Genomic DNA, 236,369 nt, shown 5'->3' with positions numbered 1-236,369 from the left:
AGTTTCTAAAGATGTTTATGAAAGAAAACAGCTGTGCTATATTTTTTACCTGTTCTTTTTCATGACAATTTCTTTTAGGAGAAATGTTTCTAGTATTGTAATGTTGGATACAGCATAGAATTAGATGCTAAAACTAAGATTGAATGTCTTTGGTTTTACTATATAATACATTTTTCTCACATAAGCCAGTTTTTTGTCATAATTTTCAAGGATAAGCAAAATATTTCTGAAAATGAAGTTGAAACTTAATACTCTTAAAAAATTCATTGCTGGGAGTCCTTCCTCCAATCAATCACCTGTGTGATTACTACTTATAATGCTGTACCTGCTTTGGAAAAGGAAATACTTAGCAAATGGAGTCTGTTAAATACTTTGCTCTGTTATTTATTACTCCAGAAAAAAACAACCAAACATAAACCTACTGTTTACTTTGCTTTAAACTCTGTGAAATGTTTTTATAAACAATTTTTAAAATTATGTTGCAATGGACATGAGGAGATCATCAGTTCTTTAAATAAGTTTTTTCACTTTAGGCTCACATATGTCATCCTGAAAACCAATTGTGAAGTGTTCAGTCTGAGATAACTAACCTATGTACATTCTCCATCCAAAATGTTTGCTTTCCCCAAAAAGTGTTTGGTTTTGTTTTCTTTAGCAAAAATCAAGATAGCACCTTTGTAGAACTGGAAAATTATTCTGAGACAGTTGCTACATATGTCCCACAAAGGAGAGCACAGACTTAGTGATGTGGCTCACTCATACCTAACTCTTCCTCAAACATAATGCCTGCATTTTCAGAGGTAAAATATTGGGGGTGAGAGAATCCAAGGAGAAGCAAGGAGGAATGATTTTAAAACAATCAAATCAGTAAGTCTGTAAGCAGCAAAAAGATATTGTTTATGTCTCTATTGACCTATTCTTCATTCATTCACGGGGAGTTTACAATTGCAGCAAGGTTTTAATTGGTCTATCTAAACCACTCCAGTGTTCCAGAGTAGCTGATTTTGGGAAGCTCAGACTGCTTAGCCATAGGGCTACATTTATTTTTTATTCATCTACTGCACTTGAAGCTTTGCTTGAAGTGTTCAGAGCACCTGCAAGAGGTAAATCTATACTGCCTTTTTTGTAGTTCATGTAAACACATGCAAGATAACACTGTTGTTAGCAGGCATTTTGGTTAACAGTAGTATTCTACTGTTGAAGGTATTTCTTCCTCCTCTTCTGGCAGATTTTGTAGCATATTTTGGTTCTATTCTGCATCATCTTTGTTGCCAGAGATACTGAAGGCTTAAATGAGGGTGCTTGTGTGAATGCTGAATTTGCAATGAGTACATTGCTTCTGAAAGCTGCAAAGTGTACTGTTCTAATTGTCCTTTCTAACCTGTTATGCCTTTGTGCTTCTGTCCTTCTGTCTGTGGTTCATTCAGAATTTTCAGTTTCCAGTACCTGTCTGTTTATCTGGACACTGACCTGTAAGTTCTTTTAGACTATAAAATATATCACCTCCTTCTGAAGGGCAGTATTTGGTCATTATTAGCTATGCAGGTTTCACCTCTCTGACTGAGGACAAGAAGTGATGCAATAGAAGATTTAACTGTGCAGGAAAAACTTAGAGGCGATAAAACTTAAAGGTAATATTTTTGCATGATAAACATAATTGGTATAAACCAGGACTTTGTTGTGACAGCACATTGTATAGCTTATTATTTCCTGTACTTGAGAGCGTAGGTTGTGCAGTCTCACAGTGAAAACACAGTACCCTGTGACAAAATAATCTGGAATCTGGCTACAGAGCATTGATAAACAATGGTCAGTAGACATGCAAGTGGTTCATGTTATCAGGTTGCATTTTGAATCACTGAAAAAAATCATGACAAATGAAGAAATTTAATGTGGGGGGTTTAAAAAAAAACAAAAAACAAAAAACAAAACACATTAATTTCTGCCTTTCTATGCCTAAATATCTGAATTTATGTCAAAAGAATGGTGCTTGAAATTTGTTTCCTTTGACACTTATCAGGAAAGACATCACTTTCTTTAGCTATAATTTCCTGTATCACATCTTAGTTAATCTGGGAAAGCTTGAAAAGAGATTCCTGGAATAAGTGTGTTCAGTTCATAGTCAGTATCCAGGGAAAAGAAGCCTGATTTACATTTAGACTATGTGTAATGAACTTTAACTCAGCAAAGTTTAAGATACAAACTTGGAGGCAACTGGAGAGTGGCTGTTGCCTCAAAGTAACACTCTGCACCTTCACAGATAAACTTGTGAAAATATAATACATGTGGCACTTAGTCATCCAAAGTAAGTTTATCTCTCCTTGGCAATGGCCCAAGTCACTTTTTTTGCACCTTTTTACACTATGATAGCATTTTTTTAAGGAACTGATAGCTAGAAAATACCATTATGACGTCATTTGCAGTTGCATTTTTACAGTTGGAAACCTTGATAGATATTGCTCCACTTCAAAGAGAATTCAAAACAAGATGAACTGGGGACAAATTTGCTTAAAAGGAGAAATTACATAAAATAGTATAAGAGTATATCCTTATGTGAATAGCAAGAAGACAGCAGATCTGCAGGCAAATACTATGTGCTCTCTCTCAAAAACAGTGAAAGCATGGGATGTACAAAGAAACCAGCACACAGCAGGTTCACAAGAGCATATAATGATCACATTATATGTAATTAAGTAGTGGGACTCATGGCCATAAAGCATTCTGAAAGCAAACAGCCTGGGTAAGTTCATGAGGGGTTAGATAAGTTAAAAGGTCATAGTTCCATTTCTCTTGTTAAGCAAAATGATACACTTACAGTTGCCAGCTAGAGTAAAGGAAGATTTTCCACAGCTTATTTTAGAAAAATGAGAGATATTGTAAGGAACAATTCACATATGCCTTTTTTATTAATGTTCTCTCCCTGTAAATCCCCTACAGACCACTGTCAGGGTGAAGATGAGATAAATGGACTTTTGATCTGATCCCATATGGAAATTCCTCTGTCTGGACATCACATAATATAACCATCTTAATTTTCCCCACAAACCCTTTTGTTTCAGACTGCAGATATTGATTTTACAGTGTTGGAAATTAATACAATACAAATGAAGCATTCAGCATGCATAATCAGTCAAGAGCTAAAGCTGTCATTAGCATAGCTTTGCTTTCATGGGAATTTTGTGAAAAAGAGAGTTTATGACCTTTGGAAGATGGGTCAGGCAACTCAAAAAGAATAAAACAGTGTTGTTAGGTCATGTAGATAGAAAATTAGAATGGCAAAAGGTCAACTAGAACTCAGTCTGGTCACTGCTCTGAAAGATAGTAAAAAATGTTTTTTATAAAGACATCAACAGCAAAAGAAGGGCCAAGAAAAATATCCATCCTTTATTGGATGTGTGGGGGAACATTGTCACCAAAGATGAGGAAGAGGTTGAGGTACTTAATACCTTCTTTGTCTCAGCCTTTAACAGTAAGACCAGTTTTACTCAGGGAAACCAGCCCCTTGAGATGGTAGACAGGGATGGGGAGCAGAATAGATGCCCTCTAATCCAGTAGGAAGTAGTGATGTGCTAAGCCATTTAAACACTCATAAATCTGTGGAACTGGATGGGATTCATCCAAGGCTACTGAGGGAGATGGCAGAAGTGCTCGCCAAGCCACTCTGTTATTTACCAACAGTCCTGGGTAACTTCGGAGATCCCAGATGAAGTTGGACAATGTGATGTACATCTCCAAGAAACACCAGAAAGCAGGTCCAGAGAGCTACAGTCCTGTCAGTCTGACCTTGGTGTCTGGGAAGGTCATGGAACAGGTCGTCTTGAGTGTGATCACACAGAACATACAAGACAACTGAGGGATCAGGGCCAGCCAGTGCAGGTTTAGGAAAGACACATTCTGCCTGACAGACCTGATCTTTTTATGACCTCCTGACCTACCTAGTGGATGAGGGAAAGGCTATGGATGTCTATATCTGAACTTCATCAGAGCTTTTGACACCGTGTCCCATGACATTCTCCTGGACAAGCTGCAGCTCAAGACTTGGGCAGGTGCAGTCTCCACTGGGTTAAGAACTGGCTGGACGGCTGAGCCCAGAGAGTGGCAGTGAATGATTCTACATCCAGAACCAGCAGCAGGTCCCTAGTGGTGTCCCCCAGGGATCAGTGTTGGGGCTAGTCCTGTTTAATATCTTTGTTGATGAAATGGACAAGAGGACTGAGTGCACCCTCAGTAAATATCACACTAAGTTGCATGAGAGTATTTATCTGCTGGAGGGCAGGAAAGCTCTGCAGAGGGATCTGCACAGGATAGATAGATGGGCTGACGCAAATGATGGGTATGAGGTTCCACAGGTCAAAAGAAAAGTCCTGCACTTTGATCACAAAACTCTCAGGCAACACTCTGGGCTGGAAAGGAGTCCGACAGAAAAAGACCTGGATGATCTGGTGAGCAGCGGGCAGAATATGAGCCAGCAGTGTGCCCAGTTGACCAAGAAGACCAAGGGCATCCTGGCTTGGATCAGGAGTAGTGTGGCCAGCAGGACCGGGGAAGTGATTGTTCCTCTGTGTTCAGCACTGGTGAGCCCACACCTCTAGGACTGTGTCCAGTTCTGGGCCCTTCAATTCAGGTAAGACATTGAGGTGCTGGAGCAAGTCCAGAGAAGGGCAACAGAGCTGGCCTAGTAAATCATATGAGGAAAAGCTGAGGGAGCTGAGTTTTTCAGCCTGAAGAAAAAGCAGACTCAAAGGGAGACCTTATCGCATTCTACAATTGCCTGAAAGGAAGTTGTAGCCAGGTTAGTATTGATCTCTTCTCCCAGACTGCTAGTGACAGGAAAGAGGACATAACCTCAAGTTTTGTCAGAGAGTCAAATTGGACATGAAGAATTTCTTCGTGAAAAGGGTTGATAAACTTCGGAATAGGTTGCCCAAGAAGGTGATCAAGTCACCATCCCTAGAGGTGGTCAAGAAACAACTGGACATAATACTTAGTACTGTGGTTTATCTGACAAGGTGGTGATTGGCCAAAGATTGGCTTCAATGATCTTGGAGATCTTTTCAAACCTAAATGATTCTGTGATTCTCTGCTTTTCCAGTATTATGAGGCACACCCAACTGACTTAAGGGTAAACATGCACCTGTTTATTCCAAAACAGCCAGGAAAAATGAATAACTGCATAAATTACAGACACATTGCAACAGCTGAGAGGAGTTCTAGGTCTGGGAGCTAACCTGTTACCTACAGGGGATGTGCTCACCTGCTGTCCCCCACCATGTAGCCCACAAAGACCCACACAGGGACCACAGGAGAGGGACAAGAGAGTTTACTGCTCAAGGGTGAGGGTTTATAAGGGTTTGGGGGGGATCACAAAACTACCAAAAGTAAACAAAGGGACATTTGGCTCTGTGCCAATAGGAATCAAGGGTTAACAACCAATAGAAAGGAACAAATAACAACCAATAAGAAGACTTCTTGAAACTTCCATCCAGACCCCCATATACATTCCTCAGGGATGAGATAACAGTTATCTCAGGGGATTTTGGGAAAGAGAAGGGTAACTTTGCAAAAAAGATCAAGGGAATTCATTTTGTGCATTTAAACAACATTAAAAACCTCAGTTTTTAAGGTATTTGGGTTAGCTTCTTCACAAGTCCACTTCTGACAGGACTTTTTCCATTCCAGATACTGTAAGTCGATTGCTACGACACATGGGTACAGTTAAGGACGAATGATTGATAGAATTAATGTGCACATACAAGAATGAGAAAATATCAGTGTGTAAAAATAGGGATGTGAAGTGAAAACAGAAGGGTGACATGAGTGCAAACGTAGTCTGTAATTTCACATACCTGCTGTTCAACCGCACACTAGAACTTGACTCAAAATATCATTTTGTAGTTGGCTGCAAAGTGCCAGCTAAAGCAACAGGACTGCTCCCACTATGAAAAATATTGCTTGTATGTGTAAATATGCTGGAATTAAACATCAAACTTTAATTAATAAAACACATATACACAGACAATAGATAACAAAATCTTTGTTCACTGTCAGAGTACCTAACTACACAGAAAATTTCACAGAACAACATTATCAGGACATATATTCCATGTCAGAGTTTAAGATTGCTTTTGCAAGCTGCCCTTCAAACCAGCATACAAATGGATATTCTGGGTTAGCCATTCTGCATATCTAGGCTGACTGGTTTAACAAAGGATATGCTGTATTTTAATCAGAATTAGAGGGTTAAGTGCAGAAATTTCTGAGCAAAATTGTGCAGATATGTTTCATGGATCAAACTCGAAGACTGTCAGATGATGTTTTCTACTGCCTCTAATATCTCTGCCTGTAGACTGGGCCATTTTAGAAGTTTCTTCAAATGCTTTTGTATCTTTGATGTGAACTAGTCAAGTCTATTAATAGTCTAACCATGAAAACATTTACTGAAGGTAATTTAGCAAGTAATGAGAAATGCTCATGACAGATGAAACATAAATGTAACAGTCATTTTTTAAAATCTACCTTGTATTACCTTAGCATGAAGACACAGAGGCTGAGCCCTTGTCAAACACAGTCTCCTGCACTGACTTCTTTGCTGTTTATATCCCTGGATTATTCACTTAACAATTCAATCTATCAAGTTATTTAATCCTTTCAGAAAAACAGAGTTTGTCCCAAGGTAAAAGACAGATAGAAGTCAGCTGGACAAATGAAAAGCATACAAGAAAAGCAAAAGGTCTGCAAACATCATTTGAGTGCTATCTTTTTGAAATCTGTTTGAAATCTCAGCTGTTCTAAATTTGAGTAGTTATAAAACAGAAGTTACATTTAAAGAGTGGTAAACTTAATCCTGATTGAGTTTTTCACATGGCTGCATGGGTGTCATTCACAAGTGTAAATAGCAATTGGTTGGTAGTTTGCAGAACTGCAGATCAACCTGCAGATAAAGCAATGAAAGTTACCAGTGGAATGACTTCTAAGCCTTTTTTAAAGGTTAAAGGACCTCGGACAGAGGAAGAACAGAGTGTTTTAAGCCTAGGTTTTCAGGGCAAGAATAACTGATCAGCAGACTTCTTAATATAGCAGAAGAAGTTCATGTTCTGTCTCCAGAAAACATAGGGAAATTTTTCCAACCAAGTGTTTGTGGTTGATTCACTCCATGTCTTCAGATGAAATGTGGATATCCTTCAAGTGTATCATGGTTTGGTAAAATTTGCAGGTCTTTTCTTCCTCCAGCATCTAACAGATACCTATCAATCACCTCCGGAGATTTTCATTGAAATTTCTTTCCACTGCTGGCCTTTCTGAGCCTCTTAACTTAACACTAGATATATATTGCCATTAAATTCTTGAGTCAATGTATTAAATGTCTAATATTTTCTCTTTTTAGTTCTTATTATTCAAAGCATTTTTCAGGACACTGAAAGGTACAGACTGACCCCCATAATTATATCAGTACAGCTCAGAGAAAATAAAATCCTTTCTGACTCAGAAATCTGAGACGAACAGCAGCTTTTGAAACAACTGAACTGTTGTTTTAGGGAAAAGTAGTCACAGGAGAGCCACAGGAGAGGTGCTCCAGCAACTTGTGTAGTCAGTGAAGGCAATGCCATAGCAAACATTCAGCTGTCCCTCTCTCTGCTTCCTTATGGATAACAAGAAAAGGAGAAAAATCTCTTCCTTCTCCCAGCCCCCTTCTGCTGTATTGCCTTAGGTGTGCCCTGGCTGGAATCATAAGTTCAGTCCTTAACCCAGCACTGCCATGTCCACCATGAAACCATGTCCCCAAGTGCCACATCCACACATCTTTAAAATACCTTCAGGGATGATGACTCCACCACTGCCCTGGGCAGCTTGTCCCAGAGCTTGACAACCCTTTTGGGGAGAAAATGTTTTCTAATATCCAATCTAAAACTCTCCTGGCACAACTTGAGGCCATTTCTTCTTGTCCTATTGCTTGTTACCTGGGAGAAGAGACTAATACCCTCCTGGCTACAATCTTCTTTCAGATAGTTATAGAGTGATAAGGTTCAACTCCTGAGCTTCCTCTTCTCCAGGCTAAGGCCCCCAGCTCCTTCAGCTGCTCCTCATGTGATTTACTCTCTAGACCCTTCCCTAGCTCTATTGCCCTTTTCTGGGCATGCTCCAGCTCCTCAATGTCTTTGTAGTTGTGAGGGACCCAAAACTGAACATATCACTTGATGTGTGGCCTCACCAGTGCCAAGCACAGGCGAAGAGTCACTACTCTGGTCCTGCTGGTGACATTATTGCTGACCCAAGCCTTCTTGGCCACCTGGGCACACACTGGCTCATGGTCAGACAGCTGTTGGCCAGCACTCCCAAGTCCTTTTCCAACAAGCAATTTTCCAGCCACTCTTGCCCCAGGCCTGTAGCACTGCATGGAGTTGTTATGGCCCAAGAGCAGGACCTGGCGCTGAGCCTTACCTATGAAACACACTTTTTTATATGTTGGTCCTCAGGGATTTCTTGTCTTCTTCTAACACATTTTATGATGGAGGACAGAAAAGAGACATTATTTAATGCAATAGCACTTCTGTATGGATTTCTATTTTAAGATTTCCTCAAGCAAAGTGGTATCTCAAATTTCTGCTCAATTGTCATGATGTCTTCCTTCTTTTTTTTTAATTATAACATGCATACAGGATACCAGTTTGTTTCTTTTTATTTTTTTTATATATTTCTATATAACTTAGCAGACTTTAGGGAAGAATGCTATCATATTAGAGAAGATAATTAATTATATGTTTCTATAGAGAAAAATAATTTTAATCAGAAAATTTTAGCTGAGAATTGGTGAGCAGTCTACAAGTTGTTGTTTGGATGTGTTGCTCTCTACTCCCAGGCTAAGTAACATCTGCATTGGGATCTTGGGGGAAGAAACATGGAAACTATAATTAACTGCTTATAATTCTAAGACTTTTCGAGTTTTTTATATCATGAAGTCACTTTCTTGTATAAGATGATTTCTTTCACTGGATTCTCTCTTGTGCTGCTGCATTATGTACCCCAAAGGTGATACACCTTGTATGGTGGGAGGGTGTTATCTGCTTGCAGTTTACAATAAGTTTTGTTTGGGAAACTGCAAGAAACCAACAGTTTGCTTTACTATGGCTCTTACCATTTTAGGCAGGCAAAGTGCACTGGAAAAACAGGGAGACAAAGCCTTCTCTGGGATAAACTGAGCACTTTCTGGAGTGATGTATAAGTGAAAGCTGAGAGGGGATGGGGTATTTATAATGTACCCACAAGAAATCTCCTACCCAGAAAATACTAAAAATGAAAGTGGGAAGGACTCTTTCCTAGAGGCTGAGGGGAATTGTCTGAAGATCATACAGTGCAAGATGCCATCAATTGCTGCTGGAATGAAGCACAAGACCAATTATGAAATTACAAGGCACAGAGAGACAAGGAAGTTAACTCCCCTACTTTCATTTGGTATCACCTCCTTCAGAACTGATATTATGCTATTAAAAGTTTTCTTGTGTTTAGGAATTGAGTTTTTATGAAAATTTGCTTGAGTGATAACAATAGTGAGAATGCTCATAGTAAGACAAATTCAGTGTCACTTGAAAGCTCAGCCAAGGCTCTCATCATACACCTTTTTGAGGATATCAAGACTCACCTTCTAGTTTACTGTGGCTGAACAAAAAAGTATCTGTTAGGCTGCACTAAAAATGTTGTTCTGTATTAAGTTGTAAGATGATTCTCTGGGTCCTTACTAACTAATAAATTACTTTTTCTGCTAGTCAGAAGCTGAAAGAAAGAACACAATTATGCATTTATCCTATGAAGAACCCATTTGCATCATAACTATTTGGCCTGTCTGCCAACTGTGTAAAGATCAGACTACGTGAAAGACAATTAAAGCTTGTTTTAAGTAGTGGCAAATTTTCCAGACATTTTTATCCAACATAGTCTCTAGTCATGGAAGTTTTTGTAGCTGTGAGTGTGCACTGCCCATGTACACTCATTTCCTCTGACAAAGCTAAACAGACCAACTCCTGTTTCTAAGAAACTTCTATAGCCATGTTGGCAGCAGGGGTGAGGCCACATAGCACAGTTTGGGTAGTTTTTTCTGCGAATGTTAACATCAGCCTCCTTCAAGTAATTTATGAATAACTGCTGAAGAGACAGGCATTAGCCAGACCTTTTCTCTTCCCACTTTCTGAATGGCAACAGATTTCTCCAGCCTACTGTGTTCTCAGGAAGACAATTTTGTCAGTAAGAAGTACCTGTCTCTCCTGTACAGTTTTTCTCTCACGTATTTTGGAGGCCTGGGATATTAGGCTTCAGGAAGACCTTTCCTTTTCATCTCCCAAGCACCTGAGTTTTCTCTGCTCTTGTTCTTTGGCAGTCAGCGACCTCAGACTCCCTTATTTGAAAAACAAAAACAAAAACAAAAACAAACCAACATCCTACTCTGCTCTCATACCCTAAATTCTTCTGATTTTTGGAGTATAGGTGCAACAGGTGATCCCATTCCTGTACTTTGCTCACTATGCCAGGTTTAGCAATTTTGAGGGGGTAAATGCAAATAGTCAGCCGAGGAGAGACACACAGCCTTTGTACAGCTGTACCTTGGCTCAGCCTCACTCCTGGGAGACACCATTTCCCTGAGGTTAATGTTCTTTTATACCAGAGTACGGGCTAAGCAGGACTGGGTTTAATTTACAGTCTCAAACTCTTCTCTGTGGTTACAATATGTTGAAAAATCTCATCCTGTCCTCACACTGCACAAAGCAGAAAAAAACAATTTGTTTTACCTTGTTGGGTGCTCAGGTAATTGAGGCACAAGCAGAATTCTGATACTCTGTTCTCCTTTAATTCTGGAGTAACTTTTTATGAATACTAGGAGATTAAAATTTTATTAAGAGAGTTAGTAACTAGCTTTATAACAAGGCTGCTTGAACTGCCTGAGTAGATCTGCAGTGTGTGTTTCAAGATGAAAGCCATCAAAGGGCTTCAGTTTCCTTCCGCAGGCTTTGGAGCATGTTTCCTTCAACATGGCCTTGTGAGCTGCCTGACTATTGCTGAGGGCAAATAAAATGTGGGCTGCCTGGCAGCACCCAGGCATCTCCCTTATGCATCCACCAGTTTTGCTGCACAGATCCCATTACTCCACGCTGTGCCCTTGAAAGTAGGATCTGTATTTTAGTTTGCTAGTCCCTGCTCCCGGTGCATGGGTTTCACAAACAAAAAAGTGGCCAAGCAGTTTAAGAGCAATTTTTAAAGCTTCTTCCCCTTTAAAGCTTAAACCTGCATTCCTCCTTAGTGTGACTACTCCCAACCCCTGAGTGAGTAGCAGGAGCTTTTTTCCTTCTACACTTATCAAAGTGGGGAAGACAAGGACAAGTGTGACACAAACCCACTGTTTATGTGATCCACGATCCCTAAGTTTAGAGCTGCTGAAAGCAATCACAATCTTCTCTTTGTGTGTGGTTGTGTTAACAGCTCTGTGTTTTGATGGACACATGACAGCAGCTCTCATCAGGAAGAACAGCTATAGAAACTGCTAGTGCTGCTGCTGATCTCAGCTCACAAGCTTTTGGTAAAAATATAGTTCATCACATTATCTTCCTGTGTGAACTTCTACATCTTGCAAAAAGAGACATCTGACTATGTCATACAAATGGTTCTTCCTGACCTTAAGTCTCTGAATGTAGAGATGGAAACTCTGCTCTTTTTATGAGTTGACATTATCTTTTCTCTTCAGAGAAGCCCGTGGTGTATTTGAAGAGACTTTGAGGTTAAGTCATAATTATATATGGGTTTGCAATTAAACACTATCTGTGTATACTTTCCATAAGTTACTAAACTTATAATTTCTGATAAACAATAATGGAACTTAATTATTAATGTTCATAAGACTTCATGAGCCTAATACAGAATTCTGTCTTTGTTCAAAATCAGTAGCAGGTGAAAGTTTTTCATCAGTGTCTGTTCTTTTACCTCCATAGTGTTGGTGAGGGCATAGTTTTAAGATAGCACACCAGACAATCCATATCAAAAAAAGCTGGTCACAGGGAATCTATGAGGATGTTCACCTGTTTGTATTAATTGAGGTCATGAAATAAAACAATCAGCTAACCATCTGAATTACCATCTCTGTAAGTCAAATCTGAGAGCATATGGCTGTATATATTTCCTCAAGGCAAAGCTGGGACACAGAACAGAACCATTTTGAATTGCAGGCACTGAAGTTGCATTTTTTTTCTGCCCTCTGATGTGCAGGAAGAGGTAATGGGATTTGACAAGTTTCTATATTAGAAGAAGAGGACAGAGGTAACACAAAAAAAATAAATTCAAGTTGGGAAGATTGAGTCACCTGAAATATGTCAATAAAGTTGAAGGAGAGAGAGTGAAGAAGGTCTAAAATAAGGTGACAAGACTCTCCTTTTCCATTATTTCCGATTTCAGAAAGCAGTAGCATATATTAAAGAGAGATCTTGATGGAGAAAATCTAATGAAACGCCAAAGAAGTAACTTCATTTCACTGTCACCAGCACTTTCATTACTACCTTGTGGGTCACTGTTGAACCTGGACCTAAGCTGTGGGTCTCAGGTTGTGGGATGAGAGCTGATGTTGCCAGGTCATTTATTTACCATGCAGCTTACCAGGTGTAGCCATGGACGGTACTTCCACAGGGTCCTGTTATTGACCCTGAAGGGGTTATCAGGCCACCCAAGGTACTGTGAGGGCTCAGACTCAAACTATGGACTGCCTGTACACTGGAAACAGGATTTTTTGTCAGTGAATGTATATATGTTTTGATTTTCCTTGCTGTATAGAGGAATATGTAGTCTGGCAGTTGCAATTTTTGCTTTTTCAGGAACACAGTTTTAAGTCTTGGTTTTACGTGAAGAAAAGCTGGGTTCTTGCTATGCTGCCAGCCTTTGGCTCCAATTGCCAGCAGCAGAACACTATCACCTCTCTAAAATAGGAGAGTCAGATGAAAGTGAGCCTCATAGTCTGACACTCCTGTCCCAGAAATTTATGTTGTGGATCTGGCATCCAAATAACCAAGCATGCCATTCATGCTGACATGCACTTCAGAGCAGAGTGTAATCTTTCAATTACAGTCTTTGCTTCTGTGCAGACACTGCACATGAAATACCACCTGCTACTGGTCTATCCTTCTCCTGAAGACCCTGCTTCCTGGGACAGTTGGAACAACACTTTTGGGGTATCTTGTTCCCCTCACTGTCTGCATAAGTATTTTTCAGATGCCACCACCTGCCTAGGAGCAATGTACACACATAACCTCCATATCACCCCTGCCTTACCCTCGGCATAAGGAAAAGCGCTCTTTCTGGCCATGCTTTACAGCTGTAAAAAAACAGGCTCCTTCTGAAAACAGTCCCTAAATGCTCTCACGGAGGACTCTGTCTCCCTCCAGTGAGTGTTGAGTACCTACAGGGAAGAGCTTTCTAAACTAAAATTAGACGGTTTAAGTGATCCCCTCAGGGTAGAAAACCAGACTGAACCTGAAATATCTCAGTTGACTTTTTGTGTCTTCTGGGATGTAGATTGTCATATCATCCTGCACTGTTGTGCCAAAGTACATCTCTGAGGCAGGATGGCAAGGTTTAGCACTTCCCTTTGGTTGTACTAAGGGCATTCTCTGCTGATTAAAGACTCAAGATAGCTCTTGACAAATGCAAACACCCCTGACAGATCTTTTCATCTGCAGTTTTTCCTTCCCTCAAGGAAGATCCTTTCTGTACATTTCTCCCCATAAAGCTGCTTATGTCATTCACGCAAGACTTCATCTTTTTTAATATAAGTTTATTTAGCTGACTTAGGTTTTCATTTTCCTCAGCATTCAAGTAGTTTTCAGGTGTGCTTTCCAATTTTCTGTTTTTAAGGTGGCTCTCAGAATGTGTGAACATGAGGGTGTGTCCTGGTTTTGCCACACTGTTCTTGAGTTCTACAAAAATACGAAATGGTCTTCCTGCACGCACAGTCCCTTATCACCACATGAGAACAGATTAGTCTTTTTTTCAGCAGTCTTAAGATGAGAATTACTGTTGAATTGCCTGTAGGTGCTGAACAAGACTATTGCTTTTCAAAACAAGCACCACTCTTCAGGTGGCTGCAATCATTGATCCATGATCATGACTTTGCATTTGATTTGAATGTAGTAGAAAATGACTGACCCAAGTCAAAACTAGAATACACTCCAAGACTCCCATATAACTAACATTAGTTCTTTCTTGCCCAAAGATTATCTAATCTGCAGCTGCCAACTGTAGGGGGGTTTGTGTTGTTTCAAATACTAAATAAAATATTGGAAAGAACAGAGTCATCAATTGATCAATAATAATGCTGTTAAGAAAATGCTCATTTGAGGGTTTTTGACACCAATTTTTCACATATACTGGTTGACCAATTCCTAAGTCATAGTAACGTGTTTTATTGATAACAGTGTTACTGCATTGTTAAGTCAAACTCCACTGTGCAGAACTGCAGTTACTTTTATCAGTCAAACTAATTATCTTTTAAAAATCAAAGAAACACTTTTTTGATTAAAATAATTTTCCATAAAACAGTTACTTGGCACTAGTTGTGTTGGATCCTGCAGTTTCTTCTTAATTAATCATACATCAGTTCTTTTACCATGTTGAGTCAGACTGATTATAAATTCATTATTTAATTTGTCTGTGTAACATGATGTCATAAAAATATTTAGGACTACACATAAAGGCAGCAACTTTATCATGACTGTTCTTGAAGAGTAGGAAAAAAGGTGGTTACTGGCAATAATATACACCTTCCTGAGAAATGAAAATTAGTTGCCATCCACAACCATTCAGGATCTTGCTGAAAAATGGTCCTCAGTAGTTTCAATTAGATAAACCATCCACCAGTTTTGCCTGAATTTTATTATTTCCTTCAAATTGCAGTCTGGATTTGTTGTTAAGCAAACCAACTGAGAGGCTTCGTACCTGTGATTATTGCTATCCCTTAGAGGTCAAACTGCATCATTCATCAATAAATCACTGAAAACATGAAGGATTGGAACGTTAGCAAGCTTCTGGTAACAAGACAAGCAGATGGCTCTTTGTGTTACCTAACACTCAAAAGGTGCTAGTCACTATACTGCCTGGTTTTCATCAACTGGAGGATGCTGAAAGATGCACAGGTGCATCACTCACTTTCTGCAAGTACATTTTGCTGAAGAAAATAAAGGCACTATCTTCAAAAAGTTAGTTGCTACAGAGCCCTCAGTTACCTTACCAAAAAGTGACAATTTTAACACATAGTACATATGCTTCCCATGCTTCTTTATAACAGAGAAAAAAGGTTATGCAGAGTGATACCTTATGAAGTGGGGTTTATCTTCTCTTCTTATCTTTGTTCTCATGATCCAAAGCCAAGGTCTTACTGTTCATCTTCATTTTTTACTGTGAACTAAATTTACTACTTTAAATATAAAAGAATGAGGAGAAAAAATAAAACCTGACTAAATGCTGTTTTTATGACTCTAGTCCACAAAATTCAGTGAGTTTCCTCATGTTACAGACATATCATTGAAGAAATTTGCCATTTTTTTCATATGTATGCAACCAATAGGGAACAGTGTTTTTTCCATTTAATTTGCCAGGGAAAAGGAAGGCCAAACTTACTTGTAGTGGGAATTATGAATATTACAGACTTCCTGCTCATAAAGATGATCTTATTGTCTTAGCATTAAGAGTTCATCAGATTGGGTGTAGCTGGAAAGAAATGTTAAATAAAGGCCTTCTGAGCTCAACATCCTGCTTTGCAGAGGCTGCTGAGCTTTTGGGACTGGAAGTCAGCTCGAAGAAGCCAGAAATTCTCTACCAATCTGCACCTCAGGAACTCTTCCATCATCCCCACATCACCATAGCCATATCAGAGCTTAAGTCAGTCCAGCAATTCACTGATCTGGGACACATCATTTCCTCAGATGGTAAGACTGACAAAGAGATAGAAAACAGGCTAGCAAAGGCATCCAGAGCCTTCCGAAAACTCCATAAAAGAGTTTGGTGCAATAAACACCTGAAGAAAAGTACAAAGATTAGTTTCTACAGAGCCATTGTTCTGTCTACTCTTTTATATGGGTCTGAATCCTGGGTCGTCTACCGCCACCACCTGAGGCATCTCGAACGCTTCCATCAGCGCTGCCTCCGTTCAATCCTAAACATCCAATCAACTGGTTACGTGACCAATGTGTCTGTTCTTGAACAGGTAGGGGTCACCAGTATCGAGGCCGTGCTGATGAGAACGCAGCTGCGCTGGGCAGGGCACGTCTCCAGGATGGAGGATCACCGCCTCCCGAAGATTGTGCTCTATGGTGAACTCGCCCCGAAGAAGAGATAAAAGGACTCCCTGAAACAACACCTCAGCCTTGGCCATATTGACTGCCGTCAATGGTCCACTCTGACCTCCAATCGGGATTCATGGAGACACACCATTCACACCACTGCTGCTTCATTTGAGAATGCACACAGAGTCAGTCTCAAGGAGAAAAGACAATGCAGAAAGAACTGTTCTGCACCAATATCGCCTGAGACATTCTGCTGTGCCTTTTGCGACCGGACTTGCCTATCCCACATTGGCCTCTTTAACCACCAGAATACTTGCAGCAAGTATGGGTAGTGCCCTTCCCAAACCTTCATTTTCAAAGCCTAGCCATGATAATAATGATTAATGAGAACAAGCTGGAAGGTGTAGAAACCTCGGAGATGGGACTTAGCAAGAAGGCAGGACATGGTATTTAAGACAGAGACAGATCAAGGAAAGTGTAATGGATGTGTCAGAATTCTTAAGGAGAAACCTATTAGTGACACTGAAGGTAGATACAAGCAGAGCAGACAGGATGAAGGTAGACTTAGCTGGGATGGGTGAAGGTGAGGAGACAGGTTGTGAGCAGTTCATCAAAGAAATACAGTATTTCATGTAAGAGAACAGAAGGGTGATCAGAAGACAGATGCTTGTGATCTATTTGAGACACACAATCTGAGTCACCTCTGCCTTCTAGGAAATCTGCAAAAATGGGGAAAAAAATCCCATGCTGAATGCTAAACAAATATGTCATAGTAGGAAATGTGAGAATCATTGTTTGGACAATTCAGAAGGCAGGGATGTTGTTGTTGTTGTGATGAATGGCTACAATATAGTGGGAATTAGTGAAAACTTGCTTTTATTGCTAGCACACTAATCTGAGGGAAGGAAAGTTTTGTAGGGAAATATCAACAGTTAATCTTGATCTGAAAACCCAACCAGCAGTACTGTCTGAAAAGAATGGATTATGTAAAAGGACATTGGGAGGAAGCAAGTGTTGTCATATCCCTCTTTTGGCCAGCAGAACTCCATGTAGTTTCCATCAGTGCTGGAACACCCAAAAATTTCAGGAACAGACCAGACACTCCCATTCAATCCCTGCAAACCATACACAGGAGTATCATGTAAGGATATTGAATTTCATCAGTGAAGGGAGACCACTGTCCTGTTGCCAAGAATGAAACATTTCAGAGTAGAAACTGAAGACCCTTCAGAAATGCCTGAACAGCTCAGTTTTTCATCCTAGTCTAGTTTTAAAATAGTGAGATCACTCTGTAAGGACAATGTGTGTAACAGGAAATGTGTATGATTGTGAAAAAAATGCCTATCTGTACAAAGGGTAGCTTTTTTTGTTAATTTTTCCTTTTACTAGATAAGCAACAAAAATTGTTTAAGTCAGCACTGTCTTCCAGTAGTGCTGCCTGTACTACAATTAATTCTTTGGGGAAAATTGCTAATAATATCATAACTACTTGAATGTCTGGTCTTTCCCACTTGTGGGCAAAATCCGCACGTAGAGTCTTATGTTTTATTTCCTTTTTTTTTTTACTTAATCATATTCTTTTCCTCCAATTTTGGAAGCTGATTTTTTTAGGGGCAAATGAGGTAGACAATTCATCACTTCTAGGAAATTGAAAGAATTGTCTCTTTGTTGTTAAAAATATTTCTTTAAAATAAAAATTGATATTTTCTAAATGATAGGTGCTTGCTTCTTTTAATTTCTTCTGGAAGTTTGATGGATACTATTTTATCTAGCACAGCCAAAAGAGTGACATTTAAAGGAATTCTGAGCTTATACTCTAGACAAGTGAATAATTGCTCATTTCTGGCCTGCCAAATATTTGTCAATTTGAACTGGACCAAGGGTCAGTGAGTAGAAAAAACAAAGTAATTTTAATGATGTTTAAAATTCTTCCTTCTTTCACTGGAGACAATTCCATTAATAAAAGTATTCTTCTCTTCACAGTTGAAATAAGGTGTTACATTTCTATTTGACAGATTCTTAGTCTCAGAGATAAACTGCTGCTTCCATCCACTTTGCAAAATCACGAAATACCTTGCCTGAATTTTTAAATGCATGCTTAATAAATTTTCGAAGGTTGCAAATGTTTGCAAAGTGCATGTATTGATTTCAAAATCATTACATTTGGGGTCTACACCTGTACTTCTCAATTCTAGTCCAGTGTTGTGAACTGTATTTCCAGGACTGAAGTTCCTTTCTTGCTTTAGGGAAATGTAGTGGAGGTTTTGTAATTGTTTATGACCCAAGTCAAGGACCTTCATTGCAGTAAAAGGAACAGTGATCTTAAAAGATCACCTCTAAGTCAGAAAGTGAAGCTCTCAGAGTGACAACATGCCATAAGAATCATGGCATTACATTCATATGGGGCAGCAAACCTGAACAAATTTTGACTCTATATTTTAATTTTAAAAATACATAATCTCAGTATCACTCAACATTTTTAAAAGCTATATAGTCCAAAACATGTGTAATGAAGTGAGTGGAAGGAAAAGGAAATATAAATTTAACTTTGATATTTCATATTTGTACCTCTGTAATATAGTCATTTATTTGACTAGTAATTAAATGCATTACAAAAATAACAGTGGTGGTGTTATATGTTGCAGTGACTTTGGCTGAGAAAGTCAATGTCTATATTGCAGTCTAGAGTTTGTTTTATAAGGAAATTATAAATATATGAAAAACCTGAGGATTCTTAATACTAGATATTAGAATGAAGGAGGGAGCAGGCAGCTCCAGGCTTCAATAAAGCCTATTGGTATCTAGCACCTAATATTTACCACTACTGTTCTCGACACAAAAGGAAAACAGACATATTACTTCTATTCATTTTGATTTTGTTTTTCTCAAAAGTGTCCAACAGAGAACAGATTTTAAATTTTGTTTATCAATTGTATGTTTTCTGTTTGTCAAAATTATATGATGGCCATTTAGGTAGAGATGAGGAGAAGTAACTGACCTTCTAACAACTGTTGTAATGCATCTCTGTGAACTATAAGCTTAGCCCAAAAAATAATCTTAATTACAACAATCTTTAGGCCAGTGGAAGATCATTTGATTTTCTATTATTTAGAGGCTTATTTTCATTGCACTTGCCTTTTGAATGTTAGTTGCTGAATACCAAATAAAACATGTTTTCCATGTTTTGGTATGAATAATCACAAGCAAAGCAGAAGAGCTTTGTGGGAAGCAGAACCTGTCAGCAGAAGCAAGACCTTGATTCTTCATCACAGTTGCAAATGAAAACAGCATTGAGTGGGTCAGCTGACACCTGAAATGGCAGTTTTCTGCCAAGGTCTCAAATTCGTTTTACTCTCAGTAGCCCCAAAACACTGCCACTAGGAGGTGTCTGTTAGGCTCAATTAAGCTAATGTTCATTAAGAAACATGAATTTCTCTTCAGGGGTTAGTTTTGCTTGAGCTTTCTGATGAAAGTGAGAGTTGGTAACCAATAACAAAAATGTTGGCTGCTGGGAACTTACTCCTTAAGTTGTACTTTCTGGAGGAAATTTTCACATATAGAGACCATAATATACAAACTCTCATCTCTTTCTCTGAACAACAGTGGAACCTCTGTGGGGATGTGTGGGGCAGGGTAGGGAGGACTGGAGGGCATCTGCCCCAGCTGACAGAACCACTGCTTGGTCCTAACAGAAGATAAAATAAAATTATTAAAATGAAATGTTAATAGAAAAATAAATTAATAAAACAATACCAAAAACCCCAAACAAACAAGCAAAACACAATAAAAATCACACAACCCGCCCTAAGCATATACTGAAAAAAAAAAAAAAACAAACAAAAAAACCCAATCAACCCCCAAACCCCACAAATATTCTTTTACCCACTGCAGTTGATTTTTTCGGTCCATGTCATGGACGTGTTCTTCAGCTGTCCTCCTGCCTCCACATCCGTGCTCAGTACGACTCCCCTCTTCAGCCTCGTTCCACCTCTCATTTCCCTCACCCTTTCCATATTTTCTCTTTTCCCTATTTTTCAATCTGGCCCCCAGCAGCTCCAGAAGGAGCTGCTGTGGACACCCCACTGCATTTCCCAGGATTTCCTCAAGTATCGAATATCTCTTTAAAAATCAAGAAGTGTCCTTATTTTTAGACTTATTCTCATTTTTATTTTATTTTAGAGATCACGGACAAAGGCAAGGGTGAGGGCGCGCTTGCTCTCTCCCGCCTCGACTCCGTGGGCCTTGACATTACGATACTGTTTATCCCCCTGTTTCTAATGTTTCCCCATTTCTCGGTTCCTGAGGCATCTGGGACAGTGGTGAGGGATGCCCGCGGAAGCGGGAGGGTGCCGGGATGTGAAGCCACCCGTGTGAGGAGCGAGGCGCTCCCGCGCGGAGTCGCCAGGGCGCGGCAGCGCCACGTCACATCCCCTCCCCCGTCCCTCCTCTATTTCCCCGTCCATCCCTCCCCTATTTCCCCCCGTCTCTCTTCTATTCCTCCCCCTGTCTGTCCTTGATTCCGCCCCGTCTCTCCTCGATTACCGTCCCCCGGCCCTTCTCTATCCCCATGCGCTCCTCCCGCCCGCACCTTCTGGGCCGCCGTCCCCTCTCTTGGCCGCCCCGAGCGCGGCATCAATCCATGTACTGACCGGCGGTGAGAGTTGTCTCCCATCGAACGGAGGGAACGGGGTACGCAGGTGTCTCATCGAGTCTCACCCTCTCTCCCTGTCTGTCCGTCCTACTGTCTGTCTCTCTGTTCTGGGAGGAGGGTATCGCTGCGCTCCGCCGGTCAGTTCCTTTGTTCTTTCTTTTAATAATAATGCTAATGGTGATTATTAATAATCATATTTATCATGCTAATAATAAGAGGTGTAATGTAACATACTAACTGGGGACTGGAGATTTTTTTAAATTATGTTTATCTCTCCAGAGGAACAGAGACACGGGCATCGATCCGTTCAGAGCAGCTTGAAAAACAGGCAGAAACACTTATGTCGGGGTGAAAACCCAGTATTAACACGGACGGAGAAAGTGCGCGAGGAGAAAAATGCTGTTTGTAGTTGTTTTCCTGAACGCTGGAGGTTTTACTCTGGTGAAGTTTACTGTCGGTGCCAGGGAGGGCAAGGAGACCGAGTGGCGGCGAGGAATCTGGAGGTCGCGATCATGCCGACCGGGAGTCTGCTCTGGATGGCGCTGCCTCCTGCCAAAACACAACACATATTTTCCTGCTCTCGGAGGTCTATCACTGCGTCCTGATCTCCTTCCCGTCCCAGTTTTGAGCAACCTGTCTATGAGAAAAAAGTGCAGGATTTTTTCTGGAAGTAGGAGGGAAGAAGCAGCGTGCTGATGGTTCCTGGGGGTGAAGCTGTCCATTCAGGACGAGGGGGCTTCCTCACCTATCAGGGACTCCGGCTGGCAGCACTTCCTTTGCGTTTGGTGACCCAAGCTCTCCCTTCCGAGCAGCGCCTATCCTAACATACAGCCGCAGAGCCGTATGCACCGCAGGTTACGAGGCTATCTGCAGGACCACAGGGACACCTAATCCCTGCCGTGGGTGTAACACCCGAATGCGGGCTGCAGGCTTGCACTATTGATCCCCACCACCAGGTGGGTGGCTGGCTGCAGGCCCATGATCACTGTAGCTTGAACCACTCTAGGTAATTTACAACCCTCGGTCTTTAGCGAGTCTAGGAGTTCATTTGGAAAAAAGTAGAAAAGGAGAGGGGAGAAGGAAAAAGAAAAATAAAAGAAGAGGGAGGAGAGAGGGAGGGGAGGAGAGGAAAGGAGAAAATTAGTCCTGATATTCCTACACTTCTTAGTGAAAGTTATCCCCTTTAAGCATGCCTGGAAAGCATACACACACACACACACACACACACACACACACACATACACCCAAAAAAAAAAAAAAAGAAGGTAGCTGAGACAGTTCATGTACTTTGTAACTTTTCATTTTCCTCTGATAATGATCCTAGCTGATGCTTCTCCCATCCTCACATACCTGACTGGGATGAACTGGTTGGTATGTTTTAGCAGGGAAACCCCCACCTCGTTTTTAAGGCCGAGCAGGTTCACAGCTCTTCTTCCTCAACCACACAGAACCACAGGGTTATCACCGTGTCCCTCCCGCCATGGACACCCCACGTGACTCCGTGCACACTCTGAATTCTCTGATCTCAAAATCACAGAATCTCAGAATCATGGAATCATACGATGGTTTGAATTGGAAAGTACTGGGAGTCGGATCTTATCCGATTTTAAAAAACTTCAAGTCCAATCTTCCCAGCCAAAGCATGTTCAGAAGCTCTCGTTTTATTACTTAGGCACATTTTTATAACAACACAGCACTGAGAGTTTAAAAAAAAAAAAAAAAAGGCGATTTCCAGAGAACATAGCAAACTTTCTATCCTCATTTTGGAGAACATCCTCAGTTCTTCGCCTGGAAAAGTGTCCCCTTCCCTAACGGAAGTTTTGGTTGAATAGCAGCCACAGAACTGGAGTCTATCTTGAGTTGTTCAAATAACTAAAACAAAATCATACTTACGATGTGCTTGGAGCGATTTTGTCTGGTGAAGAGGAGGATGGAGTGTGTGCTGTTTAAAGTCGAATTCTTTTCAGGCACTGCCACGGACCGATCGACGGAGCTTCCCGATTCCACCTCTGTCTGGACAGACAGATTTTAGAGTGGCCTACTCTTTTGCTCAGAAATGCTGATGTACTATTCGCGGTGAGAGAGTTGGAGAGGGAAAACCACTAGAGAGAAGACGGAAATAGAATTAAGTGTTTCACTTGGTCAGAATAATTAAGCAGAATTTTGAGTGTTTCATCCCTTCTTATATGGTTTCAGGCTCTTGGCAGGAATTTTTTATCTGATAATATTATTCCGTACAGCTGAAAGGCTGGAACACTAATAAATTTGGGAGCAAACAATTTTAACTTCATGAGATTAGCCGGCCCCTCTTCAATTCCTTTGAAAAGGTTGAATATACCTTGTCTTTACCTGTCATTTATTTATATGTAAGTTTAAGCAGAGATGAACTTGAGAGCTGCATTTTAAAACAAGCAGTCACACACCGTTGTAACTTGAATAACGAAGCAAAGTTCTTCCCCTTTAAAAACCAATCGCACCGATTGCAATAGCTTTAGAACCAATTTGATGATGATTCCATGTCTGATAATCCACTTTTTATCCTGCCTGAATTCTTAGAGCTCAATAGCAGCTGATGCCTAAAATGACTGGTGCTGACCTGCTCAGAAAAAGAGCTTAGCATTTTTCTGAAGTCGAAAGCAATTTTCATGAATATCTACTACTAAAAAAAAAAAAAAAAAAAAAAAAAAGGTTGACGTTGTCAGTGTGTGTCTAGAGAGAAATATGCAGACCCCAGAAAACTGACGAGCCATGTGAGAAAGTGAATACATATTATCAGCAGCAGGACTTATAAACAGGGCAAGGGGGGGAAATTGCAAATTCGAGAGCTTCTTGGTTCGTTTTTTCTGCTTCAGGTAGTGGAACATCACAGCAAGGATATGCAGACGTTTTTCTATTGCCAGGTCTAATACGCTCTAGTTTTTGTTTTGAAAATAAGCACATTTAAAAAAGAATTTTTCCACAGTCATTGGAATTAACAGCATTATTAGAAGGATTTTATTCTGGTAATTTAAATAATAACATTTCATAACCTGGCCTAGATTAGCTATTTTTATTTATTATCTTCATCATTTTACAAAATACAAAAAATCGATAGAAAATAAAGACAATTCTTGAGCATAATAGAGGACGTTTAAGATGCTTTTTTTTGTTTATGATAAACAATCAAATATTTATTTTCCTTTTAATGCAATCCAGTTTAAAATATACTGTAATTCTTATTAGTTTAATTCGGTTTCATTAACTAAACCTCTCATTATATTATTTAAATTTTGTTAAATAGTGTATAAATGTCCTGAAACATGTTGACAAATATTAGTGTTGACCCATTTTCACTCTGTTTAAACACTAAACTTGCATAACCCCACAGAAACCACAGCCTGGTTGATGCACTCTTCTCCAAGCAGCTATATGGCAAATCATATTTTGCCGTCATTTGCACTACAGAGGGAAGGCTTAGAATGATGTCATCGTTGGCATGCAAATCGTGCGCAAGTCGTGACGGATGTCGCAGTCACAACCGTGGGCATGTACCTGCCGAGTATCGGTGCCAACAATTTCCGATAAACCTTTGGGAGTAAATTTCCAAATAAAAGTCCGGCCAAGGAATAAGTGGGGCAATCTGTATATCTGTATCAGTGTAAGTTTCGAGAGAATTCGAGGTGAGACTCCTTGCCCCTTGTCCCTCGGATACCAGTGTGGTGCGCTGGTAACCCTCGGGTAGCGCCGGAGCTTCAGCAGCCATGCAGAGCCACCTTCTGCCCAGGCCCACTGCCCCTCTGGGGGGCTGCCCGCCGGCATACCCCACGTTCCCCGAGAAGACTCTTCCCCTTACACTCTGTAGTCTCCAATCCCACTCCCGCCTCCGTTTGCAGAGGCCTCTTATATTAACAGTCAGCATCAGTAGGAAAAGTAATGTTAACAACGATCAGAGGCGGCGGGGCCGAGGGGGCGATGCCTGGAGCGGGAAGGGCCGTGCCCTCCCCGGCTGCTAGCGCACCCGAGACCCGACAGCCTCACTCGTCGAAGGACGCGAGCAGCCCCAGACTCGAGCAGCCCTGGGCCCCACAGGCTGAGCCCCGACTCCTCGCCCTGCCTGGCCGGGACCCTGGAGGAGGGCCCCCTTGAAAGACGTGTTCACGACCGCTACGGCTGTCTGCCTTGGCGCGGGAGCGGGGGAGGTAAGTGGGTGGGAAATACCGGGGTGAAGGGGGGGAGGGAGCCACGTCGCAGTCCGATGTGGGGCAGCACCCCTGGCCGCCCCCCTCCCTCCATCAGCAACCTCCACCCTCGCCACTCTGCCGCCTTTTCCCTTCTTCCCGCCCATCCGAGCGGGGATGGAGAAGCCTCTCCCGGGCCTCCTGCGGATGACGATGCCCCGGCGAGCGGCTACGGAACGTGGAAAGGAAGGGAACGCGGTGAGTAACGGAATGAGGGTATCCGGAGAGGGACCTAGGGGAAGCTTGGGAGAGCTCTGTGCACTCCGGCCGCGCCGTCTCACCACGAGGCGGGAGAAGCATGACCGTGGTTGGGGGCGAGACCGGGAATCCCCTTGTGCTCCCTTCCCCTCTCCGGCCTTCATTTCTAGGCCTCGTGAAATAAAGAGGTAGCTTATAAGTTGGGGTTTGGGCCGAGTGGAAGTAAGGGGGCTGGCTGGGAAGGCGTCCCTGCCGAGAGGGGGATCCCTTCGACACCCTCTTTTGTCTTTAACACCCCCATGCCCCTACTTTCTTACCATCAGTGGCAAATCTTATTCACGTGGGGGGAAGCTATTGGATTTCAAACCTGATCAGCTGATATGTATTCTCCCATGAGCTTGTTAAACACACAGACGCTCGGGGGTCCGTGGGGTATCCGCACGGCGCCGCCTGCAGCTTGAGCATCCCCCCGCATCGGCATGGGATTTTAGAAAGTAGGGACAGGTGTAGCGAATGCCCCTCGCGATGAAATAAAAATTAACGGGTTAGGGAAAATCAGTGGGATGGGGACAAGGTGATGAGGCACATTTCAGTGACTGGAGTGTCACGGTCTGTACTGGAAAAGGCATGGGGCACAGCCTGTGCGAAGGGACAAAGTACAGGTCTGTCTTCTCTCTCTCAGCATCCTTTTGCGGATGTGAAAGAAGGGGGATCTGAGGTCCCGTAAGGGTAGGGCTAGATGGGATGACGGCCCTTCATCCTGTTCTAAAACCGCGCTCCCCCGCCAGCCCTCCTCAGGTCCCGCAGTGTGATGGCTAAACGTGACGGCGGATGGTATTCCCGTGCAGCCTTAGCTCCGTTTCTTGAGTCCCTTCTTGCCACCGAAAAGATGGAGAAGAAAACTGGAGCTGGAGGGGTCTGACAGGGTAAAGGACTCTGCGTGCCTGCCCCGCTCGAATACCCGAAGAAGGGTGGGTTACCCTACAAGCCCTCCCCAATACCTAGAGGGGTGAACGCGCTGGGAAAGCTCTGGAACATTTTGTCAACGAGTCTACGAGTATCAATAGGGTGATGTTTCAGTGAGGGTGCTGCGGTCCCGGCTCAGGGGGTGGCTGCGCCGGCAGCGTAGGAACTGGCATCAGCAGCGTCGTCCGTTTGTCCGTCAGTCCGTCCGTCTGCAGGGCGCGGCGCAGCGGGGAGATGGGATGCTGCCAGCCGGGGAGTGGGACGGGAACGGCAACATGCTGTCCAAGGCAATAATGAGTGTCAAAATAATCCTCGACCTTCTGTCCTAGAACAGAAGGACAACATGACAACATCCTTCCCAGAACAACAGAGGGACAAAGGCCGCCGCCGCTTCTCCTCCCCGAGAATCTTTGCAGCCCGTCGAGGTTCTATAGTTGCTTTTAATCCTTGTTTTTCCACCGCCCATACCGAAATGGGCTGTCAGATAATCTACTCTGTCCTTGGGCTGAGACACTTTTGCTAAGAAGGATCCTTCCAAATTGTTATCCTGTTGAGGGAAGGACACTCGGGTTTTACTGCCTGGGATATGCCGCCGAGTTTTGTGTGTTTGCCTCCCTGTGCATCGCCGACACGCGTCGGTACGTGCAGCATGGCAGCAAAAACACTCGAGAGGCAGGCATGTCACGCATGTTTTTGCAACGACGCTGCTTTTAAATTTAAATATTTGATGGCCGTGCGCCCCCAGCCTTTTCTCATTGAAAAAAAGCCCCCATCACGTTCTTGGAGAACGCCGTTAGAGGAGAAAAATTAATCTCCTTAAGGTGCAGAAGAAACGTCCTCTTCAGAGACAGCCGGGTTATGCTCCTATCCGCTCGCAGCCTGTTGCGATACGAGACAACGAAAAATTCCTAGAAGGAGGTCTCGAAAACCTATTATCGAAGCACACTGACTTGGAGGAAGTTCGGCTAATGAACTAACAAAATTATAAACACAAAAAATCAGGTGCCGTTAATCCAGTCAAACGTAACCTTCAAATTCTCGGGAGTCCGTCTTCCTCCTACCACGCCTAGCACGATGAGAACTCTTCACGGCCATTCCCGCACGTAAAAACTGCATTTCCAAAACCTTTGGTTTTCATTACTTTTATTAAAAAGAGAAAGGGAGAATCGCGGGAAGGTAAAAGCGTCCTGTGATCAGCTAGCAAGTGCTTCCAAGAGAAAGGTTTTCCACGCAGCACTCGTGCAAATTCAATAACGAGGAGGCATTATGCAGGCAGGAATATTCAAATATTACTGTTCCCTGGGATATCGCAGACTCCCCTCTCCTCCCCTTGCGTTCCGAAAGCCCGGCTTCTCTTCAAAGAAGCACCCACAGCCGAAGACCGTATTTTGATGCCGGCTATTTAACATGCAAAGCTCGTGGGCAGTAAGGCGAGAGGCAAATGCACACACACACACACACACACACACACACTCACACACCCCTAGCTGGGAACGAGGGCGAGAAGTTCAGATGGAACGGAGGGCTGAGGGTGCTGCATGTCACCCAAAGGATGCTCCACTTGCACATATCATCATTATGCCCGCTAGGTCTCTCTTTCTCTCTGTATGTGTCTTCTTTTTAATTATTATTATTTTATATTTTTTGTTGGATTTTTTTGGGGATAGTTAGTTAGTTAGTTAGTTAGTTAGTTAGTTAGTTAGTTAGTTAGTTAGTTAGTTAGTTTTGGTGGAGCAGAGCCCAGATGTGGCGGCGAGGTGTGGTATTTGGAAAACACTGGGAGGAGCCGTGAGACAGCGGGGACCGCGCTCGGTGCGGGGTCCCTCCCCTCTTCCTGCAGGCACCGGCAGGTGACGCTGTTCCACCGCTGCCGGGACAGGGGCCTCGCACGATGCGGGCGGATGCCGGCGCCCTCCGGGGCATCCGGACCAGGCACCTGGTGACATCGGGTGGGGAAAGGTCCCACGGAGGAACTAGGTGTTTCTTTCGCCTCCTTCCCGCCGTTTTTCCCTCAGGAGAGGAATCCGTTCTGCCGGGGGGTTGCAAACAGGGTGGCGTGGGGAGGGCACAACATAAACATAAACTCCACACCTGCAGACTGAACTTAAAAGCAAAACACAGCAAACCAATGAAATAAACAAAGTCTCACCGAAGAGAATAAAAAAGAAAAAAAAAGCAGCATGTTCAATTCTTTCCACGAGACCATATTTATTGAAAACAGTGAAATAACCAAGCATTTCAAACCTTGTCTTCACGATGAGTTATTTTTCGCCTGGTATAAAATGGCTACGAAAATATAAGACCAGAAATGGCATCGCGAAAACGGGGGTGGTCATGCCCCTTCAACCGGCGCTTAAAGCCAAAACCATGCCGTGTGCGGTGACTCGGCTGCTCTAGCCGGCCATCCTGGGCTGGACCTGAAGTTGGCGTCCTGAATGCTCTCAAGAACATCCCTAGCAAAGAGTTTGCTGTACTTCAGCCTCTGGAAACCTCAACATTTAGTGATTATTTGAAGTATGGATGAAAGTATCACAGTTTTCGCCCTCTCTTCTCCTGCCATTCCTCCTGGTTTCTGACTCTGTACCTCCAACGAGGAGAGGTGTTCTTTACTAGAAAAAAAGGGATATTGGTTCTTTATTATTATTATTTTTTCCAAAGGAGGTCTACTATGAGGGCATATCCTCACTGGAAGCTTTTAGGTAAGGAATTAAATTTTTTTTTAAAGTTTTGTGTAGAGACAAAGTCTAAATTAATTTTTTCCCCTACTGAAGAAAATAGGCTAAATTTCTTTTAACTTCACCTAATGTTATCTGCTGGTCGTTCTACCCACAGTACCTGCACCTCCACTTTTCTTAAAAATAATTTTCACCTGTATAACTACATGCAACTCGGATTATTTGCATATATGGTAAGAGGATAGAGATGAACAGACAAGGGAAAAAAATTTAAGTGTAAAATCCTGAATTTTGAGTTTGGAGAAGGATAAATATTAGAAGCATTGGCTGGAAAAATGGAGGGGAAATGAGAATAAGATGTGGAAATGCATCTATTTCATGCATTTGTTTATGTTCCACCCGGCGCCCTGTCTCATCTGCGTGGGTGAAGCGGCCAGCTCAAATCTGAGTACTATTGGTGCTATTACGTATTCATTTGTTTATCTATCCTTGGACGAAAATCCAAGAAATCGCCTACTTCGGCGGCATTTTGATCACCTTGGATGATCCGTGCAGGTGAAACATACATACCCGTATTTTTAGCAGTAAAAGACCGGTATTAGGTAACGCGTGTGCGGGATGGGGGGACGGGGGTGATATATACTGCTCATAACCCTTCATGTTCAAGTGGCAAGTATTTGGGGTGGGAAGGACACGCAGCTCTCCCCACGCTGCTCGTGGCACAGGCAGAGGCGCAAGCAGAGCTGAGAAGGGGTTGAGCTGCCACCTCTCCACCTCCGGGACTCATTCAAAAACCGGGGTTGTGATTTGCGGGACGGCCGCGAAGTAACGCGAGGAGGGGAGGGGAGTCGGGGGGAGGGATGCTGCGAGGTGGACCGCCGGTATCCCGGCCCGGGGGGTGCTTCGGGGAGCGAGGCGATGGTCATCCCAGTCCCATCGGTGCTGCGTCGAGTCTCGGGGTAAGACACCGGGGAAAGCAGGGAGAGGAGTGAGGGAATAATGCGGGATGTGCTGCGGTGACGGAAAGACGGACCGACTCAGTCTCACCTCCTCCTGTCTTCTGCACACGCTAGTGTGGTCCACAAGGGAGTGACAGCTGCATGTGCGCTAATTAAAAGGGGCGGCAGGGTAGGGGGGGCCAGGTTGCGTCCGCAAACCGGGAGTCCCCGGCGTCCGCTACTGATAAAAGTATGTAGAAATAATGCTTTCCTAATGAATTGTTGCTATATATGGTAAGGTAAGAGCTAACCTAATGATTTCCGTTTTGAGGTGGTATTACTTTATAAAAGGTAGCCATCTCACAACATTTTACTGGGTGACATGTCAGCGTAGGGCTCGCAAAACTGAAGGAAGAGGTAGCGCTGGAAAAACCATAAGAAAAGACAAAGAACTAAAGTATATTTGTGGTGAAACAGGCAGTGAGCAACACAAACTCTCCACTCTTTATTAAAAAAAAAAAAAACACAAAATGTACATGGCAGTCTTTGGAGAAGGCTAACTTCTGCCTGATACATCCTGCGGGTAAGTAATTCATAGTGTAATAACTATTTATGCATGCACATGTGGAGTTTTGTTTTGTTTTATTTTGTTTTCTTTAGGGGAATAACGTTTCTCGTTTGAAAATATAACGTTACTGGACTATAAAACCAAGTCTTCTAGTTTTAATCTATGTAAACTACTCTTATTTCTAGGCTTTATTTCTATCATTATCGATTAAGGAAAATCAAGATATGCTAACAGTGTTTGTCATATAATTCAAGGCCTGTGGATTTGTGGATAAAGCAAGAGTAAAGCTATGAGCACATTTTAAAATAACATCTAAAAATCGTTTTTTCGATAAACGTATTATGCAGTGAATTTAAAGCTACATACGTTAAAACAAGACGTAATACATTTAATAATGCAGCACCTAAAACAGAAAACACAAAATGTCTTTCTTGGAGAAAGCTCTCCGTACCTGGCTCTGCACATTTAAGGCAAGATTTTGAAATGAATTATTCCTGAAACCAATGCAGATATAAGTTCACTTATAAGTCATAAGACAGCAATGAGATATCAAAAAAACCCATTTAAACCGTTCCCACTCCACGAATTTTCTGTATCCCTCTATACCTTAAAACGAGGCAGGAGCGAGGGTCTTGGTGGTTTTTAAAATTTGTTTTTTACTAATATAAAGTTAATTAGGCAGTCACACTTCCAGCTGCGATCAAGCAGTGTGATAGCTGAGCAGTCCAATATGATCCTCCTTCCTTCTAAGGCCAAATAATCATCTTGCCCATCTTAATTTGTAATATTTGAAAACTGTATAGAATCTGTAACCGTATCCCAACAGAAGCATGGAGGAAACTAGATATAAAGACATACACTGCAGTCTCACCAAAATCTTAGGGAAGGGAGGGTGGAGTGGGAAGGTATTTAAAGAGGTAGAAATACGAGAGCAAAAGAAAAGCGATAGGCTGCAACATTCAGTAAATTAAAAACTATGCAAATACATTTTACATATGCATCAGTATTAAAAGCACAGACGCTGGAGCCAACAGGAGGAGGAGAGGAGAATGGCGCAGCGGTGGAGCCCTGCTTTCGCACCGTGGCCGCCCGCGCCCAGACTGGCTGTTCTCGGCTCCGCAGCCCGGCTCCGATAGTTCATTTCATGGATGCTTGCTTTGTTGTTGATAATGATGATGATGTTTAGAAGAAGACGGGAGGCCCAGTTTTTTGGTCTGCTAATTAGGATCTTCTCAAATAGAGACGAATGCTCCCAGAATCCGCAGTCTCTTCTTCGAGCGCGGGGATTTGCATAATCTTTTATTTCCCTACTTTTTTATGGCCTAATTTCCTTGGTATATGTAAATGCAGACGGACGTGCAGTGTGCCTTCTGGTGACGTCAATGGACGTGACCTCACCGCTAAACCCTGAATGTGAGGCGGAGATGGAGGAACGCGGGGCGGGAGCGCAGCCGCTGAGATGATCCGCGGACGCGCAGACTCCCGGCAAGGCTCTGCCCTAAGAAATAAGCTCTGGCAGAAGCAGCAGCAGTGCTGTCTGCCCCAACGCTCGTCCTCTAAAAAAGCCCACCTTCCCGCAGCACCACCTATTCAGTCCGTCCTGCCTTTTTTTCTCTTTTTTTTAGTTAGGTGTTATCTGTTGCTTCTTTTCATCAGGAGATGAGCGGGAAATAGAGATTTCCAGACAATTTAAAAGATAATAAGAAAATTTTTTTCCTCCCTCCACAAAACATTGCAATGACACAGAGCGTTGAGCCAGTGGAGACGCAGCATCCATCCGGGCGCTGCTTCGCAACATGCCGTGGGTACGGGGCTCGGAGAGACGGAGGGAGGGGAGACAGGCAGGCGGCCGGAGGAGTGGGGTGGCCGCAGCCTCCATCTCGAGTCTCAGCCCCTGCCGACCTAATCTACAAGATCAAGCCGTTCTCCCGGTTTTGCAGTTATCCCTCTTCATTCTATTGGGAGGAAACACGGTGTGAGTGGGGACTCGATGAGCGGAACTGTGGTAGCAGCTGGCGGGTGAGAGCGGTTTGTGCTCTTTTCGTTCCACCGCTCCTTTTGGCGACTCTGTGGTGTATCGTGATATTTGAGAGAACTTTCAGATCCCGGGGAACTTCAGCCAGCCAGGCTGCAGGATGAGATAAAACCGGCGGCTTAGAAGCGAGGGATGTTCTCTGTTAGGACCCGAGTTTCTCTTTTTTTCTGCTGACGTTATTAATTCGTCAGCCTGCTATGACTTGTTCCAGAGCATCTCTGTGGACTTTGGCACAGCCGTTCCTAAGCCTGCACGCTGGCACACTTACTCATCGTTTCTCCATTCAAGCATCTCAACTTCAATGTCCTCGCCAGGAAGCGGAAACGCGATTCTGTTTCTGACCGGGGGAGCAGTACCGACTTCTATTTTTTTTCTTCCCTCAGCCTGAGGCTTGTGCTGAATTCCTTCGGTTCGCTCAAAGCTGGCGATTCTGTCCTCACAGAGCTCTCTTTGTCCGTCGAGGCTCCGAGGACTGTGCCGGCAGGGATGCCCGGCTGTCCGGGATTACGGCGGGGATTTCCCCGCGGAAACACTCCGCGGAAATCCGTGGCCGGGGACAGCGGAACGCCTCCCCACTCCCTGGAGCCGCGCGCTCCGGACGGGACACCCGTCTGACATCATATACACATACACACAGAGATACATATAAACAAACACATAGATGTGTCTGTAGAGTGTACATATACATATATTTATCAATTTTTGAGCTTCTCCCCTCCTCCTGCCCGCCCCAACCCCCCACAGCCCCCTCCCCTCACACATACCTACAGTCCTAGACAACTGCCCACGAGGGGCGTCGTGTATAGCCGACCCAGAGCGGGGACCACCAGGGCACCGCCCCTTCCCGTCACACATCATACGGCGTAAGGTAGGGACTGGGGCAGAGGCGAGACATTCTGCCGTCCCCTCACCCTGCAACATCTCCACTCCTTCCTCCATCCCTTCCTCTCCACACATTTTCCATTCCGACGCACACTCAAATTTCTCCTCATCCGCCCCCTGCGCCCTAAAACCTAGCAGGAGCTTTTACTGGCATTTTCACGCTGTTTCCAAAACCTGAGAGATGGATGAGAGGAGACAGAAGGAACCGGCAGCACTTTAGGACACCCTTCTTCCAGCGACAAGAGGTCACGCTACAAGTTCTAATGACAGCAAGGATGGGAAAAGAGTTTTTGTTAACATCATTATTTTTTTCTAACACCCCCCCCCCCCCCCCCCCCCCGCTGTTGACAGGCTGCTTGGTTTGGATAAAAGTTGCACAAAATGTCAGTGCCTTCCAAAAACAAGAGTCGGATGAAACTGTTGTTCAGAAGCTAACTGGAGGAAAACACCTTAGAAATCTCTACCTTTTGCTTCACCTTTATTTTTTCCTTAAGTTTCCAAAGAAATGCGAGCTTCCCTTCTTCTCTAGAAAAAGGTAGCCACTGCACTTCTTTACACTAAACATTTCTAATTTGTTCCATCTGTCAAAATGGGACTATGAGAGGTTTTGGTGCAAATTCATTATCTCTGGCAACACATAACCTATAATAGGAACTGAAAAAGACCGTGGCAATGGATGAACAATAGAGCTTCAGTTCATCAGCAACAAAAGCGTTGGGGAAATTGGTTGAATTTCAGAGCACGTCCTTCTCAGCAGAGAGGGCTGGACTAGACCTTGGCCAACCCCCCCAAAAAACTTGCAGAGCCTCATATACAACAGTTCACTTTCTACTCTGGGGCATAGAAGCATTGCAGGAAAAGGAAAAAAAATAATGGCAAAGTCAACTTTCTGCGTTTCTCTCTCGTTTTCCTGGATGGAACATTTCTAACTATTTTAGAGTCGTTGGAGCAACAATAACACCATGGAGCTAAAGTGGCACTTTTAAATAGGAATGGCGAGGGGAAAGAAGTGAATTTATGGAAACTTGAAAGAGCTTTCTCTGCTCCGAGTGGGTTTGGCCGTGGGTATCTTTGTCACCGTTGGCTCAGTTCACCCCGTAGATCTGGGGTCACATCTGTCCCTGATAAAGGCGAAGAAATGTAAGTACCGCAGCGTTTGTGTGTGTGTGTGTCGGCGTCCTGAATTGCCGGCAAAATTTAGAATGCTGAGACTCGGGCAGATGGAGGTTTCCCGGATTCCTGCGAGCTCGAGATGAGGCCTCTTCTGCCCGGGTAGCCGGAGAGGGTCGCGCCCGGTGGAGCTCTGGCCACTTTCTCTCGTTCTCGGCGAGGGACATTTGATTCACAAGCCAGGGTTTATGACTGGACACAGCGGCTTACGCTGGTGAGCAGATTTTGTGCGTCTGATGCTAAACCTTTTGGTCGTGGGGTTGTATTTAGTTGCGGGAAGTGTTAATTATCCGGCAGATTGCCAGCAGTCGCTGAGCTGCGGCTTCTCAGGGAGCTTTTTTCTGCAATGTCTGAGTGCCCTCTGAAGGCGTGCAGTTATGCAAGCACAGGACTGAAATATAGCAGTAAACTCCTGTGGCCTTTACGTAGTGGAGCATTTAAAAACAAAATAAAATAAACAAACAAAAACAAAATAGAAACAAACAAACAAACAAAAACCCAGCCCCCCAAAAAACCAACCAACCAAACAAACAAAAAAAGATGGCAAGGGGAATGGGGAGAAAAAAAAAAGGGAAAAGGAAAGAGAGAAGTCGGAGGCATATTTTGCAGCTAGTAAAAATGCAATGGATTGCTCACAACAGTTAGTCCATCCGCTATCTCACAGGTAGTGGGTCACACAGAACAAGGAGCCGTCACCTCCCGGGTTCTCCAAAATGCATGCCAGCCAAAACGGCTCTGCTCAACTTAGAAGCTTACCTGGCAGAGGGATGTCGGGGAGAGGGCAGCTTCGCAGGAGTTCTGTGAGGGCTGATGAAGTGCGGCCCGGCCGCTCACCCTGGTCATCCGTGCTCCCCTGCACCCCTCTAAGACCTTCCACCAAAAAAGTGGCATCTTCAACAACCCCGATACACATCCATCCGTGGAACGGATGAAACTGCTTCATTGTAACATCCAAGAACACTGTTGTTCCCTGGGAAATAACAGCAGATTTTTTTTCCAGCTGAGGTTGTTGTAAAGGACATAATTCAACGAAAGCTAGCAACTTCCGTTGTAGTTATTTACTCCCGCGACCCTTGATAAGCTTACAGGGCTGTAAATAGAGACCATGCCTTCTCAATAATTCCGGTTTCAGGACACTATCAGTCTGGAAGAGCTAGGGAATTCAGCTGGCTTAATATATTTTGCGTGTTTTGAACTGAAGGCTAGGTGGAGCCTCCATCCTTTATTAAGTAACTGGCAGTTTACAGTATGCAAATCATAGACCTGACTGTATAATTTGGGTCACTTCTACTCAGCAGCCCCAAAGAATATTTTAGCCTTTTATTCTAAAGCGTAACTATCCAGAAATAATAGTACAATTTAAAAAATGTATTATATTGTTCATATTATTTCCTGTAAATATGGATTACCGTATTTCCTGCAGATACAGGAGTACATCACTCATACCTGTTTTGTGTCATGTTAGATCATCTGCAGGAAATGAGGCTAGTTATTTCTCCATTTAATCTAAAGTCAAACGTTTTAGTGATTATCTAATAATCTAATAATAATCTAATAATCTCAAAAGTTAGTATACTCAGCACCTTCTGTACATATAGGTTTACCCTTTCACATATATTTCTGGAACAAGAATCAAACACTGAAAGTGTTTAAATTATGATCCTTTGCTTTTTCGGGGGCTATTTTTCAGATTTAGACAATGCAGACAGACCACAGGTAATGACAATCATGACGAGAAACGGTAATTTATTTGTTTGTTTGCTAGTTTGTTTAATAAAAGTCAGACAATGATACCTACACATATGAATACACGTTCTTTTACAGCACACAGTGTTTCCATGTGTAATCACTGACTGTGTGCAGGTTAGATATGTGGAATTTTTCAGACACTGAAAGTGCCTTTTTTCACTTAGTATTTGGATTTATAATAAGATATCTCTATGCATACTATACATTCAACATAATGGGAGTATAGTCTGCAGTTGCCTGTAAAATGCACTAGTGATCACAAAAGAAAAGATGAGGCACCTCTATTGGAAGGCAAGACAGACAAGTGACTTACCTGGCTTGGAGGAAAGGGATGCTGTTTTGCAGCGAAAGATGGCTTGGGCTGTACTGGCATGCTGTGATGGCTTAACTCAACATGAATTCTGCCATAATTTAGTGTAACAATGGAATTTATGTAACACTACATTTCTCTTACTCATCTCACAGCAGCTTAAGGAGGATTCCTGCATGTCTTCCCCACAGAAGGTAGGGAAGCTGGAGTAGGGTGGGGGTCTGATTGCAATAATTAGAGAATCATAAGTATTCCTCTTTGAAGTCAAGAGAGACTGTTTATTCTTAAGACATCTATGTAAGATATTTATTCTTTAAGTCATAGCCATCTGGAGACCGATAAAAAGATTAGCAAACAAGTATGGCAATCACATACTAATCTACAGGCCATTAGTGGGAATTTATTAGGTAACTAGGAGGAAGAAGTCAGTGTTTGTATTTCAGGTCTTTCAATAGGCAGATATTTCTATAGTGACTTTGGAATAAATACATTTTATACAATTATGTGAACCAGAAGAGAGCAAGCTGTGTTAATAGCTGCTTTTCACAATTCAGGTGATGCTTTGAGGAGAATTTTCAGAATTGTGCATTGCTTAAACTTTCAACATGATGGCAACACTGAAGTCTTGAAAAATGTGCTTTACAACTGATGCATACATTTTTGTGATACTAAGAGTAAGCAAAAACTTAGCAGACAACTGAAGATTTTGAGGTCTTACTAGATGTCTATAATTGGTAATATGGCTAATGAACAGCTAGATCATAGCCATCCTGTTGGCCCTTTGAATGTGCTGAGTCTCCAATGATTAATCAGCAAAATGTGTGTACTGCAGTTACTTCTCAAGTCAGCGTGCAAGTGAGGTGGTTGTCAGAGCAGGGCTTGGTATTTTAAAGGTATACCTTACATCTTTGAAGAATACCAATTTGTAATAGTATACCTAACATTTAATTGTAAATTTGGTGACATGTGACATCTGGCGACATGCATGCACTAACAAGTACGTATACATCTGCATTAATATGGATTACATATATATATATACACACACATCTATATTTACATATACACCTGTGTAAGCATAGAAGCACACACACATACACGAGAACTTGAATTTTCATGCCTCAGATGGAAAGAATTTAATGCATAAGCTCACAAGCCTGTCCTGTGCAACATATGCATGATCTCCAATACTAACACACCCTAGTTACTGCCATTAAAAAAAAAAACCTTCTGCCTATCTGCCAATTTTGAAAAGCTCATTAGAATTTTACATAATATCAAAGTGATCATGTGCCCCTGGATGTATGTGATGTCTGATTCAGTTGTCCCTGTTGCACCCGAACAACCTGAGAGGTAAAAAAGAAGCTCAGTAACTCATAATGCATCATTACAAGTATTCTAACTACTTTGTGTGAGCCTCTGAATTTTCCACTAAGAACACTGGCACAGTTAGCTCTTCTGTCTCTCAGGTAAAAAGCACTGGTGTCACAAAAGCAGTCAATACAAGGATATATAGTACCTATTCAAAAAAGAAAGGCTCAGTTTCAAAGGCTTAAAATCTGAAAGCACAAATAAATTAGTAATCTTCCTGCTGGATTTGAAATTTAGCAGATTGACAGATTAGCAATATCTATATGCTACTTCTTCATGGCAGTATTAATTTGGGGCAGTGTCTGACAGAAGATGTTGTTTCCTCATTTTAATGCTTCTCTAATTACAATAAAAAAGGGCTGCTTAGTTGTTATTTTACAGTGTAACTATATACATCTGTAGGTATATTTTAGCACAAACATGTACACACACATGTTCCTAGACTGACACAAGCGCATATGGCTCCCCTGTGTACACACAAGCACAGATATGCTTTATGTATTCTCTGTAGCGAACACAGAGCAACAACAACTTCAGTTTGACTCCAAGCATTTTAAAAATTTAACCTAAAAATCAGCAATGTGTATAAGTGCAGGATAATTTACAAACAAATGTACTTAAAGGCGTGTGGCATATTGACCATGACTGTACAGGACCACAGTGCATGATATGCTGTGTTTTATTTTGCACCTTTGAAGAAGAGTAATAGCATGAATTTTAATTTGATATTCCTTTAGGAGTTCAGATAAGTCCATAGTCTGTCTGTGCTGAATTTTCTGGTGTGTATCTTATACCAACCACAGCACACAGGAGCTGTTGAAGTGCATTTATTAATTTCAGCAGTAAATATGGTAGTGAGAAGGTTCATTGTGTCACGTATACTCGAGGGATCTTCAATATTTGCATTTCAGAATTAGAAAAATTCTATGCAAATTATATTGTTAAATAATTCAAAGAGTAATGTTCTTTTTAGGGGATGCGGTTGGGAAACTGACAGACTTAAATCCTAAAACTGCACATAATGCATTCTAACAGTTTAGAAAGATTTGCCTTCACCGGTTCCCTGAGTAACACCAGCATGCATTTCTTCATCCTAAATATGAGGTTAATAAAAATAAAGGATAAATCAGCGTTTTTATTAGGGCATTTCACCAGATGATGTACGGCCTTAGACAAATATTGCTGCAATGTTCACCTGTGTTGCATTCTAACACAGACACAGAGACACACAGAAGCTGGGAGCGAGTGGGGGAGGGAAGAAGGGTGGAGAGATGAAATAGATGCTACAGAATACACTGAGCCTGCTGCTCTCAGCTTCTCCCACTGACTGGCAGAGGAAAACGCCTTGGATCACCATCCCGCTGTAAATACCGGTGAATCACAATAGGTGCGAAGCACGACAGAGATGTGAAGCCAAAAAAAAACCCCAAACAGAACAAAACAAAAACCCAAATGCCCCCTCCCTCCCCAAAACACAATTACCAAAAAAATCCCAAACAGAAATCAAAAGCCACAATCAAACAATAAAAGAAATCCAAACCCAAACACATCCCCCCCCCCGCAAAACAAACAAAAACCCCAAACCCACAAACCCCCCCATCCCCACCCTCCCCAGACACACTACGACAGAACAAATTGTCAATGTAATTACACATCGACTCACTGCGTAGCACAGCCCCGCTCCCGGCCTCCGAGCGCCAGGCCGCGGTCCCCACCGCGGCATCCCTGCGCACCAGCGGGGGCTGCCCAAGAGAAGCGCAGGCAGAGGCGCTCCCCGGGGCCGGACAGACTGCTTCCCGCCCCGAGGGAGAGGGTCCTCCCTCCCGGCCTCTGCATGTTAGAGCGGTCTACTCTGCCCAGGAGGAGGAAGGGAACGGCGGCGGGCGGATCCCTCGCGCCAGAGCAGCGGAGGTGGCGATGCTGGAGGCAAGACCAGACTCGGTCCCCGCGCCGGCCACTGGTCGCTCATGCATACCAATAGCCATGTGTACTTGAGGTTTCTCATGACATCATCATTACCTTGGTCTCCCGCGGTCCAGGACCTTTGACCTTGCCGAGCTGGCCCGCATTTTGGCACTGACGGCCCTCCAATGAAGGCCCTTTTCTCCTTTTTTCAGACCAGGGGCAGCAGCAGCCGGCAAGACCGCGTCTTCTGCTCAGCTCTAGGAGCCCCGAGAAAGCAAGGATCTTCCCCCTCTAAAACACAGATTGCACGCAAGATATTTGCAATCAAGCTGCCACCATTTCGCAAAGAGCTCTATGCCATGCATATTCTAAAGGGATCAGGAGCAGCATCCTCGAATCATCACTTTCTACTGAAATGGATTTTTTCTTTTTCTTTTTTTTTTTCCCTTCCTCTTCCTCCTTACACTGTGCTGGAAATTTCCGATGGCTTTACCTTTTTATAGAGGCTAAAGAGTCTTTCGTGAGAAAGAAGCAGTTTACAATGCAAATAGAGACCTGTAAAAAGATGGATGATCCTCTCTCTTAAGGCAGTTTGACGCATCTTAATAGCTGGTTTTACTTTCTGGTAGTAACTGACGAATTGTTTGCTATCCCTGCTGGAAATCACTGGCTGAAAGAAAAAGTTTGGAATAAACTTTGAAGGCAACAGATCTCTCTTGGATGTTATTAACTGCACATACATACAGAGACACTTGCATAAAAGGATGAACATTTTAATGTAGTACTAATGCTCTTGGAGGAAACAACATGCCTGTTTGCCAGAAAGAATCTGAATTCCAGCAAGGACTACAAAAATTAAAAAAAATTAAAAAAGCTTTGAGGGAAGCGAGTTGTTATCTTTGGTTATCTAGCTGTATGAGTGTTTTGGTCTTCATAAAGCTAGATAACCGAAAGTAAAAACTCCTTCAAGATCATCGTACAGCGTGTGAAAATGAAAGACTGCTGCGAGAGACAGTAACATTCAAGAAGGGTCAGTTACACTTATCTAATCCAACATTTTTACAGCTGAAGGTGGGAGTGGAGGACATTAAATGGCATACTTATTCCAATATATGAAGTTGTCAGATGGCACATAACGGATAGCCACCTGCTGCAAAGAGGACATGGTGCTGATGGTGAACAATGCACGTGCAAGTATTGCAGTTGAATAAATAAATGAAGAGAAACCCAGACCACTCAACCTTAAACTAGGCTAAGAGGATATGTATGTTGGATTTTTTTTCTATTAGAAAGCTAATGTTGAGTTTCATTTTGCAAAGTGATTCATGGCAATGAAATGGCCTTAAAAATTAAGGTCATACTTGGTGATGATGACAATGGTGTTTCTGATGATACAGAGTGGACTACTGAACTCAGGAAAAAAACACCGAACTAACAAAAAAGAACTAATCAAACCAAAATTGTCTATGTGCATCTGAGACAAAGCATCAGAGTTAATATCAAATCGGATGAAAACAGGCTTTCAGAAAAAGTTTACACCGAACTGTAGGCAAGCTTAACAATTTATATCTACTGAGAACCCGATGGAGCTGCACAAAGATTGGGGGGGGGAGAGAGGGGGGAAGTAAGGGCCGATTTTTATTCCTCTCTTCAAAACGCGAGCACAGATGCTTCTGTGTTGCGAGAGGGTTTCCTTGAGAAAGTTACTGAAGCAGAAAGACATGGTGGAGACGAGATCGCCTCCCCTCTGTCAAAGTGTTAAAAAATGTTCTGTGCCTTGCTCTGCACCTAGCATTGGAAATGAAAGTGACATTTACTCCAAAACCCACGTGTGCGCCTCCTCTCTTTTTGTTTAAGGATGATCAGATCTATCCAGGAAACAGCTCTGGCATCCCATACAGAAATAATTAGGACGTATATAGCCCTGACAAAAAAACGGGAGAGGGAAGGGAGAGGGGGGTAGTGCGGGGGTGGAGAAGCGAAGGGTCTGTCTCGCCTAATTGATTCCGTTAAACGGCGTGCAGGAGATGTGAACGGCTGGGCGCTCCCATTCCCACGCTCGGGGCAAGTGGCAGCGCCGTGCCCCGGCAGTCGGTGACAGCCCGGCGGGGGCCGGGGCCGGGGCGGGGAGAGCCCACGGCCGGCACTTGTGAGAGCACTTCCCACCCGCGGCCATCCGAGAGGTGCTGGGCGAGGGGACGAGGCTGCAGGAGACTCCTGCTTCCCCCTCCACCCCTTTCCCCGTGCCTTCCGCGAAAAAGGACGGAACCTACGCCGGGGCGGAACTTGCGCCATTCTCCCGCGGAAGGCGCGGGTGGGATGGGGGTTTTGGTCCAGGTGGAGGAAGGGGAGGACAGCCGTGTCGGTCTTAGAAACAATCCTGCGTTTTTAACTATTACTTCGTGTGGTATTCATCTTTGTAATTATTGGGGCTTAGGCGTCTCTTGCAGTGAAATCAAGGAGGATTAATTGTTCAGGGTAACGTATTTCCTCTGCACTTGACCTAAACGTCTTCCCAGAGGCACGCTAGCACATGATACTGTGTTAGAAATGGAACGTTCTTCACGGCAGATTAAAACAAGATCAGAGATAAGGGAAAGGGGCTCAGCGGTCTCCATCCGTCTTAGGCTAACCCTCCGTGCGCCGCTTTTTATTGTTATTTAATTTTCTTTTGTATTTTTACTTTGCTGTTGAACTGCTTATATCAAATATTGTTTTGGGACATATAGTGGGAATATTTATCCTCACGCCACACACTGTGAGAAGGATGGAATAGGGAGCCAGACAGCGTGTCCTGGAAGCAACAGACGTGCTATCTATCTAAAACAAAGAATTTTGCCTCAAAAGTTACCCCAGTCTCCCTGTAGCTGTTAAAATAACCTCAGATTCGATCTCAGAATCCCGCCCAGTAGCTGCCAGCAGTTCCGGCCGGGACCCGAGCCAGGCTGTTATTGAGGTTAAACCTCCGGTTTGGGTGCTTTACCCGTGCCAAAGTTTTACTGCTGCAGCGTACAGAGAAGGGAGCCGTGTTTATTTACATCGGAACCGTGTTTGTGCCACCAGCCTTTCACCGCCAAGTGCCCGCACGCCTCTCATTTACTGCTTGTCTAGGGGTGCTATTTACCTAAAGTTCTTGTCTACTACAATTAACATTTACATGACAAAGTGCCCGATTTTCTTTCTCAAAGAGCTTCAATTAAGGCGATAAGCTGTTTTCTGGGGAAACTCATTGTTTACTTAGGTATGAATGGGGTCAACTCACTTAAGCTGTTGCTTGCGTCTTGGTCTCCAGTGTAAATTTGTGAAGGAAAACACCATAGAAAATAGCAGCACTATAATCTCGTGTTGGCCATTGTCATCTTAAATTGTTTTGTACCTTAATTATGTTAAGTGACTACCTATCAATTAACACGGCTGGCAATTATTACTATTATTATTATTTCTCCACTTCTTTAGGAGTAAAGCACCCCATTTCTCTGCTTCTTTTCTCCTGCACAGCTAACTTCTGACTTGGGGAAAAAGAGCATTTAGAAATGTGGTAGCAGGCCCTCAAGTTTATCCTTTAAGATGCTTATGCACCAAATAACTAGGAAAAGTATCTTCTCCTAGGATTACCTATCTCGTAGGTGGAATTCCATTGAAACTTGTAGATGAAAAATTCAACAAACAAACAAACAGAAGCTTTACGCAGCATAAAAAACCCCAACAAACCAAACGAAACCAAGAACAAAACGTTTAAATATCAGTGGAGCACTTCTCTCAAATATAGTTTTAGCACGAGAAGAGACCAGATTGAGTTTATTTAGCATACCAGTGCATTGTAAAACAGTTGGAGAGTACTTGCAGGTTGCGTGAGTATGCGTGTTAACTAACAGGGACCCGGGCTTATTCTTTGTGAAAATGGAGCAGCAGATTGCTGTGCAAGGCCAATGTTAAAAAGGCAGCTGAATTTGACACCATCTGGAAGAAAAGACCCCTTCACGACTTTCTCACACCGTCAGACAAAACTAGTGTCACTTGTTCTGAGCCCTTGTCTGTGGAACCGTACAATACTGAGTCATTATACTTTTGCTGAGAGAAAATTTGAGAACACAATATGGGTAACCAGTGAATGACCAAGTTTCTTTGTGCCCGCTTAAGTCGATTGAAATCTACGTCTAGAGCTATGAATGGCAGCATTGTTTTCCTCACCGGGGCTGTACTAAATGTCAGCACAGTGTAAAGAAAAACTTGAAGTCTGCAAATAACTTACCAGATCTCAATTATAATATTTTCCCACACTAGAACTAATATCATTGCTAGGGTCTACAATGCACAAAATACAACAAAAAAAGGTGAAAGGAAAAAAAATGAGTTGATTTACAACTTATTTTTAGCTAGATAAGCATTTTAATTTTCTTAAAATAAGTTCAGCACATAGAGTTGATTAATAATTTCCTGTGAAGTTCAAGCAATCCGACTGCTTCTTATGAAATTTGAAAAGTAAACCATGCAAACTATCTTGTATTCAGCAACTATTTTAAACCTTCAGCTTGGGACTGATAAAATATTAGTAAATGCGCTCCATAGCACACAGGTTGCTTCTTCTGAGTCTATCAGATAATTTCTTCCTGAATGTTGAACAGAAATAAGACAGGCAAAGCAGTGGAAAATGTACTTCTCCAGGTGCTGTAGGTGATCCATCAGGGCATCTCAGTGTTGACACAGGTACCATAAGAAAGCTTCCAATTCTCTCAATTTTTAACTACTGACTTTTTGCCCTTACTTTATAACTCTGTTATGAGTGCAGTTCAGACCTCTGCTTAGCATTAATGCACAGTGCAGACTAAGAAACAGTTCAAAGGCATGGCAAGGAGTTAGCTGTGTATGCTTTGTTAGAATGTAAACCTAAGTGACTTGATTCTTCCCGTATTTCATAAAGCACTGTACAGTTCTCAGCACAAAAACTTGAAACAATGAGTAACTTCCCTTGTGCAGAATAATGCACTCCTTCATCCACTCCACCTGCTGCCTTTCCCAGCAGGTCAATCACCTGCAGCTTTGGACACTGGGAATGTTGGTGCATGGTGCAGGTATAAAACTGCTGGTGTGGCTGAGTAAATTGTCTTTTCTGACTTTTTCATTCAACCACTTGTGAGTGACAGGCAGCTGGGGCCATCTGGGCCCAGAACAGAAGCAGGGTGGCACAGGCAGGTGCTGTAGAGATTTAAAGAGTAGCCAGGCCTTCACCAGTTCTCTGCCTGCCATACAAAATCTAGCAGCTGTTGGAGGGGGGATCACCTTCACCTCTGCAAAATGCTTGCTTGTATGAATGTGCAGATTCATGTGCGCTCCTCCTCTTCCCTGAAGTTGTCATTAATATGGAAAGCATATGGTCGATTCAGTATTTTTGTTTCAATTAAAATAAATGTGAAATATTTCATTTTGTGGAGAAACCAAGAACATGCTATTAGGCCAGATCCCACCCTTGTCATGTGAAAAGTTGCTTACTGATTTCCATTGGTTACCCCAGAAGAAGGGGTGTGTGCATAGCTGTCCCACAGAGACATAATGGAATAAGTCCATTTAAATTCCATAGATCACTCACCCTGGACTAAGCACATTAAAAACCCTTAGATCCTCCATTATTTTAATTTAGAAGTAAGAAAATGTCAGATTTTGACAAGTAAATTTGTAGTCTAAATGGCAAGTGCATGAGGTAAAAATTATGACATTTCTTATGGCCCTTCCTGGGAGTGGGAAAGGAGAAAGGAACCCTTTGACTTTGCTGTTGACTGTCAACAATAACCTGTTTTGTTCTCTCTGAAGTTCTTACTTGTGTATAAACATACATGTATACATGCATGCATATACTTTCATAATGTGTGGTGTAAAGCTAGTGTAACTCTGCCAGGATCAGTCTGATATGGATGAAATTGTAGCATTGATTCTACAGGGATGAGGATCAAGTCTCACACCAAGCTGTCCAACCTGATTTTACAGTATTTGTATTTAATGCAGCGGAGAAGGAATGTGGTTTTCAGTCCATGTCTTTAAACCTAACGCTCAGAAAGCTATTTTCTCCCTAATTCCATACAACTAATGCTAATCCATGCTTGTGGTACATGGGGCTGGGTGGTCGGGAAATTCTCCGGGCAAAGGAGGACGCTGTAGTGGACCCACGGGCTCCCCACGACGCTGGCCGCCCTGCCAGGCCGCACGTCCTTACACACCTCCTCAATCTTATCCCCTGTTGGTTCGAAGCCCAGGCCACCGGCCCGGATCCCCGAAGGCCACCCCCGCCGCCTCTGGCTGCGGCCCCGAGGAGGGGATGCCGGGATCCAGCCCGTTGGTCTCCGCCTCCTATTCCCGGAGATCGCTCTGATTGGTGTTTCCCGGGAGACCGGCGGCGGCGCGCTCGAGATGCGGCGGGATGCGGCGGTCCGGGGCGCTGAGCCTCTCCTCTCCCCGTTGGTGCCCAACCGTGCCATCCCTGCTCCATTCCCCGGCCCCTCCCTGAGGCTGCGTTGCGGTTAATTAGCGCTGCCCGCCGCACCAGGAGCCGTCTCTCACGGCAGCCAGAGCCTTCTTCCACCGTTGCCGAGTAACTGAGTTATTATCGAGACTGACCCACCGAACCTAAAGCCAGCTAATAACATCATGCATGGACATTTAAACTTCTTGTAAGTTGCAGAAAGAGTTATGGAGAAATCATGCTGCGTGGGGCTAATGATAACATCTTGGCTTCAGAGCTCTGCCAGGAGGAACTCCACCTGCCCTCGGTGGTGACTGCCCTGCACCTGCTCCACAGTGCTCCACGTTGCAGCAGACACTGTGCATGAGCCATTAAAAGACTCTTTGGAGGGATCTGCTGTCACCTCACACCAAAGGTGCTTTTTTACCTTTTCTCCCCCCTCCATGCCGGATCCATGTTTGTGTTTACCAATTTCATGGTGAGATGAGACAGCACCCCATCTGTCCCTCAGGAGCAGTCATCTCCATGTTGGTGCTGTAAGTCTAGGCCGATTTTCGGATTCTGTTATGACTCTGAGTGCCTTGCTTACATGAGTGGATACTTCCAGACCCTGTAACTAAAGAAGCAACAAATCAGAAAGGACTCGGGTGATCCAGGCATTTGGGGTGCTGTTCATTTTAAAATCTATAACGACGTGCCTTTGAAATTTCAGTGCCTGGCCTATACAGTAAGAATACATTTTTAAAGTGTTTTATACTAGAATGGTATACACTCAAGACAACCCTCATATTTAAAGTAGGAACTATCACAAGATACATAGAGTTCAGGGCAAAACTAATCTTTCTCCTCCAGATGTAGATGCTTTGTTGCCATCTTTTTCAGTTCCTTCAGCTCTTACTGTAATCTGAAATATAAAATCATAGAATTATAGAATTACCTGCATTGCAAGAGACCACAGGGATCATTGAAGTCCAGCTACTGGCGCTGCACAAGGACAGGCCCAAGAATCACACCATGAGCAAGGATGAATGAGTATTTATTCCTCCTAAACACTGATGGTTTAAATATCTATGCTGACATGCAGTGTGTAATAAGCACCCACATCTTCAGACTATTATGACTTTGATGGTGCTGTGAGCCTTGAAGCTTTTGAGTAAGGCTGCAACAGGGAGCAACAATGGCAGACCCATATGATAAAGCAAGTAAGGAAACTGCCAATGCATGAGAGATTGTGATAAGGAATCATCCTCTGCTTAGCCTTTTGACCTCCAGTTTGTATATCAGCATGAGGAAAGTAGGAGTTAGAGCAAAATGAACTTCATAAGTAGAGGACTATGGGAGACAGTCTGTAATTTGACTTCTTTAGAGCCTTAGAAGAGTTTAATGGAAAAAATTAATGTCCCGTGCTTTGTGTGAAAGCTTGGTAGGTCTATCTTTGATTTGAATAGCACCAACATTTCACCCTTCATAAAAGTATCTGTATGGTCTGAGTGTGATCATTTTCCCTCAAGAACAAGCTCTGTGTCAATGACAAGGGGAGTGTAATGCTTTTTTTTTTCTAAATATGATTTTTTAAAACATGTCTTTTTAATTACATTTATTTGACTATTAATATCGGCTCTTTGAAAAGAACATAAGCATAAAAAATACTCCAGTATCATTGTCATGTAGACTATTATCTTTAGAAAACAAAAGTCTGGAGTGTAATAAAATTATAGCTATCATGAGAATAATGGTGTTAATTTAATGTAATTGGAATCTAATATACTATAAACTTGTATGAGAAAGCTAGAGTCAATATTACACACATGCAGTTTCTTCTCACCTGTCTAACTCAGCAGCAGTTGTGGTACATGAGAACAGGTAAAATCAACTGTATATTATATAAGGTATGAATTACTGTCTTTAGCTGTCCTCTGTTACAGAAAGCAATTGCTTCTGTAGCATCTCAAAATTTAGGGTAGATGCATAAGAATGTACAGGCTGATGGTGGTATGGGCTAAACCAGAGACAATTCTTCACTTATTTTTCCATATTAGAAAATTGTTTCAAAATAGATCATTAAAATCTTCTTTACAGCTGTAATTGGTGTAAGAATACATTATATAGCTTCCAGTTCAGATGAGTACTGGGTATTTTATGAGATACTAATATTTTTCCAGTGGATATAAATAGATTTTCGGGAAATATATGAATATTAATTTTATAACTTCCTCTAAATTCCTCTAATTCTCATATGGCTGGGTTCATACGACAGGTGTGTAGACTCTTTTTATTTTAGAAGGTTGCATATGGAAACAATTGGCTTATGCAAACTTATATGTATCTGTGCATGCAACTTTGAAACCAGAAACTGTGTTTTGTGTCAACATGTGCATTATCATGAAGTGGCTTTACTGTGTTCTACAGTATCCATAAACTCTCTGCCATTTGCTTCAGAAAGACTTCATGTGCTGAGGAAGGATCCAGAGTTAGCACAGTTCCATAATATTGATCAATAACACAGTTACCAGAAGAAAGTCACTTCTGTTACCAGTCTGTGTATATCAACAAGACAGAAAACTTCCATTTCTTCCCTGCAATGTTCTTTACCACTGATGACCAATGGGATAGACTAAAGTGCTGACACAAAATCAAGTAACTATTTCATAATGTTGTAATTAAAGTGGCATTTCTCCCAATAATTGAAGGAGAGAGACTCCAGGATGATACTGAAAATGATATTTAAATTTAAAGATTCTTCCATTCTAGTAGGAACAATACTTTGTTTTTTTATAGAATGGTTTAATTCATATTCTGTGTTCAAATTTCATCTTTTTCTTAAAATAAAACTGAAAGAGAAAGCAATGATTTGCTTTCATCATTTAAAAAGTATTCATCAAATATTTCTATGTAATATAATATCTTGCAAAACACTATATTATTAAGATAGTCTGATGCCCAGAGTCATTACACACATTCCTGGATGTCCTGATATCTCTCCAGTCCACTGGATTTTGAAGTGCGATTATGTAAATTTTTTCCTGATAAATAAATTACAGTAATCATAGTTGAAATACCACGCAAATTCTTAAGACCATTGCATCTAAATAATATATTATGCATTACTTAATAATTTATCAAGACTAATTCAAAATAACTGTAGGGCAAAGCATACATTCATTTTTAAAATCACCTTTTTTACACCAGGTCCAAAAATATTCCAGATATCAAAGAGAAAAAAATGAAGTTTCTGCATTAAATGTAAGGAGTTTGTTTGGATTAATAATATTGCAACAGTAGTTTCATTCTTCCTATGAAATTGCTATCAATTATAATATTTGTTGGCCAATATAGAGAATTTTTATTAGCAAGAAGACTAAAAGGGAGCAGTTAATGTGGGTGAAAGGGGAGTGTATGTAACAATAAGAGGAGAACAACAGTTTTAACTTGCACTGAGAAACAGTGAGGAGATGGCAACAGTTTAAGTGGCTATAGATTTAACCAGGATTGTTAGAGATACATCGATAATTGCAAAATTAAAATAATGGACTACGTGCATTTTAAACCCAGTGTTCAATGCTAAGTATGTAAAGTCTCAATGAGCTGCCTGGTGGTTATTAACAGCACTAACCTGTTTTCAGGGACACCATTTAGCTATGCTCGCAAAGGAACTTTATTTTCAATCTCACAAATTCTAATTGCAGACTGGGTTTTACTCACCAAGTAGAAATCATCCCAGGCATTATAAGATTTCAGTGTACACACAATAGTCCTTATTTTCCCTTTTCAGAACAGACCTTTATCTGGCTGCTAATGAAATATAGGAGATTGATTGCAGAAAACCTGCAAGGGCATATTTACTGTACCAGATGTAGTAAGCCCCATTTGGTGCATTAGCATTTAGCCATTTTATGTAAATTTAGTGAGAAAATGACTCATAGATCTGACTTAATATGCATCAGCGATAATTCATATCATCCTTATAAGAAGAAATTAAAAATTCATTAGGAAACTAGACTAGTAATGCTACATGGTTAAAACATTATTAAAGCATATTTCCATGCTTTGCTTACACTAGTGTTCTCATCATGGTGCCACCATTTCATGACAAAGAGTACAGAGGAGAAAACATTCAACTTAAAATGTCTGCTGGCACACATCGCTGGATTTGTATGTCACTAAACAAAGAACGAGCATAGTCTTGAATACCAACTATTTAATTAGCACTTTTGCCAGCCATGCATAAAAAACAGCTCATTTACATGCGTCATGCTTCCTGATTATTGCCATAAAAGCCACTGATTTTTTTAAATGTAGGTCACATTCTAGGACTCCAACACAGGAAAATCAAAACATCCATTATTATTTCAACCCCCTCAAAATTCATAAATTGAATTAAAACATGCAAAGCTTTTATTTCTCTTGGAGGTATATTTTAATTCTTTAATTTAACTTAAGTGTGCCATAAAAGACTGGATACAAGTAATAATTAAGAACTTCAAAGGGCAGCAGAAACCCTCTAACGGTCTGCAGTTTAATTAAAGGCTATTATTACAAACCTCTTGAACATAGTTACATTTAATGACAAGTGGTGACTTGTAAAAGCTGCATTTGAAAGGTCATAATCCTATTCTAAACACTCTTGATAGACAATGCTGAAACGTACATTCTCCCAGCGAAAGACAATTTTGAGCAAAACGGGATACATTTCTGAAATGAAATATTTCTCTCACTTTGAAAGTATACAGTTTTGAAACATTTTGTTTGGAAATATTCATAGTTTTTGTTCATGCCTCTCAACATCTGCAAAATGAAGAGTATCACTGATGAGATATGCCAGTGAACAAAAATGAAAGTCAGCCATTTGATCACATTTTGCTAATAACATACAATATGCAGACACATTCCTTGGCTGTACACACAATAAGCATAACATATAAACACACAACAAACAATAAACATATTTAACACAAAAGTTTAATTTTTCAATGTAATTTAAAATGTTTCATCTATGAAAAAGTATTTCCGTGTATTATATCTCACAAGCAGCATATATTCAAGTATTTGTAGGAATGTAAGCCAAAATACCTACCAGTTCAAAATATATTGTGCTAGCTCTTAGTCATTGCCCCCAGTCCTGCAAGGTTTCTGTTTTTCAGATAGTCTTTGCTCTCTTATGGTGTGTTTTAAATTTGGCATCTCCTATAAATAAGAGCTACTAAAAAAACCAGAGATTTCAGCCTTATTGTACATAAAATTGGCATTTCTCATGAATGGATATGGTCATCAGTATTTTGAGTTTTAAACTGGATTTTGATCTCTTCTTTCTGTTTTCATGCCTGTTGTTTTGCTCCCTCAAGTGAAGTCCAATCCTCCTCTTAACTAGCCACTAGTTACACAGTGTTAAAGATCACAGGATATTTGAACTCTCAGGTATAAAATGATGAGTTCATCTAAAAGAGAGCTAAGGAAAATGCAATTTTAATATTCTAATAATTAAAAAAATTAATAATTTCCCCTCCACACCCCAAAATGCTAAAATAATTGCACTCACTTTAGTGATTTTAAGGAAGTTTATTACCCAGATCTATGAATACTGGATTTTAATCTGAACTTACTTATTTACTAATAATTTGGAGACAGCAAATGAAACAACTCATATTACTGTATTTGGAGAGGTTATAAATACTTGTAGAAAAAATGAAATAATAAGCATAATCAAGACAGGTTAGCAATATTGCGTGGAAAGCAAAATAGAAGACTTAACATGAAAAATTAATGAATGCATGGGTGAAAAAAATCTGAAACACAAATAAATATTGAACAAAAACAGATACATAATAATAGGAAGAGATTTAAGAGTGAAGTGAACAACAAGTCATGAAGTTAAAGTGTGGTTTTAAAAGAAAAAGGAAAAAAAAAAAGACAGTGTGAAGATGTAGCAGCAATGCCTGTTATGCAATATATTTAAAAGCATTGTATTAGGAACCTGTTATTTCAGTTTAAGAGTATTAGACTACGTAGAATAGAGCATGCCACTAAAAAACCCCTGTAATCGATCAAACTGAGAGGATCCAGAGGAAAAAAAGGGAAAACTATTGCAGTGACAGAATGGAGTGATTACTTCAGAAGTAAAACTTGAGAGAAGTGACTGCGCAAATTGTTGATCAAAGCAAATGTGTGAGTGCTTGGATAAGGAGTAATTCCAGATACCAAATTCCATTGTCTCAGTTGGCCATTTTTTCGTGTGCATCCAGAGTTTTCTCTAATGTTATTCAAAACCTGGCCAATAAAACACTAAACAAAATGCAATATTAGGGCAAGGTTGACATGATGGCCTATGTACAAAGGTAAAGGTAAATTAAAAAGTGAGCAGTGGAGATGGTTGTCTGAATATCTGGAAAAATTCCTAGACATAGTGAGTTAGATCCAAAGGAAATAACATTGGCTCTATTGCCTGAGTCATTTAAACCTGGAGTGGAGAATATGTCAGAGAACTCATTGCAGGTTACAATCCTGCTTACTTAACAAGATTGGCTAGATCAGCTGTTAGATCTTTTTTCATCTCTACATTTTTGTGATTATATAGTTATTTGATTCCAGGTGAATCTTTTCTCTAGAGCTAAATCTTCAAATAAAATGATTTCTAAAGATAAATCAGGTAGTTCATTTGCATGCTTATTTTGAGAACCATGTGTGATAGAAACCTATTGTGGTAGTGTCTGCTGCCCAGACACCATCAGAGGAATAATAGGAATGCTAACATCACCTAGAAATACAAAAATTAAAAATCCCAGAAATTAAAATGGTTGGTTTAAGACAAAGCTTAAGCTGAAGATCCCAAAGGTATAATTATATTAGGTATAAGCACATTCCTTCCATTTATTTGACATAGATAGATATCTACTGCTTTTGACTTTTTTTCACAGTTTCCTGTAAGAGTGTCTAAATTACTCCTTTCTATGAGCAGATGAAGTACAAATATAGCATATTGCATATGATTACTTTATGGCATATAGCAAAATATCACATGTTTATGAATGCAAGGATCAAAAAAATGTCTCTTTTAATGTCTGTGTTTTAAAGATTATTTTATTGTCCTTTAAAGACCCTTGCATCTTTCTGCAGAAGTCAATGAGCAATGTTGGTCCTGGTGCAAAATCATGATCTCTTTATTGATATCTGTACAATGTAAGACTGATTGAGTTTCCCAAGAAATTTGGCAGGTGATAGTAGAAGTAAGATTGTCAAAAAAATAACCATGTATCTATTATGTACATCCAGCTCTCTGGTTGGTTCACTCTTTACCAAACAGAGGGAATAGATCTGTAGGATAGATTTATAGACTTACAGAGAAAAAACTGTGATTAAGAAAATTAGAAGCTCCTCAGCCATGTAGAATGTGAAGCACTGCAAAACTAAGAAAAAGCTTTATATAGCAATTGAGCATATCTGCACAGTGATTTACAGTAAGAAACATGTTTTATTATAATTTTGCTATGAAAACTCATTCTACTGCATATTTGTGAAATTCATTTTTGCATAGATTGGGGTTAAAATTTCAGATAAAATTGTACAGAATATATCATGAGTTTGGATAGAAATGGATTATTGCAACAAAGCTTGTAGAGTGCTGGAACTGCTGCTCCAAAATCCTAAATTCTGAAACTTAATAAATGTCTTTTTCCTTTTTTTTTTTTAATAAATTTAACAAAATGACATGATTTGTGTTTTTGCCACATGGTTTCTCTTCAAGCTAGGTATAAAATGTGTGTATAAATTAGTAATAAGCCTTTCTGAACAGTAATTTTGGGGCAGATTACAGATGGATTAGATATAGTTTAATCAATATTTCACAAAACCCATAATTTCCTCTTTTTCACTAAGGCAGAAAACCTATTGAAGTAAATAATATCAAATCTCCCTTAAGTAGTTAAGATGTAGGAAGAAGTCTGACCTCATTTTAAATTCATCTGTGTATGTTGATTATGATTTAAAATATTCCATAACATGTAAATTTCAAGTAGTGACTGAATAAAATAAAAAATTATGGAGTACTATGAGGTATTCTAAAATATAAAAATATGATCTTTTGATCTTTACTTATAAATCAGGATGAAAAAAATTCCCATCTTTATTTGCAAAGACATTGCAAGTAATACTGCATTCTTTCAAAACACTTAGCAACTTTTATAAATTCTTCTTAAACTTTTATAACTTCTCAAGTAATTTGCACATAAGATATTAACATCCAATCATCATTCTCATTTCCCTTGTGGGTCCACCCATAGGGGTCTTCAGAACTGCCCCATGGAGACCTTCCAGGGGCTGTTAGGCTTCTTCTTATGCTTTGTATTCTGTTATCTGAAGGTGGTTTCTCACAAACACTGCGGCCTTGGCAGAGTCTGAGAAAGCACCCAATCTTGTCGGAAAGACATTTAATAACTGAATTTAGGATTTAGAAGAACTTCTGTGGTTCTACAATCTACCAAAAATGCATTAAATCCTGAGGAATCATCATGGCCTAATATTTTGGTATAAGAGAACCAGGTGTCCAGGATAAGAGTGTTGTCAGGATAAGGGTGACAACCCTTTAACTTATCAGTAGGTTAAATATCAAAGCAAGCAAGTGCTGAATCTCCCTGCCACAGAGGTTAAGCACTGCATTCAGCAGGCCTTCACACAAAGCTTGTAGAGGTATAACCCTTATGACAAATTTATCCAAGAGATTCATCTTCAAAAACAAAAATCAGAAAAAAGTTTTCTTCAGGAAAGAAATAATCTGGTGGTTCTTGAGAATTCCTTATTTGTAAGTCTGACTGTTTAATGCCAGTCCCATTTTGATGTGGTTTAGTTTAATTTTAATGGGCTTAGCTGAGGATTTTACACCTTCATAAGCAAATTCTGAAATTAAGTAATTATAAATGCTTTATACATGATTAGAAGGGTTCCTTCCTTCTCTCTCTCTCTCAATCTCTCTCTCTCTCTCTTTTTCTCTCTCTCTCTTTTTCTATCTCTCCAAAATTTTAAGTTAAAGTCCGTAGTGGAAGGAAAAGAACCCAACCCATGTGATGTGCAAAGGTTAGGTAGATCAACTGAAGTTTTTGAAACTTTCATGCTTTGGCTAAGTGAATCCCTGCCTTCCATCCCTCACTTCCTCTCTTAGGACCCATCAAAGATACAACCCTGCAAAAAGCTAAGTGCCTTCTGCGATATGCTCATTTTAATTTTAATGGAAGCCGAGGCTGTTCAGCACCTTGTAGTAGACACTCAGCTGCTCAAAGACATCAATTTCCTTCTCAAATGCAGGGGAAGGAACAATAAAGTAAAATCTTAAGATGGAGTCAATGTGCCTTTAAGCAAATTTCTTTTCTGACCCAAATCTTGCATCAGTGAAATGTTGTGTAGGACATCAGAAACTTCTGACAGAACAAGCTGCAGATGAAACCTACCTGTTCCTTCATAAGCTTTAATACATATCTCTACAAAACCAGTGTAGATCAGGAAGACAGATGACTGGGAACTTTTTAGTTGACTGCTGTCAGTGGAGCTGGGATAGGCTTCTGCTTTCCATCAGAGAATCTCGGTCTTTGGATGGAGGCACCTAGAAGAGATTTATATGAATATGAACAAAACCTACAGAGTGGCCTATCAGTCAGCTCTGTTACTGGATAGTAAATACTCTGAGAGAACTTAGCTGGTATCCTTCCTATGGAGGCAGAAATTGGGGTTGTTTTACAACTGAGTCAAGTTCATAATTCCTGTTCAATTTCTGGTACTGAACCCTTTATCCTAAACTCTACAGGGAGAGAGAAACAATCTTATACTGGACTAAATCCTTGCCTGAATGTGATAGGTTTAGTTAGGCCAAACTTTAGTTTCTCGTAGTAGGCCCTATGTTTCTGTATTGGTAGATATAGAAAGAGACACAGGCTGTCAACTGACTTTAACGAACCAAAGAGAATATTTCATACCATATAATGCCAAACCAGATATTGAAAGAGACGGCAGAGGAGTTGCTCTCCCTCCTTTATTATGGTGGCAGTCCTTGAGGACAGACATTGCTGCCTTGAGCAGGAAGGTTCAGAGATCACTCATTGCTGCTTTTGTGAGGAGGTAGATATTTTTTCTGTTATCTTTATCCTTGTGTGTGTGTGTATATTGCTTCTTTTTTGTTTCATTTTTATTTCTTCTTTTCTGTGTAAATATAATCTGCCTTATTGTAAATTGCAGTTTTGTAATTTTTTTTTTCCATTTTCTTCCCCATCTGGGAAACAGGGGAGTTGCTGTTGAGTAGGAGAATACTTGGCATTTTGCCAGGGTCAAAACTACCACACTGAATAAGAAGAAAATGCTCTTAAACTTTAATTTACTAAATGTAATATGAAAAGAGCCAAAGAATTCTACTTTGCATCTGTGATTATTGCCATACATGAGTTCTGTATGTCAATAAACTGGTCCTGGACGTATTTTAAATATCAAGATTTGTATCTGATTTTTTTTGTGTAAATATTATTTGTTGTAGCTTACTAGTGAGCCATGCAGCGGCTTTTCTTTGTCCCAAGTATGCAGTGTGCTGTGTGGTTATCTAAGCTCTTGCAACGCTGATGATAAAACTGAATGTTGAGCTGTGGAGTGTCAGCATAGATACAGTGCATATTTGCTATATGTGGTCCTAACCTGCCTCTTACTGAGGGATTCTTGTTTTCACTGGAAACAAGTACTGTCTCTGCTGAATGAGGCCAGAAGAGAAGAACATAAGAATATAACTGCTTGAGAACAAAGCAGATAGGAATAAAAGTACTATTGAAGACTTTCACATTTGCTAAAGTGTTTCAATCAGGGGGAAAAAACCCAAACCCCCAAAATATTTGGTCTTATTGTTGTTGAATTATATCCTCTTCAATCTAATATTGTGTCATGGTGTTGAAGGTGAGGTTCCTTCTCTCCTGTCTAACCAAGTATACTAGACATGTCATTGGAGTTGGATGTACCTGTGCACTGAGCAACAGTCTCGGTATACAAAGGAAGATAACTCAAAACTCCAACAGGATTGCAACATAACATGGTGTAAGATTTACATATGGAAATACATGATATTGCAAGTAGTTTTTAAAATATTAAAATAAGGATTAATGGGAAGTTGACTTTTTTATTAAATTTTATAATTTAAATAATTTTATAGTTGCATTGGTGTTCTAGAAAAATAAGCACCCTTATTTCTCACAGAAACAAGAAACAGGAATGGATTTAAATGGAAGAAAGAAATCAGAGGAGTTGAAAATTACAAAAAATAAAATTATAATTAAGCATGATAATTAACATAGCTAGCTTAACCTAAGTATAATATCATAACTGCTAAATCCAAGAAAACATCATCTTTGTTAAAATAATCTGTGAAATATGACTTTAAGTTTTACTTTCTTTGTGTAGGTGTATTCTTGCCTAAGTTAAACAAAAAGCTAAGAGCTATTTTTCCATTGTTGTTAAGTTCCCCAACTTATGTACCCACTTCAAACATCACTTTCATCACTTTAGACAATAGAAATAAAATCAAGACCAGTGACTAGTTTAGATAAAATGTGGCTGAGTAATAGAAAGCAAGATTCCTTCTACTATGACAATGAGCAAAAGAAACTCAGAAAGTTGGCAGATTCTCAGCCTATACAAATGAACAACTAAGATCAAGTCTCTGTTTATTTTAAAAAATTATTTTAGACACAGCAGTCACTATCAAATTTGGCAATATTTTCTTGTAATCTATATGAGCAGAAATTGAGCTCAGCCCTGGATTTCTAAATCACTATCTGTTATTCTATACATACAGTAGTGCACATCTCAATTTCTATATTAATTATTTAAGTTTACATTCCTCCATTTATAACATTTGGTTCTCCTTGCACCGGACTTTGATACAAAGAGAAAAGTCCCCATAGTTTTTAGTTGCTAGTCTGAAATAGCTGTGGTTATTAAATGTGGTGATTTTACCTCATTAAAACATAAACAAACAAATAACAAAAACAAAACAAAAAATCTCCATACCAAAACGAAAAACTAAATACCAAAGCCACAAAATAAATCCTGCTTACTTCTTTGAGAAATTAACTTAATAAAGTGAAAAATATCAAAATAAATGTGTCCACTTAAGACTACAGTGTACTCATCTGAAATAAGGAGGGGAATTATTTTTCCAATTGGATCAAAACTCTTTGTGGTTGGTTTTTTTTAGTGTCAAGCATAAAAGTAATTTAAAATTATAAATACTTCAGTTTAGGAGTAAACTAAACATTTAAAAAATTATTACTTCTGGATATATTTTGTATCAAAGTTTAATTTCCAAATGAATCTTTGAAAGTGGTGGTTCAGGTATTCTGATGGTTCTGCCATTGTATTTAATTCAATATGTGGAGAATAAAAGTTCATAGTTACATTACAGTGATTTAATAAGTATCTATTTAAAAATTAATCTTAAAAATGAAACTACAATGTACAAAAATCAGCCTATAAATCTAATTTAGTAATTTTAAACCAAAATCAAAATAGTAGTTCAAACAAGGCAGTATTTTGGAATAGTTAATGGAAAAATAGTACAACATGCCATATGAATATAAATCCCAGTAAATGTGATATTGTCAGTGTGCCAGAGGAGTAACAGTTGTTTGAAATGACAAATATATAGGAACACTCAGGAGTGTAAATTATACATCTAAAGTAATAAAAAGGGAATATTTCTTGATAATTGCATTCTTTCTTGACTAAGCATCAAACGTATTGAAAGGAATGTGACAAAAATCTCAGCATGGATAATTGATATGAGTTTGTTTTTTTCTGTCTGTTTCTCAATCCACCTATAATCTGATTGCTTTTCCCTATGTAGCTGTAAAGTAGTCAAAAATCAAAGACAATGCATATGTTTCAGTGTTCCACTTTAAGGAGTTCATGCAAAACTTCCACTTGTGCATCAGTGTCATTTATTTCTTGATTCTTTCAAAGACTTTTTCACTCTTTTTTAGTCAGATTGTGATATTGATCTCCAATTAGAATTTCCCACTCATCCTAGTAGCAGGTTCTGCTAAAAATCAGCTGCCTGGTTGGAACGACTGTGGGATTTCCCTGAAATAAAGAACCCAAAGTCTCATCAAAATAGGATAGTGCACTGATAGTGCAATAGTGCTATGAAAGTTGGAAAATGAAAGAAAAATTGGTACCAAATTATAGATAAAAATAGAAGCCAAGTTAAAGGTAATGTTGAGTCTTCTTCAGCCCATAAGCTGACAACTGATATTTTTCTATTTCTTCAGTCTGAGGAAGGCCCCAAAGACAGAGCACTGCATCTAATCTAGTTCTGTTCTTCAATATGTGTTTTAAAAACTAGAGGAATGTTGTTGGGGCAAAAGTTATAGGGTAAATCAAAAGAAAACTTCCATTTTTTTTTTCCATAACTAAACAAACTCTGAGAAGGGAACTCCTAGAGTTACTCTAAATTCAGTATTCTGTTCAGGAACACCTCTGGCAAATAATTAGTACTGCTACTGATTTAACTAAGCCCAATCATAGACATAAACATTCCTCTGAAAATAACTGTCTAAATATTTCCCTAGTCATGGTGTTTTATGTGGAGGACCTGATTCAGCCATTCTGACTTTCATGGTATGATATTTCTTGTGCATGGAGTTTAATTGAAGTTGAAAGGCTAAATTCTAATCTCATCTGAACAAGGGGTACATCTTGAGTTAAACTATTAAGGTCAGAGGAGTTACTTTAGATTTACAACAGTGTAAGCAAAAGCTTATATGGTTATATTCACATAAGATTTACTTATGCTTGTAAATGTTATGTGTTCAGGCACTTAGGTTTTCTCCTAAAGATAAAAATTCAGCCATTATGTGATGCATTATATATGTACTTAATTTACATGTTCCTATAAGTTAGTGGGTTTTAATTCATATATAAATGCAAACATTAAAATAATCTGCTTTTGAATCTGAGGTGATACATGGATATACAAAAGTTTACTTTTTCTCCAGCTCAGGAAGTGCAGTTCACTCCTTCTCACAGAGATGTTGTACAGGCTCACTCTAGTAGTATATTTGCAAGTATGCTTTGTTGAAAATGGTTCTGCCTTTGACAGGTGTGTCCTTAGGCATGCAGAGGCTGTGACATTCATGGGCATAATATATAAAAACCTAAACCACAGAGGATGCATCTTTCTGATTCCCTCAAAATATAGTGAGGGAATCACATCAACTTTGTAAGGGTACATGCAGCCTCCAGAAGAAAACAAAATAATTGTGTTTAGAGCTACAGGAATGGGCAAAATAAAATACTGGGCACATTTACATCATGACCCATTCACAATATTGCACAAGCCTTAATTAATTCATCAATAAGACAGGTGATTTGGCATGATGCCTTTTCCACTTAATATAGCTATGTCTTTGAGTAAAAAAATATATATAGATTTAGATATATACGCAGTCTATGACATCGAGCAAAATTATGTCAGAGAACAAAACACAGCAAACACAGCCATGAATGTTTCCATTAAAAAGTATGCAGAGTATAATACAGAGGGCAAGATAAGGACACAGTGGCTTAGGCACAATCTGTTCCCTCCTACAGCTGTTTTGTGTTTGGTTTTGCTTTTTTCAGTTAGATTAACTGGGAATCTTTTTTTTTTTTTAATGCATATGGCCACCTTAATATGTTTCATAAACAAGGACCCAAGCCTTGTTTGTGAGCTATGAAAATATGTCGTACTATTTATGTATCAATTATACAGCTTAATTTTTCATGTAATTAGCTCCAGTTCCAATTGGAGATGGTTTTGTATTTTTTCTGATATGAAAATTTTACTATAGTTACAGATTGTCTCTGGAATGGTTCACACTCCTTGTAATTCAGAATTTCAGTGGACTATTTCTGGCTTCATGATTATATTCCCTTACACATAAAAGCTGCTAGATGTGCCTATCCATTAATGTCTTAAAGTAGCCTACTGACATAGAAACTCTAAAGCAGTGCTTAGTATCCCATTTCTCTGCTACTGGGATTTTCACTACTCCTTTAAGCATACTTTTTCAAATACCTGTGAAGAGCTGTAAAAGTGAAAAAATCATAGGAGTTATTTAATAACTGCTGCCATAGAAAGTAAGGCAGACCGCATTAAATCAATGAAATAATGATCAAAACCTAAAAGGAATATTTTAAACCAGATGAGAGGAAATACTATTTCTTAAATTAAGCTACATAATTGATGTACAGCAGTCACTTTCAAAGTACTAGGTATGGTATGACAACTTGAGTAGCCAGAGTTGTGTTATATGAGAAGTCAACTGTGTACAGATAAACAACTAACACTAATAAATAATAAAACTATTCCTCTGGACTAGTGACTTCACCATGGACCATTTCTCTTTATAAGTGTTTTCTGTTAAAAATAATGCTGACCAGCCAGAGAGTCAGGGTGATCTGACTGAGGGTCATAGAATCATAGAATCATAGAATGGATTTGGTTGGAAAAGACCTCCAAGATCATTGAGTCCAACCCTTGGTCCAACTCTAGTCCGTTTACTAGATCATGGCACTCAGTGCCACGTCCAATCTGCATTTAAAAATCTCTAGGGATGGTGAATCCACCACCTCTCTGGGCAGCCCATTCCAATGCCTGATTACTCTCTCTGTAAAGAATGTTTTCAGATATCCAACTCCAATTCTTTTTTCCATTGGATACATAATTCCCACAGAACCTGATGGAAATTGCATCTGGTACAACAATGGTTAAAATTTGTTAGGATTGTGATTAAAGGTTTTATATGTAAAAAAACTCCAAAACAACCCAAACCCAGACAAAACTAATTCTGAGAGAAATTTTATTAATATATGGTTCATAAACCAATATGGTCTTTCAGTTTGTAACAGAGTGGGTTCTACAGTTTCTGGAAAAGTGAGGCTGAGCACCACAGAGAGTTCAGGAAAAAAGTATCTTTATTAACAGGAGTGACCAAATAGCAGGAACCCAAAGAGAAGGGAGAGAGAAGGAGGGAGACTAAAGCACTAAGCCCAAATGTGTAAGCACCCCAGTCACCAAAGAGTTATGTAAGGTTGTCTGACCAACTCAGAACACTCCTCCGAAGGCAGAGGCTACATTGTCTAAGCATTGGCATACAGCAGGCATCTCTCCTGTCTTTTGAGGGAAAGAACCACCAAGGCCAAGAGCAGAAGCCCTCTCGTGTCTTTTTTTGAGCCTGCTGGAGACGTCTGCCTAGGGAGGTGGGGCCACCACCCTCTCCAGGAAGAGGTCACAGACCCTACTGCTCACTCTTGCTCACTCTTTTTCTCTCCCCTCCTCCTTGCCCCCCCATTAGCTCTCCTCCCAAGGCTGTCCAACCAATAGGAGGGACTCAAGTAACTTTGGTTTATGCAAAGTCTGTCTTCAAGGATGAAGCTTTCACTGTATCAGCTTTTGTTCCCTAGAACTTGGCAGGAAAAAGGATAAATCTTTTCACAGGTGGCAATGGCAAAACCACAGACCAAAATGTCAACAGTTTTAATTCCCAACACACAGCTGTAGAAATTGAAGATACCTTAAACTTAAGAATTTTATAGGACATCAATAATTTTATAATTTTAGAGCTACAGAGTTTTAAACCTCAGCAAATATGATTGAAACAAGGCTTTCTTAAGCTACTTCAAGGTGGTTCTTTCTTTAATATGGCTATTTGATAGTTCAAATATTCCACTGGAATTTTAAACTGAAACTTTCTTTTTATCTGTGGGAGTACTGTAAAAGCATAAAGCCTCTTCCTCTGTAAAATATGATTTCAGCTGTGCATCTGTAGTCCTTTTCTGCAAAATTTAATCCACTCTCTTTTGAAAGAGAAGAAGACTGATGAAAGTCTTTTGCATGTATTTTCTTTTGCTATTCTTGTTTCTTTTCCATCTGATTATCATATGGCTTTATTCTTTTGGTCTTCCAATACATATTTTGTTCTCTTCTCAAGACTCAATGAAGTTCTTCTGCCTCTTTCTTCCACACACCTTTTGACTCTCCTACCCTTCTCATTCAAGTATTGGCAGATGACCTTTTTATTATGTTAGTGAAGTATCTCTGTTCTGGATCACTCTTGCTGTGAGGTTATAAGGTTATCTGTCACACCAGCCAAATATTCCAAATTGGTTTAGTGCCTTTAATAAACAACCTGAAATAAATACAGGAAAATCCTGCTCTTTGTTTACATGAATGGTAAAACCTGTATATTACTGGAATCTTTATTTAAGGACTTTTTCCCAAGGTGACAAGGATCACAAGACCAGAATTACAGTGCATTTTATGTATGCTTAGACATCATAGAAGCAGTAAAAGGTACGAAAACTTGCCAGTCCTGTACAGTATAAAACTATTCAAGACCACTCAGATCTGTGCATATGCATTCTGAAACTATAGAATATGGAGAATTTAAAGATGGACTAAATAATTTCAGCTTCTTTCAGTTCAGTTTCAATTAAAAGATACATATATCCATTAATCAGGTCTGTTTATGCACAATTCTGCACACTGATTGGACGCTGTTGCCATTTCATCACTGGTTTTAGGATGTCATTTCTTACTCTTTCTTAATTAGGCTTAAATTCTGAAGTCATGTCTCAGAATAAACTGATCTCATATTAAGACCCAAGAAACATTATATTTCAGACCTCTGACCCAGCAGACAGTCAAAGTGTGGATAACCAGAAATCACAATCATTAGATTGTTGACATAAAAGTCTGTAAAAAAGACTCTGAGCCAAGTTCTGTAGGAGAGAAGATAAAGGGCAGGCACTTTAATGAGCAACTCCGCTCATCTAGGAATACATGCGCGCATGTGCAAGCTTTAATTTTTATAGCTTTTATATTAAAATCTATCCAATCACTACTTTCCACATGTCCAGTTCCACTTCCATCTCTTCCCAGTTCCCACCCCTTGCTGAATTGGGGCTGGGGTTGTCAGGACCCTCTGTCTTCATCCACCTCCTCTTCAGCGCACAAAAGTTCTTTGGATGCTCTCCAGGTCTTCGGCTCACTCTGCTCTATGTTTATGTTCTCTCTGATATTCTCTAATTGGTACCTTGAGAAAGAGACTAAATAGCTGGCAGATCTTAGCTGCCTGTTCTGGAGCAGGGGTAGAGATAGGAGGACTTTATACAATAAACTGCTAAATATTAATCCACTAAAATCCACAGCGTTACATATAGTGTGTTCCTAAAATCTACAAAATATGAAAATTGAAAAAATCAAAAATCTCTCAGGCATCGAGATGAAACAAATCCTTTCTTATGACTCCCAAGGTCCAGCTCAGGCTTAGTATTGCACCAGAGTTTTGATGGGATGCTATAATATTTAATTTATGCTTTTTTTCCCTGTTGGAGAAAACAAATAACAAAAAACAAAAACCACAAACAAAATCCAAAAGCCAAAGTGAAGTTAAATGTCTTTAAAAGAGAAGGAAAAATCTGTTCATCATGTATTACTTGCATTCACTATGCTTTCTTGACCAAAATATTTAGTTCCATTCTGTTTAGAATGTTAAGAAACACTGTTTTGTCAGTGTCAAAAGGATCAAGAAGAGTTTCAGAGACATGATTATCCACAGAGGCCAAGTCAGCCTCAGTATAAGCCAAAAACCTTTTACGTTGCCACATAATTTTTCTGAAAAGCAAGATATTCTTCTGAAACATTATCACTCACATGGTGAGGGATAGAGAGACACAACAGATGTTGCACTAGAATATGTAATTTACCTTCTTTCAACTGCTCTGGCTCAGTTTCTGGGCTTTTATTTTGCTATATGAATAGGGATTAGTAATTTCTTCTTAAAAATGAAAAATATATTTTATAGTCATATATTTTGAAATAAAAATGTAAGATTCCAGCAATAAAGGAATGCAGAAACATCCTAACAGCAAGTTTCACTAATAATTTTGCTCTACAGAAGCCATTATTTTAGATCTGTACTGGGATCATGAATAGTACCTTCAGTGAAGAGAACAGTAATAAGATTAACACTATGTTAGAAAAAAACATTTAGTCTGGGCCTCGGTTTTAAGTGACCGTATATCTCACTTCAGCAGCGCTACACAGAATATAAACATATCATCAATAAGGGGAAAAAAAATGCATACTAAATCAAATACAGCAAATCAGAAGGATGATGAAATGTTATCTGCAAACTTGTAATTGTGAGAAGATATTTAAAATGGAATGCAATAACTACAGAAAAGGGCTGAACTTGTCCCATTAAATATAGAATATTTAGTACAGTTTTCATATGCAGTACAAAAAGCAGTATGTCACAGGGAAGGCAGCTTCACCTGCCTACAGGGAAGATCCCTGAAAATTTCTTTGTGGTATTTTTGGAAGTACATGTGTAAGCACCATTAGAGAAGGGCAGTGCAGGTTGAATAAAGTGTGCCCTTGTGAAGGTTTCCAGCCAGAACAACAACCAGGCCCTTTGCATTGTTTGTGATTTTTAGGCCTTGGTATTGATCATAACCCTTCCCTGCTTACACTCTTGTCACTTCAGGAGCAGGCATGGGGACAATTGAGTTTTACTTCACCTTTCTTACAATATTCTCAGGTAGAGTGTTATGAAAATAAAAACGTGACACTGAGGAACACAGTGATAACAATTCTGTGTAACCACTTCTTGCTCCTACAATACCATAGATTTGACTTTTTGGATGGAAGGAGGTACACAACCTTTCTTTCATAGATTAGAACACTGACAGTGATGAAGTGAAGCTTAACATGGTTGCTTTTTACACTTTTTGCTCTTCTGTTTGAAGACTGTGGTTACAAACCTGCAGATCCAAGGATGGCATTAATCCAAGTACTGGACTTCATGCCAAGACTTCTCTGTTCCTCTGTGTTGTATCATGAGACTGATGGTTTTAATTTGTTTTAATTAGCGCTGTAATACTTAAAAATATTTTTAGAGTATTCTGTGAGAAAGTCATTTTCAAAATAACACAGAAAGTATTCAGGGCAAAAAAAAAGCCTTCAATAATGAAACAGACAAGGTTTTATTTGGGCTTTATCTTCATGGTCATTATATGTAAGAACCGTATTTTGCACAGAGAAAGTTAATGCAGGGGATTACTCTCAGACATTTGACTGTACTTTTATGCAAATGCTTTCTATTCTGGTTCAATACTTAGATTGCATAGAATGCAGTATTATCTTGCTCTCTTGTTATGTGTTATCACCTACAGCTTCTTAATTTGTGAGACTAGGAGTTTTCAGAACAGATACGTAGTTTGTTCTGGACTAGAACATCTGCATCTATATTTGTGAAAGTACCATCAGCATTTTTGGTACTTTCACCTCTGTCAAGGTACCGAAGACTTCCTTACATGGATTTTCACTGGTCATACATTATTGGAACAAAGGGGTTTTTTTCCTAAAATAATATTTGTGGTTTCTCAATGCTGCTCTTTTGCTCTGACTCTATTGAGTTACACAGAAATCAAAGGTGGAGACCTAATAAGATATCTGATGCTTTTCTATACTACTGAATGATTGTTCCTTAAAGTGTTTTTTCTACTGTGTCCCCTGGGAAATCTTTCAACAATCTAATAGAATTCACCATTAGAAACATTTCACTATGTTCAGCTTACATTTTCCTTTTCCACATTTCATTCAGATACTTTTATTTAATGACAGTAATCTGACAATCAGACTGTATTGTCTTTCCAGCTACATTCCCAGACATTTGGAACTTAATTCTAAAGTCATTATTAATTTACAGTGTCCTATCAATGATGAAAATTTAGTCTCCAAACTAAATTCTGCGAGGTGTTGGGCACAGCCTGCGAAGTGCTGCAAGGCCCTCAAATGCATCACCTTGTGATTATTCAAGGCTCTTGCCTTTTTATACAGACCTCTCCATAACATTGTCCTACCTTATTTGACCTAGACATTTGACCTAGACATTTGACTTGCTTCTGCACTCTCTTTTCTACTAAGGATGTTACCCTTGATGCCCTAGCTGCCTGCTCCCCTCCTTGTCTGTACCATTTTGACTACTCCTATCCATTCACATCCTCAGCAAACTGAATCAAAAGACATCCATCTTCTTAGCAAGATCTCTGGCTAAACTCCAGATTTTGGCATTAAAAGTAAAACAATGCGTGTGATATTTTTGAATGTTTGTAAGTATATTTATTTTGCAACTTATAAATATTGAAATAATTAACCCTAAGGTAAACTTGCTTTTGCTAAATAACTGAAGTTATCTAACTTTCGCCATGAGGTTTGCATCTCTGCTCTCATTTCATCCTGTTGTCAGTTATCTTGAGATTGTAGTAACAGTAAACGTTGCTGGGAAAAAAAGATGTTTTCTTTGGAAGTACAATGCCTAAGAAAGCTTAAAAAGAGTTAAAAAAAAGCCTAAGAAAGTTAAAAATGTTTAAAAAGTTAAAATTTTAATTTTTAATGATTAAAAAATTAAATGCTTCAAGAAATGTTAATGCTTAAAAAAATTAAAAAGTTAAAAGAAATTATGCAGTCTTAGTAGTAAAAGAATAATAGTAGTAATTTGATCCTCAAATTTCAATAGAGAAAAAAATTGCAATTTGCAATGGGCTTTGTACTTCAACATCAAATGTAGTTTGGACTTAAGTAAATTAAGAAAAAGAAACTAATTAGAGGAAGATTTAATTTTTGGGTGAAACTGAAACTTTATTTTGAGTGGAGGAAGCAGCAGGAATTCCCCTGTATCTGCAAGTACTTCTCAGTTGAAAACATAGGCGCAAAGAAGGGTTCAGGATGCTGAAGCCTAGTGATGACTAACATGTGTGACATGAATGACAGAAGTATTTGCAATCAGTCTGGGTGAGGTTTTGAACTGTATTTGCAAATTAGCAGTTATTTGCTCAAGTGTGATGGGTGTCTTTCTATAAACTCTGTCAAACCTATTTGCTAGTTAAGTGTAGATCTATAGTTCTCTGTTGAAAGTATCTTGAGTGCCCAGGCTGATGTGCATATTGAATCTGAATGTACTCACATGTGCTGCAAAGAGTTATTTGTGGTCAGCAAGGCAGAAAACATATTGATAGTGCATCTGGTGATCCTGGGTTGAATGAATGTCAGGGGAAATGCAGTCAAAAGCCATTTTAATTTATCAGAAAGAAATCCCCATCTTTCCCCCCTATTCTTTCTGATCTTGCATGGAAACAAATCTGGGGAGAGAATCTTCTCCTAGTTTTAGCTCTAGTTCTGTTGATATCTTTTATTATCTTCTGCTGCTCCTTTGGGAACTCTCTTGGTTTTATTTTTCATTGGACCTGACATAAGTATCTTTCAATTTTAAAAGAAGACATTTATTTGTTTTACTGATGCTTACATTTTCTTCCTGTATTTGCCTCAAGCTGGACCTCTGTTATCTATGGACAGAGGCCCAAGTAGCCCTATAGCTCCCCAAACATGTGAGCAACATCTTAAAATTATCATTACTTAAGAGTTTGGCACAGAAGTCCTCTGTTATTAGAAGGGGGAAAAAACTTGTGTTGCAGTTATTTGTAATCCAGAATTCTTCTGTGTCCTTAGACTATATAACAAATGGGAACAAAAAGTACAATTGTATAATATAATTGGTTAATGAAAACAAAGTATTTTCTAAAATATTTAATTATTTTAAAAATATTGTGATTTGTCATTTTGACCATATCTACCCACTCATAAATTAGCCTCCAATGAAAACCTGATTACTTGAGTTTGGTAAAATCATGGAACTTAATGCCTTTGTTGTTTGTCTTTTCTCTGAGCTGCAGAAAACTGATATCAAACTTTTTTCTATGAAGTTACTTTTAGTTGCAATGATATCCTCGTGTACAGAATAGAGTCATTCACAGCTACCCTAATACCTGTCTACAAACTCTTATTGAGGTGAAATTGTATTCCTTAATTTATTTCAAGCTTGATATTATTTCCTGAAAAACAAGAAGCACAGCCACAAAGAAAGGAAATCCTGTGTGTATGTGTGTTGTCCTATATCCGTCTATCATGTTGCCAGATGACAATCACATATTCTTATTTTGTTCATATGCATTTCTAGTTGTGTTTCTTCACCTACTGATTCTAGTGCATGGCTACATCCAATCATCACCTTTTTGTGGGAACGAGTCTATTCAGAATTCAGGCGCTTTACACAGGAGTTCACTGGTCTTCACTGAAGGAGTTGCTCTGCTCCAGACTGTTGCATTGCACCTCAGAAGGGGACAGTCTTCCACTTATCAGATTGGGGGTTTGTTTGAATATAGTGAGCAGATCAGAATAGGTTTTGATTTGTCAGGCAAGGAATCCTGTAAAAAATTGCAAAATCCATGTCTCCATCTGCAGTGGACTCTATGCTGGGAAAACTTGTGTGACTTAAAATGTATTCTCATGAAATCAAAAAGTTAATTTCAAGCTTATAATTCATGAAGCATTGCATAAATAGGAAATCTCTGAGTACTGTGTGTATCCTTACCTGATGGGGACCGTCATGCAATTCATTGTTATGTTTAGGGGTTTTTAACCAACAGAGTGCTAGAACCTGGATTTTGCTCTGAACAAACGTGCTTCTGGCAAAGTAGTGCAATGGATTACTCACTTGAGTGTTTAATACAATAGTCACTTGTGCAGAAGTATACAAGCTGCTGATGCATAAAAACAACCTGTAGTATCACCTGTTTCTTATCTCAGTCACTGACATGGCCCAGCTTTACTTAGTTTATGAAATACAAGCACTCTTGACTGCAGATAAGTACACATCCTTGTACCACTAAACAGACCTTTTCTAGCCTAGGGCCTAAAACTTTCAAAACTTTATTCTAATTTTCTTGCTACAATCTGTGCTTTTACATGATGTTCTGAATATATTCTAAACTTTTCTCATAGAGTCTTCTACTTTAATGTTATTTGCAACTGGGCAGTATTTACCCTTGATGTCTTACTGTACCAAACACATAACTGATGAAATTTAGAGTGTATTCTATTCTACATAGAAAAGATATATTACTTCTTAAGGCTGTAGTTTGCCATTATTCTGTGGGAACACAAAAACAGCAGAGCTTGGTTGTTTTGGTTGGTTGGTTGGTTGGTTGGTTGGTTGGTTGATTTTGGCACTGCGAAATTTCATTGAAATCTTCCTGCAGATTTCCTGTTCATTGTCATCTGTATTTCCAGAAATTATAAGCACTCATTCTTGCTGCTGAAATAAATGGAAACACACAGGACTTTTAGACACAAGATTTTCAATATTAATGCATTAAGGCTTGCTTTTTCCTTACAGCAATTATCTGTGCTTCATATTATTTTATTGTCAATATTACTGTAGAGATAATAGTCAAAAGATATGATTGGTAATCTCACCAGGAGCTGAGGCTTTATTTTCAGGGTGGATTTTCTTGTGTTTTCAGAACAAGCAGACAAATGAAGCTGCAGAAAGTGTCATGGGTGCTTAAGGGGATTATTTGTGAGACTATTTGCAGTGCCATCTTGAGAAGGTATTTTGGAAAGCTGGAATGAAAAGGAGGGATGTTTTGACACAGAATCTAGGAGGAAAAACAAAAATGTTTAAAATGAGAGTCAGTGTTAACAACTCAATGAAATTACTGGGAGGAATTGTTTTGCCAATAAAAGTCATGTGTGGTTTTGGGGCCAGAAAAGCATCTCCTCACACAGATGCTTGCCCACAGCACACTTTAGTAGTGGGAGCGAAATAGCTGCTGCATCACTGACCCTGTGAGCATCACTTGGGAAAGATGAGCTCAGAGGAGCACCTAGCATCACATCCCTGGAGAGTCATTAATAAGCTTGCAGAGGGGGCCTGGTGGTGCCTCTTCATAGAAGGAGAGCAAATGAATGGTCACCAACCCAGGGAGTACAAGAGGGACTGTTTTGAGCAGCAGTGATAGAAGAAGATGTGTGATGAGTGACAGCTGTGTCTCCTGGGTAACTGGGCTCACCAGGAGCCAGGCTGCTGCAAGGAGGTAGAGATATGAACAGGAGAAGGGGAACTCAGCAAGGGCCTGCGGCTCCTGTCAGAGAAAGAATGAGCTCTGAAAGAGGTTCAGCATCTGCAGCAGCAGGGTGCTGACATGCAGGATGCTGAAGGAGTCTTGTTACTCTCTCCTGAACCTGCTGGTACTGGAGTGAACCTTGTTAAGCAGCCTGGACAGGGCTCTTTTAATGTCTCCCCTGAACTAGGAAAATTCTTTCCTTTGGAGTGGAAAACATTGTTTATTTCTTTGAATTTAAATTAGTCCTAAAAATTACAAACTTGATTTTCTAAGGGTTGCTGTTTCCAGCTGATTTATAATTTCTGTGTGGCTAAGACCTGTAATGCCACTTGCAGCTAAAAGTATTAATAAAAGGAAGTCTTTTTGGGTGACATTAATCCAGTTCTAAAAATTGTTTTCATATTTAGTCATGGACCTTTATAGACACTTTATAAAAGCCTGACAGTCTGCAGGAAAATATTGATTTTGACCACACTCTGTTTTCAGAAGTTTAAAGTTGTAATTAGAATATAACTTTTCAAGAAATTGATTTTCGTACTCTAAGGAGAAATCATTAAAAACCTAGTTTTCTTCACCTGCTAGATAGCAGAAGAATCACATATGCACACAATAAAAATTTAACAAACCGTTAAATGATGCCAGTGAGTGAAATAAGTCTGTGTGTAACATTCTCTTCTTTATATGAGAGAGAAATTGTAGTATTTTGGAACCTAGCATATACCCAGTTAATATATATGTGTGTGTGTGCATGTATGTATAGATATAGATATAAACATATATGCATGTAGACATTACACATACTTATATAAACACATAAAAAGGCCGCTTTCATATTTCTTAATTCTGTATATCTGTTGATCTACTGAGTGGGCCCAATTCTTTCTCTCTGCTCTCCCTACCCTCCTCAGTCTCCTCTGGTTTTGTCAGAGAGAATGAATCCAAATCAGCTCTGCTGTCCTGGTTATATGGTTGAAGTTAAAATAAATACTAGGAGTAAGACCCTGGGAATTAAACAAACAAACACACAAAAAATAGCTATAAAAGACTGAGACAAAGCTATTCCTTCTTGTGCATCAACAATATGTCAGCTTTCATTTTGCAAATATTCATGCATGCAAGAATCCTCTTCAGGGTATTTAGATGACTCACATACATAATATAAAACACAGATCCTGCAGCACTGAAGTCTTGTTTGTTGAGTTTGTTTTAGAATTTCTTGTATTCATATAAAAAATGTACTTCTCTATAGACAGCTCTTGCCCAGGTGTAAACCTATCACAGCTCAGCCTGAAGAAGGAGTTACTCCAATGAGATAATAACTTATTTTCAGGAGTAGGGTACTGAAGCATGTTTGTGAGGACTGTAGTCAAAATGTGCTCATAGACTGGTAGAGAGTATCTAAGAAGGATAAACATAACAAAGTAAGAGAATACCTCATTAGTAATTTAAATTGCTGCTTCCCATTTTGAGTGACTGACGATGAAGAAAGAAGTCTTACTATTTTGATATTATTTGCAATGACATTACTAGCAAATCAAGTGAAATGGGGTAAACATCTGCTTTGTTTGTTTGTTTAATGGGTTGTTACAGAAGCAGAGTTGAAATGCTTTGTGCTTTAGTTGCTTTCAAAGGTTCTTGTTCTGTACCTCAAAGAGTGGCAGGTTTCTGTGTTCCCTTCTGAATCAAGGGGGATTCTGCACAGATTCACTTCCCTACCTCTGTGCTAATGTTTGCTGGCTCATGCCCCAATAGTCGTGCTTAGCTCTACGTTCATTAGTCATGCTATTGAACCCAAATTGGGGAGGTGACCTTAAGAAGCAGTTTACATCAGGGGTGTACAATGCATTATTCTTACAACAGGTCTGCAAACACAGGCAACAAACCTGTCTTGCATCACAACTTGAAAGACAGAGCCAAAACTATACAAAGACAAATTAATAAGGTGAAGGATATGCAGCTCCTAAAGGTGTAATGCAGCCTCTGGATGTGATTCATTTTTTAAGGTTAAAAAAAATATGTTTTTAATATGATTGGCAAAGCAATTCTGAGAACTGTTTTCTACAAAACTGTTTCACTTTGTCATTACATACTTTTAAAAAACAAGATGAATTTATTTCAAGGAATGACAATATCTGGAGGATATAGATAGTGAATGTTTTTGCCTATATTATATTTACTTTTCTTCCAAATTTGAAAAAAGATATTTTGCATAGGTTCATTGAAAGTTTTAAGGTTGTGAATGACACAGCCTTGAAGTTATAAACGGCAAATGTCTTTCCATCTCTCTTTTCTTTAGACAGTCTGAACTTTATTACAACTTCAGAGTGGCAACTTGTGCTAACAACAGTCAAAATAATATCTCTGAACCCTAAATTTCCCTAGTTTAGAGGTTAAGAGCAAGATATTATGAGAACTAGGGTTGAAACTAGAGGTTTTGCAGTGCTGTTCATGTACTTAGAGCACTTAATATTTTTATTTAATTTGCCCTTTTACTCTAATACAAATAAATTTTTAATGAAAAGGATGCTAAAAAGCAAGATATCTGAAACATTATTGTGTACTTATTTCTGTCCAATGCTACCTGTAAAATTAGTAATTCATCTTCTCCTGGTAGAGGTGCACACATCTGCATCAGTGTATTACGCACAGAATCAAAAAAGAAGGTTTTCTTATTTACAGTTTGATCTAAAGTTTAAAAAATGAGTAAGTTTCATAACCAACATTTTTCCAATACACTTAATAATTCTATGTTTCAGAGTAGCGTATGCCTAGTGACTTATCTTTCCAAGCAGAATTGCTGAGATGTCTGTTTGGAATTGTTCCTATAATGAGACCAGCAGGTGTGCTGGTCTAGAAGTAAACTGGCAGGAGAAATTAACCCAACCCAGGAGAGATTGCAAGTCAGAGTTACAATTTACTGAAAAGATTACAATAAATGCAATGATAGAGAGAAAACTGGTTTAAACCCACAAAACCTGGATGTATAACCCAGCATCCTGGGACAAGAACAAAAAGTTTTTAGCCCCTGTGCTGAGAAACACATGCAAAATGCCAACTGTCCAGGACAGGGTGAAAAGGGTTCTTCCTCCCCCCAAGCAGCTAAGGGGAAAAGAAGAGGGAGAGGAAAGAAAAACCCTCAAAACCAGGTTTATGCTGAAATTAACTACATGTATTTATACAGAAAAGACAAAAGTAAGAGGAAACTACAATATAACACACACCTACACAAGTTACATATATATAACAAGGAATAACTCCCCACTCCCCAATTAATACAAAGTCCATTACTCTAAATTCATAAGCACTCCAAAAGACACTCAGCAAGAAAAAGTATAACAACAAAATATTTCTACTTCCCTGAATGCAAACAAAATGCAAGCACAGGCAACAGGAGCAGGGCCTAGCATAGTAGAGGAGCTGCCAGATGTCCTCCTCTTAGTGCAGCCATGATGGAACTGACCGAGCCACTCCCACACACTGGATTTTACACCCTTTGAGATGATGTAGTATGGTATAGAATGGAATACAATATTATTGGCTGGAAGAAGTCAGCTGTTAGCTAGCTCAGCCCAGCTCAAATCAGCTGACAATCCTAGGCCTAGCTGAACTTTAAAACCTGTTTAGGCCCATCTGGCTAAACCCATAACATCCCCCTTGGGTGCGAAGGAAAACAAAAGGAAGCTGGTTGGTGAGGATGATGGTCACAGCCTTGTCAAGAGTGTCAGTCACAGTACTGCCGAGGTTCTGGTCCTCATCTGGATCCCACAAATGGTACTAGAATTGCCAAAACCCAAGGATTGTATATGCTCAGGCTCACATGGGAATGCACAGTACCTTCTCTGGGACAGAGATTTTCACAATGGATTATTTAACTCTGTAAGTAATGGAATATTTTTGGAGTCTTTGATGGTCTAAGTCATTGCAGCTGCCTATTATGCCAGTCCCTAATGGCCCATTAGCAGACCTGACCCCTCAGGCTGGGTGTGAAGGTGCTATTACCTCCCCAGAGGGGAGTTATAACAGCTGAGCCATCGATGTGAATACAGAAACATTCCCTTGTCTCACAGGGTTCTCTAACACCCAGCTTGTAGCCTGAGAGGTCAGGTGTGTCTTGAGCAGCTGATACAAATGATCCATTATTAACAGTCGATCAGAAATGATACAGAGAGTGTAGAATGCACAGTTTTGTTTACACTGACACAGTGATAAACTGGTCCCGGCCCCCGTAGATAGGACATCATGCAGTATCCTCTACCAGTCAGAGGTAATACTGCTGAAAGGCAAGAAATCTGAAGTAATGTAGGCCCAACTCCACGCGTTGCCAGTGTCAACTGTGGGAAAAATTCCATATGTCTGGGCTTAAAGAAAAGACCCAGGAGAATGGGTAAACTAGGGGACATCAGTCTCTTCTTAGGGATATTTAGTTGGTGGAGTCAAAAACTTCTCTAGTTAATGGGCAGGTTTTATTAAAGTGATATCCCAGACTTCTGCCACAATGAAACGTCTTGAAGGTCAACCAACTAGTTATTTACCTAACAATACACAGCATAATGAAAAATACAAGTGTTGTCATTTTTGGTTAGCTTATAGAGAGAGTCTTTACAACCTCAAAGACTCCACTAGAGGAAAATCAGATAATTTAAAGTGAGAGTGTGGGCAGTTAATTAATATTATGTGTTATATTAGTGCCTAAGCCTTCTGCTAGAAAAAAACAGCTCCAATTCTGCTTTTCTTTAACCTAGTGTTCACCAGAAAAGGTTTGGTTACAATGTTTTTTTATCAGAGTGAGTCTGGCATAAAATAAAGGCAGAATACGCTCCACTAGGATGTACACACATAATTAAGGTAAATATGATTTGCCAAGTGGTATACATGAAAACTAATTTCATTGCTGTGGAATGATCTTTTGAATATTTTTTTAAATGGTAATAAGTAAATATCAGCAAAACATATGGTAAGGTTTGAGGTATATCTGTTTAATTCTGCTTCATTAATGTTACATAAACTACATATGCTCTCTTCAGATAGGAGTCTGACCTTGGAATTATTTAATTATTATGTGGTATCTTTCCCTAATTGTTCCTCCCTTTAGAGGATTTAAGAAATTGGTTATGTTTACAATAGTAAAGGATAAAGAATAGTTGATAATATATTTGTAGAACAAAAAAAAATACTGCCTCTGCTAATAATTTCAGCAAGGCAAATTCAGTATGATTTTGGTTATCTAATAGGAACATTGTGCTTCTGACACTGTTTTTGGGAGGTGGAATACCTTGCCAACAATTCTGTGTTTATGCAGCTTGAAAACCCTGCATCACGGTGCTCAGATTACTATCAGATAACAAATTAAAACATCAGTAAACACATTGCAAACAATATCCTTCCTATTGAGAAATCCCATTTACTGAAAAGGTGTGACCTGATTTCAGTGGGAGCTCTGTAAACAGCGTGTTGAAAATCGAGGTTTTTAATAAAAATACAGAGGACAGAAAGGACAAACCACATTTTAATAAGAACTTTGAACAAAAACATTTTTTGCAAATTTATCAATTATTCAGTTACTCATGTTAATGCAAGTTAATAAAGTTCTTATGTACTAGGATACACTTGCAAGAGGTATCTAAACATCTCTTAAATATTGCTTCATTTCCTAATCACTGTCTCAATTGCATACTTGCTACCAAGCCAAAAGGTGCCACAATGCATGTATATCAGTTCTCATTAAAAGGAAATATGTATATAATTATGTCTGTATTTAAATACATACATGTGCACATCTCCGCCTAATTTCTAGTGGTATCTAATCCTAGAAGTAGATGAAATGTTTACACTGTTGAAGGACTTTATTAAAATATAAGTTATTCTGGAACACTACTGCCAAGTTCTTAATTGATTTAAGGTATATTTTATTAAGGTGCAACAAAATGCTTAATCTCACTAGAGTTTTAAATTGTATCTTCACTCTGTGAAACTGCTAAGATCTCAGACTGATTTTGAAGTTGTTGCTCACCTTGGTCTTTTCTTAGATGTATGTAACTCAGGTGCTGGTCTCTGCTGGTACAACTTAAAGACAATGGAAAATGTAGCATGTATAGAACATACTAAAAATTAGTACTTCATAGAAGTTAAGACTCCTGGAAAGAAATAAATACCTTATTTTAAGATAGACTTTAATTTAGGAATACCTTAGTTTAAGACCCTGTTTTAATGTGAACACAGGAATGCAAATGGGATTGTGGTGCTCCCCAACTGTTCATTAGGAAAGCTTTGCTGAGAGTTCATTTAAATTCTGATCTGATTTCATCTTAGCTGTTGAGGATACCATGAGACTCAACAGCATTGAAGTTGCAATACCCTTGCAAAAGAATTTGGGTAGGACAAATTTTGTGTATATCTGGGCTGACTTGGAACAACGAGGTGGCTGTAGCTGCTGTGGTGTCTGTTCATATTCTGAAGAATAGAGGGGGTTTATATAGTACCAGCAGGTATTTTTTTTTACTTTGTAGAAATAATATGAATTATTCTACAAGCAGCTGGCGGATGTCTCAAAATCTCCAGCCTTTGTTCTTGTTGTTGACTTTAACCTGCCAGATATCTGCTGGGAGCTTCATACTGCAGAGAAGAGGCAGTCAAGGAGGTTCCTGGAGTGTATAGAGGACAATTTCCTTCATCAACTGGTAAATGAGCCTACCAGGGGTAAGGCCCCGCTAGACCTACTGTTTACAAACAGAGAGGGGCTGGTAGATGATGTAGTGGTTGGAGGCCGCCTGGGGCATAGTAATCATGAAATAATAGAATTTTCAGTCCTCAGGGATGTAAGGAGAGCCACCATTAAAACCTCTACTTTGGACTTCCGGAGAGCAGATTTTGGCCTATTCAAAAAACTGATTCAGAGCATACCCTGGGAAAAAAACCCTTAAAGGCAAGGGGATCCAGGAGGGATGGACATGTTTTAAGAAGGAAATTTTGAGTGCACAGCAACAGGCTATACAGTGTGCCGAAAGGCCAGCCGGAGGGGAAGACGGCCGGCTTGGTTAAATAGGGAGATTCTGAAAGAAATCAGGGATAAAAAGAAAGTTTACAGACTATGGAAAAAAGGGCTGGCTACTTACGAAGAATTTACAGATAGAGCTAGGTCATGCAGGAAAAAAATTAGGGAAAGAAAAGTGGAATTTGAAGTAAATTTGGCTATTTTAGTTAGGGATAACATAAAGTCCTTTTATAAATACATTAATAACAAAAGGAGGGGCAAGGAAAACCTCCATTCTCTGTTGGACTTGGAGGGAAATACAGTTAAGGAAGATGAGGAGAAGGCTGAGGTACTTAACACCTACTTTGCCTCAGTTTTCACCAGTAAGACAGGTGGCCCTCAAGACAATTGGCCTCTGGAGCTGGTAGTCAGGGAGAGGGAGCTGAATAGCCCTCCTGTGTTCCAGGAGGATATAGTTACTGACTTACTGAGCCAGCTGGATCCTAACAAGTCTATGGGACCAGATGGGATTCATCCCAGGATGATGAGGGAGCTGGCAGAAGAGCTGGCCAAACTGCTCTCCATCATGTTCCAACAGTCCTGGCTCTCTGGGGAGGTCCCAGATGATTGGAGGTTGGCCAATGTCATCCCAATCCACAAAAAGGGCTGCAAGCAGGACCCTGGCAACTACAGGCCTGTCAGCCTGACCTCCGTGCCTGGCAGGGTTATGGAGCAGTTCCTCCTGAGTGCAATCACACAGCACCTTCAGGGTGGACAAGGGACTAGACCCAGCCAGCATGGGTTTAGGAGGGGCAGGACGTGTCTGACCAACCTGATCTCTTTTTACAATCGGGTGACCCACCTGGTGGATGAGGGGAAGGCTGTGGATGTGGTCTATCTGGACTTCAGCAAGGCCTTTGACACTGTCTCCCATAATATACTCCTGGAAAAGCTGGTAGCCCATGGCCTGGACAAGTGTACCCTCTCCTGGATTAAGAGCTGGCTGGAGGGTCAGGCCCAGAGAGTGCTGGTGAATGGAGCTGCATCCAGCTGGCGGCCAGTCACCAGTGGTGTTCCCCAGGGGTCTGTATTGAGTCCACTCCTCTTTTACATCTTTATTGATGATTTAGATGAGGGGATTGAGTCCATCATCAGCAAATTTGCTGATGACACCAAGCTGGGAGAGAGTGTCAACCTGCTGGAAGGCAGGAGGGCTCTGCAGAGGGATCTGGATAGATCTGAGAGATGGGCTGATTCCAATGGGATGAAGTTCAATAAGGCCAAGTGCCGGGTCCTGCACTTTGGCCACAACAACCCCCTGCAGCGCTACAGGCTGGGCACAGAGTGGCTGGAGAGCAGCCAGGCAGAAAGGGACCTTGGAGTACTAATTGACAGGAAGCTCAACATGAGCCAACAGTGTGCTCAGGTGGCCAAGAAGGCCAATGGGATCCTGGCCTGTATCAAAAATAGCATGGCCAGCAGGACCAGGGCAGTGATCCTTCCCCTGTACTCTGCGTTGGTGAGGCCACACCTTGAGTACTGTGTTCAGTTCTGGGCCCCTCAGTTCAGAAAGGATATTGAGGTGCTGGAGCGAGTCCAGAGAAGAGCAACAAGGCTGGTGAAGGGACTGGAGAACAAGTCCTATGGGGAGAGGCTAAGGGAGCTGGGGTTGTTTAGCCTGGAGAAGAGGAGGCTCAGAGGTGACCTCATCACTGTCTAGAACTACCTGAAGGGAAGTTCCAGCCAGGTGGGGGCTGGTCTCTTCTCCCAGGCACTCAGCTATAGGACAAGGGGGCATGGTCTTATGCTCTGCCTGGGGAAATTTAAGTTGGATATCAGAAAAAAATTCTTTCCAGAGAGAGTAATCAGGCATTGGAATGGGCTGCCCAGAGAGGTTGTGGATTCACCATCCCTAGAGATTTTTAAACGCAGATTGGACGTGGTGCTGAGTGCCATGATCTAGTAAATGGTCTAGAGTTGGACCAAGGGTTGGACTCAATGATCTTGGAGGTCTTTTCCAACTCAATCGATTCTATGATTCTATGATTCTAAAACGTCACTTTTTTCCCCTGCTCTGGCTTAATGAATCTTGAGTATTTGCAAGTTGAAGGATTGAAGGGGAATGCCCTCACTTAAGAACTACCCATTTCTGGTTTTAGGGGATAGTTCTGACTTTCTCTTTGAAGGTAGGACCTGGTGGCAGCCAATAATGACAGGCAGGTGGATTTCAGTGAAATTTAGGCTGGCTGGATCCAGGCCAACTTTATCTATGTAACTTCTTCATTCTGACATTCCTTCTAGCTCAGCTAAATAAGCCAGAATCTGGTAGTGGCTTTGTGATAGGCACATATGTGGAGAGCTGAACATGTGCCAAACAAGACTACATTTTTAAAATTTGTCAAGTAAATGTTCTGAGCAAAGCTCTGTCTATACTTTGCTATCACCACCATCACTTGCTGATTTTGGGGTTTTTTTTGTTTGTTTTTTGTTCCTTTTTTCCCCTTTCTTTATTTCTATGAAAAAAAATTGATGAACTGGGCTCTCCTGTGCTGAAAGGTCTAGGATTTAGTAGCCAGCATGAAAGCTAATGGTAAAATATGTATCAACAGCACATCCACACACCTCTTTACCTGCTTTTTAATATCATAAATGTTGTTTAGTTTTATATAGGTGATCAGTCCAAGAAGTAATAAATGGTGTTGCTGATCTTCCATGATCCATGTGTTACTTGAACAGGCACTTCTTATGTTATCATTTTACAGAAAAATAGTGTTATGCACTGGAGTATATATGGCAAAGATAAAAAGACAAGCCTCTCTCCTTGCATGAAAACATTGGAAAGTTGTCAGTTTTGTGGAGTTCTGTCTAAAAGTTTCACTAGAAAAGAATTGTGTAGTTGAACTTTTAAAAGTTTGGTAGTGTAAGAATCAAAGCTTTCTTTGAAGCCATTCCAATACTGCCACATACTGTTTTTCTTACTTATTAAATCAGCGGAGCTTGAAGGTAAGATCTTCAAAGATGTTGCATAGGTTACTTTCATTTAAGCCAACAGACTAACCAATAACTGAGGTCAGACACTTTCCTGAATGTGGTCCAGGCTTGGAGAGAGTCATCTCATGTATTTTGCCTCTAAGCAATGTATCAGTGGAATTCAGCATAGGTGGATTGGTAGACTCCGCATTTGGAACTGGGGTAGGCTTGGTAGCCCGGCAGTTCTACAAGGATTGTAATCCTATGGGAATTTTATTTGCAAAGTGGATATTTGTTTGCTACGCATGAAGGAACTATCATATTGAGAAACAAGGGCTATAAACTGAGTGGAATTCTTCTGAGGACAATGGAAAAGAAATGAGTAAAGTCCTTTAGTTTCCTGAATTACACCAAAGTGTACTTTTTATCTGTAAATCAACTTCTTAAATCTTATGTTTTTCTTTCCTTGGCACCCTCTGCCTTTAGTTGCTATATATAACTCTTTTTGCAACAGTGTGAGTGATATATATATATATAATATATATATATATATCTATATATATATATATATAGATATAGATATATAGATAGATATAGATATAGATATAGATATAGATGATATAGATATAGATATAGATACAGATAGATATATATGTATGGAAAGAAAAGTACCTATATACGTATGCATGGAGAGAAAACTAGGAGCAACCAAATATGGTACTCTTTAAAGGCATGAGCAAGCAAGAATACCCTTGGAGAGCTCTGTCTGAAGACTGCAAGGCTGGTTCTAATTTTCAGACATGTCATTTTCAATTTTAGCTCACTCTCTGGAATAAATTTTTTTTAGCAAATAGTTAAAACTTTTTCATTGCATATATTTTCTATTCAAGATATCGTGCAAAGCTAGAGCTGTAAGAAAGTAATTGACAGATGTTTACTAATTCCAAATCCTCCTAGTATCCTGAGCATCATGGCACCACAGCTTTTTGTTGATAGCTCAGTCACTATCAATTTGAATTTCTCAAAAATTAGTGTAAAAGTGTCAAAGGCCCAATTTGAATCCAGGCCAATATGAGGCTACAGTTTATGCATCACCATAGGGGAAAAGCAGCATTTTGCACATGAAAATAGCGAATTTAACTTTTAGAAAAATCTTAACATGAAAACAATGTAATTTGGGGTTTTTTACATTTTTTTTCCTAATGTATTTTGCATAAGACTTTTAAAAAAATTTCTGAAACAGAAAAAAAGCATGTATTTGTTTACAAGAGAAACATATGCATGGATCTGGATGTATGTTTGTACATATATAAAGAAAAATCAGATTTTGACAGTTAAAACTGAAACATTGCGTCTGCACTTTATCACAAAGAACGCAAGGTAGGATGAAAACAACTGCAAGACTGAGCTACCCAAAACTAACAGCAATAAACTCAGAGCAGGTCAGTGAGAACCAGCAGGGAATCTATCTGATGAAGAAGCTGAAACCAACCCTAAGTAGATGTATCACTCTGCTTGCAGGTCTTCCAGGAAACTCTTCATAACTGCATGCCTGTGAAGGACTCATGAGTTTGTGGTGGGAATAGGCGTGAAAAAGTACAGTGTGAATGGGTTACCTTTGGGTCTGTTTTCCTCATGTCTAATTTATTTTCAGAATTGTCAGTCAAGATGACCCATAACCATGTTTTCTTTAAAAATCTTCCACAGTTAGCTGATTTCTGTCAGCTTCATACATGTCTAATGGAGGGAAAGCACCCTGCCTACATTGCTCCCAGGAATGTGGTCTTCTTAAACGTGAAGATTTTCCATTCTGGACAGTACATTTGTGTGAAACAGCACCATTGCAAAAGGCTGAATAGTCAAACATTTCACTGTGGAGTATGGGTTGAACTTTGAAACTCTGTCTGGAAGTGGGATGTTCACCAGTGCAAAGGTCATGCAATGGACTGAGATTCAGAGACTCTGGGAACATTGCAAAGGCAGCACATTGCTTTACTTTTTTTTTTTTAGTAAGGTTTTTCCATGAGGAAAATGGAGGGAAGTTGAGGATAAAGTCCATTGATGCCTTGAGAGACCTAGAAAGCAGGACTCCAAGCTAAGTTAGTGTGGGATAAGATAAAAAGGTAGATTCTTTAATGTCTAGACTTAGAGCTTTCAGGAATACATGATAATATGCCTCAGACTCTGATTTCCATGCTTTTTATAGTATTGTCCATCCAATCCCCAGTTAACACATCTCTTCAGTCCAGCCCTGTCCTGCCCCTGTCACACCCTATCAGGATTTGAGTCTAGGGACTTTCTTTTCATCATCTTTGTCTCCCTCAGTACATGTTGGAGGTTTTTCAGAGTTCTGGTTTCAAGGTCATTGGCTTATGTTTGTCTTGTAGCACAGGCTTTAAGATATCTTTCAGTCTTCTACTTTGAAAAGAAGTCTAAATAACTAATGGAATATGGGATAAGGGTTAGAATATGTAAACATTGAACTTAATTTGTTAGAAATATTAACACACTAAATTTGCATTTTACTACAGTTACAAGTACTTCTAAAATCTATAAAAATGGAAAATATCAAAAATCAAAAACCCCTGAGGCATCAAAATATATCCTTCACTGCATGAGGATAAGCAAATATCATAGTATTTAAATTATTGTAAGGTGAATTCTTCTCTGGTTATTTACCTACTCAACAATCTGTTGATTTCATTTAGTTGGAAACCCACTCCTGTTCTGTCTGTAACACTTGAGTTTAATCTCATTTGTTCTACATAGGAAAAATGCCTAGGTTGAGGTCTAAAAGGCTTCTCAGACTAAAGTTCTGTAAAAACAGTATTTTATGGTATAGGATGACAAACATCCCTAGATTCCTCAGGAAGGCACTGGGGTGAAGCAGGTCATATTCATGGTCACCTCTTGGTTCTAAGTGAGGGCTCACGGTGGGCAGCCAACAGGAAGAAGCTCCTGTCCTTTGCAAAGGAGGACAGTGTGTCAGCTGGCTGTTCAGTGTGGTGATTTCTGCACCAATCACACACATAGTGAGGCAGAAACTGGCATAACAACATGCATGACAAATCAAAGCCTTTTAGATATTCTAAATATCATTTATAACCTTTGTTAAACTATTGCACGAAAAACAAAGTTTTGGTTTGTGAAAGACAGCACACAGAGCATTGGAATGGATGTGTGTGCAGAGCTCACCGAGGGTTTGGTAGCTTGAGTGATGATTTAACAACTCTGAGCCCTCATGTGCATGTTTCTAGTCTCTATCTTCCAGGTTTATAGACTATGCCCCACAAAAACTAAATGCCATAAGAAAGAAAACAACCACTACTTCCATGTATGAAAGACTGCTTCATTAATCAATGCAAGAAATAACAGGAACAAAGTGAATGGAACAATTAAAAGTACCACATAACTCATTATTTTATGTAAAAGTATACACTGAACATAACTGTCTAAATCGAGTAATGGAGGTCACTACCAGAAAGGCATAGACAACTTCTTACAAGTAATATTTCCTCTCCTGAAATATGGAGCTATTTTATTTTTGTGTGTGTGGCTCAGCTTCACGAACGAAGATTTGGGAAGGGCTTTCCCCACGTGGCTGTGCCCTTCCAGCCTGCGCAGTGGATTTTAGGTGAGGCTCAGCGTGTGCAGAACTGGCCCCACCGTTTCAGTCCTGAAGTTCATCTGCCACGGCCGAGCGAGCTTGGACAGTGACAGTGAAGTCCTCAGGACTAGAACCTACAGCACCTGGCATTTCCCAGGAGGTCTCCCATCCAAGTACTAATCCGGGGCTTTATGGTGCTTCATATTGATGAGGTGTAGGTAATTTTCCTGCTGGAACTGCTCTGAAACAAGGTGATGAGGACAGCATCATGTTCTTTAAGACTGGTATGAGTTACCCTCCTTTTAGATTACCAGAGAGATGCTTGCTGCCATATTATTATATTTTGCTCCCTAGCACTTCAAAAGACAGCATAGATCACATCTACCACGTGTCTTTTGGAAAATGTCTACATTTAATTCCAGAAGTTTACTTGCCATAAATAAAGTTATAAATCATTGTTTAAAAGGCAAATTGGAACAAACATTGAAAAGCTATGTAAGAAATATTTTACACACTTCTATCTTTATGCAGGGAGATGTGATTTTCTACGTGGTCTATGAATCATTAGTGTTTTTCAAGCAGGATGAAAATTGCAAGTAACCTCTTCCATGTAAATGTGCATGTAGTGAATATTTAACATACAACAAGCTCATTTTTTGTCACCTAATAGCTTCATAAAGTACTTTGATGATGCTTAGCACTACAATCTTAATAGCTGGTACTGATAAAAACCCATAATCAAATATTTTAATAAAATTTTAAATAATCTCAGCTATTAATGAAGGCCAGTACAATGTCTTGACTTGTTGCTAATTTAAAGGAAGACATGACAATTTTTACTAGGTGCTGTTCTCCAGGCGGCTCTCCCAGTAACTCTGATGTAGGATGTCAACACTTTCTGTGACATGCTTAGTGGCTTCACAATCAAGGTCTTAGCAAGCATTTCCACTTAAAAGTGGAACCCAAATCTCTAGTCTTTGCTGAACATCTCTTGAAACTCTGAATAATGAGAACAGGGGACAAATGCCAGCTCAGTCTCCAGACTGATCCTACGAGAGGTAGAGTATGCTAACACAAATATATACCCTAAAAGTGTATAGGGGTACAGCCTTAGTGTTTTCCTACTATGTGTTATTCAATGAATTTCTGATCGTATAGACCATCTAGAAGTAATGCCCTTATGTTTATTTTCCTCCATGTGTGTAATGCAGAAAGTGTCCTTGGCGGACCACTTCTGGTGACTGTGTGGAGGTCTCCAAGCCTAGACCCTTTGTGAGCAGGGAGCAGGTGGGGGTAAACCTTGGTCACTCCTTCTGTGGCTGTCAAACAGGTACTCAAGCAGAGAAAATTCCTACGCTTATGCCAATGCATAGGCACACTTTCTGGAAAACATGTTTAAGACATTAATTTGATCTTCAGGGTTGCTCTGGCAGATTATAAATTTTAGCCATTTTGAAACTGGAATGCTTGGGGACTATACTGTTTTGTGCAGATGAGAGGCAGATATGTGCACACACATGTGCAGACATGTGCATACCTGTGAGCCTGGGTATTCTGGTGAGACGTTTTGCCCTCCTTTCATACACAATAACACAGATGTAAGTTCTATTTACAGTGTGTCACAGTCATGTTCATACTGTATGTATATACAGCTACAAATGAATGTAAACCATGTGATGTGGCATCCCTGTGGAAATACAAAGTGAAAGCTTCCCACATTGTTTCATTATGTTCTGGCTAATTTCCCCAATTAAATCTAAGATCTTGCACAATATCGAAACACAGGATTTTCAGTGAGCTCACTTTTCATTACATTTTTACACAAGGACAAGATTTTCTGTTTATGTCCACTAAAAATACCACACAGAATAGTTCAGAAAAATAATATAAATAAAAAAAACCATTTATTTTCATGAGTAGATGTAGTGCTGTGTTTATGCATTTAGGAGAGACAATGCAATGTAATTCTTAAAATTTAAGGAGAGTAAACAAGTTCTACTAAGAACATATACAATTAAAATTAGAGCATTTTGATTTTTGTGTGGCCTGCAACATTCTTTCTGTTCAGGCATATCAAAATAAAGTAATTTCTATTGAGATTGAAGCATTCATAAAATAATAAATTCTTCAATTTTTTAGTACTTTAGTTTGTGAATATTTGAAACATGTGGCAAGGTAAATAACAAATATTTTATTTTACAAATAAAATGTCAAGTAACACTCTCATTTACAGTGTAAATGGCGCTTTTAAATTTTTTATTTATTTATTTTTGCAAAAACCTAGACTTCTCAGTCTTACTGTTGGATTCTAATATGTGGTGAATATCTATCAATATTTTGAAGTTTCACAGTGCATTACACCTTCAGCTATAAGTAGTTTTACTGATCTTAAATGAAACCACATCATGAATTTGAGGGTCTAACAGGCGTGTTAGCCACTCAAAATACCAAGCATAAAAAGGCTCATAGTTAGTAATTATTACAAGCAATTACTTAAGTCTTTAGACCACATTTCAGTTACTTTCTCCAGAAACAGCATATCCAAACCTCCATGAAGTACTTCAGATCCAGAACATAATTGCAGTTTGTCAGTTAACAGAAAATTATTTAATGTCCTTTTCCCTGGGAGAGGGTTACAATAAAAATGAGAAGAAAAGCTTGCTAAATTACTGAATCAGTTGGCTAATCAGATCATTGAAGCAATTAGACAGATCAAACTCATTTTCAGAAAGCACCGTGGTATATGAGATATTTACTCTCCATTGTTAGCTGTAGAGAATGTTGCAGTAACATGCAAAATATCTACAGAAAGACTTTGGTTTATTTCACATAAACAATTTGCTTTAAGGTAAGGCAGTATTATACACATATGTATATACCAGATACGCATTAAAAACCTGAAGATTTTAAGAATAATATGCTTAGTATTTCATTTTTAAAATATTTTATTAAAATCCCTACCAGCTTACACTGTTCTCAAGAGAACACAAGGAAATATTAAAAATACTATAGGAATAAAAAGGATATTTGTCACTCGCATTTAAATTGATATATGTTCCTGTCCTACAAACGTCACATTGGATAATCCTGAAAAATGACCCTGAATTATGCATAATTATGCATATTCATGGTGATGTTCTGAATAGTACTAGAAGTGGTTTGCAAGGGGTGGAGGCTTTACAGGGAGGTGGGTGATTAAAGACTGAATGGTTTAGAGGACTGAAATTGTTACCAGCGTCCTTGAAACAGATTTGGCAACAGTTCTGTTTTGCTTAGTTTACAAAACCCAAACAATGTACCTTGTACCACTCTTGTAAAGCCTCCAGTTTGCCAGTGGTTTTGTGCCAAAAAAGTTAACCAAGGATAAGTTGCTGACGGACACCTTTGTTAATTAGAATCATCTTTTTTCATTACTGATAGTTGTAAAGAAAACTGGGAATGCAAAATCAGAAGAGTGCCTTTTCAAAATTGCCTTTTTTTAGGGGATAGAAGGATTGCGCTTCCTTCACCTGTTCAGCTGACCCAGGTGAACCTATCACAGATTCAAGTGCATCCTCATTTCTGCTCTCAAGATGAGGCCTAGACAGTATTCAAGCAAACTGTTAAAAGACAGTAGAGGCAGAAAGGTTGTCCTGCCCCAGGCTTAATAGCTTTTTATTCTAGAAGTGGAGAGCAGAATTAATCAAAGGCTCTAGAAGTAATTATTGGCAGGGTTTGGACAGCATGGATGCTGTGCTTGTTTAAAGGTAAACTGGCCAGTGAAATGGACTTGATTCAAGAGAGATTCCAAGTCAGAGTTACAATTTACTAAAATACCACAATAAATACAATGATATAGAGAAAGCATTGGCTTTAACCCACAAAATCCAGCACCCTGTGGCATGAACAGAATGGTGTTCATCAGCCCCTGTGCTGAGCACCACGTGGTCCCTCTGAGTCCGAAGTAACAGGAAAGGAAAACCTGTTGGTGAGTATGATGGTAGCAGTCTGGTTGAGAGTCGCAGTCACAGTCCTGTCAAGGTTCTGGTCCTCCTTTGGATCCTATGAGTGATGCTCCGAAATCCCCAAACCCAAGGATTACGTATGCTCAGGTTCAGGGAAAAATCACAAGCAGCTTTTTGTTGAATTTATATCACCAGAAAACTTGGAGCTGGAGGTTATTTAAATGGCTATACTCATAATGCATGCAGATACAGGTAGATATATGTGTGCATAAAAATATTTCTATTTCAATGTCAGTGATTTCATGTTGTCCTCACTAAGCATATGTGAAAGGAAACCAAACACTGAAAACAGTTCTCATGTGTTTCTTGCATGGACACATGTACATATTTACATGAAAGTGGCCAGGAAGTTTGACAGGAATGATGAAGGATGTGCTCTTTACAGACCCAGTGTGAAGCTTCACTTTGTTTACGCTGCAGTTACCTGTCTGTCAAGCACAGAATGCTGGTAGAGTCTGTTTTAAATGTTAATATTCTAAAGAAGACAAGGGAATCTTAATTGAATGATCTGTTTGTCAAGCTGCAAGGCCTGCATAGAACCTATACAAGAAAGATCCATAATAAACCCCTATCCCTAAAGCCCAGGTGAATGTTTGATGAAGGTAGAATCTTGCTATACAACAACAATGCAGAAGGATGTATACAGTATTTTGTATAGAGATGTATCTGATTCTTAAACAGGGATTTTTCAAAAACTAAAACGCTTTAAGTTTTCTGCCTTGTACAGCCAAATTTCATTCAAGGATAAATGAAAGTTTGCAAAGTCCAGTTCCTTTCAAATTATGCTCTGCTACCAAATAAAAATGAATTTATATTTGGAAATTTGAAACCCATACAGTTTTATGAATGCTAGCACATAGCACCAAGTCCCCAACAGGCTAAAATATTATTTGTATGTTACATTTACCAAAATTTTGACTTCAGTATGTTTTCATATTCTGACTCACTCTTGAATAGGTGGCAAGAAGAAAAAGTGTTTATGATGCACTTGAATTGCAAGATAAGACCTATTTCACATGAACCTCCACCATCTGGGATCTCAGTTAATATAAGCCCTATTTCATTTTTCCAATGTTTAATACCATTATCATACATCATTAATTTAATTTTATTACCCAAAAAATTAAGAAGTAGCTTTCTATTATGAGGCTTAGCATTACCTTTTCAACACATAATGGTCTAGTGTTTTGTCAGATTTTTTGTGATTTAAGACCTATTAAAATAAAACTTACTTTGTGGAATGTTTCTGCAGATTCAGAGAAACTACAAGCAAAAAAATCCTACTTTAGTAAGAATCATCCTTATAATATTTCGTACTGTGCCTACTAATCAGAAGCCTACTGCTGTGATTTTGTGCTATTTTTTTGTGAGGCTGTTCATTCAGTAGCAAAAAAATGTATAATTTTGTTGTGGTGGTTGTTGTTAAACTGAGCAGCAGCCCTCCAGTTATTTTCAAGGAAGGGTGCAAGAGTTAAGTGATGTTTCTAGAAGTACAGTATTATAAGTCAATATTAGTGCAGTTTGCAACTACAAAAGAATATTTTTCTTTACAGAAATAAATAAACTTTAGAATAACAGAATCTAAGTTAGTTATAAATTACAGAACAGTTAAATATATTCTTAGAAGTGTAGTTATTCTAATCATGAATATATGATAATTATGCAAAGTACAGCTACACTCTTTCATAAGTGATTATTTGTTCCTTTAAGAGTTTCTGGTTACATATACAATTATAAGATAAATAAAACACAGCACCTGAAAGTAGTTAGCTTATGCTGACTACTATAGGTATGGCATGAGGTCCTAAAACACATCAGTATCATATAGTATGAAACAAAGTTAAATATCCTGTGCAGTACTTGTGTATAGGGTATATATCTTTTATCTTTTTGATTTTGATATGTGATTATTAGTGCCAGATCTATAGAGACACTATTAAAACAACCACATTTTTGAAAAATTCTGTTGCTGACTAGTCAGCAGTATAGCAGTCTTCAAATTCCAGGGATAATTAGCTGAAATAATGATTTAAATAGCTTTGAGGAAAATTAGATTGCATATACAAATTTCTTTGAGGAGATTATTGAAACATTTTCAAAGTAAATTTTGTGATAATGCCTCCCTTCTAGCTCTATTTTATCGAAAGGCAAAAAGATCTGTTTCAAAGTGTTTAATAAGAAAGCGCATATTTGCATATAAACACATACATATATACCTGTCTCGGTTTGAGGGGAAAAACCAAAATGTTTTACCCACAAGCAGGGGAGGGGCCTCCTCCACAATAATCACACCACTCTTTATCAAATTTAAGAAAAGGAATTTTAATACAAGAAGGATAACTGCTATATATATATATATATATATATATGTAAACAGACTAGTGCAACCCACTTCCCCAACACCATAAGAGAAAAAAAAAAAAACCAACAACAAAACCCAGCAGGTTTTCCTCCGGGAGAAAAGGTTATACTTAAGTGTCCTTGTCACAGCCCGGCTGGCTGCAGAGTGAGTTTCAGTCCCTCTCCAGCGAAACAGACGAGCAGTGGGCTTTTCAGATGGACTCAGTCTCTTCCCCCTGTGTTCCCCGTCCAAGAAGCAGAAAGGTACGAGCAACCAGCAGCAAATCCAAGGCAGGCAGCAGCACGGCAGGAAAAGGTGGTCCGAAGTAGGCAGCGGCAAGACAGCCAGGGAAAAACCCCAGCAGTAACCAGCAGGGCAGCCTGCCTCCTTGGAGTCCCCACTCCCCCCTTCCGCCGAGCCAAGACTGAGGAGAATATCCAAAAAAAAAAAAAAAAAAAAAAAAACCAAAAGAGACAAACCTGCCCCCACCCCAGCGATCACAGTTAACTGCTTCTTTTGTTAACCGCTGGCCTGGGCAGTTAAGTGGCAGGGGAGAGAATTTACATAATAATCCCAAACTACAACAATACCTCTATACACATATGTTTGCAGTAGCAATATGTACATGTAGAACAACAAGTAGAATATATATACATGTATTGCATATTATATATTAGTATATAATTATATTAAAATTTAAATTTAAATATATAAATACATGTGTATATGTATATATGCATGCTTATTTCTGTATACACACATTATATTATATATAAATACACATATAAATACATGCAGTATCTGTAAACTTTTTATTTAAGTAATTTTTTAATGTTTTTCAGATATTACCACACTTACGATATAAAAAAAGAATATATCAAGTATGATAAGATATAAAAACACCAAGTATAATATGAAACAACAGAGTCATTCTTACACAGCTTAAGGAAAAACACATCCAGCAACAATTTAAAAGTTTTCATTTCTCCTTTACTAGGGAAGAAAATAAAGCAGAATAAAAAGCTAGTAAGATATTGCTGTTTACAATTAATCATTTAATAAAGTTTTGAATATACCATTTTTTTACTCAATTCTGTAGTTTTTCTGTGAATAGTCTTCACCAGCACTACTTATTTAGTCAATGACATATGAGGCAAGTGAAAATTGCAGAATTAGATTTTGAAAGGTGTATTAAAAATACTAACAAAATCACTGGAGCAACTCTGCAAGATACTGAGGGTTTTTTTAAACTAATCTGACATGAACTCATGAGAAGGATAAACTTAAGAGTGTGTTCTCAAAGAGATATACACAGGTTTATCTGCTTTGCTGAATGGAAGAACAGATGAACAGACCTTTCTGGGTTTTGGTGGCTTTTTAAGCAACATTTTTCCATGTTGAGAATGGCTCTTTAGAATATGGAAAATCATTCCACAAATGTATAGGATTTAGGTTTTGTTCTCAGCCCTACCAGACACTTCTTTGTGAGGAAGGTCTGCCTCATGATGCCAAACTCAATCTAACTAGATTCATGCCCAGTCAATAGAAACAGTAAAAATTATTTCTTGTCTTGCGCAACCATAGAAGCATTAATTTTGTTAACACTTGGGACTATATTAAAGGTCCTTATGTAAGGAAAAGCACAGAGCTGGTGAGCACCAGATGGTATCTGGGAGGATGTCCTGAGGGGGTCCTGAACAGATTGATGTTATCCAGAGGCGTTCACCAAACAGTCCAACTGGCTGCACAGGGTAGGTGAAGCACTAGATGAAGGAGGAGAAAGAGGTTCTGGGAAGGTTTGACTTAGAATCACACAATGGTTTGATTTGGGAAGGGACCTTAAAGCCCATCTAGTTCCAGCTCACCTGCCATGGGCATGGACAGCTTCCATGAGACGAGTTTGTTCTGAGCCCAGTCCAGCCAGGCCTTGAACTCTTCCAGGGATGGACTTCCACAGCTTCTCTGGGCAATCTCTTACAGTGCCTCACCACCCTCATAGTGAAAAATTTCTTTCTAATATACAACCTAAAACTACTCTCTTTCAGTTGCATTTATAGACCTCCAGTGAGATTTGCTCAAGCAGTATAAAATAAGATGAAGCGGCAAACTCAAAAAACTCAGCTATGTGTTTTACAGAGAACGATCATATTAGTTGATGTCAGTTATGGTTTTAGCCAGGCCTAAATTTAGGCTTTAGTTTTCAGAGTAGGCCTTAGTTTATCAGCTGACTTGAGCTGGATCAGGCCTGCTGAGAGCTGACTCCTACTGGCCAGTGGTATTCCATACCATATTCTGACATCATCTCAAATAGAAATACAGTAGGGTAGGAGGAGCTCTCGCAGTTCCTCATGGCTGCTCCTATGGGAAAGACATATTTTGTTTTTTTCCTGGCCCTACCATTGTTTGTTGCTGTGTCATCTTAGGAGAGTAAAATGTTTACTCTTAGTCTTCTCCCTTCCTGGGTTTGTCCCTTGGGGGATTGAGTTCTTTTGGATGATTTGTAGCTAGAATAGTAAGATTTGTGTTCGGAAGAGTTCAGTTTTCTGTTGTGAGGAGGGGTGAAGGAATTAGTTGTTATTTCTAACTTGTGTAGATGTGTGTTATATTGTAGTTTTCTTCTAATTTTAACTTTTCTGTATAAATATATAAACCTGTTTTAAGTTTTAGAATTTTTTTCCATCCTTTTTTTTCAGCAGGGACAGGGAGGCTTTGACTCTGCATTGAACAGTTAGCATTTTGCCAGCTCTACCAAATACAATGTTCAAAGTAGAGATGTTTTGCAGTTTCTTGAAGAAATCCAGTGTTTCTGACTGTGGGGGATATTTTGGAAATACCTGCTTTTTAGTGCCTTCCTCAGGAAAAACACTCCCTCTGTATAAGCTAAGAATAAAAGTAATTCCTGTCAAGAATGGCTTGGAAATTTATGGTCAGGGACATGAAATATTGGAGGCCACAATCTCTTCCCATCTCCCTTCAAATCTGGCACCAATAGAGAGGAATCTAAACAGCAGTGTCATTTGCCTTTAGAGCTTCTGTTTTCTGGAAAGAACTTCCACTTTTTGTTCAACTTTCTTACAAAAATATTAGTGTTAAGTAATGAGATGTGACCAGAGACATGTCTATCCCCACTGCTTTCAGCCTTCTGTTCTTTTAAAGTTGCCATTCATTTTAGAGATGTAACTTACTATTTCCCCTTAATTTATTTTTTCCTCTTAGCTCACAATTGCTGGTTTGGGTTTCTTTGTGTCAGTCTTTACCTTCAGAGGTATTTCTCATTCCCTACCTTTTGTGTCTTCATTTTGTTTCCTTTCTGCTTTTCCTCCCATTGCATTTTCTCTCATGTCCCTACTGCACCAACCTTTACCATTTTGACTCTCATTTTGTGTAGCCACCTTCCAGTTTCACCTACTCACACAGCCATGCTCGGTTGCTCTGCCTCCGCAGACACCAATGCTCTTGTCAGATATCTGGAATTCATTTTGCAGTCACTCTGCTCACTTGTGCACAGCCAGGTCTTACTTTTGCTGTACACAGTAAGTCACTTGTTTGGGTGGTGCAAATCTCTAGGATTTTGAAGCCTGATTGGGAGGCACTTTTTTATGCAGAGAAGTGCCACAGATGCAAATGGTTGCTCTTTTAAGTACAAGAGAGTGAAACAAAACTATTTACCAGAAAAGCTCCCCTTTGGGGAGGCTGTGGTATTGAATTACAGTTTGCCTTAAAAAAGCACCATCTTCATGTGTTACACACTACAAGCATGAGAGGATGCAGAGAAGGCACTAGTCTTGTGTGCTACACTAAGAATTTAAGCACCCTCAAATTGCCCAGTCCAGCTGTGTCACAAAACCTGTTTAAACGTGGATTTAAAATTATCACCCATATGTTAATTTTGAAACATACCTGAAACATTTATTGTAAGTGTCATTGTGCAGCGTGTGTACTGTAATAATATTTTTTCTGGCTTTCAGGTCTCCAGCCTCTTTTATTTCAACACTTGTGTTTTATAACACTACAGACATCTGGAATCTCTCTTGCAGCATGACATGGCCCAAGTTCTGAGCTGGTGTACATCATGTGGAATTATTAAATCCAACGAGTTGTGTTATGTGAAAAATCTCCTGCAAGGATCCCCAGGCTTGAAGAGAAAAGTCCCTGTACTCTTGAGTGCACAAACCAGCTCTGAAACAAAGGCTGTAGCACACCTCAGATGCTGGGTTGTGTTCTTCACAGAGCTTTTCCCACATACTCACAGAGCAATGGGAATTAGTTTGAAGGGGTTATTTTGTTCCTACCAGTATAGATTCGGAGAATGACAGACACACAGAGCATGCCCAGGGACTTGTTCCTAAGCTGAACCTTACTTGTTCTGCATGTAGGGAAAGGTGAGATTTAACCTCAGCTCCCTCTGCAGGATCCCCTACATTGTCCTGCAAAGTGTTCTTAATCTTAGTGAAATATTTTGCCTTATAAGGTTTTTCTAGGTAATCTGTCTTACTAGTGCATGAAAAGTTCCTCTATATGGTTTTATGGAGGCTGGTGTATTTTCAGGCATGACCACATACATTTGTATGAAATGAAATTTGCTGAGTGTGTCTCTGGACTAACAAAAATAAACACTCCATCTGTAAGCACTGCAGTGACCTATAAGACTAAATTTAATTCCTAAATCCCTCTGTATTTTAAAATTAATTTAGCTACCTACACTCTCTACCAATTAATTCTTATTTTATTTATTTGTTTATTTCCTTAATATCTTCCAAATGAAATAGTAAGGGTCTCATGTAAATCCAGGAGTTTATTCTTAAATGTCATGTGAAAGTCCCTAAAGTGAAAATTATTACTTAGTAAGCTCAGGGAAGTGCTCAAACATACAAGCTTTGGCCAAGATAGACCCTCAAACTGCCATGAGAAGTCTTCCATGGAAAAGTTAGTCGGGTAAATAATTGTTTGCAGGACTAAGCTCAGACAAAATAAATGTGAATGTAAGAGAAACAATGAGTTTTCAGAGATGTTAATTCATTACAAAGTCAGTGTATTTGGAAAAGGCGTTTTAGTCTCCAACATTCACAAGATTTATACCATAAGTCTCTACTGTAAATGTCAATATAAATAAATAAAAAAATTTAGGTAATATATTTCTAGAGTGAACATATTTTACGAAAATCTTAATGATTCAAAAGGAAGAGAGATAGCACCTAGTGCCTAGTGAAACACAACAGTGCAAACAGTGAAGCACACAAAACTTTGTTGATTTCTGTGGGACTACTTATATGATGAAAGTCATCTATATTCCTAAGTATTCTCATTGTATTTTAACGTCATCTCTTTTTAAGAAAAACACTAGTGCCCCTTAAAAAGAATAAAGATCCTGCTACATCAGTGCGGGAAAAGCCACTGAAGTAGCTCACCAAGTTACGAATTTTATGAGGTATTGCAAATGTGCATTTCTGTTACAGGGGTATCCTCTTCTTTTTGGTCTTGACTGCTTGACTGAACAGTAAGCAGTGTGCACTGATTCATGTCAGAGAGACTTTCAGGTAGTCAGTATTACTTACTTTGCTCAACTTTTGCTCATAAGAATATTAATCTTTAAGTGATCTGTTTCAGTAGCAAATTGCTCAATCCATGCATCCTGCTCCAGTTGAGAACTTGATGTCGCTCAACCCCTTGCTTGGCTTATGCCGTTCCTGCTAAAGAGGGGCAAGATGATTGCAGATGGGAGTTGAGAACTACTCTTGAGCATATGTAGTAAGTCACAACCAACCTTTACTATTATTTTCCAGATATTCTGTTAGTAGATAAAGCCAAGTGAAATTTTTAATTTTTCATTAGATGATGAAACAATTTGCAAATTGTACTTTTGTGCCAAAACTGAACTTGTAATTATTATTGTGTAAAAGTATAAGGCTACAATGTTGCGTTGGGAAAGAAATTCACATAAAAGGAAGAAGAACCTGGAGAATGCCATAAAGGTTCTCCATTTTCCTCTCTAAGGAAGCAAATTAGCCCATGCAGAAGGAAGGGGATCAGGGCTAAGGATCCAGCAGATCCTTCAAGTCAGTGACAGGTAAAAAATACTCTGGATGCAGGGACCTGTGAATGAACAGCAGCACAAATAACTTAGAAGTCGTGCTGGCAAAGCCGCTCTGGATGTCATGGTGAGCAGCACACAGAGCCCTTTGAAAATCAGCATAGAAGCTGAGGATGGAAGCTAATATTGAATTGGCAGTTCCTTGCAGAATTCACCGAACAGCCTCAAAGAAAATGTGCTATGGAGGCTTGTACCATTTCCCAGAACAAACCCTCCTGGTTTCTGTGCTGCTCATAGCCTTTCAGGGGCAATTCTTCTAATTGTGTTCACTGCCATCATAGTTTTGGTGTTTATATAAGGGGAAAAGCACCAGGCTGATCTGTTACTTCATGCATTTAGGAACACAATGGCTCATTATACTTTGATATCATGATGACTAAGTGCTTGTTCTTATAGCAGTGTAACACTTTTCCACAATTTGCTTATTCTGCAATATTTGTGAATTCTTTTCCTTGAAGTATGGACTTAACTGTTATGTTCTCATCATCCTTGTTTAATAAATTCTCTTTTATGTAACAATAGTACCATTGTAGTCTTAGCCAAACAGCAGCCAACTTGTGCTGCTTATAATCAGGAAAGAAAAATCAAAATTTAATGTATTTATCTCCCCACAAATGAAACATTTCTGTCAAATTACAAATATGATTTGATCATAGAACCATGAAATAGTTTGGATTGAAAGAGTCCTTAAAGATCATCTTGTTCCAATACCCGACCATGGGCCTCTCACTAGACCAGGTTGCCCAAAGTCCCACCCACAGATAAGGCATCCACAGCTTCTCTGAACAATCTAATGCAATGGCATATCAACCTCACTGGAAAGAATTTCTTTCTAGTATCCAATCTAAACCTACTATCTTTAGTTTGAAACCATTTCCCCTTGTCCTATGATTACATGCTCTTGATAACAGTTCCTCTTCAGATTTTTTTAGCCTTCTTTATTATTTATAGCATTGTTAGCCAAAACCAGACTTGTTTTTCAATTAATCTTAAATGAGAAACTTACAAATGTGCTGTGAGATTACTCAGTGGGCTTAATGTGTGGGCCAGATTCTTGGGAAAGTGGAAATGTCTTTTTTCTATGCCATGAAAATTTCTTCCTTATAATAGTAAATCAACAAACTAACAGCTCAAACACAAAAGCCTTGCTGTTTGTAAATTAACCCAATCTCAAACATAATTTGGCATGTTGTCAGCATAACTACATGAGATGGGAAGGAGGAGCCCTAGGAGTACTCTACCTTCCTCATTTTTTTCTGACATTCCTCCTGGAAAAGAGAGAAAGATGGGAATGGCCTAAACAATATACTCCATGGAAGAGGCCACTTTGTTTGCCTATGGCAAAGGGATGTCGTATCTGATCTACACTGACATGCTTTTACACAGAGAGACTTGCAGGCCTGTGTCCTGTGTGTGTCTTAATAACATCAAGCTACTGATGAGTAATCCACAAGGCTGATCTTAAGGAAAAATTTTTTGTTTTCTATTAGAAAATACTGCATGCCAGATGCCAGTTATTCCTTTCTCACAGTGTTTTAACAAATCATGTGCTGTTTGCACCAATTAACAAGTCTTGTCCAAAATGAAACACTCAAATTAAGAAGCAAAACCCTTGCATTGCAGCAGAGCATCTTGTTCCTCCTTCATCTGCAGATGCTGGTGGGCAACATTTAATCAAAGGTGACTGGTTTTGTTTTTGCTTTGTTTTCTGCTGTGAAAATGCCAAAAAGGGTATCATTAGGATGCTGAACATGTCATTAGCAACATGGATAGCAAGAGAACACTCCCCAGTGCTTATTAGTAGGGTCTCTTCTTATGGTGAAATTGTCATTTCAGTGTGGGGAGCTGGAGTAGGGGAATTGACAGGCAGTGCTGAAGATCCATCTGTGCACACATGTCCGCACTGCAACAGAGTCACCCAGAGTGGTAGGACTGGTTGAGGTTCAAAGTTGCTGCTGACAGTCAGCTGCCATGGCTTCATTATCCTCATGCCTTTCCTCTTCTGACGCATTCCAGGATACTTTATCGGAGCCACTAAAAGTCGCCAGTCAACTGATACCATTGCACTCCCTTGGGTGCTTGTTTGGGACTGTTGATGGAACCTCAAGTTTATTCATTAGCTGAGACATTGAAATTGCGACTTGCCTAACTCTGCTCCTAGAAGCACAAGTTTGTTTGTTTAGTCCAATCATTTAGCTATGTCTTCTTAAAATTTTGCACAGTGTTCCTTAATGGAGGTTATATTATCTACATTTTAATGCCATATCACGTGTGTCCAGTAAAAGATTACCTGAAGAACCCTGCCATTGACAATACCTGATTAGATACAGGCATCTGCACAGAACAAAAATATACAGAAAATATTTAGCCAAGGGAAAAAATGTAGATATTTATTTGTTTTGAATTCCAGTTATTAAGAAATAGAGCCTGCAGTGAAAAAGGAGGAAAATGTAAGCTTAGGTCAGGGAAAGAGTCAGTGATTAGCTCCATAGTTTCAGGCTCTTTGAGCTTCACTGGTCCTAAAGAAAAACCCACTAATGAGTCTATTGAAGCTTGCTAAACTCTGGAAGACAACTCAAGTTGTGCTGCTTATTTAAGTCTGGTGGCAAAGCGTGTTTATATAGAATACAGCAAATGTGCTTCTTTATTAGCTGTTTTGCTGCACCAGCCCTACATAGGTTGCTGAAGATTGTTTATTCAAAAAATTTTCTTCACCTGTATGTGCAGTTATTTAATTGAAAATTTTGATTTTGGGGAAATAAGTGCATGAGGTACAAAATATAAAATGAGGTGTTTATTTTCTTTGAACATGCTGGACATATATGTATTTTGATATTTGTCTTGATGATCAAGAATTTGAAATATGTACAGCCAGACCTTAACACCACAGTAAAATTTGCCATTGCATTAATTATATATCAGAGGTTTTGTGTGCTAGATATTCAATGCAAAATACAGAGTTTACCATACAAAACCATTAGCTTCTGATTTTTAGTTCTATCTGCTTGAGCTGCTTTGTCACAGTGTTGATACAGAAGAGGCTACAGGAGAGCAAACTGACCACCGCCATGCCTCATTTTATGGGGAGGGACCACCTCTAGAGGCAGCAAGCTCCTGAGGCAGTCAACAGGAGTGCCAATTAGTGTCAATTGTTGCCACAGTTCTCTGATATGGACACCTGTCCATGGGGAGCAAGCTTGAGACCGCCAAACTAATTTGACAAAAACCAATGAATAGGCATCAGCTGACAACAGTCTTTAGTTACATTCCAACTATCTAAGCCCACCTGATAAGGGCATGAATTAGACCTTGTTGGCAATGGTGAAGCTGTTTGAAAACATATATTGTACTATAGGTAACAACAGATGTCCAGGTGATGATATGAGGCAGCCCTAAAGGACAATGGTTGTCTCCAGGTGAGGCACCTATGCTCCAGTGAGTCACACCTACCTCCCGTTGGCTTTGTATTTTATCAGCCAGATCTCACCCGTGTTTTATTAATTTAATCTGGATCTCCTGTGGAAAACTACAATCCCAATCTCTCTGTTATCATTGGGTCAATTAGCAGGTTTTAAAATGACCAGATCAGACACCAGGTAAACTGTTTAGCAACAGGTCAGGAGAATCTGGAGGAGTGACCAGAAAGATCTGGTTTTGTCTGACAGGCTTTTTATCTCCTTCACAACCACCACAGGACAAACCTGGTAGCCAGAGGCCTGTAAGTGTTATTGCTCAGATAAAGATCCAGGTTTAACTTGTCAGAAAATGTACAGTTGAAAGGTAAAACATGTTTCTTAGAGGTATAGTATCTGGTCATAGACAGCTCCTTTGCAATGTTTATAAGTAAAATTTGGGTAATTTAATCCCACTTAGTTTGCATGATTCTTCCTCTGTGTGTCCAAGACAGAGAAACAGTTATTGTTTCTCTGAACATGCATCCAAAGGCTCCTAAGTCCATTACCACGTAGTTACAAGTGCATAAGCACTTAATTTTCCATTACATTACTTCAGTTCACCTGAAAAGGTTTAACTCAACCTTCTCTCCTCTTTCAGTTCTTTTTAAACCAATGCATCTTGGTGTACAAATGAAACCAATGATGTCCTGCAGCTTGCAAGAAAGTCAGTATTTGAATTTAGGCATTCACTAAGTTCTTATCATTCCAGAATGAGTTAGTCAGCTTCTTCAACTCAGCCTTGCCAGAAATTTGAATTTAATCTGATGTGTGGGTTTTGGGTAGTTCCCAATCTTGTGATATGTTTTCTGGGAACTTAAGAGAAATCAGTGCTGAATGACTACAAAGTAACAGCACAAAACCAGCAAAGAGCATCACTATAGTACAGTAAGGTTATTTGCATCATAAATCTTCCACCACTTTGTATGTATGTTTGTGCAAACACAAATTTACTAAAGACATTGCAACCTTTCTTAACTAGGGTAGGTGTGGACATTCCAGTGTCAACATCTGTACTTCTGAATGAATAACAAGGCCATGCTAGTAAAAACCAGAACCATAAAAGTAGGTTTCTGGGTCTGATTTGCCTGGTTTGGATGTGTTTTGAAACCAGCAATCCGTATTTGCATCAATGGGAGTTGCAAGAATCAATTTTTACAAAATCAGGTTAGTTAGGGACAACCTCTTCTGAAACCCCTAAATAGCTTTATGGGAGATGTAAAATCTTTTAATAATTCAGCTGAGGGGATAGAAAATAGAAACAAACAAACAAAACTTTCAAGTTGGAACATTCTTTAACATTGCAGCCTCACATACTTATAAAGACTTCCAGTAAATTTTGCCTCTTGTGCCGAGTCCATGATGACTGCAACAAAACTACTATAAAACTGACTTGGAGAATTTAAATGTTTTATTTTTATGGGCCTAAAATTAGGCTCTCCACTTCTTGATTGACATGACTATGTACAGTCTTGCTTAGGGGATTCACAATTTATAGTGGTTGTTAAACTGATTTCTAATCTGTGTTCCTCTTCTGGCTCTTCTCTCCTCACCACCCCCCCCACCACCACCCCCCCCCAACCCCCCCTTCAATTTTTTATGTCATTTTGTCCAGAAAAACTTGTGTTCTGTCAGAACTACATCACATGTGGTTGAAGTACAACAAAGCCATATTGCTTGGATAAAATATATAAAGCAAAGGTTCTTCTTGTGATTTTAAAGGCTGGTTCATGCATCATTTACTTTAACAGATTAACTTACCTCCTCACTGATGCAACTCATTTGCACTCTTCTGCTTCTTAAATAAGGAGTAAACACCATAATGTATCACAAATTCTTCACATGAGGTCACTTATGAATAAAGAAGGTGTTTAGCTGTGGCAATATTGTAAAAATAATGTTTGCCTTTTTGTGAATGAATCACAGGGAAAATTTCTGTATCCAATAGTTAAGTATACATGTGGTATTCTTATGCACTGGTATAAACAAAATCAGAAGTCAAGTATTCTAATTTCCTCTCACTTTTTTGACTACAAAGTTTACATCTGGCTTTAAATGTAGCACTGATTATTTTAATTTTTGTTATAGCTTGCTACTTACACCAAATCATACTCATGAATTGTTGAAGGAAAGCTAATTAATTAACAGTAGTAAAAATCAACCCTTTGAAACTCAAACTGCAATCAGTCCAGATTGTAACATTTTTTGCAGCTGTAATAAATGCATTTTGTGTTGTTCAAAACTAGATATTCTAAATACATTATAAAATAATAAATAAATAGAAATAATTTTAAGACATAAAAGATTTCATGGAATAATTTAATTTTACCTTTCAAAAACACAGAGCCAAACCAAATAGTTTACAAAGGAGAAATTTTGATAATATTTTGTTCTTACAGAGTAAAAAAGAAAAAAAAAAGAAAGAAAATAGGACTTGAATGAAGAGGGAGAGGAGCAACAAAGATGATGGCAGCAACTTAATATTCTAAAGACGCTTTAATGTAACTTTTAATCTAGAATGAAAATTCTTTGATAGATTTACTCAGTAATTAGCAAAATATATATTCAATACAACAGACTTTTTTTTTTTTAACTGGGGAATCTAAGAAACCAAGAGCAGCTGTTTGAAGTGTACAGTCAAGTAGTGAGCAACTGACTTGCTTTATCATAGAAATACAAGCTAAAATAAGAAAGGTATCATTGTGCTAATAGCTAAGTAAATGCAAAAAAAAAAGAGTAATATTTATCCTGTAGGACTAGCAACTGTATTGTACTATTGAATTGAATGGCCTATGATGCTCTTAGCAATAAACAAAACCAGCTCCTCCTGGCAAGAACAGGCAGGTTGCAGTACCTCAACACAGCTTTAACTGAATTTGCTGTTAATACTTGCATAACTTGCCATTTGTAAATGGGTTTTAATTCTTTTCAGTATTCTCGTAGCAGACAACTGTCTCAAACATTTTGGGGTTGTTATTTTTGGATCGTTGCTGATGGTTAGCAGAAGAGACACTTTCAGGTTCTGTTTGAGGAATCTCAGGGCTCTCCTTTAGACAGTTCAGCCTAACAGAATTAAGCTTGACATGTTTCAACTCTACTACTTTGTAAAATAAACATAAACCAATGATTTAGATTTCTAATAAAACTCTTGAACTGTGTGAGACTCAAACTTTCCCAGTTCCTTTACACAACTGTAAATAGACCATAAAAGAAGAATATAACAGGATAAATCAACATGAATTTGAAATCCACTGCAGCATAATAAATGGTGAGGTCTCCCTGAAAAAAAAGGGCAGCCCTGTGGCTTCTTGCAGTTTGAAGCTAATTGTTTTCATCAGGATGGGAACATCTGGAAGTCCACTACAGTGTCCCACCAGCAAGGCTTCAGTAACTGAGCCGGCTTGCGGAGAATGATCCCACTTTGTAACAACACAGCAGGCTCAGACACCACCTATTCTGTTCTCCAAACTGTCATGCATAACAACTTCATTGTGCTAAATGGAACTTGAAAGCAACCAAAGGCTATGAGAAGGAGAGGCTATGAGAAAAGCATGCTGTCAGAGCTGGCAAAAGCTGACCTGGAAAGCAAGCTCAGAGACAGGAGAATAAAAGACCAGGGCACATGAACACAGCATATTGTTTCATTTTAAAGTATGATTCCCATACCAGCAAAAGTACCAAATGGGATGTAAATTTATTTAAATAGATTCTACAGCTTAGAAGTTTGCCAGCCGCTCTTATCCAACTTTCCCAGCTCTCTGATTCATTACTTACAGTGGGAATATAATGATATATAGTAATCATTGTTAACAGTTTCTTTGCAGAGACACAATAATGATTAATAGCTAGAAACAAATTTTCACATGGGCTCTGAAGCACTGTAGCGTTAAGCATCCAAACACTTCCAAATCCCCTTTTCTGTTCCACTGAAAAGTACTCTCCTTGTAGCTTGCAGATATGAACAAAGCCTATCGTAATTCCAATGAGCTTTTCCTCATTTAAAGAAACTTTCTCTTTTTCATAATTTATTCATGTGCATTTTTCTTTCGTTTTTCACTGAGCCTGAGACTTTTCATTTGCTGGGTGGAGAGAGGAAATAATTTTGGTAGTAACTGATTTTGCTTTGCTTTTCCCTCCAAAATACTTTTTGAGACATTTCTCTGTTAGTTGAGCTAATGCACATTATAAAGAAACACAAAACTGAGAAAGGAGCCTTAACTTTCTCTTCATTGAAAGATTACTAACCACATGCACTAAGGGATGAGCTCACAGAAACAACTCTGATCAGGTAAGTCAGATACTCGAGAACAACAACAACAAGCTGCCTCCATTTATTGTATCAATTCCCATTCCCATTAGAAACTTATAGTTGAAATTGGTATGAATTCACGTTTCCTTGCAGAATTATTTAAAAGATAAGACCACTTTAAATAGAATCATTTTATCAGCTTTATTTAGAAATATATAGAAATAGTTTATTTTTAATTAAATGTTTATTCACTGATGTGAATTTATAATTTTCCCACAAGTATCCTTTCCACAGTGGCATAGAAAAAGTATTTCTAGGGTTGTTCCATTGTTCCTTTCATCACTTCTAGTGTGATACAATTTTATTTGGAGTGAATAACACTTGATTTATATTGGAATAAATGTAGGGCAGATCAGCAGGATAAAATTTCAATTTCTTAAAAAGAAAAAGACTTTTAAAGATAAAGAAAAAATTGTATCATTATTAGAAAGCTGAAATTTGCAAAGAAAGTCAATTTTGTTGCCCCTCTAGAGGAAATTACAATCTTATATCTCTACATATGTATCACATAAATTGTTAATGTTAGACTTTGCACATTGTTGGTACTCAGCTCATGAACTGATGATTTGATCTGTCCAGTCCAGAAAAGTATTCCTTTCTTTCCATTTGCATATTGGATATAAGGTACACAAGAACTGACTTTGAAAAAAGCATAGTGCCTAGGAATAAATAGTGTTTGCTAAAAGCATTTCATATCACACGTGAGATGAAGAAGTGAATGTATTCATAAACAATTTTCTTTTACATGCACTTTAAGAGAAGACTTTGGTCAAGTTGTTTATGAATTTGGTGAGTTTATTGTCCAGAAGGAGTTAAAATGTTCCTCTTAACTTTGCTGGCCATATATTATATTGAAAAAAATGAAAAATATCTCAATATTTTCAATTTGTTTTTATTCACAGAATATTTTTATTTGGTTTGCTTCAAGGATGAAAATTTCTAGTGAGATAAATAGTGTGGCAGATTGGGTTAATGATTTTCATGAAAATATTCTTAAGATTGCTTAGGAAGTAACATTGCATATAAAAATCTCTCAAGAGATTAAATTTCTACTCAATTTCTGTATGTTGCAGCCCTTTGCAAGCATGTCATATTTGGTCCTTCTCTATCTTTCACAGATTTTTTGCCCTGGTGTAACCAAGAAGAATTAGGTATGATTTAATATGCATGACCCAAAACTTGATTCAGGCCCACAGACTTTTTGTCAAATGTTAGTAATGCTCAGTGAAGCAAAGGTTACATTACAAACCTGGGACTCTTTTGCTCTGTCAGTGTGTGAGATTCTCTCCTAACTGAAAGGTATACTACTTTGAAGAAAAACTTGCATTGTTTTCTGCAAGCAATTTCACTTTTGACATTTGATTGAAATTACTTGACATTTAATTGAAAGAGTTAAAAATCATGTGAATTCTGATAGATATTAGTGAATTGTACTGAATAACACTTGTGTTGCAGATACTTAAGAGGGGCTATCGTTGGAAATATTCCTGGAAAACTGGAAATCTAAAGCTGTATATAGGTGAGTGCAATCCATTCACTAGTTTATGGATCTTGGGTTCCTCAGATGAAGCCACAAATTGACCCAGTGTCCCTGCCATCAGTGTTTTGTGTTTGAAATTCTTAAGTTGCTGTAAAACATGTAAAATCTTGTGTAGTCTGTACACTCCCCATTGACTGTGCATCTGAGAAGTCATGTGCTGTTTATTTCAACAAATATGTAGAATTCGTACACACTCTCATCTCCCTCACACAATGGTATGCAAATAACTGGCATAGGGTGCTAAAATCTCACATGACATATCCTTTTCAGGGTGTTTCAGCACCAGCACATTCAATATGTTCCTGTATACTGAAGTGTGTTTCAGAGGAGAGCAGAATCCTAGCACAGCTTTCATATTATTTGTTCTACTTTTTGGTGCTGTCTATGTAGTAGTTTCACAGGGAGAAGCTCTAGGTATTTGCAGTGTTAAGTGGGAAAACTCTCACCAGCAGTCTCCAGTGATTTGTGGTCATAGGTTGTATTACACAGTTTGCTGAAAATATTTGATGGATACGATCCAAGGGAACAGTCCAATATTCTCGATCTTTGCAGAAGTTTAGTTCTGAATCTAAGGCCTGTAAATCCAGTGAACATTACACTCCATCTTCTCCTACACTGTAGGCTTCTAAGCTACAGTCTTCAGCTGTCTTCCCTCACTTTGTAGAATGTTCATTCCCCTTCACCAACAATTCTGAGATATTTTCATATGCTCCAAATCCTTCCATTGTTTCCCTAGCACAGCCCTATTCATGCCCAAACAGCACACACCTGAACCAGTAGAGCACTTGCAGGTTTGCAGGTTAAATCTAGTAAGGGACTAAAGTACTTGCTTTTAGTGGGGAAAAAAGGTCTAATTTTAACATCTTCACTCACATTGCATGGTAACTTAAGGAAAACTTCCTCGTAACCAGTCTCAATTATACTAAATGTATTTCTTCTCCCTTTCTACTCTCATTCTTTCATTGAATTTTTCTGATGTGGCACAATTTTATTACAGGTGTGTTATCTAGGCTCATCACAAGGCTGACAGCCCACAGAGGAAAGAAGCTCTGGGAGCTCTTCTCCCCCAGAAACTGTTATCTCACATGATTCTTCTCTTTTCTCTATGTTTTTTTCCTAGAAACCAGAAAAAAAAAACAAAACCCAACCTCATTCTTGTTTCCTGGCAGTCACCTTGACTCTTTCATTGCCTTTTTCCACACTCCTTGAAAACTTTACTGTGCTGAGCTCCAGGACCAGAGGTCCATATCTCAGTCTGTCTTTGGCTTTGGAGAAGAAAGCTTATTGTCTCTTTTTTTTGAGTTTGGTGACAGCATATGGGTTTACTGGTTTTCAGAAACCTTTAATCACTTCTTATAAGATCATCTTATTAAGTGACAGCATCACACTCTACATGCATTGAAAATCTCATGTGCCTAATAAAGTAGTATAATTCTCCTTGGAAGGGCACACATTTATAAGGAAGAAGGAACTCTGAACAGTTCAGTTCTTCCTATCTTAAATTTTCTTATTCCAGGTATACACAGTTGCACATTTTCAACTTAGTCTGTTTTATTACCCAGTTCCAGATCACTACTTCTTTTCCTTGTGGGCTGTCAACCTTGTGATGAACATAGATTACATATCTGGATTAAAATTTTGCCAAAACTTGTAAATAAAAATACAGTTAATTGTCTTGGGAAACAGCACTGTGAATGCATTGTCATTACATTACATGCTTAACTTCAGCTGCAACACCCTTTGTTGAAAAAAGAAGTCTAAAAGCTTCAAGAAACCCCCCTATTTCAGTTCTAGTCTACTCAGGTATCCAGAGTACAGCTTTTTACTTCTAAATCTCAGCTCTGAAAATCATGAAAGACAAAAAAGTCTTGCAGAAGATTGTCCTAGGATAAGCTCCCATCTTCCATTTTTCCACATTTTATTTTTGCCTAGATTTCTGCATATTCTTTAGGACATCAGTAAGGGCAGTAAATCATTATCATTAATATCATAGACACAGAGATCCTATTACATCATGTTTCTTGAATTATTCTTTTTGTCTCTTGCCAGCATCTTTCTCTTTAAGCAGGGAAGAAGAGATTGTGAAATGTAAGGAAAAAATAGGTGAAAAATTGCTGAGGATGATAAAACTTCTTCAGAGTCTAGGTTGGACAGGTGCACTCTTTGACTCACAAGGCTTCAGAGATCCCACTATGAAATATCACAGGGAAACTCACCTGGAAAAGTGATAAAAGAAATTTAGGTTATGTCAAATATGAAACATAAATATATTGCTGAAGAAAAAAAGGGTGTAAGTGCTGCTTATCAGTACAAGACGTTTTCCAGTATCTCTCTGTCATAAAAAATCCACCAGCCACATGGATGAGGATAGATTTGCCTCAAGGAGGAATTTAGTTTAGAGAATGATGATTCATGAAGACCTATTTTCCCATATTTGTGTATTTTGCTTGCATACTCGGAAAGGACACCATGATTATAGATCTACAATGCATGAAAGAAAAAGTCCTTTATATTAACTGGTATCAATAACAATAAAGTTATAGCACACTGTCATGGAAAATAGCGCAAAAACAGGAAAAAATCTGGCTTGAGGGAAGGTGATTGTTTTCATCTTCTTTTGTGAAAATTGCAAAGTTTCTTTTTAAGGTGGACTAAAATGAAAAGTAGGGAGAGACTCTGGTTATATTGAAAAATTCAGATAAACTTCGACTTCTCTTTCTGAGCCAACCTACGTCAAACAGTGAGAGAAATGAAGCAATTACTGTGTAACATCCACCATGTGATTGACTTCTACCGTTTGTCTCAATGAGCCAGGTATGAATGTAAAATGATGATAGGCAGATAAAACAAATCAGTAGAAAACAGAGCAAAAAGTTTTCAAGGATCACAAACACAACTTGCTCAAATCTGTTAAGTGTTGGTTCACAGATGCAGTTCAAGACAATGTAGCAATCTAAATTGGGGTGGGATTGGACAAAGGGTTATGAAGGTGATGCATTTCCTGTAGACTTTCCGTGGTTATTTTGTGTGCACTTTTTGCTTTTAGATTTAAAAATAAATCTTTAAGTCACATCTGAGCCATCTTAGCTTTTTGGTGTGAAAAGCTTGTCCTCTGATGCAATGGTGCATCCAATGCTTTGATGCAGTTGCTTATTGTTTGGCAGCTCTGGGAAAACACTACTCTGAAACACTGGGAAAAATACAAAAATGGAGTATCACTGTCAAGCTATCAAAAAGAAATCAAACTTTCAATATGTAAGTAATAATGCAAGCTAAGAAGGTGGTCTAATATATCATGCCCAAGATGGTATGTTATAAACCCACTAGTTTTTCTGAACAAAGAAACTTTGAAAAGGTAAACTTTCATCAGAAGTCCTGGCAAACTTACACCATTGAAGGCAATAAAACTATACCTGATGCTACTCTTAAATCTCATAATATTGCCTACATTTTGACATTTCCTCTATTGGTTTGTGTTTCCCCATGGAAATACAGCAAAGACAGAAATAGAAAAATGAAATCTTTTTCATGCTTTTGACAAGACACCTTTTGCAAATAATATTTAACTTCAGTAACTCTTTGAGTTATGTAGAACAGAGTATTTTTAACTTTTCCTTCTCCATCATTCAAGGAGGTGTTAAAAGAAAAAGAGAGTAATTGAAATATCACCTACATGGTAGACAACACTGTTTGTTGTTCTGCTGAAGGTCACCTATATATGCCAGGACCTACAAGTACTTCTTAAAACAGAATTGCTTCAAGTTGAAAATCTTAGTAGCAAAATTTAAAGTTTTATTTCATTTTTGCTGGTATATTATTTTTTTTAAATGATAATTTGATATGAACTGAAGCTTTTTTTCTTAATATGATAGCATTTCTCTATTATGCATAATACAATGAAACTACAATTTTCCTTCCTATTCAAAACAGCTTTTAATAAAGTTCATGTGAATGGGCTAGCTTTTGTGATTCTTATAAATTGTTTATGTGGTTTGGGTTTTTTCCTTTTTTTTCTATTAGTAAAGTTCATATGAATTGAAAAAGTATTTACTTTAGAAGTGTCATGAGTGATCATGCACATGAAAAAGCAATTTATTTTCTAAGGTTTCTGGTCAGATAACATTTTCAGATGACTAAGATTAAGTCCATTTTTTTAACTGAAAAAAGATTATTATTCTGTCAAAAATAATGGTAGTGTTTAATAGAGGATTTATCTTCAGTTAGTAAAAAGCCTCTCAGGAGGGTAACATTCTTAATTACATGAGTGGTTGCTTCTTTTCCTCTGTTTGTCTACTTTATTTTTCTAAATGTTTACTGTTCTTTAGATCTTCATAAAGGGAAGTGGAGGGGGAGCGGGGGGGGGGGGGGGGGGAGGAGGGAGGGAAGGTGACTAAACCGTATCTGTGTTGAGAACTACCTTCAATACTCTTTATTGTTAAGAATGTAACCAAATGCTTAACTAAAATATTTGATACTTTGTGTTTCAGTGAAAAGCTCCATTTTAAATCACACATAAAGCAAGGTCAAACGAAAGGCATTACCTTGAATTATGAACTGAGGAAGTCACCTGGGTGCATGCTTTTTGAGATATCTAACTCCCCACATAGGAATTAAACTAAATGTGGAGTTACTTTCAGTACTTTCAGGTTTATTATCTTTCACTGAAAGGCGGACCTTCTGAAATCCAATGCAAGGTAGAAGTGACAAGTAGGGATAAGAAGTGACAATTGGCCAGTTCACTCCTAAGCCCTTATATCTCTCTTTACCCTCTATTACTTTGCACAGCGATTTTGTAGTCAATGAGCAGAATTTCACGAAGACCTAAATATTGTTTCATAGGCTTATGTGTGTACAAAAGGGCTTTATGGCAGTCAGTCTGAATTATATCAGTCAAGGTGGAATTAGATTGTCTTTATTTGTTGTATTACAGCATAAAATCTCAAAGTAAACAATGGTAATGGTGTAGCAACCTTTGTGTTCACTCCCAAGGTAAAAGTGTGGTTTTGTCGTGTGTTTGCTTTTCTTCCTTTCTGTTACAGAATGTCATAAACATTGTTAAATCAAGGGGTTTTCCTTCCACATTTTTCCAAGAAAAATAATGTCACTTGTTATTATAATTGTGCTCCCTGATTTTGACAAAATTCCTATGTATATATGTAGGTAATACTGTATGCATCCTATGTGCTGCAACTATGTTAGACAGTTATATCTGTTATATACAGATATTATTCCATTTCCTCTTCAAGCTGTTTTAAACCATTTGGCAATGATCCTAATCCCACCAGAATCAATGAAAACATTTGCACTTGATTTCATTGGTTCAAACCTGATCGGTAGCAAACCTGTCTAGGGCACCATAAGCACCATGTTTTCCTTCACAACAAGTACATTTAGTTTTTAGTTTTCATTTTGTCTTCTTGTAAGCTTCAAGTCTTTGCTGTTCTCCTTGCATAAACTTCACAGATTATGCAGCAGATTGAATGGTCAGACTCCGATGACCTACACACTGTGTCAAGCTTCAGATCAGATCTATCATCAGCAGAAGAAAGGGAAATATTCATAAAAGCATTTATGTTTATGCAATACCCAGGCAGAATGCTGTCTAGGGTCTGGAGATACTAATTTTCTAGAAGGCTGAGTTGTTTCTGAAAACTTGAGAAGTTTCTGGTTGTGTACCCAAGTTTGTCTGGTGCTCTAACATTTCTGAAAATCTCCTGAACATCTCTGAAAGCAACACAGATGTGATCAGCCAGCACTAAATACTGGAGAAATGGGGCAGGAGGCTGCTGGAGCAGCAAATAGCAGCTCCCCTCTTTTTGCTTTGCTTGTGCCAGGATGTCCACTGCTCTGGTTTGGTCCTCAAGGACTGTCAGTACTGAGATTGAGGAGACAAAAATCAGTCCCTCTTACCTTCTCTGAAGAGCAACCTCAGCTCTCTGATGAGCTGTCCCATGGCTCTCCTTTGAACTGGTACTGCCAGTGAGTGATGAGATTCAGTTTTGCCTCAAAGACTGAGAAACTTAAACCTAATTTTGTGTCATGGAGGCTGCTCATGGTCAGTCCTGGCTAGTTCTCCTCACCTGCAGCGTCACCTTGGCAATCCTTCTGCAAGTCTGTGGGACAGGCCAGGCCATCAGGCAGAGAAGGTCCAATCCTATGGGACTTCATGCTGAATTCTTATGTAAAAGTTAATAACATCCTGTCCCTGGAGGCTATGAAGACATCTCTGTCTTCTGTTGATACATCCATGGCAATGTGTCCACAAAAGTGCTTTCAAACAAGTAAATCCAGTTTGAAATGTTGAGGTTTCCTCCTCCTTTGTCCCTAAACTTAATTTGGAATGGTTTCCAAAGGAATTAGAATGAAAGTTTCAGACTGGTCACTTTATGGAGGGGAGAGATGTGTTGATTTTTGTTTGTTTTTGGGGATGTGTGTGTGTTTATTTGTTTTGGTGGGTTTTTTGTGGTGTGTTGTTGGGGTTTTTTCCCTGTTGTTGCCTGGAGATGGGAGGTGCATCAAACCAAGGACACACTTTTAAAACTGTGTTATCTTTCCCCACTGATTGTAGAAGGTGGGGTTTTTTAAAATTCTACAGCAGATTCTGAAAATCCTCCTGCAGTCTCTGGGAAAGTGGGGAGTGGCAGAAAGATGCCAATAATGCCAGTGGATACCTTGAAACTCAGGAACTGGCTCCCTTTGAAGTTCCTGAGGTCAGATCTTATACTGAAGATTAATCTAGAATTTAAAAAGTAATTTAATTTATTTTCTTTCTAAATTTCAGGTCATTAGAGTGTATCAAGGTGACATTATCCACATTTTCATTGCAGCCATAAGGACTAGAAACTTTCAAAACTTATTTTTTCTTTTCTTTTATTTTTCTTTTTTTTTTTAATGGAAACAGGGATGTCTTTTCTGGTCTTTTCCAAATTTTTTCTTCTTACATAATCAGTTGGTTTCCATAACTGACTTTTTTTCTTCAGTCCTTGACATATTGTCTAATGCCAGCCAAGTCATGGGAGTCAGGCACATCACAAATCAGGGTCTTACTTAAAATCTACATAGATATGATCAATATGGATAGATTACACACTGTAGTTTTTTGCTAAACCACACATCAAATGCTTCACAGAGATAATTTTGCCCCTGGCCATGTACAGACCACTGGATAAATCCTACTGCCATGGGATAATTGCACTTGCTGTAGTGTCAGAGTACTGGAGACGGTTAATATCAGTTGGCCACACTGAAGAAAAAAATAAGGGCCATTTAACTCCAGATGCAGTCCAGAAGTTCTGGGGAATGCACTACATCCCCATTCCCAGCACGCCTTCATTTCCCCTCTCACTTCAGGAAGCACCTTTTTCAGTTCCACTTAACTCACAGACCAAAGTGATATCACTGCACAGGGAAAGAAGGAGATCTCTGAAACACAATACAGCAAGACGACGGGTGTTTTGGTCAGAGAATAAAGTGAAGTATGGAAGGAAATAATTATCTCTTTTGCTCCACAAATGTGTAAATTATATTTTTAATTCCTTCATCCAATACCAACTAAAAGGAGTAGTGCAGTCCCACAAAATGCCAGGGATCAGCAGAGGTTTTCTGGAGAAACAATTTTTTCAGAGACAGGTCTTTTGTTAGACTTGTGATGAATTGCTTTTTTTGGCAGAGAACATGGATACACAAAATAGAATCATAGAATCATAGAATCACAGAATCATAGAATTGATTGGGTTGGAAAAGACCTCTGAGATCATCGAGTCCAACCCTCGGTCCAACTCTAGACCATTTACTAGATCATGGCACTCAGTGCCACGTCCAATTTGCGTTTAAAAATCTCTAGGGATGGTGAATCCACCACCTCTCTGGGCAGCCCATTCCAATGCCTGATTACTCTCTCTGGAAAGAATTTTTTTCTGATATCCAACTTAAATTTCCCCTGCAGAGCTTAAGCCCATGCCCCCTTGTCCTATTGCTGAGTGCCTGGAAGAAGAGACCAGCACCCACCTGGCACCCTTCAGGTAGTTCTAGACAGTGATGAGGTCACCTCTGAGCCTCCTCTTCTCCAGGTTAAACAACCCCAGCTCCCTCAGCCTCTCCCCATAGGGCTTGTGCTCCTGTCCCTTCACCAGCCTTGTTGCTCTTCTCTGGACTCGCTCCAGCATCTCAATATCCTTTCTGAACTGAGGGGCCCAGAACTGAACACAGTACTCAAGGTGTGGCCTCACCAACGCAGAGTCCAGGGGAAGGATCACTTCCCTGGTCCTGCTGGCCATGCTATTTTTGATACAGGACAGGATCCCATTGGCCTTCTTGGCCACCTGGGCACACTGTTGGCTCATGTTGAGCTTCCTGTCAATTACTACTCCAAGGTCCCTTTCTGCCTGGCTGCTCTCCAGCCACTCTGTGCCCAGCCTGTAACGCTGCAGGGGGTTGTTGTGGTCAAAGTGCAGGACCCGGCACTTGGCCTTATTGAACTTCATCCCATTGGAATCAGCCCATCTCTCAAGTCTATCCAGATCCCTCTGCAGAGCCCTCCTGCCTTCCAGCAGGTCGACACTCCCTCCCAACTTGGTGTCATCAGCAAATTTGCTGATGATGGACTCAATCCCCTCATCTAAATCATCAATAAAGATGTTGAACAGGACTGGACCCAATACAGACCCCTGGGGAACACCACTGGTGACTGGCCGCCAGCTGGATGCAGCTCCATTCACCAGCACTCTCTGGGCCCGACCCTCCAGCCGGCTCTTAATCCAGGAGAGGGTACATTTTTCCAGGTTGTGGGCTACCAGCTTTTCCAGGAGTATATTATGGGAGAGAGTGTCAAAGGCCTTGCTGAAGTCCAGATAGACCACATCCACAGCCTTCCCTTCATCCACCAGGTGGGTCACCTGATCATAAAAAGAGATCAGGTTGGTCAGACAGGACCTACCCCTCCTAAACCCATGCTGGCTGGGTCTAATCCCTTGTCCACCCTGAAGGTGCTGTGTGATTGCACACAGGATGAACTGCTCCATAACCCTGCCAGGCATGGAGGTATTGCAACATAATTTACTATATGAACTTGATATCATACAGACACCAGTTGGATAAGGAAGGAATTTAAAGGCAAATATAATGTAACTGAAGAGAAATTTAACAAATCAAATCTGACCCTTTGTATGATACACGCATATGGCGAGGGTAGACTCAGCAGCTTCATTTCTAGATTGCCTATGGTGAGAAAATGTGAATTTTTTTCAGAAAAATAAAATCTAGATTGCCAGATAAAATCTAGTTGTGCTTCCAGCAGAAGAAAACCATCACTAAGTTTTTCCAGATAATTCTTTCTATCAGTTAATCATGGCAATTGCATTGTGAGCAGCAGAAGTGAGATTTCCAGTGAAAAGGAAGATTCAATTTCAGAATTATTTAAGAGAAAAATGTGTAATTGTATAGATAAATGAAGAACCAAAACTTTGCGGTTTTCTAGAACACTTAAAAGTGCTGAAGAAATAAGACTGAAAACATACACATACTCTCTGTGAAATGTCTTAATTCTCTTTTTCACTTGTTTATCCTGATTCCTTTATCATGGAGGTGGGTTGTAACAAGGATGAAAGTCCTGGAAATCTTTTCTTCATTTTTTTTCTGCCTGTATCTAGTGTGATTTCCTTGCATTGTATGTGTTCCTTCTTCTTTTTTCAGAGGCTGAAAACTCTACATAGTGAGGATGAGACATGGAGGAATTTTCTCCATCTACCTCTCTGGTCTCTCCACAGTTCCTTAACATTTTGGTCTTGGCTCAAGACTAATGATGTTAAATGTTATTACATGGAAACTAAGAAATGCAACAACAACAACAACAAAATTTTCATCCAGAATTTGACCTGAGCTGTATATTGTATATTTAGGAAATTCATACACACTGCACGTACAGGAAAATTAAGGGCAGGTCAAGAAAACAGAGCAAAATTACATTTTCCTTCTTTCCTTTCTTTCCTTTCCTCTACAGCACTCCAGTATCTGGAAACCATTTGGGTCAGAAAATTATAGATAGATAAACAATGCTCTCTACTTCATAAAGGCTTTAATACCCATAGCTATGGTGTCACACTCAGAGATTGCATTATACTGATATTCTTACATGGGGTTTTTTTGCAGCTTGTTGTACATTGACTCTGCTAGTAAGCATGAAGGCCTTCTGCCAGTAGAGACCAAGTGAAGCTATGTGGGATGCTTTAGCTTAGATTAGACTAGATTAAAACCACGATCTTTGGACAATTTGGCTCTTGAAGTGTAGATTATACTGAAGTCTGTTACAGTCACATGCCAGCAATGGAAAAAGAAGTGTATCTTAACCCACACACCTTTTGGCCTTCCATTCTCACTCATGAAAAAGAACAGAGAGATGGATCTAAACACATAAATAATAAAAATCATGTTTGAATAAAATTTGGGAAATAACACTAGTATAAGATCCATAAAGAGAAGACTTGGAGTGGGGAAATAAAAAGCTTTGGTTTTTTTCCTCAAAATTTTACATTTTACAAAGTAAACTGACATGTTATATTGGATATATTTTCTGTACCAGAGTTGTCGCCACTCCATTAAAAAAGGAATGAGGTTCCAAAATAACTTTAATGGAATGCTGACTTTCTTGGTTAATTATGACAGTTTTCATGTCAACAGTATTAATTGCACATTGCAGTGCCTGCTTCAGGATGAGACTCTCGGTGGATGACTTGCCCACCGATACGGTAGATTGAAGTGACGCTCCTAGGAGAAGGGTTCAGAGAGCAACAGAGTGTGCTCACGAGGAACCAGCTCCTTAGAAGCTTAGGGGACAGCTTCTCCCGCTCCCAACCCGGCGACGGTCCCAAAGGAATAAGTCCACACGAGTCAGGAGTCAACGCGGAGAAGCAAGGTTTATTGGGGTGCTCGGACTTATATAGGGTAGCATGGGACCTTCTAGAACGAGGGCGGAGTTAGGGGTGGAGACAGGGAGGAGTGGAGCATTGGATTGGTGGGTATGCAAATGAAGGGGAGGAAAGAGGGAAGAACCAATCAGAGAACTGGGGTTGAATGTAGCCATATAAGGAAAGTGGTGCACTGCACCAGACGGGGACCAATCAGGGAAAGGTTGGCTGGAAAATGCCCTAGGGGTTTGTGGGAAGGAGAAACCTGGGTAGGGATGACTAAGGGAAAAACACAAGGGTAGCCATTTTGAGGTAGATAACAATTAAACAGGGGAAATGTCTAAATAGCTTGTAAAGCCCTTGTGGTCTTTGTCGGGCCTTTTCCAAGGTCTTCCCGGTTCTTGCACTTCCGCATCTTCATCCACCCAGCGTTTATAGTATTTCTGCCACTTGATGAAATCCTCATCCACTAAGTCTCCTTCGACATGAGACCAGCAGCTACATGGCATTTAAGCTGGAAATATCATTGGTTTTGGCTGGGTGGAGAGCAACTTGGTGATGTGACAGCACAGATATGTTTGTCAAGAGCTTTTCATATTATAAACAGCAAATATTGAGACATCTTGTATAAAAATGTTACCTGTATTGAGTAAATACAAATAAATAAGGACTTTGCAGTGACCTGGCAGATACAACTGCTGTTGCAAGATGCATTTTGCACAGCCCATGCTCCATTCATTTGAGGACAATCTCAGTCAGTCTCCTCCAAGGACACACATGTACTACAACAGCAGCAACAGCTGGTAAGCAAAAGAAGATAAAATGAAATCATCATAAGGAAATCCTGAAGGGGGAGGCTGTTTTTCTTTTTTAAGAAGGAACACAGTAAAGCACATTATAAAAATAATTGATAAATTAAGCAAATTCAAAAAAATACAGTACCGTTTCACCTATAGTACTAAGAAAAGGACCATTCAGGGTATATGCTACATACACATTTTTATTAACTCATCTCCCATAAAAACCCTCTACTACTTGGTTGAAAAACAATCTATCACTGCTCATAGTAAATGCACTTTCCAAGCAGGATTTGATAGCCAGTCTCAGTCTTTGCTGAGTCTGTGCTATTGTTACTCCAGAAGCTGCAGTGCAAGTGCAAACAGAAAATGAAAAACTAATTGCTAATTACTTTGAGTATCCCCAAACAGTTTCCCTGGAGACAACATTCTCTTGGTGGGCTACTGCAGCTACAGATCACAAGCCGTTTCAGTGGAGCCAAGTTTGAGAAGACTAGAGTACAAAATAACTCACTGCAGCCTGGAACAAGGGACATGGGATGGGTCCCAAATGGAGCCAAATAGTCATGGCAGATTAGATCCACCATGTTTTTATGTGGTTATTAAAAGTTCAATGGCTATTAAATTGCTATTAAAAGTTCAAGCTAAAATTTGATTTGAAAATATTTTCTTTCATGTTCTACCTTATTTAATTGTTATCTGACAGTTAGATCTGATTCCTGACCAGTTCCAGAATATTATTATTATCCATGGCACTCCTATCACTAGTTACTGCTTTTATAATAAGCATTACTCTTAATGCTTATGTCTTAATAAAATTGGAATTTTCAGTAGGAGTTTAAGAATCTATTCATAACTTGAGTTGTAAAAGTGAAAAATAGAACTGTGAAAAATATGTAGGTGTTTATGACTTGCCATGGGCCACACAAAGTAAATGCCTCAGCAACATATCAACAGTTCTGGTAATGATTAAAAATAATCACTCCTGCTTTCAAAGATAAAGTATCTAATAATAAATACCCCTACTTTAGATCTCAGTGTGATGGACAAAAGAAAGATTTAATCATTGCAAGTTGGTTGCTGCCAAAGAATCAGTGATTTTGACCTGATTGCATTCAGTGTGGAAAAGGAGGAAAAGTTCAAGCAAAAATACAGCAAAAATACATGCTTTCCATTTGAAAGTCTCATGGGTAAAGAAAACTGTAAGGATGTTTTGGAGAGGAATAATTAAAGATACAGACATGAATGAAAATTAAGGGTTCTATATTTACATAGAATCTATAAGACAGTAAAAAAATTTCGATTACACAAAAAAAACAGGCAACACTATGTTTTTCGATGCTAAGCACAGACGTCAAAGCACCATACAAAAAAAAAAAAGTGGGGTAGCAAAGAAAATTTATTGCAATAAATATTAAAGAGAATTTTTGTGTAGGTAGCTGAAAAGTTTAAGACACTAAAAGAGATTCTTTGTTTCTTTACAGAGATAAAGGAACATATAAGAGAATTTGAAAAAGACTGTCACAGGTCAATATTTAAAAAAAATACACTGGGAATGAAACAGATCCTACAAACATCACAACTCTTTCTACTAGCAAAGAGTTGTGGTAAATGTATTAGTAGATAGACATCCTACAAACAGCCAAAATAATTTCCAATCTCCATTTGGAAACAATAAGGACGTCCTTATTACATAAGGATATCTTTTAATGAGGTTAATAAGTACTTTTCAGCCAAATAATAGATGTTAAGCAATATCTGCCAGGAGGCCTGAATAACTTTATCCTAAGAGTCTTTAAAGACTTGGCAGCGGAGAGTGTTCTATCACTGATGTCAACTTTTAATAAACCTTGAAATAGTAGGGAAATGCCAGAAGCCTGGGAGAACATTGCTGTCCTGGTATTCAGAAAGGGCAAGTGGTTCTACCCAAGTAACTCGAGCCAGTAAGAAAAATAGCTGCTTCAGAAACCAGTTGATAGGGAATTAAAGGACAGCTTACTGGTGATTAAGGAAATTAATTTTGACAAATAGACCTAACTTCTGAATAAAAATAATCCTCTTATATCATGTAAATAAAAGCTGCTCTCCCCTCCATTAACAGCCCCAAATGAATAAATGGTAAATGGCTCATGGATGGTTTAAAAAAAAGGAAAATGAAAAATGAAAATAAGGTTTTTCTGCTGGGATGTGCAAGGAGGAGGAAGTGTGCTTGTAAACATTTTCATTGAGCTAAATCCAGTTCAAAAATTCCTGGTGACATAATAAACACTGATGAGGACAATCAAATAAAGTGTTCTGCTTCATTTAATTAGAGGGGTCTGTTCTGACCTTTTAATACAGATATATGAAAGTTGCTGTGCTCGTGAAATATGAGATGGGAGCTTAGTCAGTAGTGGCTGATAAAAAGATTTCAGTGTCATACTGAACTCCAGTATTTCTGTGGCAAAGAAAAGGTAGTGCAGCTATAGCATTGTATAGGGTAAAACCACCATGAAGTTAGTTTATTGTGGGGTTTTTTTAAAGAAGTTTTAAATCAGAATGGAAGTAGAAAAGAACCCTAAAAATTATTTTTTACTGAAGTTAGTTTTTTACAGCTTAAGGACTCCATCTTCTCAATTTATCAAATGACAAATTGAGTGAGGACTTGGTTCGAGTGTGTAAGCACTTTCATGGGAGAAAGAGGGTGGTTGCTGAAGGGCTCTTTAATCCTGCAGAGAAAGACATAGGATGGACTAGTGGCTGTAAACTGAAAAATGCAAATTAATATGAGAAATTAGACATTATCTTTTGCCAGGGAGGCTGATCAATCATCAGGAAAATTACCAAGGTAACCTGCATGATCTCCATCTCTCAGGTGAAGACTAGGTAGGTGTCTTTTAGAAGATGTGTTTCAGCTAAACACAGCTGGAAGTTTAGTAAAGAACAGAGGTCCTTGAGCTCAGTACAGGAAAGAGCAAATGAAATGTAGTGACTTGTGATGTTTGGAAGCTCAAAGTGCTACAATCTGAAGAGCCATGACACACTTGAACTTTGAGAATTTATGAGTCAATAATAGTTCTCATACTTGTAATTACATTTGCAATTGCAATTGATGTAGTAATATACTTCTTGAATTTTATGTTATGTCTGAAACTTAAGGGAGAGACACAGCTCAAGAAAGTGGATTATGCTGTGGGAAAAAGAAACAAGATTTCAGATCACAAGAAATAATCTACATATTATTCCAAGGTCCTGGAGAGATATGGCTTCTGTGTCAGGACTGGGGTGAGACTAGAAGACAGTTGATCAGAAGTATTTTTGTCATGTAAGGTTCCCTGGCATCTTATGGTGTGACGCTTCTCCTACAGTTTCTCCCTGGAAGAGGAACACAGTAGCACTTAAGCCTATTGTGCTGCTCTTCTCTCAAATATGCCATTTTCATAGAGTCTCAGCACCTACACTTGCAGGTGGGACCTTTCTGCACCCTCTGATGGATGGGCAGATATGAGTCCATCACTTTCTGTCCTTTGTCTATAACTTAATTGACTATGACAATTCATCTTAAGAAAAAAAAAGACTGCTTATAAAATATCTATAGTCAGGCTTGAGACGAAAATTTTTCAAAGATATAAATTACACTCATTGAAACCTTGTGTACATCTTCTTCTCCTTGACCTGCTCACCACTTTTTGTCTAATTAGCGCCATCTGTCTATCTATCTATCTATCTATCTATCTATCTATCTATCTATCTATCTATCTATCTATCTATCCATTTCTAAGTAAACATTAATTCCATGTATCCTGAAAACAACTTTGAAGAGATTAACCTTCTGTAACTGCAATAATTATGAAAGTGAGTTCACTTCTCCTGTAGCTTCAGGGTAGGGGCACAGAAAAAAAATCTTCACTGGACCTTTTCTACAGAGAAGTTACCCCAGAGCTGTGGAGTGGACACTGAATCACAGTGAAGTAAATCATAGTTTTACTCCTCTGCTTCCTTGGAGCATCTTCTCTGGGGTGCAGAAGAAAGTTCACATTTTCATTATCCCTACTGTAGTTTTCCTTCCCTCCTAACAAGGATGCAGAAACCCCAAAACATCCTCCAACATGCTTAGAACTACAGTATCATGAAGATCTTTGCTCATTTTAGAAAAACTGAGTTACATATTTTCCTGATCTTTCTGTAACTGTTCTAAAAATAGAAGCTTATTGCACACAGCTGCAACACAGTGCTGTAGATTTTGTAATTTCCAAATGTATGTTCTTAGTAGCTGTATCTGCTATTTAAAGGACTGATCAACTCTTACTATGCACATTTAGTTGTCTTTGCAAGCATTATTTTTTTAACAGAGGTAGGGAAGAAGCTATGTTATTAAAAAGACAATGTATTTTTTTTCTCATGGTCTAGATGAAAATAATCATGGTAGTGTAAATTTTATTTTAATTAATTTTCCTATACCACTCTTGAGGAAAAATCTCTTGATTATTCTGTTTTCTGAGAATTTTCTTTTTTTTAATAGACCAGCTTTTGTGTGTTGAACATTTCCCATTTTGCTCTTTTTTCATATGACTTTGTGTTCCCAGCCTTCCTACTCCCATGATTACTGCAAAATCATCTGCATTAAAAAAATAATTAAAAAATTAGTTTATGAAAGAAGCTTTCTGAGAACAAACTAAATAAAATATGGTGAAAACTTGCTCTTGCCAGCCTTCAAGCCATTAGGATTTTGATTCTTGTTCTCATATTAGTCTTCAGATGCTGTCAATGTCATTGCTCCCAGAATTAGTTGCTTACAGTTCATCCCAGTAGGATTAGTTGCAAACTTACAGTCATACAAGTGCAGAAGTGTTTGCAGAACCAGGCTGTTTAATAAGCAGCTATGCACTTGACTGCAAGAGGATGGAAAGAATAATGAGTCATCACCCCTCCAAGGGCAGTGTAGATCAGCTCCGTAGCTGTTACTGTGGAACATGGTCAGACACAAAAATTGCAAATGTCCTTTTCTCTTCAGTTTCCTCCCTCTTCCTCTCAGAAGTGGGACCCTGAACTGTGACATTTATTTTGTGTTCTGACCATTGTGGTTTCAGACAGAGAAGATTATGGGTGGTCTGGTTAATTACTTTTTCAGTTTGACATCCTGGTGTATCAGCACGATTTTTGTAAAGGAAATTCTCAAAAAATGTTTCTTCTTGGATTATGCCTGGAGGGCATCAGCAACACCAGAGCATTTCTAAAATGGAGAGTGTGGGCACTCAGAGCAGGAGAGCTAACTATGAGAGTCTGTACTTTTGGAGAAATGAATGTGCCTGTGCATCTCTCCACAAACATACATTTTATTTTATAGGATGCTAACTGGGCACTGATTTTTTTGTGAGAATGATGCTCACTTCACTGTGAAGAAGAAGAGCAGTGGATTACATGTCAACTGATCAGTAAAGGCTTTAATCCTCATTTCTCTTGTAACTTTTGTAGTTTTCATGATTATGAATTTAATGCTTTTGCCTGAAGCATGACACACAACATCATTCTTCAACTACCACACCAACAAACTTCTCTCCTAACTTCCAACTTCTTGTATGAAGTACCTGATCCCCAAGATCAGTGCAAACTTAATGAGGAACATTTAAAATAAGAAAGTTCATGTATTTTATACATCAAGTTTTACAGCACAAACTCACAGCAAATTGTTCCTTGCATATGTCATGTTTGGGTAGGATTTTATACTGTTTTGTATTTCAAAAAAATTATCCTATGCAGAATTATTCTTTCAGTAAATGTATGCCATAAATATGAGATATGACATATTACAGATGAGCTGATACCACAGTGAGAGAATCTTATTTTCCACACTGTCTAATTTCTTGCTGTATGTCTGCAGTGACCTGATGTTGCAAGACTTTAGTTGGCATCAATATTTTACACCTTCTACCTCCACAAAAGAAAGGAAAAGTCCCAACATACACAGCTCCCAGTCATGGCAATTATTTGCAGCCAACATCACTCTCCTCCCAGAGCTGGCTGCACTGACTTAAAATGGACTTCAGTGAGGTGGCAAAGATATCTGCCAGTGGCTAATTAAATTAAGGGCTCCATCTGGATTCATGGGTTTAACTCAGAGTTTCCTTACCTTTATGCATTCACTGTGGAATAAAGTAATTATATAAATCTGTTGTCATATCTAAATTAAGGACACAGATACCATCCTTGACTATGTTGCATAAACCCACACATCTTCAATCAATAGAAATATAAACCCATATTCATGCTTATAAAAATAGCTTTTGCTTAATAAATAAGTTTATTTTATCTGTGCCATATGCTTCTTCCATATTTATAAATATGGCCTCTGAAAACAGTCCTATTTTACTTCAGGTACATAATACAAATTATCATCCTTAACTACTAATCTTTTGGGGTCTTAAATAGATATTGATCTTTCAAGAGAATAAAAATATATCGGCTGTAATTTTCTGCTGCCCGTGCTTTGTGCTACATGCAGGGAATCCTTTGCCAGTAAAATTTCTAAGTAATGGGTTCTGGGCATGCATACTACAGTATATTTTGTTAACACATAAAGAGAAATATCCCAGTTTCCAAATCTCATCTATTGCCAGCTTTAAAAAATTATGAATGCTCCAGAGGGAACAATGACTGTGCTCATTGCAAAACTTGCATTACCGGTAAAACTTGAGCAAAAAATAACTTTACATCATGCAAGTGTAAAGCAAAATAAAGAAATTAAATTATTCGTATCAAATCTGGCTATATCTGCTAAATATTTTCTACCCATTCTGAGAGAGAAAAACAGAAGGCAAACTAGAAATGAATAGAAAGAATAATGGTCAGTAGCATGTGTTGCATATTTTTTAATGGAAAGTAACTTAGCACTTCTGAAATAAAAGATGTTTATTCTCGTGTTTCACTGTCTGTAACAATCCTTAAAATCTATCTCTGAAACAGAAACTGTACATTCATTAGCATATGAATAGTTGACACATCAAATTGGTTGTACAATAACAGAGGGACATTTGCTATTGGTGTATGCACACAGACAAAGCAGCCATTTTAAGAAGGGGAGAGGGAAGTAAATAAAAAAATAAAATAAAATAAAATAATAAAATAAATAAAATAAAATAAAATAATAAAAGATGTTGGTGTTTAACCCATTCTCTGTCTCTCTGGTTTCGAATGACAGTTTTGATCAGGGTAACCAGGTGGATTGGCTGGAAATTCCTGAAAAATTCCCCCAACTGAGCATCCAGGTTAAATGCTGATACAAAAATAAGATGTATTAAATTTTATTCAGATGCTACTGGATAAGACAATGAAAGAAATTTTTAAAAATCATCCAGAATAAGCAATTTTGTGTGGACTTTGGGTGGGGGGAGTAAAGAAACAAGGAGTTTGTACAGAAATGAACCATTTCTTATGTACAGTTTTATTTCATGGCAACAACCTCATGGCCCTTGGGTCAGATATGTGAAGCTATTTCTCAAAGAAGCTGCATATATAATTGAGACCCTTTGAAGGGTTCTCAGTTGAAGTTGCCAGGCTACATTCATTTCAAAAGCAGAGCCATTTGTTGTCAAATTTAGATCAACTCTCTCGGTACCGGGTATGTAGTTTGAAGCATGGCTTTGCAGACCGTATGTGCTGTCTGAGGGAGGAGGAGTGGTGCCTGCTTACTGACTGTAGTGGTGTTTTGCAAAGGATGAAAATCTTATTTGTATTTAGGCTTGAAAAACCATAATCTAACAACAAGATAGATTTCTGAGGGATATATTTATGCTTTTTTCTCTCTTAGAAGACACACTGATCTTTTTTCTCCTGTTCTTTTCTTTCCTTCTATTTTTTTCAAAAAAGTAATTATTTCAGTGTTAATTTGGGAATAAATTAACAAATTAATATTTGCTGATGCTTCTTCTGGAAGCACACTGTGACTGCCTTAACCTTTTTTTTTCTTCTTTTTTTTTTCTTTGCTTTTGCTTTAAATGAGGCTCCAAATGTTTAAACACATAGATTAGGAACCCAAAATATCTGTATTTTTCAGATCCATGTGGCCAGATGAGTGTGATCCCAAAGCCTGTACTTGCACTGGTTACAGGTGTAACTGCAATGTGACTTCTGTCACATTGAAGAGATACTGAAAACAGAAAAGATTGCACAAATTTTTTATAGTTTTTTATTTATTTCCGTGAGCATCTCAGTGTGCCATGTGCTTTCCAAGCAGAGGAGAGATTTCTGTGCCCCAGGGGACTCACATGGCTGTTACATACATGACATGGGACTTGAGATGCTGTCTTTTAAGTAGCAAAGGGCAATGGATAAAAGCGAAGAACAAACAGACAGAACCACCAACATCCATTCACCATATCAGCCTTCCTTCCCTGGGCTCATGTACTCCCTGTGCTTGCTTTCAGTAAATACTGTTGAATTTGAGTGCCAATAGCAAAATGTTTGTTGAAAGTAAATTTCCTATGCTGTGAAGAATTCTGCTTGCTAGAAAGTTGGTGCCCATTCCTGGTGGAGAGATGTTGGACACACCTGAGCTGAGTAGGAACAAGTGTGTGCTTGAAGGGAATATGCTTTGGCTCATATCCTTGAGGATTATTTCCTAACCTTCACTGAAATCAACCACCTTTGAGTAAAAACTAAAAGAACAGGTACAGCAGTTGATGACTTCTCCAGCCAAAGGCAACTGATTAAGTAAGTGCAGGTTTTTAGTATTGGTAATGAAGTCACAGAGCAGGGATTTAAAAAAATGCTAAAGGTAGCATTCTTAACTATCTGTGCTTTTACTTCTTGAAACAGAAACTTAGGACATTTAATCTACATTCCTTCATCAGCATAAGACGCTGATCTACTAAAATCAGGTCAAGCCTGTTGTAACTGTTGACAGGTGTACTGGTAAGACTGAATTTCATCTTTGTAGTCTCTGGGTTGAGAGAGGACTTTGTTTCAGTAAAGATTATGGCAATACTACCAAACACTCAGGTGCCAAATTCAAGTGACCTTTCTTCTAAAAAGGGAACAAATAGCATTTCATTATTCATATATGTAAAGATGTTATGCATATATTTAAGCAGTTAGGAGGTGACTATCCCAAAATGCCTGCCACATTAGAGCATGCTTCCCTGTAGACCATACAAATGTCTTCTGAACAAAAAAAAAAAAAAAAAGGAAAAGATTAATTGACTTAAAAAGTGAGGAGAATAAAGCTACACAGCATAATATTTGCCCTTTGATTTTTCTAAAGGAATATATGTCCCTTCCAGCTCAAAATATTCTGTGATTCTGTGATAACATGTACACATGTTATCATGCTGTCCTGGATATTATTCTAAAGCTACAAGCCATTTGCTTATTGAAAGCCCTGTGCAGCTAACAATGCTACAGACCTAGTAAATCATGCCAAGCACTCTTTGAGAATCTTGTTTATTTACTGGTGGATGTGTATCCATGACAACACTGCAACATGCCAGACCAGGGTCAAGTCTTTTCTTGCTCCTGCAATATGAGATTAAAAGTAAGAGGCTAAATCTTATAAAATAGCAGATTTTCAAAAGACAAAACAGAGTTTATGGGATGGTATGATAGTTGTTCATGGAAATATATTTCTGATATTTCCATGTTTTCATTAGTTTCCACCATGGTTTATATTACATAGTGCTCAATGGTGAACATATATGGGAAGAGAAAACTTTGTAGCTCATCCTGAAGTTCATCAGCATCAAGGCTCAATTGTTAAGAATATCTGTTTTAAAGGGTATTACATTGGATCATGCTGTAATTTTTATCTTTTCTTGAAAAATGTTACAGGTTCTTTTCTATTTTTTGTTCTCATGCCAAATGTTTTGATGAGGAATGTTAATATGATCAAGTGGATTAGTAATGTAATTACCTACTTATATTTATAAATCTATGCATTGTCTCTGTGCATTTGTGTTTGCTGTGCCATTGATATGTTAGACTTATATGACTGAGATGCAAATTATGTGTATGTGGTGGAATTTAGACACAAAATGAAAATGCAATTCTTTATAAGCCATTGGTTTCTTACTGTTACTCTTGATTACGTTACCATTGCCTTGAGGAAGGTTGATTACTTTTAAGGTTTGGGAAAGCACCTTGAAAAGTTAAATCAAATTAATTCTGTGCAAGAAAATCTATGTAATAAAGGAAGAGTTTAGCAATGGAGCAATGGGCTCCAAAAGAAAATTTTGTCTTACTCTAACATGTCCAAATTCTAGAACAGGTTTCCCAGCACTCACAGATTTAAATGACAAAAACTGTTGATTTAATACATCAATATCCAAGTATATTGTATTTTCCAGAAATATTAGTATTTAGGCTAATATCTCAAGAACAAGACTAATATGTTAAAAAAGAAAGTTTTTAGGTTTAGTGTTGTGTGTTACTTGTGTCTGTTAGTTGATTCACTAAAATTAGAGATGAAGTCCTGAAAAAATGAGTAAGCCTTAGCTGAGAGCAGCCCAACATTGTATAACAAAAAACTGTGAGGATGAAGGTGTAGCAGCTCTGGAAATTATACAGAAAACACCTCTTGAGTAGCTGGCTTTCAGAATAATAGCAAAACAAAATAGGCTTGTTTTGTTTTTCAAGAAAAGGTAATAAATATAATGTAGTTTTCCTCATTTTCTATCCCACAGTGAACAACTATAACTGGACAGCTCTGTATAAACTCAAGCAGCAGTTGCTTTACTGAATAGCTGCTTTTGAAAGTACCTGCTCCTCAGCTAGAGGAAATACACAAGTTTTGGGCTTCTGTTGAGTGATTAGGATCATTATGCTTCTCTATGACAGGAATAGAAGGCTGGATAAGTCTATTTCTTGGTAACTTAATGGTGTGACATATTTGTTGTTAGAAAAACAATATTTCTCAAGATTGTTTCTTTGATGCCCATGCCAAACATCTATCCATCTCATGGAGAGACTTCCCTTTGCAATATTCTTCTTTTTCTGATCAGAATTTGTAGACCATCACCATTTTGCCATCTTCAAAATAATTCTAAGAAGCTCTTGTACAGAAATATCACAGAAAACTCCTTAAAAAAAACCCCAAACAATAAAAAAAAAAAACAACAAACAAAATCCTTGTCAAAGGAGAGAGCTCTGTCATCCCCATAATACAAAGAGATAGGAATGGGATGGATCTCCTTTGAACAGTGTTAGTCACTGTGGTATTAGCATGTAAATATTTATACAACAGCATATATTTTCAAGAGAGGTAGTTTCATTAATCATTCATTGCTGATGATCCAACCTGCTTAAATGATAGAATCATAGAATCATAGAATTGATTGGGTTGGAAAAGACCTCCAAGATCATCGAGTCCAACCCTCGGTCCAACTCTAGTCCATTTACTAGATCATGGCACTCAGTGCCACGTCCAATCTGTGTTTAAAAATCTCTAGGGATGGTGAATCCACTACCTCTCTGGGCAGCCCATTCCAATGCCTGATTACTCTCTCTGGAAAGAATTTTTTTCTGATATCCAACTTAAATTTCCCCTGGCAGAGCTTAAGCCCATTCCCCCTTGTCCTATTGCTGAGTGCCTGGAAGAAGAGACCAGCACCCACCTGGCTATAACTTCCCTTCAGGTGGTTCTAGACAGTGATGAGGTCACCTCTGAGCCTCCTCTTCTCCAGGTTAAACAACCCCAGCTGCCTCAGCCTCTCCCCATAGGGCTTGTGCTCCAGTCCCTTCACCAGCCTTGTTGCTCTTCTTTGGACTCGCTCCAGCCCCTCAATATCCTTTCTGAACTGAGGGGCCCAGAACTGAACACAGTACTCAAGGTGTGGCCTCACCAATGCAGAGTACAGGGAAGGATCACTTCTCTGGTCCTGCTGGCCACGCTATTTTTGATACAGGACAAGATCCCATTGGCCTTCTTGGCCACCTGAGCACACTGTTGGCTCATGTTGAGCTTCCTGTCAATTAGTACCCCAAGGTCCCTTTCTGCCTGGCTGCTCTCCAGCCACTCTGTGCCCAGCCTGTAACGCTGCAGGGGGTTGTTGTGGCCAAAGTGCAGGACCCGTACTTGGCTTTATTGAACTTCATCCCATTGGAATCAGCCCATCTCTCAAGTCTATCCAGATCCCTCTGCAGAGCCCTCCTGCCTTCCAGCAGGTTGATACTCCCTCCCAACTTGGTGTCATCAGCAAATTTGCTGATGATGGACTCAATCCCCTCATCTAAATCATCAATAAAGATGTTGAACAGGACTGGACCCAACACAGACCCCTGGGGAACACCACTGGTGACTGGCCGCCAGCTGGATGCAGCTCCGTTCACCAGCACTCTCTGGGCCTGACCCTCCAGCCAGCTCTTAATCCAGAAGAGGGTACACTTGTCCAGGCCATGGGCTACCAGCTTTTCCAGGAGTATATTATGGGAGAGAGTGTCAAAGGCCTTGCTGAAGTCCAGATAGACCACATCCACAGCCTTCTGCCTCATCCACCAGGTGAGTCATCTGATCGTAAAAAGAGATCAGGTTGGTCAGACATGTCCTGCCCCTCCTAAACCCATGCTGGCTGGGTCTAGTCCCTTGTCCACCCTGAAGGTGCTGTGTGATTGCACTCAGGATGAACTGCTCCATAACCCTGCCAGGCACGGAGGTCAGGCTGACAGGCCTGTAGTTGCCAGGGTCCTGCTTGCAGCCCTTTTTGTGGATTGGGGTGACATTGGCCAACCTCCAATCATCTGGGACCTCCCCAAAGAGCCAGGACTGTTGGAAGATGATGGAGAGCAGTTTGGCAAGCTCTTCTGTCAGCTCCCTCATCATCCTGGGATGGATCCCATCTGGTCCCATAGACTTGTTAGGATCCAGCTGGCTCAGTAAGTCAGTAACTATATCCTCCTGGAATACAGGAGGGCTATTCAGCTCCCTCTCCCTGACTACCAGCTCCAGAGGCCAGTTGTCTTGAGAGCCACCTGTCTTACTGGTGAAAACTGAGGCAAAGTAGGTGTTAAGTACCTCAGCCTTCTCCTCATCTTCCTTAACTGTATTTCCCTCCAAGTCCAACAGAGAATGGAGGTTTTCCTTGCCTCTCCTTTTGTTATTAATGTATTTATAAAAGGACTTTTTGTTATCCCTAACTGAAATAGCCAAATTTACTTCAAATTCCACTTTTCTTTCCCTAATTTTTTTCCTGCATGACCTAGCTCTATCTGTAAATTCTTCTTAAGTAGCCAGCCCTTTTTTCCATAGTCTGTAAACTTTCTTTTTATCCCTGATTTCTTGCAGAATCTCCCTATTTAACCAAGCTTGCTGTCTTCCCCTCCGGCTGGCCTTTTGGCACTCTGTATAGCCTGTTGCTGTGCACTCAAAATTTCCTTCTTAATACATGTCCAATCCTCCTGGACCCCCTTGCCTTTAAGGATTGTTTCCCAGGGTATGCTCTGAATCAGTTTTTTGAATAGGCCAAAATCTGCTCTCCGGAAGTCCAAAGCAGAGGTTTTAGTGGTGGCTCTCCTTTACATCCCTGAGGACTGAAAATTCTATTATTTCATGGTCACTATGCCCCAGGCGGCCTCCAACCACTACATCATCTACCAGCCCTTCTCTGTTTGTGAACAGTAGGTCTAGCGGGACCTTACCCCTGGTAGGCTCATTTACCAGTTGATGAAGGAAACTGTCCTCTATACACTCCAGGAACCTCCTTGACTGCCTCTTCTCTGCAGTATGAAGTTCCCAGCAGATATCTGGCAGGTTAAAGTCAACAACAAGAACAAGGGCTGGAGATTTTGAGACATCTGCCAGCTGCTTGTAGAATAATTCATCTCCTTCATCATCCTGATTGGGCGGTCTGTAACAGACACCAACAAGGGTGTCAGCCTTGTTGGCCTTGCCCCTGATTCTGGCCCACAGGCACTCAACCTTGTCACTCCTGACCTCAACTTCAACAGAGTCAAGAGACTCTCTAACATATAAAGCCACCCCTCCACCTTTCCTTCCCTGCCTGTCCTTTCTGAAGAGCTTGTAGCTCCCCATAGCAGCACTCCAGTCATGTGAATCATCCCACCACGTTTCTGTGACAGCAACTATGTCATAGTTTTCCTGCTGCACTATGGCTTCCAGCTTCTCTTGTTTGTTTCCCATACTGTGTGCATTGGTGTACATGCACTTCAGCTGGGCCATTGATTTCATTCTTAACTCGGGCTATATGCCCTTAGGCCTATCTCTGGAGAGCCCAGTTGCCATCCCTTCCCCACTCAAACCTAGTTTAAAGCCCTCCTAACCAACCCTGCCAACTTATGGGCTACAGTTCTTTTGCCCTTCCTAGATAAATGAAACCCATCTGCTTTGACGAGACTGGGCAACACGGAGTTTGCCCCATGATCAAAAACCCAAAAATTTTGATGATAGCAGCATTCCCTAAGCCACCTATTGGTAAGCTGGGCTTTCCTAAACCTCTCGTCATTCCTCCCAGCTAGCACAGGAACTGAGGCAATTACTACCTGTGCTCCTGTCCCCTGAAGAGATCGGGTCAGTGCCTTGAAATCTTTTTAAATTACCCTGGTACTCCTTTTATTAATGTCATCACTTCCAACCTGGACAACCAACACCGGGTAATGGTCTGAGGGTTGGATAAGCTTAGGAGGTCTTTTGGTAATATCCCTCACCCTGGCCCTGGGAAGGCAGCAAACTTCCCTGTGGAATGGATCTGGCCGACATATAGGGCCCTCAGTTCCCCTCAGAAGGGAGTCACCAATTACAACAACCCTTCTCTTTTTCCTCTTAGCTGCAGTTGTAACCCCTCCGGTAGACTGGGGGTAACCAGAAGATCTTGTAGACAGATCCTCCTCCTGACTGTTCTCCAACAGACTGTCCGAGTCCAGAGCCATATACCTGTTTTTTAAGGGCACCCTGGCAGGTGAAAGGGGTCGAGAGGGGGTGTTTTTGCCTCTATGACCAGGCACCTGTTTCCATTCGTCCCCATCCATATGGTCCATTCTGTCTGCCTGATGGCAGGAGGGGCTGGTCTTCACCACCTCCTACTGGGCTTCCTTAGGAGTGGAAAGGGTGTGACTCCACCAGTCAATTTCCCTTTCACTCTCCCTTATGTTTCTGAGCCTATCCACCCCTTCCTTTAGCTCTGCCAGCAGACACAGCAAATCGTTCACCTGCTCACATTGTACGCAGGTGTTTCTCACACTGTCCTCTGGTAGTAGGTCCAGGCTCAAACAGTCTATGCAGCCAGAGGCCTGAGTGGCTGCATCCTTTTTAGAGGGTTCTATCTGTATTGATACCCTTCTACTGGTAACAGGAGCAACAGCTTTCATTTTTTTGGGAGGCATGACTGCCTTGAGCTGTGGGAAAAGGTAGAACAGGGAAACAAACAAACAAACAAAAATAAAGAAAAAAGCCACAAAAATACCTAGGCTTATGCCCTGCCTGTTCGCCCTGCCTGTGCAAAGTGCCGTGCAAACTGCCGTGCCACGCCCTCACTGATGTGCCATGCCCCTGTTTGCCCGCTCCTGTTCGCCGCGCTCCAGGTCGCTTGCGCTTCCTAGAGATGTTTTTAAAGCCTTCTCGCTCTCCTGCTAACAAGCAAGCCACAGCTCCAACTCCCCTCTGAGTCGCCTGATAGCTGAAGGAGCAGCAAACAAAGCCTGGCAGGAATAAGTATAAGAGGAACCCAGTAATACTGTTGGGATGTTTCCTGCCTTGATGCAGATTGATCAGGATTCAGCCGGAGTGGCAGACAGCATCTCTGTCTTCTTTCCATACCATCTGACCTTACTTCAATTGTGCATACACCTTCCTTCATTGCCTTATTTCCAAGACAAGATTCCTGTTCAACCAGGTTGGCTTTCTGTCTCATCTACTTGCCTTCCAATATTTTCAAAGTGCCTGCTCCTGTGTCCTTAGGAGTGACTGGCATGACAGACACCAGAACCTGCAAAATATTTTCCAAAGGGACCTTACTTAGTAATTCCCTCAGCACCCTGAATTCTACTTTCCTCATGTTGAAGTTTTGCCAGAACTTTTCTTTCCATCAACAGAGATTTTAAATTTGATAGCTTCATAGTCACTGTGGCAAACCAGGCCACCAATCTTCACTTCACTCATGAGATCCACTCTGTTTGCAAGCAATAGACCAAGGTGGGGGTGGGCATCTTTCCAAGTCAGCTTCTTTAGGACCTGTTCCATAAAGTTGTCATCCAGATGTGTTAGGAATCTTCTGGCCTGAGTTTTACAAGCTGTGTCATGCTCCCAGTTAATTTCTGGCAAGTTGAATTCTCCCATAAGGACAAGGGTAGTTCACTTGGAAGTGTCCCTTAGTTCTTCAAACAATAATTTGTCACTGTCATCATCCTGGCTGGGAGGTCTATGGTAGACTCTCATGATGACATCTACAACATTTGTCCCTTGATTCTTGTCCAAGGCTCTCAGTTGTACCATATCCAACTGTGAGCTCCATAAAGTCTAGTCCTTCCTCTATTTAAAATGCCTCTTCTGTCCTGCCTATTCCTCCTGAAGAGCCTGTAACAAGCAATCAGGGCACTCCAATAATAGGACTCATCCCATCAGTGATGTCAAACCCCTGGGACTGGGTGGACCAAAGCTTTGAGATCATTTTGTTTGTTCCTTATGCTGCATGCGTTGGCATAGAAACATTTCAGTTGTGGTACATTGAAACCAATACCTTGTGAAGCAGATTGAGGAATCCTGTTCGTGGTTGGAACCTCATGTTTTGGCACTCCATCCCATCTCTTATCACTGGTGAGCCTGGTATTTTCCATTTCCCCCTTCCAAGTTATTTTAAAGCCCTATCAACAAGCCCCACCAGCTCCTGTGGTAAAAGTCTTTTTCTCCTCTGAGAAAGGTGCACCCCAGTAGATCGGGTGTTATACAGATAATCCCAAAATCACACAAAAAATCACACAATTTTTCCAATTACTCCAACCTCAGACTCACCTATTGATCTGATGGATCTGCCTATTGCTTTCAATATTATTCCTTGCTACTGGAAGGATGGAAGAAGTCAGTACCTGTGGTCCTGGTAATGATTTGACCAATAATAAATACTACAAATTGTAAATACTGGAATTTGTCAGTCTTATCAAAATACAGAGAATAAACAAAATATGTGAAATGGTGCATATTATTGTGTCTAACAACATCCCACTAAATAAATTGTTTTAAAATACCGCAGCTCATACTATGTATTCAAAAGGCAAGGCAAGGGAACACAACAATTTTTATTTAACAGTAATAGATGCTAATTTAGCTGGTTTTTGTATGTACATCTGTAATATTTATATGCCATGAAAACACAAAGGAATCTTAAAAGTTGGCTTAATAGTTGCAATTATGAAGTTGCAGATCTAGAACAAGTGTATAATCTCATATTAACAAGGAAAAGTGTAAACCAGTGATTTTTCAGCTTACATTTTTTGTGCGATGATATTACTGAATGTGCTAGACAAAATCAATGATCCCTTTTCAAAAATGTAGGATATTCATGTAAGTTTCACACTGAAAAAGTCAGACCAAAGCAAACAAAAAAAAAAAACCAAACAAACCCCCTCAAAGCAAACAAAAAACCAAAACAAAACCACAAAAAAAACAACCCCCAAAGCTAGGTTTCAATCTTACAAGAAGTTTCATAAGCACTTAGGGTATCTGCATTTAAGTTCAGATCACTGCTGGTAAAATGCTATTTTTCCTTTTTCAAACCCTTAAAAGTAAAATACATGTAATTTTACTTTACATTCAGTTTTTTTCTTACAATATTTTCCAAAATTTCTACTCTGTTTGTATTCTCTTCTTTGTCACATAATATACAGAATTTCAGCAAGAAAAGCAATTTTTAAATTCAGAAGTAATTTTTTTTTACCTGATATTTTTCCTAAACTAATTTTGCATTTTGTAGTGACAGATATAGGAGAAATTTCAAGGTTCTTTGTTATGTTTTTAATTTGTATGATGGTATTTGCAGAGGGTTTCAGTGTAAATGGATGAGGATGTGACTCAGCCAACTGGATATAGGTGATTTTAAATAATTTTAACATATTAGTTACATTACTTTAAGTTGATAGAACAAAGTATTTGAATCTAGTTGCCTAAAAGGAGGCAGTTAAAATGATCTCAGATCATTTCGAATCAGTCTAATTTTAAAATCAGCAGATTCCTGCCTCCTGCCATTTCCAGTGCATTAGTAGAACATATTAATCAATTAGTATTGATATTGTTTAATTGAGTGGCCTATTTGCTATACTCTCACAAGAAAAATTAAGTTGACCTGGACCTCTTATGAGATTGCATGTTTTCTTAAGCAGTTTAATTAGTATGGGCACTTTCACCAATAAACCAAATTTTATCTACATGTTTTCTGAAGGTATTCTGAAGACTAGCTCATCACATTATTTTAAAATAGTAAGTCTAAAACAGAGTAAATGATAAAGCTTGCAGAGTACATCCAACTCACTGATTAAGTTCTAAAGAGTCAATACATCACCTGCAAGATCCAACATTGTCCCTAGAAGAAACTCAGTGAAGTAATTAATGATATTGATACAAATAAACAGCCAAGCACAGTCCTGTTCTTACAACTGTGACTTGGTCTAAGTTCAGTGGAGTTTTTCTTGATTAACCTCACTCTCACACAAGGCTTTGCAGACGGGTGACATGAAGATGTTATTTGTATTAGTCTGAAAATAAATATTAGGCTAAGCAAGTGTAAAAAATTTGTCTCTCAGACTCACAACATGCAGGTTACTAAGGTCCCTGGGCTATTTTTATGTCCTGTATGTGTGAAACATATATATGAATATATTATTTATAATGGTCTGTTCAAACACCTCGCATAATTTATCTATTTAAAGCTATGGTTTTGCTGTACACCTGCGCATATCTTTTCTTGAATGCTCTGAAATATAATTATTTCATTTCATATTTTATAGGGGCAATGGAGTTTAGAACTGACTTGATGTACATTTGGCAGAAAGCCAAAGAAGATCATAATCAATGTCCAGAAGAAAATGCCAAATACAAGAAAATAACCGTGACTTGATGTGATTTAATATCAATAAATTAGTTAAGGTTAGTAGAATGAATCCTTGATATTTTCTTATTAGTATAAACTAAAAATATTTTATAATATATTATAACAGTTGTAGCTTCTTCCAACTAGGTCTATCCATCACAGCCCAGATTGAAATTTTGCTTTTCCTCCATATAATGAAGCCAAGCTGTTGAGGAAGGCTCATGACAGAAGACTGACAGATCCTGTTCAAAAGCTTGTTCCTGCTGTTTTCTGCAATTTCCTTTCTGTTTGTTTTTGTTTTGTTTTGTTTTAATTAATCTTGCTGTTTCACAGTGGTGCAGCCATCCTGTCAATCATACCTCAAAGTGATTTTGGGTCACAGCTTCACCTTGAGCTATGCCTAGCACAGCTGGTGCCAAACAATGTGAATTGTCTTCCTACACCATGTATGTAGAGGTCCTGGTGGTGCCTCTTTCCTTCTCTACTCACCTCATGTCACATTTGGGTATTTTATGTGAAGGAGTCCCAGCAGCTGAGGCTTGATCTCACCTCTGATCCAAACTTCACTGTCTGAGCCCTTCCTTCTTCCTATCTACTGCCCCACCCACAGATGCTGCCTTCCCAGCCCAGAAAATCTGAACTACTTTATTCAGAGGACAGGTGCTGTGGGCTGAGGGAATCTGCAGCCCTGGGGAAGCAGAGGGCTAGGTGATGTCCTGAGTGGCTGCAGGAACAGATGAAGCTCAGTAAGGTAAAGTTATGACAGAAGCCTGTGTTTCCTGTGCTCCCACTGAATGACCAAAGAGAATACAGCAAAGAACAGGTGGGACATAATACCTCTGACTCCTCTGCTGGCTTTTGTGTCATGTCCATGCACTGTGGGAGTCATGTTCAGTCCAGCCTATGCTTTCTTGAAGATTTCATCAGATGGGCAAAGGTGAGAAAGCCCAAGAGACTGCAGATCATAGAATGGTTTAGACCTTCAAAGGTCATCTACTCCAACTCCCCTGAAATGATCGGGGATGTCTTCAAGTTGAGCAGGTTGCTTAATTACCCATCCACCCTGACCTTGAATGTTTCCAGGGATGGGGCACGTACCACCTCTCTGGGTAATTTTTGCTAGGGTCTCACTACAATCATAAAATTTAAAAAACAAAACAAAACAAAACAAAAAGCTTTTTTACAAAAAGTGCAGTGGGACAATATATAAAGAAGAAATACATACTGCTGTCTAGCTGAAACCAACTGAACATTTCCAAGACAAATCCTACACCACCTACTGCTCTTGGCTGGAGCTGCGTAAAGCCACTCAAAAAGTCACCAAGTTTTGAAGTTGTGTATATTATTTTCTCTCCCTTCTAAAGCAAAAATACCAAAGATGCTAAAAGTGGTATAAACCTGCACCATAGTTCTGTGAGGTGGGCATAGAGAATATTTTCCACTAAAATCCTGCTGGTAGCAGAGTGGAACTTCCAAATCCTAATGCGATGCTAGAAAAAGTAAATCACAGGTCTATCAACATGGTGTGAAATTGTGGAATATCAAGAGAGAAAAGGTCCTGATTTCACTTTCACTCTCAGAATTAGAGGAATATCCTTCTTGCCTCATTTTCCTGTGAGTTTGATGGGTGTGATGTACAATGTTTGGTAGCCAGGAAAGACTGTTCCCATGTTAGGAAGTCAAAATAGTCTCAGAGCAGTTCCAAGAACTCACTTTTAACTGGACTTGAAAAGGACCATAACTATACCTTTGGAATTTCAGCAGGCTGTATCAGATAAATCATTAAGAAGGTTCCACTAGTACTGAGGTATCCCTGCTCCTCTGGGGAGCAGCCTCAGAGAGAAACATCCCATTTAGTCCATGAGCTGTGCTGCCTGCATGCCTGACGACTGGCTATCTCTGCTATAGACCTGCTAAGAAACCCCAGACTGATGCACTTGATCTATGCTGAGAATTGAATGATGCAGTAGAAAAGGCTATTAGTTCTGCAAAAGCTACAATACAATTCCACATAGACACTTCCCATTCTGAAATATATTTGAACTAAATTAACTTCTGAATAAAAAATTAAGTGGAGAATTGAATGGATGGCACCAGAGTCAAATTGTGGCATTCTGGATTCTCCTCCTTTTGCTAAACAAAACAAAACAAAACAAAACAAAACAAACAAAATCAACAACAACAAACAAACAAAACAAAAACCCCACTAAACCAAAAAAGAAAAAACATCGTTCACTTCCACCCTCTTTTGTATAACCATTTTTAAGTATCAGTGTGATTGTCACAACCATTAGATAATGCTTTCCACATCTTAAACCTGATTCTCTTTCTTTTGCTTCTCTTAATATCTGGAGAGTTCAAAAAGGTAACACTTTAAGCGTGGATTATTTTGTTTTACTTCTGTGGAGAGAAGATGTTATTTAACTTGAAAAATATTAATTTGGTTTTGGGGTGTTTGGTTTGGTTTGGGTTTTTTGGAGGTGATACATTTTAGCTGTGCTTCATAAAAGCATTTAAGATGGATTACTGATTAATAGGAACCTACAGTTCTGGGTGCGTTGGAAACAACACGTTAGCAATAAAAAAAACCCCTTCATCTGTATCTGCACCATAAAATATTCTGAAAACAATAGCAATGGGAAAACTGTATAGTGAGATGTGCAATTTGCATTTGGACAGCATATGGGATAAAAATAAACCTTGAGAGGAGGCACCAGTAGAGTGTAAAAATCTGACTCTCAGTAACTTTTACTTGGTCCCTTTCATTATTTACTTGTTGCACCATATACTGGAAATGCAGGTCTTCTATTACACTTCTACTGACTTGCTTGCTTTTGCCACCATGGACCATAACAGACAAGTCAATGACAGTTTTTGATTCTAAACAGATAAACTTCAGAAACAGGCCAGTTTACAGTCAGTCATAATTTTGCAATGGAAAGCAACAAGGAAAAGCTATAATCAGTATCTAAAAATTATTTTTCTAATTTTTAATATTTATAAATTGCATTTTAAACTTTAAAAAGTTTATTTCTATGAAACGTGGTTAGGCATGTTTCATTACAAATTTCTCTGAGAACTATCCATCTTTATCAAATTATTGGGGTTTTTTTCAAAAATTTTTACTCTATTTCTTTATCTCAGCAATATACTAAAGCTAAAATTCAATGGAAAAAGCTTGAGTCAGTTTCAACTAATTTTTATTTTTGTTGCTACTTTGGATTCATATTATAGAGTTTAACATTTTAGAAATCTTGTAGGTCCTTTGCAGACAAAATCTTTTTCAACCTTGCTTGAAACAAAGATTATAAAATGGAGCACTCTCTCTCTCTCTCTCTCTCTCTCTCTGTGTGTGTGTGTGTGTGTGTGTGTGTGTGTGTGTGTGTGTGTGTGTGTGTAACACAGTCCCTGATCATTTTACATGCAATGTTCTTCTGTCTGCTCAGAACACTTTTTCCACCGATATAACTTAACATTTGAGGTAATTAATGTGTACGTCTTTTCCTAATTTACTAATAACATTAAGAATTCATGTTGCTTAAGCATTTTTCTTTGGTTGGACTTCTAATAAATATATTTAAATTATTTTAAATTGCTAGGATTTTCAGAAAGTTAAGCTGATGAAAATGCTCCTCTTTTTGACCTTGATCTACTTTAATCTGGGTATTGTAGTGATGGCTAAAGTCTAAGGTCTGTGCAGTACAACCCTACAGAAATAGAAGAATAAAAATAGCCTATTTTTAATAAGAGGTTTTGGGGCCACAAAATCTATGACCATGATATCATCATCACTTTTTATAGAATAAATGGCTTTGAGAACTGTGAACTTTTTTCAGTGATCTGAACTGTTCTGAAAAGAGTGTTCAAACCTATTTCAGTTAGGGATAACAAAAAGTCCTTTTATAAATACATTAATAACAAAAAGAGGGGCAAGGAAAACCTCCATTCTCTGTTGGACTTGGAGGGAAATATAGTTAAGGAAGATGAGGAGAAGGCTGAGGTACTTAACACCTACTTTGCCTCAGTTTTCACCAGTAAGACAGGTGGCCCTCAAGACAACTGGCCTCTGGAGCTGGTGGACAGGGAGAGGGAGCTGAATACCCCTCCTGTATTCCAGGAGGAAATAGTGACCGACTTACTGAGCCAGCTGGATCCTAACAAGTCTATGGGACCAGATGGGATCCATCCCAGGGTGATGAAGGAGCTGGCAGAAGAGCTTGCCAAACCGCTCTCCATCATCTTCCAACAGTCCTGGCTCTCTGGGGAGGTCCCAGATGATTGGAGGTTGGCCAATGTCACCCCAATCCACAAAAAGGGCTGCAAGCAGGACCCTGGCAACTACAGGCCTGTCAGCCTGACCTCCGTGCCTGGCAGGGTTATGGAGCAGTTCCTCCTGAGTGCAATCACACAGCACCTTCAGGGTGGACAAGGGATTAGACCCAGCCAGCATGGGTTTAGGAGGGGCAGGACATGTCTGACCAACCTGATCTCTTTTTACAATCGGGTGACCCACCTGGTGGATGAGGGGAAGGCTGTGGATGTGGTCTATCTGGACTTCAGCAAGGCCTTTGACACTCTCTCCCATAATATACTCCTGGAAAAGCTGGTAGCCCATGGCCTGGACAAGTGTACCCTCTCCTGGATTAAGAGCTGGCTGGAGGGTCAGGCCCAGAGAGTGCTGGTGAATGGAACTGCATCCAGCTGGCAGCCAGTCACCAGTGGTGTTCCCCAGGGGTCTGTATTGAGTCCACTCCTCTTTTACATCTTTATTGATGATTTAGATGAGGGGATTGAGTCCATCATCAGCAAATTTGCTGATGACACCAAGTTGGGAGGGAGTGTCGACCTGCTGGAAGGCAGGAGGGCTCTGCAGAGGGATCTGGATAGACTTGAGAGATGGGCTGATTCCAATGGGATGAAGTTCAACAAGGCCAAGTGCCGGGTCCTGCACTTTGGCCACAACAACCCCCTGCAGCGCTACAGGCTGGGCACAGAGTGGCTAGCGAGCAGCCAGGCAGAAAGGGACCTTGGAGTACTAATTGACAGGAAGCTCAACATGAGCCAACAGTGTGCCCAGGTGGCCAAGAAGGCCAATGGGATCCTGTCCTGTATCAAAAATAGCGTGACCAGCAGGACCAGGGAAGTGATCCTTCCCCTGGACTCTGCATTGGTGAGGCCACACCTTGAGTACTGTGTTCAGTTCTGGGCCCCTCAGTTCAGAAAGGTTATTGAGATGCTGGAGCGGGTCCAGAGAAGAGCAACAAGGCTGGTGAAGGGACTGGAGCACAAGTCCTATGGGGAGAGGCTGAGGGAGCTGGGGTTGTTTAGCCTGGAGAAGAGGAGGCTCAGACGTGACCTCATCACTGTCTATAACTACCTGAAGGGAAGTTATAGCCAGTTGGGGGCTGGTCTCTTCTCCCAGGCACTCAGCAATAGAACAAGGGGGCACGGGCTTAAGCTCTGCCAGGGGAAATTTAAGTTGGATATCAGAAAAAAATTTTTTACAGAGAGAGTAATCAGGCATTGGAATGGGCTGCCCGGAGAGGTGGTGGATTCACCATCCCTAGAGATCTTTAAACACAGATTGGACGTGGCGCTGGGTGCCATGATCTAGTAAGTGAACTAGAGTTGGACCAAGGGTTGGACTCGATGATCTTGGAGGTCTTTTCCAACCCAATCAATTCTATGATTCTATGATTCTATCTGGTGGCAGTGTTGGAATATGAGGTACCTTCTTTGCATCCAGGGTACAGCTAAACTGTGCTCAGTGACCAACTCAGAGAGGAGTGAAGCAGCTTAGACTTTTAGTGGATGTCAGTCCTGACAGCTTTGCTTTCTTGTCCTAAATTAATAGAGTAGAATTAACAGTTGGTGCCCTGAGCAGGTGCATTTAGCTTCAGATGCAGCTACATTCCCATGCAAGGGAGTGTCGATATCAAACTGCAGGTAACTGTCCAAGAAAAGAGGAAAATATGCTTATGGAGAACCATCCTACTCCTCGTTAACTCCAGATGTTTTTCTTGACCTTTAAACACTTGAGCTAATGTGAACACAGTGCTGAGCAAGGAATTAACTGTGCTCGCTGAAGACCTGCTGTCTTGCTTCCATTTTAGAAGAGAGAAGAGCATGGGCTGAACTGGGACTGTAGCACCTACAGTCTCCTCAGAGCATCTTAGATGGGAACTCATTTAAACCTGATTGTTTGGAAATAATTCATGGGAAAAGTAAATCTGGCTCCAGATTTTAATGGATATTGCACAATAGAAAGCAAAAAGGCAAAAAGCACAAAATTTGGACCCGTATGCATACAGTATTTGAAGGCAAAATTAGTCCCACTTTATCTAATAGAAATCAAGAAGAGAAATATCTGTGGACCTACAACACCAATCATTATCCTACGGGGATGAAGGCAATGCCACCTATACCAAGCAATGTGCAAAGAAAAAAACACAAACTATGCATTTCTGTATTTCTCTTTTCACTGTTATGTTCACCTCTGTGTCAGTGTGTTGAAGAGTTAATAACATTTCACTGCTTCAAGAGGTCATTTCACAACTAAATGCAGCAATTTGAAGTGGAAAATGTAACAAGCATCAAGAAGATGTTCCATGAGGTGGCATTCTGGAGGTACTCTTTGAGGAGTACATTTGCAGAATTGTTTGATTGCTTAAAGTATGCAGGAAACTATAAACCTAACACAGCATTAGTGTTGAGTCTCAGAATTGCAGTCAGCTCAGACATCACCCTTCCCCTTGGAATTACAAATAAATCTGATATGGAATTACTTAACATGGAAATGTTCCTGTGCAATTTGCTTAGAAAAATGGCGTTTCCTATGGACTGAACATTAAGAAGGTAAGATTTGAATCTGCTTTGTGATATTAAAACAACTGCAGCCAGTCTTAAGACTGATGAAAAAGCTTTGTTTAAACAGCATAGAGCTGCAATTTAACCACATCTCAGATCAGCTGGATCTTTATATTTTTTGCCTTTTGATAGCAACTGTAGAATAGTTTACTGATAAACTGTCAGTATGCCAGTATTACAAGTGTCAATGTTGATTTTATTTAAAAGAAGCAGGTAAGTGGCTTTGCATGTGAATATGTGGACTTCAGTGGTTACCGCTGATCAATGATCATCTCAGTTCCCAAATCTCAGAATGCAACACACAGAATTAAATCTTTGGCCCAAATATTACTGAAAGAGAAAGAAATCATAGATATCTAATCACATTGGAATTGTCTGTGCTGCTGCAAGGAGTTTGGTTTTGTGTCAGTCTTGCTTCCATCAATTGGTGTCAATCAGATATCCTAAAGAAAAAGCAAATACTAGTTCTTCTTGTTATTAATAATATTATTATTCTCAGTTTTATATAATTCTTTAATTGCCTCTTGGCATTCTTCTACTTTTGTTACTAAGCTGATAAAAAAATATAAACTCTGTTCTACACCTCTCATCGTGCTGCATGGGTGCTATACCTTGAGCTCCACAGAGAAATTCAGCAGGATGAGAAGTGGAAGGAGGCAAATTCATTAGAGGGAAAAAAGCAGAAACATGAACAAACATTTAAAAAACAGCTTTTGTGAAGTCCCCTTCCACTCCCCTCTCATTTATGTTTTGGTTTTGAAAGCTTAAGATTTCTCTGTGCAACCAAATTTTGTTTTCTGCTGGATCCTGCAAGGAGACACCTGCTCTATTTTAAAGGTTTTCTTAGAGAAATGGCAAACACTGATATTTGAACCACATAGAAGTCACCAACACCCATCCCCCTAGACTCCTCCAGGATCACAGATAAATTGTTTCAGCCAGCTGTCTAGCACCCCAAAGGTGAAATTCATCAACCTTGGTGAGTTAAAAACAAGTAGAGTCATAGCATGGTTTGGGTAAGAAGGGACTTAAAAGATCATCTAGTTCCTAACCCCCTTCCATGGAGGGTTGCTCAAAGCCCCATCCAACCTGACCTTGAAAACTTCGAAACATGGGGCATCCACAGCTTCCCTGGGCAACCTGTGCAAATGTCTTACCACCCTCAAAGTGAAGAATCTCTTCCCAATATCTAATTAAATCAATTTTATTCCATTCCCTCTTGTCCTATCACACCATACTCTTATCAAAAGTCCCTCTCCAACTCTCTAGTAGCCCCTTTAGGTATTGAAAGTGTATCTAAAGTCTCCCCAAAGCCTTTGCTTCTCCAGGTTGAACAACTGCAACTCTATCAGTCTGTTTTCATAGGCGAGGGAAATGAACTTAAATATTCCCTAACCTGTTCTTTTCCTGCAGTACCCAGAAAAATCATGACAACTGATTTCAGTCAGCTAACAACTGAAAACCAAATTAAACTATTTCACTGAATTTCATTTGTGCATCTTTTTATCCACTGAGCAATCAAATAAACCTTCCCTTTGTTTTCTGCCTCACTACTATTGTACTTACAGAACAGTTTCCAGACACTTTTTATCTTCCTGTTGAATTCTGAACTCAGTTTGCACTTCAAGGACCTGACAAAGAGATTCTAATGCATCATATCCAAGGTCCATCTGGCCTTTTATCCTACCTCCAACCCAGGTTAATAGCAGATATTTAGAAAATAGCATAAGAAGTGGGCAAATGTGTATTAATTTTTTTTCAGCAGCTTGTGGTTAAGGAACTTGCATATAATAGAGCTGGGGAGGGTTTGGGGTTTTTTTTCTCCCCAGTGAATTGAAAGGTATTTTTGACTTACACAATATTCCTCAGTATGAAGTACGATAGCAAATCACACACTTTGAGAAATAATCGACCATCTACGAAGGTATCCAAAATATTCTTACTAATTTATCAGTTTTCTCTTTACAGTTCTTGATTCTTTTAGGCTTTGTCAGTTTGCACTTCTCTGAGATGTGCCAGCTCCTATAACTTCACTATTCTTTTGTGTGGAGTTAACCCCACTGAAGCTTCCTCCATGCCTCTCACAAAAGATTTGAATTTGATGAGGCATCATCTTCCAACTCTCTTTCCACTTCTCTCAAAGCCCTGAGTGAAAAAGCAAAGTAAGGAAAATCAACAGCATTTATAATTGCAACTCAGCACTGAAAAAATAACCTTCATTTACCTTTGAGAGTTATCCCCCATGTAAGTAGATAGCACTTGCTTTGCAATCAGAATGAGAGGTTTTTGTACTCAGATTGCATTTTGTAAATTGCTGATGAAGCTACAGGACAACAGACCAATAATTCATTCAAGTGAGGGCAATGGGTGCAGAATAGACACCTCGAATAAACTTAGAGATACCAGCTCAGGCTTTGATATTAATGAAGTCAACACAGATTAGTTAACCTAATGAAGAAAGAAATTATTCCATATTTAGCTCCATTATGCCATAAGAAGATATCTATGAGCAGCAAGCCAGTAGTGTAACACCAGCCCACTGAGCTGGGACTGAAGTGAAGTCACTTTTGGGGAGTCAGGCCCAGGTGTAGTCATCAGCCTGAGCTCAAGTCTTTCATAAAGGATGTTTGTAGATACTTTCTACATGTAGTATTTCCTTGAACATCCAGTAAAACAAAAAAAATACAAAAAGGACCATACTGTCTTATAACTGTTTCTATATCCTCACCAGAAATAACGAAGGAAAACTCAAAAAAGCATGTCTTTTCTTCATTGATGCAAATCATGTATGCTCTGCATAACTAACTTTTTCCTTTATGTTATTCATTCCAGCTGAGTGGGTTGCTTCCCTGGTCACATAAATATCTTCAAGTGGATAAAAGCCACTTAACTACACACCATACATTTCAGAAGGAAAAATTAAGGGAATTTCTGTAATAGTTTACAGAGCTTGGTGTCCTATGCTTATCATTTTAAAGAATAGACTTACCTGCATACCCCAACATCTGTCTATATGTGTACATGTAGGCATTACTGAATTATAAATTTATACACAAGTGCACACATGCCAGCAAAAGCATGTGTGTATATTTACTTCTGCTTCTGCTCTTATGTTGTAAAAACTCATGTTTTTAGAACTGGAAATAAAGAACCTATGCAACTTTTTTCTTTTTTATTCCACAGTCCAAGTAATGTCCCCATATTTGCACATTTGCAGGCACTGTTAACAGAGTTTAGACCCTTATGCTGGCATAAATCTGTACCAATTTGTGTTACCTAAGAGTTAGGCATTATCAGCTATAGAGAGAGGCACCTCCAGAAGTAAAAGTTCAAAGAGGTGGGATAATTTATCACCAAGTGTTACACAGCAAACTTAACACCTTGCTTAAATTGGATGTCTCCCTTCAAGAAAGGTAAAGTGAGATGAAATAATTTTTTTCCAACTACTTGATTGCTGTTAGTTGGCTCAGGAAGATCACTTCACTATGCAAATAACTGGATTAAAAAAACCCAAAAAACAAAACAACAAAGAGAAAGCAGGGTAAGACCACTTGTGCTCTGCCAAAAACATAGAGAAATCCAGGGATAGATGGATTTCCAGTTTCCTATAATGTGCAAAGCTGCACACAACAACTCATGCACTACCAGCTTTCCTTTGTATTCAGCTATTGCCACATGCATATTCAGGCAAGTGAGCAAAGAAGTTTGTAGGTAAAAATACTGCTTTTTGATTTTAATGGGCATAAATATGAACCAACACAAATGACTGGAGGCATTAAAATGTACCCATCACTGTTTGGCATCTTCAGAATTTCAGTGTTTGTGGAGGAAGTAAGAAAAGTATGGAGCTGTTGAAATATTATATAATATTTTCCTCCATCAAGAACCAATTTGTTAACAAATATTTGAATATTCTTATTTTAAATAAATGACAGCACTAATACTCTTAAACATATTTTAAAAAACCACATTAGATGGAGCAATAAATAAAATGTGCAACTCAAATAAACACCCCTCTCTACACTCAATTTTAATGATGTCCAAAACTGCTTGATCTTTAATTCTTTGACACTCTTTCATGTGAGTGAATCAAGAGAACACTCAAGTCTTTCTTTCTAAATGGTGGGAAGGCAAATTGTAACCTCCTGTGAAGAATGACTGCCTATCAACAATATGACCCTTTGTTATATTTATCCAGAAAGCTTCAATTCCAAAGCTGTTGATTCTGTTCTTTTTATACATACTTCACACACTACAGAAAATAAAAACAACCAGGCCTTTACCTCATTCGACAATGAATTTTTAGGGGACACAGTGTTTAAAATATCTCACGTATGAAAGAGAATTCTGTGTTTACAATCATTCATATTGCTACATAAAAATTAAGAAAACAATTCCTTTTTATCTAGGTAGTTAGACTGTGCTCAACAGCATGGGATTACCCTTAATGACTTCTCTTCCTTAGGGAAGAATTTTGTCTAGTTGGTTCACAGTTACTTCTGAAAGTTAAGGATTGAAACCATGTGCAAATTTGATTTGCCCCAAAGCAGCAGAATCATGGCTTTGTTCTTCTTTGGAAATTATTGTCTGAGTGATACTGCACATGTTGATGAAATTGAAGTCAGGTTCCATGGCCTTAGTGAAAATGTAACATAAAAAGAGGTAGGAAATAAAAACACCCATTTCACATGAGGCTGTGTGTATGTAACTATCTTCATCTTTACCAGAGTATTCACAGTTTTTAGTAGGGTTTATCTTCAAAAGTGTCATTCAAGGTTTTTTTTTTTTTTTTTTTATTGCTGGAAACAAACAAACGGGAAGTGTTTTAGCTGTACATGCTGTATCTCCTGCTCCTTTATGGAGAGTTGTCAAAGGAATCTTGAACACGTAAACCAGCTGTGCTCTATTAGTAAGCTGTCAGATGGATGCAAGTCAGTCATTTTGAGCAAATGTCCACACTCTGTTCTTCACAGCAGAGTCTTGCATGCCCCTTTTATGAGCAGATGTGTTATTGTAATCTCACATAATGCAGTTATTTAAGGAAAAAGGAAAAAATAAAAGAATCACAGAAAGATATTTTTTAGTTGGAGTGGACTAGCAACATCCACTTCCATAATATAATGAAAATGGTTTATGTGGCTCTAAGAAAGCATTTGAGGAGGAATGTCTTTCCAGTGAGATTTACCCAGGGACAGTGGCAGAAGAGATGGTTTCGGAGATGGCAAATCGCAGTCTGTTTTGTCCTGCTGATTGTGACTATCTCCCTTATGATTTAAGCTGGAGCTCAGTGGTTGAATCCCACTTTGAAAGCCTTTGCAGCCATGCTAGGGAGTCAGGTACAGGCAGTTACCCCAGAGACGCTCCTTGGCAGTGCCAGACATCTACAGTGAGGGAGGGGCCTATCACCCCAGGCTGCCCTCATCATAAACAGGTGCTTTCAGAGCATGATTCATATGGCGTATTTGAGATGTCTACCTTTGCATAAGAGGAATTATTGCTGACAATTATGCCTGTGTTTGGCAAAATAATCCCCACACATGGTTTCCCTTTGCTGACACTGATGAGTTGCAAATGTAAAAAACATCTATGAAGTTCTGCATCTTCCAATATGATTAAATGCTTTATTCTTTAAGGATTGTCAGTTGCCTGCTAGTTATGGTTTGGGCTTTGATCATGGTGATTTAGCTGCAGGTTCCAGTGGACCTTTTGTATCAAAATATCAACTCTCCTTCCCTAAAGTAACAGTGCTTGAACGTCTTTAATCCAGCCAGACATAGCAACTTCCATGAGAGCATCACTCGAATGTTCTTGTGGCATTTATGGTGGAAAATTGGACTATCTGTGTTACTAATGCATGTTAAAAATTATACATATACTTGTTACTATGAGTACATATTGGACAATTTCATGTAAATATTTTGGTTTTGTGCTAATACATAATATTTCATAACAGAAGAGAAAAATGTGGGGATGAGATGTTAATTCTGAAGTCTTTATACATTGCCCATCAGTGTTACAACAGCCCTTAAAATAAGTCAAGTATTCAAAACCAGTAAATTAGTTAATTAATTAACTTCATGCTTTGTTTTGTTGATGATTGCAGACATCCACTTTTTTAGTGGGACTCCTTTCTCTGGCCCATTTGTATTTCACATGGGAAAATTATTTTCCCTTGTTCTCTGACTATACAGAAAATGTATTTATATCAATGAAAAAACTGGTTCAATAAACAAGAAAGCAGAGACTATATTTGGGAGATGTTCATAAACACAGTTCAAAGAGGTGGAAAAAAATAATATATTTACAAAAGCATTTGTAATAACAGCTCACAAACTTCACCAAATGTTTTATTCCTATTAGCTCAACTGCAATTGCTTTGTCACTTGGTATCTTAGCCAACTTATAAATCTCTCCTCCAGGCAGGAAACCTATTCTATTTTGCCATCATCCTTCACATTAACCAAGCATCTTCTGCTGCTGTACTTGACGAGTAAAATCTAAGGAACTTTTAAAACACTTCAATATTTTTTAATTCAACACCACCATACATTAAAATTAAAATCCCTCACTTTATATTACTTGATGAGTCTTATAGAAATTGTGAGTTTGTTTGGTTGGTTGGTTGGTTAGGGGAGGGTGGTTTTAATGACTGATTCTTGTAAAATACCTTTGGGAATGCAAGATCAAGGCAGAGTAGAGATGTCTGCTAGAAGATGATAATTCAGGTAAACACATTCAAGGGTAAAAATGCAAATGTTGAACTGTGATTGACTTTTCTTCTATATAAGTTTATTTACCTAGCCAAAGCAACAACAATTTCAAACTAATTCCAGATCCGCTTGTTGCAGCCCTGATTCAGGTGGGTCTGGAGGACCACATTACAAGTTTCGTTTTCACCTTAAAAGGACATGTTTACAGCCTCAACCAATTGGAGTCAGACCACCGCACCTGGGGCGGGGTCACTTGAGGTCATATATACCTGTGTTTTTGAATAAACTTGGGATTTGCTTGAACATCACATTGGTGTGTGCAGTCTCCCTAGCGCCTGGTTTGCAACAATTGGTGGACCCTCGACGTGATTTGAAGACATGAAAGCCACCTGCAGACCTGCCTAGAACCTTAAGAAGTGGCCTCCGAGAGCTGCTATGCCCCAGTTTTTTTGGGTGCTTTGTGGAGAAGCCTCCGAGAGCTTCTGTCTCCCGTAAACTTGGGAGTTTTGTGTAGTGGCCTTGAGAGCTGCTGGAAGAACATGGACTGAAAGAACCACGACCTTCGAACCGGTGAGTTAAAGAAACATGGGAAATTCCAACTCGACTAAAACGAACTTATTGCTTGATAAATTTGAAAAACTAGCTCGTGTTACAAAAACAAACATTGAAAGACAAGCATTACAGGAATTTTTGGATTGGTGCTTTAGTCGGGTGCATTTAACCGATGCCAATTCCACGCTTTCCATAGAACTGTGTGATAAAATTGGGGCAGATTTGTGGAATTTAGTACAAACTGCAACCGACGAATTTTTACAGCTCATTCCGTCATATGCAGCTGTAAGGAAAATGGTGTTAGAGGTAGAACGAGCCCGTAAAAACCTTGATCTACCGGAGAGAAGGGAAAAAAGTCTGTTTCTGCAGGGCGATTTTTCCCCTGAACATCCTTCTGCACCGCCGTGGGCACCGCTGCTCGCAGAAACGCCGCCGCGGTACCGCTCTGCCACACCGCTGCCGCCCGCAGTGCTCGTGGAACCCCCGCTGTGGTACCCATACGCGGCACCACCCGCTCCCGCTCTGGAAAACCCGGCAAGACCACAGCAACCATGGAATCAGAGCTTTTCCACGCCGTTCGTCACCGCAAAAAGCCAAGAAGTTGTCTTTGCACCGCCTTACAACTACCAAGAAACAGCCTATGCACAGCAAATGAGACCACCGGCTGCCGCTGTAGAAGCGGCCGGACCTCAGCAGCAACCTTGGAACCCCACGAAACACACCGCAGAAAACCAAACTGTGAGTGGCTTTTATTTAAATCCTTACTCCGAGAAGGCGCGATGGGGGATACCCTCAGCCGAGAGAGACATGTGGAGGGGGGGACAAACCCCGTGGAGTTTCTCTCCCCCTGTCCATCCACCTTCGGCACTGGCTCCGCCGCCGCTGCCGCCAATGCCCTGTGGGTACCTCAGGGCTGAAGTCGCCCTGCCGCCGCGCTCCCCGCCGCCCTGCGGGTATGCCAGAGTCGCTCCGTTGCGGCAAGAGGCGGCCGCGGGAGACATTTCGGCAGGACTCGAAACCACGTGGCCAGGAAAACAAAGAGACCACATGATCGAAAAGCCTGCGAAATCAAACAAAGGAATTGCGCGCCCTTACCACAAGGCGCAAAGACGGCCCAACCCCCCTCCCTACTGCATGCAAATCACAGCACATGCGCCAGGCGCGGGTCCCCCGCGGCCCACAGGGGACAAGGACGGCTCCAAATTCGCCCGCTCCTGGGGAGAATCGGTTCCCGCGCCACCCCCACCACCTCCTCCGTGGATCGACTACGTCATGGAGAGGGGAGAGACTCCTCCCCATTGGAGCGGAGCCACCGGAGCTCCCCCCGGGCATTGCCTTCACTGTGCGCCATTCACAGCGCAAGCGTCAGCTCTGGGCGCGCAGGACCCAAGCTCTGCAGCACCAGCGGGGACTCCCTCCCCAATAGCCTCGCGCTGCCCGCAGCTGCCAGCACCGGCACTGGAACCCCCCGCGCCGGTAGGGACTTGCCCTGCGCCGGCAACCTGGTACCTGCAGCCTCCATCACCGACAGCCACACCCACCAGCTGTATCCCAGAATGGAGAGCAAAAGAAAAAGAAGCCTCTGTTTGGGACATGCTGGGGGGAGCTGGGAATCACGATGTAGTAAAAAAGGGATTTGAAAGATCCAAAAATGCTGCTTTAGCTGTCTTTTCTAACCTTCCTAGAACAGGGAAGCCTCTGGTAACTCAAAAGACCATTTCAGAAGCCTTCACAGCTATGGTGAAGCCAGATGGAAAGCATCTAGCCACCATAATTCAAAGGGTAGTTAAATCCAGAGAGTATCTAAGTGTATCTCTTGCATTTGTAACTTGTCTTGTTGCTGTTACTAATCAAAATGTATGGATAATGCTTTCTTAACAGGCAAATCTAGAAAATTTCTGCTCAGATAACATGGTTAAAGCAGGAGAACCAAACAAAGTGTGCCTTATAGGAATACCTTATCATAACATCAAAGATTTCATTCCTTTTGGTATTGAGGAAGCAAAAGTGTCCTGCAGTGGTACTGGAGAAACCATAGCAGACATCATAAGGCAATTGAATACTTCCTTAGAGAGAGATCCACAAGAGCTAAGGTTAGTAGGAGCTCTCCTTAGAAATGAGTTGTGTTGAATTTCACCCTGTGCATTCTAGTGTATCTGAATGGTCAAACAAACACTGGTCACAGCAATATTTTCCTGTGGGAAGCACAGATGTCACTCCTCATAATAAGAGTTACACCAATAGCAGTTGGTGTTGGAATGTTGTTGGTTCACAAAATACAAGTTACCCCAAAACAAGATTGGTTCACACAAAAGGTAACTGGAGAAGAGTGTTGCCTCCTGGATATTTCTTAATTTGTGGTAATAGAGCATGGCCTGGAATACCTGCCCAGGTAAAAAGTGGACCTTGTTACTTAGGCCAGCTGACCAAATTTACACAATCAATACAAGAGCATGTTAAGTGGTCTAGTCCTCAAGCTGAGGAAAACACCATAGAACATTGGAGTGATACAGGAAATTTGCAAGCAGCAGTTTTTTCCCCAGTTGGTGTAGACAGAGCATTACGTTTAGTGCAAATGCTTAACTACTGAGTGCAGGAACAACTAAACATCATTGCCAAAATGCTTAATGATTTCTCAACAGATGCTGATAGGATAGAACAAGCAGTATTACAAAACAGAGAAGCCGTAAGATTCTTGTTGGTGATTCATGGTTACCAATGTGATGAGTTTAAAGGAATATGTTCCACAGAATTAAGCAAACACTCCAAAAAAGCACAAGCAGTGAAAAATAATTCTGACAAGCTAACAGCTAACATTTCTCCTTTAAAGAAATGGGTTCATTCCCTAAGCCTAATAACCTGGCAAGAAGCAGCACTGATTCAAGGAGTATTGATCCTAGTTGTTATTATGATTTGTTTGATTGTTCTTATTTGCAGGAATAGTCATTAACTGTCCAATCAAACAAGAACAGTCCAGTTCAAGAGCATGTTGTTTAGCCTATATTTTGAAATTCTGTTAACTTTCAGTTAAAGTGCAGTTTTGAGCTTATTGCACTACCAAGTTGCCCAGCAGGCTGTAGGGGTAAAGACACCTGTCCCCTCAGCTGCTGAACATTTTCTGCAGAATGTAAGTGGTTATGTTTAGCCTTTGTGAATTTCCTCTGTGAATTCAGACTTGTGTACTGCTTTACCAAGAGTGTATAAGGACTAAAAATCAAAGCTTCATTCTCAAACCTCTGTGATGGCCACACAGAAGTTCTGAGAATGGACCTTGAACATAAGGAGATTTAGCTCAGCTGGACTAAACTTGCTTCTTTGCTAAGTTAAGTCACTCTGCACTCTTGGACACTTTGCACAAAGTTTAATAAAATTTGTAGTTTGTTTACAGTGGTCTGTGCTGTGACGACTGCACAGGAAGACCACAATTTCACGCGTGAAAGAAAAGTTTCTTGTTTTGCAGTAGTTGTAAGTTTGCCAAACATACATGTCTTAGTCATGTATTAGTTTGTGTGAGTTTACAAAGGTTACTGTACCTCCTTCCAAAAGTTCTATTTTGAAAAGAGAGCGGGAGGTAGGGACGTGTAACCTGCAAAATACCCTGTTAAGTCTTGAATTAGCAAAATTTAAGATTTTCAAAATGTTATTTCTCAATTTTCAAAATTTTCAGCCTTTCTGTTCAAGTTGCAATATGCATGATGTGTATTATGTTGTTTGCATTTTTGCTTTGTTCTTTGAAACAAAAGGGGGAGATGTTGCAGCCCTGATTCAGGTGGGTCTGGAGGACCACATTACAAGTTTCGTTTTCACCTTAAAAGAACGTGTTTCCAGCCTCAACCAATTGGAGTCAGACCACCGCACCTGGGGCAGGGTGACTTGAGGTCATATATACCTGTGTTTTCAAATAAACTTGGGATTTGCTTGAACATCACATTGGTGTGTGCAGTCTCCCTAGCGCCTGGTTTGCAACATCCGCTATAAAATAAATTGAAACTCCTTTAAGTCAACAAGTTTACATGTTGGGTTTTTTTTAACTTAACCTAGATCTCATATGGTAAAACTCTGCTCAAATGTTTCATCTCATCAGCTTCCTGTTGTGCTCCAGAAACATGAGAGAGAACTCAAAAGAAATTAGCCCAACTGTAAATGTCTCCAAAACAATTAAAATTGCACAAAAACATACCACCCCTGATCCATACACAACAGCATCTCTGACTGAGTGTATTGTACATCTAATTGTGATCTATCCTCTCAATTAAACTTTTTTAATCAGTAAATTCCCCTGCCTGGGAGTTTAAAATTGATGAATGACAAAAATTCTGCAGAACTGACACAATCCTGCACAGAGGACAGTCTGCCTGAATGCTTGCAGGGTGTTGGAAGGAGGAAGATTTCCTGATGGTACACATACAAACTGGGAAAGTTTCCTACTTCTGCAGACTTTACAAGATAATTTAAAGAGAATGTGCCACAGGACATGACATCACCCAGAAAAAGTGGAGGAAGGAGCGCAGGTAAAAAAGAATACTGCAGCATCATTTGCTGTTTTCACACCATCCTTGGTTTTCCCCTGCTATTGCAGTGCATCTCCCTTCTGAACAGCTCTGGAGTTATCTTAAGGTTCTTATTTAATTTCTGAGAAGATATGGCTGAAACTGCATTAGGCCCAATGCCGTAAATCCCAAGCAAGACCTGTGCAGCTTGCAAGTGCCTTCAATAGGTACTACTTCATCATGTGACATCCTTCATGGAGCAATATAAAATAATGAGCAATAACAGTGCTACTGTTAATTACCATTAATAATGATAACTCTTTTTATTTGGACATGATGGATGACTTGTGTCTTCATCAGATAAAAGCTTCCCCTGCAGAACCTGCTTCTTGTTGACAGTATTTATCTGTCAACTTTTTTCTGTTCTCCCACTTCCCAGAAATATTAATATTTCCTTCAAAACCAGTATTCTCTCTGGATAAGAGTGCATTAGCACAAGGAAATGTCAAATAGCCCAATTCAAGCACTTTTAGAAAACTGACATAAAATTGAGACTGTAATAGTATAAATAGAGAGTGCAATTACACTCCACCAGAGAAAAGAGAGAAATCGAGAGACATAGAGGCAGAGTTACAGATAGCTAGACATCCGTTACGTGTCTGTGCTGAAACACCCCTATTCAAAATAGGAAACACACATCTAACCACAGTGTCAAAGAAAACACATTATACTAATGTTCATTTATAGCAAATGTCAGGGACTGTCATCCCGACTTTTCCATCCAGAGTCAATCTCTCCTAGAAGGTAAGAGGAGCTGCTGTGAAAGGCGCCCCAGCCAGGGGGGCAGGTCCAGGCAGGGTGTGATGTCTAGGTATGGAATGATGCTTACCCCCATATACGCACCTAAGGAAATCACATTTGACAAGAGCAAGAACTAACACATCAAAACTAACATGGCTGACATTTTGGATCTGACCCACACGCTCTTGCTGTTTTGTTGGTGAGGGTTTTCTCTTTTCTTTTCTTTTCTTTTCTTTTCTCTTTTCTTTTCTTTTCTTTTCTTTTCTTTTCTTTTCTTTTCTTTTCTTTTCTTTTCTTTTCTTTTCTTTTCTTTTCTTTTCTTTTCTTTTCTTTTCTTTTCTTTTCTTTTTTTCTTCTTTTCTTTTCTTTTCTTTTTCTTTTCTTCTTTTCTTTTTTCTTTTGTTTTTCCTTTCTTATTGTTCCATTCATTAATGTAATGAAGAAATGCAGCAATGAAATTTAGGATGGGTAAGCAAGTGTAGATGCTTTTCAGCTATAGATGCCCTCTTTGTCTTCTGCCCCACTGGAGAAGAGAGATTGAGAATGGAGAACAGCTTGGAGTTAGAAAAATATCATTAGTGAAGTAGCTTTTTATTTTGGCAGATTTTGACTCAAACCCCCACACTTTAGAATAATTCAAAAAATGAAAGATATATTTATTTGAGTAATTTCATTGATCTGGTGCACAGTTCAGTGCTATGAACAGCTGTATCAGGGCAATTAAGAGTATGGGGAACCTCACAATGAAATATGACCCTGGTGGAATGGAGAGTCTATTGGTAAGCAACTTATGTGGTTTTTTTAGGAAAGTGCTATACAATATGTAGGATTTGTATAATCAAGTACTTGAAATTACAGCTTGTTGAAGTACGCAGAAAAATGTAAAAAAGAAAATTATGGAAAAACTATGGCTGTGATATAACTCACTGGGGAAAGAGATCTTGAGACCATTTTCAATGATTTTTAAAGAGTCTTGATAATCTGAAGAGGTCTCAGGTGACTGGAAGTGGGCAAATGTCCCAGTCTTCAAGAAGGGTAAGAAGGATGACCCCGGACATGACAGGACTGTCAATCTCCCTGCAATGACTGGTAAAATTCTGGAGATTACTATGGAAGTTACTGAAAAGAATATGGAAGCCAGTTCAGGAACTGGTCACAGTCATCACAGGTTCTTGAGGGAAAAGTCCTGCCTGACAAACTTAATTTCCTTATAAGACAAAGTTCTCCACCCAGAAGACCAGGGAAAGCCAGCTGATGTAATATTTTTTGATTTCAGTAAAGCTTTTGATACTGTCTCTTCTAGCATCCTTCTGGACAAAATGTTAAGCACACAGCTGGATAAACACCTCATGTGATTGGTGAGCAAGTGGCTCACAGGACAGGTGCAAAGAGTGAATGGGGTGACATCAGGCTGGTGGCCAGTCACCAGTGGGGCTCTGCAGGGCTCCATCTTAGGTCCAGTGCTCTCCAGTGTCTTCACAAAGGACTTGAATACAGAACTCAAAGGTATACTGTTTGCTGACTACACTAAGTTGAGAGGAGCTGTTGACTCCATTGAAAGCAGAAAGTCCCTGTAGAGGGAGGGCGAAGCAAAAGGGCAGAACCCAAAACATCAGTGATATGCAGTGTGGCACAGAGGTGTCAGGTGACAGAGACCAAGAGCTGTCCCAGTGGGAAGATGACAGAGACCAAGAGCTGCCAAAGGAGAAGACAACAATGGCAAAGAGGTGTCACACCAGAACTGGGAACACATCACCATCCACATCCTCTGTGTCAAATCTTTGTGCCCAGAGCTCTTTCAGGATCCTCACCCTTGTCACCAGGAGAGTTTCAGCTGTCCCAGCAATGTGGGCAGGGAGGTGGCAGGAAAGGCAGACAGTGACCTGCGTGGCATGCCCCCTGCTCCTGCAGCTCCCACAGATACTCCTCCCACCAACAGCCCTCTATCTTCATAGGAAGCTCAGGGCTCTGCATAGGGCAGGGCTGGTGCTACAGCTTTGAAGGATTGCCAGCACCTGGCAGGTCCCCAGAGATGGTGGTTGGCACTGATTCTGCACAACATCCAGACGAAGAGGTATGGGGTGGCATACATGGGATGAGTACAAGGATAACACCCCAGGCACTCAGCTGCCCTGAAGGCATCGCACTGTCTGACCATGCTTGGGCACATTCCAGCTGGGCACAAATTATTGAACTTCAAACTGGTCATTCTTTGAATGCAAGGATGTCTTCTGCTCCCCAAATTGATGGTTTAATGTACGCAATATAACTTGGTAAGGTTGGAAAATCACAGTGGTTTCTTGTGGCCTCAGTGTCTGTTGAGCTGAAACAGTAATTTTCTAAACAAAACATCTCTATTTGAACACCCAAATGTTGAGGCATATGTCAAAAAAGACAAAGAATTTTATGTTCTCACAAAACACAAACAGTTTACCAACAGAGAAGTTCACTGTCACCTCAGTCAACTCTGCTTTTCAGTCAAATGTCATGAACGTTATTTTGCACTCAGCCACAATATATGTGTGAGGTCTTTTTTACAACTATTTGCTTTCACATAATTTTGCAATTCCTGCATTTTTAAATTTATGCTCTATGACAGGCTCTGAACTGAAATGTTCTTTAAGGTGTTATCTGATGGCTTTGAACAGTCATACACAGCTGTGAGTTGCCAGAGTCTAACATCCTTCAGCCTGGAGCTTGGGGTTGCAGGCTGAAGGCTGTGATCTCAAACTTTTACTACCCTTGCTCTGAAGGGGAAGGAAAAGAATTAAAAGAAACTTGATGAAAAAAGGCAAACAGGTTTAAGAGGATAAACCAAGAGGATTTCACAGGAGGCTGTGAAAATCTATGAGTGAAAAATAGCTGAAGAAAACCAAAGAACAGGAAGAAATAACTCCTTTTTAATATTTAGTAGCAAAAAAATATTGCTTGGATAAAAGGAAGTGAGAGAAGGACCCTAGATATTTTCTGAAATACACACGATATATAATGCAGCCTCAAATATTGATTTTATTCATGTAAAAGTGACTGATCATGTTAATACAACTAATTTCTCTATGATAAGGCAGTTCCCTGCAGATGAGCATCAGTAAAATGTTTATACCATAGTTCTGCATCCTACATGCTGGAGAAGAAATATGCGCATATTAGAAAACAAACAAACAAACAAAACTTTAATGGTGTGTAAGACAGTCTTAAGTTATTACATAGATGCAATTTTTTTCTGCCTCTGCCTGTACAGACAAGTTCCCTAAATAATTATCAGCCAAAATACAGCAAGCTTAGAAATATCAAAAAACCAAACATAGCTTTTCTGGCTATGAATATACACTGTCTGGAGGGTCTTACCATGGGCTTTTTAGAGGCTAGAAGCACATTATTAATCCCTTTAGAAAAATCCCTTTTATACAGACATAAATCTCCCACTTTTATTGTCAGTTAAGGTGGCAGTTACTAAAATCATTATATCTTTGGGTATGTGGAAAATTTGCAAGCCACAGAAGAAATTTGTTTCTTCATCATGCACAAGCATCACTCACATGTGTGGGAAAGGGGGAATTTCCTCATTTTGATGTGGTGAAGTTTTGAGGGATTTTAACCAGTCCTTGAAGAGATGGATCTAGTTAGCAGAAAGGTTGGGTGAGATAGATGCTTATTTCTTGCTTTTTAAGGATAACCTATTTTTAAGGGGTTTTTAAAAACGCATTTTACCTGTTTATCTGTTAACTTCTGTATCTCAAATGAAGCTATGAAGACAGCAAGATGGGATTTCCCCATCAATGAGGATTACTTTTAACTGACAGTTAAAAACATATCTCAACCAGGTGCTGGTTAAACTGCCCCATACTGTCTGCAAAAATCAGGGCAGTGTGGCTAAAAGCCTTGGGGTCAGAAATGGCAAATATCATGTGATGGTCAAGCTGTGCAGAGTCAGGATGTAAATGTCCTCCTCTGGGCTTTATCTGAAGCATCTGTTTAGCACCACTGACTCTCCAGGTGGTCAAGAATTTTCCTTAAACTTAAGCAAGTCCTCAAATACCCATCTTGAAACAGAGATGCTTTTCTGAGTTGAAGTCCTCACCTCTTAAAGCAAATCGCAACAGTATTGCAAAAATATGTGGATGGGAAGCTGTGTACGTATTCTGAATTACCTTCTGTCTCCCCAGGATTAACACAATTCATTAGTCACTTCTTTTCCTCAGATTAAGTGAAGAAAGAAGACCAAACTGCAGTCTAATGAATTAGTAATGTCATCATCATCATGGCTAGGCTTCGCGAACGAAGATTTGAGAAGGGCACTACCCACGCTTGCTGCAAGCGTGCTGCTGGCTAAAAAGGCCGATACAGGATAGGCAGGTCCGGTCACAAAAGGCACAGCGGAACGTCTCCTTAGGTGACATTGGCAAGGAATGGTTCTTTCTGCGTTGTCTTTTCTCCTCAAGACTGACTCTCCGTGCGTTCTCAAAGGAAGCAGCAGCGTCGTGAACGGTGTGTCTCCAAGAACCCCGATTGGAGGCCACAGTGGACCATTGGTGGCAGTCAATATGGCCAAGGCTGAGGTGTTGTTTCAGGGAGTCCTTGTATCTCTTCTTCGAGTCTCCTCTCTTGCGGCAGCCGGTGGCGAGTTCACCATAGAGCACAATCTTCGGAAGGCGGTGATCCTCCATCCTGGAGACATGCCCTGCCCAGCGCAGCTGCGTTCTCATCAGCATGGCCTCGATACTGCTGACCCCTGCCTGTTCAAGAACAGACACATTGGTCACATAATCAGACCAGTGGATGTTTAGGATTGAACGGAGGCAGCGCTGATGGAAGCGTTCGAGAAGCCGCAGGTGGTGGCGGTAGATGACCCAGGATTCAGACCCATATAAAAGAGTAGACAGTAAACGTTTGAATATTGATTATTTCTTATCAGAGAACAAACAACAGTTCTGAGGACCTGACTATACATTCCTTCTACTGCAGTGTAGGCAATAAAACCAGGAGCCATTGTTTCTTTAAAAAAAAAAAAAAGGGTAAAAGCTTCTTCTCTCACAGAGTCACAGAAGTTTTGTCAGAAGGTACTGACCAAGGCAGCTGTAAGAACTGCATTCATCTCTGTTCCTTCCACCCATGTTCCTCCTTTGGAATCCCACATAGGCTCCCATGGTCACTGTCTTACACAGAAAAATCATGACTAAAATGTTCATCTCTCTGCAAATTCAGGTTAATTACCTACATTCTGGTAGCCTTTTTTCACCTTCTGGTTAGTTGCCCTTTTTAAAGGGCATAGGAATTGGCCTTTTGTAACCTCTTTTTAAAGTGGATTAAATTCAACAGAGCAGAATGCATAACTGAGAAAATATCTTTTTTTTTTAATCGTTCCCAAGATAACCACAAAACAACAATTAAACATACAAACAAAAAGGCTACCCTGAAAAATGTACATTTGGATTCTATACATTTTGAACAATACAATCTATCTCATTCATCATAACTAGGAAACTGAAAACCAAAATTCTTTGTGACAAATTTATTGTAATTCAATTTTTTATTTCACATGCATGCATATTTAAATATCTATTACTAATCTTCATACATTATTTTTATATGCAAAGCTAACCAGAATTAAACACAATCACAGGTACAAAGGGGAAATACAAAGTTTACAAGCAGGTGATGCACTCTACAGTTGGTGTAGGGGTCAATGTTTTTTGTAAACAAGAATAACCTAGGGAAATCTTTATTGTCTACCTAAAACAGAAGTTTTCTGTTACTAGCCTAGAGAAGCATATGTTTAAAATTTTTCAGGTAGAGTATAAACCAACCAAACTAAGAAAACATTTCTTTTCCTTCTTCTGGAAAAAGACTGCTAGAAATTGTTAAAAATAATCCCCTTCAACTCATCTGTAATCCATGCCAAACGACATGATACTCATTCATAGTCTCCCATTATATTAGATATTCCAACTATTCACATTAAAGAAACAACTTGAGTTCAATGCAGCACAGAGAGTAAAAATGGTGGGACAAATTCAGTTCTGACTTACCAAGTGTGGTTATTTTGGATTGCTATCTGATTAACAAGTCCACAGCTCATTTTAATTTACTTCGCCTCCTTTATCGTCATGCAATTCTACCAGCTTTAATAGAACTAAGCCAACTTTAGGTCAGTGCGATGAGGATCAGACTCAGGATCAAATAATCAATGTTTGGTGTAGGATTTATAGATAAAAAATCTGAATTTCTTTCACCACAGAGGAAAAAAATAAATATTTTGCCATAAGGTCTCCAACTCAAATTAAATTCTAGTTCCAAACAATCAAACTGATAAACTACATTACTCTCTTAAATAAATGTAGACAAAAGTGGGCATTTTATCTTAAGGAGAAGGAAGGAGATAGAGAGAAAAAGTTATTTTCTTTAGGAGACCTAAACGTGATGTGGAAAACACAAAAACAATCTTAAATTGTAGTGTAATCCCCAAAACAAAAATTTTCAGTAATACTGTGCCCATAGCAGATAGGTCACAAATATGTAAATCATTTTATCTATAAAATACTGAAGAAGAAATTGATTTAAATAATTTTATTCTAACTTGAGCAAACAGCAATTGAAAAAACAGAATTACAATGGACTAGGGGTCTGGCTTGGTAAAAACTCTTATCACCTGTGCTGATGTGTAAAGATTGTTTCAGGATGAGCAAGAGGAAGGAAAGAAATAGAGGAAGAAAGGAGAGCCAGCTGCTGCTGGATGATGAGGAAGAGAATGGCTTTGCATCATGCCTGCTCTCATAGCTTCAGCTTTGCCCCATAAAGCATCACCATATGGACAGGATCACATTATACACACCCCTCAACTCAGATTAATGCTTAGAAAGGTTTTTGTGTTTTTTATTAACACAATTCTTGCTAGTGTGGGTTTTCTGAGCAATTTGTGTTATACTTATTGCTATATTGTTCTTGGGGTCTGTGTTATCTTTTCTTAATTACAGTCACAGTTGAACACTTGATTGTATGCTCATGGGTACCCTCACCTGCAAATAGCCATTATGCTTGAAGCAGGTGTGATAGGGTTCCTGGAGTAGGAAACCACCATGTCAGGGAAGGGTTTATTTAATTTAATTTTACTTTATAGCATTCTTAAATTATTTTATTATTATAACTATTTATTTATTCTGTCTCAGGTTTTCCAGGTCAGCTGCAATCTTTTTACACTGGGAGTTATTCTGACCTCAGCTGGATGTAACCCCACACAGACTGACCCACCCGGGACCACTCCAAAAGCAGGGCTGGACAATATGACCTCCGGAAGTGCCTCTTGCTGTAGAGTAGCGCATGATTCAGTGAATTAATTTAACAGAATTCATGTGTGTGTAGGTATGTTCAACACTCCCAGCTGGCCTTCCCACAGAAAAGATGTGGAATACTGCACACGTTTTCCCAGTTGTCTTTACGTTACAGCCCTACACAGCTAAATTGCATCTTGAGCTGTGACTTGAGCAGTGTTATCAAGCCATAGAATGCTTCCTGTGAGCAAGTTGAATTTAACCTGTACCTAGACAAAGCTGGTTGTAACTATATGTACCAAGCATTCAGACTACTCATGTCCTTCCTGCCAGCAGCTACTGTGTCTCAAAGTAACTTTTCCTTTGTGAGCCCTTTATCAGAATGTGCTGGCTCTGCACTGTCAGTGTGCACAGCAGTGCCCATTCTGATACCTGATGTGATGGCTATCAGTAACCCTGAACTGGCCCTTTTTTCTTCCAGCCACCAAGCTCTGCAATTGCAATCATAACTCCACAACCATTTAACCAGACTGATATGATAAGAATGAGGAGTAAATCAATCTGCAGGCCTGTGTAACCATCCTGTGTTGACCAAAACCTAGAAAAGAAAACAAACCTATTTTGTACTCGGGGTTTTTGAGATCAGAACTTTATTTGCCAACAGCAGGACACATTATAAGAGACTCAGAGGAAGAGATGGGGTATCATGTCTTGGAAAACCAGAGAAGATATTTATCGACAGTTCAAGGGCAGTGCACAGATCTGAGATGTAGGTGCTTTCTTATAATTTTCAATTTCAGAAACATCAGCTTTAGAGCCAGGCGAAGGGAGTGAAAAGAAAAGGAGAGGAAGCAGCAGAGACATAGGTTTGTGTGTTTTATAGGAATGGTCTAACTGCTCTCAAAGTCACAGGGACAGTAAGAGGAGATCTACCAAAAGTTTCAGAGATTAATTTCAATTAATTATTTTAACCTGGTGGGGTTCCATTTGCAAAATTAAACTCAAACCACAGACATTTATTTAGTGAGTAACATCACTCTCTCTACGCACCTGCTTCCAAGCCATCTGATGCAGCTCTTGAGTCCTGCAAGGCCCTTGTCAAAACTGCCTTATGAAAGGATATCTGCAGACACACAGTGTGAGAAACGTCCTATGGCAAATGGCCTTCACCCAAGGGATGACAGATGTTGCTCTGAAGATTTCTGCCCCTGCCCTCCACCTCATGCCATGTCAAGAAAAAACAGTGATTCCACTTGTGACCTGCGTGGTGTGCAGCACTGATGATAATCAGGCTTTCCACACTGTGCACAATGCTTCACAGAGAAGCACATTATTCCTGACTGTAAATCAATCACATTTGACTTCCTGATATGCTTCAGAGGTAGGAATATCAATTTAAATAGTGTTTCTAATTAGCACATCTGCAAGTGATGTGTCCACTCCAAAAGCAGGACAGAAAAAGTGCAGAAGAATCTCAGCAAAGATATCCCTGCTAGGAAGAGAGTGAAGTTTGCAGTTAACATGTTATCAAGAAGACCATTATTGTCAGTACCTTGGTGCAATTCCAATTACAAGTAAAAAAAAAATCAAAAATATTGCAGAGATATCTGCAGTGAGTTTCAAATTCAAACAAAAGCAATGAAATAATGGGCACAGATAGGCAAGATGAATGAAAAAATGAGCCATTATGGCCCAGCCTGACAGGCAGCAGACATCTTGCCAAGGAGAAACAGAATCATCTCAGTACCTACCCACAGAATGCCATTTTCATATAACAAAGATGCAGGCATAGAATACCCAAGAATTTTTCCCAGACTTTGTGTGCTGCAGTTCCTAAAACTTCTCCAGCACATTGTCTTGTCAGATTCTTTTTCTTTCCTTTTAGCTATCCATGGATGTTTCTGGCTCAGATGACATTTTAAGTATTAATAGCAAAAAAAGTATTCCCTTGTGGCATAGTGGAAAAATGCCTACTAATTGACAAAACTACATTTTGTAACAATTTCCTTGTCCTTGGTTTCTGATGCTTTCTTAAAAAAAATAAAAAAATAAAAAAATTGAAAATGTCCTGCATGTCTTTAGAAAAGGCCGAATTCCAGCTCAAGTATGAGCTTTACCAAGTGAAAAGCTGAGAAGTCTGCACTGCTAATTACTGTCTAAACATTTAATAAATATTCTTTCTTTTTATCCTTTACCCTTTTAAAAAATGAAAGGCTGTAATTTACATGTAGTGTGGGTCCTAATTGCCTCTTCATAATATCTGCTTATTTTTATTTTCTGCCTTCTTTTAGGAAGAGGTGGAGCATATTAAAACTCTGATCTACATGTCTACAGTGCTCCACAAAAGCACCCTAGCTCCCTTCCTACAGAAAGCAGAGCCCCAGTCAGGATTTCCTATGCATCCTCCTGTGATCTCAAGTGAGATCTGTACTGAATTAAATTTTTAATTACATGATAGTTATCTGCAAGCATATGTGTGCCTGTGTGGGCATACAGCTATGTATTTGGTATAAAAGTCTGAGTTTTCTTGCTTTTCTGTTTTGTAACTTTTTCAGTGTGGACATGGTTGCAGGATGCATTCAGCTTCTGAGGGTTCTGTCTGTTTTTTACACCAAAATATGTCTGCAGGAATGGCTATGTTTGGGCTCCATATGCAGGTTCCAGCCATATATTCAAGCTGGACAATAAAGCAGAGGATAAACAGCTGATACACAAAAGGCACCGTCTAGACAGTGCCCCATCAGTCTGGCTAAATTTGGTGCTGGTGCTCTCAATGGGATTGTAATATAATTGTTGTGGTGTCTGCATTCAATCCCCCCACCCCCACCCCCACACCCCCCTTGTCAAACATTGTCACAAATATATATCCTTTTTCCAATACAATAGCCCCATGGACCCAAACTGCATCATTGGATGGAAGCAGCTCAGAAACATACACCTAAGAAAATATCTGCTAATATGCAGAAAGCCTGTTATTTATTTACTGGAAGGAAAAAACTAAATCAAAAACAAAAAAAAATTGCAACCAACCAACCAACAAAAAAAAAAAAACTACTAAATTTTTAATCAGAATGGAAGTAATTTGACTGTCAGTCAAAATATAATTATTTTAATTAAGAATCTAAATATTCTTTCTTTAAATACAAAAATAAACTTTTGCGTGGGCACAAAGTAAAGTCATCTTCTCCTGCAAACTTATTAATTTATCAAAGAAAATTTTACAAAATTCAGATATATCCATGTGGAATCATATCTATGAATCATAGATTGCAATGAAGGGAAAATAAAATTTTAAAAACAATCTTAGTAAGCAAAAAGTAAGAAAAAATGTTGCAATTTTATTGTCACATAAAGAAAAGAAACTAGTGGTCAATTCTTTAATTTCTGTGAAGAGATTATCTTATTTATTTCTATTTGTTTAATTATTTAAAAGATATTTGGCAAATATTAAAAGCATAAACTTATTTAGATTAAGAATTGCTTCAAATATTACAGAAAAAAACAGTTAAAATTCTGAAATCTATAAACATTTTTTCAAGGACATCAAGTACAATCATAAAGCTTCAAAGAGAACAAAAAAAAAAGTAATTAAGAGCTGTGTCGCTGATGTCCACAGACATAATAGTAGAAATCAAAACATGCAAATAAAATGCTGAGATACAGCGTCTCTGCTCTAGGAAAGCAAAATACAGAAAATGTGTTTCTGATTTGCCTGTCTACACAGTTGTGTGTTATTCTCTGCTCTGGTTTGTCCTTTTGTTTCAAGAAAAATTATTCTAAGACCTATAGAAATAAACAAGACTCTGGCATGATTTTAGACATTTTAAAGAAACATCCCCCTGACTTATTATACTTTAGAGAGTGTTGCTTTCCATGTGTATCACTAGCTATTTACATGCCATATTGAGTTCACACTCACATTTCAGGCAGAGACCATGGAAAAAACCATGCTGCCCCACACCATGTAGCACCTGGACTACATCCTTGCATGACCACGCAGCTTTCATTGCAAACAGTATAGATTTATTCCCCATTATTTACTAATTCTGGCAGACTGTGGCCACAAGCCTGAACTATGCCAAGAACTCAAATATACAATTATGCTGCAAAAAAATCAAGAAATACTCTTTACCCTCAAAACTCTGGTGTTTCTCATTCCCTAAGTTTCCTCCGTAGAAACATTGGTTCCAGCAAATTTTCTGCAGTCTGAGTGAGGGGAAGAAGAGAAAGGAAACCCCAAGCAACAGGAAGGAAAATAAGTCCCCCCATCTCTGCCTAGAAATGTCCTGAAGGATCTGGCTGAGCTGCAGGTCATAACCCAGATGCTACTCACTGAGAGAAAGGGGAGATGGCAGAAAAAATATAAATATGGGGGGAAATACATTAAATAATTGAAGTGTAGGTATAGCGTTGGGGTCACCAGACTCCCTGGAGAAGGGAGAGCAAGGTGGGGAGGGTGTCGGGTTTGGGGCTGATGGATTTGGAGGCTGAATGTTTGTGCTCCTCCTGGGTTGCCTCCCTCCCTGCGTCCTCTGTGTTGGGTGACGCCGAGCTCGGGAGAGCTTGGGGGCTCTGCAGCTGCACCTCTTGCACTTGAATAAAGAACTTTTCTTTCTGGAGGGGGCGAGAACCGTGAATACCTTACCCAATAAGAGATGGGGCATATTGAAAACTATATTAAATTACCCTGATTAACAATTTAGCCACGAACAGGGGAGCTTTGGGAGATCTCTATAGTTAGGGCTGGGGGCTATTCATGCCAGCAGCTAAGAGGTCGAAAGGTTTCTGAAGTTCACAGGCTCAGAGCCTTTGTTATGCTAACAGGCAATCTCAAATCAGCTGCCTGCTGGAGTGTGAAATATAAATGATTCCTTGAGAACTTCCAATAAGTTGTCACTCTTGTTATCCAAATACCAGGACAGGCTGCTAATTTACAGCAGGGTCCTTTTCTCGCGACATCGCGAACTCTAAATGAATGCTTTTGTACTTCAAATAATCTTTTTAAGGAAGCTGCCCTGCTGTAATAGCCCAACTACCTTTTGGGTTTTGGCTATGGAAAGGAAAATTGGGATTCCTCCGAAACTGACTTTCCCCGTGCCGGAGGTGTTTGGAACAGGAGGGAGAGATGGTCCCAAATTCAGCAAGCCAGCACCCGAGGTGAATGGGGGCGTTCAGTGAGTGGAGGTAGACTGGGCTCTGCGAGAGCCGAAACCTCGTCCCCCGCCTTGCTCTGAACAAAGCCCACAACAAGATCTATTTTTCCAAAGCTACCTGTCGCCCGCATTAGGTGTGATTTAGGGCGCCAGGAAGACTGCACTCAGGCGGTGGGCGAGGTCTGGGGAGGGTCTGAGCTTTGGGCACAAAGAGAAACTCACACCCTTTTGCAGGACGCTAATGCTACGAAGAGGAGAACAATGATATAATTATCTTTATACACGAGGAAATCTATTAGACGATGTGATCTGCTCTTCTTCGAGCAGGGGATGGAAGCCTCCCACGTGAGACCCCCGGTGGGGGTGAGGTGGGCGCGCAAGGCGCCGCGGCGCTGCAGGACGAGCGGGGACCATCCTCACTGGGGCAACAGTGACCACTGCTATAATGAAAATGACACCAGTTACTTTGCTTGCACTGAAAATACAAATGCTCGTGTCCTATTCCAGGGAAGGCGAGGAGGGGGCTGGGTCCTCCAGGCACACACTTCCGCGGACAAGGAAGACGCACGCACACGCGGGTGTTTTGAGGGTTTAGTCTGGCTGAAGGAGGAGTTGCGGGTGCTAAGGGCAGGTTCGGGCCTCTGATCCACGGAGCGCAGAAAGGGGATGCTCTTTGCCGGTTCCTCGTACTGATACCGACTGGACAGTGTTTTCTTTCGGAGGTGGGGGCGGGGAGAGGTGATAATTGTTCCTCTAATCAGCAGTTATTTTCCCTTTTCGAAATTGATCTCGGCATTTATTCTCAATAAGCTTTTATAAAAATTCTCTGAAAATAAGAGAAACAAAAGTTTGGTTTATGCTGTTTGCAAGAAGAGGGGAAGAAAGTTTTGAAGGTTTTACAATTTTTTTGAGGTTTGTTTTTTGGTTTTGTTTTGTGCTTGGTTTGGTTTGGTTTTGATTTTTTGTTTGTTTTTGTTTGGGTTGGTTTTTTTGGTGAGCGGACGCATGAACGGGAGTTATTATTCTGAAACACCAGTTACCAATTATCCGTGTAGTCTGAGTTACTAATAACTCTTACCACTTCCAACGAGCTTTGCATTTAACATAGAGCTGACGAAACAGACATTAAGTGATGCTGGGATTTTATTTTGCATTTCGAGTCTTTTTTCCCTTTTCTTTCTTTTTCTTTTTCTTATTTTTAAGGGAAAGAAGTTTTCTATTTTTGCACCAAGTTTTCAAATTAAAACCCACCACGTTCAAGCTGCTACTGAGTGTTTATTAGTAAATTGCCAATACCAACTTAATCAATAATGTCTGGAGCAGATAATCCTGAACTGAACGGTCTGCATATTCATGACAGTGCTGCTGACGGTACTTATTTTATTGACAAATAGCTTCACACCCTTATTCTCACGGGTTTGGTGGCCAAGTTGTGAATTTCAGATTTTAGCTTTCCTTTACAAAACCTCTGACAAGGTAGGAACACCATAATGCTCGTTTGTGCAACTATTAAGTTACAATAACCCTTTTTTTCTTTTTTTTCTTTTTTTTCTTTTTTTTTTTTTTTTTTTTTTACGGCAGGCGAACATTTTATTTTTGAGCGATATCTTTAAATTACACCATACTTCAAGAATAAAGTTAAGAACGGCATTAAATATTTTTAATGCTAAAATAGAATTGACGCTAACAGGGACCAAATCTCCTAAACTTTTCAAAGAGACATTGTGAACATTTAAAACTGTAATTAGGTTTTTTTTTCAATAAATAAGAATTATTAACCAGAATGAAGTTATTTGGGGGCAGAGCACATCCGGGGGATTTCTTATTTTATCATTCTGCTTGGCGTACATGCACATTAGTTTACAGACAAATTAGTCCTTTTGGCAAGGATAATATTTTGTTAGGTATTTGTTTTTGTAAATCTATTTCAACAAAGGGCTATAGAATTCAAAATTTAACATTCATCAGTATGAGTAAATATCAAGGCAGATGTCATTTCCTTGTAACCACTAGGCAATGATTGCCTGAAGTGCCAAAGGGGAATGTAACTTTTCCATAGTATATGGAATGATGAATATATCCTTTTTCGCATATTAAGTACTATCTTCGAGGCCAAACATAGTGAGAGGCAATAAAACAGCAAAAGGAAAGAAAGACTGTCTGGAAAAGAACTAAGGAGAAAAAGTGCAATATAACACCCACAAGATGGCTGCCTTTTCATTCTTTCTCTATGATTATAAACCAATTTCTATAGGAAAATTAACTGGAAACGTCCTTTGGCAAATCAGACAGAGGAACTAGAGTTGCGTCCTCCTAAACCCCTTGCAAACAGTAACAAAATGTACTTAAAAACGGTTAAGCTCATATCCATACAGCAGATCGTCTTAAATGTTTTTCTGAAGGAACGCCTACTGCACATGTGAGTCATCATACTAATATCGACAAGTTTGTGTGCGTGAGGAGGACAGAAAGATACAGACGAATATGTAGCATAAAAGAAATCCCTTCAATATGATAGGCGAAGTTAGAGCAGATGTATCTAACAACACACCGTTTTAGCGGATAAGAAAAGTACAGTGTGAATAACACATATAATGGATTTAGAATATGTTTAGAGAGGCTTCTCAAATTAGGGTAGAAAGTATATCTTTCTATTAACCCCTCTGCTCTTGGTCGAAATCTACTATTACTAAAACTTCTAGAAATCTTATAAAGGTAATGTTTACCTTTGGGTCAGAAACTTGATTTAAAAAAAAGGACCAAACTATATTAAAAAACACTACACTAATTCCAATGACTTTGGACAAAAATAAGGCTTCCTAAGAATAGTAAATAATTTGGATTTTAGTCTATTCACCAAAAATTGGTAGGTTACAAGGTTACTCTGTGGGCTGAGACTACAGACGAAGAACAAAGCAAGTTGCTCAGTTTCAAGAGTAAATATATTAAAACCCCTTTTATCTAAAAGCCATCAGGGACAAGCACTCAATACAAGTTAACAAGCAGGAACTGATAAGATAACATTTATATGAGGTCAGAAGTCAAATGCCAGTCAAAGACGTTTAACCTCTTGGGTCATAAACAGGAACAGTTAAAACACATAAATAGCTTTTTATCGAATTTTAAAGATATCTGATCATCATGGCTGAATAACGCGATGATTTAACTAATTTGGATTTATAGAAGACGAACTCTCCTCTCTATCACAAAATGCAAAGCTTCTAGTCTACAATTCTTCATTTTTTTAATTTTTTTTTTAATTCGTCTTTCTGTCTCTTGTTAATCTGTAAGACCCAAGGCAAACAGGCGACAAAATGATAAACATTGTCTTAAAACAGACGCATACACAGTCAGTAAGGGACTTGATCTGTGCTATCCAAGGCTTGTCTAAGGATTCAATAGACTAAATATTTACAGTCAACATACATTAAAAAAAAAGGCAATAATCGCCCTCCCTACTGTGGTGTTAATGCCAATGGAGTTTTGTTTTGTTGCTTTTCTTCGAGTCCATTAAACTAAAATATAATCTCATCTCGCAGTAAAAATTAAGAGATGTCCCTTTAAAAAATTATAATAATAACAACATCAAAACAAAAATCAAAGAGCATCTCATATTTTAAAAATACTTAAGTGCATAAATATTTTGTGTGGATTTACAAAAGCTTTAATTACACTTCTAACCTATCCAGGAACGGTAATTTTATTTCCTCTTTCAGACTGAGTCTCCAAATTATTTAACTTGGCTACATTTTTGTTCAAACGTGCATTTTGAAAGTAATGCTTAAAAAGCGAAGAATAAAATGTAACATTTTTCATCCAAGAGGGAAACAAGGATTGATGAAGGCCTTTCTAGGCCCACTGTTTGTTTAAAGAGAGTTCACAATACACTAGACGAACATTGTGGATTTAAAACGCTTTTAAATATTTATCAGAACGATTTTATAACCATATTCAAACGACACCTGCAGCGCACTCACCTTTATTGACAACCTCTTTTCTGCAAGTCCATTTGCTTCACGAAAGCTCCCCAAGCAGAACAACAAGGACTAACCGTTTTGATTCAGTTAATGTTTAGTAAAAAACCAAGCAATCTTAATCAGAATGCTGATTGCATCGTCAACTAACAAATAATTTACTACTCTGAGCATTGCATGCCATTAAAAACTCATCAAGTTTTCTGTTCTCCAATGGGAACTTAAGCTTTTGAATTGAATGCTTTTACTTCAAAGTGTTACTTAATCCACACTTTTTTCACTCTTTTCTCCTCCTCTCCACCTTCCCCCTCCCTCCCCCTCTTTCCTAAAACATAGGTGGGAATTTCAATACCAAGATACATGAATACAAGGGTAAATAGAGCTCGGATTTTAATTTCTTGTGTAAATTCAAGATCTTTGGGTGTTGGGGGTGGTCCGGAGGGAAACTACTTCGCTAGATTCTCACTCGAGCAGTTTAACTTTGGTGAATCAACCCTCTTCCACGGAGAAGAATGGTCGGTAATTTAGGTATGGGAATGCTTTGAACAATTCGTAGGGGGAGCGGGGGGAGATATATATATATAACGCAGCAAGTTTTTATTCTTTAAATTAGAAGTGATTGCTTAAAGAGAAAGAAAAGGGAAAAAATGGGAAAAACACCCTTCAAACACTTTCAGTTTTATTCGTGTAAACAACGAATATAAGGAAGAAACTCACCCTTCGGGTTACGGAGCACAAAACTTCTTGTCTGTCCTAAATATCAAAGACGGTAGTTAGGATGCTTTGAGGGGGTTCACAGGGGAGTACAAAACTTATCTTCCTCATCCTTGCATACTAAGTAGCACATAATCGTTATATTTAATAAGTAAAACGCAAGAAAATGTCAGCTTCTAAATTAACATGCATCTTTGGATTGCTAATTGTGTTCATTGCAAATCTGGGTCATTTTGCATGAATGACTCTAATGGAGGTCTGAGATTGCCATATAGCACAGTGAGTTCCTGATTCCCTGTGCTAATCCTGAACACGGTGATTGTGTCAGGTGCAGTACTGTATGCTCCAGCAGCTGGTTCATCCTCATCAATGCAAATAAGCCAACTCCTACAATCAGAACCTCGTGAGTCTAAAGCCTGATTGTCGAGGACAGGCTAAAGCGCTATGCTGGCTCACTTTGAAATCCCACTGACAAGGCAACGGTAGTGTCCCTCCAGTTTGAAGAGTAGTCTTTTGCCAAAATGGCGGGGGGGAACGGGGGGAAGGGGAGAGGGGGGTGGGGGGGGTGTGAACAAAAAACCAAAACACAACACGCAGAAAACCCCAAACAGGGACAAGCAGCCGTTTGAGTGCAGATATATATGTACTTCATGGAGATAGATAGATAGACAGACAGACAGATATAGATACTGATATAGATGTAAATATAGATATAGATAAATACATAGATATATACATAGATATAGATATATATGAACTTGAGTGAAACTCAGCATATTAAATTATAATTAATGTCACATTGGAATACTTATAAGGAAGTGTCCCCAGCCAGTGATTATACGTAAAGCATGGGCCGCCTCTTCTGGCGTTGTGGTCTCCCGCTACCTGCTTTGCGCTGCCCCGCCGCCCATCCCAGAGGGAAGCTGCGATTAGTGTGTCCCTCTCTCCCTCCCTCACCTCTTCCTCACGGCTTTCGGGAAAATGCTAAGGAAATCCCTTACTGAAATCTGCCCTCTGCCTACTACCAAATTTATGGTTTTGTCCTAGCTGCCTTTCCCTAAAGTTCTCGGAGCTTGGGCAAAACGCTGCCTGAAAATGATTCAGGGCGTGAAAGGGACTTAAAAAGCCAGAGGCCACGACAGTGGATCCGTATCAACGTATATCATACATGCACAGGCTAAAAATATAATATATACAATACTATAATTAAAAACCGGGGGGCGAATAGCGTTTCCAGAAGGAGCTAACCCCCTTGGATAGGGAAAAGCCGAAATCTGCAACTCCAGCAGCCCCATCCAGGGGTTGAAAATCTGTCGCATGAAACATTTAGTCCCGGAGAATCAGAGCTCCAGGCAGCAGCAGCTGCACCGCATCCCTCAGGCAGGGCAGGGATGTAGGGCAGAGGGGATGCAAGCACCGGCAATCCGGGACAGAGTCAGAACTTCGAGCTCACCTCCGAACTTTCCTCCACGGGGTACAGGTGAAAAACAAATAACCTCTGGAAAAAGAAGGGAAACACTAGATTTTCCTTCTCCCCTTCGCGCCTCACCCCTTCTTGCCTCCTCCCCTTCACAGGTTTTAGGAGCCGTGGGCAGCGTCAAAAAGTGCGACAAATAAACCTGACATCTATTTCCACAGCGGCTGTAGCCAGGCAGACGGTCCGCACCCACTCGAATCTCACTCCCTCCCTTCCCCTGAAAGGATTAATAGACATTTTCCTAAAAGCAAATCAGAATTTGTCAAATCGTTTGTGACAGTCTTTTGCTCACAATATCCACTCTTCCGGTATGGAGACAGAACTGTTCTCAGGCAGTTTAATCCTGTCTGACACGGTGAATCTTCCGGACAAACGTTTGCCTTGCCAAAATATTTACACCCCACCCAAAATTCTCCACATGTCCTTCAAGCACCCCCGAATAGGGGGTCCTGGAGCCTCCGGCACCCTGGCATCCTGATGATTCAACTCGTGAACGAGATTATTGCCGTGAAACGATCCCTAATGCTTTCTGTAATCTGTTTTCTGCGCGGTCTCAGGCTCAATAATCCATTTTGGAAGACCCGAGATATGTCGGCAGGGCGATTCCTCCCCAAGACCCTCTGACTCTTCCCTACTGCACTAGCCTTCAAGCACCTGTGCGAGTCACATGCTGCACGAGGAAAGCAACCTGCCCATCCAGAATAGGGTTGAATCCTGCAAATCGATACACCAGGAGTCAGGCTTTCAGGTCGTGTCCCCTTAGAGTTGGGACCAGAGGCACCCTGCCTTGTCTTGTCTTGAAGCCACCCTGGCTTGTCTTGTTCTGGCTGCTGCTGGACTTCGGCAGACTGCAGAGAAATGCTGTGCATCTTCTAGGTGCTGGAGCTACCTCTTGAAAGGATCTTCAAAATTAAAAACCCTGTTTCACTCCAAAATCCTTTGCCCTAGGCGTTTCGGGTTCGTTTCTCTGTTTCTTCTTCTTCTTTTTTTTTTGTTTTTTAATCCTCTGAGTAGGAAAATTTTATGCCTCTCTTTTTGGTTTTCTTTTTGGTTTTTTTTTTTTTTTGTTTTTTTTTTTTTTAACAAGTGCAGTCAGGCAGCAAAGAACACCCATAGATATCTCTCTTACACAGAAGCCTACATAAAGTTTATTACTCCAGTGAACATTGCAGATAAAGTTTCTTAGGTTGTATCTTAACTCCAATTTTCCTACACATTGTGAGAACAGAATGAGCAGTAAGAGACTATTCCACTTCCCATAATGATATCCATCTGCATATCTCTAATTTTGTGGTGTTTTTCCTGTTCTTCACATGTGAGGGCATGAATCATCAGGCTTGAATCAAAGGTTATTTGACTTTTCAGTAACATTGTGAGCTACTTAGAACCTTGTAAAAATAGCAGTTAAAATATTTTAAAAGACAATTACTTTAAATTTTGCACCAGTCATATTCTATTCTAATGTGATTTTCCTCCTGCTATTAAAAGCATTTCCTTTATTTGCAGCTGATGGTCTTTGGCAATTTGGTGGGTGGGAAAGTGAGGATGGGTACATGCCCAAAATTATACACTAACTTTAGAAATTTAAAAAGTAGAATGAACCACATATTCTGAGTAATTCATTCTGAGTTGACTGAGCAGTAACTCCACAATTAGCACTTGTGAAGAACATGGCACAAAGGCTTTAACGACATCCAGACAGAGGAAACACACTACATAGGCATGTCATTTCAGCAAGGCAGTCCCCAGTCAGCAGCAAACTCCTAAATCCATTCTAGCAGATACACAGGCAACTCCTCCCAACATAACAAGAACTGTTTGACTGACTGCTTTCCAGGACTAGTCAACAGATTACAAAATAGATAAATCTATCCCCTCTTAGAAATACCAAAAGCTACCTTACACTCATCTCCACAAGTTTCTTAGTGGGCTGCTAAGTTTGATGCAGCTTGAACTAGTCCACCATCTTCCTCCTGATCACAGCAGAAACAGACACTAAGATTGCCTTGTTATTTTTATAATATCAGCTGAGGACTTCTGACTTGTCCCACAGTAAGGGTTATAAATTTCTTCTTCATTGAGGGGAAAAATGGTGTCAGAGGTTCATGTCCATTATAAACATGTAAAAATACTTGGAGAGCTTGCTCTGATCAGTGTCTATCCTCAAAAAGGTTACTTAAGTATCTCCTGTTAACTGACCTATTTTAATACAGCTCAGCATTTGTTCACTCCTTCCTCCTCAGAGCCACCTTGTGTAGATGATTTTTGTAACAAAACCTCACTATGTTCTACTGTGTTCTTATACTCCATGAGTTATCACAGCCATTACACTTTGTGAGTTGAGATGCCCATTCAGTACAGGCTGAACAAACCAACCAGAGAGGTTAATAAGTAGCAATGTAGCTAAAAAATAACCCAACCAACCAACCAACCAACCAACCAACCAAAAAAACACACCCACACAAAGAAAAAAACCCCACACGGGAAAAAAAAAAACAAAAAAAACCACAAAAAATCCAAACACAAAAAAGGGCAAATAATAACTACATGAAGATGATCTAATGTTGAAGTGGCTCAGTGACACATACTAAGCACACCAGTTCTAAATAACAATAGCATTAACAATAACATATTCCAGGGTTATAGTCACAGTTTTGGTCAATACAGGCTATTGCACTGGAGTGATACATTAGTCTAACAGCCAAAACCAATAAATCAGCTGCCATAGACAGAAATTGTACCAAACTCAGTCTTCCTTGTGAGTCAATTGAACAAAAAAACCTCAGCAAGACACAGATTGCAAGACAGTAGAGAAAAGACAGAGTGGGCTGTGTTGCCAAAGGGAGAGGACCCTCCCAGCAGAGCTGGTGTGGTTAGCTGTGTAGGAGGGGATGGAAAACTTGGTGCCAATGACAGCCTTAAATCCCAGGTACACCACCCTACCTCTCAGCTAGCCACACACACACACACACACACACATATATACACACACACACAAAAAAAACCCAAACAAAAAACCAAACAAAAACCACCAAAAACCAACCAACCAACCAAAAAAAATCAGCCTTGTACAAGACAAGACAGAAAAAGACATGCCAGAAGATAAAGCTGGTTTAGAACATGTTATAATCTTCAGCATTTATAATTCCATCTTTTTTCTGGGTACCAAGTGCAGTTTGAAAGCACAGCCATGATTATTACACATTCCCACAATTATCTTGCTGTTCCAGGAGGTAGTGTCTATTATTTTGAATTTATCCTATTTGTACATCAAAATGCCTTAGCTGAAGTTTATATAAAAATGGGAAAATGATCATATAATAACTGTAATATTATCGTAGTTTAAATAAAAGCCAACTCTGACCATTAAGTCAATACTCAGCATACTCTGTGGTAAACAAAGAGGATCAATTCTTGCTGTGGAGGAGCAATGGAACAAATTAGAGCTATTAAAACAATTTCTTTTTCTATTATTTCCTAATTTTCTGCTCTTCACTGCACAGACGTCTTGCTAGTATTTAAATAACATAGGAGGGTGGAGCTGGTTTTAGCATATTTACTCAAGTAGGTACTTGAGTGTAGTAATGAGTTTGTTTTAAAATATTTATATTATATAAATGCTAGTTGAAGTTGACAGTAAATATTGAATAGACATATCAAAAGGGTAGCATGTCATCTTCACTTCTCCTGTATTGTGTAACATTCAGGCAGCTGCTTGCTCTGATTGTATCCATTTCCTTATGGCAAATTAATTTTTAAAACTTACACCAAAACGATGATTGAGTATGGCAGATAAAGAAAGAAGGAGGGAGTTTAAAAGAGGGAGTTTAAACATTGAGCCACCCACAAGAAATTACAACCAAATTCCCAGGACTACTGTCTGATTTGTACCATTGGTACTTAGTTAGGTTTCTTTCTCAGGACATTAGAGTGAAAGACACGTGGAAGAGAGAGGCCTAAAACTGTGATAATTCCTCAACACAAAGGAAACATCAGGAAACTACTGTTACTAAAACCAAAAACAAACAAACCAACCAAAAAAACCCCACAAAAATACCTTCCCAACAAACAAACAAACAAACGAAAGCCTCAACAAAACTCCCAAAACTTCCATCAGTTCCTTTTTCCTAAGTGATGCACAACAAATAAGCATTTCATAAGCATTCATGCAGATACGGCAAAGACCAAAAATGCTCCTAATATAGAGACAGAAAGAGATAAAAAGGACTAAAATGAGTGTGAGAGAGTATCTCAGCTATATTTCCCACTGTGTCTAAAGGTGATACACTCCAATTCCCTTCTGACTTTTACAAGATAGTTTCTAAGTATGGCATTACTTGCCATAATTACCAATAGTGTTTTAATTCCTTTTTAATTCTCCCACACCCAAAAGACCTTACTGTAAATGTCTTAACCACACTATGCTTCTAACAACCTACAGGAGTCAGAAATGAAGGATGGGTCTACTGGACTTAAAACACAGTTTATGATGTGAACAGACACCCGAAGAGAGACGACACAGTGTAATCTAATTACCTCCTAACTTAGTTCTGGCATAATTCTGTTTGCTACCGTAGGGTTACCGGGGATGGAGTTCACATTCCTCATGTCTTCTTAAAATCCTTCAGAATTTATATGGTTGGGTTGTATCAAGCATGTGAAATGCAAGTGTATGTATGATTAACTCTGTTTACTAAAATGTTTTCTGTTTCTCTTTGAGGCTTTTACACACTTGTACATAAATGTTGCTACTACTTGCAAAACAGTTCTGAACTGATATCCCATTATGAATGCTTCCTTGTTCTGTAGCCAGGCTGAATTCAAATATTTTTTTAGAGAACTTAGTTTTTGTGGGGGTTTTCCCCCTCTTTTACACTCCATAGGCAACCAAATCAAAATGCTTTGAAATATTTACAAACAATTCACTATGGGGAAAAAAAAGTGTCAGATGGTTTGCAGTACTAGGGAAGCATTTTGAAGGCTAAGAGGCTATTTAAGCATCCTCTTAACTCTCCCCCCTCATAGTCTGCAAACTCTTTTTACTGAAAAACTCTATCAGAATTCTTCACTGTTAAACTGCCACAACAATTTTGGTTAGAGACCTGCTACTAATCTAATGATTTCTAACAGCCTTAGACCAATAGTGTACGTAGAAGCATGTATGTGCCAGGGAATCAAGACACGTGAAGCAAAAAGTATTTGTCTTTGGAGGCTTTTGTCAACAGCAGCTTCCTGATTATCAAGTGTCATATTTAACCTACTTCTCATTTGATATAGATGGTTGTACTCTTTGGGCAATAACTGAAAAAAGCACACATTCTTCTGTAAGTGTTTTCACACAGAGGCAGAGTGGACTCTTCTCTCCCAACTCACTGTTGTAATTTGGAATTATTATGTAAATTCTCTCCCCTGCCACTAACTGCCCATGCCAGTAGTTAACAAAAAAAGTAGTTAACTGCTGATCACTTGGGTGGGGGCAGGTTTGTCTCTTTTGTTCTTGGGGACTACACTCGGCTGGGAGTTGGGGGTGTGTGGGGTTGAGGAGAAGCCGGCTCACTGCTGCTGCTGCCTGCCCCGGACTGCTTCTGGCTACTCGTGTTTCTGCTTCTTGGACAAGGAACACAGGGGGAAGAGACAGAGTTCATCTGAGAGCTCACCGCTCGTCTGTCTCGCTGGAGAGGGACTGGAAAGTCACTTCGCAGCCAGCCGGGCTGTGACATTGACACTGTCTAAGTATAACTTTCCTCCTGGAGGAAAACCTGCTGGGTTTTGTTGTTGATTTTTTTTCCTCTCTCTTGTGGTGTTGGGGAAGCAGTTTGCACTAGTCTGTTTATATATATATATATATCTATATATCTATATATAGATATATATATATATATATATATATATCAGTTAAGAACAGTTATCCTTCTTGTATTAAAATTCCTTTTCTTAAATTTGATAAAGAGTGGCGTGATTATTGTGGAGAAGGCCTCCTCCCCCGCTTGTGGGTAAACATTCTGTTTTTTTCCCTCAAACCAAGACACTCACATAAAGGTCCACTTCTCTGCTTGCCAGGAACAGAGGTGATGGAAAGGAAGGGGAGGGAAGGGAAGCACTTGCCTGATGCAGTGCCTCTGCCTGAAGACCAGTATTTACCTGAGAGGTACATAAAGTCATTTTGGTAAATCCATTTTTTTTTTAATTTTTGGTCAGCTAAGTTGCTAACTTTTCAAAGATTCAATCCAGGAATATTGATTGGAGTCTAAATGTAAAGTCCTCAATTGAAGACAATTCTCAGAATGATTACTAAGAATGTAGAAACAGCATTTTGCTTCGTTTTCAGTATTACCATATGTAGTATAGAGACACATACATGCATACCTAAACAGACATTTAGATATGTATTCATGTATATATATCAAGGCTTTCCATATATACATACATATATACGCACAAACACACACACATACACACTGTTCCTCTCTGTACTTCTGAGCACCTACAAGTCAGATGCAGATGCCTTTAACATTTGTGAAAAACACTTTACAGATTCTAGCAAAAAAGACAGGGCATAAATTATCAAAAAGACTTTGAAACAGTCAACTTTCTTGTTCAGGGTGCTATTAAACAACAGACTCAAACGACTGAATACAAATCTCACATTAGCAGTGGATATAATGAAGCCTGTTCTCTTTTGTGCTTGTGTCTTGTGCTTGGATTTGCTAATGTCTGAATAAGATATGAGGGCCAGCTGATGCTTTGCCTGCATTTAGTGTCCTCTTCCATGTAGCTTTTAATAAGGGGTGAGTTCACACTGTAGCACTATGCTTGGTGGGAGCAATGATGAGGGTGTCCTCTTGACATTGGCTTCACAATTTCACCAGACTTGTAAGAACTTACTATCTTTCAGGATGCTTTGGTAGGAATTGTACAGTAAGCTTTGAAATATACAGATGAAATGACTCTGAGACTATCATGCAGACACTCATGTGCAAACATAGAGCGATTACAAACAGTTGAATTCCCTAGGAAAACAGACCAAAATGTTTAAGGATGTAAGAACATGTTTACTTCCAGCATGTTTGAGTTTTCCTGTTCCACACAGTATTGCAGGAAGTTAGAGAATCACTTCAGAGCACTACAGCAGACACTTGTCCAGTGGAATTATTTTTACTATTTGTAAATATTTTTCAATTTTTAGTTTATTGCTCCCTTTTAACCTCAGTGAAATAGAAGGACACAATTGCAAACATTCAGCTTTTTCAACCATGTCTTAAAACTCAAGGATCCTGGCATTTAGAACTTAGCTAATACTGAAACACTGATTGTTTCAGCAACATTTACCCCAAGCCAGTTTATAAAATTCATTGATCTCTCTTTGCATTCTGGACAGCTAACCCTAACTTTGCCTCCACATTACAGAAGAAGGGCAGAGTTCCTCATATTTTTATGTCAGTGCTATGTTGGATTCACAGTAAGACACACAAGGGCACAGTTGAAAACATTCAACGGGTGTGTTGTTTGATTCCACTGTTTAATTTTAGCCTTACATCTTGACTACATTTAATTTAGACATTTTTGACCCAGATTCATCCTTAGCATGACCGTGATAAAATCAATGGATTTACATTGGGAATTAACTTGGTCCATTATGCTAAAACCTGTATGTCTTCATAATAAGCCTGTATCAAGATGTTTTTTAAAATTTCCTTTATTTTAAACTGAGTGAATAATTGCTCCTATAAATAACACCCTGATAAGAAGGACAGAGAAGAGCAAGAAAAAAAAAGCAGAGATAAATAAGTACAGGCAAAAAATATCTTTGATGGCTTTTATTCTGTGATCATAGAGCACCACTTCCAGCTAGCACTTCTGAAGCAACACACGACTTTATTATTGGATATAAACAACATATAATGAGCATCTATGGGACACTGGATAACTCTCATTAGTGAGGGAAGATCTTCATAACTCACATGTTGGTTTACCACTTCATTTTATTGACTCACACTCATTAGACAGCTGCAGTGCTTTCCAATACGATGACAGCTAACTTCTTCAGGGTCCACAGTGTGACAGTTTTTCTGATGTTGGCCTTTTGGGGATTTTTCTGAAGACAGAATTGCAATATGATTTGTTTGTGTGTTGTTGAAAGGTAGACAGGGACAACAAATACAAACTGCTGCTTGGTTTTTCATGCATGAAGCCCTCTGGACAGTTGACTGAGAGAGACCTGCCCTGCCCCCTTCCCAGACAGCACAGGAAAGTAAAAAATTCATCACTGACTCTGATGAATAAATAGCAGAGGGACTGGGATGGGGGAACACTTGCCTTATGACCCTCATCTCCCCTTTGACAGCTTGGGGCTAGACCAAGTCATTACCTGATTCTCACTTACTCATGGTCAGTCTTGTTGGGGCTCCTTTCATGGTTTAAAGTTCTGCAAATCCTCATTCTTGCAAGTAATGCAGAGCCATGTGCTTGGAGTATCAACAGAGGCTTCTAGTCCTGAGCCTTACAAACACTGCTTATTTATTCTGACTTACAGAAGAATAAGAATGTTCTCGGAGTGTCAGGGTTGTTTGTTTGTTTTTGGTTTGGTTTGTGTTCCCCCCCCCCCCACATACACTTGTAATACTTACAAGTGAATACACTGGGGTACATTTCCAGATACCCACTAAGTGTGAAAAGGAGTAGAGGCCTCTGGCACTGACATTGCACATTGGAAGAAAGTTCCTGTCAGGTTGTTAGGTTGTTCCCAAGCCTCCAAATGTTCCAGAGCTACTTTGCTCATTACGCTGCTCCTGTGTGAAGCAGAGGATTCATTTTTAAAACTTTCTTTCTGACCTGCAAGACCTTCAGCAGTCCAGTTCCTGCAAACTGGCATAAGCTCCTCTCCCAGCTTGCACTACAGATTCTAGTCTGCTAGATCATCACCTACTGTTGGCTTTAATGCCAAAATACCAAAGAAGCTCACCATTTTTTGCATTACATATCTGGAATGCTCTGCCAGTTTGCAGCTTGCTCATTTGTGACACCTTTTTACACATGATTGCCATTCTGAGGTACTGCAGCAGGTGCTGGCCCATTGCTGATATAATTACATTCTGATGATGCTGTTATAACTTCATTTTTCAAGTACTTCAGTGTATATTCAAATAATGTAGAAGAAACATTAAGGTGCAGTAGAGAGAAAAAAAACCCATCGAAATAACTCAGTGCTTTTTAAAAGGAAATACTATTGTCTGAGACACCTATTTTAAAATGCTTTTAACACATACTGCTTAAATGAAGTTAACATACCACAGGCCTTTCTAGTACTGCTGAACCACTCAGCAAGAAGGCACTTGCTGCTCAGTAACTTGATATTTTAGGAAAAAAAAAGTGTGCTCACTATCAGAAAGCACATTTCAAAATAGATTAATTGAACAAAAGAGTATCCACTTCAGAAGCAACACACAGTAGATAAAATGAGTGTCTAGTTTTGGCAGTAGCAAATCTGGTTTCATTAGTCTGCTGTATGTTGTGTTCCATCTGAAGGAGCACATTTTAGACATCACAAGTTTTCAATACATATAGACATATATATGTGTGTAAATATATGTGTGCATGGCACAGCTGTCTGAACCAGTATATTAAAATATGTACTTTCATACATAGTGACAATAGTTTGGTCATAATTTTAAAATACAATAGAGAGGCTGGGAGTGGGGATTAAGATCTAGAAAACTCAGGCCAGACCTAGGACCCATGAGACACTTAGTAAACACACAAGTCAAAAGTACTACCATGTAAACCCCCTTCCACTTTTAATATTTTTTATGCTAAATCATAGAGTCATCATAGAATACTGAAGTGGTTTGGGTTGGAAGAGACCTAAAAAAACATCTGGTTCCAAAACCCTGCCAAGGGTAGGGTCACCTTCCATTAGACCAGGTTGCTTAGAGCTCCATCCAGCCTGGCCCTGCTTCCAGAGATGGGTCCCCACATCCATCCTTCTCTGAGCAGCCTGTGGCAGTGACTCACCACTCTCACAGTCAAGAATTTCTTCCTAATAATCTAATCTAAACCGCCCCTCTTTCAACTTAAAGTCATACCCCTGTGTCCTGTCACTACATTTTAAAATGCTGGGAAATATCTTTATTGTACTGAGAAGATTCAGAATTATACACCTAAGTGGAAAATTTCCAGCCTGACTTGCTGCCTGGAAAAGAAAAAAAAATTAATGAACCCTCTCTGGAACATATTTTGATGGTTTTGCCACAATCTTTCTTCAGTATCCTCTCATGGGTTGAATTAGACTTTAAGGGAGTCTTAATAGTTTTCACCTTAGAAAAATGAAAAGTATCCACAAAATGGAAAGTTAGAAATAAACAGAACCCATTGCAATTATGGGTTTGTGTTGTTCACTTCATAAACAACTTTGTTCTGATATACAACTGCAAATTCTCACATTTTAGGTGACTTGGCCTTTGTGGATCTAAACTTGCCTTCTGCTTATTATCCTGACATTTAGGAACCATAGATGGTATTGCAATAAGTGAATATTCTCTTTAGAATTTTACTTCAGCTGCTCAGCTGCCTTGCCTTAACATTACACTGCAGACTTCTCAAATGTCTGTGTTTCACCTGTGACTGCTGAGACTACATTTGACAATCTAGAAATGTATTTCTGGGGAGCTTTTGCCTGCTTTCTGAAGAATGAGCCATGTGTAAGCCAGTTTAAGCCAGTCCTGTATGCAGGTGGCACAGGCACAGGCACAGGCAGCACAGACATATCTGATCTAATGGAGTTCTTAAAACTTGTCCACTGTGTGAGACAACAGGACTTGTGGGAGCAGCTTCCCACGTGAGGAGTGACAGTGACACATGGGACAGGCTTCAGCTCGCTGCTGGAAAAGGTTTTACTCAGCCCATACAAATCCATTCCAAAAATCCCTCTTCGTATAGTGAGCTTTGTCCTTGTCCTTGCGTTAATATTGGTTTTGTTAAACATCTATTTGAGCAACACTAGAATTGAAATACATGGATTCTAAACTCATGACGGCTGGAGTCCAAGCTGATCAATATATAATTCTTGTTTATGTTAATGAAACAATTTGGATAGCTTATTTTTCATGCCACCAAATCCGTATCAGTGATGAAATCTTATGCCAAGGAGTTCCACGGGTAAGAATTTCCTTTAAAAGGCAGTTTTGAGACTCTTACACCCACAAGTGTTAAATGCGTCTCAAACCAGTTGCTTTTCAAATGCCTCTCATCTCTAACCATTTCTACATTAAGATTGATGCTTTTCAGTTGCAATTAGATTTTTTAAGAACTTGAGAATTTTCTTGAGCATTCTGTCTGCCAGGAACACATGGTGTAAACCAGATGCCTTTAGAATTTGTTATTTTATGACATTGCTCTTCTCTACCATGCTTTATTTGCCACAAATGCCACCAAATTAACATTCATAAACTGAGAGGCCAAAGATTTGTTGACTAAAATTAAATGGTTTGAATAGGTCAAAACCATCTTGTCTTTGGTACTATAACCTCTGGTATCTGAAAGGATTTCCTTTGAAATCTGTTTGTATTCTAATTGTGATGTTGTGGCGCTGAATGGGTTTTGTTGATTTTTTCCTTTTAGCTGCCACATATTTCAAAGTAACAGTTAAAAGCTTCAGAATGACAGACTTTAGAGCTCTTCATGACACTGGTTAAGATGTTACTAAACTACCTTTTCCCAGCGATCTGTGTGGGGAGTGAGATTTAGATCCACTTTGAGCAGCCCTGCAGGGGAGGATTTGGGGGTTCTGGTGGATGAAAAACTGGACGAGCCTTCAGTGTGCACCTGGAGCCTGAAAAGCAAACTGTGTCCTGGGGTGCATGAAAAGAAGTGTGACCAGAAGGGCGAGGGACAGCATTCTGTCCTTTTGCTCCAACCTCCTGATACCCCACCTGGGGTGGAGAGTCCAGCTCTGGAGTCCTCAGCACAAGAAAGACAGGGACCTGTTAGAGCAAGTCCAGAGGAGGCCACAAAGGTGGTCAGAGCGCTGGAGCACCTCTGCTGTGGAGACAGGCTGTGAGAGTGGGCAGTGCTCAGTCTTAAGATAAAGCTGTGGGCGGATGTTAGAGCCCCTTCCAGTACCTCAAGGTGGTGGTTAAAAAACAAGTGACATTTTACATAGGTAGAGAGTCATAGGCCAGGGGGGAATGGGTTTAAATTAAAAGGTTGTCTTGGGTTGTTAGGTCAGATGTCAGGAAGCAATGCTTTACTGTCAGGGTGGTGAGGCCCTGGCTCAAGCTGCCCACGGAAGCTGTGGATCCCCCATCCCTCGAAGGACAGGCTGGACGGGGCCCTGAGCACCCTGGTCTGGTGTAAAGTGTCCCTGCCCGCGGCAGGGGTAGCAACGAGGTAATGCTCAAGGTCTCGTTCAACCAGAACCATCCTTTGCTTCCATAAATCGCCTTCTTGATTTCTCAAAAGGCAGGCAAAGCCCCTTAAAATAGCACCAGAGATGTATTTTCAGAAATACTATTAATCCATTCAAGCAGAACATTCGTGCGTCAGTTTCCAGCTCACACACGACAGACCACAGCAGCGCATTTATAGCTGTTTCGTTAATCCACATGAAACGCCAGTTTCCCAGCGCTCCTTTGGGACGGGCCATCCAGTCGCGGCCCTCAGCACACATCCAGGCGGGGAGCGGCGCTGGGATCTGAAGGAGAGCACGGCCCTGCCCCGTCGGGATCGCACCAGAGAGTACACGGCCCTTCCCCTCTGGCCCTGTGTCTCCGCCAGCCCCACTCAGCGCCGCCGCCATGGCCGCCCGGCGTCACTTCCGCCCACACCGCGCAGCGTGGCGCATGCGCGACAGCGGTGCCAGCACGGGGAGCGCGCAGTGATTTCGGCGCATGCGCGGATGCGCCGCGGCGGTCCCCCCTTCCCCTCGCCCAGCGCCGTTCCCGCCGCGCCGCCCCCCCACTCCACACGCCCTCCCCTCTTCCCCCCCCCCCCCCCCCATCACGGCCTCGTCGATCTCCCGGGGGTTCCGGTGGTGCCGCGCCCTGCGCGGGGCCCCGGCGGCATCTCCGCGTTCGGGGTGACCTCCCGCGTCACGTGGCCGGGGTCGCGCCGGCGCCCTGCCCGCGGCCGCCTGCCGCCGCACCGCCTGACAGGGCCCGCGCCGAGGGTCCGCGCACGGAGCTCTCCGGAGGCGCCTCCGCCCTCCCTGTTCCTCCCCGTCCCGCGGGTCCGGAGCGGCGAGCCCGGCACTGTCCGCCGAGGCGCGGTCTCAGCGCCGCGCGGCGCCGCCCGCGCAGGCAGCTGGGCGGACAGCCCGGGCCGGCCTTCGGCGGCGGACCCCGGCGTGACCTCGCGCGGGCCGGGCGGGAGGCGCATTGATGTGCCGGGTGCGGGCCCGGCCCCGGCGGCAGCGGCGGCGGCGGGAGGGGCCGGCGGGGGCTCCGGTACCGGCACCAGCACCATGGTGAGCGCGGCCCGGGCATGGGGCCCACCTGGCGCAGGCCCCAGCGCTGGGACCGCCGGTCTGTGTGAGCAGCGCTCGCTGAGGGACCGACCCCGTTCCGGAGGGGCGGGCGCTGCTCGCACCGTGTAGTTTTTCCGCGGGAAAGGGCAGCGACGCACCGCGCTCCGGGAGTGTGGTGGGCCGGGATGGCTGTCCGTACGTGCGGGGCTCTCGTTGTTCTCCGCAGTTCCCGCAAACGCTGCAGCGAGGCAGGGCCGGTCTCCCCTGCTGTGCCCGCAGTGAGGCAGGGCCGGTCTCCCCTGCTGTGCCCGCAGTGAGGGGTCCAGAGGAAAGGGCCTCAAGCTGAGGCGCAGATTAGATATTAGATAAAACTTTTTTACTGTTAGGGTGGTCAGGCATTGGCACAGGTTGCCCAGGGAGGTGTAGGAGTCAACATCCCGGGAACCGTTCAGCGTCTGAATGTGGCGCTGCGTGATGTGATTCAGTGATTTTGGGGCTGCACTGGCAGTGCTGGGTTTGTACTGGGCTTTAAGTTGGATATCAGGAAGAAGTTCTTTACAGAGAGAATGGCCAGACATTGGAATGGGCTGCCCAGGGAGGTGGTGGATTCTCTGACCCTGGAGGTTTTTAAGGTGAGACTGGACGTGGCACTGAGTGCTATGATCTGGTAATCAAAGTGGGGTTGGATTAAGGGTGTGACTTGATGATCTCAGAGGTCTCTTCCAACCCAGCTGATTCTGTGATGATCTCACAGGTCTCTTCCCACCTTGACCATTCCATGATTCCGACTGGCAGCTCATATCTTTTGTAACAGAGTGTGTAAATGGTCTTGGGTATATCTAGAAACCTTTGCCAGGCACCTTGATCAACACTAGTTCGTTGTCAGTGCTCTGTGTGTGGCAGCACAGGAATGTCATAGAATGTTTTGAGTTGAAAGGGACCCTAAGGAAAAAAAAAAAACAACCCTGCCTTAAATTGCTTTTCACAACCAGTGTTTCAGCACTGCCACAATTTATTGCCCTGAATATAATGCACCATAAATGACCTTGTAACATGGTAGGAGAAGAGCAAAGTTTGACCAGTGGAATTGCTAACAATATAAACTTCTTGGATATGCGTTGCTTAAGTAGAGGAGGCCAAGTAATTAATACCAAATTATGTAAAGATATATGACTATAAAGATATGCTGAATTTTGTATTTAGATCTTAGTTGCCATTTAAAACAGTGGAGTGGATTGGCTCAGCTTTTACTGTGCTTACATTATAGATAAAAGGAACCAGGGATACATGAGTGCAGGTATGAAAGCATGCTATGTCTGCCATTGCTGTATTTCTCTTCTGTATGTGTTAATAGGCCATTTAAACTATGGCAACTGTGTTTGTTCATTTAAACTATCTAAGTCCTAAAAAATGCACTTTCCAGTTACAATTTTAATAAAATCTGCCTTTCAACCTTTCTCATAGATTTAATCACATGAGTCTACTAAAGTACCTTTTAATAGAATATATTGTGGCTTATGAAAACAACTGTATTTTTTTCTTATCAAGTCTTTTTGTTAATTTTTTCTTTTCTAGAGGTTAGAATATTTAATCATAACATCTAGAAATAGTCCTCTCATTTGTAGGAGCCCACAGGTAGTGTGGTCTATATCCATACTGGAAGCTACTTTGGGAAAGTTGAGAGCAAATAAGGCTTTTCCTCACAGTGTAGGTCCTTAATTAAATTGAGTGATTGCTTGTGTTGCCCAATGAGGTTGAAAGATCAGGTCCAGTTTTCTTTGCTGGGTGCTGGCAGTGTGGACAAATAATCTTTGTGTGGGGTTGCATGACGTAAGCAAAGTGAAAAAGGTGGTTGTCTACTTTTATCCTCTTTGAAAGCTGCATTCTCCAGTTCCAAAGCAGTTTCTTTTGCAACAGGAGGTTTATAAATCAAGTCTTAGACATCAACATCTCCCAAGTTGGGACTGCCAGGACTCATCTGTGCAGTTCCAGTCAGGCAATGACTTTAAACTCTGTACAAATGTCTTAATACTGTGCAGAGCTTTGGTGTTTTGGGCTGTTCGGCAGAGTCATCAAACACTTTTCGTTTTTTGTGCCTGAAATGATTCCTGTAAGTTCCTATGTTCTAAGGTTGGGAGCTTCCTTGGTTCCCACTGTGGTAGTTGGGGTAATACAGGGTAAACCAGATTTTTGAAATCTTTGAATAGTAATAATGGAACATAACTTTGTTTTTTTCCTGTGTAGTAGAACATCTCTCTGAACCAATTTTACTTGTAATTCAGTAGTACATTGCATTTATATTGGTGTTCAATACAACAAATACTCTGTATTGGCCTCTTCAAAGATAAATCTGCGTTTTTATGAATGCCCTTGTTCCGGCCATGGGGTTTCTGTAGCAATAACTTGATTTGCTTAATGATCTCTAGTTCTGTAATCTTTGTACTTGAAGAACCTCAGTAGGAAAAGTCACAAGACTGGCAGGTAAAGTGCAGTTCACTGACTAAAATACAGGTTTGGTTTTACACAAGTCCCTTTGTTTCAAAGGGTGTCAGGCACTGCTGAGTTTCCCACCTCGAAGTTTGTGGCTCTCCTTTGAATCTGTGCAAAGACACTGGGTAAGGAAGAAGTGACCCTTGGGTGGGAAAGACCTGAGAAGCTGAGCAGTTGGGTGGTAGCCTAAACTCCTAAATGTTTCATGCCACTTTGTACATCTTTTGTTCATCTCTGCTATGCTGTAAACAGTGGTAGGCACATGCAAATTCTAATTCAGGGGAAATTTGGTCATCGTAAAAGAAAAAAAAACTAAAATCCAGATTTTGAAGATATCTCTTGGCATAGATTTATTTCCCAATCTTAGCTTTATGAATATCTGATTTTTACAAATTGTAAAATTTGATCTGGCTCAGATTGCAGCCATTCTGACTGTAGGTACTTGGTGAGGGTGGTCCTTTTCACAGGAAACGTTCATTTTAAGATGTGACACAGCAAGCTCACTTTTCTTTGGCCATCTCATATAATTTCTGCTGTTTAGGAAACAATTTGGAATTGCATTTATGTTTTGGGAGAATGTTATCTTGCTTTTGCAAGCTGCAGCTCGAGCAGGGACATAAACACAGAGGAAACTTTTTATGGGGCGGAAATTGATATGTGTAAAAGTGGCAGTTGCTTGTAAAATCAACAATGTGTGTGGCTCGGCTTCGAGAACGAAGATTTGGGAAGGGCTGTCCCCACGTAGGTGTGCCCTTCCAGCCCGCGCAGTGGATTTTTTAGGTGAGGCTCAGCGTGCGCAGAACTGGCCCCACCGTTTAAGTCCTGAGGTTCATCTGCCACGGCCGAGCGAGCTTGGACAGTGACAGTGAAGTCCTCAGGGCTGGAACCTACAGCACCTGGCATTTCCCAGGAGGTCTCCCATCCAAGTACTAATCCGGGGCTGACCCTGCTTGGCTTCCGAGATCTGACGGGATCGGATGTCAGTGAGGCGTTTAACTGCCGTAAAAGCAACATTGTGTCGGCTGGTAAATGGTATGTCGAGAGTTTGTATCTCTTCAGCTTCCTGGCCTCACGGTTCCGCGTTTCCACGTGTGGAATTGCAGAGAGCATTTGTTACTTTCTCCCAGGCATCTTGCTGGTCACCACTAATAAAATGCCTCTTCCCTTTCTTACTTCGAAATTCACTGCCTTGTTAGCAAGTTTGCATGTTGCATTGAAAGAGGTTTATGCCCTGGATTAACTTCTATAGAATATTCCAGTGCAGTTGTGTAAAAATCTTGTTTTTACAACTCTTGCCACTTCAGAAAGCAAGCAGCTGGCATTACATTTCTGAAGGTGAAATTGTAACCTGGGTTCTACCAGCTGTTTTTCCAGGCGTGCAGTTGTGTCCCTGCTGCAGTCGTGGTGTCCAGTTGTCTTCAGCTCAGGGCCCTTGTCTTGCAGGGGAGGAGATGGTTATTGTCAGAGAACAGGCAGTTTCAAAGTCCTGTGTAAAGCAAGGTGTTTGAATTATTTGTAATGTGTACATACTTGGTAAAGAAAAGAAAGACAGGAAAACCTGACCTGTTGGTATAGGTGAGGAGGAATAACCTTGGACAAGGTCAAAAATCAAGGAGACTGGAGTGGTGGCTTTGCATAAAACAGCCTGTACTATCTTTGTGCTGCATGTACTGCAAGTCAGTGATTAAAAGAAAATATCCTTTAGGCAGAGGTACTTTTAGAAATTTGTTGATTTTTTTCCTTTTTTTTTTTTGTTGGTTCTTCTGAGATAGCCCTTGGTATTTTATAAGTACACTTAACTTGTAGATAAGAGTATTGTAACTTTATCTTAATTATTTATTCTTAGTTTTTGTTCTCCTGATTATCAGCAACTGTCTCCAGGTATGTAGCACAAGACTGAAAATGGAAGTCTAGGTTATACTTTTTTCAACCTTATGCTGTTGTCTTTTGGATCTGTCATTTTTTCTCCCCCAATTTTAAGAAATCTGGCTTTTTTCCTTTAATGTAACTGCTAACATAACTCCTGTGAGCCACTTATATGTTCTCTGCTATGTTTTATTTAAAACTTTCATGTAAAGTGTGCTGTGTTAGGCCAGCAAAGGTCAGAATACCTTACTTACTGAAAAGTCTGGAAGTGAGTGGAGTGCTCAAGGCTGGGAAGCAGAGTGGGGCTTGCTTTCTACTGAGAGAACAATGGGGATGTTGTGGAAATAAAAAAAAGGTAAAACAGGAACAGCCAACAATCAGAATTAAAGCCTGATGAGTGACTTGGAATGAAATGGCTGCTGGCACTGCTGAAGTTCCAAATCCTTTTCAAGGGTTGGACACTGAAGTGAAGCTGTGCTGATTCCTTTGTTCCCTCCCCTCCTTTCCCTACCTGTGCCTGGACTTGAGAGTGGGGCAGATGCTCTACACTAATCAAAGACTGAAATTTCACAATGTGGATGTTAATTGTGAAGTTAGTGTTAAATCCAGAGGGTTTGTTGTTGGCTGTTAGGTCATGTCAGAGCTGAAGAGATCTCAAACCCAGGTTTGTAATTAGTGATGTAGGTTTAAGGCATAATGTCTTATGGAATGCCATGCCTACAGATGGCCTGTAGATGTGTGAAGCAGGGGACACATATTACTGCCCCTGTGACCTGGGAATGCATTTTCACTTTGATGAGGCATGTAAGTGATTGTAGCAAGTTTCAATGGATTTTTGAGGGTTCTTTGAAAACTGCTGTGGTGTTCTGCCTCCCTGTTCCTTTCCAGTTTAAAATGAACCAAAATATACTATGCCTATAATACTGAGTGGTTTTAAATTTTTCTTTTTTTAAAGATAGTTCACTTTTCTAAACCACATACTGACTGGTTATTAACATTTCTCTACAGAGTGTGATAGGTGTGCAGCTGGTGCTTACCATGGTCATGGCTAGTGTCATACAGAAGATCATACCTCACTATTCTCTTGCTCGTTGGCTTCTCTGTAGTGGCAGGTAAGAGCTGCTGTACAGTGTGTGAATGTGGTAATGCAGTTATGCATTAGAGTAGTAATGGTAAAACATACTAATTTAGTTAATTTTCTTGAAAAGTAATTGATCCCCTGTTCTTAAATTTAGTACTGTAACATTGTGACACCTGATTTGCAGGCTCAAGGTAAAAAGACAGTGTTACTGTAAAAGAGCAGAATTGTTCATTGGTGCTCATTCTATCAGTCATAAAGTTAATTGTTCATCAGCTCTTATGTTAAAGGTACAAGGTACACTTTTAATATTAAAAAGCTAAACTGAATGCAAGACACTAAAGAATGGAAGGATTTTTTTTCTGCTGCTCTGCCTCTGTGTCGTTAATCCACCTCCTGATTATCTTTGTGTATAAACACTGCTTAGGTATTTATTGAAAATTCTGTTCTTTTTTTAGTACTTCACAGGACAGGATTAGTATAAATTTCAGTACACTGCTTCCTTGTAACAATAGATCAAACAGACATAATGAGTTGCAAGGGGAGCATTCCCTGTGTGGCTGTACCTACAATAACAATGAAAAACAGGAGCTGTTTTGAATACAAATCAGGATGTTAAATAGTAAAAGCAGTCATGGACACCTTTTTCCTTTCATAAGAAAAATACTTAGTATGATTAGAAGGTAATGTGCTGTCTTTTCTAATTGTTAACGTTTTGGGAATACCAAAACCTTTACTCCCTGATTTCTGAAGTATTCCTTGAATATATTTCATAGGAGTATTAATGAGTCTGGTATAATTTTTCATTGCCTTTTTTTCCCCCTCTGCGTCTCATGTTCTCCAACTTGTTTCTTTTCAATCTTCCGCATTTCATCACTCAACGTGTTGCTAATGAGAAGTGACTGTAAATGTTGTTTAGGTGTGTGTTAGGTACAACAGAAAACACTATTTGTCAGGTGAATAACACAAACAAGGATCATACTCTTTAACTGTTGTGTGAAGTTTCGTTGTTGACCACATCTGCAGGGTGTTGATCACCTTTTTCCTGCCCTGAAAAGAGTATTAATGAATATGAAACTACCTACCATTTATTTTTTAGGTCTGTTATCAGCAGTTCTCCAAATGGCATATTATACTTTTTGTGTCCTGTTTAAACTTTTATTTCAAAATTTCTAAATATCTAATTACTCTTTTAAAAGAATTGCTCAATATTATGCCCATGTTCTTCATTCTTGTGAAGTTTTTTCTCTCTGTATCCCTGCTTTAAGGCATGTGCCAATGATAGCGAGAGGTTTCAAATGTTTTTGTAATCCTTTTTTGAGTTCATCTTTGCACACCTTCAGAGGGATAAATACTTAACTCAGGATTTCAGCACTTGTGATTCATTAATTCTGCTCTTAGTGAAGTCAGTGGGAGTCACCTTACTGCCATTACTAAGTTAGTACTCTGGCAAATCTCATTGTTGCTTTTCAGTGTCTTTTATTTGTTTGGTAACTTTATTTTAGTGCATTGTAATTTCAGGCCCTATGAATAATCCCCTGAATACAGAAATTGTATAAAGAGTCAGGAATAACACTGTTCCAGAAATAAAAAGAAGTCAGGAGCTCCACTGCAGCAAGAATCTGAATTTTAATGGCAGAAAGGACAATAATTATTTTCATAGTTTAACTGACAGACTATCCTTTATTTTTACCTCATTTTTCCTCATTACTGTCTTTTACCAGAGGCATTTTCTTTGACAGACCTGTGTGGGTGGGGTAGTAGGGGGTTTTATACACACACCTGTACAGGTACAAACAGGGACACTGCTAAGCAGTCTAGTTGTCCCAGGAAAAGTTACCATCTGCTCCTCCTTTTCTTTGTCAAGAGAATTCAACTGGTCTTTGATTTCCAACAGTAGTTTTTAAGCCATTTGCTTCCAAAGGGTTGTCAGGCTTTTCTAAGCAACTTAGACTGACTTGTGTATAGACAGTCCTTGCCAGATGAAAGGGAGGATAAACCAACACAAACACTTCTGTGACCAGTTGGTTTCAAGATGTCTGTACAGGTCCATGCAGAGTTTATTAAAAGGAAGCACTGACATTTCAAAATCCAGAAGAATTGTTAGAATAGATAGAGATAAGATAATTACTTCTTCATGGAGTAAACAACTATCACTGACTGTCAAAAAGCTTACTTAAATTTGTAAAGAAATACAGACTTTTTCAATCTATGTTATTTTCAGAGCTTGAATGAAATATAAGAATTGGCAGCCTAAGTATCTGCATACGCCTTTGCATTTTTAACTGTTAAAACATTCTCTGCCAAAATATTGGTTTTAAGTTGCTTAGCTGTGTCAGTTGTTCTGTTTTCAGGGCACTTCAGGAGGACAGGAGGAAATGGATGTTTTGTTATGCGTTCGTTAATGACCTTCATTCAGATTAACTGGGGCATATCGGTGTGGCTGCTGCTATTCAAACTAACTTGGTTGTGTCAAAGCCACGGGGTAATCAGTTCTAGGATTTCAGTTTTAAACAAATATAAGCTAAAACAGATATAAACTACTTTTTGATTAGTTCTATCTTTATGACAATGTTGCTTCAGATCTCTTGGGTTTAGGATTTTTAAACTCAAGGTGTATAGGGTTTATTAACTGAAGAATCCCCAAACGTGTGTCCTATTAGTTGTAATTAAGTATCATTTGCAACATAATTCTGTATTGTAATTACGAGCAAATTGTGGTTTAAGTGTTTGGTTTGTGTTAGCCTGCTACACAGAACAAGAATTTTGGCTCTTCTGCTGCATTGGGTAGTATTTTCCTGTCTGTGTAGGAAAGATTTTGAAAAGATTCTTTACATCATAGGTGGCTTTAATCACATTTAATTAACTACCCAGGTTAACCTCAGCATGCCAGGTTCGGATCTGGGAGATTTTTGGATCATGTGAAAGATAGGAACAAGTTAACATCTCCAATGTAGTTGGTCTTCTTGCATGAAAGGGTTTTTCTCTGGTTTCTGTGTATCTCAGTCTTAACAAAGTCTCTTTTCCAACAAAATTTGTAAACCACAAATATTTTAGCTGGGACCACATATGCTAAGGTGCTGGAGCGAGTCCAGAGAAGAGCAACAAGGCTGGTGAAGGGACTGGAGCACAAGCCCTATGGGGAGAGGCTGAGGGAGCTGGGGTTGTTTAGCCCAGAGAAGAGGAGGCTTAGAGGTGACCTCATCACTGTCTGTAACTACCTGAAGGGAAGTTCTAGCCAGGTGGGGGCTGGTCTCTTCTTCCAGGCACTCAGCAATAGGACAAGGGGGCACAGGCTCAAGCTCTGCCAGGGGAAATTGAAGTTGGATATCAGAAAAAAATTCTTTCCAGAGAGAGTAATCAGGCATTGGAATGGGCTGCCCAGAGAGGTGGTGGATTCACCATCCCTAGAGATTTTTAAATGCAGATTGGACGTGGTGGTGAGTGCCATGATCTGGTAAATGGACTGGAGTTGGACCGAGGGTTGGACTCAATGATCTCAGAGGTCTTTTCCAACCCAATCCATTCTATGATTCTATGATAAAAATAATGAAACAACTTTCAGTCCTGGTTATGCTGAAAAGACAACCTGAACAATATTCAGCTCCTCTTTTCTTCCACAAAACTCTGTGTTTGTGCAAAGTCTGTGATATTTGCCATGTTCAGTTTTGGAACTGGCAGTGAATTCCTTCAGGGGAAATTTGCAGCATGCAACAGTTTGATGTTTTATTGGCTGGTACTGAAGTTCTTCACTCTTAAAGAGATCCCAAGATGGAGGAAGCTTTTCCAAAACAGAGCTGGGAATCAGCTTTGATGATTATTTTCCAACTCTACTGTACTATCTCATTGAAATTGGATGTGACATTATCTCTAAGATTCACCAACGTAGATTTGAATAGTGGCAATTAGTGGCCTCCTACTTCCACACACATTTACCAAGTCTGTTTCTGTTAATACTTGGTCTCCTTTGCCTCAGCATTTGAAAGTGGAGACCAGTGTGACATCTGTCCTGCATCTGGACAATTACCTTCCCTCACTGAGTGTGGAAAAGGCCTTGTTTCACCTACTCAGGTTTTTGACATACTTAGACATTTAAGTACAATATACCATCTTTGACCCTTAACTGTCTCCAGATTTCCTCTTTAGAATTTCCTTGCCACTTCCTGCCCTTTAAATGAATGAGGAATTGATAATGCGTTGATTTGTGAAAGTGGAAAAAACTTGTAGGTCAGTTACATGTAAATTAGTGATTTTTTTAATGTCACTTTTTCTAGTAGGATTTGAAGATATCACTGAGGAGGCATTTAGAAGAGAAATGTTGATATTATGATCTGCTCTGCTTAAGAAAAAGGATTGGTAGTGGTTATTAGATAATAGCTATTTCAGATTCTGGAAAACAGCTGGGTTTTGGAGGATGTAATAATATTTCATAAAATTATTTAGAAGATGGTTCTGGTGGGTAATTGTAGTGGTATAATTATTCTAATGAACTTTTTCTCCTTTTTAAAGGCCTTATTTGATGATACCTTTAAAATTTGGGATGTTCTGAGAACTGAAGGACTTTGATGTCAATGACAAAGCAGCAAAGCCTTCTAATTATGAATAAACTTCTCATGCTGAAGAGAACTGAAGTTTAGTTATGGTTTTGTTCAGGCAGGACAGCTACTGACACACAAAGGTGTCTTGCTTAGGAGTGGTAAATGGTGTCTTTATATCCATATATATCTGTGTTGAGATACAGCTTTTTAAAAGCCCCATTCTAAATTGCTAATACTGGTATTGTTATACTTGAGGTTTTCTTTTTCTTCAGTTTAAGGTGGTATCAACATCCCACTGAAGAAGAACTACGAATTCTTGCAGGCAAGCAAAGAGGGAAGAGCAAAAAAGACAGGTAAATATTTGTTTTAAGCTTTTCTTCCCCCCTCTTCTCTTTGTTTCTCAGCATATTCATGTAAACTTTGCCAGCCAGCTTTTGGTCTTTTGTGAGTTAAAAACTGCTAGTTGCATATGAGTACCCTGCTTGCATTAATTGTCCCAGTTCTTTACCAAAATACATTTTTTCAGTTTGAGTTGAACACTGCCAGATTTTGCAGAACTGGTTAATTTCCAGTCCACAAAATGGGCTGTGAAGCTGCTAATTGGTGGCAAGGTTTTTTTATTTGTGAATGTGTTCATTTAGATAAAAAATTGAGGAAATCAAGTCTTAGAATTGAAGTTCTTCATCTTGAAGCAAGAGAAGAAAGATTTGAATATGTAGGTTCAACACAGGATTATTTTGAGCTGGCACTCTTACACAGCTGTGAAAAAGGTAAATCTGCTCCTAGATGTACGATATGAGGTGTTTCTAGTGAAGACAGAGGGAAATACTAATCCTCTTGAACAAGACACCAGTGCAGAACTCTCTCTGGATTACTGTGTACAGTTCTGATCACTTATGTTCAAGAAAAATTAATTTTGTATGTGAACAGGTGAACAGAGCTGCTGGGATCATCCAGGAAAAGTCACGTCTGTCTTAGAAGAGGAGATTGAAATAGCTGGGCTTGTTTAACCTATCAAAAAGACAACTGAGAGGATGGCATAGCTGTCTCTCAGGTTAAGCTGGAAACAGATTTCTGGTTTCAGACACAAAGTTCTGAACAGAAGAACATGTATTTCCTAAGAAAAGTACAGCTGTGTCAAGAGCTGAGACATCGTGAGGTGGTGGAGCTGGCCATGTTAATGAGATATTTCTGAACTGGCTGTTTAAAGCAAACCAACACCCTCTTGGCTTTCTTTGTGGCAACACAGGAGGTTTCCTTTAGCCCTATTTCTTCTATCACAGTATGGGCTCTCTTATAAATTTACACACTTATCATATAATGTAACTTGTAATGTGATTTTTTTTCCCTATTTCCTAGCTCTTAAGATGCGTGGTTAGGAACGTTAATTTGCCTCTGTGATTCACAGAATCGCTCAGAATCACAGAATCATTTATGTTGGAAAAGACCTCTGATGTTGTTGAGTCCAACTTGTCACTGACCACACCATGTAAACTAGACCATGGCACAAAGTGCCACATCCAGTCATTTCTTCAACACTTCCAGGAATGGTGACTTCACTGCCCTCATGGGAAGTTGTCTTGGGTTGAGCTGGCAAAACACCAGCTGTCCAAGACAGAGTGAAAACGGTTCCTCTTCCCCCCAGCCAGCCAAGGGAAAAAGAAGAGGGAGAGGAAAAAACCCTCTACACTAGTTTTATGCTGAAACTACATGTATTTGTACAGAAAAGAGAAAATAAAGAGAAAACTACAATATAACAAGAAATAACTTCCCACTCTCCAATTAATACAAAGTCCATTACTCTGGATTCATAAGCACTCTAAAAGACACCCTGCAAGAAAGAGAAAGTATAACAAAATATTTCTACTTTTCTGAACTCAAACAAAAGGCAAGTAGCAGCAGCAGCAAGAGCAAGGCCTACTCCAAGACAGGAGCTGCACCATGGTCAGCTTGTAGCCCGGCTATGGTGGAACTGACTAAGCCGCTCCCACACACTGGATTTTACTCCTTTAGAGATGATGTAATATGGTATGGAATACAATATTATTGGCTAGAAGCAGTCAGCTGTTAGCTACCTCAGCCCAGCTCAAGTCAGCTATTTCCAGGCCTAGTCTGAACTTCAAAACCTAAATTTAGGCCCACTCAGCTAAACCTATAACAGCCGTTCATTCCAATTCCATGAAGACATTCCCTCGATGTCTATTCTGAACCCCTGCTGTCAGCTCGAGGCTGCATCCTCTTGTCATGTCACTGGTTGCCTGGGAAAGGAAACCAACCCCTGGTGGTGAGTAAAGGGAGACAATCACTTCCCTGGTGCTGTTGGCCACACTGTTGCTGATACAGGCCAGGAGGCCCTTGGCCTTAGTCAGCCTGGGCTCATGTTTAGATGCTATCAACCAGCACCCCCAGATCCTTTTCCACTGGACCTCTTTCAAGCCACTCTTCCCCCAGTCTGTGGTGCTGCAGAGGGTTGCTGTGACCAAGTGCAGGACTCAACTCTTGGTTTTTATTGAACCTCATACCTTTGACCTCAGTCCATTGATCCAGCCTGTCTAAATCCATTTGCAGAGTTTTCCTACTATCCAGTAGATAAACACTTCCACCCAGCTTTGTGTTATCTTCAGATTTACTGAGGGTACTCTTGATCCCCTCATCCAAACATTGATAAAGATGTTGAACAGGATGAGTCCCAACACTGATCCCTGGGCAGCACCGTCAGTGACCAGCTGCCAACTGGATGAAGCACCATTCACTACCACTTCCTGGGTTAAATTCTTCCATGTAAAATCAAAGCTATATAATAGTAATCCTTTTGCAATATTCTTTAAAATTCAGAAACTCATTTTATTTAACAGTTTTATGTGACAGATTAAGGTAAAATAATTGTAAATAGCATTACAATTTATAGCAATACATTGAGCCAGTGATATTTATTTATGTGTAAAATTACTTGTAATTGCGTATTTACAACTGTAAGTCCCCCCATGGGAGCCTTACATGAAAAACAATCACACTGCAAATTAATTGTACTTTGCTCTTATTGCATTTACTTAGCCTTGCCACTCTTTTGCCACAGTTGTAGTAGGTGCTTGTACCAGGGTGAATGTTAGTCACAAGAGCATGTAAAACTTCAAAGAAACTAAAGCCATAATGTGGAGACTTAAATGACATTTGCTTTGCTCTTTTAACAGCTGAATGAATAACACGCTTATTTTTTTAGTACATAAATGTACCTCTCTGTCCTCTAAAAATATGTCTGTTTTGGGGTAAAGACATAGTTAAGTAGGAATTGTTTGAGTCAGTCTGGATGTACTGATTTAGGTTGCACAAAATGGAATGCACATCCTCTTGTGAGCCATCTCAACAAGGAGGTGTGAAACAGATGTTATGGGAGAAATAAGGATGCATCTATTTGATACTCCCCATGTTTTTTCAAGATAAAGAATCTGCTTTGTCAAGACCATAGTCTTGAAAAATGTGATACCTGCTCCTTACTTAATATTTTCCCAATCCGAACTAATTAAAAGAGAAATGATGAGAGACAAGGAACTTGCTTGAAAATTAGGCATCGAAACAGCTGTAATGTGAACATTCAGTGCATCTTACACTTCAGTATATTCTGCTGTAGGTTGTAATAGCACATGAATATTAGGCACGTTTTCTACTTCAGAAGAATTTCTGTTGTATTAAATTGTTAGGCTACTGGAAAAGGTGCATAGCTACTATGAATTACTTTGAAATAAAGCTTTCAATGATCCTGAGTATGTTGTCTCTGTCTCTTGGATCGTGGGTCCCCTGAGATAATGAAAGTGTAGGAACACCAAGTTTTGTTGAGGTGAAATAGCTTTAGTCATCAAAATGCTGATCTCACGCAAGCTGACGGTACTCCTGGGTGCAAGCAGTAGGAAAAGAATCTATACAGTTTTGGGCAGGGAGGAACACTGGAGCTTGCAGGTAGTCAAGCAGTTGGGCAATGTTTGTGACTTCCTGTGTAGGTTTGCACAACCGGGTACTTTGGGTAATGTGTTGGATTCCTGTCCACAGTTTGTCAATTTTAAAATTCTTGTGCTTCAGATGATAATAAGAATTAATATAAGGGAGGAAAGGAAAGGAAAAGAAAGAAAGAAAGAAAGAAAGAAAGAAAGAAAGAAAGAAAGAAAGAAAGAAAGAAAGAAAGAAAGAAAGAAAGAAAGAAAGAAAGAAAGAAAGAAAGAAAGAAAGAAAGAAAGAAAGAAAGAGAGAAAGAAAGAGAGAAAGAAAGAAAGAGAGAAAGAAAGAAAGAAAGAGAGAAAGAAAGAGAGAAAGAAAGAGAGAAAGAGAAAGAAAGAGAGAAAGAAAGAAAATAAAAAGAAAGAGAGAAAGAAAGAAAAGAAAAAGAAAGAAAAAGAAAGAGAGAAAGAAAGAAAGAAAGAAAGAAAGAAAGAAAGAAAGAGAGAAAGAGAGAAAGAAAGAAAGAAAGAAAGAAAGAAAGAAAGAAAGAAAGAAAGAAAGAAAGAAAGAAAGAAAGAAAGAAAGAAAGAAAAGAAAAAGAAAGAGAGAAAGAAAGAAGGAAAGAAAGAAAAGAAAAAGAAAGAAAGAAAGAAAGAAGGAAAGAAAGAAAAGAAAAAGAAAGAGAGAAAGAAAGAAGGAAAGAAAGAAAAGAAAAAGAAAGAGAGAAAGAAAGAAGGAAAGAAAGAAAAGAAAAAGAAAGAAAGAAAGAAAGAAAGAAAGAAAGAAAGAAAGAAAAAGAAAGAAAAAGAAAGAAAGAAAGAAAGAAAGAAAGAAAGAAAGAAAGAAAGAAAGAAAGAAAGAAAGAAAAAGAAAGAAAAAGAAAGAAAAAAAGAAAGAGAAAGAAAGAAAGAAAGAAAGAAAGAAAGAAAAAGAAAGAAAGAGAAAAAGAAAGAAAGAAAGAAAGAGAAAAAGAAAGGAAAAGAAAAAGAAAGAAAGAGAAAAGGAAAGAAAGAGAAAAAGAAAGAAAGAGAAAAAGAGAAAAGGAAAGAAAGAAAAAGAAAGAGAAAAAGAACGGAAGAGAAAAAGAAAGAAAGAGAAAAGGAAAGAAGGAGAAAAAGAAAGAAAGAGAAAAAGAGAAAAGGAAAGAAAGAAAAAGAAAGAGAAAAAGAAAGGAAGAGAAAAAGAAAGAAAAAGGAAAGAAAGAGAAAAAGAAAGAAAGAGAAAAAGAGAAAAGGAAAGAAAGAAAAAGAAAGAAAAAGAAAGGAAGAGAAAAAAGAAAGAAAGAGAAAAGGAAAGAAAGAGAAAAAGAAAGAGAAAAAGAGAAAAGGAAAGAAAGAGAAAAAGAAAGGAAGAGAAAAGAAAGAGAAAAAGAAAGAAAGAGAAACAGAAAGAAAGAGAAAAAGAAAGAAAGAAAGAAAGAAAGAAAGAAAGAAAGAAAGAAAGAAAGAAAGAAAGAAAGAAAGAAAGAAAAAAAATAAAGAGAAAAAGAAAGAAATAGAGAGAAAAAGAGAGACAGATATTTAAAGAAAATGAAAAAAGAGAGAGAAAGAGAGAAAGGAAAAGAGAAAGAAAGAAATAGAAAGACAGAAAGAAAAAAAGAAAAAGAGAAAGAGAAAAAGAAAGGAAAGGAGAAAGAGAGAAAAAGAAGAAAAAGAAAGAGGGAAAGAGAAAGAAGAAAAAGAAATAGGGAAAGAGTAAGAAACAAAGAAAGAAGAAAAAGAGGGAAAGAGTAAGAAAGAAAGGAAAAGAAGAAAGAGAAAGAAAAGAAACAGAGAAAAGAAAAAGTATTAAGTTTCTGCTTGTATTCTCATTTCACAAAGAGCTGAGGTCACACTATTCCTGAAAACTTAAATATACAATTGATTGGATGAATTTCTTTTTAATGCTTATATCCTAATAACTTGTCTTTCTGTGGAAAATCTGTCTTTTCTAATTTCAGAGGTGGTATTATAAAATGTGGCAGAGTTTACTGTTTCATTGTAGCCATTTAGAAAGTTTAGGTATTGTGTTTGATTTTTTGTAATATAACAAAATTTTTTTAATGTACTTTAATTAGTTCTTTTTTTTAACAGTGGTGAGGTAAATTTTACCTTCATTAGTAGTGGTAATCTGTCGGATGAATTCCATCTAACTTTGCTTATTTTCTTTTAAGAGCACACTCTTTTTTCAATTTGAAGTCTACTAGTGTGACTTACTTTCAGGAAAGTGAAGATGGTGATGTTGGCATAGTTTCAGAACTCTAAATGAAAAGTGCCCTTTTTTCTAATTACTCACCTTTTTATATTAGAAAGCTGTCTTAAAGTTGTCTTTGCTTGATGACTGGTAGGATGTGTCTTTCAAGGACCTGGGGTAGTCCAGGTCTTGCAAAGCACCCTGTTGTGATAAGAGGGACTAAAACTTTTTTGTGTGAAAATTTTCATCTGTGGGACCACCCTGTATCTCTGAACAGAGAAAACCATTGGGCTGAGGTAAATGCTGGCCACTGGATCTTAGCCCAGTATATGTTCAGGATGCAGCATATAGAAGCCATTTTAAACCCATAGCACTGTAGTATGTTAAAGTCTGTCAAGGTAAAGCCAGGAACCGTTGACAGAATGTCACAGTTTTGATTTAAGCCTCCCTTAGTAACCAGTTGTAACTAGGGAAGTGGGCATTACATAAGTATTCCACATGTGTTTTCCACGTAATGGGGAAGGACTAAGAGATAGGAAGTTAGTTTTTTCCTTCTTCCTGCGAGGCTTGAAGAGCAGAGGGGGTCCAGGCATTGGTCCCTTGTTCAGAGCCACACAGAAGAAGAGAAAGGGAGTTGTTTTTTCTCTTGGGAGTTGTTGGTGAGATTGTATTTTTGCCTGTTTCTTTCCAATTTGGTGTTTTTAATTGTACTTGTCTGTTTTGTTTTTATTTTGTCCCTCCTTATTCCTGTTTCTCGTTCCCTCTTCCCTTTTTCCCTTGGGGGCCCCCTGAGGGTGTGTGTAAGTTGTATATGTAGTTGTGAATGTTAGAAAATATACATATATTCTGATTTAATTTAGTTTCTTTTGAGTTCTTGCTTTCTTTTCAGTTTTTTTTTCTTTGCTGAGAAGAGTAGGGGAAGGAAGGGAGAAAGCAGTCCGGATTAAACCAAGACACATTCGTAGTCGTTTCTCAAGATTTGAACTTGAAATGCTACTTTAGGCTAGAGAGATAAAAATATTTGCATTTGAGAAAAAAACCTGGTCTGCATTTTTCTTAAATATGAAATGTCATTATATGTTGAAAAAGATTGTCATACCTGTGTTTGTATTATCTACTTATTTCTTTATTTTAACAGAAAATATAATGGTCATATTGAAAACAAGCCCTTAACCATTCCAAAAGATATTGATCTTCATCTGGAAACAAAATCTGTGACAGAAAGGGACACTATTGGTAAGAATAACTGTATGCAAACAGTAGTATGTTATTTCAGATATATCCTGATTGTTTCTATCAAGTGTTAATTTGAGATGAATGCTGGAATATATCTTTTATAGGCAATGACTGAGCAGAAGTAAAACTGGTCATAAATGAGAAAGCAAATATTAGAGCTGAGTCTCCTTTCATATTCTGTGGGTGACATTTTAATGGCAGTATTGTGGAAAAGGGTGAGTAGGTGAAATCCAGCATGAAGCACAACTATTGTGTCAGGCTTCCATAGCAGTATGAGACAACACCCAAACAATCACTTCATTGTCTATTCAAAACAGAGTTTGTAGCTTTGTACAGGAAAATAACAATTGACAGATGTCAAACATATACTTCTTACTCACCTAAAATAAGAAATGTGCTGTAGCATTGAAAGATAGACCTTTTGACCAACACCTGAAACACTGAGGTGAAATGCTTGAAAATGCAAAATGACAATACAGAAATATGCAGCATTAAGTGGTTTGGAAGTTGCTATTTTTTTAAAAGGCAATTTTCGGTTCCTAATCATAATCAGTCATCCTGTTACAGAAAATTCATATATGGATATGTATGTAACTCTGATGCATATTTTCTTGCTATCTACATTTTCACATGAATGTGTTCTCTGTATAAATATAGAAAGAATGGAAGCATAGTCTTACGCAGGAGACTTCTCAGTTTAAATTATAGGAGACAGTGTTTCTTTAACACTGGAGAATTCTTTGAAGCTAACACATAAATAAACAAAACATTCCAAAGTTTGTTCGTGTTATTTCCTTGAAATTATACCATTTAATTGTCTACCTGAGTAATATAACATAGGATTTGACTGTCTTGGAGAGATTATGTATACAGTTTTTATTTTTGGGAATCTAAGCAGATGTTTTTTTTCAAAATAAGTATCTGATTTGGAAATATCCAGTTTGGCCAATTTCATCTGTTTGCCAACAGTTAGCTTTTCTGACTTTCAAATTGTGTAGGTGTAGGGAAGGGTTTTGGGAGGGACAGGCCACACTTTGTTGTCAGAAATTTTTCTTTGCAGTTTCCAGCACCTGTAGGAGCTCTCTCTTCAGATCATCCAGCCTGAATGCAACAAAATATGCCACAGAATTTTTACAGTGAAATTTACACAGTAATGATTGTTGTACAGGATATATCAACAAAATCTGGAAGAACAAACCTTCAGTATCTTGGATATTGGGGCTTTAATTTAAAAAGAAGTGGTCATATGTAGAATATTAAATGATTGCCAATGAGTTTTTATTCTTTAACAGTCAGAAGAACCTCTTACCTGGAGTTGCAGAAGAACTGAACTGTTTTCTTTCTGTCATGTGAAATCTAAATTAAAGTATGCTTTTTTGATTTAGGATGTTGATGTATAAAAGCTCAAATGATAAAAGTAAAATCTTATAGCCTTATAAATTTGAATAGTAATCAAGAAGGGAAGAATGAAGTTTACATTATTGTGTAAGTATATGTGGCTTTTTCACAGTTGCACTTAACTGAAAACCTTTTTTAATTGCTATCCATTCTGTATATGTCAGTAACTGCTGGATAGCATACCTTTAACAAACTTTCATTTTTCAGCATTGCATTACTTTCCGGAATATCAGTGGTTGGTGGATTTCACTGTTGCAGCTACGGTTGTGTACGTGGTGACAGAAGCCTATTACAGCATCGTGAAGCCCTCCCAAGAAATGAATATTAGCGTAGTGTGGTGTCTGCTTGTCTTGGCTTTTGCATTGTATCCTTTTCTGTTTTCCTGACTCACTCTGCATGTTCCAAATGGTTTACAACATTCTGCAATTCTTGTATGTCTCAGTGTTGTTGATGGGCAGGGTATACAAATATTTTAGCATTTGTGAAAAGGATCATGTAAGGTAATACCATTGTTGGATAATGTATATGCTGTATGTAGCCTGTGTAAGTGCTGGTGTCAATAGCTTATTTACATTAATACTAAATAATTTCTGGGAATAATATATGTGTGCAAATATGCAACTAGTGCCTATCTGTAGTATCTAGTAATGCTAAATTAGTTCAGTTTTGCTCAGTTTGGCAATCAGAATTCTGTACATAAAGTACTGCGTTTAGAAATGTTTGGAAATCAATTGAAGACTTTTTGTTTTCCATATGGTTAAAGCAGGACAAAAAAGTCTGACTTGTTTCATCTTTCCAATCTCATGTAGTGTTTAAATAACACTACAGTAATTGCAATTCTAGTTGAAACAGAGTTGTGAGTTATATATTGTAGGACAATCCACTGCAATAGCACATTCTCAACTGTGGTTTCGAATACAGGCCTATCACAGCTTTCATTTGGTCATCAGTTCAGAGCAAAACCCTAAAAAAGGTTTAAGTTGCCTGTCAATGCAAGTTTTCTGTCTCAGTAGTGTGAATATGCAAGTAGCTGTCTGGGTTTGGATAGTTCCTGGGCTCATGGGATGAAGTAGTGTGATCCTGAGCAGTGTGAGGAGTTAGTGTCAGTGCAGAAGGCTGCAAAACAAGGAAGCACAGTCCAAATTTTGTATTAGTGTTAACATCTCCATAAATATGTTAACCTAACTCATTCTAGGCATTACATCTTTCTGGGTAATGCAAAAAGTGATATACAGAGGTATTGCTAGAAATCCCTGTGATCACTGGAACCCAGTCAGATGAGAAAAGATTTCAGAAGAAAGGTTCATGTGTTGTGACATCAGGCTTCTGGGATGCTGAGAATACTGAAAATGTACTCAACTAGTATGTCAAGACCAGAAATGATTCTATGATAATTGACATGCTAGAGAAATTTGGTTGCCTCCGTATTTTGATTGACACCTGTCAACGTAGTATGTCAAAAATTAAATATAGAACAATTTTGTCATTTGTTGACAAGTGTTTCATGTTTTATGGCTATGTGTTCAGAGATGGTTGGTTGTAGTAAGGATTTGGCTGACTGAACAACCAAAAAAAGCTTTGAGAAGTTGGAACATTTTTCGGCAATGTCTTCCCGAAATGGATGTTTTAATTCAGTGCAGTAACCCACTATTAGCATTTTTTAATGTTCATAGTGTAGATAAGAAAATCCAAAAAACTAAGCTAGTGTGTACATCTGTGTGTTAACAGAAATTTAGTCTAAAAGCAGTAGTATTTGTGTTCCTGGTAGTATGGATAAGTACTTCCTGGACAGGGATCTCTCTTAGTGGAACAGAAAAGTAAATCTTTAAATGGCTACATAGTTTCAGGAAGACTAAAAGGTGTTTCTTACAGGCAGCGTTTAGAAGATTCACTGTACCATCTGCTCAGTGTTTTATATTTTTAAAAACCTGCAGTGTACTGTATTGGTTCATCCCCTTTTTTTTTCCCCTTCACCTACTGTCCAGGCCTGAAAAGAAGTAACAAAAGAACTTGCAAAAAACAAAGATGTTGAGGGGAGATTTAAGACAGGTTATTGTCATGACCTTCTGAGTGTGAATTTTGGCCTAAAAATGAGCTTTGCAATGTTTCTGAAACCTTGATTTGGTATGCACCACAATGTTTGAATTACAATGGTTTTATAATTCTTTTTTTACAGTTTGTTGCAGATAGTAAGTCGTAACAGATTGATGTATTGTACTCTGAAATTTGGAAAGCTAAGTCCTGTCAGAACAAATATTCAAAACTAGTAAATTGAATTATTGATCACAATTTTCAGTGTAGCAGTTGCAGACAGCTTACTAGCAAAGGGCTGCCTTTGTAAAATAACAGAATACTTTCTTGGTAGGAGAAAGAAGGTACATGAGGATAAAGTCCATTTTAACAGTAGCATGTGCCTAATTAACTACTCTTTTAGAGCTATATAAAATTCATCGTGGAGAATAACTAAATAAACTAGGTAACTTTTATTCTGTAAACTTTTAGTGTTGTATGCAAAGTTTCTATTGCAAAAGCAAGGCATTTAGGAAAACTAATCTCATAGTAAAATTAAAGCATTTCTCAGCTGAGAGGCTGTCTTATCTGTAAAGGTTTTAAGTTACCTGATTTCATTGGCAGGTTGGTAGATTTCAGCTACTTTTGGAAAACATTGATGACATAGCAAAGTTAAACAAGAGTCTTTACTTATCTTCACTGAAGACGGTCTAGGGAAAGTTGGTATCAAATCACTTAAAATAACATCTAAACCTTAAGCTATATGTTTTTTTTAACTTAGATGTAATTAGAACTAATACAGAGGAGTCTGGTTTTTAGTTATCAAGTTTAAAACCTCTGGTGAAAGGAGAAAGAGTGCCAGCAAAACTTCACTCTGGACATGAGAACAGTCTTCAGACTGCTCATGGAACTGCTCATGGAACTAGTGTGAAAGGTCCCTGTGAAAGTGCTGTTATAGGCGATGGGGTCTATCTGCCAGTGCTGGTCCTTTATTAGCACCACCTCCAAAGGCACAGGAGCAGGCAGTTCTTAAATATCCAAAGTCAAGCAGGTGAGGCAGAAGGCCTGCTTGGCTGAACAGGGATCTTTTGCAGATAAGGCAACAAATGAAGATGTTTGCCCAGTGATAGCAAAGTCAGGTGATAAGAGAGGAATACAGAGATGCTGCTACCACTGTAGGAAGAAAATTCATCAAAAGCTCAGCCGGAGTTTAAGCTGGTCAGAAATGTGGGGGACAACAAAAAGAGGTTTTTAAAATGCATTAATGGCAAAAGACAGTACAGAAATTATTTCAGGTGGATGCCAGTTGAGGGTGCTCACCTCACAAACAGGGACACAGACATTGCAGAGGTATTTAATGCATTCTTTGCCTCTGTCATCACCACCACTGGTGGACTAAGGGTGTCCAAGTGCCCTGAGATGAAGGACCATGGCTGTGAGAATGACCAGCTTCCATTCGACCCTGAACTTGTTTTGATTTGCTGCTCCAGCTGGATCCATGTAATTCTATGAAGACTGGTAGGATTCATCTGAGAATCATCTAAGAGCTGGCTGATGTCATCACAAGGCCTCTCTTCATTTATTTGTTGAGCAGTCTTGGGAATCTGAAAAGGTCCCAGTTGAATGTAAGCTGCTCTCTCATTTTACGAGAAGTGCAAGAAGGATGACCCTGGAGACCACAGGGCTGTTACTTTCACTTCAGTGCCTGGTAGGGTTATGGAGGAGATTATTCTGTAAGTTATTGAAAAACACATGAAGGATAGCACTGTTACTGGTCGCAGCCAGCACAGGTTCAAGAGTAGAAAGTCCTTCTTACCAAATCTGATTTCCTTCTATGAGAAGGTAGCTCACCTAGTTGATCAGGGAAAGGCAGTTGATGTCATCTGCAGTGGGTCATCGACTGGCTCACAGGTTGGGCACAAAGAGTTAACAGTCAGTGGGATTACATCAGACTGGTGACCTGTCACTAGTGGAATTCTGTAGGGCTCCATCTTAAACACAGTTCTCTTAAACATCTTCCTAAACCTGGATGCAGGACTTGAAGGGATGATACAAAATTGGGAGGAGCTGTTGACTCTTTCCATTGCAGAGAGACCCTAGAGGCACATTGACAAATTAGAGAGCTGGGCAATCATCAATATGAAGTTTAACAAAGGCAAGTGCAGGATTTTGCACCTGGGACAGGGCAGTCCTGAATGTGTGGGCAGACTGGGGAATGAGAAGCTGGGAACAAGGCTGAGGAAAGGAACCTGGGGGTCTTGGTCAATGGCCCATTGAGTATGAGTCAGCAGTGCCCTGGCAACCAGGAGGGCCAGCTGTGTTCTGGGGGCATCAGGCACAGCATCACCAGCTGGGTGAGGAGGGGATTGTCCTGCTCTGCTCTGCACTGGGGCGGCCTCACCTTGAATATTGTGTGCAGTTTGGGGCACTGCAATATTATAAAGATATTAGAGAGTGACCAAAGAAGGGCGACGAGGATATTGAAGGGTCTGGAGAGGAAGCTGTATGAGGAGAAACTGAGGGCACCTGGTCTGTTCAGCCTGTAGAAGAGGAGACTGAGGGGAGACCTCACTGCAGTCTTCAAAATCCTCACGAGGGGAAGCAGAGAGGCAGGTACTGATCTGTTTTCTGTGGTGACCTGTGACAGGATCCAAGTGAATGGCATGAAACTGAGTCAGGAGAGGTTTAAGTTGGATATCAAGAAATGGGTTTTCATCGAGAAGGGTAGTCAGGGAACAGGCTCCCCGGGGAAGTGGTCACAGCACCAAGCCCATGTGAATTCAAGAAGTGTTTTGACAACATTCTCAGGCACATGATGTGATTCCTGGTGTGTTCTGCACAGGGCCAGGAGTTGGACTTTTGGTGATCCTTGTGGGGCCCTTCCATCTCAGAATATTCTGTGATTCTGTGAATTCACAGATTTCTTGTGTTTTATTAGGAATAGAAGATGGATATTTTTCTCTTAAACTATGTAGACTATATAATTCAGAAATTCCATAATTACTGCTGTTAAAAAACCCAACTATTTTTGTAAAGGGGTGTGCCATAAATTCTACAGGCATATCACCTCTTGTGGTCAAAACAAAGTAAGTGAATGGTGGGGGACTGGGGCATCTATTAACTTAGCTCTGAATACTCCCAAATTATTCCTTCAGCAGGTCATGGATGGTAGATCAGGCAGTGAAAGGAAGTGATGAAGCAAGCCATAATGCTTCAATTTTCTCCAGCCCTAAAATAGGAGTTGTGGTGATTATTCAACTAACAGAGTTTTTCAGTCACATGTAGTTTACATAATCATTAATCTATTTATTAATAGAGTTCTGAATCTGCAGTATAATTGGGGTTTATTGTCAGTATTCTTTCTTCTTCCTTGTTGAATTTTTCATATCCTTCAGGCACAACCCATAGTTGAAAACATGAAGTATCTAGGGGTTATAAATCTGATTACAGGTTAGGACTGTCGATCACAAACTGTTAAGGTCTTTGTATAACTTCAAGGTGTTTTCAGTTTCTGATTGATGTTCCTAGCTGTAAAAAGACACTTGGTTTAAGGATGTATTACAGAAACAAAGCTTTCCAGAACACAGTCTGTATGACCTATTATGTGCCTCTTTTGGGGATGAGGAAAGTCTTCCTTCAGATATATTAGTTCTTTCTGTAAAGTATGAAGGGATCTTAAGTTGATAACGAAGAGCTTAGAATTATTGGTTGCTGTGCTTAGGCCACTTTACTGTGAGCATGTGAGAACTTCTCAGTATATACATCCAGCAATGTGTATATAAAATATGTACTGTCCAATGAAGTGCAGTATTGCATAATCGTAGTTTCTTGAGAGATTAACTGATGACTTCAGATGTTTTACCAAGTACATACCCTAAAACATGCTTTCATATAACTACCTCTTAAAATTCTTCCATTATTTAAAAAGTGCAAATATGAATATGTTACTACGTAGTGGAAAAAAGGGAATACAGTTTACACTTAAAATCTGGCTTTTCCTTTGTGTCTCTTTGGCTTTTCAAAGCAGGTCATGTCAGGAATAATCTCCAAATACTTTATTTAAATTGCCTGTCATTTGAAAATAAAATAAATTATGATGGGCTGCAGTTGATAATAATAAAAATTGACAGTGTATCATGAAAAAAATATTCTAATCTGTTTAACTTTAGAGCTAATTATATTTAGAAATGTGTAAAAAGAAAAAAGAGTACTCAATATTCCTAAAACATTCTGATAACAGAGAAGGTGATGTCTTAAATAATTGTTTTGTGGCACTGGAGTTCACTAAAAGAACTTGATATCTCGTACCAAACTGTATAGGGTTTTTGAGGCTGATTTTATGTTTCCAAGGTGAGCATGAGAGAGGTTTTTCTTTTCTAGGTAGTACTGAATGTGCTGTTGCCTTAATGTCTTTGATAGCTAAAAATCTCAAACATACACAGATGAGGTACTTGGGGACATGGTTTAAGGATGAATTTGGAATCTTAGGTTAATGCTTGGACTTGATGATCTTAAAGGCGTTTTCCAATCAAAATGATTCTGTGATTCCATGTGAAAGGAGAGAAATGTAAGTTCCATATTTTGATGTGTTTTATGTTTTCTTACTCTCCGTAGGACTAGATCAAAACTGCTCCAGAGTAATTATTCCTGGCTACCCCTTATGTGATTATTATGCTTGAACATATTCTCTACTTTAACCTGAAATTGACTGAACAAATACTACTAAAAAAAATAGACACATCATAGAACAGCCCTAGTGTAGATGGCAAAAATAAAGCTTTATACTTAATTTTATTAGTTATTACAAGTTATTATTAGTTTTTATATACAAAATACTACTTAGTTACTTTACAGACTTAATTTTCCTTGACCTTTTTCTTGTGTAGTAAGGTACTGTTTTCATTGACTACCCATTATTTCAAAGTTGAGGATGGAGGTGAAAGATCAGTCTGTGTCACCTTTGGTTTCTTCTTCTTTGTGAAAGCAATGGCAATTCTCATTGTAACAGAAAACTATCTGGAGTTTGGATTGGAATCAGGTAACTCCTTTCTTTAGTGTTTGAACAAGCTCTAGAGGTTGCATGAGCTGACAAAAATTAGTTCCAGTGTTTTGGAGAATATCTGTGTTAAAATGAATGGTATATGTCATAGACTTCCAAGAAATTTTTCTTTGGAATGCAAATTCTAAAGACTATCCTGAATAGTGTCCTTGCTTTCTTTTAAAGAGTGTAATCTTTGCCAATTTTTTTTCATTATATTTACCTTCCAGTTTTAGATTTAAGCATTTTTGACTTTCATAGTCAAGTCGACCTCTGTTACTGGAACAGGCAAAAAAAATTATCTTTTTTCATGAAATGTACAAATATTAGAGATGTTAATAATCAAGTCTTACTGTATTATGACTAACTACTTAGCACATGAAAGAGCTATGCTAGACATAAGAAAAATCGTTTAAAAGATTACCTGTTACCTAACATTTTATTTCCAAAATTATTACATTATTTGTAATGTAATAGTGTAATATATGTGTCTCTGCAGGATTCTCAAATTTCTCCGAAAGTGCTATGCAGTTTCTTGAAAAACAAGGTTTGAAATCCCAGTAAGTTTCTGGAAATACATGTTTCTTTTTATATATGCATTTATAACTGAATCACTTGGATTTTCTTAGCAAGCATTTGCCCTGCATGTTTTGCTCTTGTACATAGTTATAAAACCTACAATAATGTGAAGAGGTGGGTTCATGAAAAGAATCAGTCAGTTCCCACAAGTTACTGAAGTTGCATTAATGTTTTCTTTTCAATACGGAGATAGTTTCTGACATTTTCATTGAAGCTTGTAAAATGCAGTTCAAAACTGTAAATGATTTTTCATGATCTTTCTCTTCAGCTTTTCAAGGATTATTTAAAATAGGTGACAGGTGTTTTTTGCCATTCTTACGGAGTGCAAGAGGATGAGTGTGCAAAAGGTAGAGATGGAGTTTGTGAGGAAGTTGGCACTAGGAATAAATTTTGTCATTCAGTGCTGTTTTCAGGTTGTAATAGTGTGTTCCTACATGCAAAAACATCTGCTTGCTACAGGACATCCAAGTTTTGTATAGACTGTAGAAGAAACATGCCGTAGCTTGTGATACTGCATGAATATACAATCATTCTCAGGCAGCCTTTGTACATTGAAAAATGGATTTCTGTCCTAGTTCTTTCCTTATACCTGTGTTCTAAAATTTGTGGGGCATTTCATCACTGGGAGCAAACTTTGAATTTTTTGCTTGGTAAGTCTCAAATATCATGCAGAAGCCATGGGATATCTTTACTTTTGAGGAATAGAAGTTTCCTCAACCTAGATTTATGTCATTTGTGAATAAACTCATGGGAAACCTGTAATGGAATCCCATGTGTTTCTTTACTTCGCTTTTCTAAGCTATTGCAAGTTTACTAACTTCTGTATTAATTATAAGGTTTTTTTTAATTTTAAGCTCTTGCAGTGTTTTGGCTGCTTAGCAACAATTGAGTTGATGGTGTCTCCTGGTAGTTTAGGTGACATGGATTAAGAAAGAATCTGAAACTCACGATTTCTGTTACTCTTTAATCTATTAGTTGATGTCACTGGTGGTTTTCTTGTTGTTTGTTTGGTTTTTTTCTTTTTTTTCTTTTTGTTATCTAGTGCTTGTTAATTCTCTAATTAATTCAGTAATTTGGTTGATCCTGAATATTTCTTCTGTATTTTTTTATGTACTATATTAATCTCTATGAAGAGACATGTTAATGGCTACGTGTGTGTTCCAGATAAATCTGTGAAAAGCTGTAGGAATAACAGTTTGATAGAGCATTTTAATGGGTAATGGTAGAATGAAGTATCCATTTTTTCTTTGATCAGTTAATCTTATGATGTGTCTGTTTCTCTCTTAAAAAAACATAATCCTTAAAATCATTCTAATAACTATTTCTGTTGTATAATTTGTTGTTAATTATGGTATAAAATTATTCTTTTTCCTTCTTTTTTACTAACAAATTAACCTCTTACGGGCAGTAGCTTAGGTTTTCTGTTTTAGTAGAAAATAAGTAGGTGACTTGGTTGGGTTTTGAAATTATTTTTTTAAACTTTAACTTTTGATTGGTTTGTAATAATGCTGGTATTCCAGAGTAAGACTGTAGAATGTTTTTGGCTCTTTTTATTAAATGTTGAGTTGAAAGTAGTCTCTGATCCCCCCCCATTCCCCCAACTTCCTCCCCAAGAAAATGCTTATTTCCTTTCTTTTCTTTTAGGGGTCCTGTGTCTAAACTAACCTTCAAATTGTTCCTGGCTGTTCTGTGTTCCCTTATTGGTGCTTTTTTGACATTCCCTGGCTTGCGACTGGCTCAAATGCATCTGGATGCTCTGAATTTAGCAACAGAAAAAATAACACAGTAAGAGAAAATATATGCAAATAGGTATATGCTACTCAGTCTTAAATCTTTTATGTCTGAAAATAAACAAAGTGAACTATTCCAACAAGAAGATAGTGGCTAAGCCTTCTGTTGCTGTGTGCTTTTTGTATCTTGAGCAGACTTACCACCTGCCTATTTCTGCTCAACCTGTGCTCTGCCAGTCTGTTACATTCTTTGCCTTGAAAGTAGAGCCCCAATTAAAGGAGCTTTTCTGTCCTCCTGCAAGAGCTCCACCATGGATGTCTCTGCGTTCAGTTTTCATTCCCCCATCATATCTTTCTGGAACTTAAGATAACCTTCAGGAAGTAACAGTGCAACCACAGACTTTTTTTTTTCATCCCCACCTCCATGTGGGCATTGTGCCTTTAATCAATTTAGCATAGGATGCAGTGCAAAAATGACCCAGAATATTTAATAAGGATCAGATATCAATACCAGTTTAAAGGAATATTGTAATTTTCAGTGATCTTTTAGTTTGGTAGTAAAACGTCTTCTCCATCTATTTTTCTTCAGCATTCTCTGGTGGAGGGTGAAGCTCCAGATGTCTTTCACAGATTTTGAACATTGATGTTTAATACATAATGATGACAGGATTCTGCAGCATAGGCAGTTGTGTGGCTGCTTGGTCTGGTCAATTTCCTAAGACAACCATTATGTTTTCAAGTAGGAAAATTATTTTTGTTTAAACTGCATTTTTGTTCTTTTCCCTCAGAAATGCCCAGCTTAAAAATTAAATCTGTTTGATCTGGGTCCTTTCCTCTTGGTAAATTTATAAGCAAGTACACTGTGTTGTACTTACACTCTGTGTAGTTGTCCAGCTGCAACTTCAAGCTGTTGGCTTGTTGTATGTGCTGTTAAATTTCTGTCTGTGTGTAGACTGTGACTTGAGTGACTTCCTAGTCTGTTCTTTTCAGCTAGACAAAGTTCTTAGTTTTTAATTTTTGTGTCTCTCAATATTTTAAAATTTCTTGTGCCTTTTCTAAAGTATTCTTTTCCAAAATCTTCCTCGATTGGTGGACATTACATCCTAGGCAGAAGTAGAAACTCTCTGAAACAAAAGACCATAAATCAAGAACTATAAGGCCAATTAATATCCACAAGAATGTGGTAATAAAAAATAAAACTTGTCTAGATTCATGTGTAGAGGGTATTTGAACCAATTGTTGAAGCTAACTTTATGCAATACAAAACAAATTCTTTTCAAAAGTCTACTAATAATTTGATTATTCAGCTGGAAAAATGTAAAAATTATAAATGGATTAAAACTTGGTCAGATACCAATATAATTTGGTAATGGAGTTATAAACAGAGAGTCATTGTCAAATGACTAGGCCTGGAGGCCACTGCTTGCCTTTGTGATGTGTTTCTATTAGTGAGTAGATCATTTATTGACTGTGGTTGTTTGGCACTGACTAAAGGGACACTGTAAGTGAGGATGAAATGTCACTGATACAAAGCTCTCTAATTTGGGTGCAGGAAGAGAGGGTCTATCTCTGCAGTCAATGCACAGTCTACTTAAAGAAACAACCAACCACACAAACAAAACAAAAACTGGCCAAAAGCCCCACTAGTCCCCAATCCCCCCAGAACCCTAAAACTAAGCAACCCAAAAATCCCAACACAAAATCCTATTTCTCTACCAAATGAAACACCTAAATTACAGGGAGCACTGAACAAATAAGGTTCCAAAACATGAAGGTTGATGAGGAAGTACCACTTCGCTGAGATGTTTAAAGTTATTAGTGTAACTCTTTTGTATATATAGGGAGTGGATTTATTGTTCTGGGTAAACAGAATAAAAGTCATCTGGTTTCCCATTTGGTTTTGATGGCTGGCTGATTTTTTTCTCTTTAGCAGCAGTATGCTTCCCTGCATATATCTGAAGTCTTCTTAACCAATTTGTATCATTTTCATACACATTCCCTCCTTTTTACCAGAGCCTGCTTCAAGAGTCTTTTTCAGCCTTTCTGCCTGCTCAAAAGAAAAAACCAAAAAACCCCCAAAAAATCAAGTGGTCCACCCTTTGGCACATTCCAGTCCATTAACTCAGTAGGATCTCTTAAATAATTAGAAGTTCAGGTAAAAGGCTTTCACAATTTAATAAAATCCTTTGGACTGTTCTTGATGATGTTGTGTACTGTAGCAACATTGAATACTATCAGGGCTTATTTCTTCATCTGAAACCAGTGATTTAAATGTGTGTCATGACATCTTCTGAAACATGAAAACATTTTAGTGTTTGTAGGAAGCTTGATAGTTTTCAATCAGTAAGGTCTTGTTCTAATTCTGTAGAACAACTTTCGATTAAGTCATTTTTTCTATGGTGTAGAAGCAATATGGTGGAGGTGGAAGTGTGGACCTGATGCTGTTAGTGAGGAAGCATTGCACTAGCAAAACCACCAGATCTCTTCAACTGTTTTCATTTCATTTTAGTAATGAAAAATGATTGTGATATGGGAGTCTGTAAATGAAGAAGTATATAAATTTCAGGAAAAACTCCAGAAAACTATATCCCCTTTTAAAATTCTGCTGTTTTGTACTCAAAGATGATGAAAGAGTACTTCTTCTGCTTCAACTGTACAGTTTTAAATAATACTTCCAAAGGTGAAAAGCTGTGCTGGCTTTTTTCAGGTTTTTTTGGTGGGTTTGTTTTTGTTTGTTTTTCTTTTGAGTCTGGGTATCTTTTAATTGAATGTAAGTATCAAGTTTCATTTAGTCAGGGTTCCTAAATAACAGTCTTTAATCTGGGAAATCTGACCTCTTCAGAACTGTATCTCCTAGTGTGTATAGATAATGGAAATTAATCTGAGTACATTTTTAATACAGAAAAAAATAGTAACATTGCAATATATTCCCCATAATTATCTGAGATGATGAGTTTCAAACTTAAAACTGTAATAGCTAGTGGAGTTTGGTGTTAATCCATCATACAAAAACTTCCAACAACTGTCTTTTACTATAGTGTGACATAATGCATTAACTCCTTTGATTGGATTGTTTGCAATAAATATTCTAAGAGCATTTTTAAAGCCAAATATGATGTGATTTCAGAATATGTAATACTACTGTTTTGTTGAAATGTAAGTCATACCTATAAAAGAAGGAAGTAATTTTCTTATTTAATTTTAAAATTAAGATTTCTTCTTTTGAATCCATACACCCTGTTCAACAGTGTGGTGATTGTTTAATAACGTTTACCTTTTTTTTCTTCTTTCAGAACATTACTACATATAAACTTCTTGGCACCTTTATTTATGGTTCTACTGTGGGTAAAACCAATCACTAAGGACTACATTACGAACCCACCTTTGGGCAAAGAGAGCATTCCATTGTAAGATTCCCTTCACAATTTCTTTCTGGGATATTGAGAACAAAACCATGTCAAAGTGCTCTTGGATAGTCATAGAAACATGAAGGACTTAAAATTTGATAGCATCTGCTGTCAAAGGTATTGTGAAAGGTGCAGCTGAGTTCTGAAGAGCTTCTGTTATTTCAGAAGAATGAGAATTAATTGCAGAGTGTTGAACGTTAAGGTAGTGGTTCCCAAAAAGCTGCTATCTTCTGATATCTCCTTGGCAATACTGAGTTGTTCTTCATAGGGGTGGAATACCACCTGATTCACTGCCTTCTGGAACCTTGTCTCTTGCATACTGGTGTAGGAGAGGTGTGGTTTCACAGAAGACAGTTGAGATACATTGCCATGAGAACTGAGCTAGGCAGTTTGTCTTAAGATCTTCGTGTAGATGAAATGTGTATGGAATTGGTAGCTAAAATATTTAAAACATAAAATGGGAAAGCATTTTCAAGACTGGTATCTGAAATTAATAGTGTATGAGGAGCATAGGTGACTGTTGTCGCAATTAAACTGAATAGTTCTGTATAATAGTATTCAAATAGACTTGAAACAGATATGATTGGCTGACACATTTCTTGCTTTCTAGAGCTCAGATAAGGTTCTAAGGTGATTCTATGATCACTGATCTATTACATAAAACACTTCAAATACACATATTTTATGCATCTGTTCTGTTCCTTACTTTATCTTAAAATTAGGATTGAGCCATAACTGGCCATCTCAGGCAACTGAAGTACCCATTTGCTGTCTAGTACTTGTCTGAAAACCTCTAATTATCTGTGTGACCTTGGTTTTTAGTGTCCTGCATTCACTACTCAGAATTCAAGCACTTACGAGCTATTCTTGTTTACAGACAAATGAATACTAATTTGGATCTAATTCTGTAATAGGGCTACTGACAAGTAGCAGGAGAGAGACGCAGAAGGCAAAAGTCAGTATTATTTTGCAATTGAACTTCAAAACTGTAGACTGTGCATTTTACTGTTTTTGGCAACATGCCTGAAGATTTGATACAAATAATTGTAGCAGTAGGTGACCTTTGGAAAACAACCTTATCCTTTTTTTGTTTTATCCATAGAATGTCAGAAGATACGTTTGACACTGTCAGATTGTGGATTATAATCCTATTGTGTGCTTTACGGTTGGCTATGATGCGCCATCATTTGCAGGCCTACCTGAATTTAGCCCAGAAAAGTGTGGATCAGATGAAAAAGGAAGCTGGCAGAATAAGTATGGTGGATTTACAGAAAATGGTAAGCGTGGTTGCACTTAGGTTACATATGTGGAGCACTCTGACTGTACAAATGCTTGTTTTCCATTTGTTATGTCTTCTGTGGCAGCAGATCTGAAATCCAAATGAAACTTCCTAGACTGTGTGTCCTGTAAAAATAGCATGATTACAGAGGAACTGCAAACTAAAATACAGAGAGATGTATCATCTGTATTATGCAGATGGCTTCTCCTGGGTTATTCAGAAGTTGTAAAAGATCCATTCATGTGAGTGGTGATCTGTAGCTACAGCATGGGAAGAAAAAGTTGAATTTAGATAAAAGGGTGCTAACTAAAAGGGTTGCTAACTGTGATTTTTAAGTTGAGGGAAAATTTATGATAAGGTGGTTATTTTTCAGAATAAAATGAGAGGTGACAAACAACTCTCAAGTGCAGTAGCCTAGTTACAAAATTGCTTATCTCATTGTGGACAAGGCAAGATTTCTTAAGATTTTTTTGGTTTTTTAAAGAGGAGTTATGAAGTATATCATGAACGAATGAAGGCGTAAAATAGTGTTGTATGTTGCCTGCAAAATAAACTGAACTTTCTAGTGTTGCATGATAACGCTGCCTGTTGATCCTGCTGAGCTGGGGTGTATTGCAGGAGGAATATTGAGTATGCCTTAAGACAAAGACTCTCTCCTAGGATTATCATTGTTACTCGCAGTTATACTAAGTATTGATGGTCCTAAGTGGACTCTGAAGTAGCTACTTAAAACCAAAATGGTTAGGAATTTACTTCATAAAAATACCTTAGGAAATACAAGTAGCAGCAACTGGTTAGGACAGAACTGTGCCAATCTCCGTAAACGCACTAATTTATTTCTTGGAATTTTCGTCCTATCCATGAAACAGTAATGTCTTCTCTATGTAGCTCTTCCTAAATCCAATTATCTAGGCTCTTCTTATCTTCTCTTTTAGAAGGCCATAGCCACTAGATCTAGTCTTGTCTTGTTTTACTAATCATGTGCATTTTACCTTTTTCTGGAATTTTTGCCAGTAAATTCTTTCCTATCTGTCATTCTGCGGTAGTGGTCATTACTTTAAATTTGTTATTTTTGTCACATTGCATCAATTTTTGGACAATACTTTTCATCTCATGCTTTTTCTTCTGTCACTGTCTTACTACCTTTTCTTTTCATATTAGTGTTTTGATGCTTCTTACTCAAAGCCTTTTGAGGTTTTAGAAGTATTCTCAAAAATGTCATGTGTGCCTTTACCATTTTTAACCACTGTGCATTCCGTTCTTTTCTAAAACCCAGTTAGCTTTATTTCATTGCTTGCTTGCTATTGATTTTACTCCTTTTTTCCTTCTTTATTTGGTCTAGTCTTTTAGGTCAATAGCTTATATCAAATACATAATGTAACAATCTTGAGAGAAATGGAACAGATTGGGAGCAGAGGGAGGAATATATCTGAATGGATTTCAATGAACCATAGTGTATACCTAAAATTAAGATCATTTAAATGCTGTTATTGATCAACTACTAATGAAAAATCGTCATTGTTTTTACATAATGGTATTTCACAGTTGGAAATCATAAAAATATCTCACTTTTGGAAAGGGACTGCAATATTAATCAAACTTCCATTTACTTTTTGTGAAGCTTTGGACTGTGACTACTACTTCATTTTTGAAATGGGATTTAGTTTGTAAATCACTGGGAAGTTTAAAAATAAACATTTAGTTTTGTTTCTGGTGTATTGCAATAGGAATTTTTGAATGATAGCATGCGGTTTGCAGAAGCCAAATTTAATCTCTTTGTTTTAACAGAACTGATACTTTTAATTATTTCCTTTTAGCACTTCCTTTTAGATTTATAAATGTCCTGAAACTGGAGTTCATTGTTGGGCTTTCTTCATTTGGTCTTTTGAATACAATAGATCACATGGTGAGAGGTGCTAGAAAACTCTTATAATAGCTTTAATGCATAAATACTGGTTTTTTAATAAATTGTTTTTACTAGACATGTTTATAGGGATTTGCTCTGATCAGCCAGGACTCATGAATATTACTTTCTTCTGTTTTCCCAGGTGGCCCGGGTATTCTATTATCTTTGTGTAATTGCACTGCAGTATGTTGCACCATTGGTAATGCTCCTTCACACAACTCTGCTCTTGAAAACACTAGGTAGGCAAAACTGGATAAATAAAAATGTGTTCCGTTCTACACAGGACTTTTATTTTCACCTTACTAAGGAGAATGTAAGGGTATTTGCAGTACAGAAACATGTTGTAGTTTTGTGCAATTTAAAACATTTATGTGTGGCTTTTAAGAAGTTTTCTTCAATGCTGCTTTTAGTATCTTTCAATGATATGCTAATTTGTTTGATTTAGTTCTGAAAAACTGTGTAATACAGCCAATTAAGGTGTTTACTTCTATTGAAATAAACGTTTATCTTTTAAGAAGTGTTCTAAAAGTAACCTGTATAAAGCATTGTTGATTGGCTTTTGTGAGCATATCTTAAAGGCTTTTGAATGGAAATTATGAGATATGGGGTTTGTTTAATTATTGGGAGATCTGAAGTTTGATCTGGTTTGATTTCTTTTTTTTTTGGTGAGAGATGTCTTTCATGGGCTGCCATGCAGTCATGGCATTCTTTCTTGCAAAAAGGCAATGAAAAGAGATAGAAAGAGATAGGCTTTATTAGGCTGTGATTCATCCTTTTCTGGAGCAGACATCTGCATCTGGTGAGATGAATCATACCCAGGGCTGACAAGGGGCTCAGTGGCAGCTATTTCGCATGTAGATGTCAGGATGCCAAAAGTTAGGGTGAGTCCTACCCCAGTAGCTTCCATGATCAGGAAGCCATGCAGAAGAATGCAATTAGTATTTACTAAGTTAAAAAAGTTAACTTTTGTTTTGTGTGTTAAAATGTATCTAACATAATCTGTAGAGTGATAGAAGAACTTAATTCTACAGAAATATTTTAATTGTTTCTTTTTAACAGGTAATTATTCTTGGGGCATCTACCCAGAATTGAATTCTGACACTCCAGTAGAAAACAATCTGCTTCCCAGTTCTGTTTCTTCTGAGTCTCCACCTGCTGATGGAAAGATGAAAGTAACAGTAGTACAAATAACAATGGCTTTGGGAAGTCTAAAGAATATTTTCACTCCTCTCCTGTTCCGAGGACTCCTGTCTTTCCTCACCTGGTGGATTGCTGCTTGCCTTTTTTCTACAAGCCTTTTTGGGCTCTTCTATCACCAGTACCTGACTGTGGCGTGAGCAGGTCAACTGACAAAACACTTGTGAGGTCAAATGCTAGATACAAACCCAGGTACCCAAGAGGAGATGAAGAGAAAAGAAAACTATATATGAAGAGAAAACATATCATAATTATTTTTAAGCACTTCCTCTGTGTTCTCAGGGTGAATAATCTTAAAATGTGTAAAATCGCAACTGGGTTTGTTATTTTTGTTACCCAAATGGTAGGTAACTAATTGAATTATGGTATTGGAACTGACTGACATTATTATGTGATAGATAAGCATGCTGGTGGTAAGTATGCTGAAAAGATGTGACCTCTGAGTATCTTGGTTTCCATAAACAGCAAGCCAGCCTCAAAAATTTGTGTTTTAAACATCAAAGTCAGTGACTAAACTGCATTCAAAGGGTACTGGTTGTAGTGGTGGTGGCTGCCTATCGATTTAAGTCTTGAAACTGAGCCATACAATGAAAGGAGACAAGAGGGGATTTAAAAAAATAAATTCTGTTGGATAGCTATTGATCACTTTTCTCCATGGAAAATGAAATAATCCAACAGGACAGGAGACATACTGTATATTACAGTAAGGAAAGTTGTATAAAATTTAAATTCAACAGGAGTAGATGTATATACCTGACAGGTATTGCTGCCTACGTATTTTGCAGGAGTGCTTGTGCAGTAAGAAGAGAGTTATAACAGATATATTATTTCAGTCCCTGCAGTCATTTTGGAGTAATGGCCATCTCTATTGGTGCTAATATTGATCCACAGATTCCATCTGGATCTTTTAAATGTCTTCTTTTGAGGTAGTAGATGAATTCCATTGAATACACAAAATAAAGAAAATAATTAGCGATACTAATCAAACATTTCAAAACAAAACAGTTTAATCCTGCTGACTGAGAGTGTATGTATATGTGTAATGTGCATATAAATATATATTATATATTAAATATATAATATATATGAAGTTATAAAATATGGAATCTTTATTTTAAATTACTGAAATGTATCTTACAGAACCGTGGGAGAGGGATGTATGTGTATCTAGTAATTTCAAGATCCCTTATGAAATGAAAATTAAATTTCTTTTTGAAAGTTCAGTTGAAAGGGCTATTTGTTTCTGGTGCCTCTTCAAAGGTACTTAGCTATACTAAAGAACTTATACTGTCTTGGAAGAAAAGATCTGCTTAAACTGTTAATCTTGAAATTTCTACTCTGTCAGAACATCATCTTTTGCCACCTTCATCTGTATTAACTTGGCCATATAGTAAGATCTTGGCTCTCGAAATAGATTTTCTGTTTAGTAAAACAGCTATATAGTAAGGCAGAGCAAAGCATTACCTTTACAAGTTTTGCTTAACTGGAGGGATAAATTCCAAGTATAAAATCATTGAGAGTTTTTCAGATGTTTTGTGTAATTGCAAAACAGAATGGGGATTTATATGCAGTAGCTTTTTTTAAACAGTTAATATTACAGTTTGCAGAGGTCAGTGGGTTTTTTAACTAATACTAACTGGGTTTTATGTTACTGTTCTTTTTCTCTTGAATTTGTGTATAGATTTTGCATATAATAAGCATTTATAAATGGAAAAGCTTAACTAAATATTAAATATGTAGCAAACCTACCATATGGGAAAACAAACTCAATGAAAGCAGAAAATCAAGAATTTAAGCTGGTGATAAACTATCTTACTATGTTGAATGCCTTTTAAGTTATTTATTAGTTTATTAAGTTGCATTTAGTGATACTGGGGAAAGATTGTGTACACCAGCTAATACCTACTGCATGCGCTGGGGATGTCTGAGAACACCTTGCATGATTCTACTGGTTTCATTGCAGTGTAGTATTTCAGTGTGACTAGTGCTGCAAGCTTTGTTGTTTTCACACCAGCTTTTCATAACTAATGGGGACAAAGGCTTAACTGTGAATTGGCCTAAAGAATAATATTTGCCTTCATCTCAAAACATTCCTACGAAGTACCTTTTCAGATCAGTAATAGAATTACAAAATATGACAGGTCCAGCAATACTGGGCTTTCTTATTAGTTCAAGATGTATCATTACTAATAGAATTAATAAGGCCAGCTTTTAAGTTAGAGTTAGGTGTTCAGTGGTAGTCTTTTGTTCAGGAAAATAAAACAATGTAGTGCAGTTTGGTTTGGATAGTGAACTTGGCTGAAGACTCTCACTTATCGGAGGTGTAACCTGTTGTTGCAATCTGAAGGAGTGTATTTTGGATAATGGGGAATACTTCAAAATAATATTAGACACCAGAGTTTCTGTTGGCATAGTTATTTATTTGAAAGACTTGTAAACAAAAGTGAACTGTAGTTATAATGATTTCATCAAAGGCAAGGAGTGGATCGCGTAGCTGAGCTTCACAAAGCTGTTGCTAAGAGCTCATGCCGTCTTGCTATTCAGACATCACGCTGATCACAGTGCAAAGTAGGCACCTGAATGTTGCTAACATTAAGATCAATGCTTCTAACTAAGCATTGCTGTTACACTGGTTCCACAGAACTGAATAGCTGACCTGGTCAGCAGTCTGATCTGAGTGGGGGAGATATCTTTCATTAATCTGTTTAATCCTTAATTGAGTCCAGGAGGCTAATGAAAAACTAAATTACAGCAGTAAAAGCCTTTGAAATGTGAAGTGACAGTGAAACTAGAGGGCCTGTATTGCTAAAGTTTGGAGCAATGCTTCCTACAGCTATGAGATATGCTTAAAATATCTTTTTGAGTTGTTACTTTAGTTTAATAGTCCTGACTTCATGAATATTATGTAAGGTTCAAAGGCTCACTTTTTCAGTACCTTTAAAACAGCCACTAGCAGATGTTTTTCTTTTGTTTCACAGAGACCTTTATGAGCACTTGGGGTGAGGGAAAAGCATCTTGTAGTAATCAAAAAGCAAGTAAAACATGACTGAAAGCTTGATAGCTTTTATTCAGATTTCTTGAACATTTTTTCTTGCTTTTTGCCCAATGCTTAATCAGAATTCTAGAATGATGTGGGTTGAAATGGACCTTAAAGATCATCTCATTCTAACACCTCTGCCATGGGCAATGACACCTTCCATCAGACCAGGCTGCTCCAAGCCCCATCAGACTTGGCCTTGAACACTTCCAGAAATGGGGCATCCACAGCTTCTCTGGGCAACCTGTGCAAGTGCCTCACCACCATCATAGGGAAAAGTTTCTATGTAACACCTAATCTAAATCTCCCTTTTAGTTTAAAACCATTCCCCTTTGTCCTGTCACATTTTACCTGTGTAAAAAGTCATTTTCCTTATTTTTATAAGCCTTCTTTAGCACTAGAAGGCCAGACTGAGATCTCCCTGAACTCCTGAGAGATTTTAGAAGGAAATGTGCCTTTGGCAAATAATCCATGTTTGTTTCTTTCTTTGATCCAGACCTCCTTTTCTTGGTGGTGTGACTTAATAGATTATCTTCTATCTCTTAATAGAATATCTTCTATCTCTTAATAGAATATCTTCTATTTCTTATCTACAGCACTTTCCCTACATTCCTACTCAGAACAAACTAGGCTAAATAAGTTCAGCATTGTATTGTGAGTTCTGTTATTTTGGTTTAAATTATTCTATTTTTGCAGGTTTAGTTCCTTTAAGTAGGTTAAATAACTTTTAATACCAGCTGAAACATGAACAAACTTGTTAGTCTTTGTTTAAACACTGCACTTTTGTAAGTAGGCCCATTTAGACAAAGTGTTAAGATAGTGATAAATCCAGGTCTTCCAGCAAGCTCAGGGAAGTCCAAAGGTACCACTTGGGCTATTTATGAGCTAAGAGAAGTTGATTAGGAAAAGGAGACTAGATTATGGCAAGTCTACTCTTTTACTTCGTAGGTGAGGTTTTCAGGCAGCACTTGTCCTCTTGTGATACTTTCTCAGGCTGTAGGATTTGCCAGTTTTTGAAATGTCTTTAGCTCCACAGTTTTTTCCTCTTCCAGAGTTCTCTTGCAGGAGAATCAACAGATTAAGTACAGGGATAAACCAGTTCGTGTTGGTACAAGAGAACATCCTTGTACAGAATAACAAACTTAAGAGAAAATTTCAGTGTCAGTTGTTCTTGTCCTTTGAGTCCCAAGTACTGCAACGTGTATCAATAGAGAGATGTGTTCTTCCCTACACTGTAAAGTGAAATTTGCCTATGAACACAAATGCCACCAAATACATCAACACAACAATTAAGGTAACATAACCTCACTCTGTGAAATGGTTAGCAAGTACAGAGATTTCAGTTAACTTCAAAGGAACAATTCAAGATGTTGTACTGTGTTATAGTAACTAAAGCTAAGGGGTAATAAGGGTCTTGGACTGTATCACATAGAAGATTTAACATGTGATCTTAAAGCTGATGGAAGACTCTGCAAGGTAAAAGGTCTTATCTTATGCCTCTTTATTCTCAAAAGTCTGCTTTCCACAGAGATTTTGATCAGTTTTTAAATACTACTCTTCATGCTTAGTCACATGACACAATGTGCACATTTATTTGTTAGACACCACCCCTGGCCTCCCAGACTTTAACCCCACAGTTAATTTTATCACTGTAAGTTCACGGGGTAGTTTTTCTTAAGGTTTAAGAATTAAGTGCACAGAGAAAATGGAAACGTAGAAAGAGAATGAGGCCAAAGAAAACTGTGTGTTCTCTTTGGGAAATCCTTCTGTTATGGCTGAGCAAAATCTTAATAGAGGAAGGCAACAGCAGGTTACTTGTATCCTAATTCTAATATTAAATGTGAATCCTTACCATTATGAGTAAGACTGTTATTTTTAGCATCTGAAGCCTAAATCCCAAATGGTAAGCTAAGAGCAATATGTTGACCTCACTGATATTTACTCTATAGAGCATCTAGGCAACAAGTTCTGAAGGCAAAAGTCTGATCTTGTTAAGCAGGCTGATGCAGAGTGGTCAGTCTGTGCTTTGGAGTGGTTTTTGTGCAACTCCTTCTTTTGGAAGGTCTGTTACGCTTTGTGACTTGTGCAGCACATGCAGTGAAATGGATGGCATGTCTCTTCTCCACTCCTGAATATTAAACTGAAAGATCTTTCTCCTGTGGATGAAATTGTGAGGCCAAGATGTTATTTCCAGGCTGCTTTTACTGACATCTGTATATGCTGCACTTAACTTTTTCCAGTCTCTCACTGTGGACTGCCAGGAGAATAATACAGCACTGGATGTTGTTTTGCATGCCAGTGTGTAAGTATTTTTATAACTTTGATTTCAGTGGCGTTTTTAATGAAAATTGTTTTTAATCCTACACCATGGATCATATTTTCATTTTTTTAAAATAGTATCAGTGCCTGCAACTAGAAGTCAAACACTTCTACACTATTTTTTTAAAAATTTTATGTCCAGACTGAAGTATTTACAAGTATGCAGTTTTATATCAAAGTGCAAAATCCACCTGTAAATACCAAACTTTTTCCATGTGATCCCACATCAGTCAAGAACCCTTATTTGTATTTCCAGCATTTCTCTCAGCAGCATGCTATCTGTATTACTGCTGTATATAAAACACACATCTCAGTAGAGTTTTGTGTAGCTTTTTACAAACTCCTTAATAGTAGGTCATTACTATTTTATAATGCTGCAAAGTATTTTTTTAAAACTTGGCTTAAAATTCCTGTGCTTAAGGTCAACCTTGTTCTCTTTTCCTCTGTTCATCGTAACTCTGCATCTTATGTTCTAAGCATCAAGAATGCATATTTATAGTATTTTTGGTAAAAACCTAGGATGAAGAAAAATGCACCAAAAATTGTATTTCATAACTACAGTTCATACCCATGTCTCAACATGCCATCAAACAGTTTTTATTTGGCCTGTCTTTGGTCATTCCTTTGTCCCATTAACAATCTTGCACATTTTCAGTATGTAAAGTTTTCTAAGAGGAATACACATGGAGAAATACTCTGTAATAGCAATTACAGAAAAGTGTCTAATCTTTTGGCCTTCCCATTTATGTGAGCAAATATTTAGATGCATAAAATTTAAGCCTAAAATTTCTCATAAGGTAGACTTGTTACAAACTACACAGGGAACATCCTTGGAGTTGTAAATAATTTAAATACATCTCTTTGTTGCTGGGAACACACAAATTCAGTGTTGTTGTTCTGTTAACAGTCTTTTTTTTTTCTTTTTGTCTTTAAGTGAAAAGCACATAATACTTGCTACTCTAGAACAAACCTAAGATGAAAAGACTCCCCTCCCTTCATTTCAGTATTTGCCAAATGGGAAAGACCCTGTTGTTATTTATGTAAATTCTACCTTCCTCTTATTGCTACGTTACTGTTAAAATTTTATTTTTATGTAGTTTCAGCTTTACAAGTACTAGGAATGTTATGCTTCATGATGAAGATGGTGTCAAGTGGCATTTGCATTATATTGATCTGGTGTTGCACTGCCTGCTGTTTCAAAACAAACTGCCTCCTGTGCTTTTAGAGGTTCATCAGGATCTGTGAACAGGAGAGTGCAGCATGTGTTGGAAAAGCTCTATTTTGGGTTGGGGTTTTTTGGTTTTGGTTTTGTTTTTTTATTTTTTTTTTAAGTGGCATGGATAATACTTGGGTACAATTACTACATATAATAAACCATCTGCAGTAACATTGCATTCTTTTTGTACACTGTAAAAAGCCTAATCATGGGTCATTCTGCTAGCCCTCAAAATGGGATTTGCTGTGAAATTATTGTTTCCGTACTGGTTTTGGCATATGTAATGTCCATTTTTGGTTTTGGCTTATTATGTTTTAGGGGTAAATAAGATTTTGAATGCATCTTTTCCATTCCTCTTACTCAATCACCTAACAGCCTTGTCCATACCTGACTGGTAATTTAACACACTGTCCTCTATGCATAGTGTTTCTGGTTTTGTGATTGAGGGAGGATTTCCAAGATTCTGAAAGTGTTGACTTATGAAGTTTTGAAGTGACAGCCTGGATGTAATTGCACCCCAGTTATGCAGGCACATGGGTGACTTCAGCCAGGTAAGTTGTTCTGCTTGAGCATAGAAAGGCTACACTGAAGTCCCTGAATCAATATGGATTTAGAGCACAAAGAGTACCAAATGTAGAATGGCTGGCTGGCACCAAGCAAATCAACTCCAAAATGTTACACCTTTTACAACTTTGTAGAATGCTGTTAGAGTATTGAATAGGGAAACCACACATACCTTTCAACTGCTTCCCCACCTCCAAGAGTGCAAGAGCTGAAGATGGAACCAGCCTGCTCTGGCTGAGTAGGAAAAGGAAAAAGTGAAGAAGTAGCAGGTGCCTGCTCCTGAGTTAATTACGCATTCTAAATGTGAAGTGCTTGTTAGTTGAGATGGTGTTGCTGATTCAAATTACCAAAGGAAGCCTTTTTCCAAGGAAGGCTTATAACATCATTTTGGGCTTTTAGCTCTAAGATGTGGCAGTAGCAATCTGTGCTGTTTGGGAAAACTTGCTCCAGTAAGCTTGCTATACATATCCTTACGCTATTTGTAAGAAATTACGTTACTTTTTTTTATTGTAGAGTATTTAAGAAGCTGGTTTTGTCTTGCTCAGGCAGCATTTTATATAAATGTGAAAGTAGTAAGGATTGGTTGGTTGTCTAAATGCCAAAATTCCTTTAACAACAGTAAATTTTGCAAAGTTGAAGCAAGGTTATACTTTCTTACTCCCTACTCATTGTGTTTGAAATGTTATAATTTAACTTTGATTTATAATGCACACATTATTAAAATTAAATTTATATCTGTTAGTTGCTACTGGTAATACCACAGCAAATCTAAGAGAAACTGTGATATCTGCTGTATATCGACTGGCCCCATCAACTTGCTTGCTCTGTAAAGCGTTGATCCATGTTGGACAAATAATGTCTACTTCAGTGATGCTCTTATAGTATTTTAGTATCCCAACATGTACTCTGCATGCCTTGCACTTGTGCACTGTAAAAGGATAGACTGTTTTACAATACTTTAGGTTTAAAAAAACCCATCCATTGTTTTATATAGTATTTCCCATATTCAAAATAGGACAATTTCTAAAGCCAAAGATCAATAAATGTTTATTGTCTATCAGTGTGATTATTTTTTTCCTATTTTGTGTGATATATGCTACTTTTTATCAACTTTGGCAAAATATCCAAAGAGCATGTGACAGTTAGGCTTTTTATCGGTTTTTGTAAAAGTCTAAATTGTTTGCTTCTTTTAGAAATAATTAAGTAGGCCATTTATCCCCTTCTTGTTTGGGGTGCAGCAGAATAAATAATTTTCTACTATAAATGTCTTATTCATGTGAACAATAGTTTCACCACAAAGAACTACTTAGAGATTTGATGTGAATGTCTTAATTTTTGAGTATTTAGGAACAGTTTCACAAATTTCTGTGGGAAAATAGGCTGTACACCATCGTGAATGGAAGAAATTTTGAGTTTCCCGGTACAGGCTTTGTCACTTTTCTTCTTGACTGTCACCCTTCCTAACAGGTAATCATGTAGAAATCACTTTTCTTCTTACAAAAAGAGATGTGTTTAAAATATTACATGGTCTCTTCTATTTGTTTTATCAGTGCTAAGAAGGACTCTGCTTAATAATATCTTGTAACCTTTGGGTTTTTTCGAATTTGATTTTTGGAATATCACATATGGTTATGCGTTCATTTTCTTTCCATGTACTCAGCACATGCAGATGAGTGATGCCAAAATTGCTTAGACAGTTTTGCAGCATTAAAAAAATATCCATGAGAAAACACCCTCTAACCCCAAACAAAAGTTGTACCAAAAGCCCCTTCAGTTACAGCTGTCAGTCTTGTTGCAGAGATTAAAAGTGCCGCGGTCATAAGAGCTAGTCTTTATTAGGGTGGAAATCTGAAAGTGGATAAGGCATTTGAGCTGTGGGACCTCCTCCTGAAAGTGATCAGTCTCAGATAACAGGGTGAGTTTAAAGTCATGGTTCAGAGCAAGGTAATGAGAAATGGTGAGACTGTGTCAGAAGCCAGCTGAGCCTTCTGCTCTCTCCATGCAACCTGAAGCTTGAGGCTGCCTTTAGACTCCACAATCCCCAGGACTTTGCAGTAGAGTGGTTGTTTAGCCCAAAAAAACAATGGTGAAAGTGCAGTAACCTAGGGTCTATCCAATTTTTTGAAATGTTTGTTTTAGCAGAGTATGTTCAGTGGTAGAGGAAGGCCTGGCAGTATACTCCAGCCGGGAGGGCAAGTGTCTGGTACCTCTCCTGTGCTGGCTGGTCTCGGCAGTGCTGAGAAAATGTTGAAGATGTTTCTGCTTTGATTTTGATTTTATGAAGAATTTGAAAGAAAGTACAATAAAGTTATTGTTTCTTGTCTTCTTAATGGGCTGTTACCTGGTGGACTGTAAAATGGATGCAGCAGATAGAGACTGGGAGTTCACTCTTTTGAAGGAATATTCATGTTCTCTCTAAATCTGCATTAAAATAATAGAAAGTAGTTTGTTACACTAATTCTGGAGTTCAGGGTTAGGATTCTCCTTTCCGGGCTGTCCAACCCTGATGGGTCTGGGGGAAGGTCAGCTTTTCAGTTCGTAAAGTGTGACCCACTCTATAATCTGTCTTTCCTTAAAGCAGACGGGAAAATAAAGCATCCTTATACAAGGTTCACAAGCTACTTTCAGTGGTTCTGAATAACCAGGCCCTGTCATGTTCCTCTCACCTGTCAAATTTGAAAGCAGCAGTTTAACAAGTGTAGAACTTGTGTGATTTCCCGAAATGTTCACTTTTACAGAATAGTGTGCAGGAGTTGTGCATATGTCAGAAACTAAGAGAATTCAAGTTCTTAGTTGGAGTTAGGTTGATCTAGCATCAGAGATGTCCAGTTGCTTCCAGTTCATTTGGGTTATATTGTGCATAAGACAAATTTGCAAGTTTTCCAGTTTTCTTCTTTGAGGGAGCACATGCTTTGGTATCAGCCTGATGAGAAGAACAAACTATAAAAATCTTGAGCCCAGATATCTATATCTTGTTCAGATTGCTCGTTCCCCTCTCAAGTTCAAGGAGTGGGATTAAGCTGTTGTTGCCGTTTCACAGACAGCACGAGGTCACAGAATTGGGAAAGGGGGCACAGGGAGGAACAACAGCTGAATTAATATAAAGGAATTTGGGCTGCAATTTACAGAATGAAAGATACAGAAAGCAGTTGTGCTGGACAGGGATTTGTTGGCCACAGGAGAGCATGATGGGATTATCTGTCAGTTCAATACTCACTGCTGGAATCCATCCGGGATATGGAGAGTGAATGTCACTCAATAAAAAACAAAGAGGCAGATTGGAGATCATGTGTAGTGCAGGATGGACAGGACCAATGCCATAACTGTGATGTGTGTTGTTTTTCATGTGAAGACCTGAGAGAACTATGGAGTACTGAAGGACTAGAAAAAACTACTGTTGTTAGAAATATTAAAAAACTGCAAAATTATCAAAGTAAAGTATCTTAATGAGGGAAAGAAACCCTGCATAGAGGAGGACTCTAATCTTAGAGGGAGACACAACAGAAACCAGAGACTGAAGCCTGACAGTGATAAATTGTAGTAGAAGAAAATGTTGTTTAAACAGAGTGTCACTATTTTAATTTCAGCTTGAAGTGGTGAATTCTCCAGCAGAGGATCTCCATACATCCTCCGTGTAAGGTGTTGTGGGGAGCAAGTTGTTGCTCTCCATTCAAGGACAGTCAACAAAAGCTAAAGAAACCAGGGGACCAACAACTAAACCACTGTTTAATTCAGTTTTATTATTCTAAGGACTGGAATGTTGGAACTTTTGGATTGGCACTGCTGTATCTGGTTTGGCACATGAAAAATTTCTTTAATGCAGGCTATTTGTAGACTTTTTTTTATATTGCATTTGTTTTAATGATTGCAAAAAGCTGTAGTGGTAAAAGATTTTAAAATACAATTTTGATGAAATCTAGTAACAAAAGGTAATCTGAAAATAAAATTTAAATTAAGGAAATGCAAATGTTATATCTTTTTGTAAATGTTACTGATTGAACTCCATTGAGCAGAGTTTTTAGCTGAGGGATGATGTTTTCAGTGGAGCAATCCCCACACGTACTGTCTGTGTCTCCCCTTAGACACAGCAGGTCAGCCAGCTCTCCCAGGGACATGTCTGCAATCTCTTTCTTCATCCCCTGCTGGTGTCCTCCTCCCCAGCAAAGAGTCACATACGCTCCCACACCTATCTGTAATTACAGATTCACGCAACTATTATTCACCCTTTGTATACTCATCAGACTGTTACTGTGTCCTGCTCTCACAGATGATCAGCTCCCAAGTATTAATTAGAGGTCCTATTAACATATATCACCATTAACTTGCCTGTTGTTTTGCAACAACTTTGCAACTCTGGCTCTTTTATTGCAGTTGTGGTTCAACCCCAGCCAGCCAAGCCCCACTCAGCTGCCCTCACCCCCACCAGAGACTGGGGAGAGAATCAGAAGGATAAAAGCTGGAAAACTCATGAGTTGAGATGAACACAGTGTAAACAGGGAAAGCAAAAATCCATGC

The 236,369-nt window shown here is 39.2% G+C and overlaps 2 protein-coding genes across 18 annotated transcripts; both read left to right on the top strand.

Annotated features, from left to right (window-relative positions):
• Positions 1-25,179: 25,179 nt before the first annotated feature.
• Positions 25,180-166,114, top strand: LOC139685103 (uncharacterized). 14 transcript variants are annotated; one of them, XM_071581705.1, is made up of 5 exons: positions 25,180-25,373; positions 26,674-29,038; positions 106,619-106,682; positions 137,317-137,455; positions 151,115-155,434. In XM_071581705.1, the coding sequence occupies exon 5, from the start codon at positions 151,562-151,564 to the stop codon at positions 153,404-153,406; it is 1,845 nt and encodes a 614-aa protein (XP_071437806.1). In that variant the 5' UTR covers positions 25,180-25,373; positions 26,674-29,038; positions 106,619-106,682; positions 137,317-137,455; positions 151,115-151,561; the 3' UTR covers positions 153,407-155,434. The 14 variants fall into 14 exon arrangements, 13 of the variants coding, with proteins under 13 accessions (XP_071437806.1, XP_071437800.1, XP_071437809.1 ...); XM_071581699.1 differs by having other exon boundaries at positions 26,162-29,038; XM_071581708.1 differs by lacking the exon at positions 26,674-29,038.
• A 22,549-nt stretch (positions 166,115-188,663) lies between these two features.
• TMEM161B (transmembrane protein 161B) lies at positions 188,664-225,941 on the top strand. 4 transcript variants are annotated; one of them, XM_071581453.1, is made up of 12 exons: positions 188,666-188,864; positions 194,229-194,332; positions 199,109-199,189; positions 206,077-206,174; positions 207,780-207,936; positions 214,469-214,620; positions 215,120-215,180; positions 216,844-216,984; positions 220,223-220,336; positions 221,439-221,613; positions 223,664-223,760; positions 224,581-225,941. In XM_071581453.1, exons 1-12 carry the CDS (start codon positions 188,862-188,864, stop codon positions 224,856-224,858), a joined length of 1,461 nt encoding a protein of 486 aa, XP_071437554.1. In that variant the 5' UTR covers positions 188,666-188,861; the 3' UTR covers positions 224,859-225,941. The 4 variants fall into 4 exon arrangements, 3 of the variants coding, with proteins under 3 accessions (XP_071437552.1, XP_071437554.1, XP_071437553.1); XM_071581451.1 differs by lacking the exon at positions 194,229-194,332 and having other exon boundaries at positions 188,664-188,864; XM_071581452.1 differs by lacking the exon at positions 216,844-216,984 and having other exon boundaries at positions 188,780-188,864.
• Positions 225,942-236,369: the final 10,428 nt, after the last annotated feature.

Source organism: Pithys albifrons, chromosome Z (genome assembly GCF_047495875.1).
Source record: "Pithys albifrons albifrons isolate INPA30051 chromosome Z, PitAlb_v1, whole genome shotgun sequence".
Classification (NCBI taxonomy): Eukaryota; Metazoa; Chordata; class Aves; order Passeriformes; family Thamnophilidae; genus Pithys; species Pithys albifrons.
The sequence above is the reverse complement of the archived record's forward strand: the minus strand, read 5'-3'. Positions and strand labels throughout refer to the sequence as shown.

Bases quoted from the DNA above. Each gene is read 5' to 3' on its own strand.
- LOC139685103 (XM_071581708.1), top strand. From the start codon at position 151,562: ATGGGAAATTCCAACTCGACTAAAACGAACTTATTGCTTGATAAATTT.
- TMEM161B (XM_071581453.1), top strand. The intron at 220,337-221,438 runs GTAAGATTCCCT...TTTTATCCATAG, and splicing joins GGCAAAGAGAGCATTCCATT to AATGTCAGAAGATACGTTTG. The intron at 221,614-223,663 runs GTAAGCGTGGTT...CTGTTTTCCCAG, and splicing joins TGGTGGATTTACAGAAAATG to GTGGCCCGGGTATTCTATTA.